Source organism: Cryptomeria japonica, chromosome 2 (assembly GCF_030272615.1).
Source record: "Cryptomeria japonica chromosome 2, Sugi_1.0, whole genome shotgun sequence".
Lineage (NCBI taxonomy): Eukaryota > Viridiplantae > Streptophyta > Pinopsida > Cupressales > Cupressaceae > Cryptomeria > Cryptomeria japonica.
Window position 1 is genome coordinate 134,607,001 of NC_081406.1, and position 288,358 is coordinate 134,895,358.

Consider the following 288,358-nt stretch of genomic DNA (forward strand, 5'->3'; position numbering starts at 1 on the left):
GGACAAGGATAGGCACAATAAACCTGTAGAGAGAAAGCATAGCTAGGGTTCATGATAGATGACAGAGCAATGATCATTTTACACATGGCACCTATTTGCCAGGTTTTCACCATGGTACTTTCCCAAAGCGCCTGTTTGCCAGGTTTTCACTAGAGGGCAAATCATTTTTCTTTACTTTTTGTCTTTTTCTTTTTTCTCACTTTTTTTTTTTACTTTTTTTTTTTTGTATTTTTTTGCTTTTTTGATTTTTTGTGTATTTTTTCAGGATCATAGAATTGCTGATAGAAAATTATGCCTAGTACTTGTGAAGGTGCATGCTATTTACAAGATTGGACAAAGGTTCACCTTCTGGGGTGGCAAGCTGATATGCCCTTGAGCCATAGGTTGCAGTAACTATGAAAGGCCCAACCCAATTAGGTTCAAACTTGCCTTTGATGATGTCAGTAGATTGTGCATTCTTAGGGTTTGCCTTTAAAACTAGATCTCCCACTTTGAAGTGTCGCCCTTTGACCTTCTTATTATAAGAGTGACATAGACGGTTTTGATATGCTTGTAAATGTGTCAGGGCTATCTGACATTTCTCATCTAACATCTCAAGCTGATGCAACTAAGAGACTCTGTGCATCTCATCATCAATCAGATGTTGCAAGGAAACATGCAAAGAAGGAATCTCCACTTCCAAGGGTAAAATGGCTTCCACACCATTCACCAAAGAATAAGGTGTCCTCCCAGTAGGTGTGCAGATAGAAGTGTGATAAGCCCATAGTGTTGGAATCAACTGTACATGCCAATCTTGACTAGCGTCATTGACAACTTTTTTCAGGATCTTGATAATGGTTTTATTTGATGCTTCAGCTTGACCATTACCCTGTGGATAGTATGGACTGGAGAAACGGTGTTGGATGTGAAACTTTTCACAGAGTTCCTTGACATCTTTGTTCTTGAACAAACAACCACTATCTGTGACTATGGCAAGGGGAACCCCATATCGGCATATGATATAGTTCAAAAGGAATTTTGAAATTTGTACACCAGTGATATAAGTCATGGGGATAGCCTCGATCCATTTTGTAAAATACTCTGTGGCTATAATGATAAACTTGTGTCCATTTACAGATGTCGAGTGAATCTTGCCAATAAGATCCAATCCCCATTGAGAAAAGGGCCACAGAGATATGACAGAATGAAGCTCTTGGGCTAGTGCATGAATGTAATTTCCATGGATTTGGCATTTGTAGCACTTCTTGACAAAATCATGAACATCCTTTTCCAGAGTAGGCCAATAATACCCAGCACGAATCAACTTTTTGGCTAAGCTCAGACCATTGAAATGGACCCCACATATACCATCATGAACCTCGCGTAAAGCCGTTTGTGCTTCATCAGAATCCAAACACCTGAGGAGGGTATGGTCAAAGGAATGATAGTAAAGGGTGTTGGAAATGATGACATATTTGGCTGTCTATCAGATGAAGGCTTGGCATTGGTTAGCAAAAAGGTTAGGTGGTAAAGTTTAGGATTTCAAATATTGATAGACGTCATTGTACCACGGGGAGTTAGGACCAACAAGAACACACATCACATCCGCTGTCAAAATTTCAAAAGAAGGGACAAGCAACTATTCGACCAAGAATTCACATTTGTCCATAATGTGGGGCATATTTAACATGGAAGCAATCGTAGCCATCGCATTTGCCGACTTGTTTTGCATTCTTGGAACTTGACTGAAATGGATAGTCATGAATTTTGTCTTGAAGAAATCTACCATGTGCTTGTAAGGAATAAGCTTTTCATCTTTTGTTTCGTAGTCATCATTCACCTGATGGATGACTAACTGAGAATCTCCATAGACTTGCAAATGTGTGATATTCCAGTGGACTGCTACTTGGAGTCTTGTGACCAGAGCTTCATATTCAACAATGTTATTGGTACAATGGAAAGTTATTCTGTAGGATTTAGGAATAGCATCACCTTGAGGGGTGACAAACAATATACTTGCTCCAGACCCAAACTTGGTATAGGATCCATCAAAATATAACTTCCACTCAGTAGAAGACATGAGAGCAAAGACCGATTCATCCAGAAAATCTATCAACATGGGATGATCATCATAAATAGGAGCCTCTGCAAGTTGATCCTCTATGACTTGTCCTTTTATCATCTTTCGCTCCATGTACTCAATATCAAACTCAGTGAGGATCATAACCCACTTCGCTAGGCGACCTGTCAAAGCTGCCCTACTAAGCAAGTACTTCAAGGAATCAATTTTTGCAACTAACAATGTCTGATGATTTAACATATAGTTTCAAAGATTTTGTGTTGCAAAGACCACTGCTAAGCATGCCCGTTCAATAGTGGAATAATTCAGCTCATAGCCTACTAGTGTCCAACTGATATAATAGATAGCCCGCTCTTTGCCTTTCTCATCCTGTTGGGCCAAGAGAACTCCTAGTGTTGTTTCAGTTGCAGAAATATACAATATAAATGGTTTTCCTTCTATAGGAGGCATTAGAATAGGTGGCGATAGCATATAATCCTTGAGAGCTTGAAATGCTGATTGACATTGCTCAGTCCATTTAAAAGTGACACCTTTATGCAATAAATGCTAGAAAGGATGACATTTGTCTGCTAATTGAGCTATGAATCGACGGATTGACTGTAGCTTTCCTTGCAGACTTCTTAGTTGATGGAGATTGGAAGGAGGAGGCATATCCATTATTGCTTTAACCTTGGCAAGGTCGACTTCAATGCCTCTGTGAGAAACAATGTACCCTAGTAATTTGCCAGCTATGACACCAAAGACACACTTCTTTGGATTGAGTCTAAGCTTGTAAGTTTCCATTTAGTCAAAGATTGGGCCCAGGATGGCTAGATGACTATCTCTTGTGACAGATTTGCATAATAAGTCATCAACATAGTCCTCCATCAAAGTATGCATGAAATCATGGAAAATTGTCATCATCACTCTTTGATATGTTGCACCAGCATTTTTAAGACCAAAGGGAATCACATTCCAATAGTAGGTACCCCAAGCACATGTGAATGCAGTCTTATGTTGATCTTCAGGAGCAATGCGAATTTGGTTATAGCTGGAGAAACCATCCATCAATGAGAGCATCTCATATCCAGTAGTCATGTCAACTATGATGTCTATATTTGGCAGTGGAAAATCATCTTTAGGGCATGCTTTATTAAGATCCCTAAAATCCATATAGATTCTGATTCCCCTAATTACTTTGCTAACTGGTATCAAATTTGAAATCCAGTCTGCATAATCAATGGGTCTGATAAAGCCCACATCTAGTAATTTTTTCAGTTCTACCTTGACCAAAAGAGCCACCTGGGGATGCATCTTTCTGAGTTTCTATTTGACAAGCTTGACATCTGCTTTTAATGGCAAGTGATGAAGTACTAATTCTGGATCAAGGCCAGGCATATCTGCATAGGACCATGCAAAACTGATCTTCTTCTGAAGAAAGAAATTTACAAAATCTATCTTTTCCGGTTTTGATAAAGAAGCAACAAAATGAACGACCTTAGGGTTGTCAGGTGTACCCAAATTTATCTCTTCGATCATTTTCACAAGCAATGTTTATTTATCCTGACTTGATAGGGGGATGTCCACTCTTCCACCTTTGGGTGCCTCAGAGAGGTTTTCACCCGCAGGTACGTCTTTTATTTTTACTTTTGTATGATTAGAGAGTGCCTTACAGTTTTCACTCAAAGACCTATCTTTTTGATTTTGTACTTTTTCTTTTCTTTTGTCATTTTTATGACTGGAAGATGGAGTTGACCCCCCAAAATATGCTGTGGAATCTAGATCAATAGCAAATCCTGCCTTATGATCACCTTGTGGTATGCCTTCCTATAGTCCAAGGAATTCTGCAATTGCTTCGTCATTTTGAAAACAATCCAATGTGAGTGGTTCTTGTTGGTCATGTTGGATAAACTACGGATAGACAGGGGGCATGTCATCATCGGTTGTAAGGAGGGAGAGGGCCAAGATGGTAAAGATGTAAACGTCCATGGTATCACTGTCCGAATTGCTCGCATCTAATTTAGAGCTTGGATCCTAGAATGACTCTATCCAAGCATTAGGACATGTTTTAGGAGGGGGAGTTATTTCATGTTTGTCTTCCATGGGCGAATCATCAGGGTCAAGGAAAACATTGTCAAGGGCATAGGAGCTAGAAGAAAAAGAACTCCACTCCCATTCATTGGAATTAGTTTCGGGTTGGGTATCCTTAGGTGTCGTTTCATCATCAGAGTCACACCCCTTTCTACACATGGTCATTTTGGTAGACGAGGGTCCAATTCGCAATGGTACAAAACCTAACCCTAAAGTTGGAGGTCATATTTTGGGTATAACAGGATCTAGCCTTCCTTTCTTGTCAGGGCCTAAGCCACTGCAGCCATCATATCCTTTCTTCTACAGCATAGTAAATCCTTTGCCATACCGCTCCACCGGCAACCTGATAGGTGGTGTCTCAGTTAGATCCTTATAAAGCCAATCTATGACATCATCATCCAAAGTTTCTTTGTCAAGTTCACCCCATCTTGTAAATGTAGTGGGGGGCTAATATTGAATAACTACCTTAGGTTCCTTTTGCAACAAATGTGGTTTGCCATATGATTTTGGAGATATTGGTAAATTCCCGATGAGGAATGTTTGAGCCATTGAATACTCTTTGCATCCTGGGTCCTGTATCTTCAATTTTCCTTTGACAGCATCTAACAATTCATTAGGATCCACATAACTATGTGAGTGGGCCTCTCTATTGACTGGGACTTGCTGCTGCGGGGAATCCTTTAGAGTAGCACAAAATTGAAATGGATTAGGATCTCCTGGAATTGTTATCTCAGTTCCATTGTAAGGATATTTTAAACATTGATGATAAGTGGATGGAACTGCTTTCATTGCGTGGATCCACGGACGGCCAAGAATCATATTGTAAGGGAGATCAAGGTCTAGGACCTACAGGAAAGTGTTTTCTATCACTGGACAGACTCTGATAGGCAATATAATTATCCCTTTAGATGGGTGCTCAGCATCATCATATGCTTTGATTGTTATTCTTTTGGAAGAATCAATGTCATTTTCTGTATAACCAAGGCCAATGACCACTCTCAGGGTACAAATATTAAGACCCACTTCGCCATCTATCAAGACTTGTCGGATTTTGCAATTATGGATAAAGACTTCAAGATGTAAAGGATCATTATGAGGGAGCTTATCAGGTGAAATATCATTATCAGAAAATGCAACGTGTTGGGAAACAACTAAATGTCCAATTCGAGCTTGAAACTAGTCAACATCAATATCTGTTGGGACAGTGGACTCAATTAAAGCTTTATCTAGGACTACGCGATGCATGGGGGACATTTTCAACAATTCAAGGATTGATATTTGTGTAGGTGTCTTTCCTAGATGATCTAGGAGATTATACTGACTCGTAGGGGTTGATTTGGGAGGAACTGCAGGAGCTCCTTTCAGGACTATTTTGGATCGACGAGTGGTGACTACATAAGAAGGATTTTGTCCCTTTATTCTTAGGGTGGAAACATACTCATTTGACGCTCAAAAACAATTGATGACATTGTTATAACCAGTATTTGCATAATTTGTTGTTTGGGTAGAGTTCGAAGAAGATGCTTTACCCTTGTCATGATCAAGCAAAGGAGTTTTGAAAATTGTATGATCAGTGTTAGAGGTTGCATTGGGTGGGTCTATCTCAATTACTCCTTGATCTAACAAATCTTGAATCATATGTTTCAATTGAAAACATGATGTAGTTTTATGTCCTTTTGACCAATGGTACTCACAATATGCATTATCATTCCACCAATGAGGCTTTACCAATGGTTCTGCCTTGATATCTGGTAACTTGATAAATTTTTCTTGTATTAATTGTTTCATTACTGACTCAATAGGCTCTCCCAATGGTGTAAATTGTCGAGGAGGCCCATCCCTTGATTGGAAAGGTTTTCATTGTTGGTTTTGTTGCTGACCTTGTTGTTGATTATATTGTTGAGTATGATGTTGGTATTGCGGCTGTTGAGTAGCACTGCTCGCTGGTGTTTGATTTTGTTTCATAGTTGACATATTAGGAGCACTCAATTTCTTGATTGTGAACGGGGGTTGATTTGCATTCACTGCTCTTGCGTCAAGAACTCTATCATTAGTGACATTCTTGTTTTTGTACCAAAATCTATTTCTATCCCCTGAACTGTTTGTGTTGTCACTATCTTTATTGAGCTTAATGATTCCCTTAGCTACAAGAGTAGTTTCAATGTTCATCCCTTTCTTAATGAGTTTCTCAATAGTACTGGAAAATTTCAATTTGAGTTCATACATCATTTTTGGGACCAGATTTTGAATGAATAAGTTTACTTGTTGTTCTTCAGGTATATCTAGGGAAGAACGACTATACAAGCTTCGCCATCGTTGCAAGAATGTCACTAATGGTTCACCTTGCTTTTCCTTGGTAATGCATAAATCTGACATGGTCATGTCACTATAAATGTTGAATGCGAAGTGAGATATAAACTTTTGAGCCAATTCAAACCAAGTTTCTATATTCCCTGGAAAATACAAATACCAATCCATGGCTTGTCCTGTGAGACTTCGTGCAAATAAGTGCATTAAGTATGTTTCCTCATAACTCACTTTAGTACACGCCGTGAAAAATGCTTGAATGTGATCTTTTGGATTGCCATTCCCTTTATACTTCTCAAAATTAGGTGCCTCAAAATGCTTAGGGAAGGGAGGCATGTACAAGCTCTTGTCAAATGGATTAGGACATAAATCTTGATCTATGTACAACTTCTTTGTTCCTTTGGTTTCCAATGCATCGACTTGTCGTTGCAACTTCTCAAGCTGTTGCGCAATTGTATCAGATTTTGGAGGTCCATCATTAATCCTGGTGGGTACTCGTTGTCGATACATTGTGTTTCCAATCGGTTGTTGATGCTCTGAAATTGCCATCTTTGGTGTCTCCAGCATATAATGTTCTTGGTACACCTCTTGTTGTTGTGGTTGTGCCATGCCTTGATATTGACCTTGTTGTTGTGTTTGTTGTGGTGGAATCATCATTTGTAGCCTAGGTTGATATTGCAATTGAGGGTGTTGTTGATATTGCACAGACGTCAATTGCGGTTGTGAAGTATGATAGCTTGTTTGTCTGGGCACATATTGAGGCACATGTTGTTGTTGATGCTAACGAATCAGAATTTGCTGACTTTGTGCCAATTGTTGTTGTCACGGTGTAAATCCCATCATTTGCAAAAAACTTTGTTTGGGAGGTTTTTGTTGTTTCTCCTTCAGATGGGGTATGACACTTGCATTAACTTCTTGTGTTGTTTGTCCAATCCATTGTTGTGGTTGCAAGTTTGCATTAACTTGTAACGGTGCAGAGGGCGCTGCAACTTGTTGTCTAATGCGATATTGTTGTTGTTGTGCATTGTTTGTTTGCACATTTGATTGTACCTTTTGTGTATTACTCAATTGTTGCAACATTTGTTGTTGATGCAAATCATTATCTATAGCTCTTTGTGTCGCCATTATTGAAGGATCTGTCACAATAGTTTGCATAGCCGATACTTGAGTGTTTGGCAAATATATTGAGCTTAATGGGACATAGGAACTTTGCTGCATTGTGGAATTGTTTTGGACATTGGTGAGATCGGGCATTCCAGTCGTGAAGTTTTCTTGCATCTTAGATTTTGATCCAATTTTATGCATGCAAGGAACCACTTCTTGTTGAGGGACAGCTATCAATATTTGTGTGGCCTTCATTTGATCTTATGTTATAGGTGTTGTATTAAATAATGGATTATTTATTGTTTCAAACGGTGACTTTTGTGGAATAGTCACTGTCAATGCCTTTGAAGCACGTTTACCCATCAAGGTAGGTTGAGTTTCTTGTTGCACATTTTCTTCATTTGGATGCAGAGAGAAACTTAATAGCTCACCGCCCTGTTGTTTTTGCACATTGATTTTCTCACTTGAGGAGGTCACATTACTCATCATGTCAAGATATTTTTGTGGGAACATCTTAAAGACCTTGTTCAAGAATTTATCCATCTTTTTCATCATCTTAGGATCTTTAAGGAACATATCAACATCATCGGAAGCATCAGAATCTGATGAAGAATCTGGTAAAACATTTGGATTTGTCTCCTGTTGAATGCCTTGATCTGAACCAAATCCTTGTGAAAGAGTTTGTTCCTCATATAATGTTTGAGTTTGAATGTCATGTTGCAGGTTTGGTTGATTCCAATTGAAAGGTGCATTTCCTCTTGGTGTTGGTGGAACACTCCCATGTCCTGGTTTCATGGGTACAAATACTGGTTCATATAATGGAGGTGGTCCAAGTTGAACCATTCCATATGGTGGTAATGATGTGTTTGACAAACCTTTAATTTGTACTGTTTGACTAGTTTGAAACTGTGAATTTGAGATGTTGTCAATGGGTTGATACGTTGGTTCGCCCATCTTTTTAGATTTTGACCTTGTTTCAACAGGCATGTCACTATGCAAATGAAATATTTTTGGAATTTTTCAAGGATAATGTATGATATGCAACTAAATGCAAACTAAAATAAATGAAAATGCAATCTATAGCAAGAATGCAACCTATGTTTTTGTTGTTTTTCAAGATTTTGACAAACTTTTTGGAATGCAAATCTAAGAAAGAGACCCTTAGGAAATTGAAATGATGTCTAGACCTCAAAGGACAAAAGGACCGAGTGACAAAAGGACAAAATGACAATGTCTCCCCTATATGCTTGGATACTAAGCTAGGTTTGACCAAATGACAATCATGACAAAAGACAAAAGTTTGATAAGGTCTAGACTTCCTAACAATAACTTAGGGTTTAATCAAAGATTTGGATTACTCAAGTATGACAAAACCTAGTTTAGACACTATATGAAAAGGGACAATTACTATGCAAATTACCCTAATATGATAATGACTTAAGCTTAATGAAGAGACCTAGGGTATGCAAATGTGACCTAATGTTATGAGGACAAAGATGCAAATGCAAATGTATGAAAATTTCAACGTAAGACAAAACCTAAGGTTGAATTATGAAATGGTGTTACTCTAATTCAAGAGGACACATGCAAATGGATGACCCTTATTGATATACAAAGGAGTATGACCTAGGTGAAACCTAACCTTGGTACTTGACAATGACTTTGCAAAATGCAAACCTAGGAGGAACCTAAATCTAAGTGACATGAATGTTGAGACAAAATTTTGAAAAATGTTTGACAGCCATGTTTGAAGGTGTTTGAACTTTGTTGAATGAAATACTCTTGTGTTTAACCTTGTTTTGAATCAATTTGTCTTGTTTTTGAAATGAGACACAACTCAACTTTTGACAAGCAAAAAAGACAAGATATTTTAACTTAGACTCAAGACAATCATGCTCATTCACACATTTCTTATGGTAGGTAAGGACAGTAGGTACTTGAGAGGTAGACTCATTATGAGATTCAAGGAGAATACATAGATGCTTGACCCCACGGGCTCCCCTCCATGGCACTCACTTCTCAAGGCAGACAAGCATTAGTCCCCATGGAAATCTCCCCATGGCGAACTTAGTATCTCTTCCAAGTATCCAAACTCCTCCTTCTCAAGCAACTAGAAGGATTTTTGGCCTCTAAATACAAGGTGTTTAATAAGGATTTCTGTTAAGCGTTACTCCTTGGTGTCATGCAAGCGTGATTGAGACATAGGCCCACCAAGATACCAAACAAATGTAGTCATGCAAGCATGATTTAGACTATGAGGCCCTACTTAGAAGTTGATATAAGAAAGAGTCCAAGGGTCATCACTTCCCAAGTAACTACAATTCCCACATAACCCTTCCTTCAAAGCTTTTGCCCATCAGGTATTTATTTATAGTGAGTTAGAATGCCAAGGTACCCTAGCTATAATCACTTTGGGTCATCCCCTTCTCATGATTGTCACTTGCTTGCAAAAGAAAGCAAATGGTCGGGAAGGCAGACCCTCTAAAGGTGACAAACAATCCAAAACATGAGAATGGTATCGAAGATCTGGATTTCTGATCACCCTAAGAAGGATGAGAGCATACTCTCCTACTCCAATGTCAAACTCGACAATGAAAGCAAACACATGTTCATTCCATCCTACTTAGAAATCATACTAGGTGCCTAATTATGAATTACAAACACAAAGTTTAGTTGGAGTACAAGGCAACCTGCAAAATCACTAAGTTAGAAGTTTGATTTGTTTGGTCTTTGACTAGCGAACTTGCATAAGATTTGTTAGTAGTTTCATTTTTGTCTTCGCCATGCATAATGCCAAGGTGCTACATAGAGGATCAGTACCAAAGAAAAACCAAAATGTAGAAACAGAATGCAAAACAAAGTAATTTGCAAGTAAAAACACTGATTTTTACCTCTATTTCTGGCCTTACATAGGCGCAGAATATCTTGACACAGGCACAGAATGCATTGACACAGGCGCAAAATGCATTGACATAGGTGCAGATCCCTTTGACATAGGTGTAGAAGTCCTTGACATAGGCACAAATCACTTGACGCAGGCGCAGATTGCTCCTACACAGGCGCAGATTGCTCCTACACAGGCGCAGAAGTGCCCAGAAAGCCCTGAGTTGCCTTGTTTCTTGGGTTTTTCACCTACAAATCAGCTCAAAGGCACTCAAAAAATAGTTAAGGGGTTAAGTTTCACTTCAAGTTCACTAAGAAATGTAGATAGGAATTTGGAAATCATCAAAGCAAATAGAAAATTAGCCTAGCTCAATCACGAAAACTAAAATGCAATGACAAATCCTACAAACATTCAATAGAGATATGGAAGTGAAACATTCAATTCAAACGCAAACCATCACAAATGCGGATGTCTCCTCCATGATTCTCCATTGTCCTTTTTTCTCCTTCAAATTGCTTTGTTTTTTGGATCTCACCTTCAAGTGCATAAGTATAATATGAAAGCAAGATTGACGAGACGAGACGAGACGACAACATAAGGGTACTAGAAGCGTGATTGATTCGGCCCTTTGATTGAAGAAATTCATCCAATTTATAGATAAATCGAAGAAAAGACAAGATTAGCATGACATTGATATTAGAGGCAATTGATTTCAAAAATGGCACAATTGAGTGGAAAGAAGAAGGTTATGACACCTTCTATGTCATGAATTATGACATATTGCAAATGCAAAGGTTAGAGGACTAGAATCTTATGACATCTTGCTATGCCAATAGTATGACGCATGAGCAATTCATGCTTCCACCGAAGCACAAAAATAGGGAGAAACTAGAGAGAAATTAATTCGGTGGAATTTGAAATTAGGAAATTAGAAAATGAGGAAATTAGGAATTAAGTGAATTAATTAACAATTTTTCATTCATTAATTTAATTCACACAAAGAGAGGGAATTAATTAGCCAATTAAATAAACATTTAATTGTGACAAGAAGACTTAGGATAGATAAATCATTTAACCTAAAGGGAGAAATGACAAACAAGGTTCAATGAATAAATCATGAAACCCTAGAAGACGAACTAGAAATGCAAGAATGACAATTAGGTCTTAACAAAAGATAATTGATATCGATTTGATTTGATCATGATTCTGACTGACAAAGGACCAATGCTAATAAATGATTTGATTGATAAATGCACCAATTGACGAGGAACAATAACTAATTGATCCAAATTGCTATGATTGAGAAGGACGACGATCGATGACAAATTGATCGCAAGATTGAAAATGACAACAATTGATGAGATTGACAAGGATCGATGGCAAATCGATCGAAAAATGACAAGATTGACAAGAGGACAAAACCCTAATTCTATCATCAATTAGGATTGACGATGTCCAAAATGATGACAAATAAACACGCGCATTGATATGATAGGATAAGATTAACCAAAATCATAACTGAAGATTGTTGTCGACAAGACCAAATTCGAAAGCGAGACAAATGAAGAATGCAGAAGAAGGACTCAATGCTCACAAATGATAAAGACTAAGTGCGCAACATAGGAGAAATGTTAATGCGACGCAAAAAACCTAAAATAAGGCAATGCGCAAATGTTAAAGTATGACTCCGCAAGCGTCGACCATTTTTAGATGTCTACATTTTGCCCTTCTTTGAGACAATGTGATTCTAAGCGTTGTTTCAAAGAACGATAATGAAAATGCCCCAAACAATGATAATGACATATGCATGCCCTATTTCTTGGGTTTTTCACCTACAATCAGCTCAAAGGCACTCAAAACATAGTTAAGGGGTTAAGTTTCACATCGGATTCACCAAGAAATGTAGATAGGAATTCGGAAATCATCAAAGCATATAGCAAATTAGCCTAGCTCAATCACGAAAACTAAAATTCAGTGACAAATCCTACAAACATTCAATAGAGATATGGAAATGAATCATTCAATTCAAATGCAAACCATCGCAAATGCAGATGTCTCCTCCATGATTCTCCATTGTCCTTCTTTCTCCTTCAAATTGCTTTGTTTTGTGGATCTCACCTTCAAGTGCATAAGTATAATATGAAAGCAAGATTGACAAGACGAGACGACAACATAAGGGTACTAGAAGCGTGATTGATTCGGCCCTTTGATTGAAGAAATTCATCCAATTTATAGATAAATCGAAGAAAAGACAAGATTAGCATGACATTGATATTAGAGGCAACTGATTTAAAAAATGGCACAATTGAGTGGAAAGAAGAAGGTTATGACACCTTCTATGTCATGAATTATGACATATTGCCAATGCAAAGGTTAGAGGACTAGAATCTTATGACATCTTGCTATGCCAATAGTATGATGCATGAGCAATTCATGCTTCCACCAAAGCACAAAAATAGGGAGAAACTAGAGAGAAATTAATTAGGTGGAATTTGAAATTAGGAAATTAGAAAATGAGGAAATTAGGAATTAAGTGAATCAATTAACAATTTTTCATTCATTAATTTAATTCACACAAAGAAAGGGAATTAATTAGCCAATTAAATAAACATTTAATTGTGACAAGAAGACTTAGGATAGATAAATCATTTAACCTAGAGGGAGAAATGACAAACAAGGTTAAATGAATAAATCATGAAACCCTAGAAGATGAACTAGAAATGCAAGAATGACAATTAGGTCTTAACAAAAGATAATTGATATCGATTTGATTTGATCATGATTCTGACTGACAAAGGACCAATGCTGATAAATGATTTGATTGATAAATGCGCCAATTGACGAGGAACAATAACTAATTGATCCAAATTTCTATGATTGAGAAGGATGACGATCGATGACAAATTGATCGCAAGATTGAAAATGACAACAATTGACGAGATTGACAAGGATCGATGGCGAATCGATCACAAAATGACAAGATTGACAAGAGGAAAAAACCCTAATTCTATCATCAATTAGGATTGACGATGTCCAGAATGATGACAAATAAACACGCCCATTGATACGATAGGATAAGATTAACCAAAATCATAACTGAAGATTGTTGTCGACAAGACCAAATTCAAAAGCGAGACAAATGAAGAATGCAGAAGAAGGACTCAATGCTCGCAAATGATAAAGACTAAGTGTGCAACATAGGAGAAATGTTAATGCAATGCAAAAACCCTAAAATAAGGCAATGCGCAAATGTTAAAGTATGACTCCGCAAGTGTCGACCATTTTTAGACGTCTACATTTTGCCCTTCTTTGAGACAATGTGATTCTAAGCGTTGTTTCAAAGAACGATAATGAAAATTCCCCAGACAATGATAATGACATATGCATGCCCTGTTTCTTGGGTTTTTCACTTGCAAATCAGCTCAAAGGCACTCAAAACACAGTTAAGGGGTTAAGTTTCATGTCGAGTTCACCAAGAAATGTAGATATCAATTCGGAAATCATCAAAGCAAATAGAAAATTAGCCTAGCTCAATCATGAAAACTAAAATGCAGTGACAAATCCTACAAACATTCAATAGAGATATGGAAATGAAACATTCAATTCAAACGCAAACCATCGCAAATGCGGATGTCTCCTCCATGATTCTCCATTGTCCTTCTTTCTCCTTCAAATTGCTTTGTTTTGTGGATCTCGCCTTCAAGTGCATAAGTATAATATGAAAGCAAGATTGATGAGAGACGGGCGCAGAAATGCCCAAAAAGCCCTGAATTGCCCTGTTTCTTTGGTTTTTCACCTACAAATCAGCTCAAAGGCACTCAAAACACAGTGAAGGGGTTAAGTTTCATGTCGGGTTCACCAAGAAATGTAGATAAGAATTTGTAAATCATCAAAGCAAATAGAAAATTAGCCTAGCTCAATCACGAAAACTAAAATGCAGTGACAAATGCGCAAATGTTAAAGTATGACTCTGCAAAAACCCTAAAATAAGGCAATGTGCAAATGTTAAAGTGGAAATTAATATAATAATTAAATATATATAATAATTAATATAATAATTAAATATACATATAAATATAAATATATATATTTATATATTTATATATTTATATATATACGTATATATATATATATATATATATATATATATATATATATATATATATATATATATATATATATATATATACACACATATTGAGTTTGAAAGTATAAGAGAATAAGAAAACTTTGGATTAAATATTTTTATATGTGGTTATAAATTATGTTTGTTTTTTAATAAACATATGGGGTTATGTTTATGTTATGAAATTGTTTTGTTTGAAATTTAATAGAACTTTATATTAAGTTGGGTAAGGTTAATTTGGCTATTGGGAAATATTTACGCTTTATAGGAAAATAATTAATACCAATTTAATTGAACCTTAGTCAATTTAGTTCAATCTTATTTTAATTAATGTTGAATAAATTATAGACTTTTATGATCTAAGAGTTAGGACTAAATTAATTAGTTCCCTAGGGAAAAATACAAGTATTGGTTATTGGAGATTTATTTTATCCTCATCTACTATTTTAATAAGTTTGATTTAATTAATCTATTGACTAAGTTTGATGAGAAAATAAATTATTAAATCATTTAGTACTCTGCAAATAAATTTTAAATTAATTTCATTACTTGATTTAGTATCAGAGTTAGCTCGAATATAGTTATGACAAAACATGTTAGTGCATGTCGTGTTAGCGAACTTATTGTTATATAGTTGTTATTTAAAAAAAATAATAATAATAATTCCGTTCTTGCCCTAAATTTTGGGCATGACACCCACAATGCTCCACAACCAAGGGAGATATAAAGGAGTCAGTAGCTCCTGAATCAAATAATATAGATACACTACTACCTCTAATCATACCTGCAACCTCAATGATGGGGGCCTGGTGCTCTGCTTGACGGTTGTCAACCACTGCGAAGACTCTATGGGACCTGCCCATATCTCCAACTATGGGCTATGATGTTGCGATCCTCTGATTCCCTGCCATCTGACCCTGAGGACACTCTCTCACCATGTACCCCATGGCTCCACATGTGAAACAAGCACCGCATGCCTGAAATTAGACACCCTGAGGCCTCGAGAAAGGTTGTCCCCCTGTCCTACTAGAACCACTGTACCCACCCTTGGAGGACTGTTGAGTCCTCGCCAGAGGTGTGTACGGAACCTGAGATCATTGATCTCACCTCTGACCCTGAGACTGCCACTGCTTGGGCTTCGCGCCCTACTGACTCTACGGAGGCCTCTGCCTCTGGTTTTGTTGTGACTATTGCAGAGGAGGGGGTTTGGAGAACCCCAATGTGTGTCTGTTATTACCCTTCCAATGGGGTTTCTGAAATCCGTATGTATGGGGTATAGGGTTTCGGTTCTGGAACCGATCCCTTATATCCTATGGCTTGACTTGAATCTCCTCTACTATCAAGTCCTTTTCCACGGCAACTCGAAGGCTCCCTGGAGCGGACATCCTCACTGGTCCTACTATGTCGGCATTCAGCCCTCTGATGAAATGGTTGACGAGAAGCTTCTCATCTTTTAGGTAGTCCATGTAGGGAAAGAGCCCATAAGAACTTGCTCTCGTACTAGGTCACTAAGAGACCCTTCTGCTGGAGGTCATGGAACTCATCTATCCTACATTGTCTGTAATGCTCTGACAAGTACCTCTCCCTGAACCTCTCTATAAATATCTCCCATGTGAGAGTATCAGCAACTAAACCACACTTGTATTCCTCCTGTCTCCACCATGTGGAGATTGTTCCTCTCAATAAGTGGACTGCTACACGTGCCTTTAGATTGCTCTCATAAGAGCGCAATTCAAAGCACATATCTAGGCTCAAAAGCCAAGCCTTAGCTTCTACCCCATCGGTAGATCCCCCAAAAGATGGTGGCTGGAGGTGCATAACCTCTCTGATTAGATCCCCTGGATCCCGACGTGATCTCTCATAATACACTAGCTCTGCCACTGGAGGTGGTCCTAGTAGGTGTACAGACTCAAGCTCATGCCCAACCTAACTCTCTATGGAATTAGGAGGTGGACTCCTACTCCGTTCCCTACCTGTCGATCTATGGTTCCCTGAGTTCTGGCTTTCAACATGATGATCCCCTATTGGAAGCCTATCCTGGACTATCCCTATCAGGTTCTAGAGTGCTTCTAAGATGTCTTGGTTTGGGTCAACCGACTGTTCGGGAGGAGCCTCTGGGTTCCCTTCCAGAATCCATTCCTCCCTATCGACCTCTTCACGTGCCATGCATACACGCCTAGGACCCCTTCCGCGCTTGCGAGCTTGTCGCATAGTCGGAGGCATCCTTATGAGAAAACTATAATAAAATAAATAAATTTTTGAGAAATATTTAATTAATTAATTAAAATTAAATATCATAAAATTAATATAATATAATTAATTAAATAATTAAAGTGAAACGTGATGGAGAAAGGTTCCTAGTGTTGGAAACCTTGCTCTGATACCAAAATGTCATGCCCAAAGTTTTGGGCACGAATGGGATAAAATTTTTTTTTAATAACATTAAATTTGCTAATATGAAACACACTAGCAAGTTTTGTCTTAACTATGTGTGAGTTAACTCTACCACTAACTCAAGTGAGCGAAAATAATTTAAATGCGGAATACTAAAAGAATTATTATTATCTCATCAATTTTAAATCAATAAATTAATTTAACCAAAAATCTCTAAACTAATTGACAAAGATAATATTAATCTCCAATAACCATTAATTGCTCTTAGGAACTAAATAAATTAGTCCTAGCACTTAGATTATTAATGCCTATATTTTATTTTAACAATAATTAAAATGTGGTTAACTAATTCAACTAAAGGGTCCATTAAATCCATAATGTAAATTTCCCTATAAAATTTAGTCTGGAATAGCCTAAATTTAGATGGACTAAATAATCCCCTAAAGTCAAAATAACTTATAAGGTCATTATAATTTCCTAAACGATTACACTCTAAAAGATATTTAAAATTTTTAAAAAACATCATATTCGAATATTTACATGCCCATATGTTTATATAAAACATATATAAAATATAAATACATTATAACATAATAATCTAAAATTTAGACCTTTACATGCATATATATAATCATGTGTGTGTGTATATATATATATATATATATATATATATATATATATATATATATATATATATATATATATATATATATAATTCTTTTGTTTCCTATATAATAGAATAACAACAAACCCTAAAATTTCTAACATTATTATTATATTTCTTACCCTCATTCTATATTTTTCTTTATATTTCAAACCTACCCTAACCTCTGTCGGGTTAGGGTTTTATGTTATTGTGCAGGGCCGAGGGGGAGCAGCAGCCATGGAGGAGGAGCGGTGGAGGGTTTGAAGGAGGGCTGCTAGGGCGTCGGGCGGTGGGCACCCCAGAACACCACTGTGGTTACCCACAGTGGCGGCTGGGTGCCGCCCACTATGGGTAAACACAGTGGCGGGCCGAGTACCCTTCCGCTATGGTTACCCATAGTGGGAGGCCCCTGAGCTGACCATTGTGGTTGCCCACAGTGGCGGCTGGAGCCGCGCCGCCCACTGTGTATAAACACAGTGGGTTCGGCCCCGAAACCCTCGATTAGTTTTTTTTTTTAAATTTAAAATTTCTTTATTTTTATTTTTTATTTTTTTAAAATATATTAATATATATATATATATATATATATATATATATATATATATATATATATATATATATATATATATATATAAAATATAAATGACAGAATTAAATAAATTTAAGCAACAACTATATTAGACTAGGAATCATTGAAATAAATCTTAGAGATAGATATGTTAATTTTAAATTTACTTTCTGCAATAAATCAAGGGAAAAATAATAGAATTAATTAAACTACTGCATACAACATTAGTGCTCATCCTAAATGGCTAACTAACTATATTTGCATTTAGAACTTCCATAGATAGGACTAAATGTTTTACTTCCAGTTACTAAAATACATGCTTTTCTATTTCATTCTTTTCCAATATTTCAAATGCATAAGGGGATAAAAATGAATTTTTTGATTTTCAAAATAACATATATACAACAAATATTATTTTCAAAACTATAGGAACTAAATCCAAAAATACACATTTCATTTTTTTTTTTTTTTTTGCAATAATCACTTAATAGAATAATGCATTTCTTTAAGACATATTAAGAATACAATATAGTCAACATTACAAATGGGTGAGATACCCAACTAGTCTCTCATTTCTATTAAATGAGGACTTTAAATAAAATAGATACATTTCCCCTTTGCTTTTTTTAAGTAAATACAACATGTAGCTTTTTATTTACATTTCTGCAACTGAAAATATAGCATCCCTTTTCTTAATCTTTTTCTGCAAACCAAATAAAAACAACAACTCCTAGCTTGACTTTTTTTTTTCTTTCCAAGCAACCTGCAAATAAATCATAAGGCTTGACCATGGAGTGCTCACCTCCCAGCCTAGGCTTACTAGAAGCCACCCACAAGCTTGGAGAACCAAGCCCTAGATAGGTTACACACATGCAAACACAACAAGCAAGGGAAAAACACACAACAACACTTTCCCAATCAAGGCTACACTACATCACAAAATGTGATGATTTTACATGGGTGGTAGTGGACCAAATACCCTGAGGAGACTGCAAGAATGGTAGATCACAAACCACCTCATGGCAAACAAAGATATATCATGAGTTCATTAACCCCACATTCCTTATGCCCCCCCCCCAAGGAATTCAGACCATACTTTCTCCCCTTATGACCCCCAAATGCAAAAACTAGGCCATGCAACAAGGGTCGCATATACACCCCTTGAGATCACTCTCATAAAAAGAGCCTCTCACTCGAGGGCTATCAAACTTCTACCACCCACAAGACCATCCTACTCTCCCAAGAGTAGAAGGCCTTGGTTACTCCCAAAGCATGGGAAATGCATAAAAGAATGAAAGATAGGATGCATAATAATTTTCACAAAAGAAAATACAAGGAAGCAACTTCTTCATACAAACAATCTTTCCAACATAAACATGCAACGTAAAAAAAACAAAAGGAGGAGATGAACCAACCTTCAATTTACCCAAAGGTGTGCTAGAACTAGTTTGAGCATGAGTAGCCCAATTCCACAATTCTTCCTTCTGCACTTAGCCAAAATTCTATCCCAAAAACTATTCTTTTCAAAATTGCATAATCTCCAAAAATGGAGAGTGGGTGATTACCCACAAAGTCTCCAATCCTTGCCTAAAAGGACCTCAGTGAGAGTTCTCATAGGTTACTAAAACAGAAAAGGAAAAAGTAAGAGAAAGTGGAAAAAAAGATCTCACATCAAAAGGGAAGTTTATCTAACCTAGATGGCACCTTCTAATTTTGAATTTTCACTCACCTTAGGAAACTCACTTTTTGAGGTGACTAAACAGTCACATGGGAGTAGACACATGCCTAAAAATACTCCTAACCCATAGGTATACCTTATGGACTTTAGGAAACATCTTTAAACTACCCCTAGGAGTCCATTTGACCCCTTATAAACCCATCTGAAGATAACTTTCACGTCAAACCTAAGTTGACCACTCCAAAGACTCTCTACCCAAGGAAATTTTAGAACCACATTCAAATGTTTGAAAAAGATATAGTTGAAATAGCTCCCTCCAAGAGACAAGTCAAAAATCAAGACATAAATCAACACATGTGTCAAGTGACACAATAAAATACATTACAAAATTTACACATGAAATTTGTCCCTTGTTGGATTTACACAAATTTAAAAATTCAATTTAACACATGCAACATTTACTTTCACAAATAAAATACAATACACACGAGGTGTTGTCTCTCCAAATAGACAACCCCTGGCTTTACGAACGTACATGGGTCTAGGTTTGGTTCTCCATAATGTTTCCATGGTCACATGGATAATTTTCTTGCACATCTCAATTTACACATTAGTAATTCCAAATAACCCCATATAATATTAAACACATGAATAAGAATACACATCAAACACTCTGCATACAATTTACATTTAAACAAATCGATATATCTTATATCCAAATAAATCCACATAAGCATTTATCATAATCCTCATAATTTCGATCCATACATAAAACATGCATCCTATTTCTATCATCATAGTAAAGTCTTGCAAATCCAATAGTGAGATACATCATCCCAAATTTATCCTATTCTAGAATCATATAGAGTTCTATATCTATAATGCATGGAAATGAAGCATGAATATATATCAATTTTATCCAAGTCATGGAATCATATAAGTTCTAAATCCATAATGCATAAAAATAAAGCATCCATAATAGTCTCAACATGAAAATCACTGGAATACTAGGATGAGTTGGGGTAGGGCCTCACACTTCCTAACAACAAATTATATTCTCAAGGAAGGTCCAAAACTTGACAAATGATGTGCCTCGCTATAGGTACCACTCGAATAGGTAACACAACAACTCCTTTGGAAGAACGCTCTACATCATCATAAGCCTTAATGGTTATCTTTTTGTTTGGGTCCACTGATTCAACTGCATATACCAAGGTTGTGACCAACTACAAGGTACATATATTCAGGTCAACTCCATTATCAATTAAGACTCACTTGATTCTATGTTGGTTGACAAATCCTTCGATGTGAAGGGATGCGTTAAGTGGTTGTTGGAATGAAGTGTTGTCACTTTTAGAAAAAGAGAGCATGGTGATGACTTGAGACTGCCAACCATGGCTTGAAATTGATTTGTATTAAGGTTGGCGGGGACTAACACTTCTTGGAGAGCTTGATCCAAGATTTTTTTGTGTGAAGGGGATAAGCACAAAAGCTCTAATATGGATATAAGTGTGGGCATCTTATCTAACTGCTCCACAAGATTATATTGCTTGGGGATGGAGGTTGTTCCTTGTGGATCAGCTTTAATAGTGATCTTGCTACGACACATAACAACATTGTAGGTAGGGTTTGGATATTTGATGGTGAGGTTTAGAATTTGTTCATCGACATCATAGAAGTGATTCACAGTATAATCATAGGCAACTCATGTATAATTAGTTGTATCTGTGTTTCACCCTGAGGTGGAAAGACCCATTTGATCTTATGATGGAAGTGGATTTTTGAACATTAAGTGATCATCATTTGATGTTTCTAGGTCATTTCCTTCAATTTCAATTTCTCCTCGATCAATAAGATCTTGAACAAGATCTTTTAGTCTATGGCAGTTACTCATTTTATGCCCTTTCCCTTGGTGGAATTCACAATGTTCATTATCTCTCCACCATGGAGGTTTGACCTAAGGTACATAGTTAGATGTCTTTAGTAAGGTTACCAAATTTGAAGAGACCAATTGATGTAATATTGTTTTGATGGGTTCTCCTAAGGGTGTGTATGTATTTTTTGGTTTATAGTTTTGTTGTCATTGTCTTGGTTCCTCTTGTGGCGCATTGTAACCTTGATTTTTTGGAGGAGAAATGGTGTTGTTTTTAGGAGGATTTTTTCCCACAAATCTAACCATAGGTTGTGAAATTTTTACAGTCCTTGCATCTACGGCCCCATCATTGATGATGTTCTTGTTTTTGTTCCAGAAATTGAGTTTATCACTATTAAAACATGGGTGAGGGCCATCTTTTGATTTATTGTATATTTTGATAAGGCCCTTTTTGATAAGGGCTCGTTCACATTTTAATCCCTGGCTAATCATGTCTTCAAAGGACCCTATGCCCTTCATGTCTAAATGGAATTCAACCTCATCATTCAAGTTGGAAATGAATATTTCCACTAGTTCTTGTTCAGGCAAATGAAGAGAGCATCTACTAGACAGTTGCCTCCACCGTTGTAAGAAATCTGAAAATAGCTCCCCTAGATTTTGTTTGGTATTGCATAGATCCACCATGGTAACATCGCATTCTATGTTATGTGAATAATGTGCGATGAACTTTTTGACTAGTTCCTTGAATGTTCTAATGTCGTCTAGTAATAGGGAAAACCACTGCATGGTTGTTCCCCCCAAACTCTGAGGAAAGAGGTGCATTAGATAGGTGTCTTCATAAGACACTTCTAGGCAAGCTAACTAAAATTCCTGGAAATGATTCTAGGGTCTCCTATTCCTGGATACTTTTCAAACTTAGGTGTTTCAAATCCTCATGGAAAAGGTGGCATATGTAGGTTCCTATCAAAGGGATGGGGATAAATATCATTAAGCAAAAATGGGGTAGTCTTCACACCATGATGGAGTTGTTGAGCGAGATTCTCAACTTGTTGTCTCAAAATGTCTATTTCGGTAGGAGGTGGAGGTGGGGGATTTCCTTCATTAAGATCATATCGGAAGTAATCTCTACCTCTTCCACCCTCATTATGGCTATGGTGTTTTGATGTTTGTCATATTTGTGTGGTATCAAAATCAAAGGGTAGTTTCGCACCCTCATGAGTACGTCTCAAAAAATGAGCATCTGCATTGTTTTTAAGGATTTCATTGAAAAGTCGATAGAACATGGGGTTGTGTTGTGTTATTTTGATAGCTTCGGGAGCTAGAGTACTAGGATTTTCATCATTTGTACCTCCTCCAATGGCTTCTTGTAAATCATTGAGGTTTTCATCCTCCTCTTCTTTGATCTCTAGTTGTCTAGTTTTCGATCTGGTTTGAGCCATTTTGCTTGAAAGTTTTGAGGTTGGTGAAAGTGATTATGAGTTGGTGATGGAATGAGAGATAAGTGTTTTGTGAAGTGTTTAGAAGATGGATCTTTATCACTAAAGTTTGGATGTTACCAAAGTTATTTGTGAATTGCTCTTTGTATTGTCAACAATGTTGATGTGATAAGGTATAGCAGGGTTTGAGATGTGTTACAAACCAAGCTACCTAGTAATGAGAGGATGCACTCATAGACTAGTTTTAACCTATGTAGAAATCCCTCTTAGGATGATTTATCCTAGATCTAGAGACACTCTAAAAGTGATGTGTTGTTTTGATTTAAGCAATATCTAAAAAGAACTTAGGACAACACATTTTTTTGTTTTGAGAGTTGAATGGATTGATGATGTATGAATGTGAGAGTGGATAGAATGTGGACCTCAATAAAAACTTTGTGTCACAAAGGGAACTTTTTCTTCCTCTTCTCACTCAAGGGTTGGTGGTTCTTCTTGAGCTATGTTATATGTAATGCAAATGTTTGGAAAGAAAGCAGGGTTGATTTTTCCTCCTTTGTTTTTGTGATAACTCAAAGCTCTATACTGAGTAAAAGATCTATTTTTCAAAGGCTCTTTATCAAACTCATTGGATTTTCCTTGAAGATATAGATGCATATGAGGCAAGAAGGCTTTGTGTGAGATAAAAATTTGTTTATTGAGATAGAAAAATTTACTTATTTTAATAAAAGCCTTTGAACTCAATGGCCTTTTTTGTTGGCATTTTCAGATTGTTGGCATTTTGCATATAGATTTCATTAATGATATGTTGTCATTCATGTCAATTGAACTGGTATAATGATATTCATGATGTTATTGTTGTTGTTTCTTTTGTCTTGTAAACCAGTAAGAAGAGAGTAAGAAGAGATTTGTAAGATGTTGTAACTAGTATGTAAAGTTTGTGAGTAAAACCAATGAACCGGTATGAAGGGTTAAACATGTCTATGTAATGTAACCGGTAAACCCTAACTGATCAAGTTTGTTGGTTTATTACCTATTGAATGGAAATGATGGAGACACGTGTGATCAGTGTATAAAGATAAGTTCAAATCGATTTAGCATGTTTGTTTGATTTCTTGGAAAGGAGCAAAGTGGATTGCATCTAATGCATAGTGCATGATGAGTTACAAAGTCCAATGGAGTGGTGATCATGAAGCAGTTGGAATTGCCTTGAAGAATGTGAAGAGATTGTTATGATTTCTAATGATCAAGATTGTATTGACTTGTTTGTAATCTCGATGATGAGAATTAGGTTTTTGCTTGTGTTACCGACCTAATTGTTTGTGTATTTAAGGTTGATGAAGTTGTTTGTAAAAGTGTTGGCAAAGTTGACAAGATTTGTAGAAAGTTGTGATTATGCAGTTGCCTAACTAGTGGATGGATCTGTACTTTGAGTAAAGACAAATTGAAGCTTAAGAAGGATCTGATCAAGCAAATGTAGTGCTATTCAGATAGATCAACAAAAATGTTGTTTTCTAACAATTACAGTAGAAGTGAAATCCCCTAACCAGGTAAGCTCTAGCAAGCTTGGTTACTCATTAAATCCTCTAACAAGGTGGTCCATTATCTTGGATTCTTAAATCCTCCAGCGAGGTTACTCCTAACAAGGTATTGTGCTTTTTCATCAAGGCATATTTGTAAATCCCTTGACCGGGTGATTCCTAAACAAGATTTAGTTCTTAAAAGGACTTATTGTAAAACTCTAATAGGCTTTGGCTCCTAACAGAGTGAACTTCAGAAGATTTCAGATAGCTATCTTTGTGAGTCCCATCTCACCTTGGTTCTTACCTATTTGGGTTTTCCACGTATAAACATTTGTGTCAAATGGTGAATGCTTTTGTGGATGTGATGTTACATGTTCATTAGATTAATTTCCAAGGAAGCATTGAAGGATGACTGTTGAGTTATGTTTAAGAATTGTTGATTTACATAAAGGTTGAAGTTGTTTTATTGTTAAGTTTCTATAATAGTCAAATCGGTTAACGTTAAGTATTCTTATGATTATTGATTTTGATTGAAGAAAAGTTTACTTTGTGAGATTGAATTTGAGTTTGGGAACTCTGTATCAGTTTTTCAAAATATTGATTCCCCCCCCCTCTTAGTATTCTACTAGATACTTATTCTTTCATCATACCATCAATTGGTATTAGAGTGTCTCAGGTCCTCTTTATCTAAAAGCCAAACAACTTGAGGAAAAGATCTTGTAGAGCATGATGAAGAAAGAAGGTTTGAAGTTCAACAAAGATAACTATAAAATATGGAGCGACAAAATGAAGATTTACATCAAAAGTCTTGGTAGCTAGTATTGGGATCATGTAGAAACTAAGTATAACAAACCTACTGGAATCCTAATTGATGATCAGAAAAAGGAACAATAATAAAATCACCAAGCATTAGAAGCTATTATTAGTTCCCTGTCTGATGTTGAATATGTAGATGTTCATGGTCTTGAAACTGCATATGAAGTATGAAAGAAACTAGAAGATATCTATAGCAGTGATGAGCATGTCAAGATTGTTAAAGAAGAGAGTCTAAGAGGAAAGTTTGATGATATGAGAATATCCAACAGTATGGTCAAAGGATAAAAGAGATATTAGGAGAGATTAAGAGTACAGGAGGGAAAGTGAAAGATACCACAGTGATCAGTAAGGTACTAAGAACCCTATTATCGGTCTATGCTATATGAGTTATAGCTATTCAGAAGCTGAAGTCCATTGACAAATCTAAGGTATCTCTTGACTCTATTATTGGCAAACTTACTACTTTTGAACTAAATGGCTATGATGGTAGTGTACAGAGATCAGAATCAACATTTAGAGCCTTTGTTTCTAACCCATTTGTGAGAAGAAGTAAAGATGCTACCCATAGCTATGAATCTAGATCTAGTAGAGATGTTGATGATGAAGACAACTTAGTGGAACTTGAAGCATTGTTGGCAAAATGACTTCCTAGAGGCACTGGTAAATATAAAGGTAAGTTACCTTTAAAATGTTTTACATGCAACAAAATTGGTCATATAGCAGCTAATTGCCCTAGTAGTGAAAATGAGTACAAAAGAGATAAACTTAAGAAGTATAAGGGTTAAGCCAAGAGAGATTGTCTTGTAGCTATTGATAGTGGTATTTCTGATAATGAATTTGATGATGGTTCTAGTGAAGATATTGTGTTTGTTTCTATTAAGGAAGAATTATTAGATTAGAAGGCACTAGTATCTAGGATGGATAACTCTAGTGATTGGATTATTGATAGTCGTTGTTCACATCACATGACTGGTGAGCAAACCAAATTTCTTTCCCTAAAAGAATTTTAAGTGGCCAGGACAATGTTGATACAAGGAGATGTGGCGAGAACATTTTGGAGAGAAGATGTAAGTACATCAGTCTACACAATGAACCGGGTTTTGATGAAAAGAGGTAAGGACAAAACCCCTTATGAATATTGGTATGGAAGATCACCTGATGTTATATATTTTAAAATATTTGAAAGAATATGTTTTATTAAAAGAGGTGATTATATAAGCAAGTTTGAAGTTGAGAGTGATGAAGGCATATTTCTTGGCTATTCCACCAAGAGTAAGGCCTATAAATGCTTCAACAACCAGACATAGAGAATTGTTGAGAGCATTGATTTTCTTGTAGATGAATGTCCTAAAGTTTCCGAAGGAACAAGTTCAGACAAAAAGGATGAAGATCCTTGCATTTTACTTTTGGAACTTGAAACTGTTAAGACAAAAACCAGTAAATCAAATCCTGATGTACTTGTTCAACCGAAACAAATAAATTCAGAAGAAGATGATATTGATGAAGCTAAACCTGAAGAGAATGATCATGTTATACCTAGGTATGTGAGACTTAATCATAGTCCCGAACAGATAATTTGGGATAAGGATGATGGACTACAAACTAGGAAGAGATTAAAAGAGAACTCTTGCATGATATCCACTTTTGAACCTAGAAGTGATAGAGAGGCATTTGGTGATGATCATTGGGTGAAAGAAATGGAGGAAGAGTTAGATCAAATTGAGAAGAACACTTTGACCCTAGTACCCTGACCGGTAAACAAGAATGTTATAGGTACTAAATGGGTATTTAGAAACAAGTTAAATGAATATGGTGTTGTAGTTCAGAATAAGGCAAGATTAGTCTGCAAGGGGTATGCACAAGAAGAAGGAGAAGAATATGGAGAAACTTTTGCACCAGTACCAAGATTGGAAGGTGTCTAAACATTACTTGCATTTGCAACACATAAAAAGTTCAAGGTATACCAAATGGATGTCAAGTCTGCATTTTTGAATGGGATATTGGAAGAAGTTTATATAGAACAACCTGATGGATATGCATTGATAGATAAAGAAGATATGGTATGCAAATTGCATAAAGCTTTGTATGGATTGAATCAGGCACCCAGAGCATGGTATGAATGACTTCATGCTCATCTGATGAAGATAGACTTTTCTATAACCAGTGATGATAGCAACATTTATCCCAAGTCTAAAGGAGATGATATACTGGTCAGTGAAGTTTTTGTTGATGACATTATATTTGGAGGTAATGATGATATGAGTAATTTTTTTGCTAATAAAATGAAAAATGAATTTGAGATGTCATAAGTAGGGGAAATAAAAATTTTCATAGGCTTACAGATACAATAGATGAAGAATGGCATTTTCATTACTCAATCCAAATATGTGAAAGAGGTTTTGAAAACTTTTGGTATGAGTGACTGTAAACTAGTTGGAACCCCAATGGTTACATGGTGTAAATTGTCCAAGGATGATGCATCTAAGCCTATAGATGAAAAAGAATATAGATCAATGATTGGAAAATTACACTATGTTGTTCACAGTCGACCGGATATTGCCCATGCAGTTGGTATTGTTGCTAGCTTTTAGAAAAATCCAAAGGAAGTACATATGATGGCAACTAAGAGAATTTTCAGATATTTGAAAGGTACTACTAACTATGGGTTATGGTATCCATATGGTGGAAATTTTGATGACCAGAAAAGTACTACTAGTGGAGCTTTCTTTCTTGGAGGAAGGTTAGTTTCTTCAAGTAGAAAAAAGAAGAGTTGTACTTCACAATCTACTACTGAAGCTGAGTATGTAGCAACATATATGAATTGCACACAAGCTATGTGGATGAGAACCTATAAAGATTATATATGATAATACAAGTGCAATAAACATTTCAAAAAACCTTGTTTTGCATGCAAGGACTAAACATATTGAGTTAAAGTATCACTTCTCGAGGGAAAAAGTTCAATGTAAAGATGTTATCTTGGAGCATATTTTTACTATGGATCAACTTGCAGATATCTTTACCAAGCCTCTACCTAAGGCCACTTTTGAGTATCTTAGAAGTCAGTTGGGGGTTGTCCCTCTTCCTTGAGCATGATGTTGATTGTATCAGTCCCTGAATTTCTTGTAGAATCTTACACTGATTGATGAAAAAGTGGATGTTTTTCACAAGGGGAGCATCTAGTTACAATATGATGTTGATGGATAGTGAGAGCAAAATTACATGTTTTTACTTTCATTTTGGCATTGTTGTCAAAGGGGGAGAATTATTATGTGATTGAAAGGGACAAGAACCAGTGACAGATTGAAGACAGACATAGCAAGATGAATACTTGGTAATGTAAACCAGGATTCCTATTCACCAATCATAGCAGCAATCAAGGCATTGAATTTGTATTGCCATCAATGCCAAAAGGGGATATTGTTGGCATTTTTCAGATTGTTGGCATTTTGCATATAGATTACATTAATGATACATTGTCATTGATGTCAATTGAACCAGTATAATGATATTCATGATATTGTTCATGTTATTGTTGTTGTTTCTTCTGTCTTGTAAACCAGTAAGAAGAGAGTAAGAAGAGAGTAAGAAAAGAGTAAGAAGAGATCTGTAAGATGTTGTAACTAGTATGTAAAGTTTGTGAGTAAAACTGGTGAATGGATATGAAGGGTTAAACATGTCTATGTAATGTAACCGGTAAACCCTAACCTATTGATAAACCCTCACTGATCAAGTTTGTTGGTTTATTACCTATTGAGCGGAAATGATGGAGACACATGTGATCAGTGTATAAGGATAAGTTCAAATCGATTTAGTATGTTTGTTTGATTTTCTGGAAAGGAGAAAAGTGGATTGCATCTAATGCACAACGCGTGATGAGTTACAAAGTCCAATGGAGCGGTGATGACAGAGCGTTTGGAACTGTCTTGAAGAATGTGAAGAGATTTTTATGATTTCTAACAATCAAGATTGTACCGACTTGTTTGTAATCTTGATGATGAGAATTAGGTTTTTGCTTGTGTTACTGACCTATTTGTTTGTGCATTTAAGGTGAATGAAGTTGTTTGTAAAAGTATAAACATTTGTGTCAAATGGTGAATGCTTTTGTGGATGTGATGTTACATGTTGATTAGATTATTTTCTGATGAAGCATTGAAGGATGACTATGTTGAGTTATGTTTAAACATTGTTGATTTACATAAAGGTTGAAGTTGTTTTATTGTTAAGTTGCTATAAAAGTCAAACAGACTAATGTTAAGTATTCTTATGATTATTGATTTTGATTGAAGAAAAGATTAATTTGTGAGATTGAATTTGAGTTTGGAAACTCTATATAAGTTTTTCAAAATACTGATTCACCCCCCCCTCTCAGTATTCTATCAGATACTTATTCTCTCATCATACCATCATTTCTTCAAGTTGATATGTTGATGAAGATTCCTTTTTCTCAAGATTTGAATGATGGTCATATAATTTGATATCTTGTTTGCACTTTGTTTGATGTTTGTTTGTTGGTCAAATGTTTGATGTAAAATTGTGTTGGATGAATACTTGGTTTGAATTGGTTTTGAATTTCTTTGACAAGAAAATAGAGCAAGCACACCAGCACAATAAATTTTTTTTTCTTTTTGCCTCAAAAGGCACAAATAGGTGTGGGTCTAAATTATAAATGTTTTTGTATGTTCTTTCCAAAAAAGCCTAAAGTCAACTCAAATTATCACTGGTATGACACAAAACAAATATACTTCAAACACACTTTATCCCTAAGGTCAAATGGCCATTTGCAATAATTTCAGCCCACATCTTGATATTTCTTCAACTTTGGTACTACATACCTTATGAATCGTGTTGTGGCACGTAAGGATGCAATATACTAAGTCTTGCATGAGCATAACAGATAGATGGTCCCTATAATGGGGGAGTCACCACTTTTATCAAGCTACAAGTAGTCTTTCAAAAAGCCCTATTTCTAATGAAGGAAATATGTATGGTGAGTATCTTGGGAGCAAAACCATCTATGCTCTTGCACTGAACTTCTTACAAATATTCTCAATCAATAGAATGGATAGGTTTCTATATAAAAAGGTGTCTAGTAATGTTCGATGTTTTTGGACATAAGTTCATTCTGCAGTGACTCACTTAAGAGCCTTTTAACTTATGGTGGGGCCCATATGTCCTTTAGGAAAGTTACACTATTGGAACAACTATACCCAAGGCTACAAATTTCTCTCTCACCTGATTTCTATAGCAGCTCTAAGGATTTACTGTGCGAGGTTGTTCCCAAGAGTGATGTGTCTCTTGGTAGGCCTCTCTTAAAAAGATAAAATTTTGAGTGTCACTAACACTTTTCTCTTGCACCTAGGACCACAAAAGTCAAGGGAGAGGACGGTGTGTGTTAGAAGTAGGACCACTCAACAAAATTTTTGCACAAGTGTGTCAATCACTAAAAACACTTGTTCTCTTTAACCAATTTATAGAAATGTGATCTAAAAGGTTGCGTGTTTGATTTACGTCAGGTTCATCAAATGATGCTCTACAAAAAGGATGTTAGGAAGACACACAAACACAAGGAGCAATCCAAACATGAGTGTTAGTGTCAAAAATCAAAATCCAAGCAAACATGTTCTTTTTCCATGGTGGGCCAATCAGAAGGTTGTGTGTTTGATTCACATCATGTTCACCAAATGATGCTCTACAAAAAGGATGTTAGAAAGACACAAATACAAGGAGCAATCCAAACGTTAGTGTTAGTGTCAGAAATCATAAATAAAAGACTATCCTAAGCAAGCATATCAAGAGAGATACCAAACATAAAATGGAAAGCTTAACAAAATGAAGGAATGCAATGAAACATCCCCAAATACCCTCCAACATGTTTGTAGCTACTCCTCCCTTGTTTCTCTCCTCTCCAAGTTATAAATGAGTGTAGCTCTTAGTAGATTTTTGTATTATTCTAGATGTCCTATGGAGGTTGAAGATTGTGAAAATGAAGATTATGATTATGCAAATGCAAACAAGCTAGGAATGAGAGAAATGAGTTAGTTAAGCTATGTTAATTTTAACCAAAAATAACAAAGTAACTATGCTCCTAAATTCTCTCTCTCAAATTCACTATAAGTTAGATTGAGTAATCTCAACAAAGGTCAGGATTGAAAGGTTCATGATCCATGTGAGGGTTTTCAACCCAATCCTAGGATGGAAAATGTCATCATGGGATGGCTTGAGAGGAGAGGGAAGAAGCATTAAATGCTTGAGATGACATGGGGGTTATCTTAGGAGTTAAGGTTTAAGTTGGGTTGAATGAATAAAGCCTTTATCTAATGAATAATGCTTTTATCCAGTGGATAAACTCTTGTGCAAGAGTTAGTGGGAATAACCATGGTCAAAGCAATGAATGCTTGAGGAGACACATGGGTTAAATGGGGGTTGAGTTAGAGGTACAGTCTCTAACCATGTGGGTGAGTTTAGTTAACCATTAATGGTTATGTAAGAGCCATAAGTGGTTTGGAAGACTTTAGGGGTTAACTTGTTCGAGACATAAAGTATTTAATGCTTTTCAAAGACTTTGGAGGCTTTGAGAAGTGACTTCAAGTTTCTTAGGAATGTGACAATAATTAGGGAATGGGTTAGGCTAATTAGGAATGGTTTAGAAGAGTCTAGAATGGGATTAGAAGAACAAGTGGGTTTGGTGGGTGAGGGAAAATAGGATTTTAATTAAAATAAAATTCATTTATTTTAATCAAATAGGTGCAACTTGCATTTGTAGGAGTTAGGGATTTTTAAATAAATTTTTTATTATTTATTTAGATGAGGAAAGGGGGATAATTAAATAAATATGTTTATTTATTTAATTAATTTTTAGAGTGTGGCTTAATGAATTAAATTAAATAATTTGTTTAATTAATAGGAGAAGGGATTGAGGATGAATTAATTAAATATTTAATTTAATTAACTGGTTATTGATGGTTAAATAATCAAATAAATAGTAAATGTTCATTTAATTAAGTGGACAGATTTATGTGACTACACTAGATATAGGATTAGTCAAAGGAATAGAGGAATTGACTTGTGTTGAAGGTTGTGAGTAACCTAGGGTTTCGACACAACTCTTGATAGGCATGACATTAGAATCAACAATATGTGCAATGACACACAATATATCAATTCTATTCTTATCACTTTGAAGCATGTGCTTAAGACCTTCATTTAATGGAAGAGCTTGACTATTAGGGTATTCTTGGAAAATTCATTGTTGAAAGCTATCAAATTGATTGGCCAATGTAGGAACTTGATCTAAAGAAACCCTAGTTAAAGCTTCTTCTTCCTCATGTAATCCGTTAATAGGCACATGATTAGGATGGGAAGAATTGACATGATCCTCATTAAAGAAGTCACCCAAATTAGGCTCCATCTCCTCAGTAATTAAACCTTGAGAAGCCTTAATTCCAATACTTCATCTAACGAGGATAGGATAGGTAGGACTAATAGTTGTGAAACTCGTGCACTAGAGGGAAATTTGAATTTGAAATTGTAGAAAAAAGCTTACAAAATTGAGTAATGCAAAATGTAAAAAATTATGATTACACATTTTGAACTTTGTTGGGGGAGAGGATGACAAAATTTACAAAAATGAAAGGAAATTGGAATTTTAAAATTAGGGCCAAGGGAATACCACTGAATTTTAAAATTAGAATTTTAAAATCAGGGCATAATTATTAACCTCTTAATTTTAAAAAAATTATTGAAATTTAAAATGTTGAATTTTGAAGGTATTTCCGATTCTAGAGGGATTAAAAATCAATAAAATCAACCAGTCTTCTAGATTTAGGTTATTAAATACCATCATAACAGTCTTGAAATTTCAGGAAAAAAGTCAAGGACCCTGGCGAGAATGCACATGGTCTGACCAACTTTTTTTGAAATTTTTAGGGATGGATATTACGATGATTTTAAAGCTAACCCCCCAAAATTGATGAATTTTACGATCTCTAGATGGGCAAAATGAAGGCACGAAGGTGAAAATAGGACCCTATTAGGGTTTTGAAGAAAAGGAGGAATTGAAGTGCAATTTTGAAAAGGGTAAAACCTGATGGATAGGGATTGCGTGGAAAATGTTTAGAAATCTGAATATAAATGAAATTGATTTGAAATTCACACAAAATCCAATTAATTTTAAAATTTAGGGTTTGATGACCTAACCACTTAATTTTGAAATTTGAATTTTGGGAAAAAAGGGGGGGAAATTAAAAATTTGAATTGTAGGATTGAAGACAAATCTGAGAACAATAACAAATCTGAAAATTAAATGGAAATCCAATTTTTGCACAAGTTCAAGATGATTTTTTAAAATTAGGGTTTTAACAAGTAACCTCTTAATTTTGTAAAGTTTAATTGCAAATTGAACAAGACAATGAGGAAATTGAATTTGACAATCAAGACAATTTTAAGATCTAATATAACCACAAGCAATTTTTACAAATCACAAGTTTAATTTTAAATTTAAAAATTAGGGTTTTGAATGATTTAACCACTAAGTTTGCAGAAAGTTGAAACTTGTAAATGAAAAATATGCAATGTTGTTCAAAGGAAAGCATGCAAGATGTCAGGTTCACCAAAATGTAATGGTGGAAAAATGGTGAATGATAGATTAAGAGGAAAACTACCTATTCCCTCAAACAGAGATGAGAGTTTCACTATTGATTATCCTTCAAGCACTTTTCACCATTACATTAGGAAGAAGGGGATGCAATAATTCACTAGATTCAATTTCTCCACACAAAGATGATGGATTGAATTCTGAATGAATTGAGAATGTTAGGATGGTCCCCCTTTTCCTTGCTTGAAATGGAAAGGGAATTTATTGAATTATGTAGTGCAAAAGTGACAAAGAATCGATTATAACTTGAGATCGAAATATGGGATGAATCTATGTACCTGGATCTGGAAATAAAATGTCGAGATGAAGTTGCCCTACAAATTTGAGAAAAATTTGCTTGGACTATGGTGAGAATGTGTACGGTCCTCTTAAAAATCCACGAAATGAAAAGGGTTTCTCTATCTCTACAAATGAAGCCTGAATATGAAAGTACAGTTGTGCACCTACAACCTCACACAAAAAAGAGAGGAAAATGGGTTGGGATTGGGGGTTTTCCTTTAGGTCAAACCCCAGTTTTTAAATTAACCAAGTAATGAAAGAAAGTACTTGCAAGTAGATGTAAATGAAAGACTAAATTGTAAGTCACCTCAAGGGAGGTTGTAGTAGAAATGTTGATGTAAATTATTGTATGGAATTGAATATAGAAATCAATGTCCTCTTCAATGATTGAATCCTTGACTTGAATACAACACCTATCCTTAAAGGGAGACTTGAGAATGTTCAATGCTGTAAAAGAATGCTTGAATACTTGAATGCTCTTGAATGCTTGATCGCTTTTGCACACTCCAATCTTATCCAACTTATGCAAATGAGACAGTAAATGCCCCCTTAAATACATGTTAGTGGATTTTATTTTCATCACGGGCTGACATTGCAAGAGTTTTCCCGCTCACTACACAACCCACAATGCATGCTCTAGGAAGGGTCCTACCCCAAAATAGGGTAGGGACAAGGGTTGATTATATGATGAAAGAAATAAGTATTTGGTAGAATACTAAGAAAGGGAGGGGTGAATCAGTATACTCAAAAACTAATACAAACTCCCAAACTCAAACTTATCAATTAAAATAGTTCTCTCAAGATAATATCTCAAAGATTATTAACATCAACCAATATCAATAATTATGGTTCAAATTATACCATTATGCTTGGATCAACTTTCCACATATCAAAATGAAAAATAGGTTTAGGAATTGATGGTGGGAGGAGGTGAGCGGTGAGAAGGAATTTCAAATTTCAAACAGGGTGATGGTGGACTTTCTACGCCTAGTGTTGGTGATCATGCAGGTTCCCAAGCCTCCCAGGATCCTGTGGGGAACAAGGTGATTAACAAATTGGTTGAAGATAAAGATTCCAAAGTAGAGGACCCACATGATAGAAGTAAAGTAAAGAAATGGATGACTCTATTTGGAGTTAGGCCTTTGGTGCATTCTGGACTTCCAAAAGTCAAAAATCTTTTTGATTCTGTGACAGGGGTTTTTGCTATATCTGTGCCGGATAAGATGGTTGATTTCTCTGTCTTTAGTCTGGCTATGAATTTAGTAGGGTGATTTTCTAGTTTTAGACCTAACATTGATGTTGTTAGAAACTTTATAAGGAGAAAATGGTTTCTCAAAGGCCAAGTGGATGTGGCGGCTTTTCCTAGAGGGTTTTTCTCCTTTGCTTTTAATAATGAAGAATATTTGAATAAAGCGCTCTATCAAGGTCCATGGATGTTCGGGAAGTCAACTTTGGCTTTACAGAAATGGGCTCCTAACTTACCATTGGATGATTCCTTCTTCGTGTTGGCTCCTGTATGGATGCATCTTCTTGGCCTTCCATTGGAGTTTTGGAATGAGGAGGTTTTTAAAGGGATTGCGAGCTCCTTTAGGGAACTCCTGTCGATCGAACTGATGACTGCAGCCAAATCTAGGTTGATTTTTGCTTGTATTTGTGTTAATGTTAATCAAATGATGGATATGCCTCAATCCATTGAGATTTTGTCTAAACTGGGGAAATGGACCCAAGTGATTGATTATGAATCTCTCCGGTTTGTGGGTTTTCATTGTAAAAAGTTGGGTCATTGGGCGAAATCCTATCCTTCCAAGAAGGGTAAGAATACTAAAACTGATACTAATCTGAAGTAGAAATGGAAAACAAAAGGGAATAATGATGCTTCAACTTCAAAGTTAATCCTTGAGGAGGAAGCGATCGAGTTGGAAAATAAGAAAAACAAGGGTATGAATAACTACAATGAAAACTCTTCTTGCACCTGATCTAATAGTCAAAAAGAAAGTAATGAGGAGGGAGAGGATGGTACTGTAGACCTGGTTCAAAATATTGAATCTGCAGATTTGAAGGATGGTCTTATCATCTAAGGTAAATTTTTTGATTTATCCAATAATTATGTTTCGGCTTTATCTAATAACAAGGAAAACAAAGAAAACTTTAATGAAGCTTAGGACTGCAATATCTTGGAAATGGTGCCTTATTGTTATTAACCAATGGAAGTTCTAAGTAGACTGGAAATATGAACCTGAACCCCCAATGTAAAACTCCTCCTAGAAGCATGGAGATGGTGGATCTTGAGGGAAATCCTTGGATTTCCAGTAATAAAGAAGGCAAGTCAAATAATGGAGGACCCAATGGAGGTATCTCAACCAAAAGCAAGAATAAGAAGGTTGCAGATGTTAAAAATTAGAACAAAAAATAGGGGAGACCCTCTCTAAAGAATTAGAGGGAACAGGAAAGTTGGAAGAACCGTGTTGATGGAACACAGATTTCCATCGAGTCAGCCTTATCTCTGATTAAACTATGAAGATAATTTCATGAAATATTAGAGGGTTGAACCCCCCCACAAGAAGGATGTGTTGCGTAATATTATTATAGATCATAAAATAGATGTAGTTCTTATTCAAGAAACTAAGATGTGTAAGGATAAAGTGGAAAAAACTATAATTTTTAAAAATAATGGGGTGATTGGTACTAGCTTAGAGGGTCTTAGGAGGCACAACTATCTTTTGGAATCAGAATTCCATTCAAGGTAAGGAAATCGCTTCAGGGGTTAGCATGACCTCATTTTTGCTTGAGCATATTAGGGATAAATTTGTCTGGGTTATCTCTAATATATATGCATCTAGTACTAAAGCTGGAAGAGCTAAATTTTGGAGGAGTCTGGCAAAAGAGAGACAAAGGTTTTCAGATAAAAGTTGGATGATTATGGGAGATTTCAATACTCCCTTAAAAGAGGATGAAAATATGGGAGGTCTTCCTTTGCAGTTAGATGGAAGACAAAATCTCATGGACTTTATCAATGATCAAGCTTTGATGGATGTGGATCTCAGAGGGATTAATTATACCTAGACCAATAGAAGAATTGGCCCTGATCTCATTCAAGTTAGGTTGGATAGATCCCTTATCTCCCCCGATTGGCTCTCTAAGTATAATTGTTCTCTGGCGTCTATCATTAAGATTAGTTTTGATCATTATCCTATCTCTTTAATTGCCAATCCTACTTCCTCAAAACATAATTTTCCATTTATATTTGAAAAAGCTTGGTTATCCCACCCCTCTCTGGAAAATTTTGTTTCTGAGTGGTGGAATTTAGAGCTTGAGGGTACTGCTTTATTCAGAGTGGCCAAAAAGCTTAATATTATCAAAGCCAAAGTCAAAATATAGAATAAAGAGACTTTTGGAGATATCTTCAAAATGAAAGCCAATATTAAGATAGATATTAAAGAATTTTAGGATAAAATTCAAGTGGAAGGCCTTTCTAAGGATTTAAGGAATTCTGAAAATGGGTTTCTTTCCAAATACCATGAAATTATCTCTAATGAAGAAACCTTTTGGAGACAAAGATCAAGAGTGTTATATTTGAAGGAAGGTGATAAAAATACCCATTTTTTCCATGTGACTTCTCTTAAGCATAGGGCGGCCAACTGAATCTCTAGTTTATTTAGTAATAGGAGTATTTTGTCAGATGAAGATGAAATTAGAAAGGATGTTATGGATTTCTTTAGTAATCTTTTGGGTGGTGAGGATTCTCTGGATATCATAAATCAAGACCTTCTTTCTCAAGGTATCCCTACCATTTTAAATGAGGATGACAACAAAAATATCTAGGATCCCTTCGAATCAGGAGATCAAAAAGGCAGTTTTTCCTTTCTTGGAGACAAGTCTCCTGGTTCAGACAGATTCCCTATGTTCTTCTTTCAATTTTTTTAGAATATTGTGGAGATTGACATCTTTAATGGTGTTAAAGAATTCCTTGGGTCTAGAAGGCTTCTCAAAGAACACAATGCTACCTTTATTGTCCTCATCCCTAAGATCCTTGGAGCTGATTCTCTCAATAAATTTAGACCTATTAGTCTTTGTAATTCTTTTTACAAGATAATATCTAAGGTGCTTACTTCTAGAATACTGGAAATCCTTCCTTGCATAATTTATGCGCAGCAAAATGGTTTTGTCCCTAGTAGATAGATTCTAGATTCTATCCTTTCAGTTCATGAGAACATTCATTCTCTAACTATCGCTAAAAAACATGGCTTTTTTCTGAAGCTGGATATGTCCAAGGCCTATGACAGAGTGAATTGGCAATTCCTTTTCAAAATTATGAAAGCTTTTGGGTTTGGGAAAAAGGTGATTTAGCTATGTTCTAAGCTGACTAGTACTACCTAAACTGTTGTTATTATTAACAGATCTCCCCCCAGTTTCTTCAAAAGTTCTAGAGGCCTAAGATAGGGGGATCCTATCTCTCCTATCTTGTTTACTATCTTGGCAAAAAGTTTGGACAAATTTATTATGAGAACTATGGAGGAAGGGAAACTCAAAGGCCTTAAGCCTTCCTCGTCCAACTTAACCTGTACTCATGAACAGTTCATAGATGACTATATTACCATGGAAGAAGCTAGAAATATAAAGATTGTCATGGATTCCTATGAAGCTGCTTCTGGGAAAAAAATAAATTAGGATATGAGTTCTTTGTTCTTCATCAAAACCCCTATGGGTGGACAAAGAAGGATTGAAAGGATCCTTGGATGTAAAATTGTAGAGTTTCCTTCTACTTATTTGGGTCTCCCTCTATGCTTAAAGCCTTCAGATAATTTCTAGATGAAGTTGGTTGATAGATTTAATTCCAAATTGGCTAGGTGGAAGGGATCCCTCCTCAGCCAAGCAGGTAAGGTAACGATGCTTAAGGATATTCTTTAAAATCTGTCTATCTATGCCCTTAGTCTATTTAAGATCCCCAGGAAGTTTGTTGAGGTCATTGAAAGAATACAAAAAAAATTCTTATGGTCGGGAGTGGAAGATAAAAATAGAATTCCCCTTATTGCTTGGAATAATATTTACACTCCTAAGGCTTTTGGGGGCTGGGAATAAGGAACATTATGACTATGAACAATGCCCTGTTAGCTAAACAAATTTGGAGAATGAAAGGGGAGGAAAGGGAATGGAATTCCATTTGGAAAAAAAAATACCTTAATATGCAACCATCTAATGAAGAATTTATGGATAATAATTCCTTCCTTGTGGATGGCTCTTTTATTTGGAATGTTGTTCAAATGGCTAAAGTCTGGGCTACTGCTAGAAGAAAGTGGAAACTGGGTAATGGGAGAATTATCAGATTCTGGGAGGATAGATGGCTAATGGATAAACCATTGGAGGAAATCCCCATTCTTAATGAATGGAAAGACTAGTTTAAAAGAAGGTATGGAGACCTTGTTAGGGGTTACTAGAGAAATGGTAAGTGGATTGAGTTTAGGCAGGTTTGTTTGGGCCTAAGATTTTTGGAGACCTTGCTCTCTTCCAAAATATTCATGGAGCATTATGATGATTGTATGATTTGGAGGGAAACTTCTAATGGGTGATATTTTGTTTCTTTAGCTATCTCTATACATTACAAAGTTCTGGATGAGATTCCTCTATGGGAGAAAGTGTGGATGAAGAATTTGACTCCCAAAATTAATATCTTCTTTTGGATCTTTATCCAAAATAAGGTGCTAACCCTTGATAATCTCCATAAGCATGGATTTGTTTATTCTAATAGTTTCTCTCTTTGCTACAGGGAGGAGGAGTCTACCTGCCATATCCTCTACTAGTGTACTTTCAGTCAGGATATTTTGAATATAATTCTTAATAAGTGGAAGTTGAGTTGAGTTTTCCCCAACTCACTAGAAGAGTTCTGGCAGCAATGGTTTTGCCCTAGCTCTAATTCTAAGAATGTTGAGCTTTGGAAACTTATTCTCCCCATTGTCACCTAGAATATCTAGGAGGAGCGTAACAACAAGATTTTTAGGGAAAAAAGTGCAACCCTGAAGTAGTGGTGGATAAAATTTATAGAGGGATCCATGATTGCTTATATGACATTGATACCGGATTATCTGCTAAGGAAGATTTTAATGAAAGATGGAACCTTTCCAATAGCAGAAATAGCAAGGATAAAGTTAGAGATGGTCTTTTCTAGAGCTTCCCTCCCTAGGGATGGATCAAGGCCAATTTCGATGGGGCATCTAAGGGAAATCCTAGCAATGCTGGATATGGGGGTATTGTCAAGAATTTTGTTGGAGGTTGTCTTGTGGTTGTTGCTGGTCCTTTGGGTAACTAAACAAGCCATTATGCTGAAGCTTTGGCTGCCCTTAATATTTTGATTATTGCTAAAAATATAGATCATGACAAATTATGGTTGGAGGGAGATTTTCTTATCATTATTAAATACCTAAAGGGTGAAGTTGAGCCTTTGTGGTCCATCAAAAATATCATTTTTAAGGCTAGAGAAATTATTACTAGTTTTAAATCTATTATTTTTGAGCATTCCTTTAGCAAAAAGAATGTCATCGCGGATGGTCTTGCTAACCTTAGCGTTATATCCAAAAAAAAAAGCATATGGAATGGTGAAGATAATATTGATTTGAATTTTAAAGACCTCATTAGAAAGGATAAAATTATGGGGAAAGAAAGATTGCATTTTAATCATGGTTGTATTAATTATTAAACATCAAAACTTTAAAAAGGAGATGATAGTGTAGCGTTGTAAAATTGTGACACTTGCAATTTTGACTACATTTGGGTCTTCACGATGGCACCGCAACGTTGAACCTGAATGGAGACCCCGAAACCTATTTACGACATCAAAAACTGTATCTTTCTGCACCTTGGCCTGATCCTCCTTGCACCCTGTTGTCCCGGGAGGTGGGACCATGGCACCCAACGCCCTGGTCCCTGGCCCTATTTTGGGCCCGGTCTCTTGTTGGGCATCGGGTCTTCAAGTTTGCAATTTGGAAAATAATGCTCCTAGGTCAGCCTAAGGTTGGAAAAATCAGTCTCCTAACCCTAATTGACAAGTATATAAACTAAATTTCCCCTCCCAAAAAGAGGAGTGAAAAACATATGTGTGCAAGAGGTGGAAGCGATAGGCAAACATTCAAACATTCAAACATTCAAGCGTTCAAGCATTCCTTCAAGCAATTGAGCATTCTAGGTCTCCATTCAAGGCTAGGTGTTGCATTCAAGACAAGGATTCAACCATTGAAGAGGAGATCACCTACAACATACAACATCATTACACCTTCACATGTAATAATACAAACATTCTTACAACAAGGTATCAATACTTGATTACATTACAAACATTTACATTTACAGCATCCTCATTTCTTGGTTAATTCCAAAACTGGGGTTTGACCTGAAGGCAAACCCCTAATCCCTAACCCCCCAATCATCCTCTCTTTTCTGCGTGTAGGTTGTAGGTACACGGCTATAATTGAAGATCTGGAATCCTTGTGCAAAGATGAACAGATCCCCCTTCGTTTCGCGGATTTTTCGAAGGACCGTGTGCACTCCGGGCGCCATCATCCCATCAACTTTCACTCAAAATTGCAGGAGAGCATCGTCTTGACATTTTATTGCTAATTTCAGGTCTGCAGCTTCATCCCGTGTCCCTATCTCCGTCTACAAGAAAATCTTTCTTACTTTTACATACACTACTAGTTCAATCCTTCTATCTACATTCTTTACAAAAGAGGGTATCCTTGCTGTCTCAACCCCTGAAACTCATTTAGAATTCAATCTTGCATTGTGTGGGATTGGATCTTATGAGTTTCTACCCCTCTTTTGAATGTGAAGTCTCTCCTAAGTGAAAACCGTCAATCCTAGTGACCTCCTTTCTCTCTCCTTGGAGTGGGGGAACACCTAGGCTTCAATTTTCCGCTTTACATTTTGGTGAACCCGACGTGAACATCCTAATTCTGATTATTCATGGTTAGATCTGAAAATTTTTTCTTCCTTAATTACATTTCCATGTTTGATCTTTTGCAAATTTTAGAGGTTAATTGCATAAAAACCCTAAATTTTCTTTTTAGTAATTGAGCTTGTGAAATGTTTAATTGTTAATGCTTGTTTCAGATCTACCCTTCTATTGCAAATTGTCAATTCATATTTGTGCTTTAATTCTGAAAATTAAGTGGTTAAGTGTCAAAACCCTAATTTTTTTTTAAAACCCTCTTGATTCAACCTTTGACCGATGATTTCACTGATCAAAACACCTCCAAATCGGCTGTAACTTTGGATTCCGCAACAAAATCATAATATCTCTCATCCCTGAAATTTTTTGAAAAAAGTTGCGAGGACCGTGCGCACCCCGAGCGCCATCATCCCCGACATTTTTTCTAAAATTTTGGGAGCTAGATCTTACTGTATTTTTCTGCTAGAATCCAGAATCTTGGCTGATTTCATCAATTCTAACACTTTCAAAATTAAAGTCAAAGTTGGTCTAGTGATTGCTTGGATTAAGGCTTATAATCATTCAAAAATTGTTGAAATTGAAATTTTTTGTTAAAATTGTGTTTCTTACTATCCTAAATATGAAAAGTGTGTTGGCATTCATTCAAAGTTTCAGTGCTTTATTCAATTTTTTTTGCAATTTGTGACTTTTGAAATTAAGTGTTTAATTGCAACAACTTTGATTTCCGCTTTCAAAATTGAATTTTGCATGAAATTGAGTCAACTTTTAAATTTCAAAGCTTTCATTGCTTTTAGTATTCCCTCTAAAATCATAAAATTCAAATTTTCAGTTTCCCTCTCTTTTTCAAAATTCAAATTTTGCATTTTTCAACAATCTTGGTAGGGTTCAATTTTGAGATTGCAACTTTAATTTGGCCTATCTACAGATTGTAAAATCACTCAATTTTTTTAGATTAGCTTTAAAATCATCATAACTTTCATCCCTGAAAATTTTGAAAAAAGTTGCGAGGACCGTGTGCACTCCATTCGCCACGGTCCTTGACATTTTTTCCAAAATTTCGGGAGATTGTCATGATTGCATTTAACAGCTTAAATCTAGGAGATTGACTGATTTTATTGAAATTTTCTACCTCTAAATTTGAAAATAAATTCAAAATTCAAGATTTCAATTTTCAAGATAACAATTAAAATTAAGTGCTACCCCCTTGGCCCTAATTTTCAATTGTGCCTACCTTTCTTGGAAGTTGTGTTTCCCTCTTCTTTCACAAAGATCAAATTGGATAATCATTATCTCATTGTTCAATTTTTCCAACTTTATTTTCAAAATTCAAAATCTTCTCTCCATCTCTAGTGCATGAGTTTTACAACAATAAGCCCTACTTACACTATTCCCGTTAGATGAACCCTTAGAATTAAGTCTTTCAAGGTTTAATTACCGAGGAGATGGAACCTAATTTGAATGGCCTTTTTAACGAGGACATGGGTAATTCCTCTAATCCTCTTAATGATGAAGAAGCTCTCCATGAGGTTTCTGTAGAACAACTTTCAAAATTGGATAACCAATTTGATGATTTTCAGCAATGGATGTCTCAAGAATACCCCGATAGTCAAGCTCTTTCATTAATTGAGGGTCTAAAATGTATGGTTCAAAGTGATAAGAATGGAATTGATATTTTGCATAGTATTGCACACATTGTGGATTCGAATGTGATGCCTATGAAGAGTTGTGCCGAAACTTTAGGTTATACACAACCTCCTACTCAAGTCAGTCATTCTATTCCTTTGACAACTTCTATTGCTAGTATACCTACTTTTACATCAAACATAATGACTACTTCAATACAAAACATTCCACCTATGATCACCAGTCATGGGGGCAATCCTTCCTCTTCAATCAACCCTCTTCCTTCATTCAATCTGACTTCTTCATTCATTCCTTCAATGAATGTCCCTATTACATCTCCACAAATGAACATGATGCAAAGGGGGAATTCATTTAACCATTCCATTCCTCCTTGTAGTGCTCCTTCTTTCCAATCATCTCCTATGACAAACTATCATGGTGTCCCACCACCTTACTCTCAATCAATACCTTCTTTTAATAACATAATACCTCCATCACAATCTAACATGTCTAATATGAACTCTTCGACTAAAGCGACCATTAACAATCTTGAACAAACTGTCTCTTCTTTACAGCAACAAATTGCCTCTATGAATCAATCTAAGTTTAGTGTGCCCACATTTGATGTTGCGAGCCCACTTTCTCTTGACATTGTTTGAGCTATCCCCCCTAAGCATGTTGAAATCCCACAATTGGAGCTTTATAATGGTAAAAGTGATCCTCTAACACATGTTAAGACCTTTCAAACAATATGTACTGATTTCGCTCATGACCAAAGGTTGCTTGCAAAACCGTTTACTAGAACATTAAGAGATAAGGCTCTACAATGGTATTGCTCGTTGCCTTCTAATTCTATTACTTCTTTCCAACAAATTGCAAATGCTTTTATTCAACAATTTCAAAACAATATAAGTCCTAAAGTTACTTTGATTGATTTAATGCATTGTAAACAAGGTGTTAAAGAAAAAGTGATTGATTTCATTGGTAGATATAAGCATTTGTGTGCTCAAATTTCTTTTCTAGTACCTAACAATGATATTCAAAGAATCTTTATTTCTAATTTACAAAAAGATATTAGAGAAAAACTTCTGTTTTTTGAGTTTACTTCTTTCCAACAATTGTGTGCAACTCTTCACAATTATCAACTGACTGTGAGTCAAATGGAACAAGCAAATCCTATGGCTCCGAGTGATAAGGGTGATAGTAGTAAACAACCATTTGGGAAGTTTAAACCGAATAGAGGGTTCATTAAGTTCAATGAAAACATCACCAACAACAATGTGAATGCAACATCAGGTGTGCCTCCTATTTCTAAGTTTTTCAAGAAAGAAAGAGAGTTTACTCCTTTGAATGAATCATTGCATAGTATTATGAATAAGTTACTGGAATGAAATGTGCTTACCCTCCCTCCTATAAAGCAAATAGATTCTATAAATATTAATTCACCCTATTTTGATAACAAATCTTTTTGTCAATTTCATTGTCAACCTGGGCATGATACTGAAAAATGTTTTGCTTTAAAGGGTAAAATTCAAGATTTGATTGATAATAATACTATCTCTGTTTTAGGTGTGAATGATAAAGGCAACACATCTATAGCTCTTCCTAACCAAAATCTTAAGATTTTTACTGAGCCATTACCTTCTCATACCTCTAATGTGATTGAGACTAACGATTCCTCTTTCTCACCTGATGGTCTTGTGTGTATGACTCCAAATGTGATTAACTTTGTAGAGCAGCAGAAAATCCTTGAAGAGCCTTCCATCACATTTGATTCCAGTGAAACTATCAGGGCACCTGATGGTCCTTTATATATAGTTGCAAAAGTCAAGAATACACCTTGCCGTGGAGTGCTTATTGATCCTTCTTGTATGGTTAATGTCATTACTGAAGAATTTCTTTTTACTTTGCAATTGAATCATGTGATCTATGATAAAACAAATGTGGTTGTGAAATTATTTGATGCATTTTCTTCTCCAGCAATTGGTTCTATTACATTACCTATTGAGGTCCATAACAAATCCCTTGATGTGAGATTTGCTATTATTCCATCATTTGAACAATTTCATGTGAAGCTAGGCTATCCTTGGCTATCTTCCATGAAAGCTATTGCTTCTCCTATTCACAAGTGTTTGAAATTTCCCCATAATGGTGAAGTTGTTACTATCAATCATAGTCTCTTTAAACTAGCTGAAAGAACTTCTAGCATTCCTATTGATTATTTTTGGCCTAAACAATTCCAATCTCTTCCACCGCGAAGTGATCATCTTTTCAAATCTTATCGAAAGTGGAAAAAAGATATGATCCTATCTCTAAGTGAACCTAGAACACCCAAACTTGATATTCCTATCATTCTTGAGAAGGAAGTTCTTCCTTTGAAAGATAAAACTAGTGTCTTTCCTCAAGAAGATTCCCAACCCATCCCTATGGATGTGACTATGTCTATGTCTAATAAACTTTCTAAAGGTAGACCTATACCTCCTCGTCATGATGGACTTGGTCTCCTTCCTAAACTAGATATTCCTCCCTTATATGGAGCAGTTCCTCCTCCTTCCTCTTTTAGAGAGAAGAGACCTTCCTCTTCTCCTATTGTCCAACCTAAGAGACCACAACCTAAACACCCAAGTGATAAGGATGAGAACATTCCTCCTCCTCAATCTTCTCAACTTCCTACTAAGACTAGACGAAATCGTTCTGCGCATGAATGCCAATGAAAGCATCGTCTTAGAGCTCGTGCAGCTACTTCTCAAACTTTGCAATCCCCAAAGACACCTTCAACTAGTATTATTCCATTTTCTCCTTAGCCGAAAATTGAGCCAAAATCTCCTAAACATAAGATACATGATGGTTTTGATCCTGTGCGAGTTAAAGATCCTATTTTTATAAATCTTGATGATGATATAGATGAAAATGTTATTCATGATGAAAATGTTACTTCTCTTGCTTCTGATAGTGAATATGAATATGTTGATATTGATAACCATTTATCTAACGAATTTTCTAAAGCACTTATCTTAGCTCCTAGACAAGAACAACGTGGCTTGGAACATGAACATAGCCCTTGTTTGGATCTTGTGATAGCTCCATCTACTGTGTTGGATTTTCCTCCTCTAGTGTGTTTCCTGCCTTCCAAAATATTGATCAGCAAGATCGGGGGGTGGATGACGTGCTAGACTAGTTCATTAGCATAGCAGACTCTCTCCTCCTCTCTTGATCTCTTTTGTTACTTCTTCTATGTGTTATTCTCATTCTTCTATTTGTTGTCCTTAGTGTTGTCTACTTGAGGACGATGCAAAGCATTGAGATCTCTTTTGGTCTCTCTCATGTTGACTCAAAAGAAACATGTGTTCCCTTCTTCTAGGTGACCTTCCTTGATTGGGGAATGAAAACAATTATGCATACATACATATGATATACATGAATTATCATACAGCATACTGACCCCAAGGAAAGAGAAGTCACCTCGTGATTTGTGTTTTGTGTCTATTATCCTTGGGTTTATCTCACACTTGGGGGCTAAATCCTTGCGATAACATGCTCCTTTACCTTCTCATTTCTTATGTGTATCACTACCTTAAAGAAATCACCCCCGATGAGGCATGTGCGATCGCTTTAACATAGGGGGCATACACTCCATTCATATCTCTTCAAGATTCTTAAAAATTTCTTGGCAAACTTAGCTTTGCCTTGAAATTTTTTGGTATTATTCTTGCATGACTCATAGTGAGGGAACCTTACAACTGACAGTCATGGTTCTCCCTCATGATCTTCCCTTTTACTTTGTCAATCGAAGTCGTAAGATCCTTAGTCCACTGGGGGCTTGGTGTATCTTCACTCCTTGACATGGTGAAAGTCTTTCAATGTTGTTTCCTTGTACTTTATCAGAAGTATGGGCGTACGCTTATACTCTCACTAAAGTGGGGGCTAAATGTAGCATTGTAAAATTGCAACACTTTTAATTTCGACTGCATTTGGGTCTTCACGATGGCAGTGCAATGTTGAACCTGAATGGAGACCCCAAAACCTGTTTATGACATCAAAAACTACATCTTTCTACACCTTGGCCTGATCCTCCTTGCACCCTGCTATCCCGGGAGGTGGGACCATGGCGCCTAGTGCCCTGGTCCTTCAGGACCATGGTGCCTAGTGCCCTGGTCCGTCAGGACCATGGCGCCCAGTGCCCTGGTCCCTGGCCCTATTTTGGGCCCGGTCTCTTGTTGGGCATCGGATCTTCAAGTTTGCAATTTGGAAAATAATGCTCCTAGGTCGGCCTAAGGTCAGAAAAATCAGTCTCCTAACCCTAATTGACAAGTATATAAACTACATTAGCCCTCCCAAAAAGAGGAGCGAAAAACATATGTGTGCAAGAGGTAGAAGCGATAGGCAAACATTCAAACATTCAAACATTCAAGTGTTCAAGCATTCCTTCAAGCAATTGAGCATTCTAGGTCTCCATTCAAGGCTAGGTGTTGCATTCAAGACAAGGATTCAACCATTGAAGAGGAGATCACCTAAAACATACAACATCATTACACCTTCACTGTAAGAATACAAACATTCTTACAACAAGGTATCAATACTTGATTACATTACAAACATTTACATTTACAGCATCCTCATTTCTTGGTTAATTCCAAAACTGGGGTTTGACCTGAAGGCAAACCCCTAATCCCTTACCCCCCAATCATCCTCTCTTTTCTGTGTGTAGGTTGCAGGTAAGCGGCTGTAATTGAAGATCTGGAATCCTTGTGTAGAGACAAACAGATCCCCCTTCGTTTCGCAGATTTTTCGAAGGACCGTGTGCACTCTGGGCACCATCGTCCCATCAACTTTCGCTCAAACTTGCAGGACAGCATCGTCTTGACATTTTACTGCTAATTTCAGGTCTGCAGCTTCATCCCATGTCCCTATCTCCATCTACAAGTGAATCTTTCTTACTTTTACATACACTACTAGTTCAATCCTTCTATCTACATTCTTTACAAAAGAGGGTATCCTTGCTATCTCAACCCTTGAAACTCATTTAGAATTCAATCTTGCATTGTGTGGGATTGGATCTTGTGAGTTTCTACCCCTCTTTTGAATGTGAATTCTCTTGTAAGTGAAAACCGTCAATCCTAGTGACCTCCTTTCTCTCTCCTTGGAGTGGGGGAACACCTAGGGTTCGATTTTCCACTTTACAGATAGCTTGTCATAAGGGAAAAGTTTTAAATAAGAATATAAAAAATTCTCATGCTTTGTGGGTGCTTATTTTCAAGTGTTTGAGTGTCATCTCGAATCTCGCTTTGAATTTGTTGAAGTAGAAAAATTGCAGAATTAATTCAAGAATGGGAGGTGACCTTAGAAGAGAGGAACCCGATAACCTTTCTAGATGGCAGGAGATGCCCAAGGTCTAGATGAAGTTTGAGAAGGGTTTTATGACATTGTTGATGGAAAAACTGGTGGATTATAACAAAAGAAGAGTTAACTTGGCGGTTACTAGAGTGACTGAAAACTAGAAAAATGGCATTTTCAAAATCCATGGTGTCAAATTCAAGTTGGATGCGGACCTCATCTCTACGGTCACAGGTATGTCCCATACTAACCTCAATTTCTTTAGGGACCTGAAAGTCTCCAATAATGCTATGAATCTCTTTCCATGCAAAGATAAGGAGGGAGATAAATTAGGCAAAGCGTCTGGGGGGTATTATGATGCATATAACATTAAAAGAAATTGGGGTTTTGTGCTTAATGCTATTATGGAGTATATCACTATGGAGGGCCAATTCACTAGGGTCCATACCTATCATTTTGTGCTTCTGAACCACTTTAGGCATGAGAAAAGGGTGTCTCTTCCTTACTACCCTTTTAGGTCCCTATCGTGCTCATTGAACAAGCACATTAAGAACCCCTCTTCTCTTGTGCTACATTATGGTCTTATTTTGCTAATTTATGAGAATTAAAGATTTTGGTGATTCAGAAAAATAAAAGGTTGTCAGTGTCCCTAGACAAAGGCAAGAGGAAAAGTGAGGATTCTGGGCCCAACAAGGATTTGCAAAAATAGAGTAAAAAGGCTAAAAAAGGCTCTGTGGAGAAAAATGTGGATGCGGATTTGAGCCATAAACATAAGGATGTGGAGGTTGATCCTGAGTATATGAAAAAAGAAGGTAGTGATATGGAGATCGATGATACTGACAAGGTAGAGAGTTATAAAGATGAGGAAGTGGGGGAAGAGGAATGAGGAGAAGAGGAAGATTTCGATCAGAAAAGATTGGTCAAGGAAACATCCAGAATGGACAGTGGTAATGAGAAGGAAAAATAGGAAGAGGATGAGGGTAATAAGGAGTATCCTATCCACAGTGCGATCTGTGGTGATGTCAACAACCAACCCATGGAGGAGCCGGATAACCAAAAAAAATAGGAGGACAAGGAAATGAAAACAAAACTGAACAAGGATAAGGAAGATACGAGCATGGAAAAGGATAGAGCTAGTGATGAGATGAATACTGGTATGCTTACTCTGGATAAGCTTAAGAACTAGTCTGATGCTCATCTGGGTTTTGATAGATGGGTTTATGAAAGAATTCATAAAATGGAAAAAAGGCTAAACATCATGAAGAGTAGGGACAGAAAGGTGAAAGTAACCTAGAGCAATGGAAAAAGGAAATGGACAAAAAGGTGGAGAAGCTGGAAGTTTAGATCAGCAAGCTGGAGGAAGGGAAGGATTCCATGAAGAACTTCCTAATTTTAATTCTAGAGATCCTCAAATCTGCGACCAAGAACATGGAGGAAATAGCCAAATACCTTGATGGTCCCAGCCCTACCAAGTCTATTGTGGACCTTGATGCTGAAGAGGCTACTACTGAGGCTGGCAATGTGGATAGTGCTCCTGGTGGTGTAGCTAAAAGGACCAGGGAGAGCTTGAAAAAGGTTGCCTTGGCTTCTTCAAAGGAAATCCCAATTCTTAGGGAGAATATCAAATAAATGGAAGGGATTAGCAAGAAATTGGCTAATGCCCTTAAAAACATAATATAATTTATCTTTTTTCTATTTTTGTTGGTTGTTGTTGTAGTGTTGGACTTTTGTTTTGGCTTTTGTCTAGTACTTTGTTGGTTTTTTCGTTGTCTATCTCGTTTAGTTTCTTAATGCTTTTATATTTTATGGTTAATTTGTAAAGGGTTTCGGGGTCCCTTCAAAACCTGATTTTCTTGTAATCAAAAATCAATATCAATATCATTATTTACTGGTTTAACTGTTATATCAACTTAATAGTAAAACTTGTAAACATCAACAATTATTAATGAAATAAGATCATAACCACAAAACACATTCACCACTTGAAACAAATATTTATACGTGGAAAACCCAAATAGGTAAAAACCACGGTGAGATGAAACTCATAAAGATAGCTATCTGAACTCTTCTAAAGTTCACCCTGTTAGGAACCAAGCCTATTAAAGCTTTATAATAAGTTCTATTAGGAACTAATTCTAGCCAGGAATCACCCAGTTAGAGGATTTACAAATATGCCTTGATGAAAAGCATAATACCTTGTTAGGAGTAACCTCGCTGGAGGTTTTGAGAATCCAAACTAATGGATCACCTTGTGAGAGGATTTAGAAAGTAACCAAGCTTGTTAGAGCCTACCCGGTTAGGGGATTTTAATATCTATTGTGATTGTTAGAAAATAATAGGTTTTTCTGATATGTCTGAATAGCACTACATCTGCTTGATTAGATCCTTCTTAAGCTTCAATATCTACCTTCACTCAAATTGTAGATTCATCCTGATAGTTCTGATACTAAGTGTTTAGTATAGATGCCAAGCTAATAAGATGAGAGGGGGGGTGAATCATACAAACTCAAGCTTCCATAAAAACAATAGATTCAACCTCGGTAACCTTATCACAAAAACTATAAAATATGCAAACTCATAAACAGATAAGATCACAAAACATATAACACCAGATTTAATGTGGAAACCCAAATAGGGAAAAACCACTGTGGGATTTCAGACCCACTAATAAATATACTCTGCTAGAGTATGCTCGGTTAAAAGCAAATCTTGTTAAAGATTACAAAACACATTGCTAGATGTGACCCGGTTAAGGGATTTCCCTCAGATCTGTTAGGATATTCACCTTGTTAGAAGTGACCTTGTCAAAGGATTTCAAACACTCAATCAGAATGTCACCTTTCTAGAGGATTTACAAATAAGACTGTTAAGTGCACTCGGTTAAGAGATTTTCTGTTACTTCACAAAATAATAGTAATAAAAATATATCTGCAACTTTACATCTATAAATGCTAAAGCAAATTCTTATTTTCTCAATACAATCTAGTCATAGGACTTTTCTTGTCCCTCTGCTGGGCTCTATACACTATTATCAAAATAGGTCTTCAAGCTTCTATGCTCAGTAATTACTATGTAGCATTCATGTGCATACACTTGCCTGCATACATTGTTTATCAACAGTTCCTTATTTATAAACAATTTTCCAACCGCTTAATCTCCTTGATCACATTTCCCATGATCAATCATAGCTATCAGATCTTCAAACTTGACCAGGTTCAATGTATCCTTCGATCTGAAAACATTTTACCCTACCTTGGAACTTGCATACATTTCTTGGAACTTGTGCTAGGGTATTGCGGTTCAATCTAAGCTATAGATCTTCCTGTCGATTTTCCTTTGCCATAGATTCTTTAACAAACTTCATTCATGGCATACCAATCATTTAATCATAACCAACTCATCAGCTTCCTTCATTAAATAATGCTTTTATTCATTCAATGCATTCTGTTATGACTCAGTTGCAACTCGGTGAATACTAAACTTCACTCGGTATACATTCCACCTTCATTAACTGATAGCAATAACCTTAGGCTTTACCGACTAGGTTCCTTAGGGTTTACCGACTAGTTTCTTTGCTCAGTAACATAGTATAGTATTAAACTTACAAACAACAACATATGTAGGATATCAAAAACAATCTAAAACATCATGATCTCATCATTGTCTAACTTGGTAATAGTTGCCCATTGAATAACTTATTTCTCCCCTTATTCATCATATTATTTCTACGTCTTTTACCGACTTCTTTATACTCACCAATTCATACTTCTCAAGATATGGCAACATCATACTAAATCAGAAAATCAATTTCTTGACATCAATGACAAAATAATAATGTTAAGACAGTAAACATCCTTAATCAGTTATATCCATAATCATCATCAATCTTCTCAATATCCTTATTGAAATGCCAACAATCTCTTATTGTAATTGGAATGCCAACAATCTCCCTTTGACTATTATAATGCCAACAATCTCCCCCTTTGGCATTGATGGCAAAACCAATTGATTTGACCTAATGGTTCAAATTTGGATTGTTGTGATTGATTGCTGAGATTGCTGAAATGATCTCCTATTGTCATCAGATTTCTCCCCCATACATTAGTCTTCTCCTCATTTCTTCAGTCTTCTCCCCCTTTGACAACAATGCCAAAAAGTAAAGAACTAAAACATAATTTCTTCCTGTATGAAGTGATTTCCTATTGTTATGTGTCAACTTGGTCTCGATTAGAGCATTTTGTCTTCAATTCCTGTTCCCTATTATTGTTTCCTGCACATCTTTAGAAAACATCCTATAGTGTGTAAATCAGCATCAACTCTTAAAAGATATTCTGTAGAGTCATCGAATTGATTCTTTCACCGAACTCGGTCAGTAAATGGAAGATACAGGTAGGATCCCTAACTTACTTCTGAGATACTCAAAAGTGTCCCTTGACAGTGGCTTGGTGAAGATATCTGCTATTTGTTCCTTTGTGCTAATATACTCCAACACCACTTTCTTCTCTTGAACATCTTCTCTAAGATTATAATATTTGATAGAGATGTGCTTTGTCTTAGAGTGTATAACAGGATTCTTTGAAATGTTAATGGCACTAGTATTGTCATAGAATATAGTTACTGGCTAGGTAACTTGCTCATTTATACATTCCAATAGTTGTTTGATCCATGCTATGTTGGTACAATTCAATGTTGCAGCAACATATTCAACTTCTGTTGTTGACTGTGAAACACATCCTTGTTTCTTGCTAAGCCAACTCACTAGTCTTTCTCCTAAAAAGAAATCTCCTCCACTTGTTCTTTTTTTGTCATCAATGTTTCCTACCCAATCAACATCAATATAAAATTTTAAATCAAAATCATACCCTTTCTGATATACTAAGCCATAATCTTCAGTGCCTTTCAGGTATCTAAAAATTCTCTTAATCGCTGTCATGTGTGTTTCCTTGGGATCTGCAGAAAATCTTGCAACTATACCTACTGCATGTGCTATATCTGGTCTATTGTGAACAACATATTGCAGCTTTCCAATCATAGATCGGTAAAGTGTCTCATCAACAGATGCAGATTCATCATTCTTTGATAGTTTATAGTTGGTAGTCATAGGAGTACTTACTGGTTTTGAATCCTCCATTCCAAAAAATTTCAAAATTTCCTTTATGTACTTTGATTGAGTAATGAAAATCTAATCTTTCATTTGCAGTATTTGTAAACCTATAAAATACTTTATCTCACCGATTAGTGACATCTCAAATTCTTTGCTCATTTCATTTCCAAAGTTCTGGCATAGAGAGTCATTTCCACAAAAGATAATATCATCAACAAATATGGTTGAGATCAGTATTCCATTGTCTTCATCATTCTTCATGTACATATTGCTATTTTCACTTGTTCTTATAAAACCAATCTTGATTAAATAAGAGTGCAATCTTTCATACCATGCTCTAGGTGCTTGTTTCAGACCATATAAAGCTTTGTTCAATTTACATACCTGATCTTTATTCTTGTCTTCAATAAATCCTTCAGGTTGTTCAATAAAAACTTCTTCTTCTAATATACCATTTAGAAATGCAGATTTGACATCCATTTGATATACCTTGAAATTCTTGCAAGCAGCATATGCCAACAATGTTCTTACTCCTTCAAGTCTTGCCACAAGTGCAAAAGTTTCACCATAATCAATTCCTTCTTCTTGAGCGTAACCTTTGCAAACTAGTCTTGCTTTATTTCTAATGATCTCACCTTTTTCATTCAGCTTGTTTCTAAAAATCCACTTTGTATCGATTACATTTTTGTCCATTGGTCTTGGGACCAGGTGTCCATGTGTCATTCTTCTTGATTTGATCAATCTCTTCTGTCATAGCATTTATCCAATCTTCACTGTTAAATGCCTCTTTCACTATCTTCGGTTCAAATTCAGATATCAGACATGTGTTTTGTCTCAGTTTGTTCCTTGTCATCACTAGATCATCCTTATCTCCTATAATCTGACTTGATGCATGATGTCTTCTGACATACTTGGCTAATATAGACTCGGTAGGTTCTATATGATCTTCTTCATCACTTGGTAACTAGATATTCTCTTCATTTTCTTCAACAGTCTTCTCGGTAAAACTTGTCGGTTGTACATAGACAAATTCATCATAATCTTCTGGTTCCTTGGAATTTCCTTCATCATTTCTTTCTGCAAATTCATCAATTTTCACATTTGCACTTTATACTATTTTGTTAGATGATTTGATCTAACATTTAAATGCTTTACTTCTAGAAGAATAACCTAGAAATGTTCCTTCTTCACTTTTCTGATTAAACTTGCCATTTCTATCATCTTTGTGAAGATAGCATCTACTTCCAAAGATTTTAAAATAACTTACATTAGGTTTCTTATCATACCAGATTTCATATGGTGTCTTCAAAGTTCCTTTCTTCAGTTGTACTCGGTTCAGGGTGTAAACTGTTGTGCTTATTGCTTCTCTCCAAAATGTTTGTGACACTTTATTTTCAATCATCAGGGTTCTGGTACAATCCACAATAGATCTATTTCTTCTCTCAGTAATTCTATTTTGTTGTGGAGTTCTCGATGTAGAGACTTGTCTTTTAATACCATGATCATTGAAGTATAAGTTAAACTCATCAGATGTGAACTCTCCTCCTCTATCAGATCTAAGACATTTTAGTTGTCTTCCCATTTCATTTTCAACTCTTGCCTTGTACCATTTAAACATTTGAAAAGCTTATGATTTTTCCTTTAAAAACGTAACTGACGTCATCCTTGAGTAATCATCCACAAATAATATCAAATACTTATCACCATAATAACTCTGAACTTTCATAGGACCACAAAGATTAGTGTGCACAAGATCTAAAATTCCCTTAGAAGTGTAGGACTTACTTGTAAAGCTTGATCTTGTCATCTTACCCATCTGGCATCCTTGGCACATAGCATTCTCAGGTTTCTCAAGACTTGTTAGACCTCTTACTCGATGCTTCTTACTTATTTTGATCAGATTATCAAAATTTACATGACAAAACCTTTTATGCCATAACCAGGTATCATGTATCTTTGCGTATAAACACTTATTTCGAGTTGAGTCAAGATGAAATGTGTTACCTTTTATTTGTGTCTCGGTAGCAGCTAACTTTCCATTCTTGTCATGAACTTTAACAATTCCTTTCTGAAATTCTATTCGGTAACCTGTGTTGTTTAGCTGTGCTACACTTAATAAATTGCATTTCAAACCTTCAACCCAATAAACATCATTGCATTTTGCATTATCAAGAAGTGTTATAGATCCTTTACCTCTTACTGGACATGGTGCATCATTACCAAATCTTACATAGCCTCCATCGTAAGCTTCTAATATAACAAACTTGTGTTTATCACCTATCATGTGATGTGAGCATCCACTATCTATGATCCAAGAATCATTTTTACTTATTTGAGATAGTAGGGCTTTTTCTTCATACCTTTCTTCATCTGATCCATCTTTGATAGCTATATAAACAACTTCCTCTATATCAGTTTCATCTATTTTATCATCATTAGATTCCTCATCAGCTATTAGGCATGTCTTCTTATCTCTTCTTCTAAAATCTCGGTGTCCTCTATAATGATTATCTTTCTGTCTGTCATCTCGGTAATCTCTCTTTTTAGTAGAATCTTTGTCAGGACAATTAGAAGCCATATGTCCTATCTTATCACAATTGAAACATTTCAAAGGTAGTTTTCCTTTATAGTTACCTTTGCCTCTCGGTAACCTTCTGGCTAATAGTGCTTCAAACTCTTCTTGCTTTCTGATTTCCTCATACAGTTTGTGCACTTTTCCAATGTTCTTGTGAAATATTTCACTTGCTCCACTATGATCCCCTTTAATGTACTTACTCATTCTATCATTGTAATCATCAGATTCACCAATATGAAAATAACTGAAAGCAGATTCAACTTTATTTACTGAAGACCCACCGTTATCAAAATTACTTATCTCAAATGCATGTAGTTTACCAATAGTAGCATCTAAAGAAACTAGCATATTGGGTACAAACCTCAATTCATTGATTGCAGAGACTCGGATTGCATAAGCTAGTAGAAGGGTTCTTAACAACTTACTTGTTATGTCCTTTTCTTCAATAGCTCCACCTGCTCCTTTGATTTGATTGACAATCTCCTTTAGTCTTGTACTATACTGGGTTATGTTTTCACCTTCATTCATCCTCATAGATTCAAGTTGTCCTCTTAGACTATCCAATTTTTCTCTTTGAACATGTTCATCACCACTATACATAGATATGAGCTTATCCCACATTGCCTTTGCATCATTGCAGCCTTCTAGATCATTAAACTCTGAGTCAGTCAGTGCAGATGTTATTTCAATCATTGCTTGGATATGTTCTTGCTTTGCCTTTATCTCTTCCATGGTCAATGGATAGGTGCTCGGTGTAATGAAATCATTCTCCAGATAATATACAACATATTCTCCAACTCCTGATAGGTGCAGTTTCATCCTTTCCTGCCATGTAGAAAAACTTGACTTGTTCAGCTTTGGTGCATCCCTCTTATACATCTTTGGATCTTTGCCTCAAGTACCTTTAAACTTTTTCTTCTGGAGTCTAAAGCTCTGATACCAATTGATAGTTCTAATACTAAATGTTTAGTACAAATGCTAAGCTAATAAGATGAGAGGGGGGGGGTGAATCATACAAACTTAACCTTCCATAAAAAAAATAGATTCAACCTCGGTAACCTTATCAGAAAAACTATAAAACATGCAAACTCATAAACAAATAAGATCACAAAACATATAACACCAGATTTAACATGGAAACCCAAATAGGGAAAAACCACTATGGGATTTCAGACCCACTAATAAATATACTCTGCTAGAGTATGCTCGGTTAAAAGCAAATCTTGTTAAAGATTACAAAACACATTGCTAGATGTGACCTGGTTAAGGGATTTCCCTCAGATCTGTTAGGATCTTCACCTTGTTAGAAGTGAACTTGTCAAAGGATTTCAAACACTCAATCAGAATGTCACCTTGCTAGAGGATTTACAAATAAGACTGTTAAGTCCACTCGGTTAAGAGATTTTTTGTTACTTCACAAAATAACAGTAATAAAAATATATCTGCAACTTCACATCTATAAATACTAAAGAAGATTCTTATTTGCTCAATACAATCTAGTCATAGGACTTTTCTTGTCCCTCTGTTGGGCTCTATACATTGTTATCAAAATAGGTCTTCAAGCTTCTGTGCTCGGTAATCACTATGTAGCATCCCTATGCATACACTTGCTCGCATACATTGTTTATCAACAGTTCCTTATTTATAAACAATTTTCCAACCACTTAATCTCCTTGATCACATTTCCCATGATCAATCATAGCCATTAGATCTTCAAACTTGACCAGGTTCAATGTATCCTTCGATCTGAAAATGTTTTACCCCACCTTGGAACTTGCATACATTTCTTGGAACTTGTGCTAGGGTATTGCGGTTCAATCTGAGCTGTAGATCTTCCTGCCAATTTTCCTTTGCCATAGATTCTTTAACAAACTTCATTCACTGCATACCAATCATTTAATCATAACCAGCTCATCAGCTTCCTTCATTAAATAATGCTTTTATTCATTCAATGCATTCTGTTATTACTTGGTTGCAACTCGGTGAATACTAAACTTCACTCAGTAGACATTCTGCCTTCATTAATTGATAGCGATAACCTTAGGGTTTATCAACTAGGTTCCTTAGGGTTTACTGACTAGGTTCTTTGCTTGGTAACATAGTATAGTATTAACCTTACAAACAACAACATATGTAGGATATCAAAATCAATCTAAAACATCATGATCTCATCATTGTCTAACTCGGTAATAGTTGCCCATTGAATAAATTATTTCTCCCCTTATTCATCACATTCTTTCTATGTCTTTTACCGACTTCTTTATACTCACCAATTCATACTTATAAAGATATGGCAACATCATATTGAATCAGAAAATCAATTTCTTGACATAAATGACAAAATAATAATGTTAAGACAGTAAACATCCTTAATCAATTATATCCATAATCATCATCAATCTTCTCAATATCCTTATTGAAATGCGAACAATCTCTTATTGTAATTGGAATGCCAACAATCTCCCTTTGACTATTATAATGCCAACACATCCTCCTAGTTCGACAACCTCACACTCAACAAATTCTACTAACTTTGCCAACACATAAATCAAACATCATCATTGACCTGAAATACAAAACAAATAGGTTGGTAACACAACAATAACCTAATTCCTCATCATCGAGATTACAAACAAGTCGACACATCTTGATCATTAGAAATCATAACAATTTCTTCACATTTAACAAGAAAATTCCAACTGCTCCATAATAACTGCTTCATCGAACCTGTAACTCATCACATGCGATGCATTTGATGCAATCCACTTTTCTCTTTTCCAAGACAATCAAACATGCCAAAATAATATGAACTCATCTTCAAACAATTACCACACGTGTCACCATCATCACCGTTTGATCATGAGATCTTGAATCAACAAACTTGATCGGTAGGGTTTTAACAAAAATAACTGGAAGGGTTTACCGGTTACAAAACATAGATAGGATTAACCTTACATACTGGTTCAACATATAAACTACCATATAGCAGTTTACAACATCTTCAAAGTTTATCATACCGGTTGCAATACAAAAAGCAATAGCAACAATAAGATCAGCAAAATCATGAATACCAATCACTGGTTCAATTGACATCAATGACAACATATCATTAATGCAATCTATATGTAAAATGCCAACAATCTCCCCCTTTGGCATTGATGGCAATGGATGGCAATGCATATATCAACTCCTCTAATTTGTTGTTGTTGTGATTAGTGAATAGGAATCCTGGTTTACATACCAAGTATTCACCATGCTCTGTCTGTCATCATCCTCTCATTGATTCACTTAATGAAAACCAAAATTATTCTCACCAGTTACATAATTCTTCTACCCCTTTGACAACAATTCTAAACTAAAAGTAAAAATATGTAATATCAAAATTTTACTATGCATCAGCAAACTAAAACTTGATGCTCCCCCTGTGGAATAAATCCAATACAAAAACACCAATTTGTGTAAGATTCAACAAGTAGTTCAAGAACTGATGCAATCAACATCATATTCAATTGACCTCATGAGGGGGTACAACCACTAGTTGTCTTCTAAGACACTCAAATGTAGTCTTAGGTAGAGGTTTGGTAAAAATATCTACAAGCTACTCCTTGGTGGAAACATTCTCCAAGATAATGTGAGGCCCTACCCTGACCCATCCTAGCATATCGGTTATTTTCATGTTAGAACTTTTATGGATGCTTCATTTCTATGCATTATGGATATAGAACTTTATATGATTCTAGGATCGAATAACATTGATATATTGATGCTTCATTTCTATGCTTTATGGATATAGAATTTTATATGATTCCAAGATAGGATAACATTGAGATTGTGTATGCCATTTATTTGATTTGCAAGACTTTATTATGATGCTAAAAATATGATGCATATCTTATGAATGGATGAAATTTATGAGGATTATGATAATTGCTATGTGGATTGCTTTGGATATATGGTAAATTGATTTGTATAGTGTCAACTGTATGCAAAGTGATTAATTTGTATTCTTAATGATGTGTTTAATATTATATGAGGCTATTTGGGAATTACTAATGTGTAATTAAGAAGCGTAGGAAAATTATCCATGTGAACATGGAAACATTATGGAGAATCAAGCCTAGATCTATGTACATTCGTAAAACTAGGGGTTGTCTATTTGGAGAGACAACACCCCGTATGTATTGTATTTTATTCGTAAACGTAAATTTTTGCATGTGTATTAAATTATATTTATTAATTTGTTTAAATCCAACAAGAGACAATTTCCATGTGTAAATTAAGTAATGTATTTTATTGTGTCACTTGACACATGTGTTGAATAGTGTTTTGATTTTGACATGTCTCTTGGAGGGGAATTGTTTCAACCAAAGTCTTTTTCAAATATTTGAGTGTGGTCCCAAATTTTCCTTGGGTAGAGAGTCTTTGGAGTGGTCAACTCAGGTTTGACCCATAGGTTAACTTCAGATGGGTTTCTAAGGGGTCAAATGGACTCCTATGGTTAGTTTAGGGGCTTTTCCAAAGGTCCATATTGTATACCTATGGGTTAGGGATATTTTTAAGCATATGACTATTTAGTCACCTCAAAAATTAGTTTTCCCAAGATGAGTGAAAATCCAACTTGGAGGATTCCTCCTAGGTTAGATAACCTTCCTTTCTTGTGTTAGTTTCTCTTCCCCACTTTCTCTTACCTTTTCAGTTTCTAGTTTTAGTAACATGTAAGAGGTTGGGAAGACCAACCAATGTGAGCTCTCACTCTATTCAAGAGGTTGGAAAGAGTGAGAGAAGCCTTCTTAGGTGAGGGTTAGAGACATAGGATGGTAATGACCCACTCTTCATCTTTGGAGACTAGTTCTTGAAGTTTTGAAACAAGTTTAGTGTAGAATTTTTGGCTAAGTATTGGAAGGAAAGAAGTGTGGATTTGAGCAACTCTACTCCAAACTATCCCTTGTAAACCCTTGGCAAATTCAAGGTTGGTTCAATCTCTTTCTTTGTATGTTGTAATTTTGCTTTGAAAGATTGCTTGAATTTAGTTGTTTTCTTCCTTTGTGTTTTATGTGTGAAGAAATATATGTGATCTTTCACTTGTTTTGGTTAAGCACTTTTATTTGTGTTTTGGGAGTATTCAAGGCCAACTCACCCTTGGGAGGGTAAAGTGGCCTTGGGATGGAGGGTTACTTGACAACCCCACTGTGGGAGGTACAACCCCCTCCCCGCCACCACCTGTAAATTCAAAACCCTGGCCTGCGCATGGTTAAATTCACCGCCCCTTTAAAACCTTTGAACCTGCATAACACACAACAGTTAAAAAAAAAAAGAAAAGACAAGCTACCCTAACCCAAATTCGGGTTAGGGTTAGCTTGTCAAGTTTATAAGAGCAGGTCCATTAGTTTTATAACTTTTTGATTTTATGTATTTGGTATATTTTAATGTTTAAATTAATAGTAATGGGGGGAAACCCTATTCAAAATTTGAATAGGGTACCCCCATATTTATTGGGTTTATATGGTTATAGTTTTTCTTAGTCTTTACAAAAAAATTTTAAAATCTATTATTTCTAAGGCTTCACGTATATATATATACGTGAAGCCTTAGAAATTATAGATTTTAAAAAAATATAAGTTTAAGATGTTTAAATTAAAAGCTTTCTTTTTTTTTCTTTTTTTTCGATAAAAGTGGATTATTCCACTAAACTTTTTTATTAATATTTTTTATTTTTTACACAGGATTCAAAGAGCATACCAGAGGAAAGAACCCTAGGAAGAAAACCTTTGGTCACAGCTCATAAAATAAACCTATAGTATCTAATGGATAAATTTATACACCCCGCCCAAAACCACATACAAAATGCGGTCACAACACATATAATATCAGTTTTGCATAGAGCCCATAAGACAATTTGCCAAAAAAACCCATCAGATAATTTTCAAATGTAGACTCCATAGCTACTATCAATGGAAGAAGACAAAATTTTCCAAAGCCCTATGCCAAATCCCATGAGCCAAAAACCTTCCTGCCAAAAAAGAAAGTATCAAAAAACCTTTGGAAAAACACTATTATATCAAATACCATGACCTCAAACTCTTCTCCAGACAATGAACATGAATACTTGAAATGAAAGGGGAAAGCATGAATAATTATCATCATACAATCTTACATTGACGTTACTCAAGAAAATCATATGACTATTGCTGCAAACTTTCCCATACCCTAGAAGGAATTTCCTCAAAACCCACCTCTCGCTGATTAGCATTGCTATCAATGGCTAAATTTTCTAAATAATCTACAATCTTATTAACTTCTCTGTAACAATGGGATACCAAGAAAGATTCAAACAATTCTAATTTTTGTAAAATGGGATCAAGTATATATTGCAAATTCCAACAATTTGGTTTATTTTTCATAACACATTGAATAATCACCATAGAATCACCTTCAATTATTAAGTCCTTAATTCCCAAAGAGATTGCCATATCCAATCCAAAAGACAAAGCATGAAAATTTGCATAATTGTTAAGTTTTAAAACCAATATCATGACACTTAGCTCGTATAAAATTTGCATTGTGATCATAAATTACCATGCCCACCCCAGCCGGCCCAGGGTTACCATGAGAGGTCCCATCAAAATTCAGTTTAAAGTGCCCCTATGGAGGAGGTTTCCATCTAGCAGAGCATCTCTTACCTATTGTGTCATTCTTTTTTAAAATTGAACCATGAGAGGGTAAAACTGACAACAACATCTCTTACCTATATGCTTTGTATGTATATATATATATATATATATATATATATATATATAAGTTTAAGATGTTTAAGTTAAAAGCTTTCTTGGTTTGTTTTATTTATATGTTTTAATAAAATGCCATTGTTAATATTTAGGCCTTAAGGGTTTAATTATTTTGGCCAACACTAAATAAGTTTTGTAGGGCAATTTGCATTATGAGTTTACTTGGCCCTTTAGACGAATTTTTAGACACATTATATTTATCGCTCAATTGATTATTAAATTTATAATAATCTAAGAACTAGAATTAATTTAATTAATTCTTAGAGCAATTAAAAGCTTATTTGAGGTTAATAATATCCCTTGTCAATAAGTTGTAGATTATTGTTTAAATTAATTTATTAATTAATGAAATAATAATGATTCTTTTGGAGAGTTAATTTCCGCATCTAATTTATTTTTGATTGCTTGATTTAGTTAATTAGATTAACTTTAGTAAAAGAGCTCTTTTAAATTTCTAGAGTTCAAATATAGTTAAGACAAGACTTATTATTGCATTTTTATTTTATCTTAATTAGTTTTATTAGGTTGTTTTAAAAAAAATTGTTGTTCCATTTTTGCCCAAAAGTTTGGGCATGACATTTTGGTATTAGAGCAAGGTTTAAAACACTAGGAACCTTTCTCCATTATGTTTCTCTTTAATTATTTAATTAATTAATTTTCTCCAAAATTATTTATTTAATTCATTTTATTTTATTTTCTCATAAAGATGCCTCCGACTATGCGACAAGCTCGCAAGTGCGGTAGGGGTCCTAGGTGTGCACACATGGCACACAAAGATGTTGATAGGGAAGAATCAGTTTTGAAAAGGAACCCAGAGGCTCCTCCCGAATGGCTGGTTGACCAAAATCGAGACATCTTATTAGCACTTCAGAACTTGATTGGGATAGTGCAGGATAGGCTCCCCGCAGGTGACCATTAGGCAGAAAACCAAAACTCAAGGAGTCATAGCTCAGCGATTAGAGAACAGAGTAGGATTCCACCTCCTAATTCCTTAGAGTGTTAGGCTGAACATGAGCCTGAGTTCATTCACCTACCCTGACCATCTCTAGTAGTAGCACCAGTGTATTATGAGAGATCATGTTGTGATCTAGGGGATCTGATCAGAGAGGTTTTGCACCTCCAGCCACCATCTTTTAGGGGATCTACCAACGAGGTAGAAGCTAAGGTTTGGCTTTTGATCCTAGATAGGTGCTTTGCATTGCATTCCTACAAGAGCAATCTGAAGGCACGAGTAGCAGTTCACCTTTTGAGAGGAACGACCTCAACATGGTGGAAGCAACAGGAATACAAGTGTGGCCTAGTTGCAGATACCCTCACATGAGAGATCTTTACAAAGAGGTTTGGGGAGTGATACTTGTCAGATAACTACAAGCAGTGTAGTATCGATGAGTTCCATGACCTCCAGCAGAAGGGTCTCTTAGTGACCCAATATGAGAGCAAGTTCTTTGAGCTCTTACCATATGTGGATTACTTGAAGGATGAGAAGCTTCTCGTCAGCCATTTTATCAGGGGACTGAATGCTGACATAGCAGGACCGATGAGGATGGCATCTCTAGGAAGCCTTTGGGTTGTCGTGGAGAAGGCCTTGATAGCAGAGGAAATTCATGTCAGGCCACAAGACACAAGGGACCGGTTCAAGAAATGAAACCCTATACCCCAGACTTATGGGTTTCAAAAACCCCATTGGAAGGGTAATAGAAGACATACATCAGGGTTTTCTAAACCCCCTCCTCCACAACAGTCATAACAGAACTAGAGGTAGAGGCCTTTGCAAAGTCGGCAAGGCTTAAAGCCCAAGCAGTGGCAGTCTTAGGGTATGAGGTGAGATCAGTGACTCCAGGTTCCTTACACACCTCCAACATGGACTCAATAGTCTTCTAGGGGTGGGTACAGTGGTTCAAGCAGGACAGGTGGGTAGTCTTTCTCTAGGCCTTAGGGCATATAGTTTCAGGCATGCGTTGCTTGTTTAATATGTGGAGCCATGGGGCACATGGCAAGAGAGTGTCTATAGGGTCAGATGGTAGGCAATCAGCATATGGCAGCATCAGAGCCTATAGTTGGGGATATGTGAAAGTCCCATAGAGTCTTTGCTGCAGTTGACAACTGCCAAGAAGAGCACCAAGCCACAGTTATAGAGGTTGTAGGTATGATCAGTGGTATCAATGTTTCCATATTGTTTGATTCGGGAGCTACTAACTCCTTTATATCTCCATTAGTTGTGGAGCATTATGGGCTAGTGGCAATTAGGCAAGGTGTCAGTTGGGAAGTGGAGTTAGCTTCAGGGGCTAGAGTGTCAGTGGAATCAGAAGTTAGGGGATGTTAGCTTTGGATTGGTAATACCACCACCTTAGTGGACCTTAGAGTTACACCACTCAAATCTTATGGCATCATACTTGGTATGGATTGGCTTTATGCCCACAGAGCCAAGATGGATTGTTGCCTAAAAGAGATTGAGTGTAAGGATGATCATGGTTCACCCATAGTAATCACTGGGATTCAGAGACCCTTGTCTCTTCGTATGATTTCTACAATGCAGCTTAAGTGGAGCATGCAAAAGGGATGCCAATTATTTTCCATCACCATCAATGATAAAGAGGAAGAGGATGAAAAGGAACCATCTGTTGATGACCATCCTATCCTTAAGGTATATTCAGACATGTTTCCTTCAGAGGTACCTGGTATGTTGCTTCATAGAGAGATTGACTTTCATATAGACCTTGTACCAGGAGTTGAGCCAGTTTCGAGAGCACCTTATAAGATGACCACAAATGAGCTTAATGAGCTCAAGATGCATCTTGAAGAACTCTTAGAGAAGGTTCACATTCATCCTAGCATATCCCCTTGGGGTGCACCAGTCATCTTCGTGAAGAAGAAGGATGGATCTCTTCGGTTATACATGGATTATCGTCAGTTGAACAAAGTAATCATCAAGAACCGATACCCTTTACCCAGGATCGATGATTTATTCGACCAACTTTAGGGTGCCAAAGTATTTTCCAAAATAGATATGAAGTTAGGGTACCATTGGTTGAGAATAGTGGAGAGCGATATCCATAAGACCGCATTTCGTACTAGATATGGCCACTATGAGTTCACCATGGCTCCATTCGGTCTTACGAATGCTCTAGCTATTTTCATGAGCCTCATGAATGGGGTATTCCATACATTCCTTGACCATTTTGTGATTGTGTTCCTCGATGACATATTGATATATTCTCAGAATGAGAAGGAGCATGAGAAGCACTTGAGGCAGGTTTGGACAATCAGTTGTATGGCAGTTTGTCAAAGTGTTATTACTTTAGATCAGAGGTCAAGTACCTTGGGCATGTTATATCCAATGATGGGATCTTAGTTGACCCATCAAAGATCAGAACTATTATGGATTGGCTAGAACCAACTAGTGTGACAAAGGTCAGGAGCTTCATGGGCTTAGCAGGGTATTACGGATGCTTTGTTGAGAGATTCTATAGAGTTGCACATTCAATTACTTCTCTTCAGCATAAAGGGACAAAATTCAAGTGGACACAGAAGTGCGAGAGGGCCTTCTAGGAACTCAAAAAGGCACTCACTAGTGCACCCATCCTTGTAGTGCCAGATCCCTTAGCTGACTTCATAGTTTGCATAGATGCTTCCCTAGAGGGTTTAGGAGTAGTCCTCATGTAGGATGGTAGAGCTATAGCTTTTGAGTCTAGGAAAATTAAGACTCATGAGCTTAACTACCCTACGCATGACCTTGAGCTTGCAGCAGTAGTGCATGCACTTGTGGGGTGGAGGCACTTCCTTTTGGGCCATCATTTTGAGCTTCATTCAGATCATCAGAGCCTATAGTACATATTCACCCAGATGAATCTTAATGCACGTCAGAGGAGATGGATGGAGTTGTTATGCGAGTATGATTTTGACGTTCACTACAACAAGGGGAAAGAAAAAGTAGTTGTAGATGCCTTGAGTAGGAGATGCCATGAGGTATACTCCATATCTATGGGAGAAGAATTGAGAGATCATATATTACAGCAGTTGCCAGAGGATGGATGGTATTTAGAGGTTTGTTAGGTGATTCGATCTGATGAGACCATAGAGGGGAAGTATGTTGATTATTCCTTAGAGTCTGATGGACTATTATGCCATAGAGGGCGTATCTATGTACCTTCTTTTGGGGGTTTGTGAGAGTTTATTATGATAGAGGCTCATAGAGCTCCTTATGCAGCACATCCCGGAGTTAAGATGATGCATGCTGACTTGAGACAGTTATATCATTAGCCAGGTCTACGGTAGCTTATTGCTGACTTATTAGCCTGATGTCTTGAGTGCAAGAGAGTCAACGCGGAGCACTACCATTTAGGTGGGTTTCTCTAGTCTCATGCTATACCAAAGTGGAAGTGGGATACTATATCCATGGATTTCATCATTGGTCTTCCCATGTCATCCCATCACCATGATGCCATCTTGGTGACAGTTGACCAAAGTGGCCCACTTCTCACCAGTTTGGACTACCTTCATAGCATCAGCAGTAGCACAGATGTTCTTGTGAGACATTGTCAGACTTCATGGCATTCCACGCAAGATTATTTCTAATAGGGATTCCCTCTTCACTTCTTCCTTTTGGAAGGCATTACGGGTAGCTATGGGCACCAAGCTCAATTTTAGCACAACCTATCATCTGGAGATGGATGGATAGACAGAGAGGGTTAACTAGGTGTTAGAGGATATGCTTCGCATGTACGTCATGGATCACTAGACTAGATGGGAAGAGAACCTTCCCTTAGTGGAGTTTTCCTATAACAATGGGCATCACACTTCTTTGGGGATGCCACCCTTTCAGGCATTATATGGTAGGCCTTGTAGAACATCATTGAGTTGGGACCGCATAGAGGTAAAAGTTGCTATTGGTCCTGAGGTAGTTCGGGATATGGAGCAGCAGGTGGATCTGATTAGACAGTGTCTTAGAGAGTCCAATCCATTATGGAAAGGGTTCTAAGCTTGCACCTTGCTTTGTAGGACCATTTGAGATCCTTGAGAGGATAGGACGAGTTGCCTATCATTTAGCATTGCCACCTAGCCTGTCACACATCCACGATGTGTTTCATGTATCAATTTTGAGGAAGTATATCTATGATGAGTCTCATATTTTAGATTGGGATGCCTTGCAGGTGGAGTCAGATGACCAACTAGCTTTGGAGCCCATTCACATTTTGGCTCGCCAGATGCTGGCCCTTCGAGGTCGAGAGCTGGACTAGGTTAGGGTCTAGTGGGATTGTTATGATGAGGTTATATCTTCATGTGAGGACACAACATGTATGAGATCATAGTACCCCCATCTTTTTGATGAACTCCAGGAGGAAGTTCATGCCTAGAGGGGGAGGGTGTGAGGCCCTACCCCAACCCGTCCTAGCATATCAGTTATTTTTATGTTAGAACTATTATGGATGCTTCATTTCTATGTATTATAGATATAGAACTTTATATGATTCCAGGATCGGATAATATTGATATATTGATGCTTCATTTCTATGCTTTATGGATATATAATTTTATATGGTTCCAAGATAGGATAACATTGAGATGGTGTATGTCATTTATTTGATTTGCAGGACTTTATTATGATGTTAGAAATATGATGCATATCTTATGAATGGATGAAATTTATGAGGATTATGATAATTGCTATGTGGATTGCTTTGGATATATGGTAAATTGATTTGTATAATGTCAACTATATGCAGAGTGATTGATTTGTATTCTTAATTATGTGTTTAATATTATATGAGGCTATTTGGGTATTACTAATGTGTAATTGAGATGCGTAGGAAAATTATCCATGTGACCATGGAAACATTATGGAGAATCAAGCCTAGACCTATGTACGTTCGTAAAACCAAGGGTTGTCTATTTGGAGAGACAACACTCTGTATGTATCGTATTTTATTCTTAAATGTAAATGTTTGCATGTGTGTTAAATTGTATTTATTAATTTGTTTAAATCCAACAAGAGACAATTTCCATGTGTAAATTAAGTAATGTATTTTATTGTGTCACTTGACACATGTGTTGAATAGTGTTTTGATTTTGACATGTCTCTTGGAGGGGAATTGTTTCAACCAAAGCCTTTTTCAAATATTTGAGTGTGGTCCAAATTTTCCTTGGGTAGAGAGTCTTTGGAGTGGTCAACCCAAGTTTGACTCGTAGGTTAACTTCAGATGGGTTTCTAAGGGGTCAAATGGACTCCTATGGTTAGTTTAGGGGATTTTCCAAAGGTCCATAGGGTATACCTATGGGTTAGGGGTGTTTTTAAGCATGTGACCACTCCCATGTGACTGTTTAGTCACCTCAAAAATTGGTTTTCCCAAGATGAGCGAAAATCCAACTTGGAGGATTCCTCCTAGGTTAGATAACCTTCTTTTCTTGTGTCAGTTTCTCTTCCCCGCTTTCTCTTACCTTTTCAGTTTCAAGTTTTAATAACCTGTAAGAGTTTGGGAAGACCAACCAATGTGAGCTCTCACTCTATCCAAGAGGTTGGAAAGAGTGATAGAAGCCTTCTTAGGCAAGGGTTAGAGACTTAGGATGGTAATGACCCACTCTCCATCTTTGGAGACTAGTTCTTGAAGTTTTGAAACAAGTTTAGTGTAGAATTTTTGGCTAAGTCTTGGAAGGAAAGAAGTGTGGATTTGGGCAGCTCTACTCCAAACTATCCCTTGTAAACCCTTGGCAGATTCAAGGTTGGTTCAATCTCTTTCTTTGTATGTTGTAATTTTGCTTTGAAAGATTGCTTGAATTTAGTTGTTTTCTTCCTTTGTGTTTTATGTGTGAAGAAATATATGTGATATTTCACTTGTTTTGGTTAAGCACTTTTATTTGTGTTTTGGGAGTATTCAAGGCCAACTCACCCTTGGGAGGGTAGAGTGGCCTTGGGGTGGAGGGTTGCTTAATAGTCTTAGAGTGAGAGGCTCTCTTTGGAAGAGAGTGTTCTCAAGGGATTTTTATGACCCTTGTTGCATAGTTATTGTTTATGCATTTGGGGGTCATAAGGGGAGATATTATGGCTTGTATGCCTTGGGATTCATAAGGGGAGATATTATGGCTTGTATGCCTTGGGGGTCAAAAGGATGTTGGGACAAGATTGGAACTTGTAATGTGCTCTTGGTTTCCATGTGATGGCTTGTGTTCTACTATTTTGCAGTTTCTCCTCAAGCTACTTGGTCTACTTCCACCCATGTAAAAATCACATTATGTGATAATATTTACCCTTGGGATGGGAATGTGTTTGTTGTGAGTTTTCCATGCTTGTTTGTGTACTACTTGAGTGTAACCCATCTAGGTCTTGGTTCTCCAAGCTTGGGGGTGGCTTCTAGTAAGCCTAGGTTGGGAGGTGAGCCTCCATGGTCACAACCTTAAGATTTTGTTTTGCAGGTTTGCTTGGAAAAAGAAGGGAAAAGAAAAGATAGGAAATGCTGCCATTATTATTTTTTTTAGTTGCAAATGAAAATGTATTTATTTATTTAAGTCCTCATTTAATAGAAATGAGAGGCTAAGTGGGTTTTCACCCTTTTGTATAAACTACTATGTTGAAAATTAAAGTATTCTCTAGTTCATGTTTTATCAAAAAAAGAAATGCATTCTTTTATTAAGTTGTTATTGCAAAATGAAATATATATTCATGATTAAGATTTCTAAAGTTCTTGAATTAATATTTGTTGTATTTATGCTTTTTGAAATAAAAGTCTTTTCTATCCCTTTTGCATATTGAAAAAAAAGATGGAAATGAAAGAATACTATAGCATAAATGTTAGTGGAAAGAAAATAAATCCCTTACTCTTATTTATTTATTCCAAATGCAAATATGGTTAAATATATATTAGTAAGAATAATAGTTCTGAATTTTACATGATGGTAATGATTTTAAGTGATTTCTAGACTATATTAATTCTGCTATATTTTATTTATTTTTGTCATTTATTAAAAAAAAAAAGTAGAAAATAAAGGTAGATAAATTAATCTTTTCCTATAGTTAACTATATGGCATTAACAATGAAAAGAAATACAGTTAATCTAACTTACTATAATTTGTTTTTATGTGATTAGAAAATATAGATTTAATTTAGAGGAGAGATCTAAATATTTAAATGGATATAAAAACAAAAAAAGATTTATAGTGACTGTCATATTATTTTATTTACTGCATGCTTTCTATATAAGCTAACAAATATATATATACATGATTAAATGTGTATATATATATATATACAGTCCATATTATAAAACATTTTAAAGTTTATTGCATTAAAAAAAAAAGCTAACTGTGAAACCCCCCCAGAGGGTTACCTCGGAGTCGAGGCTCCCGCGGGCTCCCCGGGTGGCGCAGGCCCTTTGTGGGCTGAGGTCCATAGGGGCACCACTGCGGGCCGCATCCTGTGGGGACGTCGCGGCATCATTGCGGGCCGCGACCTACAGTGGCGCCCACGACACTGCTGCAGGAGGCACAACCCCCTCCCCTCCACCGCCTGTAAATTCAAAACCTCGGCCTCCACGTGGTTAAATCCATCGCCCCTTGAAAACCTCTGAACCTGCATAACACGCAACAGTTAAAAAAAATAGAAAGACAACCTACCCTAACCCAAATTCAGGTTAGGGTTAGCTTGTCAAGTTTATAAGAGAAGGTCCATTAGTTTTATAACTTTTTGATTTTAGGTATTTGGCATATTTTAATGTTTAAATTAGAAGTAATGGGCGCAAACCCTATTCAAAATTTGAATAGGGTAACCCCATTTTTATTGGGTTTATATGGTTATAGTTTTTCATTGTCTTTACAATTTTTTTTTAAATCTATTATTTCTAAGGCTTCGTGTGTGTGTATATATATATATATATATCATGAATGTGTGTGAATAGGTTTAATTTAAGTTTTTTTGTTATATATATATATATATATATATATATATGCTTTGTATAAACATATAGGTATATATATATATATATATATATAAGTTTAAGATGTTTAAGTTAAAAGCTTTCTTGGTTTGTTTTGTTTATATGTTTTAATAAAATGTTATTGTTAATATTTAGGCCTTAGGGGTTTAATTATTTTGGCCAACACTAAATAAGTTTTATAGGGCAATTTGCATTATGAATTTACTTGGCCCTTTAGACAATTTTTTAGACACATTATATTTATCACTCAATTGATTATTAAATTTTTAATAATCTAAGAACTAGAATTAATTTAATTAATTCTTAGAGCAATTAAAAGCTTATTTGAGGTTAACAATATCCCATGTCAATAAGTTGTAGATTATTGTTCAAATTAATTTATTAATTAATGAAATAATAATGATTCTTTGGGAGAGTTAATTTCTGCATCTAATTTATTTTCACATGCTTGATTTAGTTAATTAGATTAACTTTAGTAGAAGAGCTCTTTTAAATTTCCAGAGTTCAAATATAGTTAAGACAAGACTTATTATTGCATTTTTATTTTAGCTTAATTAGTTTTATTAGGTTGTTATAAAAAAAATTGTTGTTCCATTTTTGCCCAAAAGTTTGGGCATGACAGATAACATCTTTACTTTGAACTTTCTCCCTCAAGAAATGATACTTCAGTTCAATGTGCTTAGTCTTTGCATGCAAAATAGGATTCTTAGAAATATTAATTGCATTAGTGTTATCACACAAAATCTTTATACGTTTTGATTTTTTCATCTTAAAACTTTCCAAAATGCGCCTCATCAAAATAGCTTGTGTGCAATTCATATAAGCTACTACATACTCATCTTCAATAGTAGATTGTGAAGTACAACTCTTCTTTTTACTACTCCATGAAACTAGCCTTCCTCCTAGAAAGAATGCTCCACCAGTAGTACTCTTCCGGTCATCAATATTTCCTACCCAATCAGCATCTATGTACACCTTCAGATCAAAATTTCCTCCATATGGATACCATAGCCCATAATGAATTGAACCTTTTAGATATCTAAAATTTCTCTTGGTTGCTATTAGATGTGCTTCCTTCAGATTTTTTTGAAATCTAGCAACTATACCAACTGCATGGACAATATCCGATCGACTATGAACAACATAATGTAACTTTCCAATCATTAACCTATATTATTTCTCATCTATGGACTTAGATGCATCTTCCTTGGACAATTTACATCCTGTAACCATTGGAGTTCCAACTGGTTTACAATCACTCATGCAAAAAGTTTTCAAAACTTCTTTTACATACTTAGACTGAGTAATGAAAATACCATTCTTCATCTATTGTATCTACAAACATATAATTTTTTTTATTTTCCCTACTAATGACATCTCAAAATCATTCTTCATTTCATCTGCAAAGTTGTTGCTCAAGACATCATTACCACCAAATATAATGTCATCAACAAATACTTCACTAACCAGTATTTAATCTCCTTCAAACTTGAGATAGATATTGTTGTCATCACTGGTTCTTGCAAAGCCTATCTTCTTGTATGAAGCCTTTCATATCATTCTCTGGGTACCTGCTTTAATCCATATATTTCTTTATGCAATTTGCATACCATGTCTTCTTTATTTGTCAATGCATAACCATCAGGTTGCTCTATATAAACCTCTTCTTCCAATATTTGATTCAAAAATGCAGACTTAACATCCAACTGGTATACCTTGAACTTCTTGTGAGCTACAAATGCAAATAATGTTCTGACTCCTTCTAGTCTTGCTACTGGTATAAAAGTTTCTCCATAATCTTCTCCTTCTTCTTGTGCATAACCTTTGCAAACTAATCTTGCCTTATTGCGAACTACAACACCATCCTCATTTAGCTTGTTTTTGAACACCCATTTAGTACCTATGACATTTTTGTTTACCAGTCGGGGTACCAGGGTCCCAGTGTTGTTTTTCTCAATCTGATCCAATTCTTCTTCCATTGCCTTAACCCAATGATCATCACCAAAAGCTTCCTTAGCACTCCTTGGTCCAATGGTGGAGATCATGCAAGAGTTCTCTCTAACTCTTCTTCTAGTAAGTACTCTAGCATCCTTATCCCCAATAATTTTCCTAGGACTGTGATTCAGTCTCACATATCTAGGAATAACATGATCATTCTCTTCAGGTTTTGGTTCTTCATCATCATCTTCTTCTGAAATTATTTGTTCCTATTAAACAAGTGCATCAGGATTTGCCTTACTAGTTTCTGAATTAATTGATTCAGGTTCCAATAACAAAATGCAAGGATCTTCATCCTTTTGCTTAGAACTGGTTCCTTCTGAAATTTTAGGACATTCATCTACATGAACGTCAACACTCTCAACAATTATTTGAGTCCGGTTGTTGAAACATTTATAGGCCTTACTCTTGGTGGAATAGCCAAGAAATATGCCTTCATCATTTTTTGCTTCAAACTTGCTTATGTAGTTGTGTGTGTGAAAAGTGGACTTGTATCTGTAAGCACAACACTTCAATTAAGTCATTACATGCATGGTTAATCAGATATGATCAATGAATAATAAACCATAAAAAATCGACTCATTTCCTGCTAAAAGATGCGAGTATATGGTTGCTCTCAAATTATAAGCAATACCAGTGACTAGACAACATCAAGACGAAGGATTTTATCTATATGAACATGATGAATGCTAGATGGATGCAATATTAATCTAAAAAGATTTTTACAATATTAAGCTAAAAGATGTTAATCAATGTGAAATAATTAATATGCAATATATCAATGAATCCTAGAGCAAAAATAGTATAATAATGATGCATTCTCCAGCCTTTTTTGAATGAGAGATGATTATGAATTTATAAAAAATTCAGAAAGAAACCAACGACTAAGATCAAATGATGATGAGCGGTCAAGATTTTCCAAGAGGAAGCACAATCCAAGTGAATTGATGTGATTGGATGCTTTTATCAGTTTTAAAGGAATTTGAACTAAAAATAAGATTAAAATCAAGAAAAAACTAATTTATTCTCTATTTCATTCAATTTTGAGATTTAATTGTTTTAATTGCTTTATTTGAGATTATCTATCAATTTTTAATTTGTTTTTCAAGATTGTTTCCAATTGATTTCTTTTCTCAATTTTTGGTCAATTAATTCCTTTTCTGATTTATTTCCATTTTTGAAGATTTTGTGCTCAATTGATTTATTTAATTTAAATTAATTCCTCTTTCTTGATTTGTTTCCTTTTTTGAAGATTTATGGCAAATTGATTTATTTAATTAAATATGCTAGGATATTTAATTAAAATAAATAATATAATTGTTTAAAATGATTTACTTGGAATGATTTATTAATTAAATGAATATTTAATTAATATTGGTTGATTAATTTGCCATGTGACATTTGATGATTAAAGAATTAATTGTGTGCTAAAGATTTTTTTAATTGCCTTTGGTTAGGACCTTGGTGATGTTGTCGAGATTAGGGGCCCATGGTTTAGATGACCATTTTTAGGGTATTACATTTGCCCCTCTTTGAATTAATGTGCGAGCAATGCGTTGGTTCAAAGAAAATTTGATGTCTAGGAGATGCCAGTTCTAAACTTGATTGATCATGAACTAAAAAAAAGCAAGGTGTTTAGCTTGATTCGAAGCGACAAAGCTGAATGAAGTCTGATTAAAGCGATACCATTCCTGAACTTGATTGAACTAGGAATGATAGAAAAAAAAGATACTGAACTTGAACTTGATTGATCAAGAAGCAGATCTTACTGATCTAGAACTTGATTGATCTAGACACAGTGAGTGATGATTAAAATTGATCTTGAACTTGATTGATCAAGATACGATGAAGATAAACTATTTAGCTTGATCAAGAAATGAATACCAAACACCTTCTTAAATTGGGTGTGATTAAAGATACTCTTTAAACCCTTTATTGAGTTTAAACGAATAATCAGCTTGATGAAAAGCGATGAAACTAATTAACATTAAGAGATTGATTCAGATAAAAGACAAATATTAGTTTGATATGAAGTGGTGAAACTGATATGCCCCTAGAAATTGATTTGATTTAGATGATCGAGAGATCTCAACTTGATATAAAGTGATGAAGTTGAGATGCCCCTAGCGATGAGGATTTGATTGATTTTCTTTAGTTGAAAAAGATTTTTGCTCATCTTTTGATGAAGATTTGAAAATTTTCCTCAACATTTGAAGATGTGAGGTCATAAGGTCACGAGTATGCCCCCTCAGGAGCGAAATCAAAAGATAGCGAGGGTACATGATGATAGGCAATTTTGAGCGATGATAAGTTATTTGAGCACAAATTGATTCAGAGGAATTTTTGAAATTCAAGAGAGAAATTGAGCACAATTTTGATTTGTAGAAATTAAATTGAGATTCAGCGTCGATTGATGAGAAATTGAGTGCAATCTGAAGAAGGAATGAGCTTATGATGAAAAGAGCGCTAAGTAGTCCAAATTATGAAATTGACTAGCAAAATGATCTCGAATTTTGATTTTGATCTCGAAAATGGACTCAAGATGGTCAAATTAGCTAAGGGTACAATTTTCATGTCCATCGGAGCAAGTTAAAAAATTAGGTTTTTGGCTATATATGGGACAAAAGTGTCATTTTAACCCTCCAAGTTTGAAAATTCAAAAAGCCTTCTACAAAGAAAATGGTGGTCCCTACTCATTAGCATTGATTCGAGTGCCAGAGAAGACATAATCGACCTCGAAAATATGAGCCAATAGTAAGCGATCGATCTTAAGCCTGTTTATGTTTTCAATTTTGATTTTTTTTGTTTCATTTTGCAAGTTTTTCGCATGTTTGGGGTCAGGCGTCACGGTTTATCATGCGAGACAGGATCTTGTTTTGTACGAGTAATTGGTAAAATTTCTTTCATCATTCTATGTCCACCCATGTGTCATATGACAAGTCTATAAAAAGACCTTTTTGTCATGTAGGGTCTGATAAATTGTCATTTGAGCTTGTTTTGTCATATGAGAGCTATTCCTGGCTTGTACGAGATGCTGCTTTTCTGTGTTTTTTCATACGAAAGACAGTGAGCATTTTTGAAGGTGTAAATGTGAATTTTTGATTGTGCTTTTGACTCAGTTGGATTCGCGTGATGTTTTACTTCTCTTGTAGGCTCATTTGGAATGTTTTATGATGCTTCGTTGTTGGGTTTTTTTGTAGGTTCGATTACCTCCTATTTTGTTTAGATGAGTGTATCCTCCTACTATGGCCTTAGTGTGAGATTTATCTGAGGTTGAGTAGGCTCATGTTGATATGTGTGGCTTGACTCATCTTTTGAGATTACCTGATATCTATGTGAACCACGGGATGCTCACAACATTGGTAGAGCAATTTCATTCGGAGCATAACACATTTCATCTGCTCGTGGGGGAGTTGACCATCACTCCCGAGGATGTATACAGGATCCTCCATATCCCTTTTGTTGGGGATAAGGTGGATTATGATTCAGAGCACCTTATAGGATTGTAGGCAATTAGGCATGTCTTCGATGTTCCTGATATTTTGAATCGGTCCATGAGTTGGGACATCCTTATGAGCAGGTACAATGAAAAGCATCCTTTGGCATGCTTCTTAGCTGGATTCATAGGTTGTTTTTTTATGCCAGATAGAGGGCAATAGGGTTTCTAGTGCGGATGGGGCCGGATGTTGGAGAGGTTGATAGAGACCCCTCAGAGGCTTGGCTGGGGCTCGTGTTTTTTGGCCCACATGTATCAAGAGATGCATGAGATCGTATACAGAGAGGGATGTAGCATGGCCGCTGGTGTAGATATTATGTAGGTGTGGGCTTGGGAACACCTTCCCATGTATCAGCCGATAGTAGCTAATAGTAGAGAGCCTGGGCAGCCGATCCTTTATAGGTATGCCGGATATATTACATAGCCCCATCTGGGCAAGACAAATTTCTGGAGACGACAGCTTGATGACTTGATAGTCGTCATATGGAGACCATACAGAGGTTTCAAGTCATGGGATGACTGGCAGCTAGTTCGCAGGGATTTGTTTGTTACGTGCCCACTGATTGGGAGATCACAGACCATTGTGGAGCGATTCATTGTTTCTCGGGTGATGAGGCAGTATGGCCGACCTTAGGGGATCTCACAGGAGTATACAACTTATGCTCGATATGTAGATGAGGAGAGATAGGGATGGTCTTCGCGGTTGTCATACGCTTTGGCGATGTAGGAGTTGACAGGGTTACACCGCCTGGGGCTGGATTATTTGGATGAGGTGACAGATGCATGGGTATTTCCCTAGTATAGAGATCATTTTTAGCAGCATCCGTTTCCACTTTTTACAGATCTAGGTGAGCAGGCTCCTCATATTGAGGATGTTGAGGATGATGCCCCTGCACCAGCATAGGGATAGGGCCAGAGGCAGGGTCAGGCACAAAGAGCTGAGGCTCCGTGATGGGGTAGTGGAGATCCAGGTGCTAGCAATAGCAGGGTGCCAGCTGAGGGAGGACAGCGGAGGGGTGAGGGCAGATCCCTAGGAGGAGTGGGTGTTAGATTGGGTGGGAGGGAGGAGGAGCGAGCAACACCTAGGTAGGTTCGGCAACGGAGGAAGGAGGAGAGTGGAGCTAGAGGTGGAGGTGGAGATGGAGATGGGGGGCCTATGAGAGAGCAGGGGACAAATGCTGGATGGTCAATGAGGGCACGTCTTGCAGAGCTGTAGTCATAGTTGTTAGTGGCTCAAACTCAGCTGGCAGAGCGAGACCGACAGCTGGCTAAGATGAGGACTGAGCATGATCACCAGATTGCCAAGGTGAGGATAGAGTGTGATCCTTAGATTGCAGAACTGAGAGCAGAGATAGAGCCCTTACAATAGGAGGTCCTTCACCAGTCTAGCAGGGCATCTTACTATGTGGCCACATATAGTGTCACAGTTCCTGTTTCTCTGCAGGTGATGCCCTACTCTTAGTACATGGCATGTTCAAAGGGAGCTCGGGTGCCTCGTCAGGATCCCAAACATTAGGCTCCTCCTCCACCACTAGGCGATGAGGGAGAGGGAGTGAGCTAGATGATTTCTTTTTTGTAGCTCGGATATTTTTTGTAGACACACCCATTTCTTGTAGCCTATGCGATTCTTGCGTTGATGGGAGTTTGTATATGTCATTTGACATGATATATATATATATATATATATATATATATATATATATATATATATATATATATATATATATATATGAGATCCAATTTGACTTCATCGTACCTATGTTGATTCGCTTATGAGATATCTTTTATATGCGTTATTATATATGTATGCATTTCTTTTCAGCATGAATGTATGAATGCAAATGGAATATGAATGCTTATTTTTGTTTCTTTTCATATGCAAATAAATGATAATGCAAATGAGTAATGCAATTTTTTCATTTTTCAATGCAATAAGATGAATTCAAATGAATGATAGTGAATGTATGAATCTATATTAAATGATTATTTATGTAGCTAAAACATCTCAAAACACAAGTACTCGATCAGAGAAATGATGAAAAGAGACAACTTAGCGAAGAAATGATGATGCTCCAACTCTCATTCAGACGATATAGAAAGCATTGTTACTATATCGAAATCACTCGAAATGCATGAGATGCATAATGAAATGCAAGAATGATATGCAAAATGAGATGCAACCCTAAACCTAGTCACTGGACTTTGAACAACTTAATTGTCATCATTGAGCATTTTACAATTATAGCAGGCAGATTAGAGTTCCTTTCTTTGCATGTGCAATAGTAATGATCTTGTCCGCAATGACCTTTTTTTCTCGTTCATATCTTTGGACAGATTTCGCAGGGACTCAGATTGCAAAATAAAGAAATTCCCTCAAAATGAACAGAGAAATGATATGGACCTCCATGTAGCATTCAAATAAGTGGAGTCGGGGTATGTGAGGCGATTCCACCTTGATGTGAAGGCTCTTATCACAGACACACAACTAATTTAGATGTTTCCAGATCATTGGTATCATTCCTACAAGTAGAAAATAAGTAAATATTATGCCCCCAATCCTTTCTCCTCTTAGTCAAGATAGACTTCCTTGTGTTACTCAAAGGGATAATAATCAAAAACCAATATAAAAGACAGCACGCAAAGAAAATTTTCAATTTATAGCTCAAACTGTTTAGTGATTGTTTTCCGTTATGTTGTTTTGCTTGTTAACTCAGTGATAAAACTCTTCATTAGTCAGGAGACAAGTAATTGACTTGGAGTGGACGACCAGGTTTCACTGACGTAAGATTGACTTGGATGACACTGCTTAGGACATGTAATGTGCTCTTGTCGATTAACCTAAGACTATGACAATGATCAGTTTCAAGCCATGAAGGTTCCAACGAACTAGGATGTCACAAAAGTGACTGAAATATGTACAAGCGAAAGCAAAGATGCAGGAAAGTGGGAATGCCAACGTTGCGTTGATAGATTGAGCACCTGAGTACAAGAGGTGTCTGTTTACTAGGTTTTCACTTGTTTGGCAGAGATTCATTTTTTTTATTTTTATTTTATCAAGGTGCCTATTTACTAGGTTTTCACCAGGGCATTTTCTCTCTTTTTTCCTTTTTTTTTTTTCGAATTTCTTCAAGACTTTTTCTGATTTTTCTGATTTTTTTCATGACTTTTTTTTTTAATTTTTAGGATTTTTTCAGGACATTTTTTTTTAATTTTTAGGATTTTCTTTTTAGGACTTTTTTTGTTATATAAGCTGCTACAGAAAAGAATCTTTAGGTGAAGAATTTCTTCAGATGGATGGTATTAATCGGTTCATGGAGTTGTTCTCCTTCCAATGTTGAGAGTTGATAAGCACCAAAGCCAAAAGGTGGTGCAGTAATGATATAGGGACCCAGCCAGTTGGGTTCAAACTTCCCTTTGTTGTCTCAAAACTATTGATTTTTAGGATTCTCTCTTAGAACTAAGTCACCAACTTGAAATTCTTGGTGTCAAACTTTCTTGTTATATCGTTTGGACATTCTCTTTTGATACACTCTAAGATGATCAAATGCCACTTGGTGATGCTCATCCAATAATTCGAGCTCTTGCAACCTAGATATTCTGTAGTCTTCCTTAGCAATAAGACCTTGCAAGGAAACTCTTAGAGATGGTATTTCTACCTCAATAGGTAGTACTGCTTCAGACCCATACACCAAAGAGAAAGGTGTAGCCCTAGTAGGTGTTTTGATACTTGTTCTATAAGCCCATAATGCAGGATTGAGCTGCAGATGCCAATCCTTCCCGGATTTGTTCACTGTTCTATGCAAGATAGCCAGTAGGTTTTTGTTAGATGCCTCTGCTTGTCCATTACCTTGGGGGTAATATATTGAGGACTAGTGTTGCTTGATTTTAAATTTCTCACAGAGTTCATCCAGATCTTTGTTGTTAAACTGTCCTCCATTGTCAATTATAATGGAGGAAGGTATACCATACATACAAATGATATAATTAAGAATAAAGAGAGCCACTTGTTTTCCTATTGCCTTGATGAATGGAACCACTTCTACCCACTTAGTGAAGTACTCAGTAGTAGTGATAATAAATTTATGTCCATTAGATGATGTGGGATATATTTGGCCTATTAGATCGAACACCCACTATTGGAAGGGCCAGTGCATTACAAATGGTATAAGATCCCTTGCAGGAGCATGGATAAGATGCCCATGTAACTGACACTTTTCATAGGTTTTAGCAAATTTTATGGCTTCCTTCTCCATGTCTGGTCAATAGTAGCCAACCCTTAGTAGTTTTCGCGCTAAATTTAGACCATTTGAATGAGATCCACAAACACCTTCATGAACTTCAGATAATGTGCATTAGGACAACTCAGTTTCTAGACATCTAAGAAAAGTATTATCTAAACCTCACCTAAACAAGTCGTTAGCAATGATGACATACTATGATGCATTTCAGATTAGGTTTCATTTTTCATTTCGGGAAAGATTGGCAGGGACAATTTGGTCACGTAGGTAAGAGTAAATGTGGCTATAATGAGATGAGTCATGTCCAATAATAGAACAGACTACCTAGGACTCGAGAGAATCATAGGAAGGGTAATGTAACTCTTCCACCAGGAATTCAAAGCAAAAATTAGACTCATGTAGCTGTGGTATAGATGCCAAAGTAGCCATCACATCCACTACTCTATTTGTTGTTCTAGGTATCTGCTGAAACAATACAGAAATAAAATATTACTTAAGGTCATCCACCATCCTCTTGTAAGGAATTAGTTTCTCATCTCTCATCTGATATAGATCATTGATCTGGTTGATAATGAGTTGAGAATCTACATAGATGTGTATTTCCACGATCTTCCACTCGATGGCTAACTTGATCCTATTTACCAAAGTTTCATATTCTGCAATGTTGTTTGTGCAAGGGAAGAGAATCTTGTAAGCTTTTGGAATTGAGTATTTCTAGGGAGTAATAAATAGTATCCTAGCACCAGAGCCATGTTGAGTAAAAGACCCATCAAAGAACATCTTCCATGATTGTTCAGTAAGGTACATGATTGATTCATCTAGGAATTCTATATGTAGAGGTTGATCGTCTGCAAGTGGAGCTTCAACAAGTTGGTCTACAATAACTTGTCCTTTGATAGCTGTACATTCCACATATTCAATGTCAAATTCTGTAAGGATCATGACCCATTTGGCCAGTCTTCCTGTAAGCATTGCTTTACTGAGGAGGTACTTAAGTGGATCAATCTTAGCTACCAACTTAATAGAATGTACCAACATATAGTGCCTCAATTTTTGTGATGCAAAGACCAATGCTAAGCATGCTTTTTTAATTATAGTGTAATTCATTTCATATGACACCAATGTTCAGTTGATGTAATAGATAGCTCGTTCCTTTTTATTGTCATCCTGTTGTGCCAGAAGTGCCCCTAGTGAAGTATCTATAGCTGATATGTATAGGATCAATGGCTTACCTTGAAACAGTGGCATTAATATGGGTGGATTAGAGAGATATTCTTTGATTTGTTGTAATTGTAGTTTACAATCTTTATCTTAGTTGTATTGAATCCCTCTCCTTAATACCTTCATGAAGGGTTGAGCTTTGTCAGCTAGCTGAGATATAAAATGCCTTATGGACTGAAGACAACCTTGTAGACTTCTCATCTGACTGATATTCTTTAGTGGAGGCATCTCCATTATAGCCTAGACCTTTTCAGGGTCAAACTCAATTCCTTTCTTGGATATTATGTACCCAATCAATTTTCCTGATGTTACCCCAAATGCACATTTCTTCAGATTTAAGCAAAGCTTGAATCTTTCCATTCGATCTAATATGAGGCCTAGCTCTTGAATGTGTGTAGATCTCTTCATAGTCTTTACCAGGGTGTCATCAACATAATATTCCATGTTTTTATGCATCATATCATGGAAAATAGTGGTTACTGCTCTTTGGTAGGTTGCTCCTACGTTCTTTAGACCAAATGGCATAACATTCTAGTAGAAGGTTTCCCATGCACATGTGAAAGTTGTCTTCTCTTGATCTTCAGGTGCTATCTTGATCTGATTGTAACCAGAGAATCCATCCATTAATGAATACATCTCGTATCCAGCAGTCATATCTACTATCATGTCAATGTTGGGCAATGAAAAATAATCTTTTGGACATGCCTTATTAAGATCCCTGAAATCTATGCAAACTCTAATAGATTTGTCTGCTTTTGATACAGGTACTATGTTGGATATCCATTCTGCATAGTCTATAGCTCTAGTAAATCTATCTTTTAGCAATTTCTCTAGTTCAGCCTTGACTAGTAGTGCCACACGAGGATGCATTTTTTGGAGTTTTTGTTTGACTGGTTTAACTCTTGGCATAATAGAGAGATGATGCATGATTAGATCAGGATCTAGTCCTGGCATATCTGAGTATGTCCATGCAAAGTTAATCTTCTTTTCTAAAAACAGATCACTGAAATCTTTTAACTCTTCTGCTGACAGTGATTGGGCTAAATGAATGATATGCGGTATCTCTTGACTCCCAATGTTCACTGGCCGAGTTGGCTCGATCAATATGGAAGATCTCTCCTGGAAGTGGCTCGGCAGTATATCAAGTACCTCACCTTCAGGAGCCTCATAGAGGTTTTCACCTTTGGGTACGTCCTTTATTTTCTCTTTTTTATAGTCTGATACTGCCACAATGTGGTTTTCACCATCATATCTTTTATTCTTATTTTTCTTGTTTTTGCAACTAAGATACTTGATATCCGCTTTAGTCATTTTTTCATTTTTTTCGCTAGTGGAAGAGTACATGGGTTCAACTGCATTGAGATAGTAGGCTAGTGTATAGTCATTGGAAAAAGTAGGCATGTTCAAGGGTTGGTTATAAAGAGTATTATCAATCAGTTCCAGATGTATTAAGGATAAGGTTGGAACAGGCTCAAGGGAGTTCACGATACTATCATCATTGTTTCAAACCAACCAGTCGAGTTCCAAAATACTACCTTGTGTATGTGTCTCAAGACCAGGAAGAGTTACAACATGATTATCATCATTCATGTTAGTATTTATTGGGCCTAAATCAACTGACTTACTTCTAGCGTTGTCACCTACTTCAGACTGGACTACATACCGTGGTATAATAGTAGACAATATCTCATCATTCATGATAGATTAGTCATAATGTGTTGTTGAATAGTTATTGTCATAGATAGAGCTCCTATCCGAGTCATCAGAGTCATAGGATGGATTTGCTGACCCATCTTCAAGTGGTTTAGGGAAGGCATATATAGTATCAACACCCACATCCTTGATGCTGCAAGTTCCTTCGTGATTTGGTTCATTGATTGCTTGCACTTGACACACTTGTGGATATGACTTAGATGGTTTTATTAATCCCTATCGTGTATTCCATTCAGCTTCTTCTGGACTGATAACTAGCTTGTTTGTTGTAGCTTCTAGTTCTTCCTGTGTAATTCCATACCTAATTTGTCCTATCTCATTAGGAGAGTTAGTAGGTGAAGGACTTGCTTGTGTCTTTTCTTTCTCCAGCTATCGGTCATAATCTTCTTGTTGTTTTAATCTGATTTCCTCTATTTCCTTTTTCATTCTTAGGCATATCAGCCCTTGTGTGTCATCTGCAGTGTCCCTAAGTTCTTCAAGCATTTCTATAGTAGATGTATCTTAGATGTGATCTGGACTCCATTCATACTCATTTGAATCAGTTTCTGAGTTATCTACTTGTTGTTTGTCAATATATGTGACTGGAACATTTAGCAGTGCAAACAATTCTCTAATTCTGTATACCTCATCTCTCATATCCTCTGGGATTTCTACTTCCTGTGGTATGATAGCTGATAGGATTGGAACTTGATTTCCATTTGTTTCCTTTCTCTAGGTAGGCAATTCTTGTTATTCAGCGTCACACTCTTCCTAAGTTTGGTGAGCATTGATTTCTTGTATGGTTAAAGGTAGTACCTTTTTCTTCCACTTCCATTGATAGTGAGGTGTGCGTTTCTGATCTGAGTGCTTGTTTGGATAATATCCCAGTCCAACTTTATCATTGATAGACTTAGTTTGTAGTTGAATGGGTTCAACAATACCTTGTTGATGCTTGCCTAGGGGACCAGCACCTGAATATCCCATGCAGTGATTCATCTTATAACCTAGACCACATTGTGTCAGAGATATCACACAATGTCGTACTTCTTTATCTACACTATCTTCTTTGAAAAGTGATTTAAGGATATCATCTCCTTCTATCTCACCTACAAGAGAAGTAGAGGACTGTATAAAGGTGCCATCATAAATGACATTTGGGGTTGAAATTTGTGGCTTCATACCCGCTAATGGTTTTCCCAACTATCTTGGTGATGGAGGAAGTGATATCAGTGAGAGTATAGGTTCTATCTTGTAGCCATCCATGCCAGTGTATGTGATTTTCAGTTTCTTTTCCAAATCTTTTAGCAGAGATTCTGAACCTTTAGCTATGAAAGCTGCTCTATTATTAGGAACAAAAGCATCAACACATTGCGTTAATGCATTGCAGGCATAGCTTGTATCGGCAGGAATATTGACTTCTACTCCATTATAAGGAAACTTTAGACATTGATGGTAAGTAGATGGTACTCCTTTCATTTCATGAATCCATGGCCTACCCAGTAAGATGTTGTATGAAAGATGAAGATCCAGGACTTGAAAAATGACATCTCTCTCCACAGGACCTACTCTGATTGGTAATGATACCAGTCCCTTAGAAGTTCTTTCTTCTTCATCACAAGCCTTGATTGTTATCTTCTTTGTTGGCTCAATAACATTTTCAGAGAATCCCAGCTTTGTTAGTAGATTGTAAGTACAAATATTCAACCCAACACCTCCATCTATCAAAACATGTTTAACGCGGTGTTTATGGATCATGGCTTCAATGTGTAATGGTTGGTTATGTGGATGACTTAGTGAGTTATCATCTTGTTTAGAGAACGTGAGGTAATGAGGGGAGGTCAGGTGACCTACCATAGATTGAAACTGACCTACCTCTAAATCCTTAGGAACACTAGTGGTAAGTAGAGCCTTGTCCAGGATCTCTTTATGGGTAGAGGAGATCTTAAGCAATTCTAAAATGGAGATTTGAGCATTGGTTCTCTTCAATTGTTCCACAATACTATAACCAGGAGAAGATGATGAAACTAGTTGCTTTGATTTGGCCATGATCCTGCATTATGGGCTTATAGAACAAGTATCGGAACACCTACTAGGGATACACCTTTCTCTTTGGTGTATGGGTCCGAAGCAGTATTACCTATTGAGGTAGAAATACCATCTCTAAGAGTTTCCTTGCAAGGTCTTATTACTGAGGAAGACTATAGAATATCTAGGTTGCAAGAGTTTGAATTGTCGGATGAGTGTCACCAAATGGCGTTTGATCATCTTAGAGTGTATCAAAAGAGAATGTCCAGAGGATATAACAAGAAAGTTTGACATCAAGAATTTCAGGTTAGTGACTTAGTTATAAGAGAATCCTAAAAATCAACAGTTTTGAGACAACAAAGGGAAGTTTTAACCCAACTGGATGGGTCCCTATATCGTTACTGCAGCTTTTGGCTCTGGTGCTTATCAACTCTCAACATCGAAAGGAGAACAACTCTGCGAACTGATTAACACCATCCATCTGAAGAAATTAATCACCTAAATATTCTTTGCTCCAGCAGCTTATACAGCGGAAAAAGTCTTGAAAAAAAATCCTAAAAATAAAAAAAAATGTCCTGAAAAAATCCTAAAAATAAAAAAGTAAAAAAGTCTTGAAAAAATCATAAAAATAAAAAAAAGTCCTGAAGAAATTAGAAAAAAAAAAAGGAAAAAGGAAAAGATAAGGAGAAGGAAAAAATAAAAAAAGAGAGAAAATGCCCTAGTGAAAACCTGGTAAACAAGTACCTTGGTAAAAAAGAAAAAAAAAGAATCTCTGCCAAGCAGGTGAAAACCTGGTAGACAGGCGCCTCTTGTACTCAAGCACTCCATCTATCAATGCAATGTTGGCATTCCTACTTTCCTGCATCTTTGCTTTCACTTGTACATATTTCAGTCACTTTTGTGACATCCTAGTTCATTGGAACCCTCATGGCTTGAAACCGATCATTGTCATAGTCTTAAGTTAAGCGAAAAAAGCACATTACATGTCCAAAGCAGTGTCATCCAAGTCAATCTTACATCAGTGAAACCTGGTCATCCACTCCAAGTCAGTTACCTGTCTCCTGACTATTGAAGAATTTTATCACTGAGTTAACAAGAAAAACAAAATAATGGAAAACAATCACTAAACAATTTGAGCTATGAATTGAAAATTTTCTTTGCGTGTTGTCTTTTATATTGGTTTTCGATTATTATCCCTCTGAGTAACTCAAGGAAGTCTATCTTGACTAAGAGGAGCAAGGATTGGGGGCATAATATTTTCTTGTTTTCTACTTGTAGGAATGATCCCAATGATATGGAAACATCTAAATTAGCTAGGTGTCTATGATAAGAGCCTTCACATCAAGGTGGAATCGCCTCACATACCTTGACTCCACTTATTTGAATGCTATAGGGAGGTCCATATCATTTCTCTGTTCATTTTGAGGGAATTTATTTATTGTGCAATCCAAATCCCTGCAAAATCTATCCAAAGATATGAATGAGAAAAAAGGTCATTGCGGACAAGATCATTACTATTGCACATGCAAAGAAAGGAACTCTAATCTGCCTGCTATAATTCTAAAATGCTCAATGATGACAATTAAGTTGTTCAAAGTCCAGTGACTAGGTTTAGGGTTGCATCTCATTTTGCATATCATTCTTGCATTTCATTCTGCATCTCATGCATTTTGAGTGATTTCGATATAGTAACAATGCTTTCTGAATCGTTTGAATGAGAGTTGGAGCATCATCATTTCTTCGCTAAGTTGTCTCTTTTCATCATTTCTCCGATCGAGTACTTGTGTTTTGAGATATTTTAGCTGCATACATAATCATTTAATATAAATTCATACATTCACTATCATTCATTTGAATTCATCTTATTGCATTGAAAAATGAAAAAATTGCATTACTCATTTGCATTATCATTTATTTGCATATGAAAAGAAATAAAAAGAAGCATTCATATTCCATTTGCATTCATACATTCATGCTGAAAAGAAATGCATACATATAGAATAACGCATATAAAAGATATCTCATAAGCGAATCAACACAGGTATGATGAAGTCAAATTGGATCTCATATATATATCATGTCAAGTCTACAAGTACAAAATGATGTCAAATAACATATACAAACTCCCATCAGAGCAAGAATCGCATAGGCTACAAGAAATGGGTGTGTCTACAAAAAATATCTGAGCTACAAAAAAGAAATCATCTAGCTCCCTCCCTCTCCCTCATCGCCTGGTGGTGGAGGAGGAGCCTGATGTCTGGGTGCCTAACAAGGCACTTGCGCTCCCTTTGACTGTGCCATGTACTATGAGTAGGGGATCTCCTGCTGAGAAATAGGAACTGCGACACTATATGTGGCCACATAGTAAGATGTCCTACTAGACTGATGAAGGACCTCCTGTCACAGGGGCTCTATCTCTGCTCTCATCTCTACTCTCAATTTTGTAATCTGATGATCATGCTCAGTCCTCACCTTAGCGATCTGGTGATGACACTCAGTCCTCATCTCGGCTAGCTATCGGTCTCGCTCTATCAGCTGAGTCTGAGCTACTAACAATTGTGACTGCGGCTCTGCAAGACGTGCACTCATCAACCGTCCAGCATCTATCCCCTGCTCTCTCACAGGCCCCCCATCTCCATCTCCACCTCCACCTCCACCTCCACCTTGCTCCTCCCTCCACTACCAAACCTGCCTAGGTGTTGCTCGCTCCTCCTCCATCCCACCCAATCTCACACCCACTCCTCTTAGGGATCTGCCCTCATCCTCTACTGTCCTCCCTCAGCTAGCACCCTGCTATTGCTAGCACCTAGATCTCCACTACCCCATCGCAGAGCCTCAGCTCTCTGTGCCTGACCCTGCCTCTGGCCTGGTCTTTGGTCCTGTCCTTGTGCTGTTATAGGGGCATCATCCTCAACATCCTCAATATGAGGAGCCTGCTCACTTGGATCTTTAAAACATGGGAATAGATGCTGCTAAAAATGATCTTTATACTGGGGCAATACCCCCACATCTGCCACATTGTCTAAGTAATCCCACCTCATGTGGTGTAACCTTGTCAACTCCTGCATCGCCAAAGCGTATGACAACCGTGGAGACCATCCCTTTCTCTCCTCATCTGCATATTGAGCATAAGTTGTATACTCCTATGAGATCCCCTGAGGTCGACCATATTGCCTCATCACTTGAGAAACGACGAATCGCTCCACAATGGTTTGTGATCTCCAAATCAGTGGGTACGTAACAAACAGGTCCCTGCGAACTAGTTGCCAGTCATCCCATGGCTCCAAAGCTCTGTATGGTCTCCATATGACAGCTATCAGGTCATCAAGCTATCCTCTCCAAAAAACTGTCTTGCCCAGATAGGGCTATGTAATATATCCAGCATACTTATAAATGATCGGCTGCCCAAGCTCTCTGCTATCAGCTACTATCGGCCGATACACGGGAAGGTGCTCCCAAGCCCACACCTACATAATATCTACACCAGCGGCCATGCTACGTCCCTCTTTGTATATGATCTCATGCATCTCTCGATACATGTGGGCCAATAAACATGAGCCCCAGCCAAGCCTCTGAGGGGTCTCTATCAACCTCTCCAACATCCGGCCCCATCCGCACTAGAAACCCTATTGCCCTCTGTCTGGCATAAGAAAACAACCTATGAATCTGGCTAAGATGCATGCCAAAGGATACTCCTCATTGTACCTGTTCATAAGGATGTCCCAACTCATGGATTGAGTCAAAATATTAGGATCACCAAAGACATGCCTAACTGCCTACAATCTTGGAAGGTGCCCTGAATCATAATCCACCTTATCCCCAGCAAAAGGGATATGGAGGATCCTGTATACATCCTCAGGAGTGATGGTCAACTCCCCCACCAGAAAATGAAATGTGTTATGCTTCGAATGAAATTGCTCTACCAATGCCATGAGCATCCCATGGTTCACACAGATATCAAGTAATCTCAAAAGATGAGTCAAGTCGTACATATCAACATGAGCCTGCTCAACCTCAGATAAATCTCGCACTAAGGCCATGGTAGGAGGATACACGCATCTAAACAAAATAGGAGGTAATCGAACTTGCAAATAAAACCAACAACAAAGCATTAGAAAACATTCCAAATGAGCCTACAAGAGAAGTAAAACATCATGCAAATCCAACTAAGTCAAAAGCACAATCAAAAATTCACGTTTACACCTTCAAAAATGCTCACTATCTCTCGTACGACAAAACACAAAAAAGCAGCATCTCGTAAGAGCCAGGAATAGCTCTCGTATGACAAAACAAGCTCAAATGACAATTTATCAGACCCCGCATGAAAAAAGGGTCTTTTTACAGACTTGTCGTATGATACATGGGTGTACCTAGAACAACAAAACTAATGACCTTAAACAATGAAAGAAATGTTACCAGTTACTCGTACGAGACATGATCCTATCTCGCATAATAAACCATGACGCGCGACCCCAAACATGAGAAAAACTTGCAAAATGAACAAAAAATTCAAAATTGAAAACATAAACAGGCTTAAGATCGATCACTTACCGTTGGCTCATAGTTTCAGGGTCGATTATGTCTTCTCTGGCGCTCGAATCGATGTTGACGAGTAGGGACCACCATTTTCTTTGCAGAATGCTTTTTAAATTTTCAAACTTGGAGGGTTAAAATGAATTGAAAATGACACTTTTGTCTCATATATAGCCAAAAACCTAATTTTTTAACTTGCTCCGATGGACACGAAAATTGTACCCTTAGCTAATTTGACCGTCCTGAGTCCATTTTCGAGATTGAAATCGAAATTCGAGATCATTTTGCTAGTCAATTTCAGAATTTGGACCACTTAGCGCTCTTTTCATCAGAAGCTCATTCCTTCTTCAAATTGCGCTCAATTTCTCATCAATCGATGCTGAATCTCAATTTAATTTTTATAAATCAAAATTGCACTCAATTTCTCGCGAAAATTTCAAAAATTCTTCTGATTCAATTTGTGGTCAAACAACTTATCATCGCTCAAAATTGCCTATCATCATGTACCCTCGCTATCTTTTGATTTCGCTCCCGAGGGGGCATACTTGTGACCTTATGACCTCACATCTTCAAATGTTGAGGAAAATTTTCAAATCTGCACCAAAAGATGAGCAAAAATCTTTTTCAACTAAAAAAAATCAATCAAATCCTCATTGCTAGGGGCATCACAACTTCATCACTTTATATCAAGTTGAGATCTCTCAATCATGTAAATCAAATAAATTTCTAGGGGCATATCAGTTTCACCACTTCATATCAAACTGATATTTGTCTTTTATCTAAATCAATCTCTTAACGTTAATCAGTTTCATCACTTTTCATCAAGCTGATTATTCGTTTAAACTCAATCAAGGGTTTAAAGAGTATCTTTAATCACACTCAATTTAACTAGGTGTTCGATATTCATTTCTTGATCAAGCTAAACAGTTTATCTTCATCGTATCTTGATCAATCAAGTTCAAGATCGATTTTTATCATCATTCACTGTGTCTAGATCAATCAAGTTCTAGATTAGTAAGATCCACTTCTTGGTCAATCAAATTCAATTTCAGTATCTTTTGTTTTCTATCGTTCCTAGTTCAATCAAGTTCAGGAATGATATCACTTTAATCAGACTTCATTCAGCTTTGTTGCTTCTAATCAAGCTAAATACCTCACTTTTTTTTAGTTCGTGATCAATCAAGTTCAGAACTAGCATCTCCTAGACATCAAATTTTCTTTGAACCAATGCACTGCTCACACATTAATTCAAAGAGGGGAAAATGTAATACCCTAAAAATGGTCATCTAAACCATGGGCCCCTAATCTCGACAACATCACCAAGGTCCTAACCAAAAGCAATTAAATAAATCTTGAGCACACAATTAATTCTTTAATCATCAAATGTCACATGGCAAATCAATCAACCAATATTAATTAAATATTCATTTAATTAATAAATCATTCCAAGTAAATCATTTTAAACAATTATCTTATTTATTTTAATTAAATATCCTAGCATATTTAATTAAATAAATCAATTTGCCATAAATCTTCAAAAAAGGAAACAAATCAAGAAAGAGGAATTAATTTAAATTAAATAAATCAATTGAGCACAAAATCTTCAAAAATGGAAATAAATAAAAAAATGAATTAATTAATTGACCAAACATTGAGAAAAGAAATCAATTGGAAACAATCTTGGAAAACAAATTAAAAATTGATAGATAATCTCAAAGAAAGCAATTAAAACAATTAAATCTCAAAATTGAATGATATAGAGAATAAATCAGTTTTTTCCTGATTTTAATCTTTTTTTTAGTTCAAATTCCTTTAAAACTGATAAAATCATCCAATCACATCAATTCACTTGGATTGTGCTTCCTCTTGGAAAATCTTGACTGCTCATCATCATTTGATCTTAGCCGTTGGTTTCTTTCTGAATTTCTATAAATTCATAATCATCTCTCATTCAAAAGAGGCTGGAGAATACATTGTTATTATATTGTTTTTGCTCTAGGATTCATTGATATATTGCATATTAATTATTTCACATTGATTAACATCATTTAGCTTAATATTGCAAAAATCTTGTTAGATTAATTTTCCATCCATCTAGCATTCATCATGTTCATATAGATAAAATCCTTCGTCTTGATGTTGTCTATTCACTAGTATTTCTTATAATCTGAGAGCAATCATATACTGGCATCTTTTAGAAGGCAATGGGTTGATTTGTTATGGTTTATTATTCATTGATTATATTTGATTAACCATGCATGTAATGACTTAATCGAAGTGTTGTGCTTACAGATACAGGTCCACTTTTCACACACACAACCCTATCCTAAATTAAGAACTGAAACTAGGAGTCACGGTTAACTTGCAAGTTTTTGCCTTGACACTCTACTTAACAACTACAAAATGGGGATTTCATGAGCACTACGAAGACCCTACTAGGTGAGCCATGTTTTTGTAATCATACATAATTTATCTCTAAATTGGAACTCAAGTAGGAGCTGCAACTAAACATACAAAATTAAAACTTTGCCTTATTTATTGGTAAAAGATTTATAATTTTCAACTATGCATGCAACCGCTTGAACTATAGGATCAACTACATGCTTAACTCTAAATTTATATTTCTTCAAAACCTCATCTGCATGTGTTCCCCCCTCCTCTAACTCCTTCACCATGTCCGCCACCTCCTGACACTGAGTAATCATATATGTGTACCTATCCATAAGGGTGACATCAAACAGGGCCACGAGTCCAAGGTGTTGTACCTCATATGCATCCCACTAATTCAAAACTTGTTGCTAGTCTATTATTCCCATATTAGCTATTATGAGGCCAAAAGGTCCTAGCATATTCTTTACAAAACTCTCATATGACAAAATTTACCTGAGGAGAGGGTCCCGAATCTCTGTCATATCTTTGATATACTGCTAAAATATTTCAATCTTCAACTCCAAAATGTATACATAGGACTGTAATTTTTTATAGCTGTCACCTCCTAAGAGGTCTTTCTTTATTACCGTCTCTTTCCCTAGCCGCAATATCCTTTTCAAAACTCAAAACTATTTATTGAAAATGTTTGACTTTCATTCCCATTATGCAGAATGGGAAGCCAAAGCTCTACCTGCCTGTAGTGCCTTACGATATATTTCCACCGTATTTTGCAAGAAAAACCTAATCTTAGCTTCATTCACCTGGGTCCAAGATTTGGCGGTAGCAGCCACTCATCTCACCTCTACTAGTGCCTTTACTTCTTCCTCTGGTAGTGATGAGGTTGAAGGTAGGTCATCAGCTCTATAAGAGTCTAGAGATTTACTCATTTTGATCAGGAATTGCTTATATTGTCCTAGTTGCACTTTAAGCTCCATATTTGAGGTATGCTCCTTTTTAAAACACCCTCTAACAACACTTGTGGCTAGTTCCAAAGTATCTAGCTCTCCCCACTTGGTTTGTTTACCCAAATTTACCTAGGATATTTAATACTTGGGAGAAGCTTGTCCCTCAACTTCATGTGGAACTACACATCTGCAATCACCTCACCGGAGTCAGTTTTTGATAAATGATGGACAGTTTTTAGCTTCTTAACCTTTGATGGCTCCTTAGTGATTACTTGTTGTAGAGTGACCTTAGGGAGCTCTTCTTTTCTCTTTTTCTTCCCAAAGGTAAACTCCAGCCATTGTTGTATATCTTCATCCTTCTCACCTTGATATTATACTATATTCGTAGTCCTAACATGAACCTCTGCTTCATCTCTTACTTTTGTTCTTGTTTGCCGAGGATTCTGAGGTGAGGTAATCTGGAGGGCTAGATTAATTTGGAGACCTTGTTTCTTATATAACTCTCTTAGTTTTCCATTGAACTCTTCATTAAATGCCATTTCTTCCTCGCCTACCTCTGTTTCCCCTTGCATGGTTGTTATATCCTTAAGGAGGTCCCCTTGATCTTGAGGGGTTAGAATCAGTCTTTCATTTAATATATCCTCTGCCTCATCCCCTTCCTGCTTGACTTCCAGTGGCCATTGTTGCTCAAGATCTTCCTCCTCCTAATCTGAATTAGATTCGATGTTTCTAATTTTTACTTCTTTAGTGGTAGACCTGAAACCTTGTACTCTAGGCTATCCTGCAGGTATATTGACTAGTGGTGGTGTAGGGGAACTAGTGTCTGGAGTATGTTTCGCATCTCTTGCAGGTGGCTAAGTGGGTATCTCCTTAGTAATTTCTATATTTCCTTCTTTCTCTTGGGTACCCTCTCCTTTAGTGTTCCCTATAGCCGTCCTTGGTGGGAGAACTTTGGCAAGTGGTACCACCCCTAATCCATCAGTCACTCCTAGGTCTGTAACCTTCTTTAATAATTCAGATTCCCTCATCTTTTCTTGGAGTTTCGCATGTAAGTCTTCAATACTTTGTTGAGGTTTGTCTTCTTCACCTCAATCAATGGACGTATTTTTCCTCGAGGCTGACCTTTTCTTCCAAGCATACTCCTTATGGCCCCTTGATTGAGGTACCCCTGAAGTGGATTCCTTCTATTTTTCCTTTGATACGCTGGGCCTTACCCTCTGGCTTAACCATTACTTGGTCCTGTTGATGACTACTTGAGAGCTTTTCCATATTTTTGTTTTCAGTTGCAAACCAGTTTATTGGGGAGAGGGGCCTTTTATCTATCCCCGATTCCCTATAAGCTGGATCAAGTAAATCCCCATCATCCCTCAAGTCTTTAGGGAGGTTAGTCTCAATTTTGAAATCTCTTACCTGTGGCATAGATAACCTATTATAGCTCTTCTCCCTAGCCTCAAAACTATCTTGCAAGATAGCCCAAAAGTCCTCCAAGTTGGGCCTATGCCCCTCATATGCCTTAGGCATAGCTTGTTTTAAGTTTCCCATAGGATCATAGAACTCCCTAGCATGATCATACTCCTTCAAGTTCAAATCTTGAAGCTCTTATTCTACTAATTTTGCTACTTGTATTTTAGAACATGCAAAGTATCCAATAGATACTGTGAAATCGATACATGCTTTGTGTTTTGATGACAATAGTGACTGGAGGCCCACAAGCTGCCTCACATACTCTAGCAAAATTACTCTATAATTGCAGTATCGGGGCAGTAGCATTGGATTTCCTATGAATACACTAAACCTAATGTAAGTAGAGATTGGGTTTTGGATAAACCAACATGCCCACTCTTAGATGATAGCCATGGCCTCTGGGATAATCTGATATCCTGCATCTCCTGTCAATTTGATTATTACTGGGAAAATGAAGGCATCATTAAATTTTTTGAAATGATTCTTTGCATTGGCTAGAGTGAGTTGAGAATAATACTCCCATATCTTCTTTTGTTCTTCCTCCTCTCTCAACTGAGCTTCTACTTATAGCCCTGGAAACTTTCCATCTCTAGTAGCTACCCAAATGACATATGATGTGAAAAAGAACTTTTGGGTATGTTGAACTTCTTTCATCTGCTTACAGATATTGTCAGAGAGGATCAGCGGCTAATCAAAGTATTTTTTCTCTATTAAAATAGTGCTCATAAATTGGAACATCCAGGGATGAAAATGCTTGCAATCCGGCTTGCCCAAGGCCCTGCTGAGCATAATGATTAAGTCTCTTTGAGGCTCTTTGAAATCCGCCCTCAGGATCTTCGTTGCCTTAAGTCCTATCTTTATTTTTTCCTCTAACCAGTTTGTATTCATGTGCCTATTACTGGCTAATATTTTGTCATTCCATGCCTTTAAGGCCTCTTCTTTGGTCAACAGAAATACCTCCTCCCTGGTTAGGATTCCAAAGATGAACCCAAGCATATCTGGAGATAAGTCTATGACTGTTTTTCCTTGTGCATCTATGCACTTCCTAGTTTCTAGGTTATAGAATGGGGCAATGGTCATTATGAACTCTAGTGCCTATAATGACTATGGGAAGAAAGTAGCTTCAACTAGGTCGGATCTCTTGCTTCTCCCATGAAGGGCCTCTAGACTAGGTTTGTCCAATTGAGCCTTGATATCCTCAATTTTTATATGGCCGATTTTAGTATTTGTGACCCATCTGACTTGATCCTCTAGCTTTGAATCATAGTCATGTCCTTGATAATGATATTTCATGGTGGCTGGGAGTCTATTAATTTATTTGCCTCTTTTTCTAGAGGATGAGTCCATTTAACCACTTGAACCTTCAAGCATAACACAAATCCTTAGTCTTTGATAACAAGCATAGAAGTTGATTGACTTCGGGACTTCAGGGTCCCAGGGTCTCGGCTTAGGCATAAGCAAAAAAGGGCCCAAAACTTCGAGGTTCTGGGGTCAATTTAAATGGAGGCCACCCAGAACTCTGAGGTTCTGAGGTTCCAGACTTGGATTAAATGAGAGCTACTAGGAACTTCGAGGGTCCAAGGTTCTGGGGTTAAGTGACATGGGAGCCACCTAGAACTCTAGGGATCTGTGGTTAAGTTGGGTACAAAAGGAATCCCGAAACTCTGGGGGTCTAGGGTTTTGGGCTTAGGTTAAACTGAAGTCTCCCGAAACTTTGGGGGTTTGGGGTTCCAGGCTTAGGACAAACGGAAGCCACCTGGAACTCTGGGGGTCCGACATTCTGGGCTTAGAACAAACTGAAGTCGCCTGGAACTCCGAGGGTTTGGGGTTCTAGGCTTAGGACAAACTAAAGCCGCCTGGAACTCCGAGGGTCCAGGGTTCTGGGCTTAGAATAAACTGAAGTCGCTCGGAACTCCGGGGGTCTGGGGTTCCAGGCTTAGGACAAACTAGGGCACGCAAACAAAAAGAGGATAAACCACAACCAAAATGAGGAGAAAAACTAAAACAAACCACCAAAAAAAGAAAGAGCAAGGAAAATCAGCAACCTAGTGAATCGAAATGCCTGAAATTGACAAGGAGAGCTTGGAAGTCTGGGGGTTCGTGACTTGGAGATAGGGAAGAGGAGCTTTGAACGCACAAATGAACTTTAAAAGTCCAACATCCCTATTTATAGCTTATTTGAAACCCGTCCGTACGAAGGCTATAAACACAACCTCAGGACTCTTGGGTCCTGAGGTTTCGAGCTCGACACGAGGAAAGGAACACCCTACCTCAGAACTCCGGGGGTCCGGGGTTCCCGAGAAAGGAAAAGGAGGCTCCACCTTAAGACTCTGGGATTCTAAAGTTCTGAGGCAGTAGATGCAAAACCAAAAGGAAAGCAAAGGATCTCGGATTCCAGAGTTCTGACGTCAAAAACCAAAAGGAAAGGAAAGGACCTCGGGACTCTAGGACTCCGGAGTTCCGAGGTCAAAAACCAAAAGGAAAGCAAAGGACCTCAGGACTCCAGGACTCTAGAGTTCCAAGGTCAAAAAAAAAAAAATGGATAGCAAAGGACCTCAGGACTCCAGAGTTTTGAGGTCAAAACCAAAAAGAAAAGGGGACCCAAATTTTGACACAAGGAGACTAATGGTGAAAAAGATATGCAAGACATAACAAATGGCGACTATCTGGGAAAAATGACTATAGGCAATTTAGAACTTCAAGTTCTCTGGTTTAACCTGACACCTAAGGATATTATCATTCAAAAGGATGCATAAGAGTAAAAGATGAGTGAACTAATGAACAAACAACCAAGAAGAGAAATAGACATGATTAACTCTTAAGTGTGTGCATATGATATATTACTCCATCATTTCAATAATGTAGATAATTAGAGGAAACTAGGTGCAAGGTACGTAGATGAAGACATTAATCATGTTTCGTGCAAGGTCATCTTGGGCATAGCTCTAATGTCAGTAAGGCATCTATAGCCCCAACAGAGATACCTCTGGTTCCCATCAAACAGTGCTCCACTGCTAGCCAAACATGTATAGCCCCGATGGAGGTTACTTGAAATACCCATTTGAGTTTCTTGAGAGGATCTTCTCTCTCTCTCTCTCTCTCTCTCTCTCTCTCTCTCTCTCTCTCTCTTAAAACATTATCGGATATAGAGAATGACTTATTTCTTCAATAATCTTTCAAGCAACTTTCAAACATTGAAGTTTGATAACTGGGTTGGGATCCACAGTGGATAACGTGAAATGCGTTAACTTCAGATTTTTTCACTTGAACACCAATTTATCTGATATCTTACATAACTTTCTGATATATCTAAATGTGATGTTAATGTTGAGTTTATCAAGCTAGCCTTTTCTGATTGAAATTCAAAACTCAAATCATATTCAAACAATTATATACCACTTTGAATGAGTATAGACAAAATTTTCAAAATTAACCAAATGATAATGAGGTTGTAAATAGTGGAGAGTCGAAGTCTCTCAGAGTTTGGTAGGATGTTATGCAAAGGATACCTTCCTTTTAGAATCTTTGAGAGAGAAATATGCATATCCTAACTCAACAAACAAAATGAACAAACAAACAAATAAAACAAAAGGGAAACAAGCACGCAACAAAAACAAAGAGAAAACAACTAAAGCACTATATACAACAAGTCAAGCTTTACTAAGGGTTAATCAAAGTAATGGTTGAGGAACTAACCATTGACAGGCAATAGTACCAGTTCTCCAGTTAAATTGCTTAACCTAAAAGTGTTCTCGCCTAAAATTTTAGCTATTTGGTAAAGACCTAGCCATAATCTTTCAAACTTATGATGATCACCTTTCTTTTCCCTGGCCTTGTCCCATAACAGGACTAGGTCAGAGATCGAAAAATATTTCACCTTGGCCCTTTTATCAAACCATCGCTTCACAATGGCTTGGTGCTTGGCAAAGTGTTGTAGAGTATTAATCCTTTTTTCATCAAGTCTTAATAAATTTAAAAGGCGAACCTCTACCTGATCCTCAATGTCAAGTTCTTTCATTAATTGGAGGACTGGTATTTGCAGATTGATTGGGAAGACAGGGGTCTCGCTGTAGACAAGGTAGTATGGAGAAGTTCCCAAGGCAGCTTTTACTCTGGTTCAGTCAACCCATAAGGCGTATCTCAATTGATTATGCCAATCCCTGGGGTTTTTCTCAAGTAGCTTCTTGATGACATCTAGGATGTTCTTGTTTGTGGATTCAGCTACTCCATTACCTTGCGGGTAATAGTTGGATGAAAATTTTAATATCACTTTATACTCATTTGACCATTGCATCAACTATGCAGAAGTAAAAGTTGGAACATTGTCACATACCAGAGAAAACAGCATACCAAACCTGGTGACGATATGCTCTTCAATAAATTTCAAGACCACCTCAGCAGTAGCATTCCGACATGCAATGGCTTTTGTCCACCGAGTATAATAATCCTTCATAGTAAGAATAAAATTATGTCATGCAAATGAGTTAGGATTAATAACACCTATGAAATCCAATGCCCATTGAGCGAAAGGTCTTACCTCAAACACTAGTTGGAGAGGCATAGCAAGATTTCCTTCTCTGGAGGCTACAGTTTGGCACGTATGGTAGTGACGAACATGCTCATGAGTATCCTTAAATATGCTAGGCCAATAATATCTAGCCTTCAATATTTGATGTGTGGTGGCATTCATTGACCCATGACCTATACCATATTTCTCGTGAAATTCCTCAATCATATTATGGGCTTCTTGATGATCAAGACACTGAAGATAGATACCTTCATGATTTTTTCTATAGTGTTGAATCCTTGATCATATAATTGGAAATTTTGAGCCTTAATGCTCATCTTTGCATGGTTGTTAGCCCCTCAGGACACCTATTATTCAGCAATATAAACACCAAATCCATATACCAGGGGTCTTGAGTGAATGACTTTAATGTATACTATTAGCACTGGATTTGAGGAATGTCAGTCGCCATAGCCTGAGACAATCCTTGGCCTCGAACCAACTTCATCGGATACATTTCTAAATCAAATTCTTGCAATATTTCCATCCATTTCCCTTGACTTTCTCCTAGCTCAGACTGCATGAGTAGTGACTTCACTGCTTGGTCAGGGACAATCGCATAAATTTTACTCCTCGGGATGCAATGCCTAAACTTCTTGACTGCTCTTACCAATGCAAAGGCCTGGTTTTCAAGAGAAGAATATCTAGCCTCAACACTTTTGAAAGGTGAACTCATAAATGCAATAGGCTTCTCGTCCCCTTCTTGCCCCTGCGTCAAAATGACCACTCCTGAGTGTAATGAAGCAAAAGAATATAGGTAAAATGACAGCGCATAATCAGGGCTAGTTAACACAAGAGCTTCAGTGATGGATTTCTTGATCTGGGAAAGGCCTCTTTTTCTTTAGTTGTCTATTTGACCCTAGCATCCTTCTTCATCATTTCATTCAAGGGCTTGACTATTTCTATGAATCCAGTAATACACTTTCTAACAAAATTGATCTTCCCAAAGAAAGATCTCATTTCCTTTTTACTGTCGGGCATTTGTAATTTCAATAATGCTTCTACTCGATCTAGGTCTATAGATATCCCCCTCTCAAAGATTACGTGGCCAAGTAGCTTTCCTTCAGCCACCCCAAACACACATTTCTTGGGGTTAAGGGAAATCCCATATCTCCGATACCTTTCCAATACCTTTTGGAGGTGGTCTGGGTGGTCTTGTCTGACCTTGGAAAATATCATCAAATCATCCATATAAATAATAATGCATTTTCCAATCAATTCCTTAAAAGATGTATCCATCTCTCGTTAGAAGGTTGCCCCAACATTAATCAACTTGAATGGCATTCTTTTGTATGCATATGTTCCCCACTTCATCGTAAACACTGTCTTCATATGATCCTTATAGTTCACCAATACCTAGTTATATCCTGAATAACCTTCTTTCCTTCTTTCTCTTGGGTACCCTCTCCTTCAGTGTTCCCTATAGCCATCCTTGGTGGGAGAACTTTGGCAAGTAGTACCACCCCTAATCCATTAGTCACTCCCAGGTCCGCAGCGTTCTTTAATAATTTAGATTCCCTCATCTTTTCTTGGAGTTTCTTTAGTAAGTCTTCAATACTTTCTTGAGGTTTGTCTTCTTCACCTAGATCGGTGGATGTATTTTGCCTCGAGGGTGACCTTGTCTTCCAAGCATACTCCTTATGGCCCCTTGATTGAGGTACCCTTGAAGTGGATTCCTTTTGTTTTGCCTTTGAGATGCTAGGCCTTACCCTCTTGTGTAACCATTGCTTGGTCCCATTGATGACTACTTGGGACAACTTTTCCATATTTGTGTCTTCACTCGTAGACCATTTTATTAGGGAGAGAGGCCTTTTATCTATCCCTGATTCCTTATAAGCTGGATCAAGTAAATCCCCATCATCCCTCAGGTCTTTAGGAAGAATAGTCTCAATTCTGAATTCTCTTACCTATGGCACAAATAACCTATCATAGCTCTTCTCCCTAACCTCAAAACTATCTTCCAGGTTGGCCCAAAAGTCCTCCAAGGTGGGCCTATGCCCCTCATATGCCTTAGTCATAGCTTGTTTAAGTTTCTCGTGGGGATCATAGAACTCCCTAGCATGATCATACTCCTTCAAGTTTAAATCTTAAAGCTCTTGTTCTACTAATTTTTCTACTTGTATTTTAGAACATGCAAATTATCCAATAGATACTAAGAAATTGATACCTACTTTGTGTTTTGATGACAATAGTGACTAGAGGTCCACAAGCTGCCTCACATACTCTAGCAAAATTACCATATCATTGCAATATCAGGGCAACAACATTGGATTTCCTGTGAATCCACTAACCCTAATGTAAGTAGAGCATGGGTTTTGGATAAACCAACATGCCCACTCTTGGATGATAGCCATGGCCTCCGGGCTGATCCGATATCCTGCATCTCCTGTCAATTTGATTATTATTGGGAAAATGAAGGCATCATTAAATCTTTTGAAATGAGTCTTTGCATTGGCTAGAGTGAGTTGAGTATAATACTCCCATATCTTCTTTTGTCCTTCCTCCTCCCCCAACTGACCTTCTACTTGTAGCTCTGGAAACTTTCCATCTCTAGCAGCTACCTAGATGACATATGACATGAAAAAAAACTTTTGGGTATGCTGAACTTTTTTCACCCGCTTATAGATATTGTCAAAGAGGATCTACGGCCAATCAAAGTATTGTTTCCCTATTAAAATAGTGCTCATGAATTGGAACATCCAGGGATTAAAATGCTTGCAATCTTGCTCACCAAAGGCCCTATTGAGCATAATGATTGTCTCTTTGAGGCTCTTTGAAATCCACCCTCAGGATCTCCGTTGCCTTGAGTCCTATCTTTCTTTCTTCATCTAGCCATTTTGTATTCATGTGCCTCTTATTGGCTAATATTTTGTCATTCCATGTCTTTAAGGCCTCTTCTTTGGTCAACAAAAATATCTCCTCCTTGGTTGGGATTCCAAAGATGAACCCAAGCATATCTAGAGACAAGTCTATGACTGTTTTTCCTTGTGCATCTGTGCACTTCCTAGTTTTTGGGTTATAGAATGGGGCAATGGTCACTATGAACTTTAGTGCCTGTAATGACTATGGGAAGACAATAGATTCAACTAGGCTGGATCTCTTGATTCTCCTGTGAAGGGCCTCCAAACTAGGTTTGTCCAATTGAGCCTTGATATCCTCAATTTCTATATGGCCGATTTCAGTATCTGTGACCCATCTGACTTGATCCTCTAGCTTTGAAACATAGACCTATCCTTGATAATGATATTTCATGGTGGCTGGGAGTCTATCAATTTCTTTGCCTCTTTTTTTGGAGGATGAGTCCATCTAACCACTTGAACATGCAAGCATAACACAAATCCTCATTCTTTGATAACACGCATAGAAGTTGATTTAATTTAGGACTTCAGGGTCCCGGGTTAGGTATAAGTGAAGAAGGGGCCAAAACTCTAGGGTTTCGGGGTCACGTTAAATGGAGGCCACCCAGAACTTTGGGGTTCTGGGGTTCCAGACTTGGATTAAATGAGAGCTACCCTGAATTTCGGGGGTCCGGGGTTCCTGGGCTAAGTGAAATGGGAGAAACCTAGAACTTTGGGGATCCGGGGTTAAGTTAGGTGCAAAAGGAATCCCGAAACTCCGGGGGTCCGGGGTTTTGGGCTTGGGTCAAACTAAAGTCGCTCGGAACTCCAGGGGTCCGGGCTTAGGACAAACTGAAGCCACTCAAAACTCCAGGTGTCTAGGGTTCCGGGCTTAGAACAAACTGAAGTCACCTACAACTTTAGGGGTCTGGGGTTTCGGGCTTAGGACAAACTGAAGCCACCCAGAACTCTGGGGGTCTAGGGTTCTAGGCTTAGAACAAATTGAAGTCGCTCAGAACTCTGGGGGTCCGAAGTTTTGGGCTTAGGAAAAACTAGGGCATGCAAACAAAAAGAGGACAAACCACAACCAAAATGAGGAGAAAAACTAAACCAAACCACCAAAAAAAAGAAAGAGAAAGGAAAATCACCAACTTGGTGAATCGAAATGCCCGAAATTGATAAGGAGAGCTCAGAAGTCTAGGGGTTCATGGCTTGGAGATAGGGAAGAGGAGCTCTAAATGCACAAATGAACTTTAAAATTCCATCATCCATATTTATAGCTTATCCCAAACTCATCCATATGAAGGCTATAAACATGACCTTGGGACTCTGGGGCCCTGAGGTTCCGAGCTCGACACGAGGAAAGGACCACCCTACCCTGGATTTTTGGGGTTCTGGGGTTCTAGAGCAAGGAAAAGGAGGCTCCACCTTGGGACTCTGATATTCTGAAGTTCCGAGATAGAAGACACAAAACCAAAAGGAAAGAAAACCAAAAGGAAAGCAAAGGACCTCGGGACTCTGAGACTCCAGAGTTCTGAGGTCAAAAACCAAAAGGAAAGAAAAGGACCTCGGGACTCCAAGACTATGGAGATCCGAGGTCAAAAAAAATAAAATGAAAGCAAAGGACCTCGGGACTTTGGGACTCCGGAGTTTCGAGGTCAAAACCAAAAAGAAAAGGGGACCCAAATTTTGACGCAAGGAGATTAATGGGGAAAAAGATATGCAAGGCATAACAAGTCCCATCATGGAGCAAGGTATAAATATAGTGATAAAAAATATTAAGACCACAAAGTAAACGGTGATGACATAACAACATGCCCAGAAGGGCAGCCACCAATAAAGGGAACAATCATAAACAAAGATAGGACAATGTGTTAAAGAGTTACAACCACACAATTTAGATACAAAACCTAATGAGAATATATCTTACCAGTTGAGGAAATAGTTTGACTATAATTTCATGAGTACAGTTTGCTATAGCTATATAAAATAAGACCACAAGCACATGAATGGATCAGATAAATCAAAGATTTATCATCAGAACATGAGTAGAAGGAATATAGTAGCAGCATTTCTAAACAATATAAGGCATATCATGGTAAATATGCCAATGAGTAAAGAAAAGAAAGTAAATATATAGTCCCAATCATGAAAATCACAGTAATTATCAGTCAAGAAAGAGGGTAGTCATCTCCAGAGGGTAGTTGAAGGATTCAAAGGTGCAAGATAGAGAGACTTTTCCACAAGAAAGATGCCACACATGAGTCTTGATAAAGCTAGAACAATATTAAATATCTCTCTCAAGAACAATAAATAAAGCATGGAGCAGCCCCAGTTGTTCAAGAAAATAACATCCCTTAAAGTATAGTCATTGTCAAAATAGTTAGTCTAGATGATAGATGAATCCCTTAGTAATAATGCTATCAAGAACAGTAAAGGTTGAGATTGTGAAGACAAACATACCAAATTAAATATTGACAAATGCACAGTTAATCATGAGCAGTACTTGCAATTATAAGAGCATTGTCTTAGAATCTAAAAACAAGTTTTCCATCAAAAATCCTTTTGATAGAACATGAAAGATGCATGGATAAATGAAAGTTGGATCTTAGAAGTTGAAGGATACATATCAAAGAATTTGAAGATGATAACAAACATCTTCCACACTTATCACTCAAATTACAACTAAGGCAATCATTCAAAATAAGGAACAATGTGATATTGGTTTTCAAAAGGCATAATATATCCTTAACACAAGCTTCAAATATTAAATCATACAGTCGGAGCTATGACTGTCAAAACAAATTGTAGCATTAGGCCTCTATGAATCATGTTTGGAGCTGCATAATAAGAATAAATAAATAGGTTTTCATTGTTATCTTGTGACAGTCATTTCACAGTTATGAGAAATTCACAATGCAAATATATTTTTGAGTCAGCCTCTAAGACCCAAACTTCAATGGAGCATTCATACCAAGTGCCATATCAAGGTGAGAAGAGATTTTATAAAGGGATTGACTCAATGACAATAAATACTTGCCTTAATGAGGAATTTTAGTGATAGTTCTTAGAGCAGCCATTAAGCACTCAAGTATAGACTAAATTAGAAAAATACAATCAGTGTGAGAAATCAAAACGATTCAAGAAAAATAAAAATTCCCATTAAACACAGTGGATGTACAGTCACAATCCCAAAGATATATGATAAAGATTGTCGTATTACAAGGTATGATCATAACAAAACTTTGAGATCAAATCGAATTCATATTTGTAGAAAAGACAATCAATTAGCAGTTTAAAGGGTATAGTGAAATAGATCAACCTCAGAGAGTATATAAAGGATATATTAAAGATACAAAGGTCTAAGACAATAGGGATTTTAACTTACAGTAAAGATCGAGAAAATACTATCAAAAGTCTAAAATAGTTGTGTGGACATGAAAGATAAATTTGGGAACATCCTTGAGCTAGTGGAAAGATGAAGTTAGAAGTATGTTCTTGGATCTTAACAGTCAAAGACTTGATAATCAAGTTTATCAATTATGATATATTGAAAGGGTTTAGATCATATACAGCCATGAGATATCCTAAGAAAGGACAGTCAAAATGTTGTCCAAAATGCATAAGGAAACCAATGAAGATCACAACCTTTGTGAAAGGCAAATAAACAAAGACACTGTCAAAAGAGGACAATTAAAGGAGTTAAATATATGAATAGACACATTGAAGAACATAACGAATCAAGTTACTATCATTAATGAAGAAGTAGTCCTTTGACTGTCAAGCCAAGAAACAATAACAGTCTTAAAGGTTTCAAGGTAAGGTTACTCATTATTTAGGATTCTATGATATGCAATATAGTCCTAATGAGGTCAAAAATATATATAGCTACCATGTGTGTGTGTGAAAAGTGGACCTGTATTTGTATCTGCAATACACAACACTTCAATCAAGTCATTACATGCATGGTTAATAAGATATAATCAATGAATAAATAAACCATAACAAATCAACCCATTGCCTTCTAAAAGATGTGAGTATAAGATTGCTCTCAGATTATTTAGCAATACCAGTGACTAGACAACATCAAGACGAAGGATTTTATCTATATGAACATGATGAATGCTAGATGGATGCAATATTGATCTAACAAGATTTGAGCAATAGTAAGCTAAATGATTTAATCAATATGAAATAATTAATATGCAATATTCAATGAGTCTAGAGCAAAAATAGTATAATAACAATATATTCTCCAGCCTCTCTTTGAATGAGAGATGAGCCTGAATTTATAGAAAATTCAGAAAGAAACCAACGGTTGAGATCAAATGATGATGAGCGGTCAAGATTTTCCAAGAGGAAGCACAATCCAGGTGAATTGATGTGATTGGATGCTTTTCTCAGTTTTAAAGGAAATTGAACTAAAATTAAGATTAAATCAAGAAAAAACTGATTTAAAGGAAATTGAACTAAAATTAAGATAAAATCAAGAAAAAATTGATTTATTATCTATTTCATTCAATTTTAATATTTAATTGTTTTAATTGCTTTCTTTGAGATTATCCATCAATTTTAAATTTGTTTTTTTCAAGATTGTTTCCAATTGATTTCTTTTCTCAATTAATTCCTTTCTTGGTCAATTAATTCCTTTTTTGATTTATTTCCATTTTTGAAGATTTGTGCTCAATTGATTTATTTGATTTAAATTAATTCCTCTTTCTTGATTTGTTTCCTTTTTTGAAGATTTATGGCAATTTGATTTATTTAATTGATTTAAATTAATTCCTCTTTCTTGATTTGTTTCCTTTTTTGAAGATTTATGGCAATTTGATTTATTTAATTGATTTAAATTAATTCCTCTTTCTTGATTTGTTTCCTTTTTTGAAGATTTATGGCAAATTGATTTATTTAATTAAATATGCTAGGATATTTAATTAAAATAAATAAGATAATTGTTTAAAATGATTTACTTGGAATGATTAATTAATTAAATAAATATTTAATTAATATTGATTGATTGATTTGCCATGTGACATTTGATGATTTTAGGAATTAATTGTGTGCTCAAGATTTATTTAATTGTCTTTGGTTAGGACCTTGGTGATGTTGTCGAGATTAGGGGCCCATGGTTTGGATGACCATTTTTAGGGTATTATATTTGCCCCTCTTTGAATTAATGTGCAAGCAGCGCGTTGGTTCAAAGAATAGTTTATGACTAGGAGATACTAGTTCTGAACTTGATTGATCACAAACTAGATGAAAGTGAGGTGTTTAGTTTGATTCGATGTGACAAAGCTGAATAAAGTCTGATTAACGTGATACCGTTCCGAAACTTGATTGAACTTGGGAATGATAGAAAACAAAAGATACCAAACTTGAACTTGATTGATCAAGAAGTGGATCTTACTGATCTAGAACTTGATTGAACTTAGATACAGCGAGTGATGATAAAAATCGATCTTGAACTTGATTGATCAAGATACAATGAAGATAAACTGTTCAGCTTGATCAAGAAACAAATAAAACATAACACCTATTTAGATTTATCATGTTCGAGGATACTCTTTAAACCCTTGATTGAGTTTAAATGAAAAATCAGCTTGATGAAAAGCGATGGAACTGATTAACGTAAAGAGTTTGATTCAGATAAAAGACAAATATCAGCTTGATATGAAGCGATAAAACTGATATGCCCCTAGAGATTGATTTGATTTAGATGATCGAGAGATCTCGACTTGATATAAAGCAATGAAGTTGAGATGCCCCTAGCGATGAGGTCTTATTTGATTTTCTTTAGTTGAAAAGATTTTTGCTCGACTTTCAATGAAGATTTAAAAATTTTCTCGATATTGAAGAATGTGAGGTCATAAGGTCATGAGTATGCCCCCTCGGGAGCAAAATTGAAAAATAGCGAGGGTACACGATGATAGGCAATTTTTAGCGATGATAAGTTGTTTGAGCACAAATTGATTCAAATGAATTTTAAAAAAAATTTGCAATGAAATTGAGTGCAAAGTTGATTTGTAGAAATTAAATTGAGATTCAGCGTTGATTTGCAAGAAATTGAGTGCAAAGTTAAAGAAAGAGCATTTGATGAAAAGCGCTAAATGGTCCAAATTTTGAAATTGACTAGCAAAATGATCTCGATTTTCGATTTTGAACCCGAAAATGGACTCAGAACAACCGATTTACAAGCTCATGATTTGATTTCATCGTACTTGTGTTGATTGATTATGAGATGTTGTTCTATATGCTTTATTCTATATGTATGCATTTCCTTTCAGTATAGATGAATGAATGTGAATGAGTATTGGTGTCTATTTTTCTTTCTTTTCATATGTAGATAAATGATAATGCAAATGAGTAATGAATAATGAGTAATGCAATTTTTTTCATTTTTCTATGCAATAAGATGAATGCAAATGAATGATAACGAATGATGCAATGTTTTCATTTTCCTATGCAATAAGATGGATGTAAATGAATGATAATAAATGTATGAATCTATATAATATGCTTATGTATGGAGCTAACATCTCAAAACACAAGTACTCGATCGGAGAAATGATGAAAAGAGACCACTTAGCGAAGAAATGATGATGCTCCAACTCTCATTCAACAGACAAAGAGGAAGCATTGTTACTATACCGAAATCACTCCAAATTCACAAAATGTAGAATGAAATGCAATATGAGATGCAAAATGAGATGCAACCTAAACCTAGTCATTAGACTTTGAAAAGCTTAATTGTCATCATTGAGCATTTTACAATTATAGCAGGTAGAATAGAGTTCATTTCTTTTCATGTGCAATATTAATTATCTTGTCCACAATGACCCTTTTTTCGTTCATATCCTTGGACAAATTACGCATGGACCTGGATTGCACAATGAAGAAATTCCCTCAAAACAAACAAAGAAATGATGGGAACCTCCTTGTAGCATTCAAATAAGCAGAGTCAAGGTATGTGAGGCGATTCCACCTTGATGTGAAGGCTCTTATCATAGACACCCAGCTAATTTAGATGTTTCCAGATCATTGGGATCATTCCTTCAAGCAACAAACAAGAAAATGTTATGCCCCCAATCCTTGCTCCTCTTAGTCAAGATAGACTTCCTCGAGTTACTCAGAGGGATAATAATCAAAAACCAATATAAAAGATAGCACACAAATAAAATTTCCATGCATATCTCAAACAGTTTAGTGATTGTTTTCCATTATTTTGTTTTTCTTGTTAACTTAGTGATAAAACTCTTCAGTGGTCAGGAGAAAGGTGACTGACTCGGAGTGGATGACTAGGTTTCACTGACATAAGGTTGACTTGGTTAACACTGCTTAGGACATGTAATGTGCTATTGTCGATTAACCTAAGACTATGACAATGATCGGTTTCAAGCCATGAGGGTTCCAACAAACTAGGATGTCACAAAAGTGACTGAAATATGTACAAGTGAAAGAAAAGATGCATGAAAGCGGGAATGCCAACGTTGCATTGATAGATGGAGCGCTTGAGTACAAGAGGCGCCTGTTTACTAGGTTTTCACCTACTTGGCAGAGATTCATTTTTAATTTTTTTACCAAGGTGCCTGTTTACCAGGTTTTCACTAGGGCATTTTCTCTCTTTTTTCCTTTTTTTTTCTTTTCTTTTTCTTTTTTTTTTTTTTTTTTTCAGGACTTTTTCTGGTTTTTAGGATTTCTTCAGGACATTTTCTGATTTTTATGATTTCTTCAGGACATTTTCTGATTTTTAGGATTTCTTCAAGACATTTCTGATTTTTTATGATTTCTTCAAGACATTTTCTGATTTTTAGGATTTCTTCAGGACATTCTTTGATTTTTAGGATTTCTTTAGGACATTTTCTGATTTTTATGATTTCTTCAGGACATTTTCTGATTTTTATGATTTCTTCAGGACATTTTCCCCTGTAAAAGCTATTGGAACAGAGAATATCTAGGTGAAGAATTTCTTCAGATGGATGGTGTTAATCGGTTCACAGAGCTGTTCTCCTTCCGATGTTGAAAGTTGATAGGCACTAGAGCCGAAAGCTGTAGTGATGACATAGGGACCTAGCTAGTTGGGTTCAAACTTCCCTTTGTTATCTCGAAACTGTTGATTTTAGGATTCTCTTTGAGAACTAAGTCACCAACTTGAAATTCTCAGTGTTGAACTTTCTTGTTATATCCTCTGGACATTCTCTTTTGATACACTCTGAGATGATCAAATGCCACTTGCTGATGCTCATCCAGTAATTCAAGCTCTTGCAATCTAGATATGCTATAGTCTTCATCAGTAACAAGACCTTGTAAGGAAACTGTTAGAGATTGTATTTCTACTTCAATGGGTAATATTGCTTCGGACCCATACACCAAAGAAAAAGGTGTAGCCCCAGTAAGTGTTCTGATACTTGTTCTATAAGCCCACAATGTAGGATTGAGCTGCAAATGCCAATCCTTCCCAGATTTGTTCACTGTTCTGTGCAAGATAGTCAGTAGGTTTTTGTTAGATGCCTCTGCTTGTCCATTACCTTGAGGGTAATATACTGAGGACCAACGTTGTTTGATTTTAAACTTCTCACAAAGTTCATCTAGATCTTTGTTCTTAAACTGTCCTCCATTGTCTGTTATAATTGACGAAGGTATACCATACCTATAGATGATATAGTTAAGAATAAATAGAGCTACTTGTTTTCCTATTGCCTTGATGAGTGGAACTGCTTGTACCCACTTAGTGAAGTATTCAGTGGTAGTGATAATAAATTTATGTCCATTAGATGACGCAGGATATATTTGGCCTAATAGATTGAACGCCCACTGTTGGAAGGGCCAGTGCATTACAAATGGTATAAGATCCCTTGTAGGAGCGTGGATAAGGTGCCCATGTAACTGACACTTTTCACAGGTTCTAGCAAATTTGATGGCTTCCTTCTCCATGTTTGGCCAATAGTAGCCAGCCCTTAGTAGTTTTCGTGCTAAATTTAGACTGTTCGAATGAGATCCACAAACACCTTCATGAACTTCGGATAATGCACGTTGGGACTCCTCAGTTTCTAGACATCTAAGCAAAGTATTATCTAAACCTCGCCTGAATAAGTCGTTAGCAATTATGACGTACCGTGACGCATTTTGGATTAGGTTTCTTTTTTCATTTCGGGAAAGATTGGCAGGGACAACTTGGTCACGTAGGTAAGAGTAAATGTGGCTATAAGGAGATGAGTCATGTCCAATAATAGAACAGACTACCTAGGACTTGGGAGAATCATAGGCAAGGTAATGTAACTCTTCCACTAGGAATTCAAAGCAAAAATTAGACTCTTGTAGCTATGGTATAGATGCCAAAGTGGCCATTGCATCTGCCGCTCTATTTGTTGTTCTGGGTATCTGCTAAAATGATACGGAGGTGAAATATTTCTTGAGGTCATCCACCATCCTCTTGTAAGGCATTAGTTTCTCATCTTTTGTCTGATATAGGTCATTAATCTGGTTGATAATGAGTTGAGAATCTCCATAGATGTGTAATTCCATGATCTTCCACTCGATGGCCAGCTTGATCCCATTTACCAAAGCTTCATACTCTGCAATATTGTTTGTGCAAGGGAAGAGAAGTTTGTAAGCTTTTGGAATTGAGTATTTATGGGGAGTAATAAATGGTATCCCGGCACCAGAGCCATGTTGAGTAAAAGACCCATCAAAGAACATCTTCCATTATTGTTCAATAAGGTGCATGATTGATGCATCTGGGAATTCTATATGCAGGGGTTGATCATCTTCAAGTGGAGCTTCAGCAAGTTGGTCTGCGATAACCTATCCTTTGATAGCTGTACGTTCTACATATTCAATGTCAAATTCTATAAGGACCATGACCCATTTGGCCAATCTTCCTGTAAGCATTGCTTTACTAAGAAGGTACTTAAGTGGATCAATCTTAGCTACCAGCTTAATAGAATGTGCCAACATATAGTGCCTTACTTTTTGTGATGCAAAGACTAATGTTAAGCATGCTTTTTCTATTATAGTGTAATTCATTTCATATGAAACCAATGTTCGGCTGATGTAATAGATAGCTCGTTCCTTTTTATTGTCATCCTGCTATGCCAGAAGTGCCCCTAGTGAAGTATCTATAGCTGATATGTACAGGATCAGTGGCTTACCTTGAATCGGTGGCATTAATATGGGTGGATTAGAAAGATATTCTTTGATTTGTTGTAAATGTAGTTCACAATCTTTATCCCAATTGTATTGAATCCCTTTCCTTAATACCTTCGTGAAGGGTTGAGCCTTGTCAGCTAGTTGAGATATAAAACGCCTTATGGACTGAAGATGACCTTGTAGACTTCTCATCTAACTGATATTCTTGGGTGGAGGCATGTCCATTATAGCTTGGACCTTTTCAGGATCAACCTCAATTCCCTTTTTTGAAATTATGTAACCAAGTAATTTTCCTAATGTGACTCCAAATGCACACTTTTTTGGATTTAAGCGGAGCTTGAATCTTTCCATTCGATCTAATATGAGGCCTATCTCTTGAATGTGTGTAGATCTCTTCATAGTTTTTACCAGGGTGTCATCTACATAATCTTCCATGTTTTTATGCATCATATCATGGAAAATAGTGGTTACTGCTCTTTGGTAAGTTGCTCCTACGTTCTTTAGACCAAACGGCATAACATTCCAGTAGAAGGTTCCCCACGCACATGTGAAGGTTGTCTTCTCTTGATCTTCAGGTGCTATCTTGATCTGATTGTAACCAGAGAATCCATCCATTAATGAATACATCTCATATCCAACAGTCATATCTACTATCATGTCAATGTTGGGCAATGGAAAATCATCTTTTGGACATGCCTTGTTGAGATCCCTGAAATCTATGCAAACTCTAATAGATTTGTCTGCTTTTGATACAGGTACTATGTTGGATATCCATTCTGCATAGTCTATAGCTCTGATAAATCTAGCTTTTAGCAATTTCTCTAGTTCAGCCTTGACTAGTAGTGCCACATGAGGATACATTTTTTGGAGTTTTTGTTTGACTGGTTTAACTCTTGGCATAATAGACAGATGATGCATGATGAGATCAGGATCTAGTCCTGGCATATCTAAGTATGTCCATGCAAAGTTAATCTTCTTTTCTAAAAACAGATTGGTGAAATATTTTAACTCTTCTACTAATAGTGATTGGGCTAAATGAATGACATACAGTATCTCTTGACTCCCAATGTTCACTGGCTGAGTTGGTTCGATCAATATGGAAGATCTCTCCTTGAAGTGGCTCGATAGTATATCAAGTACCTCACTTTTAGGTGCCTCATAGAGGTTTTCACCTTTGGGTACGTCCTTTATTTTCTCTTTTTTAGAGTCTAACACCGCCACAATGTGGTTTTCGCTATCAGATCTTTTATTCTTATTTTTCTTGTTTTTGCGACTAAGATACTTGATATTCACTTCAGTTGTGTTTTCATTTTGTTCATTGGTGGAAGAGTACATGGGTTCAACTACATTGAGATAGTAGGATAGTGTATAGTCATTAGCAAAAGTAGGCACATTCAAGGGTTGGTTATAAAGAGTATTATCAATCAGTTCTATATGTATTAAGGACAAGGTTGGTACAGGCTCAAAGGAGTTCACGGTACTATCATCATTGTTTCGAACTGACCAGTCGAGTTCCAGAATACTACCTTGCATATGTGTCTCGAGACCAGGAAGAGTTACGACACGATTATCGTTATTCATGTTAGTATTTATTGGACCTAACTCAACCGACCTACTTCTAGCATCGTCGTGTACTTCATATTGGGCTACATACCATGGTATAACAGTGGACAATATTTCATTATTCATGATAGAGTAGTCATAATGCATTGTTGAAGAGTTGTTGTCATAGATAGAGCTCCTGTCTGAGCCATCAGAGTCATAGGATGGAGTTGCTGACTCATCTTCAAGTGGTTTAGTGAAGGTATATATAGTATCAACACCCACATCCTTGATGTTACAAGTTCCTTCTTGATTTGGTTCATTGATTGCTTACTTTTGACACACTTGTGGACATGAATTTGATGATTCTATTAACCCTTGTCGTCTGTTCCATTCAACTTCTTCTAGACTGATGACTGGTTCTCTTGCTCTAGCTTCTAGTTCTTCTTATGTGATTTCGTACTTGATTTGTCTTGTCTCATTAGGATAATTGGTAGGTGAAGGACTTGCTTGTGTCCTTTCTTTCTTCAGTTGTCGGTCATAGTCTTCTTGTCATTTTAATCTGATTTCTTCTATTTCCTTTTGCATTCTTAGACATATCAGCTCTTGTGCATCATCTACGGTATCCCTGAGTTCTTCAAGCATTTTTGTAGTAGATGTATCTGAGATGTGATCTAGACACCATTCATACTCATTTGAATCAGTTTCTGAGTCATCTACCTATTGTCTACCAGTATATGTGTCCAGAATGTTTAGTGGTGCAAACAATTCTCTGATTTTGTATATTTCATCTCTCATATCCTTTGGAGTATCTATTCATGTGGTATCATAGCTGACACAACTGGAACTTGATTACCATCTATTTCCTTTCCCTGGGTGGGTAATTCTTTTTGTTCACCATCACATTCCTCCTGAGTTTGTTGAGTATTAATTTCTTGTGTTTTTAGAGGTAGTACCTTTTTCTCCCACTTATGTTGATGGCAAGGTGTGTGCTTCTGATCTGATGACTTTCTTCGACTTAGTTTGTAGCTGAATAGGTTCAACTATACCTTTTTGACATTTGCTGAGAGGACCAGTACCTAAATATCCCATGTGTTGAAGCATCTTATAGCCTGGACCATATTGCGTTGGAGAAATCTCACAATGTTGTATTTCTTTATCCGCACTATCTTCTTTGAAGAGCATTTTAAGGACATCATCCCCTTCTATTTCATCTGCAAGAGAAGTAGAGGACTGTATAAAGGTTCCATCATAAATGACTTTTGGAGTTGAAGTTTGTGGCCTCATGCCCTCTGATGGTTTTCTTGACTGTCTTGGCGATGGAGGAAGAGACGTGAGTGAGAGTATAGGCTCTATCTTGTAACCATCCATGCCAGTGTTTGCGATTTTTAGTTTCTTTCCCAAATATTTTAGCAGAGATTCTAAACTTTCAGCTGTGGAAGCTGCTCTATTATTAGGAACAAAAGCATCAGCACCTTGCATTAATGCATTGCAGGCATAGCTTGTATCAGTAGGAATACTAACCTCTACTCCATTATAAGGAAGCTTCAGACATTGATGCGAGGTAGATGGTACTACTTTCATTTCATGAATCCATGGCCTACCCAGTAAGATGTTGTATGAAAGATGAAGATCCAGGACTTGAAAAATGATATCTCTCTCCACGGGTCCTACTCTGATTGGTAATGATACTGGTCCCTTAGAAGTTCTTTCTTCTTCATCATAAGCCTTGATTGTTATCTTCTTTGTTGGATCAATAACATTTTCAGAGAATCCTAGCTATGTTAATAGATTGTAAGTACAAATATTCAACCTAGCGCCTCCATCTATCAAAACACGTTTAACGTGGTGTTTGTGGATCATGGCTTCAATGTGTAATGGCTGGTTATGTGGATGACTCAATGAGTTATCATCTTCTTCAGAGAACGTGAGGTAATGAGGGGAGGTCAGGTGACCTACCATAGATTGAAACCGATCTACGTCTAAATCTTTAGGAACACTGGTGGTAAGTAGAGCCTTGTCTAGGACTTCTTTATGAGCAGAAGAGATCTTAAGTAGTTCTAGAATGGAGATCTGAGCATTGGTTCTCTTTAATTGTTCAACAGTACTATAGCCAGGAGAAGATGATGAAACTAGTTGCTTTGATTTGGCCATGATTGTGTTTGTTTGTTTATTTGGCAGTTTTGATGTTGTTTGATCAAAAGTGGAGGAACTATCTCCTGGGAGAGAAATCTTCCTTTGAGCACGAGTCACGGCATTAGCAGCTTGTGCTTGATTTTGACGATCCTGGACTATGATCACATTGCAATATTCAGGTTGAATAGATTCAATCATGTTGATCACATTATCATTGTTAGTGTAAGTATAATTGACTCTAGCTCCTCCCTTGGATTTTGAGGAATCTCCTTGTTCATAAGTGGGTAAGGGATCTTTAAAGGCCTTATGATCAGCATTAGTTGTGTGATTTCCCACAACGATCTTGCTTGCGTCAATGAGATCTTGTATTTCATGTTGGAGTTTCATGAAGTGGTTTATGTTATGTCCCTTGTTCCGATGGTAGTCATAGTACCCATTTTCTCTCCACCATTTGGGTCTAATTTCTGGGTCATAGGGTCAAGAATTGTCTGGCAGTGTTATCAGATTATTTGCTAATAAGGTTTTAAAACCTGATTCATATGACTCATCTAGAGGAGTAAACTCAGACTTAGGCTTTGAGACCAAGGTTTGTCTTTAAACCACTCTCTTGTTTTCTTTGGGGGATTCTCTGTTGTAGTTTCAGCTGCCTTGAGTGCTTGTGTGCCACTGGCTAAGTTAAATATTGTGGATTTTGTTTTTGCTTGAATAGTATCTACCACTCCATCGCTAACAATGTTCTTGTTGTTGTCTTTGCTATATTTCTAGTATTTACTCTTTTCTTTAGAGCTAGAACCTTGCGATGTTTCTTTCCAAAGTGATATATCTCCCTTTTTGATAAGTACATCTTCCATTCTGAGGGCATTATCTACCATTTTGTTGAATGAAGGGTGCACTTGCATCTGGACACTGTATTTCAATTCAGTGACTAAGTTGTTGATGAAGATGTCCATTTTCTCAAGATCTGGGATAGTCTGTGAATATCTAGAGAACATCTTTCTCCATCGTTGCAGGAAAGTGAGAAAGGGTTCTCCTGTCTTTTGTCTGGTATTGCAAAGCTCTATCATAGTGACTGGGTGATGAATGTTGTATGAGTATTGTTGTAAAAATAGTCGGATTAGTTCTTCAAAAGTTTTTATCCCTTTGGGTAGACTTGTGAACCATTCCATTGCTTGACCTCCTAAACTCCTTGGGAAAAGGTGCATGAGGTACGTTTGATCGTGCATGAACTCCATACAAGCGACATAGAACTCTCTGACATGATCTTGAGGATCTGAGGTACCATCATACTTGTCAAATTTTGGTATCTCAACTCATGAAGGAAATGGAGACATGTAAAGGTTTTTGTCAAATGGGAATGGACATATTGTGTCCAAAGAATATTGTTTTGTTGTTTTATCTTTGATTTCTATTCTTGTGACTGTAGTTTGTAATGCTTGCATTTGTTTGCTCATTTTTCCCCATGGTGTCTCTTCCTCTTTAGCAATGAGGGCCTCCACATTATAACCAGTAGGGAGTTTGGCACCTTGTTTTGCTAATTCTAGGAAATAGTCTTCTTTTTCCCTAGCCATGATGACCTTCATCATTTTCCAGAATTCTTTATTATTCTGACATCTATGTACTTCATCTTCAGGAGGTTCAGAAAGCTTGGACTTAGTTGATGAATCACTGTTAGTGGCATGATTGCTGAAGTCATCGTGAGTGTTTTGTTTATTAGCTTCTCTTTCTTGTCTTTCCCCAGACATGGTGGGAGATAGGGGCTAATCGAAGATTGGTATATCGTAAACTGGTATCTGTGATGAGGACGGTATCTGTGATGAGGACAATTTATTGTAAAAGGGGTTTTCTTTGAAGAATGGATTGTCTTTGGTCGAAAAGAGGGTTTCTTTTTCTTTGTCCTTTTTATTGCGAGAACTTCTGGTTTGAATAGGCATTTCCAACCAACAAGACCAAGAGTGAGATGTGATGCAAAAGTCAAGATCAAATTGTAGCTAGTATTTCGTTTAACGTAGTAATTAAGAGAAGTAACTTAAGATCTGGTCTGGTTTCAGGAACGATCTATCTTGTGTAAGATGTTATCTAAGTTGACTTAGGTTTGATAAAATGTTCGTTTGAACTAGCTTAAAGATGATCGACAAAATCGTGCAACGCAACGGCAGAGGTACACTATCAAGGTTGTTTATGCTCAGGGGGATGATAACTAGTTTTAGGCTTGCTGTAGACTGATCTGGGAAACTTTGACTATTTTGACTAACAAGATCAGGAATTGATATGACAGAGGATTGGACAGAGACGAGATTCTGACAGACAGAGTTTCAATGACTGACGACTACTAGTTTTTGATAAGGATTGATGTTTCAATGACTAATAGAGACCAATTTCGACATAGACAGAGTTTATCACTAATTTTGTTTGTTGTTTTCTCCAGTTTTGGTATTTTAGTTTTAGTTTTTTTTTTAGGGATGAAAACATAGAAAACACGCAATATATATAACAATTCAATCACAGCACGCTAACCCTATGGAAGTTGGCTTAGAGAAGAAAACCTTTGCTTGCTGACTTAGGTAAGCACCCAATAGCTAATCAAAATATGGCCACTGAGTCTCATGCAATGGATTCTCAATGCCATATTAGCTGACTCCAAACGCTAATGGGGGCATGATATGGCAAGTGTCTTGGGAGAGTTACTATCTCTCTTGCACAAAGATTATCAACCTTTCGGAGGTGAATTGGGTAGCTTCTATCTTATGGTTCTTAGTCAGGAATTCCGTTTGAAATTACCCCTTGAAGTCACACAAGCATGATTGAGGCCTATAGCCCAACAAGGTACCAAAACAAGATGTAGTCATGTAAACGTGATTGAGACCACGAGGCCCTACAAAATGCTTGATATGAGAGATCTCAAAGAGAAAACTCAAATAATTCCATCCTCTGAGACTTTAATCACCAGAGGACTATTTATTATAGTGAGTTGGAATGCTCAGGTCTAGCTATACTCACTTGGGTCATTCTCATAGGGTGATTACTTTTTCCCACTGTGACAAGCCCGCTAAAAGTACACAAATCTCAAAACTTAGAAAAAAACTTTGAGGGTCTAGATTTTTGATTGTCTATAAAAGACAAGAGCATACTCTCCTACCTCTTAGATTTTTCTGAAAACACGAAAGACAAATTTGTTCTTTAACCAGATAGCAATTTAAGTGCCTAAGAAAATACTAAATGAATACACAATGTTTAGTCGATTCTCCTTAGGCAACTTGCAAAACCAATATGTCAGTAGTCATTTTCTTCTTGATTCTTTGGCAAGCGTATGTTTGATTGATAGATTCTTTGACAAGTGTCCTGCAAAAATTAAAAGCCCAAAATTAGTTGCCAAAATAAAATTAAAAAATCATCAAAAGAAAATTCTATCATGTAAACTGTAAATTAAACTAATCTAACAAGAATTTCCATTTTATGACTATCCTAGTTATGACAATTTTTGATAGTACTGCACTCTGTTGTTTATAACTTTTGAACTAGAAATAATTTGGACAATCTCTTCAGTGAAAATGTGGAAAACTTGGCTTTGCAAAACATATTAAAATTTGGGCTAGATCCAACAGTTCAATAAAATGTTATGCCCTTCGAACCGAGACCATTTTTGACTGTCACAGAAGAATAGGTAAAATGACAGTCCTGCACTCTGTCGATCATAACTTTCAAACCCAAAATATTTTGGAAAATCCATTCGGTGAACCTATATAAAACTTTGTTTTAAAAAACATATAAAAACTTGGTTGAGATCCAACGGTTCAATAAAAACTTATTCTCTTCCAACCAAGACCATTTTTGACTGTCATAGAAGAATGAGTAAAATGATAGTCCTGCACTCTGTCAATCATAACTTTCAAATCCAAAATATTTAGGAAAATCCCTTCAATGATCCTATAGACAACTTGATTTTACAAAACATATCAAAAATTGGTTAATATCCAATGGTTCAATAAAAAGTTATACTCTCTAAACCGAGACCATTTTTGACTGTCATAGAAGAACAATAAAAAAGAAAGATTTTTATTTGCAAATTTAACACATGTTTATTAGTTATAAAAATCAAACATTAAATTTGTTCAAGAAACATTAGAAATCTTGTAGTTGTGGGTTTGAGCCCCACGGTGGGCGCTAGAAATGTGTGTGTGAAAAGTGGACCTGTATTTGTATCTGCAATACACAACACTTCAATCAAGTCATTACATGCATGGTTAATCAGATATAATCAATGAATAAATAAACCATAACAAATCGACCCATTGCCTTCTAAAAGATGCGAGTATAAGATTGCTCTTAGATTATTTAGCAATACTAGTGACTAGACAACATCAAGATGAAGGATTTTATCTATATGAACATGATGAATGCTAGATGGATGCAATATTGATCTAACAAGATTTGAGCAATATTAAGCTAAATGATTTAATCAATATGAAATAATTAATATGCAATATTCAATGAGTCTAGAGAAAAAATAGTATAATAACAATATATTCTCCAGCCTCTCTTTGAATGAGAGATGAGCCTGAATTTATAGAAAATTTAGAAAGAAACCAACGATTGAGATCAAATGATGATGAGCGGTCAAGATTTTCCAAGAGGAAACACAATCCAGGTGAATTGATGTGATTGGATGCTTTTCTCAGTTTTAAAGGAAATTGAACTAAAATTAAGATTAAATCAAGAAAAAACTGATTTAAAGGAAATTGAACTAAAATTAAGATAAAATCAGGAAAAAACTGATTTATTATCTATTTCATTCAATTTTAATATTTAATTGTTTTAATTGCTTTCTTTGAGATTATCCATCAATTTTAAATTTGTTTTTTTCAAGATTGTTTCCAATTGATTTCTTTTCTCAATTAATTCCTTTCTTGGTCAATTAATTCCTTTTTTGATTTATTTCCATTTTTGAAGATTTGTGCTCAATTGATTTATTTGATTTAAATTAATTCCTCTATCTTGATTTGTTTCCTTTTTTGAAGATTTATGGTAATTTGATTTATTTAATTGATTTAAATTAATTCCTCTTTCTTGATTTGTTTCATTTTTTGAAGATTTATGGCAAATTGATTTATTTAATTAAATATGCTATGATATGTAATTAAAATAAATAAGATAATTGTTTAAAATGATTTACTTGGAATGATTAATTAATTAAATAAATATTTAATTAATATTGATTGATTGATTTGCCATGTGACATTTGATGATTTTAGGAATTAATTGTGTGCTCAAGATTTATTTAATTGCCTTTGGTTAGGACCTTGGTGATGTTGTTGAGATTAGGGGCCCATGGTTTGGATGACCATTTTTAGGGTATTACACCATGCACCTATACCAGCTCGTTTGAAGCAGTCAAGGAGCCTTGCCAATCAGAAAAAGTGCCACTCAAAAATCATGTTCCAAGTACATACAACATATACAAAAATATATGATTAAAACAACTACAGTCCATAGAAGATAGAAAATGCAGTCACAACCTTATGAGAAGACTAACATCACAAAAGGAGTAGCTTAGGATCAAACACAACAACATCAAGTCATTTAGAAACCATTGCTGACAGCCATGCAAGTATAATGATAAATGCTTAGAAAATTCTTGTCATTCGTAAACATGAAATGCATCTTTTGAAGAAGTGGGTATTATAGCAGCAACAGTAAATTATAGTAGTCACTATAGATTTTGCAATAATGAAACCTTGGTTACAGTCATATAAAGGTATTCATCAGTATATCAATGGAAATGATCAGAGTAATATTGAAATGCATCCTCAGAACTATCAAGGGAATAAAATTTTCTAGCAGATATTGAGCAAAGAAATCACTAATAGAAAATGACAGATGAGCTTCAGTTATAGAAGCATTTGAAGGTGATATAGTTTAAATTACATCAAGATCCAAGTCTTCAATATCACAGTCGTAGCATTGTAGACAACTAATAAAGTATTATAGGAAGTGATGAATCAAAAATCACAAGAAGCTAGATTAAAACCCTAGCATATGCTAAAGACAATATACACAAAAACATATAAGTATTTACCTCAACTCATGCATGTATGAGGGAATTTATTCAGAAAAGCCCTAATATATAAATCAAATATAGAATCTAAGAGCACTTTTTTGAGAAGAGCACGAACAAACCCATGAGTCTTATGGACCCAGGAAATACGATGAAAAGTTTTCGATGAGAAGCTGACAAACCCTAAACTTTATGCATATAAAAACAAAGAACTCGTGCTTCCAAAAAAAAGAGCGGAAAAGATAAATGAAAGAAGATCATGCATACCATATTGAGATCATGCAGAAGGCGCTACTGAGAAGAGTTCTTGATCAGTTCCAATTCAAACCACATGTAGGGATAACATGGTAGCCACAAAGGAAGCCTTCTTCATGAAGGCAGAAAAATGAAAAGATGCAAATCAATTTTTGAGGGTTTTCAAATGTTTTTAATCATCTTTGCCCTAATCCCTACGAGATTTTAATGGGCTTGTTTTTATTTTTTGAAAGTTGTTATTTTATTGTAAATTGTGGCCGAGTTCTTAACTTCTACTAGGACTTTCTGTCCAAGTCTTTGCAAGTTGTGGGGGGCTTAAATCCCCTAAATCTTATTTTAAGTGCAAGATACTTTTAATAATTATTAATTATTATTTTTTAATTATTAATAATGGTAAGAATAAGAATAATTGAAAAAACATATACCATTATTAATAGATAAATATAATAATTAAATAATTAATTATTTCATTTACATAAATACAAGTATATGTAAAGTTAAATAAAAGAATACTTTTATTTATTTAAATAAAATAATTAATTAATATACTTAAGAGTTATCAGCGGTTTGAGCTATTTCTGGTAGAGCAACATGTAGAATTACAAAGGGAGTTTGCTTTTTCAGTTATCAGCTATTTTTGGCATCTTAGGTTTCTATTTTCAGCAGAGAAGGATTTTTTATTTTTCTCTTCAGAGCTATTTTTGGCACACATATATGCAGATTTTTTTAGATTGGGAGTTTGTTTTTTCAGTGGATCTATTTTGGGCGAGATTGGTAGTTCTATATTTGGTGGTGGGAATTATTTTTCATGCAGTTGTAGTTGGAGTCCTATTTTGAGCATTGGAGGTTATTTTTAGTAGAGTTATGCATGAGGTTTTTAGGCTATTTTGGGCAAATTCGCCCAAGGCTTTTTCTCATGTAGGGTTTTGGAGGAGATATTCTTCATGATATCTATATATTCTTCTATTCTCCTTCTTTTTTTCCTTTGGTTCTTTCTTTTTGTTTACACATACAACAAAAAACATTGTATCTCAACACTTAACAATTTTTCAGTTATTATAATAGAGTTATATTTTATTCAATTTTGGAATACAAAGTTATTTCCTCATCTATATTTCTTGTTTTTTTCATTGTCAAGTGAGCAATTTGATAGATTTATTGTGATTTTTATCATCCTTTTCTCTATCTCATTTTTTTCTTTGCAGAAGTAGGATAATTTCATAGTGATTCAGGTTGTGGGTTGTATTCACCTGGTTTTTCAATTCCTTGCATGTTGTGAAAAATCACTTTTCCTAGATGCAGAAATTGGATAGCTTTGAACCTTTTCACAAATTATTTATGAATTCAGTCGTCTAATTGATTTGTGAAGTGTTTCATTTAGTATTGCAATTGTTATAGTTTTGGTGTAGTAGTTTAAAACTCCATAATTTTGGTGTATCACCTCCATTAGGATATGCTTTTCGTCACAGCAAGCCTTTTACCCTTTTCTCACAAGAAGTTAGTTGTAGGAGATCCATAAAAACAAGAATTCAACCTGGTCTCCAAAGATTCACCTTCAATTTGAGAAACCCACAGGCTCGAAGGTGTTTCCATGTTTCATAGGATTGCTTGGTTTCATACTTAGCATAATGGGTGCAATCCTCCGTGACAATAGATACATTCTCAATCAATTTTCCAACCTCTTGATGTGTATTCCTTTCTACCTCATAATCAAAGGGGAATCCATGATCAACATCAATAGGTGAGATAAAAGTAGGATCCTCACGCCTTTGGGAATTCATTCCTTCAATATATTCCTTGAGTCTCATTCTCAAGCATATCCTTCTTTTCAATAGCCCTTTTCAATTGTGCCTCAATTGCCTTGGTAGTATCATTCAGCTCTCAGAATTTGTGTTCTTTTGTAGTGGGCCCAAGGTCAATTGTGGTGACCTAATAATCCATAGGAGTGACTGAATCCTTGGTCTTGTCACCCATCGGGATAGCCACTTGTACAATAAACACACCTACATCATCTCTAGTAATTCCAAATAACACCTTATAATTTTTTCGTTCCTTTTCTTTGTTTGTTCTAGCTAAGAAATTATCAATATTTTCTATAGGTTGTTCCTCTATTGTTTTCTTCTTCTCCATGCTCTACAACAACCAACCAAGAATAGTAGAGATTTTCATCCCATCCTTGAGGCCCATGTCTTGATCAAATCCTCTCAAGGCTAAAATGATATCATCATTTGTATCCTTATCCTTGGTCAAGTCTTCCACAATATTGCCCAAACTGATCTCCAATTGAATTGTGGGGGATCTTGATTGTTCTTCATAATCATCTTGTGGTGGCAAATGTGTTGTATCATGTAACTCCTAATTGTTCTCCAATAAGATTTTTGTGTTGAAAATTTGTTTGTACTTATCATCCTTCTCTGTCAAATAATTTTCTCTCACTAATGAGGAAGTTGTGGTGGATAAAGGATTTTTAGACTTTTTTTTCTTTTGCCTTGACTCTTGGCTAATGGTTTCCTTGATTTTTCTTGTGATTTTCCAAGAATACCTTTATTTCTCTTAGGAGCTTGAATCTCCTTATCATCATGTGTCCTTACATCACTGATTTTACTTTCATCACCTTTGAGAGAGGACTCCTCATTTCTCATTTTCTCATAGGTAAAGGCGACTTTTAACTTCCTTAAATCATTGTTGTACTTGTCCACCCATTCCCCAGAGTAATCATTTACTTCTTTCATCAACAAATGCAAATCCACCAACACAGGTTGCATCGAATTGGGTGACAAGATAGGTATGTCCTTCTCATTTATGTATTGTAGATGGACATAATCGCCATCATTCTAAATCTGATTTGGAATGGAGAAGATATTTCACTTCCTCATGAAGTCCACTAACATACAATACCACATGATCCTCTTCCTAACTACAACCTCATCCATGAGATTATCTTAGTAGTCCTCGATGTTGATTTTGTGTACAAACTTTCCTCCCTTGATCTTCACAATTATTAGAAATGGATCAAATAGATCCTTCCTATTATAGGTTCCAAGATGATAAAACTGTTGGCATATGTGTAGAGTATGATGACATGATGATATTGTATGTTATCATTGATGTCAATATGCTGAAGAGTGAACTAGTATATTGAATCAAGTGGCTGGCAAGAGAACTGTTTGGCAAGAGAACTGGTATGATGTTGTGAACTGGTATATGTGAAAAAGTGAAGTGGTATGATTATCCAAGCGAACTGGTATGTTGGAATGTGAACCGGTATATGGAATGTTGTGTATCAAGGTATCATATGGTATGACTACCGATTGGTATTCTCAACGTTAGGGTTTCCGATTGAAGTGTTCCAAGCCTGTGTGATTCAACCGAAGACATTGTGTGATGAGTTATTATTGTAATGGTGATCAGATCGTGTTGCCAGGTCAGCCTCGTGCACATGAAGGATCTTGTATGAAGGAGATTGATCCTATCTACCTCAAGAATGTGCAAAGTCTCTGTAAACAATGGCGAATGCATGATGGGTTATCACCTCCATGAAGTGGTGAAGAAGGAACGATGGAGAGCGTCTTGAGATCTGTTCAAGACTATTGTATTCAATGCAAGGTGTTCAACGGTTAGGATTGAACCAACTGAATTTCTTAACCTAAATGTTTAGGGTTTAGGGTTTATGCTACCGACCTATCTATTTCCTATAAGGTCGATTTTGTGTTTCATGTTGAGGTTATTGGCAAATGTTGTGTGTGTATCTAAGTGTAGAGATACGTGATTCTTGCTAGACCTGATAAGAGAATAGATACCTGCAGAGTGTGATTGCAGAAGGAAGGAACTAAAGCGAATTTGCATTGGCATTGAGTGCTATTACCAAATCATTGTAATACTTGTTGATCTCTAACCACTTCAACAGTTGGAAAATCCCTTAACAGGGTAGCTTTAACCAGCTTGCTATAAATCCTTTAACAGGGTGACTCAAAGTCATTGAGTTCTTAAATCCTCTAACAAGGTAACCTCTAACAGGGTTTAACCCTTAACCAGGTATTCTAGCCATCCCTTAACCAGGTGATCCCTAGCAGGATCAGTTCCTAACATAACCTATTGTAATAGTTTTTAACCAGTCTAGGCTCCTAACAGAGCGGACTTCTAAAGAGTTCATAGAACATCTTGTGGGTATTCATCCCCACCGTGGTTTTTCCCAGTTGGGTTTCCATGTGAAAAATATGTGTGTCATGTGTGATGCCTTTTCATGTGATGCTTTGTTATTTTCTGTTAAGTGGTGAATCAAGTTGAACTAGCAAAGTTATTATATTTCTGATGGTAGATTACCTATTTATGTATAAGGGTAAATTGGAAATGAGGTATTAGGTTGTGTTGAAAGCTAAGTGTTACCAGCTTATGTCTTTCACAATCTTATCATTTTTAAGCAGTAGTGATTTGGTTTTGACTAGTGTTAGTGATTGCCAGTCAAGTGCAATGTTTGTAGTCAGACCGGTTTAGGAAAAGTTTTTGTGCCTGTGCTAATTCACCCCCCCCAATCTTAGTACTGGTTTGGTACTCACTGTTCATCATTGAGTTATCAAAAACTCCAACTCTTCATTGATTAAATTTTTTGTAGACACAATATGGCATACCTCCAATGTCTTCCCAAGTGCGATTGGCAGATTTTTCCTTATTCTATTCTTTTTCTTTTGGAGGAAATTATAGTCTAAGAGTTGTCTCGCTACCTCAAGTAAATCATCTTGTTTGTCAGATACCTAGGAAACTTGTGTGGTTCATATTGAAATCCTTGAATCCATAGTTATGTGAAGGTAGGAAACTATATATACCATGATCCTTACTTCTCAACAAGTTTTATTGCCTCCTTGGAAGACCGTCTATGGATCTTACCTTGCAGCAACCTTGTGATGTACATGATGAAATAATCTCTCACCCTTCTATCATGTTCAATCTTGGGCATATGGAGTTGTGGATAGCACTCATAATATTTGTAGTTTCCTAGCCCATTCTTGACTTTACCCTTGCATATTAGTCATGTGTACATCAGATATCTAGCAAGTACATATGTGAGGTAGGAGGTCATATTGAATGACGCTTTTTCTCGATGACCCACTCATTGTTGAAAATTGCCATACATGCCTCCATCTTCCTCAAAAATTTTGCTAAGGCTCCATCCTTAGTCATCTCTTTCATGTCTGCACACTTGGGAATTCCGAACACCTCAGCAATTGAATCTTTAGCTAAGTATGCAAGCATCGTCCCCATAGGTGACTTTATCATCCTAGTTTTCATATCATAATACTTTGCACACTCGATAAGAAGCTCATTGTACAAGATGGAAGGTGGAAAGCCAACCACTTGGTAGATTCCATTATTCATGATATTGGATGATATGGTGGAGGGAAGATGATTATTCAATCCAAACATTCTTTGGCTCATCCGCTTCATGTCCAAGTACAACATGTTTGTGTCCATGATCTTCTTCCATTGGGATGCAAGCAACGTGTCTGGAGAGAATCCCTCTTGTACAATCTTTAACTGGTTCTTTGTTTCCACTATTATTGCCTTAGACATGGTACCTAGGTCTGAAAATGTCACTTAGAGGTTTGAATACACTCAAAAAATGACTAATTTTTTTGTCAAAGTTTCAACAGTCTAGTTTTTTCTGTACAATGTCTAAATACACCCTCCAAAGGTCTGAAACCCTCATCCAAAAGTCTGAAAATGCCTAGAAAATGATTCACATCAATGGCTGGAAATAATCACAACCATGGCATATCTCCACACTCAAGTTGTTTCAACCTCCAAGACTCCAAAATGGCCATGCTTGGGCATAAACAAGTGGCGGGGAATGATATATCAGTTTGAGAATAATGTTGGTAATGGTTCTCTAGAATGGGCCAACAATGGTGTCTTCACACAGATGTCTTTAATCTGTAATGGTGGGAAAATAGCGAATGGTAGATCAAGAGGAAAAATACCCTTTCCCTCAAACAAAGATGAGAGTTTCACTATTGATTATCCTTCAAGCACTTTTCACCATTACATTAGGAAGAAGGGGATGTGATAATTCACTAGATTCAATCTCTCTACACAAATATGATGGATTTAATTCTGAATGAATTGAGAATGTTAGGATGATTCCCCTTTTCCTTGTTTGAAATGAAAAGGAAATTGATTGAATTATGTAGTGAGAAAGTGAGAAAGAATAGATTATAACTTGAGATCAAAATATAGTATGAAGTTGTGCACCTAGATCTAGAAATAAAATGTCGAGATGAAGTCGCCCTGTAAATTTGAGGAAAAGTTGTCTGGACCGTGGCGGGAATGTACACGGCCCTTCGAAAAATCCATGAAATGAAAAGGGTATCTCTGTCTCTTTATATGAAGCCCAAATCTGAAAGTACAGCTATGCACCTGCAACCTACACACAAAAAAGAGAGGAAAATGGGTTGGGATTGGGGGTTTTCCTTTAGGTCAAACCCCAGTTTTGGAATTATCCAAGTAATGAAAGTAAGTACTTGCGAGTAGATGTAAATGAAAGACTGAATTATAAGTCACCTCAAGAGAGGTTGTAGTAGAAATGTTGATATAAATGCTTATGTGTAATTGAATGTTGAAATCAATCTCCTCTTCAATTGTTGAATCATTGACTTGAATACAACACCTAGCCTTGAAGGGAGACTTGAGAATGCTTAATGCTAGAAAAGAATGCTTGAATACTTGAATTCTCTTGAATGCTTGATCGCTTGTGTATACTCCAATCTTATCCAACTTATGCAAATGAGAGAGTGAATTCCCCCTTAAATACATGTTAGTTGATTTGATTTTCATCATGGGCTGACATCGAGAGAGGTTTCTCGCTCACTGCACAACCCACAATGCATGCTCTAGGAAGGGTCCTGCCCCAAAATAGGATAGGGACAAGGGTGCCATGCCCCTGTCTAGGGGGGATAGTGGTACCACACCCCTATCCTACCCCTTTCTCTAGGTAATAATGTGGACGGGGTGATGTAGAGGCCAAGGAAGAAGTTGTTTTCTGAAGTTGAGCAATCTTTAGTCTCTGATCAAGCTTGATTATTTGAGTTTGCATGCCTGAGGACCCTAATGCAGTCAAAAATTGCTATGGTCACAATTTTATGACACTACATTTATCCCCCACTTTAGCGAGAGTATAAGCGTACACCAATACTATCAGTAAAGTACAAGGAAATAAGATTAAAAGACTTTTACCACGTCAAGGAGGCAAGATGTGCCAAGCCCATAGTGGACTTAGGATCTTATGAATTTGATTGACAAAGTAAAATGGAAGATCAAGAAGAAGAGAACCATGATTGCAAGTAGAAAATTTCCCTTCACTATGAGTCATGAAAGCAAGAATACAAAAGATTACAAAGAAAAACAAAGTTCACTAAGTAATTATAAGTATCACAAGAAGGAAAGTATGAGCGGAGTGTATGGCCCCACTTTAAAGAGATCACACGTACCTTATCGAGAGTGGTTGCTTTAAGGTAGGATACACCCAAGAGAGAGAAAGCATGTTATCACAAGGATTTATCCCCCAATAAAGGTATAAACCCAAAGATAATGAACACAAAACACGAGGTAGTGTCACTTTCCTTGGGGTCAGTATGTTGTATGATAACTCATGTATATCATGTATGTATATGCATATACTAATCTTCATTCCCCAAAGAAGGACACTACCTTAGAAGAAAGGGAAGAGAGGATGTCTTTTGAGTCAACATGAAAGAGACCAAGAAAATATCTCAATGCGTTGCATCATCCCCAAGTAGACATTAAGGGAATAATAGAAGAACAGGGATAGACATAGAAGAATGGTCACAAAAGAGAAAGAAAGGAGAGGGAGAAAGATCTGCAGTGCTAATATTTCTAATCTAGCACGACATTCGCCTCTCGATCTTGTTGATCACTATTTCGGGAAGGCAAGCAACATGTTATAGGAGTGACATCAAGCATAGTAGATGGAGCTATCACAAGATCCAAACAAGGACTATGCTCATGTTGTAAGTCACTTTGTTTGATTCAAGGAGCTAGGATTAGGGTTCGTGAAAACTCATTTGATAAATGTTTGTCCACATCAACATACTCATAATCACTATCAGAAGCATCAGGAGTTGTATTACCATTATGAATAACATTTTCACCCATTTCTTTATCAAAGTTTAAAGAAAGAGGAGCAAGAACATGAATATGAGTAAAACCATCACATTTTTTATGTAACTTATGATTTGGAGATGTTGGTTGAACATCTTTCTTAGGAGAAAATGGAATCATGTCAATTATTAGAGTCTGATGAGATTGAGTATTTCGAGAGATAGCTTTACAAGCTCAAACACGACATCTTCATCAACATTCTCTCGCAAAATGATCTCGTCAAGTCTTAGTGGAAGTTTGAGAAGGAGGCACTCTTGAAAAAGTAGGAACATTTCCCTCCTTGGTAGTAGAAGGTTTAGGCTGAGATCTTTTTGGTTGAATAATAGGAGAAGCAAGCCTCTATTCTCGATAAGAGGAATGAGGTGGAACTATTCCATAGAAAGGAGGAATATTAGGTGTAAGGAGGAGACCAAGTCCATCATGAGGAGGAGGTATAAGTCTAACATTAGGAGGAATATTGTTGTTCTCCTTAAGAGAAGGTAAAGTCACATCCATAGGAGTAGGTGGACAGTTTTCCTTAGGAGGGAGATTAGATCTATCTGAGAGAGGAAGAAGCTCATCTTGAAAAATAATAGGAATGCCAAGTATTGGCAATCTAGGTTGACTTAAGGATAATATCATATTTCTCTTCAATTTTTGATAAGATTGAAAAAGAGCATCACTCCTTGATCGAAGAGATTGAAATTGTTTAGGCCAAAAGAGATCAATAGGAACACCAGGGCTTCTTTTGGATGGATGGAATAATCTATGGTTCATAGTTATGATTTCTCCATTGTGAGGAAATTTAAGACACTTGTGGATTGGAGAAGTAATTGCCTTCATGGAAGATAGCCAAGGGTAGCCCAACTTCACACAAAATTGCTCAGAAGAAGGTATGATAACAAAGTCAACATCCAAGGATTTACTATGAATTTCAACAAGGATGATAGAACCAATGGTAGGAAAAGAAAAGCCATCAAAAAAATTTACAACCACATTAGAAGTATCATATAATGGTTTATTCAATTGTAAAGTGAAAAGATACTCTTTTGTTATAACATTAACCATGCAAGAAGGATCAATGAGGTCACCATGACAAATGATATCGTTAACCTTTGCAGCTATGTATAAAGGGCCATCATGTACTCTAATGGTCTCACTAGGGTCAAATGTAATGCAGGGATCCTTAGGAAAATCTTGTGTTTCTACCATATTAACCAAGTTTGGAGCCATACAGGCGAGTTCTTCAAAAGTGAGAGAATTGGGCATAATCTCAATAAAGTTAGAGGTATGAGATGGCAAGGGTTCATTGAAAATATTAAGATTTTGATTAGGAGGAGCAACTAATTTATTACCTTTATCATTCACACCTGCCACAGATATAGTATTGTTATCAATTAAGTCTTGAACCTTATTTTTCAATGCAAAACATTTCTCAGTATCATGACCAGGTTGACGATGAAATTGGCAAAATAAATTGTTATCAAAATAAGGAGATGCAAGTTTGGAAGGATCAATTTGTTTTATAGGAGGAAGTTTGATAACATTTTTATGCAACAACTGAGACATAATACTATGCAAAGATTCATTCAAAAGAGTGAACTGTCTTTCTCTTTGAAAAAAATTAGAAATAGAAGGCACACTTGTTGTAGCATTCACATGGTTGTTGTTGATTGTATCATTGAACTTGATGAATCTTTTTGTTAGTTTGAACTTCACAAATGGCTGTTGGACACTCTCCCCATTATCACTCGAATCCATAGGAGTGGATTTCTCCATTTAACTCACAACCAGTTGATAATTGTGGAGTGTTGCACACAACTATGGAAAGGAAGTAAACTCAGACAAAATAATATTTTCCCTAATATCTTTTGTAAATTAGAAATGAAAATTTGTTGAATATCATTATCAAGTACATGAAAAGAAATTTGAGCACACAAATGCTTATATCTACCAATGAAATCAGACACTTTTTCTTTAACACCTTGTTTACAATGCATTAAATTAGTCAAAGTGATTTTAGGACCAATGTTGTTTTGAAATTGTTGGATGAAATAATTTTCCAATTGTTGAAAAGAAGTAATAGAATAAGAGCACATAGATAAATAACATTGTAAGGTGTTATCTCTTAGTGTTCTTGTAAACAGTTTTGCAAGTAATGATTGATCATAAGCAAAATCAGTACACAAGGTTTGAAATGTTTTGACATGCGTAAGAGGATCACCTTTTCCATTATAAAGTTCTAATTGAGGGATCTCCACATATTTAGGTGGGATGTCTTTAACAATATCAAGTGAAAGTGGGATCGCAAAATCAAAGGTGGGCACACTAAACTTGGATTGACTCATAGAAGCAATCTGTTGTTGTAAGGAAGATATGATTTGAGCAAGATTGTTAATTGTCATCTTGGTAAAAGAATTTTTGTTAGACATAGGCTATTGAGAAGGTGGTTTGATATTGAAAGAAGGCATGGATTGTGAATAAGGTGGTGGGACATTATCATAAGTAGGCATTGGTGATGATTGGGTAGGAAAAGGGACACTTAAAGGATTAATAAAGTTGTTGAAGGAATTTCCCCCTTGTGTTGCACTGATTGGTTGAGGAATAATAGGAATACTCATGGATGTCACATGTAACAATGGAGGATTAAATGAAGAAGATAGATTTCCCCCATGACCTATGGTTGTAGGAATGACATATTGAGTTGAAGTAGACATGATGTTAGATGTGAAAGTAGGAATACTAGCTGATGTTTTGCAAAAAGGATGTTAGGAAGACACACAAACACAAGGAGAAATCTAAACATTAGTGTTAGTGTCAGAAATCATAAATAAAACAATATCCTAAGCAAGCATATTAAGAGAGATACCAAACATAAAATGGAAAGCTTAACAAAATAAAAGAATGCAATGAAACATCCCCAAATGCCCTCCAACATGTTTGTAGTTTCTCCTCCCTTGTTCCTCTCCTCTCCAAGTTCCAAATGAGTGTAGATCTTAGTAGCTTTTTGTACTATTCTCGATGTCTTATGGAGGTTCAAGATTGTTAAAATAAAGATTATGATTATGCAAATACAAATAAGCTAGGAATGAGAGAAATGAGTTAATTAAGCTATGTTAATTTTAACCAAAAATAACAAAATAACTATGCTCCTAAATGCTCTCTCTCAAATTCACTATAAGTTAGATGCATACAAGATTTATGGATCTGGATATGAAGGAAATGGGCACTATTTATAGGGAAAATAGATAAATGGATGGCTGAGATTGAGTAATCTCAACGAGGGTCATGATTGAAAGGTTCATGATCCATGTGAGGGTTTTCAACCCAATCCTAGGATGACAAATGTCATCATGGGATGGCTTGAGAGCAGAGGGAAGAAGCATTAAATGCTTGAGATGACATGGGGGTTACCTTAGGAGTTAAAGTTTAAGTTGGGTTGAATGAATAAAGCCTTTATCCAATGAATAATGCTTTTGTTCAATGGATAAACTCTTGTGCAAGAGTTGGTGGGAATAACCATGGTCAAAGAAATGAATGGTTGAGGAGACACATGGGTTAAATGGGGGTTGAGTAAGAGGTAAAGTCTCTAACCATGTGGGTGAGTTGAGTTAACCATTAATGGCTATATAAGAGCCAAAAATGGTTTGGAAGACTTTAGGGGTTAACTTGTTGGAGACATAAAGCATTTAATGTTTTTCAAAGACTTTGGAGGCTTTGAGAAGTGACTTCAAGTGCTTAGGAATGTGACAATAAGTAGGGGATGGGCTAGGCTAATTAGGAATTTTTTAGAAGAGTCTAGAATGAGATTAGAAGAACAAGTGAGTTTGGTGGGTGAGGAAAAATAGGATTTTAATTAAAATAAAATTTATTTATTTTAATCAAATAGATGCAACTTGCATTTGTAGGAGAATGCAAGTGGGGGGGGGGTAGTTTAGGGATTTTTAAATAAATGTTTTATTATTTATTTAAATGAGGAAAGGGGAATAATTAAATAAATATGTTTATTTATTTAATTGATTTTTAGAGTGGTTTAATGAATTAATTTAAATAAAGTGAATAATTTATTTAATTAATAGGAGAAGGGATTGAGGATGAATTAATTAAATATTTAATTTAATTAATTGGTTATTGATGGTTAAATAATCAAATAAAAAGTAAATATTCATTTAATTAAGTGGACAAATTTATGTGACTACATTTGCCCCTCTTTGAGACAGTGCAGTTTATTGTGTCGTTTCAAAGAAAGAAAAATATGTGTGAAGAAATATGCCCCATAAATGTTAATTTAGTGGGTGGTATGCCCCCTCGAGAGATGGGCCAAAAAATTTCAAAAAATCGAGCGATATCTCAAAAAAGAGACGAAAAGTGGAGGGGAGGTAGAAGAGAAGAAATTAGCAATAACGGTGAAAAAAATGAAAGAAATCAGAGTTAGAATGGAGAAATGAGAGACGTTGGAAGTTCATAGGGACCACGGTGGTGAGCAAGCTGAAACTAGGTTAGGGCTAGAGGGTATATATGGGGGAAAAGGGGTAAAAACATGTTCATTTGCATCCATCTCCGTAGCAATTCAGAGCTCTAATAGTGACTTTTGGTGAAGGAGCGAGCAATAGTCATCATGCTTGTGCCCATAGCAGATCATCGACTAGAGAGGATCCATCGATTCCAGTGGCCATATGACTACAGACCAATGATACGCAAATTGTGAATTTTAAGTTTTGTGCATTTTTTACGTGTTTTTGCAAGCATCAAAGTCCAACCAAGACATAGTTTTAGCGCTTTTGTCACCTAAAATAGCACTATTGTGCCGCAATGGCACTATTGTGTAGTAGTTTTAGCATGGTCTATAAGTTTAGCATGTTCGCTTAGCAGTATTAGCGTGATTGTATTTTTAGCGCTTTTGGGTCAATGTTGTAATGCTATTTGTCTTGTAATAGCGCGGTTGTGTAGTTTAATTAGCACTTTTGTTATTTTAGTGCAATTGTTAGCAGAATAGCGCTATTGTCAAAAAATATGCCCAAGTGTTAGGAAAAATATCTCTTGATGTCTGTGTTTGGTGGATGGATGGATAAGTGAGTTGTTCTGAATCATATCTGCCCTGTTGAGACTAGGTCATTATGATAAATGCCTGTTGTAGTCTAGGTTTGCCATGATCGCTTACCTGTTGAGACCTGAAGATACTTGATTAAAGTATCTATTGATAGTGTAGGTTTAAACTTAAGAAAGTTTGAAACAAAATAATTGATGATGATGTTGATGTGTGTGTGTAGGAGGATCTTCCCATTCTACACATGCAGGAGTGACATCCAACAACACAATAGCTGTAAGAGTAGTTGACTAAGGCCAAGATCGATTGTGTCGCAACGACCGACCTGTATGACATAATGCATATGCTTGTGATTCAGACAAATCATGGACTATTGATGACATTAGTTGAGCGTTGGCATAGCGAGATGTGCACTTTCCATCTAACTATGGGAGAGATGACCATGACATTGGAGGATGTCTGGAGGATACTACACATCCCAATCTGAGGGGAGCTGGAGACCTATGACCGATCTTGGGGGACAACAGTTGTGCAACAGATGTTTACAGAGGACATGTATATTGATGATGGCTTGATAGCATGGGAGGAGATAGCTACCTTGTATGATCCAGTACCAACTATTTTATCAGGCATTGTTGGGGGCTTGCTTTGCCCCGATCGACAATCACATGGATTAGCTGTGGGTTGGGGCCAAGTCATAGAGCACATGGTGATGGATGGGACCTGCTATGCGTGGGGACCATGAGTGCTTTCACATTTTTACAGGGAGCTACATGAGGTTGTATACTGAGAGACAATTTCTCTAGGGGTAGGGATTACGTTGCTACATATCTGCGCCGGGAGCACCTACCAGTGACATGGTCAATCAACTTGAGGTTTAGGGTAGTAGATCAGCCCTATATGTATATGTATGGAGGTATGATGAGTCAGTCCCACCTGGGGAAGTTAGAGTGATGGCGTCAGGCACTGGATGATTTAGACACAGTGATCTGGAGACCCTATGTTGAGTGTGAGCCATGGGAGGATGATGCAGAGGCCTTGGCATATGTATTTATGACACAATTTTTGATTGGTAGGACAACCTACAATGTAGAGAGACAGGTACCAGGTCGAGTGATGAGATAATTTGGATGGAGGTAGGGGTTGCCAAGGGGATCAAGGGAGTATGCATGGGCAGTACGGGAGAGATTTCAGTGGGGGCCAATTTTACCATATGATTAGGCCCTAGTCGAGTTCTAGACCTTACAGGCAAGACCATGGCATATGAGGCCTGATATTGTGGATGCAGGGGTTATAGAGGAGTACATGCAGTATCGTACCATGCATCCTATTCCATGCATTTCAGATCCAGTTGAGCTGATACCATCCTTTAAGGATGACAAGAGATAGCGACAGAGGAGGAGAGGAGGTCAAGGAGTAGGAGGAGGAGATGGAGGTGTTGGTGGGGGAGGAGGTGGTGATGGTGGAGGAGGAGATGGGGGTGGGGGAGGAGGAGGTGGTGGGGTGGTGGTGGAGGTGGAGGTGGATTTGGAGGTGGAGGTGGTGGAGGAGGATGATTGCAAAGGAGAGGGAGAGGCAGGAAGCCATTATGACTATCATAGGGTCCTCTGATATAGGGGGAGCTAGAGTAGGAGGCCGAGATATTGGGGGGGGAGAGGTGCCTATGGAGATGGGAGAGGGAGCTATAGGTGGAGGAAAGGAACCTATGGGGCTGGGAGGGGGAGACCTATGGGAGAATATGATATTAAATTTGCAGACTCGACTTACAACAACCGAAGCATGGTTGGAGGATAGTGAGGCAGATATTGCAGCTAGAGATGTCCAACTTTTTGTACGGGAGGAGTTGAGGGTAGTGATGCGAGAGAGAGATGATATGGTGGATAGACTGAGGGAGATGCAGGAGAGAGGCCAAGTTTTTTTGGCATCACAAGGACATGGTTTGACTGATTCAATGGTGAGGGAACTATGATGGGCAGGTGGAGAGATTGACTATTGGCAGGTTTTATACGAGCAGGTGGTTCCATCAAGTCAACGGGCACTGAGTTATTCCCAGATGCGACGGGCAAGATTAGAAAAGTCTCAGAGGATGCAAAGCAGTGGTGGTGTTATGGGTCCTCAATGGGGAGATAGTGTGGGTGGTGCAGGGGGTAGTGGTGGAGTAGGGGGTGATGGTGGTGCAACATCTAGCTAGAGTGCCATTTGAGAGATATTTTTATGTACTTGTTACATTTTCTATGTTGGACTATGACTTGGATGGCTCTTTAGTAGCCGATATATTTATGACATCATTGTACTCTGATACATGTATGTTTTTGTGAGATGATATGATGTGATATATGAGGATATCCCATATTGTTGTGATGATATGTATGGGTTTATGCAACATGATGACTATGATTTATGCTTTATATGTATGAGATGTTTTTACTTGCTAGATGTATATGTTGATTTGATGATTTTTATATGCATGTTTTATGGATAATGTGAATATGTGTATGTAGGTGACATGTGTATATGTTATGGATGATTTTGTATTTTTCTATACATATGATGTAATGATAATGATGTATGTTAAATGATGATTTTTGAGATAATGAATAATAATGATGATATGATTATATGAGTAAATGATGTATGTGTTTAATATGAATCTAGATGAATATATTTATGTATGTTTTGAGATGAATATGTTTTAAATGGATGAACAAATGTTAATGCATATAGAATGTATGTTTCTATATGAATGCAACTAATGATTAGAATGTATTTTTTTAGGAATAGATGCATGTTGAAATGATTCCTAACATGTATGTAAGTAATCAACTAAATGATGGAAATGATCCAGAATGTGAAAATGACTCTAAACACATGGTCATGATTTTAAATGCAAGATAATAAAAGAAATGTATCTAATGGAAAATGAATACCTGCACCTTAATGTAATTAAAAAAGGAAAATAGATGTATCTTAATGAATATAGATGAAACTTTAAGATGAGAATGAAATGAATGAGTATAAGAATATAATGGATGGATAGATGAATTTACTTGACTAATAGATAAATAAATGTACTTAAATGCAACTAAATAAATCTAAATGAATGTACTTTAAAAAAACTTAAATGATGATGAATGATATTTAATGATTTAAGATACAACAAACTGTACCTAGATGACTAAATGAATGTACATTAATGTCTAACAATGGAAGTAAATGAAATTATTGGAAATTCATCTAAATGAAACTAAATGCCCTTAATGCAACTAAATGATATTAGATACACTTAAATGAATATCTAAATGGATGTAATGAATCTACATGCAAGTAAATGATAATGAACTAGATGCATTTACATGCAACTAAATGTAATGGAATGATAATTCCATGCGTTCATGATATATGAATCAAAGCTGGTAAGAAATTGTGGATGTGGAATGCATATGTGAGATGATGTATCAGAGAACTCCGTCATGATTGTATCCAAGACCAATTCATATTAAATAATCTCTTGTATTTTACTTGTTTACACTTGCATACAAACCATAAATATGAATAATGAATGATCAAATGGATGGGCAATATGCAACAGAATGCAATATAAACATATGAGATTGAGTGACGATCCATAGTTCTTTATTTTTTATCATTGAGCATGGTAGTATCAATCTTGGATGAGGTAGGAGGAACCACGTTTGGAGCATTGTACTTGTAAGCAAGTAGTATAGATAAAGAATATGGACCCTTCATTCTGGTTCATGTGCAGACGATCAAGGCATACACTGTAGTCAATAAGACATAGTGATCTATGACTATATTTTTGCATATGATCACTTATCTTAGTGAACTTCCCTCGTAGACACCATTAGTACATGCCCCAAAACTTCATTGGAACAATTCACAGATAAGAAACAAAATGATACTTAGGAACCATCTTGGCTACTATAATCACTTGTGGATATCCCGGAGTAGCGTATGAACCTGATATAAATGAATAAATGACTTAACAAACCAACAAAGTACTTGATAGATTAAACATAATTTTCTTGTCAAAAAAATGTTATCATGTCTTTGTTTTGGTAAGGAAGGATAAATCCTTGTTAAGACAGTTTGTGTGTAGATGTTTTGATTAGTTGGTTGATTTGATAAGTGATCATTGCTTGAGTAGCACAAAATATTTGTTTGATGTCTATTGTGATGTATGTGTACAAAATATTTTATGTGTTGCCATGTTATTGATTGATTTTTTATGTTTTATCATGTTTTTGGATTTTGTGAGTCTTTTTTTAATGTTTTTGGATTTTGTGAGTGTTTTTTAATGTTTTGTTGGATGTTGTGAGTGTTGAGTGAAGAACTCAATGAATCACTAGTAATGTAGAATCCACTTCCATCAATAGGTTAAGAGTTTTCCCCCTAGTTTAGACATTACTTTATGAAAAGTAGGATGCAGGACGCATGAAGTACTAACCCTGATTTACAAATCAATAACAATCAATGGTTTGAACGGTGGATGAATTGATGAAATGGATGTGATCACAACAAGTCTGAAAGACAATGAGCCACAGCCTTTATGAGTAGCACATGTTTTCTAGGTTTTAACCATCGCACTTACCCAAGGTGCCACCAGAGTGGTTGTTCACCATTTGGATGCATGATTTTTCTCTTTACTTTTTTGATTTTTTTGTATTTTCTTCAAGACATTTTTCAGAATGTTTATGGTGTTTTTTTTGGTATGGGATGGAGCTTGATGTTCTAAACAACTTATGTATGAAACCATTTAAGGTGCATGTTGTTGATCGGATCTGCTAGCAGCTCTCCTTCTGAAGTAGCCAACTGATATGCCTTGGACACAAATACAACAATGATAATGTATGGACCCAACCAGTTTGATTCAAACTTTCCTTGATGTTCTTTGTTTGGTTGGTTACGAGGATTTTCCCTAAGAACAAGATCACCTATCTCAAATGTATGAGGTTTAACTCGATGATTATAGAATTTGCTCATGCGCTGCTAATAGGCCTTGAGGTGGTTGTATGCAACTTTCCTCCTTTCATCAAGTAGTTCCAAGTCTTGAAGATGGGAGACTCGGTATGCTTCTACTCAATAAACTAGTGAGTAGGAAGTTGCACCTGTGGGGTTTGAATGCTAGTTCAATACGCCCATAGTGTTGGATTTAATTGAACGTGCCAATCACAGTCAGCATCATTGACTATTTTCTTGAGGATTCTCAATATGTTTTTGTTCGATGCTTTGGCATGACCATTTCCTTGTGGGTAATAGGGAGTGGAAAAGCGGTGTTGGATATGAAACTTCTAACAAAGCTCACAGACATCCTGATTTTTGAAATGAAGCCCATTATCTGTGATGATGGACATGGGTACACCATACCGAAAGATGATGTAATTAAGGATGAATGAGGAGATCTACTTCCTGGTGACTTGGGTAAGTGGAATAGATTTGATCCACTTTGTGGAGTATTTAGTGGTGGTAATGATAAATTTATGGTCGTTGGATGAAGATGGATGAATTTTTGCCCACAAGGTCAAGTCCCCATTAAAAAAAGGGCCATGGTGTTGTGATTGGTTGCAATTCTTGTGTTGGTGTATTCCCTGTGAACTTGGAACTTCTTGCATTTTCTGACAAAATAGTGGGAGTCTTTTTCCATGGTGGGCCAATAGTATCCAGCGAGCATGATTTTATTTGCTAGCAAAGGACCGCTTGAGTGAATCCCACAAATGCCTTCAGGTACCTCTTCCAAGGCCTTTGTTATCTGTTCTTGTACCAAACATTGAAGTAGAGGATCATCAAGACTTTTTTGGTATAGGGTTTCAGCAATGATGGTGTATCAAGCAGTTTGGCGAATGAAGGTTTTATTGGATTGGTTGGGAGGAAGTATGTGATCGCAGAGGCAGGTGTAGAACTCATCGTACCATGGGGATTTGGAACTGGGAAGGTGGCATATCATTTCCATTTTGGGGATATCATACACAGGGATCTAAAGATGTTCTACCAAGAACTCGTAGTGTGTTGAATTTTGTGAAAGATCTAGGAGAGATGCAATTGTAGCCATTGCATTAGCAACTCGATTATGATCTATATGTACTTTCTGAAAGGTGATAGTTGTAAATGATTCTTTGTAACTATCCACCATCCTTTTATATGGCATGATATTATTATCCTTAGTTTGATACTCATCGGTGACTTGTCGGATGACTAGCTGGGACTCGCCATAGACCTATATCTCTTTGAGATGCCATTGTATAGCCAATATGAGTCATATGATTAAGGCCTCATATTCTACTATATTGTTGGTGCATGGGAAAGTAAGCTTGTATGACTTTAGGATACTGTCACCTTGAGGTGTAATGAAAAGAATGCCTTCCCCTGAGCCATCAAAGTAGAGCTTCCATGGTTGTGCTATTGTGATCATGAAGATCTCTTCATCTGGAAAATTTGAACCAAGAGGATGGTCACTTATGAGGGGTGCATCGGCCAACTGATCAGCAATAAATTTCCCCTTGATAGCCTTGTGGTCTACGTACTCCATGTCAAATTAACTCAAGATCATAACCCATTTGGCCAAACGGCTTGTTAATGTTTCCTTGCTGGGCAAATACTTGAGTGGATTGATTTTAGCGATGAGTTGTACCTTGTGTGTCAACATATAGTGCCTCAGTTTTATGGCTGCCAAGATAATTGCTTGGAAAACTCACTCAATAGGTGTGTAATTGAGTTCATAGCCTATCAATGTGCGAGAGATATATTATACAACACACTCTTTTCCTTTTGCATTTTGTTGTTCTAGGAGTACTCCTAATGTCGTATTAGTAGCTGAAATATAGAGAAATAGAGGTCTACTTGGATCTTGTGGGATTAGTAATGGTATATTCATCAGGTAATCTTTAAGCATTTGGAATGCATGTTGGCACTTTGTATCCCATTGAAAGTGGATATTCTTGTGTAACAGATGCGTGAAGGGATGACACTTATCAGCCAATTGTGCAATGAATCTATGAATTGATTGCAACCACCCTTGTAGTGTCCTTAACTGACTGACGGTCTTGGGAGGTGGCATGTCCATGATTGCTTTGACTTTCACCGGATCTACTTCAATGCCTTTTCTTGAGACAATGTAACCTAGGAGCTACCCAGAGGTCACTCCAAAGACACATTTCTTTGGATTAAGTCATAGATGATATTGCTCTAATCTATCAAAGATCTTACCCAATATTTCCAAATGACCTTCTCTTGTTAATGATTTAGCTAGTAAATCATTGACAAAATCCTTCATTATAGTGTGCATTAGGTCATGGAAGATGGTAGCCATCTCTCTTTGATAGGTTGCCCTTGCATTCTTCAGACCAAATGGAATCACATTCCAACAGTAGGTTCCCCATGAGCATGTGAAAGCAATTTTATAGTGATCCTCTGGAGCAATCTTGATTTGGTTGTACCCAAAAAATCCATCCATAAGAGAAAGAATGGCATGACTTGTTGTGAGATCGACAATCATGTTGATGTTGGGTAAGGGGAAGTCATCCTTAGGGCATCATTTGTTCAAATCTTTGAAGTTAGTGTAGATACATATGCCCCTATTAGGATTCCTGATAGGTACAAAGTTGAAGATCCAATCAGCATAATCGATTGGTTGGATGAAACCAACATCTAAGAGCTTTTTGAGTTCTTCCTTCACAAGCACAACAATTTGTGGGTGCATCTTTCTGAGCTTTTGTTTTACCAGTTTATCTCCTTCTGCTATGGTGTGGTAATGCATGACCAAATCAAGATCTAGATGAGGCATATGTGCATAAGACCATGCAAAGTTGATTTGACACTTCTGGAAGAATTCTACAAATTTTGGTTGTTCCTCTGGAGTGAGTAGAGATTCTAAATGTATGTGGTGAGGAGTCTCAGGGGTCCCCACATTGAATTCTTTTGTTTCTTTGATTAGGATTTCCAATCTCTCTTGAATTATACTAGAGGGGAGGATGTCAAACCTTTCATCCATAGATGCATCAGAGAGGTTTTCACCTTTGGATACAATCTTTAATTTTTACTTTTTTTGGATCAACATGTGCCACTGTGTGGTTTTCACTAGAAGATCCATGTTTTATTATGATTTTTTTATAGCTGAAAGTTTTGGCATCAACCCTAAAGTATGTTGCACTATTAAGTTTAATGGCAAATCTAGCTTTGTGATCCCCACTTGGTATGTAATCCCATAATTCTAAAAAATCTATGAGCGCTTCATCATTTTGGAAGTGATCAAGACATGGGGGAGTTGGCTAGTTCTAGTTGATAAGTTCAGGGTGGATGATAGGCATTACCTCATCAATTAGGTTAAGTTTGGAGGAGGCATTAGTGGTGGTTAATATAGATGAGTGAAGTTCATCAATGGTACTCTCCTTATCAAATTCTAGTGTGGCATTCGACGTAGGACTTGTGGAAGGTGTGTCTTTCTCATGAGCCCAAAAGGTTTTAATCTAGGCCTTTCCATAAATTGGGATATCTTTACGAGGTGGTGAAGGTGATGTGTCTTCCTCGTCTTAAGTATTTAGATTCACTGTATCAAATTCCCACTCATGTGAGTCAGTCTCTGAATCACTCTCTAACATCCTATTATTGTACCATTCTGGGGTGTCTTTTGTATTGAAGAGTGTTTTTGTCATGGGTGTATGCACTTTTATAGGTGGGATTGTTGGTGTTGGTGGTAGGATTATAGGAGTTGTTGATTCTGTTGGTGCTACTGGTAGGATTATCGGTGTCATTGAATCTGCTAATGGGAGTATCGATGTTGTTGAATCTTCTACTATTGTTCTGATAGAATTATCAGTCTTGTTGATGTTGTCGATGGTACTAGTGCTGACGATGGAGTTATGGGGTTATGGGGTTTGTTGATGGTGCTACTGATGGTTTTATCAGTCTTGTTGGTGTAGTGGGTTTGAGTGATGTTGTTGATTTGATTATTAGTCTTGTTAGTGCAATTGGTGCTACTGCTGCTAGTGATGGGATTATATGTTTTGTTGGTGCAGTGGGTTTTGTTGGTCCAGGAGAGATAATCAAGGAGGGACTCTTTGGAGAAATTGTATGATACATGGGTTTGTTGGGTTTACCCTTGAATCTGAGCTTAGGAAGAGATTCTTTTTGAAAGCCTAATCTAGTATTATCTTTGGGTTTCAACTCAAGCTGCAAGGGCTCATGTTGTCCTTGTTTGTAATGTCCCAAAGAACTCTGACCATCATAGCCCATTCTTTGCATAATAGTGATTCCTTTGCCATATTTATTAGTAGGAAGCTTAGCTTGTGGGATTTCTTTGGTGATAGCATCTTTGTAGATCCATTATTCTAGGTCCTCATCTTTGGTTTCTTCTTCCTTACTTTAACTAGAAAGTGCATGCTTGCTTGGCCAATGGTGATTGAAGCAACTTTTGAGGCTTATCATGAGTTCTAGGGGAAGTGGGTAATTTCCCAACACAAAAGAGTTGGCTTAGATTATATTCCTCGACACCTTCCTCTGCCATTTTCATTTTCAACTTCTCTTGTTTTGGGATAGGGGTGTTTGAGCTGGAAAGAGAGGCTATATTAATATATGATGTGGATGAGATAGCTTCTTTGTTGTTAGGAATGGTAATCTCTAGCTGATGGTTAATATTTTTACTATATGCAAATGGGTTTCCATTGCCAAGGATTGTGATTTCTACACCGTTATGTGGAAACTTGATACACTGATGATAGGTGGATGGAACGGCTTGCATGGCGTGTATCCAAGGTCTTCCTAACAACAAATTATATGGTAGAGGAAGGTCTAGAACTTGATAGATGATGTGATTCACTACTGGGCTCACTCTGATAGGTAACACAACAACTCCTTTGGAAGAACGCTCTGCATCATCATAGGCCTTAATGGTTATCTTTTTGTTGGGTTCCACTGATTCAACTCTATATCCCAAGGTTGTGACCAACTATAAGGTACATATATTCATGCTGATTCCATTATCAATCAAGACTCACTTGATTCTGTATTGGTTGACAAATCCTTCAAAGTAAAGGCATGTGTTATGTGGTTGTTAGAATGAAGTGTTGTCACTTTCAGAAAAAGTGAGCATGGTGATGACCTGAGACTACCAATCATGGCTTGAAATTGATCTATGTTAAGGTTGGCAGGGATTGATGCTTCTTGGAGAGCTTAATCCAAAAAAAATTTGTGTGAAGGGGATAAGAAGAAAATCTCTAGTATGGATATAAGTGTGAGCATCTTATCTAACTACTCCACAAGATTATACTGCTTGGGGATGGAGGTTGTTCCTTGTGGAGCTGCTTTAATTGTGATCTTGCTTTGACGTATAACAACATTGCAGGTAGGGTTTGGATATTTGATGGTGAGGGTTGTAATTTATTCATCAATATCATAGAAGTGATTCATGGTATAATCATAGGCAGCTCGTGTATAATTAGTTGTATCTATGTTTCGCCCTGAGATGGAAGGACCCCTTTGATCTTGTGGTGGAAGTGGATTTTTGAACATTAGGTGATCCTCATTTGATGTTTTTAGGTCGTTTCCTTTGATTTCAATTTATCCTCGCTCAATAAGATCTTCAACAAGATCTTTTATTCTATGGTAGTTACTCATTTTATGCCCCTTCCCTTGGTGTAATTCACAATGTTCATTATCTCTCCACCATGGAGGTTTGACCTGAGGTTCATAGTTAGATTTCTTTAGTAAGGTTACCAAATTTGAAGAGGCTAATTGATGGAATATTGTTTTTATGGGTTCCCCTAAGGGTGTGTATGTACATTTTGGTTTATAGTTTTATTATTGTTGTCTTGGTTCCTCTTGCAATGCATTGCAACCTTGATTTTGTGGAGGAGCAATAGTGTTGTTTTTAGGAGGAGGGATTTTCCCTGCAAATCTAGCCACAAGTTGTGCAATTTTTAAGTTCCTTGCATATACAACCCCATCATTGATGATGTTCTTGCTTTTGTTCCATAAATTGGGTTTATCACTGTTAAAACATAGGCGAGGGTCATCTTTTGATTCATTGTATATTTTGATAAGGCCCTTTTTGATAAGGGCCCATTGACATTTTAATCCCTGGATAATCATGTCTTCAAAGGACTCTGTGCTCTTCATGTCTAGATAGAATTCAATCTCATCATTCAAGTTGGAAATGAATATTTCTACTAGTTCTTGTTGAGGCAAATGAAGAGAATGTCTGCTAGACAGTTTCCTCCACCGTTGTAGGAAAGCTGAAAATAGCTCCCCTATCTTTTGTTTGGTATTGCATAGATCCACCATGGTAACATCGTGTTCCATGTTGTGTGAATAATGTGCAATGAAATTTTTAACTAGTTCCTCGAATGTTCTAATGGCACCTAGTAATTGAGAAAACCATTGCGTGGTTATTCCCCCCAAACTCTGAGGAAAGAGGCACATTAGATAGGTGTCTTCATAAGCCACTTCTAGGCAAGCTAAGTGAAATTTCTGGACATGATCTCTAGGGTCTCCTTTTTCTCGATACTTTTCAAACTTAGGTGTTTCAAACCCTTATGGAAAAGGTGGCATATGTAGGTTCCTATCAAATGGATAGGGACAAATATCATTAAGTAAAAACTAGGTAGTCTTCACACCATTGTGGAGTTGTTGAGCGAGATTCTTGACTTGTTGTCTCAACATGTCTATTTTAGTAGGAGGAGGTGGGGGATTTCCTTGATTAAGGTCATATTGAAAGTAATCTCTACCTCTTCCACCCTCATTATGGCTATGGTGTTATGATGTTTGTTGTATTTATGCAGTACAAAAATCAGAGGGTAGTTTAGCACCCTCTTGAGCAAGTCTCAAAAAATGAGCATCTGCATTGTTTTTAAGGATTTCATCAAAAAATTGATTGAACCTGGGGTTGTGTTGTGCTCTTTTGATAGCTTTGGGAGATGGAGTTCTAGGATCTTCATCATTTTTACCTCCTCCAATGGCTTCTTGGAAATCATTGAGGTTTTCATCCTCTTCTTCTTCAATCTCTAGTTGTCTAGTTTTCAATCTGGTTTGAACCATTTTGCTTGAAAGTTTTGAGGTTGGTGAAAGTGATTATGATCTGGTAATGGAATGAGAGATAAGTGTTTTGTGAAGTGTTTGCAAGATGGATCTTTATCACTAAAGGTTGGATGTTACCAAAGCTCTTTGTGAATTTCTCTTTGTGTTGTCAACAATGTTGATGTGATAAGGTATAGCAAGGTTTGAGATGTGTTACAAACCAAGCTACCTAGTAATGAGAGGATTTACTCATATACTAGTTTTAAACTACGTAGAAATGCCTCTTAGGATGATTTATCCTAGATCTAGAAAAAATCTAAAAGTGATGTGTTGTTTTGATTTAAGAAATATCTAAAAAGAACTTAGGACAAGATATTTTTATGTTTTCAGAGTTGAATGGATTGATGTTGTATGAATGTGAGAGTGGATAGAATGTGGACCTCAATAAAAACTTTGTCTCACAAAGGGAACTTATTCTTCCTCTTCTCACTCAGGGATTGGTGGTTCTTCTCAAGCTATGTTATATGTAATGCAGATGTTTGGAAAGAAAGCAGGGTTGATTTTTCCTCCTTTGTATTTGTGACTATTCAAAGCTCTATACTGAGTAAAATCTTTATTTTTCAAAGGCTCTTTATCAAACTCATTGGATTTTCCTTGAAGATATAGATGCATATGACACAATAAAGCTCTATGTGAGATAAAAAAATTCTACTGAGATGGAAAAATTTACTTCTTTTGATAAAAGCCTTTGAACTCAATGGCCTTCTCTGTTGGAATTTTCAGATTGTTGGCATTTTTCATATAGATTACATTAATGATATGTTGCCATTGATGTCAATTGAACCAGTATAATGATATTCATGATATTGTTGATGTTATTGTTGTTGTTTCTTTTTTCTTGTAAACCAATAAGAAGAGAGTAAGAAGAGATTTGTAAGATGTTGGAACTAGTATGTCAAGTTTGTGAGTAAAATTGGTGAGCCGATATGAAGGGTTAAACATGTCTATGTAATGTAACCGGTAAACGTGTTGATAAATCCTAACTGATCAAGTTTGTTGGTTTATTACCTATTGAGAAAAAATGATGGAGACATGTGTGATCAGTGTATAAGGATAAGTTCAAATCGATTTATCACGTTTGTTTGATTTCTTGGAAAGGAGAAAAGTGGATTGCATCTAATGCACAGTACGTGATGAGTTACAAAGTCCAATGGAGTGGTGATCATGGAGCGGTTGGAATTGTCTTGAAGAATGTGAAGAGATTGTTATGATTTCTAACAGTCAAGATTGTACCGACTTGTTTGTAATCTCGATGATGAGAATTAGGTTTTTGCTTGTGTTACCAACCTAATTGTTTGTGTATTTAAGGTCGATGAAGTTATTTGTAAAAGTGTTGGCAAAGTTGACAAGATTAGTAGAAACTTGTTAGTGTGCAGTTGCCTAACTGGTGGATGGATCTGTACTTTGAGTAAAGACAGATTGAAGCTTAAGAAGGATTTGATCAAGAAAATGTAGTGTTATTCAGAAAGATAAACAAAACTATTGTTTTCTAACAATTATAGTTGAAGTGAAATCCCCTAACCAGGTAAGCTCTAGCAAGATTGGTTACTCATTAAATCCTCTAACAAGGTTGTCCATTATCTTAGATTCTTAAATCCTCCAGCGAGGTTACTCCTAACAGGGTATTGTGCTTTTTCATCAAGGCATATTTGTAAATTCCTTGACCAGGTGATTCCTAAACAGGAATTAGTTCTTAACAGGACTTATTGTAAATCTCTAACAGGCTTTGGCTCCTAACAGGACAAACTTCAAAAGAGTTCAGATAGCTATCTTTGTGAGTCCCATCTCACCGTGGTCTTTACCTATTTGGGTTTTCCACATATAAACATTTGTGTCAAATGGTGAATGCTTTTGTGGATGTTATGTTACATGTTGATTAGATTAGTTTCTGATGAAGCATTGAAGGATGACTATGTTGAGTTATGTTTAAGCATTGTTGATTTACATAAAGGTTGAAGTTGTTTTATTGTTAAGTTGCTATAATAGTCAAACCGGTTAATGTTAAGTATTCTTATGATTATTGATTTTGATTGAAGAAAAGTTTACTTTGTGAGATTGAATTTGAGTTTGGGAACTCTGTATCAATTTTTCAAAATATTGATTCACACCCCCCCCTCTTAGTATTCTACCAGATACTTATTCTTTCATCATACCATCAATTGGTATTAGAGTGTCTTAGGTCCTCTTTATCTAAAAGCCTAACAACTTGAGGAAAAGATCTTGTAGAGAATGATGAAGAAAGAAGGTCCAAAGTTCAACAAAGATAACTATAGAATATGGAGTGACATAATGAAGATTTACATCAAAAGTCTTGGTAGCCAGTATTGGGATCATGTAGAAACTAAGTATAACACACCTATTAGAATCCTAACTAATGATCAGAAAAAGGAACAACAATAAAATCACCAAGCATTAGAATCTATTATCAGTTCTCTATCTGATGTTGAATATGTAGATGTTCATGGTCTTGAAACTACATATGAAGTATGGAATAAACTAGAAGATATCTATAGCAGTGATGAGCATGTCAAGATTGCTAAAAAAGAGAGTCTAAGAGGAAAGTTTGATGATATGAAAATGTTTGAAGTGGAGAATATCCAATAGTATGGTCAAAGGATAAAAGAGATAGTAGGAGAGATTAAGAGTGCAGGAGGGAAAGTGGAAGATACCACAATGATTAGTAATGTACTGAGAACCCTTTTACCGGTCTATGCTATCCGAGTTGTAGCTATTCAAGAGCTCAAGTCCATTGACAAATATAAGGTATCTTTTGACTCTATTATTGGAAAACGTAATGCTTTTGAACTAAATGGCTATGAGGGTAGTGTACAAAGATCAGAATTTGCATTTAGAGTCTCTGTTTCTAACCCATCTGTGGGAAGAAGTAAAGATGCTAGCCATAGATATGAATCTAGATCCAGAAGAGATGTTAATGATGAAGACAACTTAGTGGAACTTGAAGTATTGTTGGCAAAATGACTTCCTAGAGGCACCAGTAAATATAAAGGTAGGTTACCTTTAAAATGTTTTGCTTGCAACAAAATTGGTCATATAGTAGCTAATTGCCCTAATAGTGAAAATGAGTACAAAAGAGCCAAATTTAAGAAGTATAAAGGTAAAGCCAAGAGAGATTGTCTTGTAGTTATTGACAGTGGAATTATTGATGATGAATTTGATGATAGTGCTCATGAAGATATTGTGTTTGTAGCTATTAAGAATTATCAAATCAAAAGGCACTAGTATCCAAGATGGATAAGTCTGATGATTGGATCATTGATAGTGGTTGTTCACATCCAATGACTGGTGATCAGAGCAAATTTCTTTCCCTAAATGAATTTGATGGCAGTGTTGTCAGATTTGGCAATGACTCACCCTATATGGTTAAAGGAAAAGGAGTTATTTCTCTTAATGGGAAAAGCAGTGTTGACAATGTCTACTAGGTTGAAGGCCTAAAGCACAATCTTCTGAGTGTGGCACAACTTAATGACAAAGGATACCCACTAGAGTTCAGAAATGGTATGTGCAAAATATTTGACAACAAAGGTGAATTGATTGCAACCGATAAACAGACCAGAGGTAATCTATTTCATCTCAATCCTAAAGTTAGCAACTGTCTGATTGCAAAGATGGATGACAACTTGCTTTGGCATAGGAGATTTTTTCATATTAACTTTGACAATATTATTAAAGTAAGCAAGTCTAAGACTGTAAGAGGTCTACCTCAGCTAGACAAACCAGTTAAATCTCTTTGTAAAGAATGTCAATTGGGAAAGATGACTTCCTCAACTTTCAAGAGCAAGTACTTCTTAGCAAAACACTTGTTAGATTTTGTTCATACTGATCTATGTGGACCAATAAGAACAAGAAGCATTCAAGGTGATAGATACTTTATGATCTTCACTGATGACTGTTCAAGGAAGATGTGGGTCAAATTCTTAAAGGAGAAAAATGAAGCTTTTTGTAAATTCAAGGCATTCAAAGCCTTAGCTAAGAAAGAGAGTGGCAAGAAGATTAAATGTCTGAGAACAAATCAAGGTGGTGAATTTACTTATGAGGAATTTACTAAGTACTATGATGATAATGGTATCAAGCGATAACTTTATGCACCTAGGACACCACAAAAGAACGACATAGCTGAAAGAAACAACAAGACAGTAGTTGAAGCAGCTTGGACAATATTGATACAAGGAGATGTGGCGAGAACATTTTGGAGAGAATTTGTAAGTACAACGGTCTACACAATGAACCAGGTTCTGATGAAAAAAGGTAAGGACAAAACCCCTTATGAATATTGGTATGGAAGATCACCTGATGTTTGTTATTTTAAAATATTTGAAAGCAAATGTTTTATTAAAAGAGGTGATTATATAAGCAAGTTTGAATCTGAGATTGATGAAGGCATATTTCTTGGCTATTCCACCAAGAGTAAGGTCTATAAATGCTTCAACAACCAGACATAGAGAATTGTTGAGAGCATTGATGTTCGTGTAGATGAATGTCTTGAAGTTGCCGAAGAAACAAGTTCAGACAAAAAGAATGAAGATCCTTGCATTTTTCTATTGGAACCTAAAACTCTTAAGACATAAACCAGTAAAGAAAATCCTGATGTACTTGTTCAATCAAAACAAATAAATTTAGAAGAATATGACATTGATAAAGATGAACCTGAAGATAATGATCATGTTATACCTAGGTATGTGAGACTTAATCATAGTCCTGAACAAATAATTGGGGACAAGGATGATGGAGTACAAACTAGAAGGAGATTAAAAGAGAACTCTTACATGATAACCACTTTTGAACCTAGAAGTGATAGAGAGGCATTTGGTGATGATCATTGGGTGAAAGAAATGGAGGAGTTAGATCAAATTGAGAAGAACAACACTTGGACCCTGGTACCCTGATCGGTAAACAAGAATGTCATAGGTACTAAATGGGTATTTAGAAACAAGTTAATTGAAGATGGTGTTGTAGTTCAGAATAAGGCAAGATTAGTCTACAAGGGGTATGCACAAGAAGAAGGAGAAGACTATGGAGAAACCTTTGTACCAGTAGCAAGACTGGAAGGTGTCAGAACATTACTTGCATTTGCAGCACATAAGAAGTTCAAGGTATACCAGATGGATGTCAAGTCTTCATTTTTGAATGGGATATTGGAAGAAGAAGTTTATATAGAACAACTTGATGGATATGCATTTATAGATAAGGAAGATATGGTATGCAAATTGCATAAAGATTTGTATGGATTGAAGCAGGCACCCAGAGCATGGTATGAATGACTTCATACTCATATGATGGAGATAGGCTTTGCTAGAACTAGTGATGATAGCAACATTTATTGCAAGTCTAAAGGAGATGATATACTAGTTAGTGAAGTTTTTATTGACTACATTATATTTGGAGGTAATGATGACATGAGTAATTGTTTTGCTAATGAAATGAAAAATGAATTTGAGATGTCACAAGTAGGCGAAATAAAAAAATTCATAGGCTTACAGATACAGCAGATGAAGAATGGCATTTTCATTACTCAATCCAAATATGTGAAAGAGGTTTTGAAAACTTTTGGTATGAGTGATTGTAAACCAGTTGGAACCCCAATGGTTATAGGTTTTTAAATTGTCCAAGGATGATGCATCTAAGTCTGTAGATGAAAAGGAATACAAATCAATGATTGGAAAATTACACTATGTTGTTCATAGTCAACCGGATATTGCCCATGTAGTTGGTATTGTTGCTAGATTTTAGAAAAATCCAAAGGAAGCACATATGATGGCAACTAAGAGAATTTTTACATATTTGAAAGGTACTATTGACTATTGGTTATGGTATACATATGGTGGAAATTTTGACTTGAAAGTATATAAAGATGCTGACTGGGCTAGAAATATTGATGATCAAAAAAATACTACCGGTGGAGCTTTCTTTCTTGGAGGAAGATTAGTTTCTTGGAGTAGAAAAAAGTAGAGTATGTAGCAGCATATTGTTGGCATTTGATGAACTAGTATGTTGGCATATGATGATATGATAATAATGTATGTTGTCATTGATGTCAATAAGTTCAGTTCAATCGATATGAAGATTTGAAGAAGTTGTTATTAGTGATCAAGTTGGAGAACCGGTGTGAAGAGATGTAGTGAACCAGTGTCGGGGTTTCACTAAGTGTGACTATCGGTTGGCAGTCTTAGCTCTATGGTTTCCGGTTTGGCAATCTAGCTTGTGCGATGAAATTGATGATATTATGTGATGAGTTAGCTAAGAAATGAGGATGAGACAAGATGCCACGTCAGTTTTGTGCACATGAAGGATTTCCTTGAGGATCTTACATGTTAAGATCAACTACATTTATTGTCTACCTCAGGAATGAACATTCTTCTTAGAGGTATGAGAAGAAAACATGATGGGTTATTGATTTCTATGTGCAGTGAAGAATGGATGATGCAGAATGACTTGTGATCTGTTTAAGATTGTTTTATTCTATGCTAAGTGTTTTGTATGGCCAGGATTGGACTGCATGTAATTGTAAACCTAAGATGCTTAGGGTTTGGGGTTTATGCTATCGACCTAATTGTTGTCTACAAGGTTGATAATGTTTGTTATTGTAGGTTGTTGGCAAAATTTGTGTATGTATCTGAGTGATGAGATACTTGCCAGGCCAGTGAGTAAAAATTGCAGAGTGTGATTGTAGAGCAGAGGAACTGAAAAGGATCTACCTTGGCATATAGTGTTGTTATCAGATCAGAGTTTTACCTGTTGTCTTCTAACCATTTCAACAGAAGGAAAATCCCTTTGTTGGGTAGCTTTAATAGGCTTACTATAAATCATCTAACCAGGTGACTCAAGTTCACTGAGTTCTTTAAATCCTCTAGCAAGGTAACCTTTAATAGGGTTTCAACCTTTAACAGGGTATATAGCCATCCCTTAACCGAGTGATCTTTAACAAGATCGGTTCCTAGCAGAACCTTATTATAAAAGTCATTAACCGCACTAGGCTCGTAATAGAGCAAGCTTCAAAAGAGTTAAAAACAAGCTTGTGGGTATTCATCCCCACCATGGTTTTTCCCATTTGGGTTTCCACGTGAAAAAATATGTGTGTCATAAGTTGTGCATTTTCATGTGATGATTAAGTATTCTTTGTTTAGGTGATTATGCATGTAGAGATAATAGTTATGGTATTACTGATACAACACATGCATATGTTTATTGGTGAAGTAGTTATCAAGTGTTGAATAATATTTGTAGTATTTAGTTTACTAGTTTAGATGTCTAAAGTCTTACTATGTTTAACCGGTATCACCATGGTTAAGTCCAGTAATGAAGACAACCGGTTATCATTATAAGTTGAAGACAATTTTTGTATGTACTGATTCACCCCCGCCCCCTCTCAGTACCAGTTAGGGTATCTGTTGTTCATCATTATTCATCAATTGGTATCAGAGCAACTCTAGGTCCTCGATGATATAAGCTTAACCACTTGAGGTAAAAGATCCTTCTTTAATGATGAAGAGGGAAGGTCATAAATTTAATAGAGATAACTTCAAAATATGGAAGGATGGAGTGAAGATCTATATCAAGAGTTTGGGTGCTCAACACTGGAGCTATGTTGAGAATACCTATGTAATAAGAATGACAATAAGGATAAATCAGAGAGGTTTAGAAAGTATAAAGAAGAAAATAGAAGAAATTGTCTTGTTGCAGTGGATGAAGGTGTTACTAATGAAGAGTCTGATGATGAAGAGAATGAGGAAATAGTGTTTGTAGCTATAAAGGAACAAGTGTCTGACAAGAAATCACTTGCCTCTCGCATTGACAACTCTAATGAGTGGATTATTGATAGTGGTTGTTCTCACCACATAACTAGTGATCGAAGAAAGTTTTTGTCTCTAGAAGAATATGATGGAGGTGTTGTTAGATTTGGCAATGATGCACCTTGCTTGGTAAAAGGAAAAGGATTCATCTCACTGAATGGAAATAGCAGTGTGGATGATGTCTACTGGGTAGAAGGTATTAAGCATAACTTGTTAAGTGTTGCTCAGCTAAATGACAAAGGACTCATTCTGGAGTTCAAATGTGGAGTCTGTAGTATAATTGGAAATAGTGGTGAACTTATTGCCACCGGTAAGTAGACCAGAGGTAACTTGTTTCAGTTGAATGCCAAGATAAGTCGATGTCTGATGGCGAAGTTTAATGACAGTTGGATATGGCATAGGAGACTTTGTCATATGAACTTTGATAATATTGTAAAAGCTAGTAAGATCAAGGCAGTACGAGGATTGCCTTTGCTAAACAAACCAGAGAATGTGTTATGCAGAGAATGTCAACTTGGGAAGATGTCTTCCTCAAATTTCAAAGGTAAGTCTTTTTCAGCAGAAAACTTACTTGATCTTGTGTGCATTGATTTGTGTGGTCTTATGAAAACTAGAAGTATTCAAGGAGATAGGTAATTCAGGATTCTTACTAATGACTTCTCAAGAATGATATGGGTCACATTCTTTAAAGATAAGTCTGAGGCATTTGGAAAATTCAAAGCCTTCAGAGCATTAGTAGAGAAGGAAAGTGGTCATAAGATAAAATGCCTAAGAACTGATCAAGGAGGTGAATTCACTTTTGATGAATTCAACAAGTACTGTGAAGATAGCAATATCATGAGGCAGTTGTTTGCTCCAAGGAAACCACAATAGAATGGCATAGCAGAAAGGAATAACAAGACTGTAGTTGAAGCAGCCAGAACAATGTTGATCCAAAGAAAGGTTGCTCACACTTTTTGGAGAGAAATGGTGATCACTGCAGTCTATACTATGAACCAGGTACTCATCAAGAAAGGTAAAAATAAAACCTCTTATGAGTATTGGACCAGGAAGACTCTCACTATGATTTATTTTAAAGTATTTGATAGTAAGTGTTACATCAAGAGAGGTGAGCATCTGAGCAAGTTTGATGCTAAATGTGATGAAGGAATATTTTTGGGATATTCCACTAAGAGTAAAAGAAGAAGAAGAAGAAGAAGAAGAAGAAGAAGAAGAAGAAGAAGAAGAAGAAGAAGAAGAAGAAGAAGAAGAAGAAGAAGAAGAAGAAGAAGAAGAAGAAGAAGAAGAAGAAGAAGAAGAAGAAGAAGAAGAAGAAGAAGAAGAAGAAGAAGAAGAAGAAGAAGAAGAAGAAGAAGAAGAAGAAGAAGAAGAAGAAGAAGAAGAAGAAGAAGAAGAAGAAGAAGAAGAAGAAGAAGAAGAAGAAGAAGAAGAATACATAGGGCCCTGTATGGATTGAAACAAGCACCAAGGGCATGGTATGAATGTTTACACTCTCATCTTGTCAAAATAGGATTTCAAAGAACAAGTGAAGATAGCAATATCTACCTGAAATCTGAAGGTGATCAGATTTTGATCTGTAAAGTATTTGTAGATGACATAATCTTTGGAGGAGATGATGAAATGAGTCATGCATTTGCAGATGAAATGAAGAAAGAGTTTGAGATGTCTCTGATTAGAGATAAATTTCTTCATTGGTTTACAGATTCAACAAATGAAAGAGGGTATCTTTATTACCCAGTCCAAGTATGTCAAAGAGGTATTGAAGACCTTTGGCATGGAGGAGAGAAAACTGGTTGGTACACCCATGGTGACCACTTGTAAACTGACTAAGGAAGATGATTCAACATTGGTGAATGAGAAGGAGTGTCAGTAAATGTAAGATGCACTATGTGGTGCACAATAGACTAGATATTGCTCATGTAGTAGGTATAGTTGCTCATTTTCAGAAAAGTCTGAGAGAATCCCACTTGGTAGTGGTAAAGAGCATTCTTAGATACCTGAAAGGGACTATTGACTATGGATTGTGGTATCCATACAATGGTTATTTTAATCTCAAAGTGTTTACCAATGAATATTGGGGAGGTAATGTGGACAACCAGAAAAGAACAACTAATGGAGCGCTCTTTCTTGGTGGAAAACTAGTCTCATGGATGAGTAAGAAGTAGAGTTGTACTTCTTAGTCTACAGCTAAAGTAGAATATGTGGCAGCATTTATGAACTACACTCAGGGAATCTGGATGAAACATGTATTAGATGGTTTCAAAGTACCTATATCCAAATCAGTGAGTATATTTTGTGATAATACTAGTGCAATCAATACTTCCAAGAATCTGGTATTGCATGCTAGAACTAAGCACATTGAGCTCAAGTATCATTTCTTGAGAGAGAAGGTTCAAAACATAGAGGTTATATTACAACATGTTTCTAGTAAGGAGCAGCTAGCAGACATATTCACTAAGCCCTTACTGAAGAATACATTTACCTATTTGAGAGGTGAATTAGGGACTTTGCCCCTTCATGAAGTAAACTAAAGATGTGTGTGTTCCACATCAATCAGGTATTACAGTGACAAATCTTTCAGGATTAATGTGTTGAAGGATGCTACTCCATAGGGGGAGCAACATAGTGGAGTATGGAAGCTTATGCCTCCACTTTGGCATTGTTGTCAAAGGTGGAGAAGATATATAATATGGGAGATGATATATATTATAGTTGCACTAGTCTATGATGTTTTTAGTTGCAATGCTACATTGATTATTACCATCAATGCCAAAGGGGGAGATTTTTGGCATTTGATGAGCCCGTATGTTGGCATATGATGATATGATAATAATGTATGTTTTCATTGATGTCAATAAGTTCATGTCAACCAGTATGAAGATTGGAAGAAATTTTTATTGGTGATCAATTTGGAGAACCAGTATGAAGAGATGTAGTGAACCGGTGTTGGGGTTTCACTAAGTGTGACTACCGGTTGGTAGTCTGAGCTCTAGGGTTTACGGTTTGGCAATCTATCTTGTGCGATGCAACCGATGATATTCTATGATGAGTTAGTTAAGAAATGAGGATGAGATCAAGATGCCACATCATTTTTGTGCACGTGAAGGATTTCCTTGAGGATCTTGCATGTGAAGATTGATTGCATTTATTGTCTACCTCAGGAATGAACATTCTTCTTAGCAGTATGAGAAGAAAGCATGATGGGTTATTGATTTCTATGTATGATGAAGAATGGATGATGCAGAATGACTTGTGATCTGTTTAAGATTGTTTCATTTTATGCTAAGTATTTTGTATGGTCAGGATTGGACCGCTTGTAATTGTAAACCTAAGATGCTTAGGGTTTGGGGTTTATGCTACCGACCTAATTGTTGTCTATAAGGTCGATGATGTTTGTTATTGTAAGTTGTTGGTAGAATTTGTGTATGTATCCGAGTGATGAGATACTTTCCAGACCAGTGAGTAAAAATTGTAGAGTGTGATTGCAAAGTAGAAGAACTAAAAAGGATCTACCTTGGCATATAGTGTTGTCATCAAATCAGAGTTTTACCTATTGTCTTCTAACCATTTCAATTGAAGGAAAATCCCTTTGTTGGGTAGCTTTAACAAGCTTACTATAAATCCTCTAACTAGGTGACTCAAGTTCATTGAGTTCTTTAAATCCTCTAGCAAGGTAACCTTTAACAGGGTTTCAACCTTTAACAGGGTATATAGCCATCCCTTAACCGAGTGATCTTTAACAGGATCGGTTCCTAGCAGAACCTTATTGTAAAAGTCATTAACTACACTAGGCTCCTAACAGAGTGAGCTTCAATATATTTCAAAACAAGCTTATGGGTATTCATCCCCACTGTGGTTTTTCCCATTTGGGTTTCCACGTGAAAAAATTTGTGTGTCATGAGTTGTACATTTTCATGTGATGATTAAGTATTCTTTGTTTAGGTGATTATGCATGCAGAGATAATAGTTATGGTATTACTGATACAACACATGCATATGTTTATTGGTGAAGTAGTTATCAAGTGTTGAATGATATTTGTAGTATTCAGTTTACCGGTTTAGATGTCTGAAGTCTTACTGTGTTTAACCGGTATCACCATGGTTAAGTCTAGTAATGAAGACAACTGGATATCATTATAAGTTGAAGAGAAGTTTTTGTATGGACTGATTTACCCCCCTCCCCTCTTAGTACCAGTTAGGGTATATGTTGTTCATCATTATTCATCACATATATGAATTGCACAAAAGCTATGTGGATGAGACACATTTTGTAAGGTTTTAAGATGAAAATCTCAAAACCTATAAAGATTCTATGTGATAATACAAGTGCAATAAAAATTTCAAAAAATCTTGTTTTGCATGCAAGGACTAAGCATATTGAGTTAAAGTATCACTTCTTGAGGAAAAAAGTTCAATGTAAAGATGTTATCGTAGAGCATGTTTCTACTACGGAGCAACTTGCGGATATCTTTACCAAACCTCTGCCTAAAACCACTTTTGAGTATCTTAGAAGTTAGTTGGGGGTTGTCCCTCTTCATGAAGTTAGTTGAGCATGATGTTGATTGCATCAGTCCCTGAATTTCTTGTAGAATATTACATGGATTGATGAAGAAGTGGATGTTTTCCACAGGGGGAGCATCTAGTTACAATATGATGTTGATGCATAGTGAGAGCTGAATTACATGTTTTTACTCTCATTTTGGCATTGTTGTCAAAGGGGGAGAAGTATTATGTGATTGAAAGGGAGAAGAACCAGTGACAGACTAAAGACAGACATAGAAAGATGAATACTTGGTAATGTAAACTAGGATTCCTATTCACCAATCACAACAACAATCAATGCATTGAATTTGTATTGCCATCAATGCTAAAATGGGAGATTGTTGGCATTTTGCATATAGATTGCATTAATGATATGTTGTCATTGATGTTAATTGAACCGGTATAATGATATTCATGATATTGCTGATGTAATTGTTGTTGTTTTGATTAATAAGAAAAAAAGGTTTTCAAGACCCGAAACCTTTACAAAGGAGTTTAAAAAAGATCATCATAGAGTATCCAGACCATATTAAAAACAACTTACAAAATAACTGGCCATAAAACCAGTAAATAGAAAGGACAACAAAAGATAGAAACAACAAAACAACAAACCAGAAAACACTACACAGTTAAAGAGTCTTTAGGAGGTCCTCCGCCTTAATCACTAGCTAGTCATAGTTGGCTGCAACAGCTTTGAGTTCATCCAGATCTTTATTTGGCTTCTTCTCCTTCTTTTTACCTCTGGTTCTAGTTGTGGGTCCTTGAACATCTCTTGTGCCTTCAGTGTCAAGGTCAATATCTAGGATGTCCTTCTCCTCATCCAATTTGTTGATGAGGGTTTTGGTATTTCTAGCAGAGACCTTTAGAATATTTAAGCTTTGCTCTGTGATACTTTTGAGACTTTCCTCAATTTTGCTAACTTTATTGATAGTTTCAACTATTGTTTGATCCATAGCATTGGCATTTTCTTTCCTCTCCGTCAAGTCTTTCTCGATTTTCTCAAATCTAGGGTTGAAGGAGTCTCTTATATTTTTAGCTTTAGCAATAGTTTTTGTCAAGTCCTCCATATAATTTTCCATAGTCTTCCCTTCGCCATTGTTGATAGTCTCTAGAGTCTGGATTTTGTGGCTGAGCTTTTTATTGTCCTCCATAGCTTTCTTGTAACTAGTGATTAGTCATTCCATTGTGTCCATAAAACCTTTCATACCCTCAAGAGGAGGGTTTGAGGAAGGATCTATCTTACTGGAGTTGTCATGTTCCTTATTTGGTGTGTCACCAATAGTGGCTTTATCTTCAGCCCTATTAACTTCCCCAATGGTCACCTCCTCCAAGGTCTGGTCAGCTTCCAAAATCTTTTTCTATTTTTTATCCTCCAGCTCCTTCACATTCTCTTCCTTTCTCTTTTGTTTATCTCTGGTCTGGATATGGGTTTTAGTTTCCTTTTTCCAAGAACCCTAGGGTTTCTCCTTCTCAGAATCTTCAGAGAACTCCTCCTCTGAGGAAGAGCTAATCTAGAGAATTTTTCTTTTAGATTTCTTGCCCTTCGAAGAGGAAGGCCTAGTTTTCAAATGTTTCCTCTTCTTACCAACTTCAGCTTTCGAGTCATCCATATTCTCGTTAGACTTGCTCATTTAATCATTGTCAGAACCCTCATCCAAAGAAAAAATAGAGTCAGACCCTTCATCCTCAGACTCAAAAATAAGGGGGTTGAGGGCATGCAATTTGATTAGCCTTGAGGTGTTCATAAATTAGAACCATTAAGCTTTGATGCATGGTAGTGTCACCCTTAGGGTTCTCTTTATGAGCCTTAATGGTGGCATTCATAGAGCATAATAAAAAATATGGAATGTTAACAATCTCGTCATGCCTAAAATGATTTAGCAAAACAAAATGGTAGCCATATACTTTAGTGAATCTACCATCCAAAGTAATATAGTGCATAATAACAAAAAGGACCTCCCTCCATGGTTTGACAAAATCCCTAGGAGGATAGTAAGTTTTACTTAGCTTCACTAGGCATTTTTTCTCCTTTTCAGTTTCAGGATATCTTTCAATGGCCGCCTTGCTCACTTTTTTGTCTCTATAGTAGTTTCTTTCTTCTCGTCGAAAACCCGTGGCCTGAGCAATGAGGTCTTCATCTATGATGACAGACTGATCTCCCATCTTCAAAGTGCCCTTTCTCGAATTTTTACAAAAGAAATTTGTGACAGTGGCATCCCATCCATGAAGCCTCTCCATAAATTTTGAAAACCCACCTTTCTGCAGAATGTTCCAGACCATTTCCTTTTGCTTCCACTCCTTACAATTGCTAGGTTCGTAACGACATCTATTTCCTCCCATATTTTTGCTATTTAAAGCTGAATGTCAAAAATTGCAGAGAGATTTAGACAGAGAGTTTCTCGAAGCTACCAAAATTACCCAAAAAGCATGGGAAGTGATAGATTGTGTTTTATAATGAATGTTGCTGACAATAATATAATTGCTCGAAGCACTCCTTTTAATCCATTTCATTATTGTTTTTTCCATTTATGAGTTTAGGGGTAGTATTATATCGATCCTTAAAAATGATTGATCTGACATCCTCTAGGAGGCCTTGTTCACCCTTCCAAGTAATCATTTCATCTTGATTGATTGCCACATTGGCTGCCTAGTCAACAGAGTTGTTAGCTTCATGGTAGATATGAGATATGTAACTTTTCTCAAAAGTGTTAATGAGGTCTCTAGCGGCCTTTATAATGTTATTAATAGACCATGAGGTCTTAGAGGTCCCCTTAAGGCATTTGATGATTTTATTTGAGTCCCCTTCTATCCATATGTAGGGGCAATTCCATCTATTAGTGAGGAGAATACCTTGGAGTGTTGTCATAGCTTCTACCTTGTGATTTGTTTAGCTTCCTATTGGAACATCGATCATTTCCTTTCATATACCTTTATCATCTCTAAGAATAGCTCCACATCCCTCAGGGCCCAGATTACCTTTTTCAACACCATCAAAATTGACTTTGGACCAACCATGAGGGGGAGTTTGCCATCTTGCTTCTAATTTTTTATTCTGTTTGGGGTCAGAACTGCCAGCATTCTTCAAGCTCCAGGAACTTAAAATGTGAGATTCCAGAGGGTTGGTTGAAAAGTAGGGACCCCCAATGATCCCAATGTTCTCCACAATCACCCATTGTATTTTATGGAACACAATATCCTGAGTAAGAGAAGTGTCCCTAAAAATATGATTGTTTCTTTCTTTCCATAATCCCCACAGAATGTGAGGGAGTGATAGTTTCCATAGAGATCTCAAAAAGGAGTTAGACCAATGGTAATTCCAAGAGTAGAACCAATAAGAAGAGAGTAAGAAGAGAGTAAGAAGAGAGTAAGAAGAGATTTGTAAGATGATGCAACCAGTATGTAAAGTTTGTGAGTAAGTCCGTTCAACCGGTATGAAGGGTTAAACATGTCTATGTAATGTAACCAGTAAACCCTAACCTATTGATTAACCCTAACCGATCAAGTTTGTTGGTTTATTACCTATTGAGCGGAAATGATACAGACATGTGTGTTTAGTGTATAAGGATAAGTTCAAAATGATTTAGTACGTTTGTTTTATTTCTTGGAAAGAAGAAAAGTGGATTGCATCTAATGCACAGCGCGTGATGAGTTACAAAGTCCAATGGAGCGGTGATCACGAAGCAATTGGAATTGTCTTGAAGAATGTGAAGAGATTATTATGATTTCTAATGGTCAAGATTGTACCGACTTGTTTGTAATCTTGATGGTGAGAATTAGTTTTTTTCTCTTGTTACCGACCTAATTGTTTGTGTATTTAAGGTCGATGAAGTTGTTTGTAAAAATGTTGGCAAAGTTGACAAGATTGGTAGAAACTTGTGAGTGTGCAGTTGCTTAACTAGTGGATGGATATGTACTTTGAGTAAAGACAGATTAAAGCTTAAGAAGGATTTGATCAAGAAAATGTAGTGCTATTCAGACATATTAACAAAACTGTTGTTTTCTAACAATTACAACAAAAGTGAAACCCCCTAGCTGGGTAAGCTCTAACAAGCTTGATTACTCATTAAATCCTCTAATAAGGTGCTCCATTAGCTTGGATTCTTAAATCCTCTAGTGAGGTTACTCCTAACAGGGTATTATGCTTTTTCATTAAGGCATATTTGTAAATCCCTTGACTGGGTGATTCTTAAACAGGAACTAGTTCTTAACAAGACTTATTGTAAATCTCTAACAGGCTTTGGCTCCTAACAGGGAGAGCTAGTCCCATCTCACCATTGTTTTTACCTATTTGGGTTTTCCACGTATAAACATTTGTGTCAAATGGTGAATGCTTTGTGGATGTGATGTTACATGTTGATTAGATTAATTTTCTGATGAAGCATTGAAGGATGACTATGTTGAGTTATGTTTAAGCATTGCTGATTTACATAAAGGTTGAAGTTGTTTTAGTGTAAGTTCCTATAATAGTCAAACCAGTTAATGTTAAGTATTCTTATGATTATTGATTTTTATTGAAGAAAAGTTTACTTTGTGAGATTGAATTTGAGTTTGGGAACTCTATATCAGTTTTTCAAAATACTGATTCACCCCCCCCCCCCCCTTCTCAGTATTCTACTGGATACTTATTCTCTCATCATACCATCATTTTCTTCAAGTTGATATGTTGATGAAGATACCTTTTTCTCAAGATTTGAATGATGGTCATATAATTTGATATCTTGTTTGCACTTTGTTTGATGTTTTTTTGTTGGTCAAATGTTTGATGTAAAATTGTGTTGGATGAATACTTGGTTTGAATTGGTTTTGAATTTCTTTAACAAGAAAACAAAGCAAGCACACAAGAAGAATAATTTATTTTTATTTTTTATTTTTTGCTTCAAAAGGCACAAATAGGTCTGGGTCTAAATCAACCCAATCTTTGAATTTTTTGACCCCTTTTCAAATGTTTTTGTATGTTCTTTCCAAAAAATCCTGAAGTTGGCTCAAATTATCATTGGGCTAACACAAAACAAATATACTTCAAACACATTTTATCCCTAAGGTCAAATGGCCATTTGCGATAATTTCAGCCCACATCTTGATATTTCTTCAACTTTGGTACTACATACCTTATGAATCCCAATGTGGCAGGTAAGGATGTGATTTACTAAGTCTTGCATGAGCATAATAGATAGATGATCCCTATGATGGGGAGTCACCACTTTTATCAAGATACAAGTAGTCTTTCAAAAAGCCCTGTTTCTACTCAAGGAAATATGTATGGTGAGTATCTTGGGAGAAAAACCATCTATGCTCTTGCACTGAACTTCTCACAAATATTCTCAATCAATAGAATGGGTAGGATTTTATATAAAAAGGTGTCTAGTAATATTCAATGTTTTTGGACATAAGTTCATTCTGCAGTGACTCACTTAAGAGCCTTGTAACTTGTGGTGGGGCCCATATGTCCTTTCGGCAAGTTACACTGTTGGAACAGCTATACCCGAGGCTACAACTTTTGCTCTCACCTAATTTCTATAGCGGCTTGAAGGATTTACTGCGTGAGTTCGTTTCCAAGAGTGATGCGTCTCTTGGCAAGCCTCTCTTAAAAATATATAATTTTGAGTGTTACTAACACTTTTATCTTACACCTAGGACCATGAAAGACAAGGGAGAGGATAGCGTGTGTTAGAAGTAGACCACTCAACAAATTTTTTGCATAAGCATGCCAATCACTGAACAACACTTGTTCTTTTTAACCAATTTATAGCAATGTGATCTAAAAGGTTGTGTGTTTGATTTATGTCAGGTTCACCAAATGATGCTCTGCAAAAAGGATGTTAGGAAGACACACAAACACAAGGAGAAATCCAAATATTAGTGTTAGTATCAGAAATCAAAATCCAAGAAAACATGTTTTTTTTCCATGGTGGGCCAATCAAAAGGTTGCGTGTTTGATTCATGTCAAGTTCACCAAATGATTCTCTACAAAAATGATGTTAGGAAGACACAAACACAAGGAGCAATTCAAACGTTAATGTTAGTGTTAGAAATCATAAATAAAAGACTATCCTAAACAAGCATATCAAGAGAGATACCAAACATAAAATGGAAAGCTTAACAAAACAAAGGAATGCAATGAAACATCCCCAAATTCCCTCCAACATGTTTGTAGCTGCTCCTCCCTTGTTCCTCTCCTCTCCAAGTTCCAAATGAGTGTAGCTCTCAGTAGCTTTTTGCATTATTCTGCATGTCTTATGGAGGTTGAAGATTGTGAAAATGAATATTATGATTATGCAAATGCAAACAAGATAGGAATGAGAGAAATGAATTAATTAAGCTATGTTAATTTTAATCAAAAATAAAAAAGTAACTATGCTCCTAAATTGTCTCTCTCAAATTCACTATAAGTTAGATGCATACAAGATTTTTGGATCTGGATATGAAGGAAATGGGCTCTATTTATAGGAAAAATAGAGAAATGGATGGTTGAGATTGAGTAATCACAACAAAGGTTGGGATTGAAAGGTTCATGATCCATGTGAGGGTTTTCAACCCAATCCTAGGATGAAAAATGTCATCATGGGATGGCTTGAGAGGAGAGGGAAGAAGCATTTAATGCTTGAGATGACATGGGGGCTACCTTAGGAATTAAGGTTTAAATTGGGTTGAATGAATAAAGCCTTTACCCAATGAATAATGTTGTTATCCAATGGATAAACTCTTGTGCAAGAGTTAGTGGGAATAACCATGGTCAAAGCAATGAATGCTTGAGGAGACACATGGGTTAAATGGGATTTGAGTTAGAGGTAAAGTCTCTAACCATGTGGGTGAGTTGAGTTAACCATTAATAGTTATGTAAGAGCCATAAGTGGTTTGGAAGACTTTAGGGCTTAACTTGTTGGAGACATAAAGCATTTAATGCTTTTCAAAGACTTTGGAGGCTTTGAGAAGTGACTTCAAGTTGCTTAGGAATGTGACAATACTTAGGGGATGGGTTAGGCTAATTAGGAATGGTTTAGAAGAGTCTAGAATGGGATTAGATGAACACGTGGGTTTGGTGGGGGAAAATAGGATTTTAATTAAAATAAAATTCATTTATTTTAATCAAATAGGTGCAACTTGCATTTGTAGGAGAATGCAAGTGGGGGAGGTAGTTTAGGGATTTTTAAATAAATATTTTATTATTTATTTAAATGAGGAAAGGGGGATAATTAAATAAATATGTTTATTTATTTAATTGATTTTTGAGTGTGGTTTAATGAATTAATTTAAATAAATTGAATAATTTATTTAATTAATAGGAGAAGGGATTGAGGATGAATTAATTAAATATTTAATTTAATTAATTGGTTATTGATGATTAAATAATCAAATAAATAGTAAATATTTATTTAATTAAGTGGACAGATATATGTGAGTACACTAGCCATAGGATTAGTCAAAGGAATAGAGGAATTGACTTGTGTTGAAGGTTGTGAGTAACCTAGGGTTTCGACACAACTCTTGATAGGCATGACATTAGAATCAATAATATGTGCAATGCCATGCAATATATCAATTTCATTCTTATCACTTTGAAGCATATGCTTAAGACCTTCAATTAATGGAAGAGCTTGACTATTAGGGTATTCTTGGGACATCCATTATTGAAAGCTATCAAACTTATTGTCCAATGTAGGAAGTTGATCTAAAGAAACCCTAGTTAAAGCTTCTTCTTCATCATGTAATCCATTAATAGGCACATGATTAGGATGGGAAGAATTGACATGATCCTCATTAAAGAAGTCACCCAATTAAGGCTTCATCTCCTTACTAATTAAACCTTGGGAAGCCTTAATTCTAATACTTTGTCTAACGGGGATGGGATAGGTAGGACTAATAGTTGTAAAACTCATGCACTAGAGGGAAATTTGGATTTTGAATTGTAGAAAAAAGCTTACAAAATTGAGTAATGCAAAATGTAAGAAAATAATGATTACACAATTTGAACTTTGTTGGGGGAAGAGGATGACAAAAATTCCAAAAATGAAAGGAAATTGGAATTTTAAAATTAGGGCCAAGGGAATACCACTGAATTTTAAAATCGGGGTAGACAATTATTAACCTCTTAATTTTTAAAAATTCTTGAAAGTTGAAATGTTGAATTTTGAAGGTATTTCCAATTCTAGAGGGATAAAAAATTGATAAAATCAACCATTCTTTCGGATTTAGGCTATTAAATACCATCATAACAGTCTCTTGAAATTTTGGGAAAAAAGTCAAGGACTGTGGTGGGAACGCACATGGTCTTACCAACTTTTTTTGAAATTTTCAGGGATGGATATTACGATGATTTTAAAGCTAACCCCCCAAAATTGGTGAATTTTATGATCTCTAGATGAGCTAAATGAAGGCACAAAGGTGAAAATAGGACCCTATTAGGGTTTTGAAGAAAAAGAGGAATTGAAGTGCAATTTTGAAAAGGGTAAAACCTGATGGATAGGGACACCTTAGAAAATGTTTATAAATCTGAATATAAATGAAATTGATTTGAAATTCACACAAAATCCAATTAATTTTAAAATTTAGGGTTTGATGACCTAACCACTTAATTTTTAAATTTGAATTTTGGGGAAAAAAAGGGGGGAAATTAAAAATTTGAATTGTAGGATTGAAGACAAATCCGAGAACAATCAGAAATCTGAAAATTAAATGGAAATCCAATTTTTGCACAAGTTCAAGATGATTTTTGAAAATTAGGGTTTTAACAAGTAACCTCTTAATTTTGTAAAGTTTAATTGCAAACTGAACAAGACAATGAGGAAATTGAATTTGACAATCAAGACAATTTTAAGATCTAATATAACCATAAGCAATTTTTACAAATCACAAGTTTAATTTTAAATTTAAAAATTAGGGTTTTGAATGATTTAACCACTAAGTTTGCAGAAAGTTGAAACTTGTAAATAAAAAATATGAAATGTTGTTCAAAGGAAAGCATACAAGATGTCGGGTTCAGCAAATTATAATGGTGGGAAAATTGTGAATGATAGATTAAGAGGAAAACTACCCATTCCCTCAAACATAGATGGGAGTTTCACTATTGACTATCCTTCAAGCACTTTTCACCATTACATTAGGAAGAAGGGAATATGATAATTCACTAGATTCAATCTCTCTACACAAAGATGATGGATTGAATTCTAAATGAATTGACAATGTTAGGATGATCCCCCTTTTCCTTGTTTGAAATGGAAAGGAAATTTATTGAATTATGTAGTGTAAAAGTGACAAAGAATCGATTATAACTTGAGATCAAAATATGGGATGAAGTTGTGCACCTGGATCTGGAAATAAAATGTTGATATGAAATCGCCTTGCGAATTTGAGGAAAATTTACCTGGACCATGGCGAGAATGTACACGGTCCTCCAAAAAATCCGCGAAACAAAAAGGGTTTCTCTGTCTCTGCAAATGAAGCTTGAATATGATATTACAGTTGCGCACTTGCAACCTACACATAAAAAAGAGAGGAAAATGGGTTGGGATCGGGGGTGTTGTTCTCAAATTTTGATCCCCTTCTTATCCCCTTTGATGAGAAATAATAACTCTGTATGTGAATGGAGAAATCAAGGAACAAGAACCTTAGAGCAACATATGACAAGATTTTAATAACCTTCTGATAGTTTTGATACTAAATGTTTAGTACAGATGCCAAGCTAATAAGATGAGAGGGGGGGGGGTGAATCATACAAACTTAATCTTCCATAAAAACAACAGATTCAACCTCGGTAACCTTATCAGAAAAACTGTAAAGCATGCAAACTCATAAACAGATAAGATCACAAAACATATAACACCATATTTAACATGGAAACCCAAATAGGGAAAAACCACTATGGGATTTCGGACCCACTAAGAAATATACTCTTCTAGAGTATGCTCGGTTAAAATCAAATCCTGTTAAAGATTACAAACACATTGCTAGATGTGACCCAGTTAAGGGATTTCCCTCAGATCTGTTAGGATCTTCACCTTGTTAGAAGTGACCTTGTTAAAGGATTTCAAACACTCAAATAGAATGTCACCTTGCTAGAGGGTTTTACAAATAAGATTGTTAAGTCCACTCGGTTAAGAGATTTTCTGTTACTTTACAAAATAACAGTAATAAAAATCTATCTGCAACTTCACATCTAAAAATGCTAAAGTAGATTCTTATTTGCTCAATACAATCTAGTCATAGGACTTATCTTGTCCTTCTGTTGGGCTCTATACTCTATTTTTCAAATAGGTCTTCAAGCTTCAGTGCTCAGTAAATATTGTGTAGCATCCCTATACTTACACTTGCCCACATACATTGTTTATCAATAGTTCCTTATTTATAAACAATTTGCCAACTACTTATTCTCCTTGATCACATTTCCCATGATCAATCATAGCCATCAGATCTTCAAACTTGACTAGGTTCAATGTATCCTTCGATCTAAAAATGTTTTACCCCACCTTGGAACTTGCATACATTTCTTGGAACTTGTGCTAGGGTATTGCAGTTCAATTTGAGCTGTAGATCTTCCTGTCGATTTTCCTTTGCCATAGATTCTTTAACAAACTTGATGCATGACATTCCAATCATTTAATCAGTTCTAGCTCATCAAATTCCTTCATTAAATAATGCTTTTATTCATTCAATGCATTCTGTTATTACTCAGTTGTAACTCGGTGAATACTACACTTCACTTGGTAGACATTCTACCTTCATTAATCGATAGCGATAACCTTAGGGTTTACCGACTAGGTTCTTTTCTCTGTAACATAGTATAGTATGAACCTTACAAACAACAACATATGTAAGATATCAAAACAATCTAAACATCATGATCTCATCATTGTCTAACTCGGTAATAGTTGCCCATTGAATAACTTATTTCTCCCCTTATTCATCACATTCTTTCTGTGTCTTTTACCGACTTTTTTATACTCATCAAAACATACTTCTTAAGATATGGCAACATCATACTGAATCAGAAAATCAATTTCTTGACATCAATGACAAAATAATAATATTAAGACAGTAAACATCCTTAATCAGTTATATCCATAATCATCATCAATCTTCTCAATATCCTTATTGAAATGCCAGCAATCTCCCTTTGTCTGTTATAATGCCAACAATCTCCCCCTTTGGCATTGATGGCAAAACCAATTGATTTGACCTAATTGATTCGGATTTGGATTGCTGAAATGCTGAAATGCTCTCCTCCTATCATCAGATTTCTCCCCCATAAATTGGTCTTCTCCTCCTTTCTTCAGTCTTCTCCCCCTTTGACAACAATGCCAAAAAGTAAAGAACTAAAACATAATTTATTCCTCTAAGAAGTGAATTCCTTACTGATATGTGTCAACTCAGTCTCGGTCAAAGCATTTTGTCTTCAATTCTTGTTCCCTGTATTATTTCATGTACACCTTTAGAAAATCTCCTAAAGTGTGTAAATTAGCATCAACTCCTGAAATATATCCTGTAGAGTCATCAAATTGATGCTTTCACTGAACTCGATCAGTGAATGGAAGATAGGGGTAGAACCGCTAACTTGCTTCTGAGATACTCAAAAGTGTCCCTTGGTAGTGGCTTGGTGAAGATATCTGCTATTTGTTCCTTTGTGCTAACATATTCCAACACCACTTTCTTCTCTTGAACTTCTTCTCTAAGATAATGATATTTGATAGAGATGTGCTTTGTCTTAGAGTGCATAACAGGATTCTTTGAAATGTTAATGGCACTAGTATTGTCACATAATATAGTTACTAGCTTGATAACTTGCTCATTTATGCCTTCCAACAGTTTTTTGATCCATGCTACATTGGTACAATTCAATGCTGCAGCAACATATTCAACTTCTGTTGTTGACTGTGAAACACATCCTTGTTTCTTGCTAAGCCAACTCACTAGTCTTTCTCCTAAAAAGAAAGCTCCTCCACTTGTGCTTTTCCTGTCATCAATGTTGCCTGCCCAATCAGCATCAGTATAAACTTTTAAATCAAAATCATTTCCTTTTTGATATACAAAGCCATAATCTTCAGTGCCTTTCAGGTATTTGAAAATTCTCTTGATTGCTATCATGTGCGTTTCCTTGGGATCTATAGAAAATCTTGCAACTATACCTACTGCATGTGCTATATCTGGTCTGCTATGAACAATATATTACAGCTTTTCAATCATAGATCGGTAAAGTGTCTCATCAATAGATGCAAATTCATCATTCTTTGATAATTTATAGTTGGTATTCATAGGAGTACTTACTGGTTTTGAATCCTCCATTCCAAATTTCTTCAAGATTTCCTTTATGTACTTGGATTGGGTAATGAAAATCTCATTTTTCATTTGTAGTATTTGTAAACCTATAAAATACTTTATCTCACCGATTAGTGACATATCAAATTCTTTGCTCATTTCATTTCCAAAGTTCTTGCATAGAGAATCATTCCCACAAAATATAATGTCATCAACAAATATGATGGAGATCAATATTCCATTGTCTTCATCATTCTTCATGTACATATTGCTATTTTCACTTGTCCTCATAAAACCAATTTTGATCAAATAAGAGTGCAATATCTCATACCATGCTCTAGGTTCTTATTTCAAACCATATAAAGCTTTGTTCAATTTACATACCTGATCTTTATTCTTTCCTTCAACAAATCCTTCAGGTTGTTCAATGAAAACTTCTTCTTCTAATATACCATTCAAAAATGTAGATTTGACATCCATTTGATATACCTTGAAATTCTTGTAAGCAGCATATGCCAACAATGTTCTTACTCCTTCAAGTCTTGCCACAGGTGCAAAAGTTTCACCATAATCAATTCCTTCTTCTTGAGAATAACCTTTGCAAACTAGTCTTGCTTTATTTCGAATGACCTCACCTTTTTCATTCAGCTTGTTTCTGAAAATCCACTTTGTACCGATTACATTTTTGTCCTTCGATCTTGGGACCAGTGTCCATGTGTCATTCTTCTTGATTTGATCAATCTCTTCTGTCATAGCATTCATCCAATCTTCACTATTGAATGCCTCTTTTACTATTCTCGGTTCAAATTCAGATATCAGACATGTGTTCTGTCTCAATTTGTTCCTTGTCATCACTAGATCATCCTTATCTCCTATAATCTGACTTGATGCATGATGTCTTCTAACATACTTGGCTAATATAGGCTTGGTAGGCTCTGTATGATCATCTTCATCACTTGGTAACTGTATTTCTCTTCATTTCCTTCAATAGTCTTCTCGATATGACTTGTCAGTTGAACATAGACAAATTCATCATAATCTTCAGGTTCCTTGGAATTTCCTTCATCATTTGTTTCTGCAAATTCATCAATTTTCACATTTGCACTTTCTACTATTTTGTTAGATGATTTGATTAGACATTTAAATGCTTTACTTCTAGAAGAATAACCTAGAAATGTTCCTTCTTCACTTTTCTGATCAAACTTGCTATTTCTATCATCTTTATGAACATAGCATCTACTTCCAAAGATTTTAAAATAACTTATAGTAGGTTTCTTGTCATACCAGATTTCATATGGTGTCTTCAAAGTTCCTTTCTTTAGTTGTACTCAGTTCAGGGTGTAAACTGTTGTGTTTATTGCTTCTCTCCAAAATGTTTGTGACACTTTCTTTTCAGTCATCAGGGTTTTGGCACAATCCACAATAGATCTATTTCTTCTCTCAGCAATTCTATTTTGTTGTGGAGTTCTCAGTGTAGAGACTTGTCTTTTTATGCCATGATCATTGTAGTATAAGTTGAACTCATTAGATGTGAACTCTCCTCCTCTATCAGATCTAAGACATTTCAGTTGTCTTCCTATTTCATTTTCAACTCTTGCCTTGTACCATTTAAACATTTGAAAAGCTTATGATTTTTCTTTTAAAAACATTACTGACATCATCCTTGAGTAATCATCCACAAATAATATGAAATATTTATCACCATAATAACTCTGAACTTTCATAGGACCACAAAGATCAGTGTGCATAAGATCTAAAATTCCCTTAGAAGTGTAGGACTTACTTGTAAAGCTTGATCTTGTCATTTTTCCCATCTGGTATCCTCATCATATAGAATTCTCAGGTTTCTCAAGACTCGGTAGACCTCTTACTCGGTGCTTCTTACTTATTTTGATCAGATTATCAAAATTTACATGACAAAACCTTTTATGCCATAACTAGGTATCATCTATCTTTGCATATAGACACTTATTCCGAGTTGAGTCAAGGTGAAATGTGTTACCTTTTGTTTGTGTCCCAGTAGCAGCTAACTTTCCATTCTTGTCATGAACTTTGACAATTCCTTTCTAAAATTCTATTCGGTAACCTATGTTGTTTAGCTGTGCTACACTCAACAAATTGTATTTCAAACCTTCAACCCAATAAACATCATTGCATTTTGCATTGTCAAGAAGTGTTATAGATCCTTTACCTCTTACCGGACATGGTGCATCATTACCAAATCTTACATAGCCTCCATCATAATCTTCTAATATAACAAACTTGTGTTTATCACCTGTCATGTGACGTGAGCATCCACTATCTATGATCCAAGAATCATTAGTATTTATATGAGATATTAAAGCTTTTTCTTCATACCTTTCTTCATCTGATCCATCTTTGATAGCCACATAAACAACTTCCTCTATATCAGTTTCATCTGATTTATCATCATTAAATTCCTCATCGGCTATTAGGCATGTCTTCTTTTCTCTTCTTCTGAAATCTCGGTGTCCTTTGTAATGATTATCTTTCTGTCTGTCATCTTGGTAATCTCTCTTTTCACTAGATTCTCTATCAGGACAGTTTGAGGCCATATGTCCTATCTTATCACAATTGAAACATTTCAAAGGTAGTTTTCCTTTATACTTACCTTTGCCTCTTGGTAACCTTCTAGCTAATAGTGCTTCAAACTCTTCTTGTTTCCTGATTTCCTCATACAGCTTGTGTACTTTTTCCATGTTCTTGCAAAATCTCTCACTTGCTCCAGTATGATCCCCTTCAGTGTACTTACTCATTCTATCATTGTAATCATCAAATTCACCAATATGAAAAGAATTGAAAGAAGATTCAATTTTATTTACCGAAGACCCACTGTTATCAAAAATACTTAACTCAAATGCATGTAGCTTACCAATAGTAGCATCTAAAGAAATTGGCATATTGGGTATAGACCTCAATTCATTGATTGCAGAGACTCGGATTGCATAAGCTGGTAGAAGGGTTCTTAACAACTTACTTGTTATATCCTTTTCTTCAATAGTTCCACTTGCTCCTTTGATTTGATTGACAATCTCCTTTAATCTTGTACTGTACTAGGTTATGTTTTCACCATCATTCATCCTCATAGATTCAAGTTGTCCTCTTAGACTATCCACTTTTGCTCTTTGAACATGTTCATCACCGCCATACATAGATATGAGCTTATCCCACATTGCCTTTGCATCATTGCAGCCTTCTAGATCATTAAAGTTTGAGTTGGTCAATGCAGATGTTATTTCAATCATTTCTTGGATATGTTCTTGCTTTGCCTTTATCTCTTCCATTGTCAATGGATAGGTGCTCGGTGTAATGAAATCATTCTCTAGATAATATACAACATATTCTCCAACTCCTGATAAGTGCAGCTTCATCCTTTTCTACCATGTAGAGAAACTTGACTTGTTCAGCTTTGGAGCATCCCTCTTATACATCTTTGGATCTTTGCCTCAAGTGCCTTTAAACTTTTTCTTTCGAAGTCCAAAGCTCTGATACCAATTGATAGTTCTGATACTAAATGTTTAGTACAAATGCCAAGCTAATAAGATGAGAGGGGGGGTGAATCATACAAACTTAATCTTCCATAAAAACAACAGATTCAACCTCGGTAACCTTATCAGAAAAACTGTAAAGCATGCAAACTCATAAACAGATAAGATCACAAAACATATAACACCAGATTTAACATAGAAACCCAAATAGGGAAAAACCACTGTGGGATTTTGGACCCACTAAGAAATATACTCTTCCAGAGTATGCTCGGTTAAAATCAAATCCTATTAAAGATTACAAACACATTGCTAGATGTGACCTGGTTAAGGGATTTCCCTCAGATCTGTTAGGATCTTCACCTTGTTAGAAGTGACCTTGTTAAAGGATTTCAAACACTCAAATAGAATGTCACCTTGCTAGAGGGTTTTACAAATAAGATTGTTAAGTCCACTCGGTTAAGAGATTTTCTGTTACTTTACAAAATAACAGTAATAAAAATCTATCTGCAACTTCACATCTAAAAATGCTAAAGCAGATTCTTATTTGCTCAATACAATCTAGTCATAGGACTTATCTTGTCCTTCTGCTGGGCTCTATACTCTATTTTTCAAACAGGTCTTCAAGCTTCAGTGCTCGGTAAATACTGTGTAGCATCCCTATACTTACACTTGCCCACATACATTGTTTATCAATAGTTCCTTATTTATAAACAATTTGCCAACCGCTTATTCTCCTTGATCACATTTCCCATGATCAATCATAGCCATCAGATCTTCAAACTTGACTAGGTTCAATGTATCCTTCGCTCTAAAATTTTTTTACCCCACCTTGGAACTTGCATACATTTCTTGGAACTTGTGCTAGGGTATTGCGGTTCAATCTGAGCTGTAGATCTTCCTACCGATTTTCCTTTGCCATAGATTCTTTAAAAAACTTGATGCATGACATACCAATCATTTAATCAATTCCAGCTCATCAGCTTCCTTCATTAAATAATGCTCTTATTCATTCAATGTATTCTGTTATTACTCAGTTGCAACTCGGTGAATACTAAACTTCACTCGGTAGACATTCTGCCTTCATTAACTAATAGTGATAACCTTAGGGTTTACCAACTAGGTTCCTTAGGGTTTACTGACTAGGTTCTTTTCTCTATAACATAGTATATTATTAACCTTACAAACAACAACATATGTAAGATATCAAAACAATCTAAACATCATGATCTCATCATTGTCTAACTCGGTAATAGTTGCCCATTGAATAACTTATTTCTCCCCTTATTCATCACATTCTTTCTGTGTCTTTTACCGACTTCTTTATACTCATCAAAACATACTTCTTAAGATATGGCAACATCATACTGAATCAGAAAATCAATTTCTTGACATCAATGATAAAATAATAATCTTAAGACAGTGAACATCCTTAATCAATTATATCCATAATCATCATCAATCTTCTCAATATCCTTATTGAAATGCCAACAATCTCTTATTGTAATTGGAATGCCAACAATCTCCCTTTGTCTGTTATAATACCAACACCTTCTACACTTCGAACTTATCCAAAATTCAGGCGGGTATACCTTATGTGAATACTTTCACACTTTTAAATAAAATCCACAGTAACCATTGTTCCAAAACCAGTGGATTTTATTGCCTTAAACAAAAAATTGAAAAAATATAGGAAAACTTAGGCTCATTTTCAGTGTTGATCCTCAAGAGATTTAGAAAAGAAAACATTAACAGATACCAGTGCCTTATCCAGGCTACAAAGTCATCTATTTTAAACAAGAACTTCTAAATTAAACATATCCATGCATCTCAATCACTTTGGCTTCTACCAACTTCATACATGCCTGACATGTATAAGAATCCTCCCTTGTTATATTTAAACAGTGTTCATCAAATTCAAATTTCCCAAAAAATAACCTACTGATAAAGATATTTCTCACATATTTAATTCCCCTCCTAAAGAAGAAAGCTAAGAAACATATCTATAAGATTGCATTACAATCCCTGTTCAATTGAAATAACCCTAGATTACCCAAATGAAACTAGTAAAATATTTGAAAGCATACTAGAAGACGACACAAATTTTATGCTCAAAGTTAATGGTCTGTATATTTATACTCAATTTGGAAAATCTTACAAAACTTAGATAGTTTTCTGTGAAACACTAGAAAAAATGCAGATAAATTTTTGCAGAGTTTCTTTACAAATTCTTGTGATCATTTTTCATTAGTCCTGGCATCCATTTATAATAGTATGGATGCATACAAGCTTTAGACCCTTTTTAAAAAAGTTTGTTACAAACTGAAGTACTCTCCAAGAAATGGTTACAAGTTCTTTTCAACTTCTTCGGCCTCTTGCACCTTTTGTTCTGTTGCAACCTCTTGTAACTACTCTGGAGCATCTTCTTTCTGTCCCACATAACTATCCTTCCATTCTTGAAAAACATCATCACTTGGCCAAGCAAAGATAACAACCTTCTATTTCATATCTTCTAGCCTTTTCCAAGTGACTCTTAAATGCCTAATTTTTGTTTCTATGAAACTGTAATGAGATTTCACCTTTTCAATTTCTTCAATTGTTTGGACAAATAAGGAAGTCTCATCAGTTTTAATAATTTGATTGATCCTTAGGGACAAATTGTGGTCCACCTCTTTTAACTAGGCCTTCTCTTCTTTTAACTGAATTGGACTGATAAAACATCCTGGAAATAATTCAAATTTATGATCTAAATATTCTTTTCTATAAAGTTGGGCTTTTCTTTTCACACCTCCCCTTTCCTCTGAGAGAATAGTCATCTCTTTAATAAACTCACTGGTGGACCTTAGAATGTCATTTTTCTCTGCATCTGGATGAGATGAACACATGAGCTCCAACTCCTTACCTCTAGGTATCCACTTATTAAGGATTGGTTCCAAAGTGGCTTCATCTTCTCTGAATTTGATCATAACCTTCAGAATCCTTTTCATATTTAAGTATACAATGGAGGTTTTGACTGAGTTAGCAAACTTCAAGATTGTGGCTTTCACCTTCTCCTCATATTTGTTTGCAAACAAGGCTTGAGCTTGTTTCAACCTTTCCAACTCTTGTTGGACATTTTCAGGTGATTGGGAACTAGAAGGCATAGGAGAAGGGGGGTATTCTATAATGGGACTAGTAGGAGGGGGTCTTGCTGGAGAGGAGGCTATCATGAGTGTAGAAGATTCACCTGGATGGTGCTGACCTGCCAACTGACTCTGAAGTCTAGTAATGATACTGTCCCTTTTGGCTATTCCTTCTTTAGCCTCATTGTAAGCTTTTAAGATAGTCTCCAACTTCAATTGGAGATTATCTCTTTCTTGTGCCTCTTTCTCTACTACTACCACATTAAACTTTGCAGTTTCCAAAACTGTGCTTACAGCTTCCACTACCCCTGTATCTTGGACTCTCTTAACAATCATACCTCCTAAGAGGCTAGAATCTGATGCATTTTTCCTCCTTTTATTCTCATCCTTTTTTAATGACCACATGACAAGAGTAGCATTATCTTTGCTGAAGGTCACTCCTTCCATTGGCTTTGTTTCCTTCCTTACTGCATTAAGAACTAAAGCATCAACTATATCCCATTAAGGGAGAATTAACACACCCACCTTTGCTACCATTTCTCTTCCTTTCTTAGGGTTGATTGTCTTAAATTCTTCCATCATTTCTTGCTTTATTTCTTCTTCCACCTGATTTGCATCTCTAAGAGGTTGCTCACTCATTCTCTTTTCACATCTAACCTTGAATTGTTCCATGTTTTGCTTCCATACAAATTGCATGAAAGCCTTGTTGTAACAAAGTTACTATCAGCCAAGAATTCTTCACTAGCTTTTTTAATAGTAAGGTCCAATTCTTGGCCCTTTAACTCACCATTAGTCAAATCTATTTCGGCACTAGGTGGCTCTTCAGGCATCCCCCCTTGGGTCTCCTCATAGGTATAGGCAATCTCATCGAGACTCCCTAACTGTAATAATTGTTCAACAACCACTTTCTCATCTCCAATGTGGATTGGGGACTGAGATGGAAAATATTGAGGTTCATCAATTTCAACCTCTTTTCCCACTCTTTGCTTTTTAGGGGAATCCTGATTGTCAATGACATCTTCAATTTTCATTTTCCCTTTTGAAGTGGAAGGCTCACCTGTCACTAGCATCATCACAGTGTACTTTGACTTCTTATGCACTACATAGTCACCAGGTGGGATAGCCTTAGCAAAGGCAGGCTTAGCCAAGACCAACTTAACCCTATCAGGATCATTTTGCATTATAGCCTCACTTTTTTCTTTTAAGGGTTGCATGAGGTCTTCAAAATAGAGAATCAAGAATTTGATTTTCTCCTCAAAAGGATTGAAGCTAGAAAGAGGGTCATAGCTACTGTGAAATTGATGGATGAAATCAAGTGCCTTCTTATATGCAACCCACTTCTCCTTCCTTAGTTCCTACTCATCTAAGTTGAATTCATTCTGTTGTTCACCAAAAGTGATAACCCAAGTATACCTGCAGTCCTTCTATGAAATGGCCAATTTCAGTCTATGAAACACATCAGGGCTTGAACAACATGACAAGGATATGAATCCTTCTACTCTTCAGGCTCTGCAAAACCTAGGCAGGTATACCTTTGATGCATTTAATCGGATCTATTACACACAATACTACATCAATCAAAAGCAGATGGATCTCAAAAGGTTCAAAAACTAAGAGGTAACTGCAGATGGGCTAGATCCACACTTGCAACTCAACATTTTGAATCATGAGATGGAGTGACACTTCCACATAACATAAAATATAAAAGATATTCTGATTTTGGATTTTTAAATGGTGTTTTGACAACTTTTCAATATTACAAGAGACTAGTGCCTTATCCAAGCCACAGAGTCATGCATAAAACTGGAAGAGAAATCTCAGATGCAAGTTTTTTTCAACATTAAATTTTCATGTATCAATGCCTGACATTAATACAATCCTCTGCTCTATCACAAAACCATACTTATATGTATACATATCCAATATGCATTCAAAATCATTAATGCTGGGTTTTAGGATTTAAATCCTTCCTTGAAGAATACCCAAAAAGACAAACATTACACTCTCAAAGGAATCTAAAAGAGACAACTCAAATTATCCTTGATAATATGAAATTATATGAATCTGAGTACATTTTGGAGACAATTTCATGGAAACTCACACATGCCTTGCAAATGTGTAAACTTGCAAACTGAAACTAAACCTACAGTAAAGACAACATTGAAAACATAGAAGAACACACTGTCATTTGCACTGATAAAAAGATGCCATCACTGGAACCTGCAATTTTGGATTTCTCCCTTGGAGAAAAATCTCTCAAAAACTGGAACCCCTACAACTGAGAATAATTGGGAATAAGAAGGAGAAGAAAAAATATCAGAATCCATCAGAACATGCCATGTGTCCCCTTTCTCCAACTGAAATTCATTATCTTCTTCTTTTCCATGGAAATTATTTCCAAAATATCCCACATTTGCTAAAACTAACTCCATAACTAAACTCCTCATCTCGAGAGCTTTCCATAAATATATAATACTTCTACATTTGGCCAAAAATTAAACCCTAGGCGAATTAATCTTGAACAACAAGCCATCATTTAAATTTTTCAAATTTTTAATATAGTTGAAACTATATCATTAACATGATTTTAATTTTAATTTTTGCCTCCCCTTTGGTCCTGATGCTTTGCCACATGGCGGGACCTGATTGGTTGATGGGGTCCATTGGGTGCCACCTGGGATGACACCTCATCACTCCGCCACGTGTCTGCTTGCTTGTCGGCCACATCATCGCCACCTTAGCATCGCGTCATCACCATTGGACTACCACCTATGTGCCTACTGTGCCACGTCACTGCCACCTCGGATAACCTACAAGCTATCTTTCGAGCTGGACCCGCCACCTGGCTTTCGCCATTTTGCAATGCTTAACCTTCATGCATCTTCAAGCTCCGAAATCGCGCGGGCCGTTGGATCTCTGCAAACTTGCTCAATCTTTAACTCCTCATTTTCACTGCTTCTTTGGCTTGGGCTTTTCGCCATTTCGTAGGGCTTATCTTTCGTGCATCTCGCCTTCACGAAGTTGCGCGAGCCGTCGATCCATCTCGGACATGCTCGCTGGTTAAGTCGACCTTTCTCTGCAAAATTTTATCTATTGCCTTGGGATCTGCACCCGCACGTGGGCCCACCTTGGGCGCCCATAGGCACCGTCTGTCAAAATCCCAAAGGCTTTGACATTATAAATGGGTGTGAACTTGCTTATAAGCATTAAAAGAGACCATTTCCCAGCAAATGTGGGATATTATGTTTTGCCTGTAGCTGCATTTTGAAGCTTTTTCTGAGTTTTAATGGCTGGCAATAATGTTTTACTGAAAGATTTATTAATTCCCTCCTCCATTACCACTATGAAGAACAGGGAGGACTGGTAGAAGGCGTGGTTTTCAGATTTACACCTAATAGTGTGCATTGGCTGAAGCTTTCCTTACATTTTTCATTTACCAGGCACAACAGGAGGAGACTGGCTTTGCACCTTCCATTGCATAGTTTTAAAATTTCTTTTGCCTTTACCCATACCACAGCAGAGGGGAATTTTCTCCACACAGGGGCTACCATCATTGTATTTGTTTGAAAAATTTAAATGCCTCCTCAACCATCACGTAGGGAGGAAGTTTGGCTTGGCTGCCAAATTTCATTTGCATTGAAAATATTTTCTGTTTTAATACACCTTTTTATTGTTGAATTCCATGTGAAGGGAGGAGATTGGCATTGTACTAGCCAATTGCATTTGCTTGTGTTTTAACCATTGTTGCTGCTGCAACTAGAGGGAGAGCATGTAATGGAGGATGTTGCTACTATTTAGAACTTTGCATTACAAAATGCCCCTCTCTAGCAGCAAGGACTTTGCATATATCATGGAATTTGGGCTCAAACCTGCCACATTGCATTTGTTTGAAGTTTCTAAAATCCTCCATATTCTCCATTTTCTGCTCACTACATTTGGTCTAAGTTTTATATTACCTCACATACCACATGGGAGGGGAGAGCACACAAATATTTGTATTTGCTGAAATTTTCTAATGCCTCTTAATGCCTTCTTCATGCACCAGGAGAATTAATGGCAAAACTTCAGCCAATTGCAATTTGTTGAAGTTTTAAAAACCTCCCTTTCAAAAATCATGCAAGGAGCATAATGGAATTACACCTTGCTATTGAAATTTTGAAAATTTATTTGCCAGCCAAAGGAAAACCATAAAAAAAAAACCTCTCAATTATACGCTCACATAATGAAACAAAATCATCTCTTAATAAACCAATTTTGCCAAGATACATTCGATCTGATATTGATATACATTACTATGAATTTAGGATCAGTTTGCCATAAAATTTAATGCACGGGCATGAGCCAGGTCGGGCCCCAAAGTGGGTTCGACTAATTTTTTTTTTGTTTTTGTGCAACTGACCTTTGGAATGCTTCAGGAACCTTAAACACACCTCTGGAAATCATTGGCATCATTTTCGGATCATTAAATTGAATTTTGCAACTTTCAAGCAATTACGCCACATTTTCGCATTTAATCACGAAGACGTATTTTTTAAGTCGGTCAAAACACCTTTATGGACCTCGCCATCTGACAGGCGTGTACTCTGATATACAAGCATGAAATATACCAAACAGTTTCTCAAGATGAGTCCCAAGCGAAGAGATATTAATCGGCAAAAATGACAAACTGGCTTTGTCGACACTACAGACCTGATGAAGTCAATGTCCTAGCAACACATGACGCATTTCTCAAAAATATCAAATGACCTCCATAGGCCCTCAAAATTGAAACAGTGGTACCTTGAAGTACATATTAAAACTTGGAAATCTTAGTTCAGTAACCAGACTAACAGGATGCAAATGGCGTGCTCACAAAAGTGGCTACTTTAACTGATATAACAATGGAATTGCGGATAACTGCAAATGATAGCTAAATGAATCCTTTTGAAAACCGATCAAACGGATTGATAAAGGCTTGAAATTTGAAACGTAGCTCATTATTTATACTGACATTATCCTGGAACAAACATTCTGACATGACACTTACTAAGGCAACTTTTACACCTATGCGAAACAAGGCTCCGACTAGCTATCGAAATAGGGACTAGTCAAACCACACAAACTAGAGATGGATTTGACTTCAAGAACCGAGCCAATGGATTTGTTAGGACTTGAAATTTTGCAAACTGACTCACATTTATGTATATAATTTAATCCATTTTGAAATTCTTCATGACAATCAACAGAGCAAAAGATGTAATCGCTCAAAGTAGGCTACTCCATAAAATCTGCATTTGTGCCTAAAATGCACTTTTAGCTCACCCCTCGAAATGGGTACCTCATAAACTTATCCAAACTAAATTCTAAAATTTGCACATCATTGAATAGGCCAAATGAAAGGTGTGGGACATGGATCCTGAGCCTTACCCTTTGAAAATCAACTGGCTCCATTTTACCCCCTTGCTAACTAGGGCATTCAAACTGACTCGTTTACTTACTTTTCTGACATGTAGAGAAAAATTTTGAAATGGGCCTCTAAACTTGACTCAATTTTGATGAGTCCCAACACATTCCTAATTAAATCTTCGAGGAACTGAAATTGGTGAGGCCTACCTTTACATACTGCTCTCTTTCTGAACATGCCATTGAAAAAGTCCTCAGGGTCTGCACATCTTGAAACTATAGTTGACAGCCTATATGACTTAAATAATTCTTCAAAATATTTCCATCCACCTTTATTGATTACAAAATGGTGGGCCATGGTGATAGTCGGGAAAATGGTCCCTTTACCCCTATTGGTTAGCTCTGCCTCTTGCACTCCTCCAATTTGTCTCAATACTTCTGCAATCCCTATCTTTAATGGGACCTGATAGGGAAGCAAATAGGGGGTACCTCTAAAACCATACACTTTGAAAATAGTAGAAACAGGGTACAAATACATGTCTCCCCAATTGTGAACAATCTTAATATTCTCTGCAAACTCCTTAGGTCTAAGGAATTCCAAAAGTGCCTTCGAAATTCTAGGGTTTTCTCTGCACAAAAGAATTCTAATCTTAGATGCAAAGCATCTATCAAACTTTAGAAAACTAGCATCTTCTCTATCCCAGGATAAGAGAGTGCTCCAAAGTTGAACAGGCATCTCTTCCTTATCCTTTACCTTGATCAAGTCCATTTCCTTTGCAAAGTAATCAACACCTTTGAACAAGAACATGTGCATTAACATGGAATACCATCCAAACAACCTATCCACCTTACCATTTTTTTATCCCTACTAGCCCTTTATGAATTGCATCAGTAAGGTATGGGGCATAATCAAATGTTATTGCTAGGGAGGGGTTTAGAATTTGTGCAATCATTAACATGTAATGGGTTGGCATGTTCTTTTCAGCATCCTCTCCAAAGATCTGACATAGTGCCCAATACATACCCTTAGCTCTCAGAGTAAATAAATTTAGGGAGAATGGTTCCATTGTGCTGGGGCCTACAACTGTTAACCCCCCTATCTTAACAAAGAACGCTTTCAATGGGCCACTCCTAAGATGATCTCTTTGTGCATTGTAGACTTGAACTAATGCTTCAAAATCAATAGGCTCAAGATAATTTGAAACTTCACTAAGCTTGAAAACATTTCTAAACTCATCATCTTTGATTTCAACTAGGGTTGATCCCTTTACATTCTTGATGCATTTTGCTACAGGGTCATAATTATGAGCAATTAGGGTCAACAAATCTACATCCATGAATACACTAGGGACCACAAGTTTTCCTACATCCAGTTCCCATATGATATTTAAAGGAGCTAGGGAATGTCTCTACCCAAAACCGACTTTGAACAGTCCTAAACCTGATATCCCTATCTTAGGGTCCCTTAACCAATTGCCTTTATCAAACAGGCCATCCCCAATTTTTAGATGAGGGTTCTTTGGTATTAACTCTTTGGCCTTAGCCCCGACATTGGTGGACATTGTCATGCCCAAACTTTTGGGCACGAACGGATAATTTTTTTTTTTAAATCACAACTTAAAACATTAAATTAGCAAATATGAAATGCTCTAACATATTTTGTCTTAACTATGTTTGAGTTAACTTAAACACTAACTCAAGTAGACAAGAATAATTTAGAATTAAATGCGGATTACTAAAGGATTTAATTTATTATCTTATCGACTTTACTCAATAAACTAACTTAATCAATTAATTGACACAGATAAAATTAATCTCCAATAGCCAATAATTTATTTTAAGAACTAATTAAATTAGTTTTGACACTTAGTTTATAAAAGTCTATGTTTTATTTTAACAATAATTAAAATAAGAATAAACTAAATCGATTAAAGGGTCAATTATAATTATAATGAAAATTCATTCTATAAAGTTTAATCTCATCAAATACCTATATTTAGGTGGACCTATAATAATTCAATTTATTATAAAAATTCTAAAAGGTTAAAGTTCATAAGTAATTTAATCATCTTGTATAAATTTACCCATATGTTTTTTTATAAACATATATAGATTAAAAACGCTTAATAAAATATTTAATCTAAAACTTGCCCTAACCCTTCATATTGTTAAACTCTACACATATTTATATATATATAAATATGTTTCCACACTATTATAAACTACCCATGCAAACCCTAACTTTATTATTATAAAAATAAAATCTCTTTCTTTATTTCTTTCCTTATTTTTCGAATACCCTAATTTCATTAATATATATAAAAAAAACTTCTTTATTTTTTTTTTTTTAAAACCCCATTACTTGCCCTAACCCCAAATCTTGGGTTAGGGCTTTTTTTTAATTTTTCTTTGTGATTGCAGGTCCGAAAGTTTTCACAGAGGAGCAGCGGCCATGCATTTAGGTGGGGGGTCTTGCGAAAGCGGCGGCGGGGTTCCCGTGAGCGGGGCCGCTCACTGTGGGTTACCACAGTGGCAGCGACCACTGCAGTCGCCCACAGTGGCGGCCCTCGGACCGTTCACTGTGGACGGTCGTAGTGGCAGCGCCCACTATGGTCGCCCACAGTGATGGCCCTTGGGCCATCCACTGTGGACACCCACAGTGGCGTTGACCATGGTCGCCCACTGTGCAATGCACAGTGTTCGGCATGCTGAACCCCCCCATATTTTGTTTATTTTTTTTCTTTTAAAAAAAGAGAGTTTTAAATAGTTTTTTTTGTTTAATTTAAATAATATAAATTGTATGTATATATATATATATATATATATATATATATAGTTTTTTTTGTTTAATTTAAATAATATAAATTGTATATATATATATATACATACATATTTATGTATATATTTATATATATTTTAATCAAACAAGTTTATTTGTTTAACTGCAAGAAATGAAATTCATTTATGTATTTATGTATGCAAATAATTTAGTTGTATGTATATATATTTATATATAAATATAATACTATTAAATCTAGGGCAATTTCTTTTCATGCAATTATTTTTATTCCGAACAATTAAAACAGATTAAATATTTTCTGCAAATTTGATCATTTTATTTATTTCCCTTTTTTATTAATATCCTAGTTGCCAAGTAGAAATAGTTAGGCTATCTAAAATATGGCTTTTCTTTATGCAAAAATAAAGTAATTAACAGAATTAAACAAACTTAACACACCATCTATTTAAATCTAGAAATGTAAAATAAATCTTTAGAGATGACTTTAATAAACTTTAGATTTTTATATTCTGCAAGTTAATAAAATGACAGATTAAAATAAAATTCCAACAACACTCTATTTATCTAGAATTCCTTTAACTTTAACCATGCAATTAGGAATTAAACTGAAACATTTACATTCAAAGCAACATGCATGCAATATTTAAATCATTTCTTTATTTCCTTGATTTATTTCATATGCATAAAGGGATAAAATAAATTTATTGCTTTTCCAAAATATTATATACTCAACAAATATTAAATTCAGAAAAACTTTAGGAACTAAATCCGGATTTATTCATTTCTTTAAATTACATTTAAAAGACACTATCATCCTTTTACAAATAGGTCTCTCATTATTAGTGATGAGGACTTTTAAAACAAAATAATAAAAATATTTCCAATTAGATTTCTGCAACAAATAACTCCATCAAATTTCCACTTGTCCTAATACTTTCCTTCCAACAACCTACAAATATAATCAAGGATATGACCATGGAGTGCTCACCTCTCAGCCTAGGCTAACTAGTAGCCACCCTCGAGCTCAGAGAACCAAGCCCTAGACAGGTAACACACATGCAAACACAAAAGACAAGGGAAAAACAATCTCAAACACATTCCCAACCAAGGCTACACTACACCACACATTTGTGATGTCTTTACAAGGGTGGTAGTGGACCAAGTACCCTAAGGAGACTACAAGTATGGTAAAAACATATAGCCACCTCATGGCAAACCAAATACATCATAAGTATAACAACCCCACATCCTTATGCCCTCCAAGGCATTCATGCCTTATTTCCCTCCTTATGACCCACAAATGCATAAACAATCCATGAAGCAAGGGTCACATAAAATCCCTTGTGACCATTCTCATAACGAGAGCCTCTCACTCGAGGGTTGTCACTTCTACCACCCACAAGGCCATCCTCTCTCCCAAGAGTAGGAGGCCTTGATTACTCCCAAAAACATATAAAATGCATACAAAAAGTAAAACAAAGAACACATTAATTTTCCAAGGAAAACATGCAAGAACTAGCCTTTTTACACAAGCAAATCCTTTCAACTCAACATGCAATAAAACAATTCAAGGAGAAAATATGACCAACCTTCAACTGCCCAAAGGTATGCTAGATTGATTGAAGATGAGCAGCCCAATTCCACAAACCCTTGCCTCTCTACACTTAGCCAAATTTTCAAAAACCAAATCTATCCTTTTTTCAAATTCTTGTCTCCAAAAATGGAGAGTGGGTCATTACCCACAAAATCTCTCATTCTTGCTTAAGAAGACCCTAGTGAGAGTTCTCACAAGTTTCTGAAACTGAAAAGGAAAGTAAGGTAAAATAGAAAAGGGAACTCTCATTCAAAAAGGAAGGTTAACAACTGTAGTGTCCTAAAATTGTGACACTTGCAATTTCGACTGCATTTGGGTCTTCACGATGGCAGCGCAACATTGAACCTGAATGGAGACCCCGAAACCTGTTTGCGACACCAAAAACTGCATCTTTTTGCACCTTGGCCTGATCCTCCTTGCACCCTGCTATCCCGGGAGGTGGGACCATGGCACCCAGCACCCTAGTCCTTCAGGACCATGGCGCCTAGCGCCCTAGTCCCTCAGGACCATGGCGCCCAGCACCCTGGTCCCTGGCCCTATTTTGGGCCCGTTCTCTTATTGGGCATCGGGTCTTTAAGTTTGCAATTCAGAAAATAATGCTTCTAGGTCGGCCTAAGGTCAGAAAAATCAGTCTCCTAACCCTAATTGACAACTATATAAACTACATTCCCTCTCCCAAAAGAGGAGGAAAAAAGATATGCAAGCAAGAGACAGAAGCGATATTCAAACATTCAAACAGTCAAGCATTCAAGCATTCCTTCAAGCAATTGAGCATTCTAAGTCTCCATTCAAGGCTAAGTGTTGCATTCAAGACAAGGATTCAACCATTGAAGAGGAGATCACTTACAACATACAAAATACAACATTCATTACACCTTCGCATGTAAGAATACAAACATTCTTACAACAAGGTATCAGTACTTGTTTACATTACAAACATTTACATTTATAGCATTCTCATTTCTTGGTTAATTCCAAAACTGGGGTTTGACCTAAAGGCAAACCCCTAATCCCTAACCCCCCAATCGTCCTCTCTTTTCTGTGTGTAGGTTGCAGGTACGTGGCTATAATTGAAGATCTGGAATCCCTGTGCAAAGACGAACAGATCCCCCTTCGTTTCGCGGATTTTTCAGAGGACCGTGTGCACTCCGGGTGCCATCGTCCCGTCAACTTTCGCTCAAATTTGTAGAACAACATCATCTTGACATTTTACTGCTAATTTCAGGTCCGCAGCTTCATCCTGTATCCCTATCTCTGTTTATAAGCGAATCTTTCTTACTTTACATGTACTCCTAGTTCAATCTTTCTATCTACATTCTTTACAAAAGAGGGTATCCTTGATGTCTCAACCCTTGAAACTCATTTAGAATCCAGTCTTGTATTGTGTGGGATTGGATCTTGTGAGTCTCAACCCCTCTTTTGAATGTAAAGTCTCTCCTAAGTGAAAACCGTCAACCCTAGTGACCTCCTTTCTCCTTGGAGTGGGGAGAACACTCAGGGTTCGATTTTCCGCTTTACATTTTGGTGAACTTGACGTGAACATCCTAATTTTGATTATTCATGGTTAGATCTGAAAAAAAAAAATTTGCTTCCTTAATTACATTTCCATTTTAGAGGTTAATTGCACAAAACCCTAAATTTTCTTTTTAGTAATTGAGCTTGTGAAATGTTTAATTGTTAATGCTTGTTTCAGATCTACCCTTCTATTCCAAATTGTCAAATCATATTTGTGCTTTAATTTTGAAAATTAAGTGGTTAAGTGTCAAAACCCTAATTTTTAAAACCCTCTTGATTCAGCCTTTGACTGATGATTTCACTGATCAAAACACCTCCAAATCGGCTATAACTTTGGATTCCGCAACAAAATCATAATATCTCTCATCCCTGAAAATTTGGAAAAAAGTTGCGAGGACCGTGTGCACCCCGAGCGCCATTGTCCTCGACATTTTTTCCGAAATTTCGGGAGCTAGATCTTACTGTATTTTTTTGCTAAAATCCAGAATCTTGGCTGATTTCATCAATTCTTACACTTTCAAAATTAAAGTCAAAGTTGGTCTAGTGATTGCTTGGATTAAGGCTTCTAACCATTCAAAAATTGTTGAAATTGAAATTCATGTCAAAATTGTGCTTCTTACTATCCTAAATCTGAAAAGTGTGTTGGCATGCATTCGAAATTTCAGTGCTTTATTCAAATTTTTGCAGTTTATGACTTTTGAAATTAGATGTTTAATTGCAACAACCTTGATTTCCACTTTCAAAATTGAATTTTGCATGAAATTGAGTCAATTTTTAAATTTCAAAACCTGCATTGCTTTTAGTATTCCCTATAAAATCATAAAATTCAAAATTTCAGTTTTCCTCTCTTTTTCAAAATTCAAATTTTGCATTTTTTAACAATCTTGGTAGGGTTCAATTTTGAGATTGCAACTTTAATTTGGCCTATCTACAGATCGTAAAATCACTCAATTTTTTCAGATTAGCTTTAAAATCATCATAACTTTCATCCTTGAAAATTTTGAAAAAAGTTGCGAGGACCGTGTGCACTCCGTTCGCCACGGTCCCTGACATTTTTTCCAAAATTTCAGGAGATTGTCCTGATTGTATTTAACAGCTTAAATCTAGGAGATTGGCTGATTTTATTGAAATTTGCTACCTCTAAATTCAAAATCTTCTCTCTCTCTTTAGTGCATGAGTCTTTCCAAGGTTTAATTACTGAGGAGATGGAACCTAATTTGAATGGTCTTTTTAACGAGGACACGGGTAATTCCTCTAATCCTCTTAATGATGAGGAAGCTCTCCATGAGGTTTCTGTAGAACAACTTTCTAAATTGGATAACCAATTTGATGATTTTCGACAATGGATGTCTCAAGAATACCCTGATAGTCAAGCTCTTCCCTTAATTGAGGATCTAAAACGTATGGTTCAAAATGATAAGAATGGAATTGATATTTTGCGTAGTATTGCACACATTGTGGATTCGAATGTGATGCCTATGAAGAGTTGTGCTGAAACTTTGGGTTATACACAACCTCCTACTCAAGCCAATCATTCTATCCCTTTGACAACTTCTATTGCTAGTATACCTACTTTTACATCAAACATAATGACTACTTCAATACAAGACATTCCACCTATGATCACTAGTCATGGGGGCAATCCTTCTTCTTCAATTAACCCTCTTCCTTCATTCAATCCGACCTCTTCATTCATTCCTTCAATGAGTGTCCCTATTACATCTCCACAAATGAACCTGGCGCAAGGGGGCAATTCATTTAACCATTCCATTCCTCCTTGTAGTGTTCCTCCTTTCCAATCATCTCCTATGACTAACTATCATAGTGTCCTGCCACCTTACTCTCAATCAATACCTTCTTTCAATAACATAATACCTCCATCACAATCTAACACGTCTAATATGAACTCTTCAATTGAAGTGACCATTAACAATCTTGCACAAACTGTCTCTTCTTTACAGCAACAAATTGCCTCTATGAATCAATCTAAGTTTAGTGTGCCCACATTTGATGTTGCGAGCCCACTTTCTCTTGACATTGTTCGAGCTATTCCCCCTAAGCATGTTGAAATCCCGCAGTTGGAGCTTTATAATGGTAAAGGTGATCCTCTAACACATGTTAAGACCTTTCAAACAATATGTATTGATTTTGCTCATGACCAAAGATTGCTTGCAAAAATGTTTACTAGAACATTAAGAGACAAGGATCTACAATGGTATTGCTCATTACCTTCCTATTCTATTACTTCTTTCCAACAACTTGCAAATGCTTTTATTCAACAATTTCAAAACAATATAAGTCCTAAAGTTACTCTGATTGATTTAATGCATTGTAAACAAGGTGTTAAAGAAAAAGTGACTGATTTCATTGGTAGGTATAAGCATTTGTATGCTCAAATTCCTTTTCTAGTACCTGACAATGATATTCAAAGAATCTTTATTTCTAATTTACAAAAAGATATTAGAGAAATAATTCTATTTTCTGAGTTTACTTCTTTCCAACAGTTGTGTGCAACTCTTCACAATTATCAACTGACTGTGAGTCAAATGGAACAAGCAAATCCTATGGCTCCGAGTGATAAGGGTGATAGTAGTCAACAACCATTTGGGAAGTTTAAACCGAACAGAGAGTCCATTAAATTCAATGAAAACATCATCAACAACACTGTGAATGCAGCATCAGGTGTGCCTCCTATTTCTAAGTTTTTCAAGAAAGAAAGAAAGTTTACTCCTTTGAATGAATCATTGCATAGTATTATGAATAAGTTATTGGAACAAAATGTGCTTACTCTTCCTCCTATAAGGCAAATAGATCCTGCAAAGATTAATTCACCCTATTTTGATAACAAATCTTTTTGTCAATTTCATCGTCAACCTGGGCATGATACCAAAAAGTGTTTTGCTTTAAAGGGTAAAATTCAAGATTTGATTGATAATAATACTATCTCTGTTTTAGGTGTGAATGATAAAGGAAACACATCTGTAGCTCCTCCTAACCAAAATCTTAAGATTTTTACTGATCCATTACCTTCTCATACTTCTAATGTGATTGAGACTAATGATTCCTCTTTCTTACCTGATAGTCTTGTGTCTATGACTCCGAATGTGATTAACTTTTTGGAACAGCAGAAAATCCCTAAAGAACCTTCTATCACAATTGATTCCAGTGAAACTATCAGAGCACCTGATGGTCCTCTATATATAGTTGCAAAAATTAAGAATACACCTTGCCGTGGAGTGCTTATTGATCCTTCTTGTATGGTTAATGTCATTACTGAAGAATTTCTTTTTACTTTACAATTGAATCAAGTGATCTATGACGAAACAAATGTGGTTGTGAAATTATTTGATGCATTTTCTTCTCCTGCAATTGGTTCTATTACATTACCTATTGAGGTCCATAACAAATCCCTTGATGTGAGCTTTGCTATTATTCCATCGTCTGAACAATTTCGTGTGAAGCTAGGCTATCCTTGGCTATCTTCCATGAAAGCTATTGCTTCTCCTATTCACAAGTGTTTGAAATTTCCCCATAATGGTGAAGTTGTTACTGTTAATCATAGTCTCTTTAAACCAGCTGAAAGAACTTCTAGCGTTCCTATTGATTACTTTTGGCCTAAACAATTCCAATCTCTTCCTCCACGAAGTGATCATCTTTTCAAATCTTATCAAAAGTGGAAAAAAGATATGATCCTATCTCTAAGTGAACCTAGAACACCCAAACTTGATATTCCTATCATTCCTGAGAAGGAAGTTCTTCCTTTGAAAGATAAAACTAATGTCTTCCCTCAAGAAGATTCCCAACCCATTCCTATGGATGTGACTATGTCTATGCCTAATAAACTTTCTAAAGGTAGACCCATACCTCCTCGTCATGATGGACTTGGTCTCTTTCCTAAACCAGATATTCCTCCTTTATATGGAGCAGTTCCTCCTCCTTCCTCTTATAGAGAGAAGAGACCTTCCTCTTCTCCTATTATCCAACCTAAGAGATCACAACCCAAACACCCAAGTGATAAGGATGAGAATATTCCTCCTCCTCAATCTTCTCAAGTTCCTACTAAGACTAGACAAAATCATTCTGCACGTGAACGCCGACGAAAGCGTCGTCATAGAGCTTGTGCAGCTGCTTCTCAAACTTTGTAATCCCCAAAAACACCTTCAGCTAGCATTATTCCATTTTCTCCTCAACCGAAAATTGAGCCAAAATCTCCTAAACATAAGATGCATGATGGTCTTGATCCTGTGCGAGTTAAAGATCCTATTTTTATAAATCTTGATGATGATATAGATGAAAATGTTATTCATGATGAAAATGTTACTTCTCTTCATTCTGATAGTGAATATGAATATGTTGATGTTGATAACCATTTATCTAACGAATTTTCTAAAGCACTTATCCTAGCTCCTAGACAAGAACAACGTGGCTTGGAACATGAACATAGCCCTTGTTTGAATCTTGTGATAGCTCCATCTGTTGTGTTGGATGTTCCTCCTCTAGCGTGTTTCCTACCTTCTCAAAATATTGATCAGCAAGATCGGGGGGTAGATGACGTGCTAGACTAGTTTCATTAGCATAGCAGACTCTCTCCTCCTCTCTTGATCTCTATTGTTACTTCTTCTATGTGTTATTCTCATTCTTCTATTTTGTTGTCCTTAGTGTTGTCTACTTGAGGATGATGCAAAGCATTGAGATCTCTTTTGGTCTCTCTCATGTTGACTCAAAAGACACATGTGTTCCCTTCTTCTAGGTGACCTTCCTTGATTGGGGAATGAAGAACAATTATGCATACATACATATGGTATACATGAATTATCATACAGCATACTGACCCCAAGGAAAGCGAAGTCACCTCGTGCTTTGTTTTTTGTGTCTATTATCCTTGGGTTTATCTCACACTTGGAAGCTAAATCCTTGTGATAACATGCTCCTTTCCTTTCCCATTTCCTATATGTATCACTACCTTAAAGCAATCACCCCCGATGAGGCGTGTGTGATTGCTTTAACTTAGGGGGGCATACACCCCGTTCATATCTCTTCAAGATACTTGAAAATTTCTTGGCGAACTTAGCTTTGCCTTGAAAATTTCTGATATTTTTCTTGCATGACTCATAGTGAGGGAAACTTACTACTAACAGTCATGGTTCTCCCTCATGATTTTCCCTTTTACTTTGTCAATCAAATTTGTAATATCCTTAGTCCACTGGGGGCTTGGTGTATCTTGCCTCCTTGACATGGTGAAGGTCTTTCAATGTTGTTTCCTTGTACTTTACTAGAAGTATGGGCGTACGCTTATACTCCTGCTAAAGTGGGGGCTAAATGTAGCATCCTAAAATTGTGACACTTGCAATTTCGACTGCATTTGGGTCTTCACGATGGCGGCACAACATTGAACCTGAATGGAGACCCCGAAACCTGTTTGCGACACCAAAAACTGCATCTTTTTGCACATTGGCCTGATCCTCCTTGCACCCTGCTGTCCCGGGAGGTGGGACCATGGCGCCCAACGCCCTGGTCCTTCAAGACCATGGCGCCTAGCACCCTAGTCCCTCAAGACCATGGCGCCCAGCGCCCTGGTCCCTGGCCCTATTTTGGGCCCGGTCTCTTGTTGGGCATCGGGTCTTTAAGACTGCAATTCGGAAAATAATGCTTCTAGGTCAGCCTAAGGTTGAAAAAATCAGTCTCCTAACCCTAATTGACAACTATATAAACTACATTCCCTCTCCCAAAAGAGGAGGAAAAAAGATATGCGAGCAAGAGGTGGAAGCGATATTCAAACATTCAAACATTCAAGCATTCAAGCATTCCTTCAAGCAATTGAGCATTCTAAGTCTCCATTCAAGGCTAAGTGTTGCATTCAAGACAAGGATTCAACCATTGAAGAGGAGATCACTTACAACATACAAAGTACAACATTCATTACACCTTCACATGTAAGAATACAAACATTCTTACAACAAGGTATCAGTACTTGTTTACATTACAAACATTTACATTTACAACATTCTCATTTCTTGGTTAATTCCAAAACCGGGGTTTGACCTAAAGGAAAACCCCTAATCCCTTACCCCCCAATCATCCTCTCTTTTCTATGTGTAGGTTGCAGGTACGCGGCTGTAATTGAAGATCTGGAATCCTTGTGCAGAGACGAACAGATCCCCCTTCGTTTCCCGGATTTTTCGGAGGACCGTGTGCACTCCGGGCGCCATCGTCCCATCAACTTTCGCTCAAATTTGCAGAACAACATCATCTTGACATTTTACTACTAATTTCAGGTCCGCAGCTTCATCCCGTATCCCTATCTCCGTTTATAAGTGAATCTTTCTTACTTTACATGTACTCCTAGTTCAATCTTTCTATCTACATTCTTTACAAAAGAGGGTATCCTTGATGTCTCAACCCTTGAAACTCATTTAGAATCCAATCTTGTATTGTGTGGGATTGGATCTTGTGAGTCTCAACCCCTCTTTTGAATGTAAAGTCTCTCCTAAGTGAAAACCGTCAACCCTAGTGACCTCCTTTCTCCTTGGAGTGGGGAGCACTCAAGGTTCGATTTTTCGCTTTACAACAACTTAGTTCCAGACTTCTAATTTCAATTTTCGTACAACTTAGAAAAGTCACTTTTTAGGGTGTCTAAATGGTCACATGAGAGTTGGTACATGCCTAAAATTACTCCTAACCCTTAGGTATACCTTATGGGCTTTAGGAAACCCTATTAAACTACCCCTAGGTGTCCATTTAACCCCTTTTAAACCCCTCTGAAGTTAATTTTCGGGTCAAACCTAAGTTGACCACCCCAAAGATTCTCTACCTAAGGCATTTATGGAATCACATTAAATTAATTGAAAAAGCTATGGTTAAATAACTCCCTCCAAGAGACAATTTCAAAAATCAAAACATAAATCAACACGTGTGTCAAGTGACACAATAAAAATACTTTTACAAAATTACACAAGAAATTTTGTCTCTTGTTGGATTTAAATAAATCAGTAAATAACATTTAACACACATGCATCATTTACTATTACAAATAAAATACGACACAAACAGGGTGTTGTCTCTCCAAATAGACAAACCCTAGTATTACGATCATACATAGGTCTAGGTTTGGTTCTCCGTAATATTTCCATGGTCACATGGATAACTTTTCCTATGCAACTCAAATACACATTAGTAATTTCAAATAACCGCATATAATATTAAACACGTGAATTAAAATACACATCAAACACTCTGCATACAATTTACATTTGAACAATTCAATATATCTTATATCCGAATAAATCCACATAAGCAATTATCACAATTCTCATAATTTTACTCCATACATAAAACATGCATTCTATTTCTATCATCATAGTAAAGTCCTGCAAATCCCATAATGACATATATCATCTCAAATTCATCCTATTCTAGAATCATATAGAGTTCTATATCATAAAGCATATAAATGAAGTATCAACATATAGGAATGTTATCCAAATCATGGAATTATATAAGTTCTAAATCCATAATGCATAAAAATATAGCATCCATAATAGTCTCAACATAAAAATCATTGAAATGCTAGAATGAGTCAGCATAGAGCCTCATAGACATGGTTAACTATTCTAAAAAATCATCACAGATGTTCCTATCTTGATAATTCACTTTTCATGTCAACTCTCTTCTTGGTGCCATTCTGAATAAGCAACTATACCATTGAAACTAGCACAGACCTCTAATGAAATAATTCACACAGTGATGATTGGAAACAGACCAAAATTATCAAGAAAAGCACAAAAAACTTGATTGTTCACCTGAAAAGAATCGCTCCACACCAATTTCTCTGCAACAGACTTCGATGAAACAATGCTGACAATCAAGTTGATGCGGACTGTAAAGGACAAGTTGGCATTGAATTTTTAGAAATTAACTCTGCATGCTTAGGCTATCTTTTCAGAATTGAATTCACCAAATCGAATTCAAAACTGGCTCCAACGGGTCATAACTTCTCTGAGTCTTTCCTCTATTTCGGTCTTTCTCTATTTCGTAGTGCATAAAAATTTTGCACCTTTCTTTCGTGAAACAACGCTGGCCATTGGATTACAAGAACTTACACTGCCTTTACCTCTGTCTGATCTCTCTTTGTTAATGTCAGACCCCACCTTCTTTTTACTATTTCACGGGCTTAACAATCATGTACTTTTCCTTCACGAAGCTATGCCAACCATTAGATCAAGCTCTAACCACAACCGTCAATCTCACTAACTAACTGCGCCTCATCTTGAGGGCTAACGGTTTTCACTATCTCACAGAGACTAAGCTGCAGGCATCTTCGGGCCACAAAACAATGAGAACCGTTGTATCCAGCACAAGGTGAATACCTTTTAACAAATGTTAAACCTTTCAAGTGGGCCCTTTATTTTCAGAGATCACTTACTTTACCTAGTCACTGGTTAACAAATGCCACGTGGCAATTATTTGTTAGCTCAGGAAGTTCCTCTGGGTTCCATTTTGAATTTGCCATGTGTTTTGCTTCACTATTCTCCACATAACTACTGGTTACACTTAGGTGGGCCCTCAATTACCCTTCAGAGCCATGTGGCATTCAACACATCACTATTAAACTCTACGAAATGCACCAATTGTCGTGCCACATCATGCTTTCATGTGATTTCCACCTCATTTCGCTACTTTGCAAAAATTAATCTTCGTTTAGCTTGCGGCTATGAAACCATGAGGATCATTGGATCAAAACAGACTTCATCAACTTTTAACTTCATGCCTTGCCTGTCCTTTGGTCCCACCAGCTCTTTGTTCGCCACTTCGCGATGACTAACTTACTAGCATTTTATCTTTGCGAATCCACACGAGCTGTCATATCTCAGGAACTTGCTCATTGTTTATTCTTTCTATGACCACCTCGTCTGGGCTCACTACAGACCGCCAACTGAGCGCCCCATCATTGCTCTGTCATTGCCAGCTGGACCTACCACCTTTATGGCCACCTTGAGCGAGACCCACCACCTTTTCGCTGCTTCGTGAAAGGTAGAACGTGTGCATCTCTCGGTTGTGAATCAACGTGAGCCATTGATCCTTTTCCAACTTGATCACCCTTTAACCAAGGAAGATCGCTTGTCTCTGAGACCCGCCATGTGTTTTCATTGCTTCGCGGAACATATATCATGTGCATCTTGGGCTAGAGAATCAACGCGAGCTGTTGGATCAAAATCAAGATACAATTCTTTTATTCAACGATCAATCGATCTGCTCGGGCCCGCCTATCCCCTTTTCGCCACTTTGCGATGATTAAGTTACTAGCAACTTCGCTCAACAAAACAATGACAATCGCACGATCAACCAAGAGTTGCACAACACTTACGGGGGTCGACAAACATTAGAACACGATAAAGGAAAGGCACATAAAATTTTGAAATATTAAGAGATCGCCTTAGGGAAAAACCTAATGGGGGGGGCACTTCTTATGACAAACTGACCCTTCACTTAAGTGGCAAAAAGTAATGCAGAATTAGAACCAAGTTTTTACTCAGACACCTTGAAGGTTAAAACTTAAAACCCTTAAACCTTCCCATTTGCTTACAACAAAACAGAGGCAATAAGGCAATGCCAGACTCAAAATTTTAGACTTTTAGCCAATCATGGGACAAGAATACCCATTTTTAGAACAGCGATAACATTGGCTCTGACTGGGGATGGTTGATCACAAGATCAACACAAGAATTCAGAAACTCTAGAGAAACAGAACAAAACAAGCCGAACAAACAACAATCAAAACAAACCCAAATATATACAAACAAGGACCTATTGTGCATGGACATCAAGAGAAGTAATGCTTCAGGAATTGTCCATGCACTGGAAATTCCTGTACCTCACCATTTATATTATGCAAAAAATATGAATCCTTGCCATTAGTTTCACAGACCACAGAAGGGCCTATCCATAATGATTCAAATTTTTTGTGCTTTCCCTTGTCCTGTCCTTTTGCATTTTGCTGAAGAAAAACATCGTCTATTTAAAATTTTCTCATCAATGTTCTTTTGTCAAAAAGATACTTGGACTGCAATTGGATCTTTAAATTTCTCTTGTGAGTTAGAGTTCTGATTTCTTCCACTTCCACTATCTAAATCATTTGGTCTTCCATAGGTTCAGACAATTCCATGTCTTCATCTTGTAGGAACTTATATACTGGAAGAAGATTATTTACTGGCACTCTATCTTGTGTACCATAAACCAATTCAAAAGGTGAAACTCCAATAGCCTTTTTGACAGTAACCCTGTCAGCCCACAAAGCCAATTTCAACTTTTGATCCCAAGACCTCTTGTTTTCTTCCAAGATTTTCTTGATAATGTTCAAGAGGCTTTTATTACTAGATTTAGCTTGTCCATTTCCTTAAGGATGATAAGGTGAAGAGTAAGACATAATTATTCCATGACTGGTGCAAAATTCAACAAACTCTTCTGACCTGAAACACATGGCATTATCCATCACTAGTTTTGTAGGGACTCCAAATCTAGTTATAACATTATCCATCAGGAAGTCAATGACAACTCTACTTGTAGCTCTTCTGGTGGGAATAGCTTCAATCCACTTGGTAAAATAATCAGTCGCTACTATGATCCACCTGTGACCTCTTCCTAATCTCTCAATAATTTCTCCAATAAAATCAATGCCCCATTGGACAAAAGGGCTTCCGTTGTGACCAGATTTAGGGGTAAAGCTCCTTCATAATTCAATTTGGATGAAAACTTCTGACATGGGTCACATTTCTTGACATGTTCATGGGCATCTTTAAATAAAGTAGGCCAATAATACCCAGCCCGAACTATCTTGCTAGCAGTTTTCTTAGCAAAGTAATGACCTCCACACACTCCATCATGCATTTTTGTCAGCACTTTCTTAGCTTGGGATTCATCCAAACACATTAGCAATTCCCCATCTCTATTTCTCCAAAATAGATCACCTTGAATGAGAACATATTTTTGTCACTTGAGTTTTAATTTTCTTTTCTGATTGTGGGTCATCCCTTCTAAAAATGTTGCATCTCTTAAGAAATGGACTATCTTTGAATACCAGGGTTGCCTTTCAATACTGGTGACCAGGGTGTTATCAACTTCAACATTATTTAATTCCACATTTAGAAGATTTGATTCAGTCATGAGCTTTTCAAGGCCTAAACCTCTTACCAATTTAGTAATCTTTATCTCTAAATCAAACTCTTGAATTTTGTTTATCCATCTGCACCTTTTTACCTGTGACCTTAGATTGGGATAAAAAAAATTTGACTGTAGCATGTGGAACATAAGAAACTATTTGTGAACTTACTAGATATTGCCTAAAAGATTTGACAACCTTGACCAAAGCATATGCTTGCTTTTCCATGATTTCACACTTTAACTCTGCAGCCTACAAAGATTTACTATAGAAAGCTATGGGATGCTCATACCCTTCATTATCCTTTTGTAAAAGCACAACAGCCACTATGTGATATGAAGCGAAAGAGAACAAAGAGAAAGGCTTACTGTAATCAGGGGATTTCAACATTGGTGCTTCCTGAATGGCCCTTTTTATCTCATCAAAAGCCTTTGAAGCTTCTTGATCCCAACAAAACTTGGTATCCTTCTTGAGCAGTCTAACAATGGGCTTGACAATTTCTGCAAAACTTGCATAAACCTTACAAAATTCACTTTACCCAAGAAGGACTGAATACCTTTAACACTTGTGGGTTTAGATACATTTGCTATGGCTTCAATTCTTTCAGGATCTATCCTAACCCCATCCTTGGAGACAACATGCCCCAGCAGCTTTCCTTCAGTGACAACAAAATGACACTTCTTTGGATTTAGAGAGACACCATATTCCAGAGCCTTATTGAACACCTTTTTGAAATGCCCACAGTGGTCATCTGCCCTCTTGGAGAAACATGTCAGATCATCTTGGTATACTACCATGATGATATTTATAAATTCTTTGAATGCTACATCCATTGCCCTCTGGAAGGTAGCTCTAGCATTTTTTAAACCAAAAGGCATTCTGACATAAGCATAAGTTCCCTAAGGGGTGGTGAAAGCAGTTTTGAATTGTTTTGATTCTTTCACTAGCACCTGGTTGGATCCTGAGAATCTATCCATCATAGACAATAAATCACAACTAGTCACCCTTTGCAACATAACTTCCATATTCGGAGATGAATAATTATCTTTCAGGGAAGCAACATTTAAGTTTCTGAAGTCAACACAGAGCCTTATGTCTCCATTTTTCTTTCTAATCGGGACCAAATTGGAGACCCATGAAGAATGCCTTATAGGCTTAATGATCCCCCCTTCTCTCAGCTTGGTCAATTATTGCTGTATCTTAGTTTCCAGTAGGGGATTAATAGGTCTTTGATTTTGTCTGAAAGGCTTAGCATCTGGAAGCAAAGGAACTTCATGCTGAAACAAATCTTGTCTATACACCTTTAGGTCTTCATAATACCAAGCAAAAACATGCTTGTACTTCTTTAATAAGTTAAAAAGATTAATCCTGACATGAGGAGGCAAGTTCTTTCCAATATAAACCAACTTAGGGGATGATTCAGTCCCTAAGTTTACCTCCTCTAGTTCATCTAACTTAGTGGTTGACTGTTGGTGCAGATGACTGTCATTGTAGCTAAACATACCTTCAAGTTATACTAAGCCCTTAGGTATCTCATTGGTTTCTAGCTAGACCAAGTCATTTCCAAATATTGTCTCTCTATTATGAACCACTTCTACCAATGCATTGCAATCACTTTTTTGTCCGTGATAGTCATCTATGCATTGTATGAACCTAAGGATATCTTCATCATCCTCAAACACTTGCCAGTTATAAACATTGTCAGGGATAGTGGGCCTAGCTTTTATCTCTATTGTGGATACACCTGTTAGTGTTACATCATCTTTCTTCAATGCAACATTTGCTAAAAAATCAGCCATGATATTCTTTGACCTTTCTATCCAATTGATAGAGAATGCACAAAAATAATCAATTACATCCCACACTTCATGCTTATATCATTTCAGTCTCTTATTCTTAGATGCATATTTAACCCTAACTTGAGAAATGACCAGCTCTGAATCTCCCAACACTCTTAACAGTTGTATCCCATGCCCTTTTGCCACTTCAAGCCCTAATAACAAGGCTTCATACTCTGCAGTATTGTTGGTACATTGAAAAGCTAACAAAAATGATTATTTGAAAGTAATACTTGAAGGGGACACAAAGAGAATTCCTGCCTTGGATCCTTCTTTAGAGAAAGCTCCATCAAAATACATCTGCCATAAACCATGTCGTTGAGACTCCAATTCAGCCACAATACTATCAGTATTCTTCAATGGAGGCAGAATTGGTTGTAGTCTAAAGTTATCAAGATCCACTTCAATCATACAATTTAGCATACTAGGATCTACTTTTTCAATTACCTTAGTGGCACGTGGCTCTCTATAAAACTTTACTTGGTTTCCATTAATGTGGATGGCAGCATATGATAAATCCAACTGAACATTTCCACTCACTATTGCGGCCCACTGCCTAGATAACAACATGCCATAATGGGGTTTTGTGTCTGTTACAATGACATCCATTTTATATGTTGCCTCAGGGAAGGCTTCTATTTTAACTTAAACATATTTCATTGTACCTATCACAGGCACTTCTCTGTTATCCATAACATAGTATTTCCCATACACTGTATTCACTAATAATCCTAGTTCTTTCATAACACCATAAGGCATTATATTTGCAGCTGCACTAGAATCTATCATGGAATTTTTTATCAACTAGTTATTTACCAATAGAGTAACATAAAAAGGATCAGCCTGTGAGGGTTATTGTGTAATGGTTGTTCCTACATACACCTCTGAAGTTTGTAGTTCTTGATCCTTTTCATTCTTATTAGAACTGGAAGGTGAAGTTGTATCATTGTTAGACAATTGAGAAAATAAAGATAAAGCAACTTCTCTATGTTCCTTTATTTTTAATAACTCGATTAATGGGATAGTGACCTTCATCTAAGTAAGAGCCTGAGTCATATGAAATGTGGAATTAGTAATTAACTCAGTGTTGGCCTTAACCTTTTCTGCCTTTGGTTGACTTACCTTTTTTATTGTGGCAACTCTTTGTATATCACTACTGGGTTTATCATTCATTTCCTTAGCTGCTTCTTTGGCTTGATATTTCTTTTCTTGACAATCTTGAGGCAAAGGAGTATTACTTGATGGTTTCTTCTGGGATATTTCTTTTATAAACATGGAACCAGGCTCACCCTAATCACTATCCCTTTTGGTACTCCTCAGATTATAATTGTGCTTGGCTTTGGCTATAGCAGCCTTAGTGAGATTTTTTACTTCTTCCTCACTAGGCCTTCTAAGATGAACTTCTTCATCCTCAATGGTTACCACATTCAGAGTAGGATGCCAATCAAGTGTTAGCTGTCCTTGAAAAGACCTTTTACTATCTAACACATCACACTCACTAAATTCACTCTATAAAGACTCCTCATCACTTTCTATGATAGTTTCAAACATGTTTATATCAGGCTTATCCTCCTATCTCATGGATTCTTCAAGGGCTTGAGCTACTACACATTGATGAGGAGAGTGTGGTCCATCACAAGCTATGCACCAAGGAGTATTTTCTATGTTATGAACATTTTTTCCTTTTAAGGGATCAAGGGTATCTTGGCTCTGAACATTCTTAGGCTTCTCGTTTTGAGGCTTACCATCCTTCCAATTGGTGTTGTAAGGCATATCATGCAATCTAGGAGGTCTATCTTGCCAATTATAATGAGGTTTGTCATTTTTGTTCACCTTGGTATTGAGATCCTTCATGGCAGTCACCAACTTTTCTATTTTATCTTCTTCCTTAGCAACTTTGTTTGGTTGTTGTTTTGTTTCTTGCCATAGCCTGCCATCAGTTCTTCTTCCTAATTTACTAGATGCCTTTCTATTGCTCTCTACATTGATAGCAATTCTGAATGCATCTCTTAGGCTATGTGGATTTTTATCCCTCAAAATATAAGCCATTTTAGAATCGAAGGCATTGTAGTAAGTATTCAGGCATATGTTATCATCTAATCTCATTACCTGAAATAATCTATGCATTGCTTTCTGAAACCTAGCATTAAAATCTGTGACCATTTCATTATCAAATTTTCTAATATTGTTGAACTTATTGAGCATGAAGCTCACATTTTTTTTGTCACCATACTATTCTTGAAAGCAATTTTTAAAATCCTCCCAAGACCCAATACTATTAATAGGAAGACCCCTATACCAGTCTCTTGCATCATCTATTAGGGACTGAACAAATAATTTCATTATGACATCTTCATTTATGATCTCATAATCATTAATAAAATCACCAAAATACTTCAAATGCTCTTCTGCACTGATTGCGTTGTTCCTAGCAAATTTATGAATTCTATCTCTTAACTCGGTTGGAATATGGTTAGGATATCCATGGATTCCATCAAAAAATAGCTACCTATATAGTTCTAAGTTGATAGGTCTTCTTTGGAATGGGTGCACTCATGGTTATTACCCATGTTCATTCTTACATTGGGGATTTGAGTTTGAGAGATTTGGTTATTTTGGTTAATAATAGGGGCTTGACTGGCTATTGCTAGATTAACAGGCAAAGTTGGCTGAATTTTAACAAGAGGGAGGGAAACTTGCTGAGGAACAGGTTTGTTTAGATCTTCTGATGGAAAGATGATGAGGGAAGCTTTTAGATAACCAGTTTTTCTTTTAACTTCTTGGTTAGCTACCTCTAACTCAGCTTTCTCTAATTCCATTTGTAGATCTTCTTTCTCTTTCCTCATCCTTTCCATCTCCCTTTCATGTGCTTATAATCTCTGATAGATTTCCACTGTAGTCTTGGACCCTGACCCACCTTCCATGCATTTATGCTTTCCTTTGTCTACATCATTTTTAAAAGGCTGTGGGTCACTAAGAACTTCTCTATTTTGTTGCACTACTGAATTGTATGCTAATTTGGTCTTAGGGACTAAAACTTCTCTAATCATAGGACCTTCATCATCACTCTTTGCCTTTTCTTGGGCAAGCAACTCAAGATCAACAATCTGTCTCAGGAGCCTATCTCTCTCCATCAATTTTGCCTTAACTTCTTTCTCCCTATTTGCTTCCTATTTTCTTCCTTTTGGGCTCTTAAGGAGATCAAATGATGAACCCTTCTATTTAGGTCCTCTATTTCCTAGGATACTTTATCTTCATCAGGGAAGATTTCTTCAGAGTTTGATATGTTCACTTTGTCAATATCAATTAAGCTGATATTTCCATCAACTGTTCTAGGTACTGAATTTCTGACTACATTTGAACTACTTCTGTCTCTCCTAGAAAAACTAGTATGAGATATATCTTGATTTAAAACATGAACATCTTCTATATTTCCAAATAAACCAGAATGGAAACCCAAAACATCATGTTCAGATTCTTGGGAAGAAGAATTTGACTTTGCATAAATAGGTTTTTCAAATATCTTACCAGTATTGTCATTTTTCTGCACCCAAGCAACATTTGATGGCTCATGTAGTATTGACCTTTTCTAACCTCTTCATGACTATTCAAGTAATCCCTCCTACAATGTTTCATGAGGATGCTTTTTCATGAAAGATCCGGTGTTCTTTCCTCCTTGCATTGTGCTTGTTTTCTTTTCACAATTTTACTTATTTCCAAAAGGACTGGTTAAGACTAACAGAGTCGCCACCCACAAAGACTATGAGAATATGAAAACAAGCTTTCAAACAAAATATTTGCCAATCTTCAAACCAAAATCACTAGGATTTTTTTCAGAGAAAGAGGGAACACTTAATCAAAGATTGTGAAAATTTCTAAATACAGATAGACAACATTCATAGTTCATTGAAACACCAATCTGCAACACAGACACACCATGGCTTTCCCCAACAGAGTCGCCACTTTTGTTGTTCTCAAATTATGATCCCCTTCTTATCCCCTTTGATGAGAAAGAATAACTCTATATGTAAATGGAGAAATCAAGGAACAAGAACCTTAGAGCAACATATGACAAGATTTTAATAACATTCTACACTTCAAACTTATCCAAAGTTCAGGCAAGCATACCTTATGTGAATACTTTCACACTTTTAAACAAAATCCATAGTAACCATTGTCCAAAAACTAGTGGATCTTATCACCGTAAACAAAAAACTGAAAAAATATAGGAAAACTTAGGCTAATTTTTAGTGTTGATCCTCAAGAGATTTAGAAAAGAAAACATTAACAAATACCAGTGCCTTATCTAGGCTACAAAGTCATCTATTTTAAACAAGAACTTCTGAATTAAACATATCCATGCATCTCAATCACTTTAGCTTCTACCAACTTCATACATGCCTGACATGTATAAGAATCCTCCCTTGTTATATTTAAACAGTGTTCATCAAATTCAAAGTTCCCAACAAATAACCTATTGATAAAGATATTTCTCGCATATTTAATTCCCCTCCTGAAGAAGAAAGCTAAGAAACATATCTATAAGATTGCATTACAATCCTTGTTCAATTGAAATAACCCTAGATTACCCAAATGAAACTAGTAAAATATTTGAAAGCATATAAGAAGACAACACAAATTTTATGCTCAAAGCTAATGGTCTGTATATTTATATTCAATTTGGAAAATCTTACAAAACTTAGATATTTTTCTGTGAAACACTAGAAAAAATGTAGATAAATTTCTGCAGAGTTTCTTTACAGATTCTTGTGATCATTTTTCATTAGTCCTGGTATCCATTTATAATAGTATGGATGCATACAAGCTTTAGATCCTTTTTTAAAAAGTTTGTTACAAACCGAAATACTCTCCAAGAAATGGTTACAAGTTCTTTTCAACATCTTTGGCCTCTTATGCCTTTTGTTCTGTTTCAACATCAACTTAATAGTAAACATCAACAATGATTAATCAAATAAGATGATAACCACAAAATGAATTCACCACTTGACACAAATATTTATACGTGGAAAACCCAAATAGGTAAAAACCATGGTGAGATGAGACTCATAAAGATAGCTGTCTGAACTCTTCTGAAGTTCACCTTGTTAGGAGCCAAGCTTTTTAAAGCTTTACAATAAGTTCTAACAGGAACTAATTCTAGGCAAGAATCACCTGGTTAGAGGATTTACAAATATGCCTTGATGAAAAGCACAATACCCTTTTAGGAGTAACCTCGTTGGAGGTTTTGAGAATCCAAACTAATGGATCACCTTATGAGAGGATTTAGAAAGTAACCAAGCTTGTTAGAGCTTACCCAGTTAGGGGATTTCAAAATCTATTGTGATTGTCAGAAAATAACAGGTTTTTTTGATCTGTCTAAATAGCACTACATCTACTAGATCAAATCCTTCTTAAGCTTCAATATTTGCCTTCACTCAAATTGCAGATTCATCCTCCTGGTTCGACAACCTCACCCTCAACAAATTCTGCCAACTTTTCCAACATATAAATAAAATATCATCATCAACCTCAAATACAAAACAAATAGGTTGGTAACACAACAATAACCTAATTCTCATCATCGAGATTACAAACAAGTTGTCACAATCTTTACTGTTAGAAATCATAACAATTTCTTCACATTTAACAAGAAAATCCCACCCGCTCCATAATAACCGCTTCATCGAACTTGTAACTCATCACACGCTATGCATTTGATGCAATCCACTTTGCTCTTTTCCAAGACAATCAAACGTGCCAAAATAATATGAACTCATCTTCAAACAATTACCACACGTGTCACCATCATTACCGCTCGATCATGAGATCTTGAATCAACAAACTTGATCGGTAGGGTTTTAATAAAAATAATTGGTAGGGTTTACCAGTTACAAAACATAGATAGGATTAACCTTACATACTGGTTCAACATACAAACTACCATATAACGGTTTACAACATCTTCAAAGTTTATCATACCGGTTGCAATACAAAAAGAAATAACAACAATAACATCACCAAAATCATGAATAACAATCACTAGTTTAATTGACATCAATGACAACATATCATTAGTGCAATCTATATACAAAATGCCAACAATCTGAAAATACCAACAATTTTCCCCTTTGGTATTGATGGCAATACATATATCAACGCCTTTGATTTGTTGTTGTTGTAATTAGTGAATAGGAATCCTGGTTTACATACCAAGTATTCACCATGCTCTGTATTTTATCATCCTGTTGCTGATTCACTTAATCAAAACCAAAATTCCTCTCACCAGTTACATAATTCTTCTCCCCCTTTGACAACAATGCTAAACTAAAAGTAAAAATATGTAATATCAAAATTTTACTATGCATCAACAAACTGAAACTTGATGCTCCCCCTGTGGAATAAATCCACTCCAAAAACATCAATCCATGTAAGATTTTGAAAGTAGTTCAGGGATTGATGCAATTAGCATCATATTCAACTAACCTCGTGAAGGGGTACAACCCCTAGTTATCTTCTAAGACACTCAAATGTAGTCTTAGGCAGAGTTTTTGGTAAAAATATATGCAAGCTACTCCTTGGTGGAAACATGCTCCAAGATAACATCTTTACTTTGAACTTTCTCCCTCAAGAAATGATACTTCAGTTCAATGTGCTTAGTCCTTGCATGAAAAATAGGATTCTTAGAAATATTAATTGCACTAGTGTTATCACATAAAATCTTTATAGGTTCTAAGATTTTCATCTTAAAACCTTCCAAAATGTGCCTCATCCAAATAGCTTGTGTGCAATTCATATAAGCTGCTACATACTCAACTTCAGTAGTATATTGTGAAGTACAACTCTTCTTTTCACTACTCCATGAAACTAGCCTTCCTCCTAGAAAGAATGCTCCACTAGTAGTACTCTTTTGGTCATCAACATTTCCTACCCAATCAACATATGTGTACACCTTCAGATCAAATTTCCTCCATATGGATACCATAGCCCATAATCAACTATACCTTTTAGATATCTAAAAATTCTCTTGGTTTCTATTAGATTTTCTTCCTTCGGATTTTTCTGAAATCTAGTAACTATACCAACTGCATGGACAATATCCGGTCAACTATGAACAACATAACATAACTTTCCAATCATTGACCTGTATTCTTTCTCATCTACAGACTTAGATGCATCTTCCTTGGATAATTTACATTCTGTAACCATTGGAGTTCTAATTGGTTTATAGTCACTCATGCCAAAAGTTTTCAAAAATTCTTTTACATACTTAGACTAAGTATTCATCTGTTGTATTTGCAAGCCTATGAATTTTTTTATTTCCCCTACTAATGACATCTCAAACTCATTCTTCATTTTATCTGCAAAGTTGTTGCTCAAGACATCATTACCACCAAATATAACTGTAGATAGGAAATGTGGAAAGATGAAAAGATTGAAAAGAGGACAAAACCCTAATTCTATCATCAATTAGGATTGATGATGTCCAAAATGAAATCGAATTGACGATGTCAAAATATGCCAAATGAGCATGCACATTGATGCGACAGGATAAGATCGACCAAAATCATGACTACAAATTGTTATTGACAAGACCAAATTCAAAAATGAAGAATGCAGAAGAAGGAATCGATGCTCGCAAATGATAAAGACCAAGTGCACAACATAGAAGAAATGTTAATGCGATGCAAAAACCCTAAAATAAGGCAATTCACAAATGTTAAAGTATGACTCCGCAAGCGTTGACCATTTTTAGACGTCTACATTTTGCCCCTCTTTGAGACAATGCGATTTCAAGTGTTGTTTCAAAGAACAATAATGAAAATGCCCCAGACACTGACAATGACATATGCATGCCCCCTTGAGGAATTGGCCAGAAACATCCAGAAAAGAGGCCAATTGATCGATAAGAATGATAGAAGATGATAGGATCAAACAGACTGACAATCAGAGATCAGATGCATGAAGGACAAGCAAATGAAAGTGCAAAAGACTACGACCAGCATGAGATAGAGAGAGTGCACATCCATTTATGCACTGACAAAGATCTATAAATGAGACAAAGAGAGTGAAAAGAGCTCATTTGCACTAGCCAAAGAGGAGGATTTGTTGCTTTGGAAAAGGACACTTGTAGAGAGATGGTGAACATTCCAATGGCAGATCACCTCGGAGAACATGCATGCACCTACAGATGACTGGACGATGCGGGAGCAGCGGTATGCATCTCAAAAACCCATATTGTCAATTTTATGAATTTGACTTGCTTGCAGGACATTGCGGGGCCCACAGAGAATGCAGAAAGTGACTTCTGCGCCTGTGTGAGCGCATCCTGTACTTGTGTAGGGTATTCTGCACTTGTGTAGTGTACACAGGTGCAAGTCAATGCAACACAGGCATAGGATACAACACACAGGCGCAGTTGTTCACTGGGAACTCAATTTTGGTCAAAAATAGCATGTGAATGATCCGAAAAGGGGGGATAAGGGTAGGATAGGTCAAAATAGATTAGAAACACCCTGATTTGGACATTAAACAAGGAAATGCAGCTCGTAGGAGAAAACCCTAAAACTAACAAAATGTGCCCCAATTGTGATGCAGAGTCGGCAGTATCCACTGATTACGTGGGAGAACCGACCTGACTACTTCATGTTATGACATAGACTCAGAAGCATGGATAGAGATACATTAGCAGGACTTGGAATATACTATATCACATTCATGCCCGAGATTAGGGCAAACACAAGACTACTCATCACATTGGCAGAGCGATGGCATTTAGAGACCTCCTCATTCCATCTGGTGACTGGAGAGGCGATTGTGACACTAGAGGATGTATGGCATATCCTTCGCATTCTGATTCATGGGGAGATGATAGATTATGACCCAGTGACAGGGAGAGATGCATTGTGTAGATTATTTGAGTGCAACATAGATGATTTGGATATCGTAGAGAGGGAGATTGGCTGGGAGACCATGGCATCAGAGTACAATCGACGATATGTGGTGATAGCAGTGGTGATAGCATGCCTACTAGTAGGGGACAGATGAGGACATGGATTCCCTATTGGATGGGGAAGAGTGCTAGAGCAGATGGGGACAGAGGGGATGGTATACACATGGGGACCATGTGTGCTGGCTATGCTATATTTTCAGTTGCATCAGATAGCATATCAGGGGGTGCAGACATTGAGTTGTGGAGTCACATTGTTATAGGTATGGGCATTTGAGCACATAGCCATATGTCAACCGATTGTAGAGAGACAGGTATTACCACATTGACCATATGTGTACTGCTATGGGAGAGCACTGAGATAGGGTCCTTTTGGATACATATTGTATTGGCGACATGAGCTAGATAGACTGAGAGAGTTCACATGGAGGCCATATCTTGATTGCCCTGGATGGTTAGATGATAGTGATGAGCTACCATATTGTAGATAGGAGAGATATCTGATTGGGTGACCAATGAATCACTAGAGAGTGATTGAAATGTACCTGCCAGAGAGAGTCAGATGACAGTTTGGAGAGAGGCAGGATGTACCTAAAGGGACTGCACACTTTGCTCAATCGCACAGAGAGACGAGTCAGTGGGGGAGGATGATTCAATCACACATAGCATATGTAGATTTCTCATAGCTACAATAGAGACAGTGGGATTAGAGATCAGACATGGCAGACACTGGGATGACAGAGGAGTATGAGCGATGGTTTGCACGACGATGGCCTGTGCCATTGTCAAATCCTAATATTCCAGTACCGAGGAGACAGGAGGACTTCCCACTCATAGGAGAGGAGGAGGGACATGATGAGGATGAGGAGGATGAGGGTGGTGATGAGGATGAGGGGGATGACAAGGATAGAGAGGATGAGGATGAAGATTATGAGCCAGATTTAGGTGATCAGGAGTCATTGCAGGATATACCCATAGAGCTGGAGACAGCTACGATAGAGGAGATGGAGATGTGTAGGGCTACCATAGTGAGTCAGCATGATCATATTGTGACATTAGAGAGATAGAATGCTATCTTGAGGATAGAGCAGGATCAGTTCAAAGTAGAGATAGCCAGACTTACAGCGGCTCGAGATACAGCAATAGCCCAGGCACAGCAAGAAGAACAGAGTCACCGAGTATATTGGGTCGATTAGGGATGCCAGTGCATGAGAGATGGCATAGATGTTGGTAGAGACTGGAGAGGAGATACGCCATTGGAGGACACTATATGAGAGTGCAGTTCCACCAGAGAAGAGAGCAGCATCATATCAGGCACGATCGAGGATAGAGAGTAGGGCATGCTCTCGGAGGTCAGTGAGCAGCATGGGGGTGAGTGGACCTATGAGACCATCATAGCCAGGACCTGGGGTAGGAGGGACATCATCCTTGAGACATGGCAGGGATGAGGAGGATAGAGGGAGCACCCACTGACAGAGGCACGTGCTCCTTATGACAGACAGTTGACATTATGTAGTGTGATATTATATAGTCAGCCTGCAGGCCATACTTAGGACAGATAGTCCAATTTTGTACTCCGATATTATTTTGATATATGATATGATATGCATCGTATAGTTATTTTCCATGTATGGATGGCTTATGCACTATTGATGTACCATTGTGGAACATGTATGGATACATTTTGATGTTTTTTTGATGTATTTATAATATGAAATGGATAAAATGCTTGATCTGATGCTTGATGTAATGCAAATGTACTAACCAAATGGATGCAGGATGCAGCATATATGTTTTTGTGTGGAGATCGGAGAACTAGACTGAACTGACTGCCCAAACTAATGGAAGAAATGTTAGTAAGAAGAAATGAGACAGAGGACAGTTAGAGATGAAGAAAAACTTGCTTTCACTAATGCACTTTATAGGTGAGAACCTTTATTTAATGTAGAAAAATGGATGCGTAGCATCATGGCATTGAAGGCCAGAGCTGAAATGCAACCCTTTTTGCAAAAGATAGACACATCACACACAAGGAATGAGTGAAGCATCCTAGGATGCATACATCAAGGGTCGAGGTATGTGCGGCATTCACAAAGCGAATGTACTTATCACAGACACCCAATGATATAGTTGCCCCAATTTGTGACAAACATTCCACAAACAACAATCACAACAACAAAAAAAAAGGGACCATGAACCATCCCAGTCACTCTAAATCACCCAGTGACATCATCGAGCAACATAGGAACATGATCGAAGATAAATCAATAAATGATAAGACTCGCTAATTCCAACAATTCAAACAAACATCTTGATCTTCATTGTCAAAAGTTGAAAGTGTTGATAGGATGGTCATGTTGTCTAGTTTTAGGGAATGCGGTACCCCATCTAAGATAGGACACAGTCTGGTTTCGAGTATACCACACCATGTATAAGACTCATGATAGTAGTGACAAAGTCAAATGATATTGATGTTGATGTGCGATTGAGAAGACAATTGTGATTAGTTTGGATGCCTGGTTTGATTGAAAAAGTTCATCTATTAACACATGATTCCATTAAAGCACAATGTGTGATTGCATGTCTTTGGAGGTATGCTCAACGATCTGTCTATGCACAAAGGGGATATGTTTTTTTTTTTTTTGCTTTTCGAGTTTTTACAAAAAAAAAATTGTTCATTTTTTTAGGACTTTATTTGACTTTTTAGGGATTTATTTCAGGACTTTTTTTTTTTTTTTTGGATTATTTTAGGACATTTTTCAATTTTTAGGATTTATTTCAGGACATTTTTCAATTTTTAGGATTTATTTCAGGACATTTTTCAATTTTTTTGGATTTATTTCAGGACATTTTTCAAAAAAAATTTGGATTATTTCAGGACATTTTTCAACTTGAAAGTTCCAGTGATTGATCATGACAAGGGGAATGCACCCAATGCACATTTGAAAGACATATATAGAAACCAAGACCAAAACATATGCACAAGAAATGGAGTATGCAAGACAATGATGTTGACCAATTAATGTAGATAGGAAACGTGGAATCATCAAAGTAATGTTAACATTAGCCTAGTTCAATCACGAAAACTCAATTGCAATGACCAATCCTAATTACATTCAATGAAAACATGAAAACTAAGAAAACCAAATGCAGATGTCTCCTTCATGTGGCTCCATTTTCCTTCTTTCTCCTTCAAATAGCTTTGTTTTGTGGATCTCACCTTCAAGTGCATGAGTATAATGTGAAAGCAAGATTGACAAGACGAGACGACAGCATAAGGGTACTAGAAGCATGATTGATTCGACCCTCTGATTGAAGAAATTCATCCAATTTATAGACAAATTGGAGAAAAGACAAGATTAGCATGAATTTGATTCAAATGGAAATTTCAAATCAAGAATGACAAATATGACAAATTATGACAAATTGACACTTTCTATGCGAAATTGATTGATTGACATTTATGACAAATTGCTATGTCAAAATTGATTGATTGTCAGTTATGACAAATTATGACAAATTTGCTATGTCATTCCCATGAAATTAGGGGAAATATTAGAAAAATAGGAGAAAATAGAAAATTAGATGAATTAGAAATTAGGAAATTAGAAAATTAGGTAAATTAATTAATAATTTTTCATTCATTAATTAATTCACAAAAAGAGGGAGGAATTAGTTAGCCAATTAAATAAATATTTAATTATGACAAGAAGACTTAGGATAAATAAATAAATTATTTAACCTAGAGGGAAAATGACCAACAAGGTTAAATGAACAAATCATGAAACCCTAGAAAATGCAAGGACGACAATTAGGTCTTGACAAAAGATAATTGATATCAATTCGATTTGTTCATGATTCTGACTTGATAAAAGACCAATGTTGATAAATGATTTGATTGATAAATGCCCCAATTGATGAGGAACAATGAATAATTGATCCAAATTGACATGACTGAGAAGGACGATGATCGATGTCAAATTGATCGCAAAATGACAAGATTGAAAAGAACAACGATTGATGACAAATCGATCGCAAAATGACAAGATTGAAAAGGACAATGATCGATGACAAATCAATCGCAAAACTGACAAGATTGACAAGAGTGAGGATTGATGACGAATTGATCACAAGATGACAAGATTGAAAAGAGGACAAAACCCTAATTCTATCATCAATTAGGATTGACGATGTCCAAAATGAAATTGAATTGATGATGTCAAAATATGCCAAATGAGCACACACATTGATGCGACAGGATAAGATTGACCAAAATCATGACTAAAGATTGTTATCGACAAGACCAAATTCAAAAATGAAGAATGCAGAAGAAGGACTCGATGCTTGCAAAATGATAAAGACCAAGTGTGCAACATAGAAGAAACGTTAATGCGACACAAAAACCCTAAAATAAGGCAATGCGCAAATGTTAAAGTATGACTCCGCAAGCGTTGACCATTTTTAGACATCTACAATAACATCATCAACAAATACTTCACTAACCAGTATTTTATCTCCTTCAGACTTGAGATAAATATTGTTATCATCACTAGTTCTTGCAAAGCCTATCTTCATCAGATGTATATGAATCCTTTCATATCATTCTCTGGGCTCCTGCTTTAATCCATATAATTCTTTATGCAATTTGTATACCATGTCTTCTTTATCTATCAATGCATAACCATCAGGTTGCTCTATATAAACCTCTTCTTCCAATATTCCACTCAGAAATGCAGACTTAACATCCAACTGGTATACCTTGAACTTCTTGTGAGTTGCAAATGCAAGTAATGTTCTAACTCCTTCCGGTCTTGCTACTAGTATAGAATTTTCTCCATAATCTTCTCCTTCTTCTTATGCATAATATTTGAAAACTAATCTTTCTTTATTGTGAACTACAACACCATCTTCATTTAGCTTGTTTTTGAACACCCATTTAGTATCTATGAAATTTTTGTTTATCGGTCTGGGTACCAGGGTCCAAGTGTTGTTTTTCTCACTCTGATCCAATTCTTCTTCCATTGCCTTAACCCAATGATCATCACCAAAAGCTTCCTTAGAACTTCTTGGTTCAATGGTGGAGATCATGCAAGAGTTCTCTCTAACTCTTCTTCTAGTAACCACTCTAGCATCCTTATCCCCAATAATTTCCTCAGGATTGTGATTCAGTCTCACATATCTAGGAATAACATGATCATTCTCTTCAGGTTCATCTTCTTCATCATATTCTTCTTCTAAAATTATCTGTTCCTATTGAACAAGTACATCAGGATTTGCCTTACTATTTTTACATTTAATTGATTCAGGTTCCAAAAAAAAATGCAAGGATCTTCATCCTTTTTCTCTAAATTGGTTCCTTCTGAAATTTCAGGACATTCATCTACATGAACATCCACACTCTCAACAATTCTCTAAGTTTGGTTGTTGAAACATTTAAAGGCCTTACTCTTGGTGGAATAGCCAAGAAATATGCCTTCATCACTTTTTGCTTCAAACTTGCTTATGTAGTCACCTCTTTTAATAAAGCATTTACTACCAAAGATCTTAAAGTAACTAATATCAAGAGATATTCCATACCAATACTCATAAGGTGTCTTGTTCTTACCTCTTTTTACCAAAACCTGGTTCATTGTGTAGACCATTGTACTTATAGCTTCTCTCCAAAATGTCTTTCTCACACCTCCTTGTATCAACATAGTTCTCGCTGCTTCAACCACTGACTAGTTGTTTCTTTCTGCTATACCATTCTGTTGTGGCATACTGGGTGCAGAAAGTTGCTGCTTGATACCATGTTCATCATAGTACTTAGTGAACTCCTTAGAAGTGAATTCACCACCTTGATTTGTTCTCAAACACTTAATCTTTTTGCCACTCTCTTTCTTAGCTAAGGCTCTGAATGCCTTGAATTTCCCAAAATCTTCATTCTTCTCTTTCAAGAATGTGACCCACATCATCCTTGAACAGTCATCAATGAAGATAATAAAGTATCTGTCACCTGAAATGCTTCTGGTTCTTATTGGTCCACATAGATCAATATGAAGCAAATCTAACAAATGGTCCACTAAGAAGGACTTTCTCTTGAAGGTAGAAGAAGTCATCTTCCCTAACTAACATTATTTACAAAGACCATTAACTAGTTTGTCTATCTAAGGTAGACCTCTTACAATCTTAGACTTACTCACTTTAACAATATTGTCAAAATTGATATGACAAAATCTTCTATGCCAAAGCCAACTATCATCTATATTTGCAATCAAATAGTTGCTAACTTTAGGATTCACATGAAATAAATTACCTCTGGTTTGCTTACTGGTTGTGATCAATTTGCCTTTATTATCAAATATTTTGCACATGCCATTTCTAAATACTAGTGGGTATCCTTTGTCATTCTGCTATGCCAAACTCAAAAGATTGTGCATAAGACCCTCAACCCAATAAACATCGTCAGTGCTGCTCTTCCCATTAAGATAAATAACTCCCTTACCTTTGACCATACAAGGTGAGTTATTACCAAATCTAAAAACACCGCCATCAAACTCTTTCAAGGAAATAAATTTGCTCTAATCACCGGTCATGTGATGTGAGCAACCGCTATCAATGATCCAATCATCAGATTTATCCATCCTGGACACTAAATCCTTCTGATCTATTGTCTCTTCCTTAATAGCCACAAACACAATATCTTCACTAGCATCATCATCATATTCATCATCAGTAATACCACTGTCAATAGCTACAAGACAATCTCTCTTTCCTTTACCCTTATAATTCTTAAATTTGTCTCTCTTATGTTCATTTTCAATGTTAGGGAAATTAGCTACTATATGACCAATCTTGTTGCAAGCAAAACGTTTCAACAATATCTTACCTTTGTATTTACCAATACCTCTAGGAAGTCATTTTGCCAACAATTATTCAAGATCCACTAAAATGTCTTCATCATCAACATTTCTGCTAGATTTTGATTCATAGCTATGGCCGGTATCTCTACTTCTTCTCACAGAAGGGTTAGAGACAGAAACTTTAAATGCAGATTCTGATTTTTATACACTACCATCATAGCCATTTAACTCAAAAGCAGTAAGTTTTCCAATGATAGAGTCAAGAGTTACCTTTGTCTTGTCAATGGATTTAAGCTCCTCAATAGCTGCAACATGAATAGCATAGACTAGTAGCAGGGTTCTCAGTGCCTTACTGATCACTGTGGCATCTTCCACCTTCCCTCCTGCACTCTTTATTTCACCAAATATTTCTTTAATCCTTTGATCATACTATTGGATATTCTTGCCTTCAATCATTCTCAATTCATCAAACTTTCCTCTTAAACTCTCCTCTTTAGAAATCTTAACATGTTCATCACCACCATTTATGTATTCAACATCAAATAGGGAACTAATGATAGCCTCTAATGCTTGATGATTTTCTTGTTGTTCTTTCTTTTGATCATTAGTCAGAGTACCAATAAGTGCAACATATTGAGTTTCTACATGCTCCCAATACTGACTACCAAGACTTCTGATATAAATCTTCATACCGTTGCTCCAAATTCTATAGTTCTCTCTGTTGAACTTAGGACCTTCTTTCTTCATCATGATCTACAAGGTCTTTTCCTCAGGCTGTTAAACTTAGAGATCAAAGAGGACCTGAGATGCTTTGATACCAATTAATGATATGATGAAAGAAATAAGTATCTGGTAGAATACTGAGAGGGGGGGTGAATCAATATACACAAAAAATGATACAAACTCCCAAACTCAAACTTATCAATCAAAATAGTTCTGTCAAGATAATATCTAAAATATTATCAACATCAACCAATATCAATATCAACATCTACCGGTTTGACTGTTATACCAACTTAATAGTAAAACAAATTCAAACTTGTAAACTTCAGTAATACTTAATCAAATAAGATCATAACCACAAACTGTATTCACCACTTGACACAAATATTTATATGTGGAAAACCCAAATAGGTAGAAACCACGATGAGATGAGACTCACAAAGATAGCTATCTGAACTCTTTTGAAGTTTGCCCTGTTAGGAGCCAAGTCTGTTAAAGCTTTATAATAAGTTCTAATAGGAACTAATTTCGGTCAGGAATCGCCTAATTAGAGGATTTTACAAATATTCCTTGATGAAAAGCACAATACCCTGTTAAGAGTAACCTCGTTGGAGGATTTGAGAATCCAAACTAATGGATCACCTTGTGAGAGGATTTAGAAAGTAACCAAGCTTGTTAGAGCTTACCAAATTAGGGGATTTCAATATCTATTGTGATTTCTAGAAAAAAATAGGTTTTACTGATCTATCTAAATAGCACTACATCAGTTTGATTAGATCCTTCTTAAGCTTCAAAATCTTCCTTCACTCAAATTGCAAATCCATCCTCTTGGTTCAACAACCTTACACTCAACAAATTCTGCCAACTTTGCCAACACATAAATCAAATAACATCATCGACCTTAAATACAAATCAAATAGGTCGGTAACACAACAATAATCTAATTCTCATCATCAAGATTAAAAACAAGTCGGTACAATATTGACCGTTAGAAATCATAACAATCTCTTCACATTTAACAAGAAAATTCCAACCACCCCATAATAATCGCTTCATCAGACTTGTAAGTCATCACATGCTATGCATTTGATGCAATCCACTTTGCTCTTTTCCAAGACAATCAAACATGTCAAAATAACATAAACTCATCTTTAAACAATTACAACACGTGTCACCATCATTACCGTTCAATCATCAAATCTTTAATTAACAAACTTGATCGGTAGGGTTTTAACAAAAATAACTAGTAGGGTTTACAGATTACAAAACATAGAAAGGTTTAACCTTATATACCGGTTTACAACATCTTCAAAGTTTATCATACCGATTGCAATACAAAAAGAAATAACAACAATAATATTCCAATATTTTCCAGTACCTCTAGGAAGTTGTTTTGCCAACAATACTTCAAGCTCTACTAGGTTGTCTTCATCATCAGCATCTCTAATGGCTTTGGATTCATAGCTATGGCTGGTATCTCTACTTCTTCTCATTGATGGGTTAGAGATAGAAGCTCTAAATGTAGATATTGATTTTTGTACACTTCCATCATAGCCATTTAACTCAAAAGAAGTAAGTTTATCAATGATAGATTCAAGAGTTACCTTTGTCTTGTCAATGGATTTCAGCTCCTGAATAGCTGCAACACGAATAGCATAGATCAGTAGTAGGTTTCTCAGTACCTTACTGATCACTGTGGCATCTTCCACTTTCCCTCCTACACTCTTTATTTCACCAGCTATTTCTTTAATCCTTTGACCGTACTGCTAGATATTGTTGCCTTCAGATATTCTCATGTCATCAAAATTTCCTGTTAAACTCTCCTCTTTAGCAATCTTAACATGTTCATCAACTCTCTTCAAGCTTTTTCCATAATTCATATGCAGTTTCAAGACCATGAACGTCTACATATTCAGCATCAGACAATGAACTAATAATATCCTCTAACGCTTGATGATTCTCTTGTTGTTGTTTCTTCTAATCATCAGTCAGAGTGCCAATAGGTGCAACATATAGAGTTTCTACATGCTCCCAATATTGACTACCAAGACTTTTGATATATATATATTCATTCTATTGCTCTAGATTCTATAGTTCTCTTTGTTGAACTTAGGACCTCCTTTCTTCATCATGATCTACAGGGTCTTTTCCTCAAGTTGTTCTACTTAGAGATCAAAGAGGACCTAAGAAGCTCTGATACCAATTGATGATATGATGAAAGAAATAAGTATCCCATAGAATAATGAGAGGGGGGGTGAATCAGTATACTAAAAAACTGATACAATCTCCCAAACTCAAACTTATCAATCAAAATAGTTATGTCAAGATAATATCTCAAAGATTGTCAACATCAACCAATATCAATATCATTATTTACCGGTTTGACTGTTATATCAACTTAACAATAAAACTTGTAAACATCAACAATGATTAATCAAATAAGATCATAACCATAAAATGCATTCACCACCTGACACAAATATTTATACGTGGAAAACCCAAATAGGTAAAAACCACGGTGAGATGAGACTTGCAAAGATAGCTATCTAAACTCTTCTGAAGTTTTCCCTGTTAGGAGCCAAGCTTGTTAAAGCTTTACAATAAGTTCTGTCAGGAACTAATTCCAGTCAGGAATCACTCGGTTAGAGGATTTACAAATATGCCTTGATGAAAATCACAATACCCTGTTAGGAGTAACCTCGCTAGAGGATTTGAGAATCCAAACTAATGAATCACCTTGTGAGAGGATTTAGAAAGTAACCAAGCTTGTTAGAGCTTACCCGGTTAGGGGATTTTGATATCTATTGCGATTGTTAGAAAATAATAGGTTTTTCTAATCTGTTTGAATAGCACTACATCTACTTGATCAGATCCTTCTTAAGCTTCAATATCTGCCTTCACTCAAATTACAAATTCATCCTTTTGGTTTGGCAAACTCACACAACAAATTCTGCTAACTTTGCCAACACAGAAATCAAACATCATCATCGACCTTAAATACCAAACAAATAGGTTGGTAACACAACAATAACCTAATTCTCATCATCTAGATTACAAACAAGTTGGTACAATCTTGACCATTAGAAATCATAACAATTTCTTCACATTTAACAAGAAAATTCCAACCGCTCCATAATAACCGCTTCATCGAACTCGTAACTCATCACGTGATATGAATTTGATGCAATATACTTTTCTCTTTTCCAAGACAATCAAATGTGCCAAAATAATATGAACTCATCTTCAAACAATTACCACACGTGTCACCATCATTACATACAAACTACCATATACCAGTTTACAACATCTTCAAAGTTTATCATACCGATTGCAATACAAAAAGCAATAACAATAATAAGATCGGCAAAATTATGAATACCAATCACCGGTTTAATTGGCATCAATGACAACATATCATTAATGCAATCTATATGTAAAATACCAATAGGGGTGCCACGTCCCTGTCCTTAGAGGACAAGGGTGCCACATGTTGGTATTATGGATGTGTTGCATTAGTTTTGTCACTGATGTCAACACTTTTCCTTCTGGAGATCTATGGTTATGTTGAACTGACACAGTGTGTTCACCGGTAAGGACAGTGACTTATGCATAGTCACCGGTATATGCTCACACTGGCAGGTTATATGGTTCACCGACACTGATGATGACTTATTATCATTTGGAGATCACTTTATTATGTCGAAGACATGGTTTGGATACTTGTTTTTTGTGTTTTGGTTATTGATCTAATAGGGTTGACATATTTGTTATTACTGACAGATAGGTCAAGGTTATGGACTGATAGATATTATCTATTCCAGATCAACACAACACGTTATGGAGATGATTTATTGATTGAATATTATTGTTGTAATTGTATTGAGCTGACTTGTTGTAATTGATTTGAATATAATATTCTTAGTAAGCTGACCTTAGCATTTGGTCTTAGGTTTTGTATAAATGTAAGATCTCATTTGTGAGAAGAATGTAACGGTAATTGTAATGGTATTGTAATCTAGTATGAGTGAATATTGAAGATCATATGAGCATATCATAGAGCAAATCAAGAAGACATCATTTGAAGGTTCAAGAAAGGTTTGAAGGTGTTTATCAAAGCTTAAACCGGTATCGAATCCAGCATTGCAAATGCACTTTGAAGCAATACATTATTCTAGGATTTAACCATCCTATAGTAGTCATTGCAACTCCCATTTGAGCAGTGTGCTCTAGGTGGTTGGCTTTTCTGCATTTACAGACCCCATTTATGTACAAATACTATCTGCAATAGTATCATCTAATTATGGGTAAGGTTTCCCATTATGGTTTTTCCCCTTACAGGGTTTCCACGTCAAAAATCCTTGTGTTATGTGTTGTGGATGTTGTTTCTCTTTCTGTTTCATGCATTAAGTTTCACTAGTATTTATATTCACTATTAATATGTTTAGCTGACATTACAATTGGTTTACCAGTATTAAGTATTAAGTTGAAGTAATTAATAATTGGGTTGAAATTAATTAACAACTGATTCACTCCCCCCCCCCTCTCAGTTGTCCTTTTGGTTCCTAAAAATTGGTATCAGAGCCTAGTCTTCTTTTTGTAGAAGTTTAACAGCTTGAGGAGATCCTATGACAACTAACATTTTCAAGAAGGATAGTTTGAAACTTGATGGAACTAATTATGGTATATGGAAGATCAGAATGGAGACACATCTGAATTGCATTGAAAGAGATATATGAGAAGTTAGAACAACTAAGGCACTAAGGGATTTACCTAAGATTGTGAAACCTCATAATCCGGTATGTAAGGAATGTCAAATGGGAAAGAAAGTTAGAACAACTTTTAAGAGTATTTCTGAGAAATCCAATAATGTTCTTGAATTAATTCATACTGACTTGTGTGGTTTGGCAAGAACCAAAAGTATATAGGGAGATAGATACTTTATGCTAATTATTGATGTTTTTTCTAGTATGTGCTGGGTTACTTTTCTCAAGGAGAAATCAGAAGCTTTTGGAAAATTCAAATTATTCAAGGCAATGGTAGAGAATGAAACTTGTAAGAAAGTTAAATGTTTGAGATCTTATCAAGGAGGTGAATTTACATCTAAAGAATTTAATACATTATGTGAAGTGAATAGAATCAAAAGACAACTATAAGCACCCCAGACACCTTAATAGAATGGAATTGAGGAAAGGAAGAGCATAACTATTCTGGAAGCAGCTAAAAGCATGATATTGGAAGCTAATCTACCTCACATGTATTGGAGAGAAACAGTAAATACAACGGTTTACACTTTCAATAGAGTTCGCATCAAAGGTGAAACTAGTAAGACCCCTTATGAACTATGGTTTTGTAATACTCCTACTCTTAAGTATTTTAGAATATTTGGAAGTAAATGTTATATTAAAAGAGATGAGTATGTTGGTAAATTTGATCCGAAAAGTGATGAAGGAATATTTCTTGGTTATTCATCTAAGAGCAAGGCATATAGATGTTTCAATAAAAGATTGCAGAAGATCATTGAGAGTACTAATGTGAAGATAGATGAACAATTTAGAGGAAATTCAAGGTCTATAGATTCTGAACCAATAGTTGAGATAATCATAAATGAACCAATACAGAGTGCAACAGTACAAAATGTGGATCCAGTCACACCGGCATCATCAGAGAATTCCACAGTGACTGAAGAACAACAACATGTGAATAAACCCAGGTATGTAAGACCGAACCACTTAGAAAATCAGATAATTGGGAATAAGTATCAAGGTGTTATGACAAGAGGAAGACTGACAAATGAAGAGGTATGCTTAATTTCTCAAGTTGAGCCAGCATCTGTTATTGAAGCATGTAAAGATGAACATTTGATAAAAGCAATGGAATATGAATTAGAAACAAATTGAAAAGAATAATACATGGACATTAGTTCCCCAACCTAAAGACAAAAATGTGATTAGTACTAAATGGGTATTCAGAAATAAACTTACTGGAGATGCTAAGGTAATCAGGAACAAAGAAAGACAAGTTTGTAAAGGATATTCACAACAAGAGGGAATTGATTATAATGAAAACTTTGTACCAGTAGCTATAATTGACGCAGTTAGATTATTTCTTGCATTTGCAGCTCATAAGAACTATAAATTTTATCAGATGGATGTAAAATGTGCATTTCTGAATGGTGAAATTGAAGAGGAAGTTTACATTGAATAGCCTAATGTATTTTCATTGACAAATGATAAAGATATGGTTTACAGATTAAGGAAAGCTTTGTATGGATTGAAGCAAGCTCCTAGAGCTTGGTATGCTAGATTGGACAAATATCTTTTGAAGCTTGGTTACACTAAAGGTAATGGAAACAACAAATTATATTACAAAGTGACTAATGATGACATCATGGTTATTGAAGTTTTTGTTGATGATATCATTTTTGGAGGAGAAGATGGATTGTGTAAGGACTTTGCTAGCAAGATGCAGAAAGAATTTGAAATGTCTATGATTGGTGAGATAAAATTCTTCTCACGATTGTAGATTTCACAAATTGATAAAGGTATATTCATATGTCAAACAAAATACTTGAAGGAACTACTGAAGAAATTTTGTATGGAAAACTCTAAACCGGTAAGTACTTCTATGACTACAACTGATAAATTATCATTAAAGGATGATTCCACTCCAGTTAATATGACAAGATACAAATCTATGATTGGAGGTTTACTATATTTGACACAAACAAGACCTAATATAATGAATGCAGTATATATTGTTTCAAGATTTCAAAGTAATCTCGAAGAAAATCATGAATAAACAGTAAAAAGGATTTTCCGGTATCTACAAGGCACAACAAATCTTGGTTTATGGTATCCTAAAGATGAAAGTTTTAATTTATGTGAATACATCGATGCAAATTGGGTAGGAGATGTGATGAGAAAAAGAGAACCACAAGTGGAGTATTCTTTCTTGGTAGCAGATTGATTTCATGAATAAGCAAGAAGTAGAGTTGTACATCATTATCAACATCAAAATCAGAATATGTTGCAACAACAACTAATTGTACTCAGGTATTATGGATAAAATAAATGTTGAAGGACATAAAGGTAAAATGCAAAGAACCAATAATCATTTATTGTGATAATTCAGCAGCATTTGATATATCAAAGAATTTAGTATTTTAATATAAGACTAAGCATGTTTCTATTAAGTATAACTTTCTGAAAGAGAATGTTGAAGCAAAGGAAGTGAAATTGGTTTATGTGAATACTAAAGAGCAGATTGCAGATATATTTACAAAGCCTTTTCCTAAGGAAACTTTTGAATATCTCAGAGAGCAGCTTGGGGTAATACCCTCACTGACATAGACTTAGATGATTGGAGATTGGAATCAAACTGGAAAAAACTAACAGAGAAATCTTTTTCCAGCTTTGATGGAGGAGAGCTACTTCTCAGGGGGAGTAGTTGGTTGTATGTGCTGGTATATTTTCTTAATTGATTTGGAATTTGATGTCAAAGGGGGAGAGATATCTATGGAAAAAAATTACTCATTTTGGGAAAGATTATTCATTGGAGGAGTGATATATACACTCTTTGTATATTGGTTTTGATTTCTGGTATTGATCTCCTGGAAGATTGTTGGTTTTTGGTTTTTGGCATTTTGCTTTGATGTTTTTCCATCTAGTATTGCCATCAATGCCAAAGGGGGATATTTTTGGTATTATGGATGTGTTGCATTAGTTTTTTCATTTATGTCAACACTTTTCCTTCTGGAGATCTATGGTTATGCTGAACCGACACATTGTGTTCACCGGTAAGGACAGTTACTTATGCACAATCACCGGTATATGCTCACACCGGTAGGTTATATGGTTCACCAGCACTAATGATGACTTGTTATCATCTGGATATCACTTGATTATGTCAAAGACATGGTTTGGATACTTGGTTTTGGTGTTTTGGTTATTAATCTAATAGGGTTGACATATTTGTTGTTATCGGCAAATAGGTCTAGGTTATGGACCGATACACATTATCTATTCTAGATCAGCACAACACGTTATGGAGATGATTTATTGATTGGATACTATTGTTGTAATTGTATTGAGATGAAATTTTGTAATTGATTTGAACATAATATTCTTGGTAATCCAACCTTAGCATCTGGTCTTAGGTTTTGTATAAATGTAAGATCTCATTTATGAGAAGAATATAACAGTAATGGTAATGGTATTGTAATTTGGTATGAGCGAATATTGAAGATCATATGAGCATATCATAGAGAGAATCAAGCATACATAATTTGAAGGTTCAAGAAAGGTTTGAAGGTGTTTATCAGAGCTTAAACCGGTACTGAATTCAGCATTGCAGATGCACTTTGAAGCAGTACATTATTCTAGGATTTAACCATCCTACTATAGTCATTGTGACTCCCATTTGAACAGTGTGCTCTAGGTGGTTGGCCTTTCTTCATGTGCAAACCCCATTTATGTACACATACTATCTGCAGTAGTATCATCTGATTGTGGGTAAGGTTTCCCATCATGGTTTTTCCCCTTATAGGGTTTCCACATCAAAAATATCTATGTTATGTGTTGTGGATGTTGTTTCTATTTCTGTTTCATGCATTAAGTTTTGTCGGTATTGATATTCACTGTTAATCTATTTAACCGACATTACAATTGATTTACCGGTATTAAGTATTAAGTTGAAGCAATTAATAATTGGATTGAAATTCATTGACAATTGATTCACCCCCCCTCTCAGTTGTCCTTCCGGTTCCTAACACCATGCTCCTTTCCAAGGGGGGACAGTGGCACCACGCTCCTATACTACCCCTTTCTCTAAGGAAGAATGTGGACAAGGTGATGCAGATGCCAAGGAAGAAGTTGTTTTTGCAAGCTGAGTAATCTTCGATCTTCGATCAAGCTAGAGGATTCGAGTTCACATGCGTGAGGACCTTAATGCATTAAAAAATTGTTAGGGTCACAATTTTATGACACTGCACAATCCTCTCAATAATGGTTCCCAAAACAAAGTCATCATCCAATGGTGGTTGGAAATGGATTGAGAACCAATCAATATGGTGCCAAGGGGGGTTGGAAGTGATACTTCAAATTTGGAAATTGAATGTCTCAACTATAGACCAACAAGGGCACCCTCAAATGATGTCAAAACTCTCCAACAATGGTGACAAACAATTAGCTAGGCAAAATTGTAGTCTTCGTTAGAAATGGTGCCACATTAAATGCATCCAAAATCGTCCTCAATCAACCACACAACAAGGTTGTAGCTCCTAGCTATGGTGGTGCCACACTCATAAATCACCCAAATCATAAATGTCATCCCTCAATCAGAAATGCAAGTCTTCCAAACATGGCACCCTTACACACTTGGATAAAAATTTCCTTCAATTTGTTGTACCTTCAATCAGCTCTTGAACTATCACATCAAGGCAATATAATAATATTTAAATGGTGGGCTGGGTGTTTTATTCTTGTTTTTGTCTTTATAATACACCACATAAGAAATGTGGGATAAAATATTTTCCTTACATTAGCCTAGTTGAAAATTGATTCAGATTGGGATAACTTGAGTGGAGAATCCAGATGCATTGGGATTTTCATCATTTTAACTGCATTTGAGTGGGGGAAAATAGGGATCTATCGGGACTTTGTGCAACTATGACCTAATTTACTTCCTAGGAGTGATAAATGACTCCTAAAGGAACCCTTCGATGCTCTTAGTACAAAATAATACCAATTTACAACACTAAATATACTTACGCTTCATAATTCAAGACTTGTTGCAACCTCAAGACTTGACAAAATTTAGGATCACTTCCACAATTTGACATTTTTTAAACACTTGATCCTATTGAATTCAAAATTCAAAATTTAAAACCTAATTGCACCTTAAATACCACTTGTAATGATCATTTTAAAAATGAGATTCGGGCATTGAAAGCTCAAAATTGCCACATGACTGCCAAAACCCTAAACTAACAAAGTGAGGAAAGCAGGAAAGAGTAGGTCCCCATTTGCCATGGGGCGATGTGTGAAAAGTTCACAACAATCTTTGTCTTGGATTCACTTTATTTTATGGTGAGATCATTCTATGTCATTCCTGTCATATTATATTTAAAGATTGAATTGTGCAGTGTAAGAGATTGATTGACTTAAGGGTGTAAAGATATAATATTCTAGAGTTTGAGCTATAGTATTTTATTAGTAGTCATTTATTTGTGATTGATAACATGATGCAGACTTTGTGTTACATGTGGTTATTTGTTTAGACTAATAAATATTGTGATATATACGAAGAGACTTTGACCTATCTATATACTACAATTTTCTTTCAAGAATTAGTTGGAAGAACTGTGTAGGACTTTGGGCTTATGAGGGTTTCTTAGTTATTGTAGACTTTCTAGTACATCTTTGAGTCATTATTTCATTTGGTAGGAACTTATATCAGTTATTATTACTAGAATTAGTATCTTGTAATTTATCATTTGTTGTAAAAGGAGAAAGTGCATTTTAAAATAAGAGAATTGGATAAACGTTGTTTCTAGAAAAAAGAGTATATAGTGGTTGTTGCATCTGAAGAATAGTTTATAAAATAGAGGTTAGGTAGATACTAGTTGTTAGATTGTGATAAGATAGCCTCCCCTTTGCAAAGAGAGATTCAATCCATCACATTATGGATGAAAGGAATATTTTGTAATAATCCTCTAGTCACACAAATTTGAAACAACAAAACTACAAAGATGATAGATACACTAGGTAAGATTTCAAGGTAGAAAGGCTAATAATGACACATTCCACAAAATTGGATTATTCTAATAAAGAAGGTGAAGATGTGTTCTTGCAATAATCATATAATGATGAATAGTTAATTGATTCTAAAGTATATTTTCCTATGACTCCTCACAAGGTGTGTTAATCAAGATATAAAAGTTTTGTTGGAGGTGATGTTTTCTTTGGAGATAATGATTCCCATGGATTTTGAGTTGAGGTAAGATCAATATGATATTTATAGGTGGGAGGCTGAAGTAAAATTTTGGGGTCTTGGAAGTTCCAATGCTAACTAAAAGTGTAATTTATTTTATCAATATTATTAATGTAGGTGTACTAGTATCTTTTAGGAAGAATAGGTGTAGAAAGATTCAAAATTAGGAAATTTTCTATAATGAAATTTTTTTGGGATGTTAATTTATACAAGTTAGATGCTAGCACAATGTTGGCCATTTTTTACCTATTAGTAAGAATTTTATTAAAATCAAGAAGATATCATGGATCGACTATCAGAGTTGAGGATGTTAGGAAATGAGCCATGATATCATGGGAATCTCTCAATCACATAAGCTGATATTTTTGGTAATGACATGCTTGTTTTGAATCTATTTGTTTCAAATGTTCATCAATGTTTTGATGGCAAACTATGCTACCATAATATTATCTAGATTATAATTTAGTGAATTTTTTTTGTAGGGACATAAATGTTTGTGGATTTTTTAATTATAGATAAATAATCCTCTATTTTTAAAGATGTTAGTTATTTTTCTCATGGTAGACTGTGGATCTAGAGTTGGAGACTTGGTAGCACATGGTTCTTCATGTATTTGTGAGTAGAAGATGGATAATTTTCTAGTGTTGAGGATATAGACCATTTTGTCTTGGTGAGATCCTATATCTTGCAATTTTGTAATTGGAATGTTTTGGAATGAGATGATTAAGATTCAGATGTTTTATGGTGCACCTGAGGATCTCTTGGTTGTACGAGATGGAAATATAGGTGCCTTGGAAGTTATATTGAGTAACACTAAGATTATTTTTCTTGGTGGAGTGAGTTATGGATTGTATACTTCATATATTGTTCTAGCAATGAGAATCTTGTAGGAACCCCTTAGCGAGATTGTAATAGACTTGCAGTAGACTTGATGCACTTAGTGAACTTGTACTAAAATTGCAGCACTCAACAAACTCACAATAGTTATGTAGAAGTCCCTCACAAGTCATATAATAGTCCTGTAGGAGCTCCTCAATAGTTCTATAGTAGTCTTATAATAGTCCCTTAGTGATCCTATAGCAATCTTGCAAGAGTTTTATTCCATTCTTAAGGAGGATTTGACATTAGTTAGATAATGGATATGTAGAGATTCAATGATGTAAATTGTGTTGGAGGTGTGGATAGATAAGTACATAATAATTGTTACTTTTGTGACAAACTATAATAAAATTGGTTGGATTTAGCTATGGGCATTTCATCCCCTAATAATTAGTTTTTTTTTTAACCACTTAAGATTTTTACATGATGAATATATTAAGTGGAATAATGTAAGGATCGGGTGGTGTATGAGTTGAAAATATAGGAAACATTATGTTTATATAATATTTATAATGCGTATGTGATATTAGAAATATTGAAAAGGGAACCCCACTTGGGAATAATTTCACAATTTATATCACGACGTGTATAAGAGAACTTATATTATTGTAAGGTGAGTATGAGAGTCTATAGAACTTATAAAATCATATAAGAACTATTGAACATACCACAAGACCGAGAGGGTGCCTAAAATAGCATATATTAAACCTTAACCATTCATTTATCATTCATACAACAGAAAATAAAAGATCAATCATAATAGGAGACCAAGGTTTTCCATGGAAAGTCCCAATGTGAGAAAAACCACAGTGAGAACTATCTCACTATATGAAAACTGATTACAAAGTTTTAGACTCTAAGCCAAGGAAGTGCACTACTCCTGATTTGGACTTGTAGGCTAAGATGCACAACCTTAGGGCAAGATACAATGGACTTGCAAAACACTAAAGATCACTTATTTGGGGAAAGATAGAGTAGATATGGTTACAAATATTAATTATTGCTAAAATGAGTAGAAAAACATTCTTTGAAATGTTGATTACAATTCATTATTCTAAACATTTGAAACTAACTTCCTTACTGCTCATTTGTAATTGTGAACCTTTGTACTTACTTGACATACTATATAACTCTTCTCATATAACTTATACAATCCTCCATAAGATCACATCCTTTGTATATCATCTACACAAAAAAATGCATCAATCAAGTTGGCCTAATTAGATGTAATGTGTAGAGTATAAGTAGTTAGCCCCAAAAACTTTATCCAAAGTAATAAGGAAGGAAAACAAGATATGCAAAGCATCACACTATGTCAATACACCTTCCTATTTCTTCCAAATCATTGCCTTAAATTTTCACTCTATCACACAACCCAAAAACACTCAAGTTGACTCCAAAAGATAGAATTGATAATGCAACCTAGTCAAACATACTCAAAATGTGATGCATACCTCCACAAAACCCACACGAATTCAAAAAATAACATCACATGATACTAATAGTACTTTATCAAAGAACCACAACATTAGAAGGCCAAAGAATATAAAGCAATCTTGCAAATAAGTATATTGTCACTACAAGATTAACACTTAGACCGACACCAAACCAACTAGAAAACAAATATAAATATGAGGACTTAGATATAACATTATTTTGCATCCACCAACATCATACTACAACTGAAAGCAAATATTAATCAGTTCAACACAATGAAAACCAAAAAATTGAACCCTGTTTGACAGATTGGTCACCAAAATAGTCACACTTACCCAGGATCTATTCCAAGTGTTTGAATGCATGTTAAATGCTCCTAAATAGCTATAAGGTGACTCAATAAACCATCTATAGTAATCACCATAAATCTCCATACATCAATGTGAACACATGAGAAAACTCTTGATGCAACACCACTAATCACATAATTTTGAACCTTGGTTAACATTAATGACAACACCAAATCATATTTGCAATAATGTCCCCCTTTGTCATTGATGGAAAGGCTTGTGCAACCTCCAAAACACCATTATATCCCTTCCCCCTTGACATCAAAGACAAAGGGTGTCTCTGCTGAAATGTAAAACCTCAATCTACAATACTTTCCACCTCAAAATTACCCCCCTATCAACTCCCCCTTAGTGTATGAACAAAATTGAAAACCAAAATAGCACTCCAAAAAATTTCCGCTTAACCACATATGTCTATATAAGGAAAAAAACCAAGCAACTTGCATAGTCGGGGGCATGATGCCCTTGTGAACAAACTTGAGTTGAGTCCAAGTTGTCTTCCAATAATCTCCTATGGAGGCCAAAGAGTTGCATTGACTTTCTATCTTCAAAATAAGATCATTTTTCTCCTTGTTGTAATCCAGAATCTTCATTGCTTGATCTAGCTTCCTATAATATTCAGGGAATATCACCATCTTGGTGATTTGCAAGTGTACAACATCTCTCAGATGACCAAATTGCTTCTTGATTTTCTTCCATTTTGTTCATACCATAAGGGGGAGTTAATAGGGGTATAAATTTTGAGATGGATAAGTTTTGTAGATTGAATTTGTACAATGATGCAGAGATTCACTTTTCCTTTCCTTCTACATTCACTAACTCTATGTTGAAACTTGTTGCATTTAAAACATTTACCATTGAAAGATGAAGAGTAGTTAGATTAAGTAAAAGAAGGCTATTGATGTAGCACCACTAATCACATACTTTTGGACCTTGGTTGACATCAACGACAACACAAAATTATATTTACAACAATCTCTCCTTTTGTATTGATGGCAACACTTGTGCAACCTCCAAAACACTGCTATCAAAGGGAATCTTTGCATCACTATGCAAACTCAATCTACAACACTTATCCATCTCAAAATTTATCCCATATCAAATCCCCCTTAGCATATGAGAAAAAATGAAATCCAAAATTGTTCCAATAATATTCTACTTATCTACATATGTCTGAATAGGTAAACAAATTGTCTTACTACAAAAAATGAGTAGTTTGCATAGTTGGGGGCATGACACCCTTGTGAAAGAATTTGAGTTGAGTCCAATTTGTCTTCTAGTCATCTCCCACATATACCAAAGAGTTTCACTAACTTTCTATCTTCAAAAGAAGATCATTTGCCTCATTATTATTATCCAAAATCTTCACTACTTACTACCTTATGAGAATCTTCAATAATTCTCACCATGTTGGTAAGTTGCAAGTCTACAACATCTCTTAGATGACCAAGATACTTCTTGATTTTCTTCCATTTTTTTAATACCCTTAGGGGGATTTGATAGGGCGAATTTTAAGATGGATAAATGTTGTAGATTGAGTTTGTAAAATGATGTGGAGATGCCCTTTTCCTTTCCTTCCACATTCACTATCTCTATGACCAAACTTATTGCATGTAAAATATTTACCATTGAAAGATGGAAAATACCTAGATTGAGAAAGAGTAGGCTCCTAATGCAACACTATTGATCACATAATTGTAGACCTTAGTTGACATCAATGATAACACAAAATCATATTTACAAAAAGAACATTGTAAGAATGGGGTTATATAATAGACTACATGGAGCATCTTTGATTAATGCATAATAGCATGAGTAAAAGAATCTTATAAGATGTTTAAATGGACCAAATTGGAAAACCCAAGTTTAGTGAGTGCAATATTTGACCTTGTGAGTTACATGATATTAGTAGAAGGTAGAATCATCATGAGTGATGTTTGAATGATATTGAAAGGTTCCTCTTATTATTTCTCTAATGAATATTATGTTTGTCTTAACTTATTGACATTGCTTTTGTCATTATATTTGTGTAGGAATTTCTTTCTTCCTTTCACTACCAAACTTTCCTCCACTCTATGATGGCATTGCACACTCCAATGAGAATTGAAGGTGATTGAAGGTGTTGTCATTGATGGAAAATTTGTGGACCTTAAGGTATTCATCTAGTAAATCACTGACAGGCACAATCACTGGTAGGCACCAGCACCGACACTGACACTGGTAGGCACCTCACTAACAATGACAATAATGGTCTTCGACATCCCAGGCAACAAGAACAAGTTTTGTATTTTGTATTTAATTGTAATATCTTTTTGTAAAGCCGACATGGCATATTGTAATAAGACTCATATAAGTATGAGATCTTGTAAACCATAGAACATGTATGTATATATGCATGGATAGAAAAAGGCAAAAGTAACGAGTGAATATTAAGGTAGATTTTGTATAAGGTTATGGTCATAATATGAGCTTAAACTGGTACTAAATTTGGCATAGCAGATGTTGTTTTGTAGTAGTACATCATATTGGATTGTCATAATCAATTTTGTAAGTTAGTGAGACTTCCTTTTGTATTTGAGCAGTGAGCTCTAGGCAGTTGGCCTTTCTACATGTGCAGGCACCTTATTGTAAGTAATATCCATTCATTAGCCAGTGAGTGAATATTGTGGGTCACAAATCCCACTGAGGTTTTTCCCACACTGGGTTTCCTTGCCAAAAATCTTGTGTTATGGTGTGATTTCTATGTTGTTTTTATTGTTCATATTTACTGCATTAATTCTTGTTTACCGGTACATTATTTTGGAAAGAAAAATACTTAATAAGGTCAGAAATTTTGTTAACTACTTAGATAATGATTCACCCCCCCTCTCAATATCTTTGGGACTATTATCAATCCTAACAATTTATATCAGAACTTGGTCCTCTATTTTCAAAAGCCTAATAGCATGGGGGAGATTTTGACATCGGTATAGATGGAAAACTTCATAAAGCAATTAGAAATAGCTCTTGCAGACTTTGATGCAGAAAATTTGAAGAATATCAAACTTGAAGATGATCTAAAGACTGCACAGGAATTCATTCAAGGACTTCAGGAAAATCTCACTATTGCTGGAAACAAAAGAAGATAACTTCATGAGAAGATGCAGAGTGATGATGATGAAAAGGAAACTCTTAATGATCTAGTGAACAAATTGAGGCAAGAGAACAGTGCTTTGAGGAATGAAATGCAAGATATGACTATGAGGTTTTGTAAAGACATTGAGGATAGAAAGAAGAATGAGGATGACTTGACTAGGAGACTCAATGATGCTGGAAATGAAAATATAAAACTCGGTCATGAAAATGATATGTTGGAGACAAATTTGATGCACATGCAAAATGATAAAACTAAACTTATGAGACAAAAGGGAATCTTGGAAAATGAGTTGGCTATTGCAAATCAACACAAAGAAAAATTCAAGAAAAGTTCAGAAGAACTTGATTATATGCTGAAAAGTCAGAAACCTAATGGAGATACTAATGGACTTGGATTTGAAGTTGGTGAAAGCTCTGGTACTACAAATAATCATGATCACAGTAAACCGATAAGACAACCTAATGCTTACAAATTTAATGGGAAATGCTTTAATTGTAACAAGTATGGTCATAGAGCAAATCAGTGTAGATCTAGAAACAATCAGAACATTAATGTACCCACCGGTCAATGTTCCAAATGCAAGAAAAATGGTCATAATTTAGAAAATTGTAGAATGAATGTAAGATGTTATGTTCGTGGAAGATTTGGGCACTTATCTAACCAATGCAAAACACATACCAACATAAGATATGGAAAGGCTATTCAAAAGAACAATGTAACTTGTTATGCTTGTAACAAAATTGGACATATTGCAAAATTTTGTAGAGGCATCACCGGCAAATAATAAAGGACCCAGTTTGAAAGGCAAAGAGAAGGTAGATGATGTAAAGCAAGAATTCTCAAAACAGTGGATTAGAAAGAGAGATCAGAATGTTGATGAGACTATTTCTTCATTGGTAGTGTTATCACTATTTAAAAAATGGGTTTTCTTTCCCCATAATTGGCTAAGTTTTTGAAATTTTGAGTTAGACACACTATCAATTGCTTCTGCTCTATGTTAGGTCCTAGGGGTTTAGGGTTTTAGTTTTAGATCGTTCAATGTTTTATCAAAAAACCCTCTGGTTTCTATTCCATCGTTACTTTATCCACTTAAGTAATGGGTCTTGGGGTCGTAGGAAGTGTCCCCCCATGTCATTTGCCTAGGTAGTTGTTGAATTAATTGTAAAAATTTATGCCTTATGTCTTTTCTTCCTAATGTTGTTGGGCCCAATAAGTTGTGCGCAGCTCTCAGGTGGATCTATGGTTTTCGCTATTTCGCTAGGTGAAGTTGCGCGTGGTTTAAAACCCACGAAATGATGAAAGGGAAAAGCGTTCTAAATGGTGCGCATTTGGTCCGGTTTAAAGAGGCTTCATCTCGTCCAAGATCCAACGGCTGGCATTATTTCACAACCTGAACTTGCAAGTGAAATACCTTTCACGAAATGGCGAAAGCGTTTGGTGGGACCCTACAGTAGAAACTTGCTAAGTGACTAAAAGGTGATCAAGTCTAATCTGATCCAATGGTTCATGCTATTTCATGGTTGATAGATGCTCGAAGGTTACGCCTTGCGAAACAACAAAAAGGTTTTTCAGTCTACAAAAAGGGAGTTTTATAAGGGCATAAAAGATGCGCAAGTTTCATTTGATCTGATGGTTAGTGCAGTTTCGCAGGATGAAGATGCTCGACAGTTAGCTTTCGCAAAGTAGCAAAATGACATGCCACTCCAAGCAAATGGTCCAACTGGTCGAGAGGGCAAGTAAGATGATGGCACATGGCAGAGGCCACAAATAATCAGCAAGTTGGGTCTAAGGGTTAAAAGGTGAGTCCCAGAGGTGAGTCATGCTGCGGGATAAGAAATGACCTGGCAGATATAGGTGGCAAGGATGAGGTGGAACCCAGTGTTTTCTCTCAGCAAATGAAAGGCAGACATGTCAGTTTGAAAGTGACTAGATGGCCAAGTGTTTGAAGTTGAGTCAGAGGGCCCATGTCTACCGGATTCTGATAAGATTGTTAAGCATCGAGCAAGTCAAATATAATCTGACGCCTCATGTGATTTCACAAAGGTAAAGTGCTCATGTTTTATGCCCTGCGAAATGGTGAAAAGGTTTTTGGCCCCAAAGACAGATAAAGCATGAGGCTAAAAGGGGATCAATTCTATTTTATGGCTCACATTGTTTCATGGCTGTGAACCAACCAAAGGATATGCTTCGTGAAATAGTGAAAAGAAGAGAAGGTATCCAGGTTTCATGCTAGATGGTGATGTGTCCATGGACACATGGTTTTAGAAGAAGTTGAGGGCCCACCAAGGTGTAACCGATGGTATAAGGGAGAGACACATGGCTGACATTGAACTAGGCTTGAACAGTTTTCTAAAGCTAATGGTTGAGTGTCATGTGGTAGTTAGTAACCAATGAAAAGGCAGCATAAGTAAAGCAAGCATAAAGGTCTCCCTTAAAGGATGGTCATCTTTGATTTGATCCAACGCTTTGCGTTGTTTCGTGGACTGAAGTTGAAAGATGTTTAAGCTTCACGAAATAGTGAAAGACCACTAGCTGTCAAGGTAAAGGCACGGTTAATGAAGAAGTCGACGGTTTTGGTAAGAGTTAAACACCAAGCAGTTAGAGTTCCATCTAACGCCTGGCGCGGTTTCGAGAAGGAGAAGTGCTTGAAGGATAAAGCCCACGAAATGACGAAAAGGAAGTAGGGCCTAGCACAAAGGAAAGGTTGTTAAGTCAGTGTAAAGGCCGATTAAGTTTCCTTTGATCGAACGGTTGATGTGATTTCGTTTAACGAAATTGCTCGAAAGTTATGCCCTGCGAAACAGTGAAAGAGTGAAAGAGTGAAAGGAAAGAATGTGCAAGAGTGTTGTGACCCATTGGAGCGAAAATACAAATTCTCTCATGAATTCAATTTTGAAGGGATGGCCAAAGCATGTGGTATCAATGTCGTAGTTAAGAGCCTGGGTACCATATATGATCTCCTATCAACCGATGAAGGTATCATTCTACAGAATTGTTGCAGAGGAGTAGATATAGAGCTATTTTCTTCAAATACAAAGCAAGTCAATTCAGTTGTAGAGAGGATTCCTTCGAGCTAAAATAAGGTTTTCTTATACTCTTGTGTGGCATTTTCTGGTGTGTTTTAATTAAGGTCTTGATTTGTCACAGAACCAGTTGGGGATAATATTTTAATTGCTTGCATATTTCAAAATGGCACCTAAGAGAGAATTTTCAGAGAAAGTTAATTACCAAGAAAGGGCCATTTGTGATGATTTTCTTGAGCAGTGTCATGCCCAGAATTTAGGGCAAGAACAGGATAAATTTTTTTAAAAACATAATTGATACGAGCATTAAATTTACCAATATGATTAAAAACTACAACATGTTTTATCTTAACTATGTTTTGGATTAGCTTTATCTACTAGCTTCATTTGTGGAATTCCAATTGAATGGTTTTAAATGTCTACTCGAATTTAATAAGACAATTAATTTAGATAATTAATTTACATAGGCAACATTAATCATGGATGGCTATTAAATGGTTTTTTTGTTTTTTTTAAACACTAATTAAATTCATTCTCCTAGCATCCCTTTAATCCATAATTAAAATTTATTAAAGTTAATCCAATTTAATCCTAACTTAAGATGTGCTCAAATTAATTTAACTAAGATATAATTAGGCCCATGACAAAAAAATGTCCCATAGGTTTTAAATTTCAAACCTATATCCAAGTGAGACAATTAAATTACTATTTATTGAAATACCCTTAGACTGATTAAGTAAATAATGTTTGCCCACTTGATTTTATTTATTTTAAAAAACTACATCAAATATATATTTAATCTTATAGGCCTACTTCATTTTTTATTTTTTTTACTTCAACTTTCTAACTCTTATTTACATATATGTGTATGTAAATATTTTGAATTATATGTAACACATATATTGAAATATATAATTTTAAATAATTAGAATTTTTCTTTCCAATTTTATTAAGACCAACCCATGAAAACCCTAATTAGGGATTTGCATTATAAAATCTTCCTAAGATTATAATTTTTTTTAATTCAAATATCATTACCCTAACCCTACCTAGGCTAGGGTTTTATACTATTATTATTTTTTTATTAACTCTTTTTTTCTACAGGGCCGAATCGAGCATCCCTGGGCTAGGCGGCCATGGTGGAGGAGGAACACAGTTTGAAGTGGGGCAAAAGCGGCATGACCGACACCTTCCACTATGCAATACACAGTGGCCTCGGCCCCGCCGACCACTATGCATTGCACAGTGGGAGGCGCCGTCATCCACTGTGCCTTGCACAGTGGGAGGCACCGCTTACCACTATGTAATGCATAGTGGGGAGGCACCACCGACCCTTGCGCAAAGCATAGTGGGTTCGGCCAAGGCAATAGACCTCCATGTTTTATTTTTATTTTTTTGTAGTTGATTTATTATTATTTGTTTTTATATACATTATTATATATAATATATATATATATGTGTATATAATTATATATATATATATATATGTATATGTATATATATTTATATGTATATTTATATATATAAACATACATATATATATTTTATATATTGAATGTATAATGCTTAGGCCAAATTTATCTTGCGAAAATATATTAAAGTTATAAACATTTACTTTAAAGAAAACCTTAAAAAAATTAATTTAAGTGTCCAGATTTTGATCAATATTTATTATTTTAGATTTGATTACGAGTTTGCTAAAATCTGAGATAAGATATATAGTCATGGGTTTATTTCCTACAATTAAATAAAGGCAGATTTAAATAAATTTATACAACATACTATTTAAATATTGTTCTATTTAAAGTAGATAGCCTATTTAACTCTAGTTCTACTTTCGGCAACAAAAGTAACTAACAAAATTTATTACACATAAAACATCAAATAACTATTTACTCTAGATCTCTATTTTTGCAACTAAGTAAATTCCAGAAGTCGATAAATTAAACAACAACTTAATAATTTCATAATTTATTAAATAAAAACCATAGAAATGATTATAACTACTTTAGGTTTTATTTCTGCAATTATATTCGTGATTTAATTTTCTACCACTATATTTATTTAGAATCCTTAAACTTAAATCATGAAAATAGGAATTTAAACTACAATATTTTTATGTAAAACAACATGCATACAACCATTAATTTCTTTCTTTATTTCCTAGGTTGATTTCATATGCATAAAGGGGTAAAATAAATTTAGTTGCTTCCCACACTATTAATTTACTCAACAATAATTAAATTTAGAAAAGAAGACTTTAGAAAACTGTTCCAAAATTATTCATTTCATCTTTTGCAATATAACAAATAACTATTACATTTCTAGGAATTACTTTAAAAGACACTATAGTCATTTTACAAATAGGTCACTCAACTATTATAATGAGGACATTTTAAAACAAAATAATAACATATTTTCCAAATGGATTCTGCAACTATTATCTCCATCGAATCTTTCCACTTGTCCTAATTCCTTTCTTTACACAACCTGCAAATAAGATCAAGGATATGACCATGTAGTTCTCACCTCCCAGCCTAGGCTAAGTGGTAGCCACCCCTGAGCTCAGAGAACCAAGCCCTAGGTGGGACACAAACATGCAAACACCAAGGATAGAATGCACACAAATACAAACACACTCCCATCCCGGCTACACTGCACCACACCTTGGTGATGACCTTTTTAAGGGTGGTAGTGGACCAATTACCCTAAGGAGAACTGCAAGTATGAAAAAGAACATGTAGCCACCTCATGGAAAACCAAATACATCAAGTATAGCAACCCCTTAAATCCTTATACCCCCCAAGGCATTCATGCCTTATTTCCCTCCTTATGACCCCCATTGCACAAACAAGCCATGCAGTAAGGGTCACACAAAATCCCTTGTGATCGCTCTCATAATGAGAGTCTCTCACTCGAGGGCTGTCACTGCTACCACCCACAAGTTCCTCCTCTCTCCCAATAGTAAGAGGTCTTGATGACTCCCCAAAAAAACACATACAATACATAACACAAAATACCAAATGAAATTCCCAAAAGAACATGCAAGGAAACAAATCTTTTACACCAACATTACTTTCAAACACATGCAAAAAGATAGCCATTTTAAGAAGAATGCAACCAACCTTAATCTACCCAAAGTTAGGTTAGTTTTGTTGAGAATGAGCAGCCCAATTCCACGGTTCTTCTCCTTCTACCCTTAGCCAAAATTCCCTATTCAAAATCTAGTCTATTCTTTTCAAAATTTCTCTTGTCTCCGAAAATGGAGATTGGGTGATTACCCACAAATTTTCTAATTCTTGCTTAAGAAGCCCATTGTGAGATTTCTCACAACTTTCTAAAAACTAAAGAGGAAGGTAAGATAGAATGGGAAAGGGAACTCTCATTCGACAAGGAAGGTTTACAACTAGGTTCCAAACTTCTAATTTCAATTTTCACACAACTTAGAAAAGTCAATTTTTAGGGTGTCTAAAAGGTCACATGGGTGTAGAAACTTGCCTTAAATTACCCCTAACCCTTAGGTATACCTTACGGGCTTTAGGAAACCCTATTAAACTACCCCTAGGTGTCCATTTAACCCTTTTTAAACCCCTCTAAAGTTTATTTTTGGGTCAAACCTATGTTGACCATCCCAAAGATTCTTTACCCAAGGCATTTATGACATCACATTACATTAATTGAAAAAGCTATAGTTAAACACTTTCCCACCAAGAGACAAAAATAAAATTTCAAACTTAAATCCACGTGTCAAGTGACACAAGAAAACACTTTTACAAATTAATACATGAAATCAATTAAATAACCCTTAACACACATGCATCATTTACTATTACGAATAAAATACAACACAAACGGGGTGTTGTCTCTCCAAATAGACAAACCCTAGCTTACGAACATACATAGGTCTAGGTTTGGTTCTCTGTAATATTTCCATGGTGACATGGATAACTTCCTGCGCATCTCAATTTACACATTAGTAACTTTCAAATATCCACATATAATATAATTCACAGGAATAATAATACACATTATCACTTGCATACAATTTACATCTGAACAATTTAAATACATCTTTTATCCAAGCAATTTCACATAAGCAATTCATCCCAATTATCATAATGTTGATCCACACTTAAACATACATCATAATTCTATTATCATAGCAAAGTCCTACAAATTCAATAACAACATTTATCACCACAAATTTATCTTATTCAAAAATCATGTAGTGTTCTATCTCATAAAGCATATAAATAAATCATCAATATATAGCAATGTTATCCAAATCATGAAATCATATAAGTTCTAAATCCAAAATGCATCAAAATAAAGTATCTGTAATAGTCTCAATATAAAAACCACTGAAATGTCAAACTGAGTCAATGTGGGGCCTCACACCCTCCCCCTCTAGGCATGAACTTCCTCCTAGAGTTCATCAAAGAGGTGGGGGTACTTTGATCTCATACGTGTTGCATCCTCCCATGAAGTCGTAACCTCATCATAACAATCCCACTGGACCCTAACCTGGTCCAGCTCTCGACCTCAAAGGGCCAGCGTCTGGCGTGCCAAAATGCGAATGGGCTCCAAAGCTAGCTGCCTGTCTGACTCCACCTGCAAGGCATCCCAATCTAAAATATGAGACTCATCATAGATATATTTCCCCAAAACTGATACATGGAACACATTGTGAATGCGTGACAGGCTAGGTGGCAATGCTAAATGATAGGCAACTGGGCCTATCCTCTCAAGAATCTCAAAAGGTCCTACAAAGCGAGGTGTGAGCTTAGAACCCTTTCTATAATAGATTGGACTCTTATGCGGTCACACTCTCAAGAAGACTCTATCTCCAACCAAGTAGCTATGATCTATCCTCTTTGCATCAGCATATTTCTTCTGTCTACCTTTAGCCTCTCTAAGACGCTACCTAATCAAATCCACCTGCTGTTCCATATCTTGAACTACCTCAGGACCAATAGCAACTCTGTCATCTATGCAATCCCTACTCAAAGGTGTCCTCGAGGGCCTGCCATATAATGCCTGATAGGGTGGCATCCCTAAATAAGTGTGATGCCCATTGTTATAGGCAAACTCCACTAAGGGAAGGTACTCTTCCCACCTGGTCTAATGATCCATGACGTACATGCGAAGCATATCCTCTAACACCTGATTAACCCTCTCTATCTGACCATCTATTTCCGGGTGATAAGTTGTACTGAAATTGAGCTTAGTGCCCATAGCTACTTGTAATGCCTTCCAAAAGGAAGAATTGAAGAGGGAATCTCTATCAAAAATAATCTTGTGGGGCATGCCATGAAGTCTAGCAATGTCTCGCAAGAACACCTATGCTACTGTTGGTACTGTGAATGTAGTTCGGACTGGTGAAAAGTGGGCCACTTTGGTCAACTTGTCAACTGTCACCAAGATAGCATCATGGCGATGAGAAGACATAGGAAGACTAATGATGAAATCCATGGATATAGTATCCCACTTCCACTCTGGTATAGCATGAGACTAGAGCAACCCACCTGGATGGCGGTGCTCCACCTTTACTCTCTAACACTTGAGGCATCGAGCTACTATCTCAGCAATGAGCTGGCTCATTCCTGGCCAATGATATAACTGCCTCAAGTCAGCATGCAACTTTTTAACTCCAGGATGCACTGCATAAGGAGCTCTATGAGCCTCCGTGACAATGAACTCTTGCAATCCCCTGAAGGAAGGTGCATAAATGTGCCCTTTGTGGTGTAATAGTCCATCGGACTCCAAAGAATAATCCACATATTTCCCCCCTAGAGTAACCTGAGATCGTATTACCTGACCAACCTCTGCATACCATCCATCCTCTGGCAAGTGCTATAGTATATGGTCTCTCAAATCTATGCCCATAGATATGGTGTAAACCTCGTGATGTCTCCTACTCAAAGCATCTGCAACTACATTTTCCTTTCCTTTGATGTAGTGAACGTCAAAATCATATTTGCACAAGAACTCCATCCATCTCCTCTGACGTGCAGTAAGGTTCGACTAAGTGAAAATGTACTGAAGACTCTGATGATCTGAATGCAACTCGAAGTGATGACCTGAAAGGAAGTGTCTCCACCTCACAAGTGCATGCACTACTACTGTGAGCTCAAGGTCATGAGTAGGATAATTAAGTTCATGAGTCTTAAGTTTCCTAAGCTCGAAAGCTATAGCCCTACCATCCTGCATAAGAACTGCCCCTAAACCCTCTAGTGAAGCATCTGTACAAACCATGAAGTCAGCTGTGGGATCTGGTACAACAAGGATAGGAGCGCTAGTAAGTGCCTTCTTGAGTTCTTGAAAGGCCTTCTCGCACTTCTCTGTCCACTCAAATTTCTTCCCTTTATGCTGAAGAGAAGTAATAGGGTGTGCGACTCTGGAGAATCCGTCGACAAAATGTCGGTAATATCCTGCTAAGCCCATGAAACTCCTGACCCCATGTCACACTGGTTGGTGCTGGCCAATCCATAATAGCCCTAATCTTTGATGGGTCCATAGAGATCCCATTATTGGAAATAATGTGCCCAAGGTACTTGACCTCTGATTGAAAGAAAGCATAGTTTGACAAACTGCCAAACAACTAGTTATCACGCAAACACTGCAATACCTGTTTCAGGTGATCCTCAAGCTCCTTCTCATTCCGAGAATATATCACTATATCATCGAGGAACACAATTACAAAATGGTCCAGAAATGTATAGAATACCCCATTCATGAGGCTCATAAAAAGAGCTGGGGCATTCGTAAGACTGAATGGAACTACGGTGAACTCATAGTGACCATATCTAGTGCGAAATGTGGTCTTGTGGATATCACTCTCCACTATTCTCAGCTAATGGTATCCTAAATTCAAATCTATTTTGGAAAAGACTTTGGCACCCTAAAGTTAGTCGAATAATCATCAATTCTGGGCAAAGGATATTGGTTTTTGATGGTTACTTTATTTAGCTGCCTATAATCCATACATAATCGAAGAGATCCATCCTTCTTAATGAAGATGACTAGTGCACCCCAAGGGGATACACTAGGATGAATATGACCCTTCTCAAGGAGTTCCTCAAGCTGTATTTTGAGTTCATTAAGCTCATTTGTGGTCATCGTATAAGGTGCTTTGGAAACTGGCTCGGCTCTTGGTACCAGGTCTATATGAAAGTCAATCTCTCTATGGGGCGGCATTCCAGGTAACTCTGAGGGAAACACATTTGAATATCCCTTAAGGATAGGATGGTCATCAAGCGATATTTCATTGTCTTCCTCTTCTCCTCTGTCACTGATAGTGATAGCAAAAATTTGACATCCCTTTCGCATGCTCCGCTTAAGCTACATAGCGGAGATCATACGAAGAGACACGGGTCTCTGAATCCTAGTGCTAACTATGGGCGAACCATGATCATCCTCACACTCAATCTTTTTCAGGTGGCAATCCATCTTGGCTCTATGGGCATAAAGCCAATCCATGCCAAGTACGATACCGTAAGATCCAAGTGGTGTCACTCTAAGGTCTATTAAAGTGGTGGTTTTGCCAATCTACAGCTGACATGCCCTAACCTCTGATTCCACTGACACTCTAGCCCCTGAAGCTAATTCCACTTCCCAAATGACACCTTGTCTAGTTGCCACTAGCTCGCAATGCTCCACAACCAATGGAGATATAAAGGAGTTAGTAGCTCTTGAATCAAACAAAATAGATACATTGTTACCTTTGATCAAACCTGTAGACTTGATGACTGTGGCCTGATGCTCAGGCTGGCAGTTATCAACTGTTGCGAATACTCTATGGGACCTGCCCATATCACCAACTATTGGCTCTGAAGCGGCCATCCACTGATTCCCTGCCATCTGACCCTATGGGCAATCCCTCGCCATATGCCCCATGGCTCCACATGTAAAGCAAACACCCTGTGCCTGAAACTAGGTGCCTTGAGGCCTAGAGAAAGCCTGACCTCCTGTCCTACTAGATCCACTGTACCCACCCCTAGAGGACCGTTGAGTCCTCACCAGAGGTGTGTACGGCACCTGCACTCTCTGATCACGTCTCTATCCCTGGGTCTACCACTGCTTGGGCTTGGTGCCCTGCTGATACTGTGGAGGCTTTTGCCTCTAGTTCTATGGTGTCTGTTGTGGAGGAGGAGGTTTGGAGAACCCCTGTGAGTTTCGGTTGTTTCCCTTCCAATGTGGTTTCTAGAATCCATAAGTTTGAGGTGTGGGATTTCGGTTCTAAAACCGATCCCTATTGTCCTGTGGTCTAACCTAAATTTCCTCGGCTATCAGTGCCTTCTCCATGGCAACTCGAAGGCTCTCTGGAGTGGACATCCTAACTGGCCCGGCTATACCGACATATAACCCTCTGATGAAGCGATTTATGAGAAGTTTCTCATCTTTTAGATAATCTACATAAGGCAACAGCTCAAAGAATTTTCTCTCATATTGGGTTACTGATAAGCCTTTTTGTTGGAGGTCATGAAACTCGTCTATACGACGCTATCTGAAATGTTCTGATAGGTACCTCTCCTGGAACCTCTCTGTGAATATCTTCCAAGTGAGAGTATCAAGAACTAATCCGCATTTGTACTCTTCCTACCTCCACCAAGTGGAGGCCGACCCTCTCAACAGATGGGCTGCGACACGTGCTTTTAGGTTTCTCTCGTAAGAATGCAACGCAAAGCACCTCTCAAGACTCAAAATCCATGCCTCAGCCTCTACCCCATCGGTAGAATCTCCAAAAGATAGTGGCTAGAGGCGCATGACCTCCCTGATAAGATCCCCTGGATCCTGACGAGCTCTCTCAAAATAAACTGGTTCCACCATTGGAGGTGGTCCTGGTATGTGCATAGACTCTAGCTCATTTCCACCCTGACTCTCTACAGGAATAGGAGCTGGGCTCCTGCTTCATTCTCTATCAACTGATCTATGACTCCCAGAGTCCTAATTTCTAACCTGAGGGTTCTCTGCTGGAATCCTTTCCTGAACTATGCCAATTAGGTTCTGGATTGCTTCTAAGAGGTTTCAGTTAGGTTCATTTGGCTGTTCGGGAGGTGCTCTTGGGTTCTCTTCTGGAACCAATTCCTCCCTCGCTACCTCTTCACATGCTATGCGCACATGCCTAGGACCCCTTCCGTGCTTATGAACTTGTCGCATCGTCAAAGGCATCCTAAGAGGAAAATAAAGTAAAATAAATAACTAATTTCTTTTAGAATAATATTAATTCAATTAAATTTAAATGTCTTATAAAATCAATTTAACAAAAATAATTTAAATAATCTAAAGTGAAACGTAAGCAGACTAAGGTTCCTAGTGTGGAAACCTTGCTCTAATACCAAAATGTCATGCCTAGAATTTAGGGCAAGAACAGGATAAATTTTTTTAAAACATAATGATACGAGCATTAAATTTACCAATATGATTAAAAACTACAACATGTTTTGTCTTAACTATGTTTTGGATTAGCTTTATCTACTAGCTCCATTTGCGAAATTCCAATTGAAGGGTTTTAAATGTCTACTCGAATTTAATAAGACAATTAATTTAGATAATTAATTTACGTAGGCAACATTAATCATGGATGGCTATTAAATGGTTTTTTTTTTTTTTAAATGCTAATTAAATTCATTCTCCTAGCATCCCTTTAGTCCATAATTAAAATTTACTAAAGTTAATCCAATTTAATCCTAACTTAAGATGTGCTCAAATTAATTTAACTAAGATATAATTAGGCCCATGACGAAAAAACGTCCCATAGGTTTTAAATTTCAAACCTATATCCAAGCGAGACAATTAAATTACTATTTATTGAAATACCCTTAGACTGATTAAGTAAATAATGTTTGCCCACTTGATTTTATTTATTTTAAAAAACTACATTAAATATATATTTAATCCTATAGGCCTACTTCATTTTTTTATTTATTTTTTACTTCAACTTTCTAACTCTTATTTACATATATGTGTATGTAAATAATTATAATTATATATATAACACATATATTGAAATATATAATTTTAAATCATTAGAATGTTTTCTTTCCAATTTTATTAAGACCAACCCATGCAAACCCTAATTAGGGATTTGCATTATAAAATCTTCCTAAGATTATAATTTTTTTTAATTCAAATATCATTACCCTAACCCTACCCGGGCTAGGGTTTTATACTATTACTATTTTTTTATTAACTTTTTTTTTCTACAGGGCCAAATCGAGCATCCCCGAGCTAGGCGGCCATGGTGGAGGAGGAATGCAGTTTGAAGTGGGGGGAAAGTGGTGTGACCAATGCCTTCCACTGTACAATACATAGTGGCCTTGGCCCCGCAGACCACTGTGCCTTGCACAGTGGGAGGCGCCACTTACCACTGTGTAATGCACAGTGGGGAGGCGTCGTTGACCCCTGTGCAAAGCACAGTGGGTTCAGCTGAGGCAATACACCTCCATGTTTTTTTTTTTTTTTTTTGTAGTTTATTTATTATTATTATTTTTATATACATTTATATTATATATATATATGTATATATATTTATATGTATAAATATACATATATATATATATTTTTATATATTGAATGTATAATGCTTAGGCCAAATTTATCTTGCGAAAATATATTAAAGTTATAATCATTTACTTTAAAAAAAACCTAAGACAAATTAATTTAAGTGTCTAGATTTTGATCAATGTTTATTATTTTAGATTTGATTACGAGTTTGCTAAAATCTGAGATAAGATATATAGTCATGGGTTTATTTCCTGCAATTAAATAAAGGCAGATTTAAATAAATTTATACAACATACTATTTAAATATTGTTCTATTTAAAGTAGATAGCCTATTAACTCTAGTTCTACTTTCGGCAACAAAAGTAACTAACAAAATTTATTAAACATAAAACAACAAATAACTATTTACTCTAGAGCTCTATTTCTGCAACTAAGTAAATTCCAGAAGTCGATATATTAAACAACAACTTAATAATTTCAGAATTTATTAAATAAAAACCATAGAAATGATTATAACTACTTTAGGCTTTATTTCTGCAATTATATTCGTGATTTAATTTTCTACCACTATATTTATTTAGAATCCTTAAACTTAATCATGAAAATAGGAATTTAAACTGCAATATTTTTATTCAAAACAACATGCATACAACCATTAAATTCTTTATTTATTTCCTGGGTTGATTTCACATGCATAAAGGGGTAAAATAAATTTAGTTGCTTCCCACACTATTAATTTACTCAACAATAATTAAATTCAAAAAACCAGACTTTAGAAAACTATCCCAGAATTATTCATTTCATCTTTTGCAATATAAGAAATAACTATTACATTTCTAGGAATTACTTTAAAAGACACTATAGTCATTTTACAAATAGGTCACTCAACTTTTATAATGAGGACATTTTAAAACAGAATAATAACATATTTTTCAAATGGATTCTACAACTATTATCTCCATCGAATCTTTCCACTTGTCCTAATTCCTTTTTTTTCCACAACCTGCAAATAAGATCAAGGATATGACCATGCAGTGCTCACCTCCCAGCCTAGGCTAACTGGTAGCCATCCCCAAGCTCGGAGAACCAAGCCCTAGATGGGAAACAAACATGCAAACACCAAGGACAGAATGCACACAAATACAAACACACTCCCATCTCGGCTACACTGCACCACACCTTGGTGATGACCTTTTTAAGGGTGGTAGTGGACCAATTACTGTAAGGAGAACTGCAAGTATGAAAAAGAACATGTAGCCACCTCATGGCAAACCAAATACATCAAGTATAGCAACACCTTAAATCCTTATGCCCCCCAAGGCATTCATGCCTTATTTCCCTCCTTATGACCCCCATTGCACAAACAAGCCATGCAGCAAGGGTCACACAAAATCCCTTGTGATCGCTCTCATAATGAGAGTCTCTCACTCGAGGGCTGTCACTGCTACCACCCACAAGTTCCTCCTCTCTCCCAATAGTAAGAGGTCTTGATGACTCCCAAAAAAACCACATACAATACATAACACAAAATACCAAATGAAATTCCCAAAAGAACATGCAAGGAAACAAATCTTTTACACCAACATTACTTTCAAACACATGCAAAAAGATAGCCATTTTAAGAAGAATGTAACCAACCTTAATCTGCCCAAAGTTAGGTTAGTTTTGTTGAGGATGAGCAGCCCAATTCCACGGTTCTTCTCCTTCTACCCTTAGCCAAAATTCCCTATTCAAAATCTAGTCTATTCTTTTCAAAATTTCTCGTCTCCGAAAATGGAGAGTGGGTGATTACCCACAAATTTTCTAATTCTTGCTTAAGAAGCCCATTGTGAGAGTTCTCACAACTTTCTAAAAACTAAAGAGGAAGGTAAGATAGAATGGGAAAGGGAACTCTCATTCGACAAGGAAGGTTTACAACTAGGTTCCAAACTTCTAATTTCAATTTTCGCACAACTTAGAAAAGTCAATTTTTAGGGTGTCTAAAAGGTCACATGGGTGTAGAAACTTGCCTTAAATTACCCCTAACCCTTAGGTATACCTTACGGGCTTTAGGAAACCCTATTAAACTACCCCTAGGTGTCCATTTAACCCTTTTTAAACCCCTCTGAAGTTTATTTTCGGGTCAAACCTATGTTGACCATCCCAAAGATTCTTTACCCAAGGCATTTATGACATCACGTTACATTAATTGAAAAAGCTATAGTTAAACACTTTCGCACCAAGAGACAAACATAAAATTTCAAACTTAAATCCACACGTGTCAAGTGACACAAGAAAACACTTTTACAAATTAATACATGAAATCATCTCTTGTGGATTTTACATAAATCAATTAAATAACCCTTAACACACATGCATCATTTACTGTTACAAATAAAATACAACACAAACGGGGTGTTGTCTCTCCAAATAGACAAACCCTAGCTTACGAACATACATAGGTCTAGGTTTGGTTCTCCGTAATATTTCCATGGTCACATGGATAACTTCCTGCACATCTCAATTTACACATTAGTAACTTTCAAATATCCACATATAATATAATTCATAGGAATAACAATACACATCATCACTTGCATACAATTTACATCTGAACAATTTAAATACATCTTTTATCCAAGCAATTTCACATAAGCAATTCATCCCAATTATCATAATATTGATCCACACTTAAACATACATTAGAATTCTATTATCATAGCAAAGTCCTGCAAATTCAATAACGACATTTATCACCGCAAATTCATCTTATTCAAAAATAATGTAATGTTCTATCTCATAAAGCATATAAATAAATCATCAATATATAGCAATGTTATCCAAATCATGAAATCATATAAGTTCTAAATCCAAAATGCATCAAAATAAAGTATTCGTAATAGTCTCAATATAAAAACCACTGAAATGTCAGACTGACTCAAGGTGGGGCATCACAAGCAGTTGACATTGTCGACTAATCAGGCATCAAAAGTAAAAGCATTAGTGCCTAGAGCTCCTCATTTTAAAATAGGAGACGGTTTATATGATAAGGTTAATTGGTTGAGAGATCCACAGGTTGGGTTGTCTTGGTTGGGGTTATTCAAAATTGGATTTGGAATGAGAAATTCTGCAGCCTCGCAGAATAGCATCTAGGAGTTAGATGTAGGGAAGTTGGTAGTTTCAGGAGTATTCATGGATATGGATCTATTGACTCAAATTGCACATAATTATGATCCAGTCACAAGGAGCATTAGGGACATAAATGGGAAAGCCCTTATTGAAATCAATAATGAAGAATTCAGAAGTGCTTTTGGGCTTAATGAGTTTACCAATTTTCTGGAACCCATTGACTTCAAATCATTTGCTCAAGTATACAGTGCATAGAGGAACCACCTTAAAAATGGGTCTCTTAAGGAATTTTTTGTGAAGATAAGTGGGTTGACAGTTGTAGGACCCAACAGTGAAGAGCCTTTCTCATTGAATCTATTCACCTTTAGAGCTAAGGGAATGTATTGGTCACTTTGCCAGATTTTGGGAGAGGATGCTGAGGCAAATATTCCTAATCATTACATGCTAATGATTGCTCAGATTTTGAATCCTTCTTTTGCAGTAACATTTGATAATTCTTCTTTTATTACTGATGCTATCCATGGAGGATTGATACGAATAAAGAGTAGGAAGGTGGATGGGCCTTTTGGATGGTATTCACTCCTCATGCATCTATTTTTAGTCAAAGGAGGTGATTACTTTGCAAGTGGAATGGACCTCATAAAAGAGAAGGATGGAGAAAAAATGCCAGTGCAACTATGGAGTACAGTGTTGTCATGGGACAGAGATGATGCCAATTTCTTAAAATTTGATAAATGTTTTGCATCAAAGATTAGGACTCTCCTCTGCTCAGAAAACCCAAGAATCCCCAAGTTTGTTTTGGAATTTATTAGACCAAAACAATTTATAGAAAGTATAAAGATTGTTCATAATTGGGGTGATATTTACTTATACCATGCATCCACAATATTCGGAGTTTTTGGTTTCAGAGGCACTCCATTCTTATTTCCCTATCAAGTCCCTCTCAAAGTGGGAATTGTAGAAGTCCTCAGACAAATTGGTAGTGTGCAAGAGGCACAACTGATAGGCAAGGGTAAAGGGACTATTTTCCCTACGATTACCATAGCCCACCAATTTGTAATAACCAAGGGAGGTTGGAATTGTTTTGAGGATTTTCTCAAACTTTATCATTTGTCAACTGCAATATCCAGGTGTGCCGATCCAGAAGACTTCTTCAATGGAATGTTTAGAAATAGAGCAGTATGCAGAGGTAGACCCCATCAATTTCAGTTTCTTGAAGACCTCATTAGAAATGAGTTTGATCTAGATGAGCAGTAGCTGAGGAAGGAAAAATGGGTGGCTTATAAGAAAGCCTTAGATTTTGTACATCAGTTTGATGCCAGCTATGACCCATTGTCTATCTTTTTCCCTTTTGAGGAGAAAATAAAGTTCCTAATTGTTTTATTTGAGGATGTAATGTAGACTCTAAAAGAAAAAAGGGAGGTTGTGGTTAAAAACAATCCTGAAAAGGCAAGAATGGTTCAAAGTAGGTCTACCCCTACTAGAGCAATCCCTCCTAGTGACTATACATTGCACAAGAAATCTAATTATAGTGTGTTGATGCCTACAACATGGGAGCCCTCTACCTCCAAAGGAAAGAGGAAGATACAAGATCTCATTGACATCCAAGAGAGCCCAAAGAAGTAGAGAGTAGGAAAAGAGATACAATTTGATACACCCTTGTACTCTCCATCCCAATCCCCTATTCATATAGGAGATGAATAGGCAATAGCTAAACAACTGATATAGTTAGTGAGTCTAGGACAAATAGCCTACACTTATGATGAAGTGGAAGAAGGAATGCTAGAAGAGCCCCCTACTGCTGAGATGAACATCACTACCAATGAATTCAAGGGCCAGGAGTGGGATCTTGAGATCAAGCAGGCCAGTGAGGACTTCTTGGCTGACAACAATTTTGTTACATCATGTGCATTTATGCAATTTGTATGGAAGTAAAATATAGACAAATACAATGCAAGATGTGAGAAGAGAAAAGGTGAGCAGCCTCACAAAGATCCAGCTTTGGTGGAGGAGGAAATAAAGCAATAAAAGGTGGATGAGTTTAAGACCATCACTCTTGAACAAGGAAGAGATATGGTGGCACAAGCTGGAGTACTCATTCTCCCTGAGTGGGACATAGCAGATGCCTTGGTATTAGAGGAAGTGAGAAAAGAAACCAAACCCATGGAGGGAATCACTTTTAGCAAAGATAATGCTACACTTGTCATGTGGTCTCTCAAGAGAGATGAGAATAAGAGAAGTAAGGACACCCCAAGGTCAAGCTACCTTGGTGGAATGATAGTGAGGAGAGTGCAAAACACAGGGGTGGTGGAAGTTGCTAGCACTATGCTATAAACTTCAAAGTTTAGTGTTGCTGTAGCAGAAAGGGAGGTTAAGGAAAAAGCAGACCTCCAAGTCAAGTTGGAGACAATTTTTAAGGCTTATAATAGTGCTAAGGAAGAGGTAAGAGGTAGAGATAGCATCATTGCTAAGCTACAAAGCCAGTTGACAGGACAATACCATCAAGGTGATTCTTCAACATTGATGATCTCCTCTTCTCCTGCAAGCCCTCCACCTACCAGCCCTATCATTGAGTTCCCACCATCTCCAACACCTTCTAGTTCTCAAATGATTGAGATTACTCCTCAAGAATTAGAGAATTTAAAACAGGCTCAGGCCTTGTATGCAAAGAAGTATGAAGAAAGAGTAAGGGCTACCATTTCAAGTTTTGCAGATACCATGAGTGCCTCACTACTATATAACAACATAAGCAAGATTTCGGATATGTGGAATGAGCTTAATGGAGATAAGGCCATTTTGACACCTATTTTTGACAAGTGGAAACCCAGAGAGTAGGACTTGGAGTCTATTTGTGCATCTTATGATGAAGCAAGGGCCAATCTTATCATCAAATCCACTTGTGATACCGACAAGGAACTAGTAAAATTGGTAGGAGGGATAGACAATGCTGACAGGAAAATTAACTTGTATAAAAAGGAGTACATTGATAAGGTTTTTGAATTGATTCCAGGAGTTTTTGTCAGCCCAAATCAATTAAAGGACAAACAAGTGTGGCTTAAGGAATTAGAGACCAAACTGTTAGCTAGAATAAAAGGAATTGTTAACTTAGATGATACTTCCTTTTTTGTTGTAACAATTCAAGAGATAGAGAGAATCAAATCTCATTACGGTTTTCTCAATTTAGAGGTTAACAAGATGAGGAATTCATGGAAAAGGTTAACCAAGGCTAAAGCAAAAGTGATTAATTTCACGTGGCCAACTGATGATGTGTACAATGAATGGACAAGAAAATATGCCATCTAGGATGTTGAGCAATTAGAGGGTGCTCCTGAACAGTTAGAAGAGGTTGCAACAAAACAACAAGTAGAAGAAGCTGCAAAGGTCGAAAAGGACTTGTAACCGTATTTGTAAAAGATTTTGTAACTTCTTCTAGAGAAGAAATGATTGTAACAAATTCTCCTAGGAAAGTCCGAAGCTATGTGCATCCATATTTTTATAAATGGATACCAAGACTAGTGGAAAAATGATCGCAAAGAATTGTAAGAAAACGTTGTAGAAATTTATCTGAGCTTTTCTAAGTTTAATGCAGAATATACAAAAGTTTTTGTAATACTTTCTTGAAGATAATATCAATATACAGACTATCAATTTTGAGTAAAAACTTTGTGTCATCTTCAAATGTGTTTGCAATTGTTTACTGTTTCATTCTGAATAATCCAGGGTTATTTTGTTTGAATATGGGTTGTAAGGCAACTTTCAATAGATGTGTTTGCTAGCTTTTCTCTTTAGGAGGGAAATTAAATATGCGGGGATCACTTCTACCAGTAAATTCTTTGTGAGATATTTTGAATCTTGATGAGCATAGTTTACTTTGGTATGCATAAATTCTTATATGTGTCAGACATATATAGGGATCAACAGAAGCCAAGCCAATGGGATGTGTAAAGATATTTTGTTTGGGGAGTATGTTCTGAATTTAGATGACTTTGTGACCTTGGATAAGGCACTGGTATAGATTGAGGTTGTCTATTACATGTTTTGTAGATCACAATATTGAATATGAGTATAATTTTCATTCCTTTGTTTCAGTTAGTTTCAAGGTGATTAGATCCACTGGTTTTCTGCACTGGTTTGTTGTGGATTTATCTTTTGAAAGTGTGAATTTAGTTCACAAAGGTATACCCGCCTGGACTCTGAGTAGGTCTGAAGTGTAGAAGGTTAAATCAAACCTTGTCATATGTTGTCCTAAGAGTTTCCTTCCCTTTAATATCTCTGTTGCACAAAGTTTAACCATTTAATTATAAGGATGTTAAAATGAATCAGATTTTGAAGACAACAAAAGTTGTGACTCTGCTGGGGAGAGTCACATTAAGAATCCAAATGCATACTTGTGCTTAAGTTTGTAAAGAAAACCATTATGTTTGTGGAATTCTTGTGTATTATTCTAAAAGCTTGTTTTCATAATTCCCATATTCTTGTGGGTGGCGACTCTGTTATCTTGGAACCAGTCCTTGTGAAGTACAAAAAGAAAAGAAGACAAGCACAATGCAAGGAGGAAAAAACACCAGATCATTTATGAAGAAGCATCCTCATGAAACTTTGCAAGAAGGTTTGCCGGAGTAGTCAAGGAGAGGTCAGAAGAGATCAGTGCTCCATGAACCATCAAATGCTGCTTGGGTAAAAAAGAAAAATAATATTGGTAAGATGCCTGATCAACCTGTTTATGCAAAGTCTAATTCTTCTTCCAGAGATTCAGAACATTATATATTAGGTTTCCATTCAGGATTGTTTGGAAATAATGATAATGAACCTGTTTAAAATCAAGATTTATCCCATGTTAGTGTTTCTACAAGAGATAGAACCATTTCAAATGCAATTAGACACTCTGTGCCTAGAACAATAGATGGAAACATTAGTTTGATCGACATAGATCAAGTCAATATATCTGATTCTAAGGAAAATTTCACTAATGAAGATAAAGTGTCCCAAGAGATTGAAGACTTAGATAGGAGAGTTCACCACCTAATCTCCCTAAGAGCCCAAAAGGAAGCAAATAAGGATAAGGAAGTCAAAGCTAAGTTAATGGAGAGAGATAGGCTTCTTAGACAAATAGCTGACCTTGAAGTGCTATCTAAGGAAAAAGAAAAGAGTGATGAAGAAGGCCCTGTGATCAGAGAAATCCTGATCCCCAAAGCCAACCAAGCATATAGGTCAGTAGTCTAACCAAATAGGAAAGTTCTTAGTGATTCTCAGCTTCCTAGGACCAATGTGGATAAAGGAAAATAGAAATGGGTAGATGATGGAATTGGATCTAAAAGTGCAAAGGAGATTTCTGATAGGCTATCAGCACATGAGAGAGAAATGGAAAGAATGAGGAAAGAAAAAGAGGATCTCTAAATGGAGTTATAGAAAGCTAAGTTGGAAGCAACCAATCAGGAAGTCAAAAGAGAAATTAGTTACTTAGAAGCTCCCCCTATCACGTTTCCTTCAGAAGATCTTAATAAGCCTGATCCTCAACAAATTTCCCTTCTCCCTGTTAAGATTCAGCCTAATGTGCCTGCTAACACTGCATCAATGAGTCAAAACCCTGTGAACAATCAGCATGGCTAGCTATCTCAATCCTTAATTCCAAAAGTTAGAATGAACATGGGAAATAATAATGTTACTCCCGCTTTTCAAAGGAGACCAATCAATTTAGAACAATATAGACAATTGATTTTTTATGGGAAACCAAGATATCCCAACCATGTTCCTACTGAGTTAAGGGACAGACTCCATAAATTTGCTGGAAACAATGCAATTAGTGCTGAGGAACATCTAAAATCTTTTGGAGACCTAATAAATGATTATGAGATAGTGGATGAAGATGTCATCATGAAACTATTTGTTCAGTCCCTGGTTGATGATTCAAGAGATTGGTACAGAGGTCTTCCAGTTGATACAATAGGGTCATGGGAGGATTTTTTTTTTTTTTTTCAAGAGCAGTATGGTCATAAGACTAATGTGAGCTTCATGCTCAATGAATTCAATAACATCAGAAAGTCTGATAATGAAATGGTCAATGATTTTAATGCTAGATTCCAAAAAGCTATGCATAGATTGTATCAAGTGATGATATTAGATGATAACATGTGTTTAAATACCTACTACAATGCATTGATTCTAAGATGGCCTATATCCCAAGGGATAAGAATCCACATAACTTGAGAGATGCTTTTAGAATTGTCATTAATGTAGAAAGTAATAGAAAAGCATCTAGGAAGTTAGGAAGAAGAATAGATGGTAGATTATGGCAGGAAACAAAACAACAACCTAGCAAAGCAGCTAAGGAGGATGACAAGATAGAGAAATTGGTCATTGCTATGAAGGATCTGACTGCCAAGGTAAACAAAAATGATAAACCTCATTATAACTAGATAGATAGACCCCCTAGATTGCACGACATGCCTTACAATACCAACTAGAAAGATGGCAAACCCCAAAATGAGAAGCCTAAAATTGCACAAAATTAGGACACTCCAGATCCCTTGAAAGGGAAAACTGTCCATAATATTGAAAATACTCCCTGGTGTATTGCTTGTGATGGACCAAATTCTCCTCATCAGTGTGCAGTGGCTAATGCTCTTGAAGAATCTATGAGACAAGAAGCTAAGCCTGACATCAATATGTTTGAAACCATCATAGAAAGTGATGAGGAGTCTATACAAAGTGAATACAGTGATGTACTAGATAATGAAAGGTTTGTTCATGGACAACTAACCTTAGATTGGCATCCTATGTTGAATGTGGTAACAATTGAGGATGAAGAAGTTCATCTTAGAAGGCCTAGTGAGGAAGAAGTTAAAAGTCTTACTAAAGCTGCCATTTCCAAAGCAAAACACAACTATAACTTGAGAAGCACCAAGGAAACTGATCAGGGTGAACCTGGTTCCATGTTCATAAAAGAGGTCACTCAAAAGGGGGCAGTAGGTAGTGCTACTACTGTTCCTAAGATTGGTCAAGAAAAGAAGGAACAGGTCAAAGATGTACCCAAGAGTACAGATACTAGTGATATACAAGGAGCTGCCATAGTGAAAAAGGCAAGTCAGCTCAAGACAGAAAGAGTTAGAGCTAGTATTGAAATAAACAATAGTTCTACATTTGACATGGTGCAAGCTCTTACTCAGATGAAGGTCACTATCCCATTAGTAGAATTACTGAAGATTAAAGAACATAGGGATGCAGCTTTGTCTTTATTTTCTAGTATATTTGATAGTGACATAGTCTTACCCACCGGTTCAACTAGAATTGGAAAGGATCAAGAGTTCCAAACCCCAGAGGTTTATGTTGGAACCACTATCACTCAAGAGCCCTCACAGGTAGATCCTTTCTATTTTACGTTGTTAGTAAACAATCGGTTGATAAAAAACTGCATGATTGATTCAGGAGTTGCTGCTAATGTAATGCCCTATGGTGTTATGAAAGAATTAGGAGTGTCAATAACCATTGTGTATGGAAAATGCTATGCTATGGATAATAGGGAAGTACCTATGATAGGTAAAATGAAAGATGTAGAAGTAAAAATAGCAGCATTCCCTGAGGCAACTTATAAAATGGATGTTATTGTTGCTGATACCAAGCCCCATTATAGTATGTTGTTATCTAGCCACTAGGCAGCAACAGTGGGAGGAAATGTTCAGCTAGATTCTTATTGGCCTTCCAGTGCACAAATAATACTGCAGAGTATGAAGCTCTATTGTTGGGGCTTGAGGATGCAAAGAAGCATGGAATCCAGCTGTTGACAGCGTTAGGGGATTTAGAATTGGTTGTCTCTCAGGTAATATCCAAATATGCTTCCAAGAATGATAGATTAAAGAGATATAAACATGTAGTTTGGGATGTTATTGAGCATTTTAGTGCATTTTCTATTAATTGGATAGAGCGATCAAAGAATATTATGGAAGACTTCCTAGCTAATGTTGCCTTGAAGAATGATGATGCAACATTAACCGACATCTCCACTATGGAGATAAAATCTAGGCCTGCCATCCCTGATAATGTGTACAATTGGCAAGTTTTTGCTAATGATGAAGACATTCTTAGGTTCATCCAATGTGTTGATGATTATGATGGACATAAGATTGATTGCAATGCACTAGTGGAGGTGGTTGACAGTAGGAAATAGTGTTTGGAAATGATTCGGTCCAGTTGGAAACCAAAGAAATACCCAAAGGGTTGTTAGAGCTAGAAAGCATGTTTAGTTACAATGACAGTCACTTACATCGACAGTCTACCACCAAGTTGGAAGAATTAGAGGAGGTAAACCTGGGGACTGAATCATCCCCTAAGTTAGTATACATTGGGAAGAAATTACCCCCTCATGTCTTCAATCTCTTGGGACACTTTATCTTCATAAGGGAACTCTCCTATTCAAGTCTTCAATCTCTAGGTGGTGAACTCTCCTATTCAAGTATTCAAGTCTTCAATCTCTGGGTTGGGGTTATTCAAAGTTGGATTTGGAATGAGAAATTCTCCAGCCCCGTAGAATAGCATCTGGGAGTTAGATGTAGGGAAGTTGGTAGTTCCAAGAGTATTCATGGATATGGATCTATTGACTCAAATTGCACATAATTATGATCCAGTCACAAGGAGCATTAGGGACATAAATGGGAAAGCCCTTATTGAAATCAATAATGAAGAATTCAGAAGTTCTTTTGTGCTTAATGAGTTTACCAATTTTCTAGAACCCATTAACTTCAAATCATTAGCTCAAGTATACAGTGCACAGAGGAACCACCTTAGAAATGGGCCTCTTAAGGAATTTTTTGTGAAGATAGGTGGGTTGACAGTTGTAGCACCCAACAGTGAAGAGCCCTTCTCAATGAATCTGTTCACCCTTAGAGCTAAGGGAATGTATTGCTCACTTTGCCATATTTTGCGAGAGGATGCTGAGGCAAATATGCCTAATCATTACATACTAATGATTGCTCAGATTTTGAATCCTTCTCTTGCAGTAACCTTTGATTATGCTTCTTTTATTAATGATGCTATCCATGGAGGATTGATAGGAATAAAGAGTGGGAAGGTGGATAGGCCTTTTGGATGGTATTCACTCCTCATGCATCTATTTTTAATCAAAGGTGGTGATTACTTTGCAAGTGGAATGGACCTCATAAAAGAGAAGGATGGAGAAAAACTGTCAGTGCAACTATGGAGTATAGTGCTATCATGGGACAGAGGTGATGCCAGTTTCTTAAAATTTGATAAATGTTTTGCATCAAAGATTAGGAATCTCCTCTACTCAGAAAACCCAAGAATCTCCAAGGTTCTTTTAGAATTTATTAGACCAAAAGAATTTGCAAAAAGTATAAAGATTGTTCATAATTGGGGTGATATTTACTTATACCCTGTATCCACAGTATTCAGAGTTTTTGGTTTCAGAGGCACTCAATTCTTATTGCCCTATCAATTCCCTCTCAAAGTGGGAATTGCATAAGTCCTCAAACAAATTGGTAGCGTGCAAGAGGCATAACTGATAGGCAGGGGTAAAGGGACTATTTTCCCTATGATTACCATAGCCCACAAATTTGTAATAACCAAGGGAGGTTGGAATTGTTTTGAGGATTTTCTCAAACCTTATCATTTGTCAACTGCAATATCTAGGTGTGCCGATCCAGAAGACTTCTTCAATGGCATGTTTAGAAAGAGAGCAGCATGCAGAGGTAGACCCCATCAATTTCAGTTTCCCAAAGACCTCATTAGAAATGAGTTTTATCTACATGAGTAGGAGCTGGGGAAGGAAAAATGGGTGGCTTATAAGAAAGCCTTAGATTTTGTACATCAGTTTGATGCCAGCTATGACCCATTGTCTAGCTTTTTCCTTTGTGAGGAGAAAATAAATTTCCTAATTGTTTACTTTGAGGATGTAATGCAGACTCTGAAAGAAAAAATGGAGGCTGTGGTTAAAAACAATCTTGAAAAGGCAAGAATGGTTCTAAGTAGGTTTGCTCCTACTAGAGCAATCCCTCCTGGTGAGTATTTATTGCACAAGAAATCTAATTATAGTGTGTTGATGCCTACAACACGGGAGCCCTCTACCTCCAAAGGAAAGAGGAAGATACAAGATGTCATTGACATCCAAGAGAGCCCAAAGAAGCAAAGAGTAGGAAAAGAGATACAATCTGATACACCCTTGTACTCTCCATCCCAATCCCCTATTCATATAGGAGATGAATAGGCAACAACTAGACAAATGATACAGTTAGGCAATCTAGGAGAAATAGCCTACACTTATGATGAAGTGGAAGAAGGAATGCCAGAAGAGCCCCCTACTACTGAGATGAACATCACTACCAATGAATTCAAGGGCCAGGAGTGGGATCCTAAGATCAAGCAGGCCAGTGAGGACTTCTTTGCTGACAACAATTTTGTTACATCGGGAGCATTTATGCAATTTGTATTTAAGCAAAATATAGACAAATACAATGCAAGATGTGAGAAGAGAAAAGGTGAGCAGCCTCACAAAGATCTAGCTTTGGTGGAGGAGGAAATAAAGCAAGAAATGATGGATGAGTTTAAGACCATCACTCCTAAGCAAGGAAGAGATATGGTGGCAGAAGCTGGAGTACTCATTCTCCCTAAGTGGGACATAGCAGATGCCTTGGTATTGGAAGAAGTGAGAAAAGAAACCAAACCAATCGAGGGAATCACTTTTAGTAAAGATAATGCTGCACTTGTCATGTGGTCTCTCAAGATAGATGAGAATAAGAGAAGTAAGGACACCCCAGGGTCAAGCTACCTTGGTGGAATGATAGTGAAGAGAGTGCAAAACATAGGGGTGGTGGAAGTTGCTAGCACTATGATAGAGACTACAAAGTTTAGTATTGTTGTAGCAGAAAGGGAGGCTAAGGAAAAAGCAGACTTCCAAGTCAAGTTGGAGACAATTTTGAAGGCTTATAATAGTGCTAAGGAAGAGGTAAGAGGTATAGATAGTATCATTGCTAAGCTGCAAAGACAGTTGACAGGACAGTACCATCAAGGTGAGTCTTCAACACTGATGATCTCCTCTTCTCCTGCAAGACCCTCACCTACCAGCCCTATCATTGAGTTCCCACCATCTCCAACACCTTCTAGTTCTCAAATGATTGAGATTACTCCACAAGAATTAGAGAATTTAAAACAGGCTGAGGCCTTGTATGCAAAGAAGTATGAAGAAAGAGTAAGGGCTACCATTTCAAGTTTTGCAGATACCATGAGTGCCTCACTACTATATAACAACATAAGCAAGATTTTGGATATGTGGAATGAGCTTAATGGAGATAAGGCCATTTTGACACCTATTTTTGACAAGTGGAAGCCCAGAGAGCAGGACTTGGAGTCTATTTGTGCATCTTATGATGAAGCAGGGGCCAATCTTATCATCAAATCCACTTGTGATACCACCAAGGAACTAGTAAAATTGGCAGGAGGGATAGACAATGCTAACAGGAAAATTAACTTGTATAAAAAGGAGTACACTGAACAGGTTTTTGTATTGATTCTAGGAGTTTTTGTCAGCCCAAATCAATTAAAGGACAAACAAGTGTGGCTTAAGGAATTAGAGGCCAAACTGTCAACTAGAATAAAAGGAATTTTTGGCTTAGATGATGCTTCCTTTTTTGTTGTAATAATTCAGGAGATAGAGAGAATCAAATCTCATTACGGTTTTCTCAATTCAGAGGTTAACAAGATGAGGAATTCATGGAAAAGGTTAGCCAAGGCTAAAGCAAAAGTGATTAATTTTGCATGGCCAACTGATGATGTGTACAATGAATGGACAATAAAATATGCCATCTAGGATGTTGAGTAGTTAGAGGGCACTCCTGAATAGTTAGAAGAGGTTGCAACTGGACAACAAGTAGAAGAAGTTGCAGAGGTCGAAAAGGACTTGTGACCGTATTTGTAAAAGATTTTGTAACTTCTTCTAGAGAAGAAATGATTGTAACAAATTGTCCTAGGAAAGTCCGAAGCTATGTGCATCCACATTGTTATAAATGGATACCAAGACTAGTGGAAAAATGATCGCAAAGAATTGTAAGAAAATGCTACGGAAATTTATCTGAGCTTTTCTAAGTTTAATGGAGAATATTCAAAAGTTTTTCTAATACTTTCTTAAAGATAATATCAATATACAGACCATCGATTTTGAGTAAAAACTTTGTGTTGTCTTCAAATGTGTTTGCAATTGTTTACTGTTTCATTCTAAATAATCCAGGGTTATTTTTTTTGAATATGGGTTGTAAGGCAACTTTCAATAGATGTGTTTGCTAGATTTTCTCTTTAGGAGGGAAATTAAATATGCGGGGATCACTTCTACCAGTAAATTCTTTGTGAGATATTTTGAATGTTAATGAGCATAGTTTACTTTGGTATGCATAAATTCTTATATGTGTCAGGCATATATAGGGATCAACAGAAGCCGAGCCAAGGGGATGTGTAGAGATATTTTGTTTGGGGAGTATTGTCTAAATTGAGATGACTCTGTGACCTTGGATAAGGCACTGGTATAGATCGAGGTTGCATGTTTTGTAGGTCAAAATACTGAATATGAGTATAATTTTCATTCCTTTGTTTCAGGTAGTTTCAAGGTGATTAGATCCACTGGTTTTCTGCATTGGTTTGCTATGGATCTATCTTTTGAAAGTGTGAATTTAGTTCACAAAGGTATACCCGCATGGACTCTGAGTAGGTCCGAAGTTTAGAAGGTTAAATCAAACCTTGTCATATGTTGTCCTAAGAGTTTCCTTCCCTTTAATATCTCTTTTGCACAAAGTTTAACCATTTAATTATAAGGATGTTGAAGTGACTCAGATTTTGAAGACAACAAATGTGGCAACTCTATTGGGGAGAGTCACATTAAGGATTAAAACACATAATTGTGCTTAAGTTTGTAAAGAAAACCATTGTGTTGTGGAATTCCTGCGTATTATTCTAAAAGCTTGTTTTCATAATTCCCATATTCTTGTGGGTGGTGACTCTGTTATCTTGGAACTAGTCCTTGTGAAGTACAAAAAGAAAAGAAGACAAGCACAATGCAAGGAGGAAAAAACACTAGATCATTTATGAAGAAGCATTCTTGTGAAACTTTGCAAGAAGGTTTGCCGGAGCAGTCAAGGAGAGGTCAGAAGAGATCAGTGCTCCACGAACCATCAAATGCTACTTGGGTACAAAAGAATAATAATATTGGTAAGATGCCTGATCGACCTGTTTATGCAAAGTCTAATTCTTCTTCAAGAGATTCAGAACATGATATATTAGGTTTCCATACAGGATTGTTTGGAAATAATGATAATGCACCTATTTAAAATCAAGATTTATCCCATGCTAGTGTTTCTGCAAGAGATAGGACCAGTCCAAATGCAATTAGACACTCTGTGCCTAGAACAATAGATGGAAACATTAGTTTGATCGGACATAGATCAAGTCAATATATCTGATTATGAGGAAAATTTCCCTGATGAAGATAAAGTGTCCCAAGAGATTGAAGACTTGAATAGGAGAGTTCACCACCTAATCTCCCTAAGAGCCCAAAAGGAAGCAAATAAGGATAAGGAAGTCAAAGCTAAGTTAATGGAGAGAGATAGGCTTCTTAGACAAATAGCTAACCTTGAAGTGCTATCTAAGGAAAAAGAAAAGAGTGATGAAGAAGGCCCTATGATCAGAGAAATCCTAATCCCCAAAGCCAACCAAGCATATAGGTCAGTAGTCCAACCAAACAGGGAAGTTCTTAGTGATTCTTATCTTCCTAGGACTAATGTGGATAAAGGAAAACAGAAATGGGTAGATCATGGAATTGGATCTAAAAGTGCAAACGAGATTTCTGATAGGCTATCAACACATGAGAGAGAGATGGAAAGAATGAGGAAAGAAAAAGAGGATCTCCAAATGGAGTTAGAGAAAGCTGAGTTGGAAGCAGCCAATCAGGAAGTCAAAAGAAAAATTAGTTACTTAAAAGCTCCCCCTATCACGTTTCCATCAGAAGATCTTAATAAGCCTGATCCTCAACAAATTTCCCTTCTCCCTGTTAAGATTCAGCCTAATGTGTCTGCTAACACTGCATCAGTGAGTCAAACCCCTGTGAACAATCAGCATGGCCAGCTATCTCAATCCTTAATTCCAAAAGTTAGAATGAACATGGGAAATAATAATGTTGCTCCCCCTTTTCAATGGAGACCAATCAATTTAGAACAATGTAGATTATTGTTTTTTGATGGGATCCCAAGATATCTCAACCATGATCCTACTAAGTTAAGGGATAGACTCCATACATTTGCTGGAAATAATGCAATTAGTGTTGAGGAACATCTAAAATCTTTTGGAGGCCTAATAAATGATTATGAGATAGTGGATGAAGATGTCATCATGAAACTGTTTGTTCAGTCCCTAGTTGATGATGCAAGAGATTGGTACAGAGGTCTTCCAGTTGATAGCATAGGATCATGGGAGGAGTTTAAAAATTATTTTCAAGAGTAGTATGGTGATAAGACTAATGTGAGCTTCATGCTCAATGAATTCAATAACATCAAAAAGTCTGATAATGAAATGGCCACTGATTTTAATGCTAGATTCTAAAAAGCTATGCATAGATTGTATCAAGTGATGATATTAGATGATAACATGTGTTTAAATACCTACTACAATGCATTTGATTCTAAGATGGCCTATATCCCGAGGGATAAGAATCCACATAACTTGAGAGATGCTTTTAGAATTGCCATTAATGTAGAAAGTAATAGAAAAGCATTTGGGAAGTTAGGAAGAAGAACAGATGGTAGATTATGGCAGGAAACAAAACAACAACCTAGCAAAGCAGCTAAGGAGGATGACAAGATAGAGAAATTGGTCATTTCTATGAAGGATCTGACTGCCAAGGTAAACAAAAATGATAAACCTTATTATAACTAGCAAGATAGACCTCCTAGATTGCATGACATGCCTTACAATACCAACTGGAAAGATGACAAAACCCAAAATGAGAAGCCTAAAATTGCACAAAATCAGGACACTCCAGATCCCTTGAAAGAGAAAACTATCCATAATATTGAAAATACTCCCTAGTGTATTGCTTGTGATGGACCACATTCTCCTCATTAGTGTGCAGTGGCTCATGCTCTTGAAGAATCTATGAGACAAGAAGCTAAGCCTGACATCAATATGTTTGAAACCATCATAGAAAGTGATGAGGAGTCTATACAAAGTGAATACAGTGATGTACTAGATAATGAAAGGTTTGTTCAAGGACAACTAACCTTAGATTGGCATCCTACGCTGAATGTGGTAACAACTGAGGATGAAGAAGTTCATCTTAGAAGGCCTAGTGAGGAAGAAGTTAAAAGTCTCACTAAAGCTGCCATTGCCAAAGAAAAACACAACTATAACTTGAGAAGTACCAAGAAGGACACTGATCAGGGTGAACCTGGTTCCATGTTCATAAAAGAGGTCACTCAAAAGGGGGCAGCAGGTAGTGCTACTACTATTCCTAAGATTGGTCAAGAAAAGAAGGAACAGGTCAAAGATGTACCCAAGAGTACAGATACTAGTTCCAAACCCCAGAGGTTTATGTTGGAACCACTATCACTCAAGAGCCCTCACAGGTAGATCCTTTCTATGTTACCTTGTTAGTAAACAACCGATTGATAAAAAACTGCATGATTGATTCAGGAGCTGCTGCTACTGCAATGCCCTATGGTGTTATGAAAGAATTAGGAGTGTCAGTAACCACTGTGTATGGAAAATTCTATGCTATGGATAATAGGGAAGTACCTATGATAGGTACAATGAAAGATGTAGAAGTAAAAATAACAGCATTCCTTGAGGCAACTTATAAAATGGATGTTATTGTTACTGATACCAAGCCCCATTATGGTATGTTGTTATCCAGGCAGTGGGCAGAAGCAGTGGGAGGAAATGTTCAACTAGATTTATCTTATGCCACCAATCCAATCAATGGAAATCAAGTCAAGTTGTACAGAGAGCCACGTGCTCCTAGGGTGATTGAAAATGTAGACCCTAATATGCTCAATTGTATGATTGATGTAGATCTTGATAACTTTAGACTTCAACCAATTTTGCCTCAATTGAAGAATACTGACCCCATTGTGGTCGAATTAGAAGCATAAGGGTGAATTCACAAAGCTGGTTCCCACTTTTGCCAACGAAGGAATTTGGCGAAAGTGGGAACTTCGATTTTCTACGTGTTCGAGCGAAATAGTGGTATTCGCTCGAACTACCCCTGGGAGTTCGAGCGAACCACGTTGCAAACCTGGGTTCGCTCAAACTGTGGGTGACTTTGTACGGGCTGAAATCAAGCCTATCGGTTCAAGTGAATGGGGGTTCGCTTGAACCATAATGGATTCGAGCGAACCCCATTCGCTTGAAGTACTGTTCATTCGAACCCTCTAATTTGAGGTTTCTCCCATAAATTTTCAGAATTCTGAAGAATTAATGACTTCGGAGCTCTAGTTCAAAGCATGAATGAAATAATCTTGATAACCCAAAAATATTAGATTGTAGTACTCAGAGCAAGCTTTCCAACGAGTATAATTTTGTTATATTTTGAATTTATTATGTTCTTGTTTTTTTAATTTTATGGAAAATTGGTTTTTCATCGAACATGAACTTCTCTGTTCAACAAATTGGAAAAAAAAAGAAGCTAATTCAAAAAAATTCTGAAAAATAACTATGCCCCTGATATTGATGTCTTCTTTCTAACAAAAAAAAAAATTGAATTTTGATTTATATAGAACAGGTTATGTGTTCAAACGTAAACCTATGTCTAAATTATGACTAGTCGGACTTCAAAACTTTATAAAATGAAAAATATTGAACATATCACTATAAAACCAAATGCAAGCCCTGGATATTGATGTTACAAAGAAAAATTCGAAAGAATTGAGTTTTTATCATTTATAGAAAAAAAATTATACATTTCGGGAGGCACCTCATTCTTAAAAAATGTAGTTTGTTGTAAAAAACTACTTTTCGAGGGAGATGGAAATTTTTTTTAAAAATCCTTCAAAAAAACTTGAAAAAAATGTATATAGAATCTACAAAAAAAATGCTAGAAATCACTAATTTACATCATCTTCAAATTTTTAATAGTTTAAAAGTTATAGTTCTCGGAAGTTGAAGATTATTTTAAAAATGTACATCTCAGTGTTAAAAGTGGCAAAAAAGTGGGAACCATTATTGTGAGTTCACCCACAACAGTATGGATTATGGCAGATGTATTTTGATGGAGCTTGCTCCAAAGAAGGATCTAGAGTAGGTGTTCTTTTTGTATCCTCATCAGGTATAACTTTTAAGTATTCATTCTTATTGGCCTTCCAATGCACAAATAATACTACAGAGTATGAAGCTCTATTGTTGGGGCTTGAGGTTGCAAAGAAGCATGGAATCGAGTTGTTGACAGTGTTAGGGGATTTAGAATTGGTTGTCTCTTAGGTAAGATCCAAATATGTATCCAAGAATGATAGATTAAAGAGATATAAACATGCAGTTTGGGATGTTATTGAGCATTTTAGTGCATTTTCTATTAATTGGATAGAGCGATCAAAGAATATTATGGCAGACTTCCCAGCTAATGTTGCCTTGAAGAATGATGATGCAACATTAACCAGCATCTCCACTGTGGAGATAAAATCTAGGCCTACCATCCTTGATAATGTGTACAATAGGCAATTTTTTGCTGATGATGAAGACATTCTTAGGTTCATCCAATGTGTTGATGATTATGATGGACATAAGATTGATTGCAATGCACTGGTGGAGGTTGTTGACAGTAGGGAAATAGTGTTTGGAAATGATTTGGTCCAGTTGGAAACCAATGAAATACCCAAAGGGCTGGTAGAGCTGGAAAGCATGTTCAGTTACATTGAAAGTCACTTACATCAGCAGTCTACCACCAAGTTGGAAGAATTAGAGGAGGTAAACTTGGGGACTGAATCATCCCCTAAGTTAGTATACATTGGGAAGAAATTACCCCCTCATGTTAGGACTAACCTTATTAATTTATTGAAGAAATATAAACATGTTTTTGCTTGGTCTTATGAAGACCTAAAGGCGTATAGACAAGATCTTTTTCAGCATGAAGTTCCTCTACTTCCAGATGCTAAGCCTTTCAGACAAAAACAGAGACCTATTAATCCCTTGTTAGAAACTAAGATGCAACAAGAGTTGACTAAATTAAGAGAAGAGGGGATTATCAAACCAATAAGGCATTCTTCATGGGTCTCTAATCTAGTCCCAGTAAGAAAGAAGAATGGGGACATTAGATTGTGTGTGGATTTTAGGAATCTAAATGTTGCTTCTTTAAAGGACAATTACTCTTCCCCAAATATGGAAGCCATGCTACAAAGAGTAACAGGTTGTGATCTTTTATCCATGATGGATGGTTTTTCAGGATACAATCAAGTGTTAGTGAAGGAATCTGAATAGTTTAAAACTACCTTCACTACTCCATGGGGAACATATGTCTATGTGAGAATGCCACTCGGATTGAAAAATGTTGGAGCTACATTTTAGAGAGCCATGGATGTAGCCTTCAAAAAATTCATTAATATCATCATGGTGGTTTATCATATTGATTTTACCTATTTCTCCAAAAAGGCTAATGATCATTGTGGACATTTGGAGAAGGTGTTCAGTAAAGCCTTGGAATTTGGTGTGTCGTTAAATCCCAGGAAATGTCATTTTGGGGTCACTGAAGGAAAACTACTAGGACAGATCATTTCCAAGGAAGGGGTAAGGATAGACCCTGAAAGAATTGAAGCAATAAACAAAGTGTCTGAACCAAAGAATATTAAAGGTATTCAATCCTTTCTAGGCAAAGTGAATTTTGTTAGGAGATTCATTGCAAACTTTGCAGAGATAGTGAAGCCCATTGTCAAGTTGCTTAAGAAGGATACCAAATTTTGTTGGGATCAAGAAGCCTCAGAAGCTTTTGCTGAAATTAAGAAGGCCATTTAGGAAGCACCAGTGTTAAAATCTCCTGATTACAGTAAGCCCTTTTCTCTAGTTTTCTTTTGCTTCATACCATACAGTAGCTGCAGTGTTGTTACAAAAGGATAATGAGGGATATGAACATCCCATAGCTTTCTACAGCAAGTCTTTGCAAGCAGCAGAATTGAAATATGAAACCATGGAGGAAAAAGCCTATGCTTTGGTTAAAGTTGTCAAAGCTTTTAGGCCATATCTGGTAAATGCAAATATCATTGCTTATGTCCCACATGCTGCAGTTAAGGATATTTTGTCCCAGTCTGAAGTCACAGGGAAAAGATGTAGATGGATTAATAGAATCTAGGAATTTGACTTGGAAATAAAGATCACCAAATTGGTGAGAGGTTTAGGTTTGGCTAAGCTCATGACTGAGTCTAATCTTCTGAATGTTGAAATACATAATGTTGAATTCAAAGATACTTCAGTCACTAGTATTGAAAGACAACCTTGGTACTCAGAGATAGTTCAATTCCTAAGAGATGCTGCATTCTCAGAAGGAATGACACATAACCAGAAAAGAACTTTGAAACTCAAGTCACAAAAATATGTGCTCATTCAAGGTGATCTATTCTGGAGAAAAAGAGATGGAGAATTGCTAATGTGTTTGGATGAATTCTAGGCTAAAAGGGTATTGAATAAAATGCATGATGGAGTATGTGGGGGTCATTACTCTGCTAAGACAACTACTGGTAAGATAGTCTAGGCTGGATACTATTGGCCTACCTTATTCAAAGATGCTCATGCACATGTCCAGAAATGTGACTCGTGTTAGAAGTTTTCATCCAAGCTGAAGTATGAAGGAGCCCTACCCCTAAATCCAATCACAGTGGAAGCCCCTTTTGTCCAGTGGGGCATTGATTTTATTGGAGAGATTGTTGAGAGGTCAGGAAGAGGTCACAGATGGATCATAGTAGCCACTGACTATTTCACCAAATGGATAGAAGCTATTCCTACAAGAAGAGCTACAAGTAAAGTTGTCATTGATTTCCTAATGGATAATGTAATAACTAGGTTTGGAATACCTGCTAAATTGGTAATGGACAATGCCATGAGTTTTAGGTCAGAAGAGTTTGTAGGATTTTTCACAAGTCATGGAATACTCATGTCTTACTCTTCACCTTATCACCCTCAGGGGAATGGACAAGCATAATCCAACAATAAAACCCTTTTGAACATCATCAAGAAAATCCTAGAAGAAAATAAGAGATCTTGGGATCAAAAATTGAAGTTAGCTTTGTGGGTAGATAGAATAATAGTCAAGAAGGCCATTGGAATGTCACCTTTTGAACTGGTTTATGGTACTCAAGTTAGATTGCCAGTGAATAATTTTCTTCCAGTTTATAAATTCCTACAAGATGAGGATATGGAGCTATCTGAACCAATGGAAAATAGAATGATCCAAATTGTGGAGGTGGAAGAGCTCATAACTTTAGCTCATAAAAGAAATCAAAAGATCCATTTGCAGTCCAAATACCTTTTTAATAAAAGGACATCATTAAGGAAGTTTCAAATTGATGATATTGTGCTTCAGTGGAATGTAAAAGGACAAGACAAGGGAAAACATAAAAAATTTGAATCATTATGGATTGGCCCTTTTGTGGTCTGTGACTTAAATGGTAAGGATTCATATTTTGTGAAGAATATGAATGATGAAGTGCAGGAATTTCCAGTGCATGGACAATTCCTGAAACATTACTTCTCTTGATGTCCATGCACAGTAGGTCCTTTGTTTGCATATATTTTGTTTCCTTCTTGTTGTTTTATTTGGGTCTGTGTTTTGGTTTGTTTCTCCAGAGTTTCTGATTTTCCTTGTGTTGACCTTGTGATCAACCATCCCCAGTCAAAGCCGCTATTATCACTGTTTAAAAAATGGGGTTTCTTTCCCCATAATTGGCTAAGTTTTTGAAATTTTGAGTTAGACACACTATCAATTGCTTCTGCTCTGTGTTAGGTCCTAGGGGTTTAGGGTTTCAGTTTTAGATCGTTCAATGTTTTATCAAAAAACCCTCTGGTTTCTATTCCTTCATTACTTTATCCACTTAAGTAATGGGTCTTGGGGTCGTAAGAAGTGTCCCCCCATGTCATTTGCCTAGGCGGTTGTCGAATTAATTGTAAAAATTTATGCCTTATGTCTTTTCTTCCTAATGTTGTCGAGCCCAGTAAGTTGTGCGCAGCTCTCAGGTGAATCTATGGTTTTCGCTATTTCGCTAGGCGAAGTTGCGCGTGGTTTAAAACCCGTGAAATGGCGAAAGGGAAAAGCATTCTGTAGACAACTAAAAATGGTCAATGCTTGCGGAGTCATACTTTAACATTTGCGCATTGCCTCATCTTATGTTTTTGCGTCGCATTAACATTTCTCCTATGTCACGCACTTGGTCTTTATCATTTGCGAGCATCGAGTCCTTCTTCTGCACTCTTCATTTGTCTCGCTTTCGAATTAGGTCTTGTCGATAACAATTTTCAGTCATGATTTTGGTCAATCTTGTCAATCTCTTATCAACTTGTCAATCTCATCAATTTTGCGATCGATTTGTCATTGATCCTTGTCCTCTTCAATCATGTCAATTGGTGCATATCAATTTGGTCTCTTTATCAATACTGGTCAATTTGTCAACCAATTTCAATTGTTTATCAATCAAATCATTTATCAATTCAAAATCATGATCGAATCGATATCAAATCAATCTTACATCAAGACCTAATTGTCGTCCTTGCATTTCTAATTCATCTTCCAAGGTTTTATGATTTATTTATTTAATCTTGTTTGGCATTTTCCCTCTAGGTTAAATAATTTATTTATTTATCCTAAGTCTTCTTGTCACAATTAAATGTTTATTTAATTGGCTAATTAATTCCTCCTATTTTTATAAATTAATTAATGAATGAGAAATTATTAATTAATTTACCTAATTTGCATCAATTTCTTAATTTCCACCTATTTTCTAATTTGTCAAATTTAATTTCCACCTAATTAACTTGTCTCTAGTTCTCCCTATTTTTGTGCTTCGGTGGAAGCATGAATTTCTCATGCGTCATACTCTTGACATAGCAAGATGTCATAAGATTCTAGTTCTCTAACCATTGCAATGGCAATATGTCATAATTCATGACATAGAAGGTGTCATAACCTTCTTCTTTCCACTCATTTTTCCCATTTTGAAATCAATTGCTTCTAATATCCATTTCATGCTAATTTGATCTTTTTCTCCAATTTCTCTATAAATTGGATGAATTTCTTCAATCAAATCCCCTAATCAGATTATCGAATTTCTAATCAATCACATTTCAAGTACTCTTGATCAATAATCTTGTCTACTTGCTTTCAATTATGTGTGTGCACTTGTAGGTGAGATCCACAACAAAAGCTATTTGGAGAGGAAAGAAGAACAATGGAACCGCATGAAGGAAGCATTCAGATTTGCATATGGTTTGCATAGTATTTGCTTTTGAATGTTTTATCTTTATGTCTTTATTGGATGCAATTAGGATAGATCATTACATTTAAGCTTTCGTGAATGAGCTAGATTAGTATTTTGATTTGTTTGTGATGATTCCCTATTTCCTAACATACATTAATTGGTGAACCCGATGTGAACATGCTTGGATCTAATATTTTTTTGAATGTTTTGTGAACTTGCAGATTTTCTTGTGGAGAAATTGCAGATTTTTCTTCTAAAAAAAAAATAGTCATAATCAATTGATCACGTAAAAAATTTCGTGTAGAATTAAAATAAACTATTTCTGGGTATATTAGATCACATTTTTACCTTTCCAGATCATTTTACGGTTTGTGATTTGGATAAATATTGAGGAAGTTATGACATTTTTAATTATGCTGCTGTAAATGGTCAAAATTTTCAAAAAACAAAATCATGCAACCTTCATCTAGATTAATTTAGCTTGGCAAATTAATCATGCATTCATGCAAATTTTATCTAGATTAATCTAGGGTGGTAAATTTGATAAATTTTACATAGATTAATCTAAGAGGACAAAGAATCACAACTTTTATGGATTAATTTTGATGGTGATTCATTTTTCTTGATTCTCTAACATTGTTGGTAGCTTTGTGGCGAAACGCTTGACAAAGAATTATTTCACAAACTACTAATGAATTGTTTGTAGGTTCGCTAGTCAAAGACCAAACAAATCAAACTCCTGACTTAGTGATTTTGCAGGTTGCCTTATATTCCAACCAAACTTTGTGTTTGTGATTTTTAATTAGGCACCTAGTATGTTTGCTAAGTAGGATGGAATGAACATGTGTTCACTTTGCTTGTCGAGTTTGACATTGGAGTAGGAGAGTATGCTCTCATCCTTCTTAGGGTGATCAGAAATCCAGATCTTCGATACCATTCTCATGTTTTGGATTGTGTGTTATCTTTAGAGGGCCTGCCTTCCCGACCATTTGCTTTCTTTTGCAAGCAAGTGACAATCATGAGAAGGGAACGACCCAAAGTGAGTACGGTTAGAATACCTTGGCATTCTAACTCACTATAAACAAATACTTGATGGGTGAAAGCTTTGAAGGAAGGGTTACGTGGGAATTGCAGTTACTTGGGAAGTGATGACCCTTGAACTCTTTCTCATATCAACATCTAAGTAGGGCCTCTTGGTCTAAATCGTGCTTGCGCGACTACATTTTTTTGGTATCTTGATGGGCTTAATGTCTCAATCACGCTTGCGTGACATCAAGGAGTAACGCTTAACAGAAATCCTGACTAAACACCTTGTTTTTAGAGGCCCAAAACCCTTCTAGTTGCTTGAGAAGGACAAGTTCGGATACTTGGAAGAGATACTAAGTTCGCCATGGGGAGATTTCCATGGGGATTGATGCTTGGCTGCCCTGAGAAGTGAGTGTCGTGGAGGGGAGCCCGTGGGGTCAAGCATCTATGTATTCTCCTTGAATCCCATAACAAGTCTACCTCTCAAGTACCTACTATCCTTGCCTACCATAAGAAATGTGTGAATGAGCATGATTGTCTTGAGTCTAAGTTGCAATATCTTGTATTCTTTACTTGTCAAAAGTTGAATTGCATCTCATTTCAAAAGCAAGACAAATTGATTCAAAACAAGGTTAAACATAAGAGCATTTCATCCAACAAACTTCAAAACACCTTCAAACATGGTTGTCAAACATTGTTCAAAATCTTGTCTCAACATTCATGTCACTTAGATTTAGGTTCATCCTAGGTTGCATTTTGCAAAGTTCATTGTCAAGTACCAAGGTTAGGTTTCACCTAAGTCACACTCCTTTGCATATCAATAAGGGTCATCCGTTTGCATGTGTCCTCTTGCATTAAAGTCATACCATTGTCATACTTTGCATACCCTAAGTTTCTTCATTAAGCTTAGGTCATTATCATATCATATTAGGGTCATTTGCATAGTAATTGTCCCTTAGCATATAGTGTCAAAACTAGGTTTTGTCATACTTGAGTAATTCAAATCTTTGATAAAACCCTAAGTCATTGTTAAGAAGTCTAGACCTTGTCAAGCCTTTTCTCTTTATGTCATTATTGTCATTTGGTCAAACCTAGCTTAGTATCCAAGCATATAGGGGAGACATTGTCATTTTGTCCTTTTGTCACTTGGTCCTTTTGTCCTTTGAGGTCTAGACATCATTTCAATTTCCTAAGGGTCTCTTTTTTAGATTTTCATTCCAAAAAGTTTGTCAAAATCTTGAAAAAAAACAAAAACATAGGTTGCATTCTTTCCATAGATTGCATTTCCGTCTGTTTAGTTTGCATTTATTTGCATATCATACATTATCCTTGAAAAATCCCAAAAACATTGCATAGTGACATGTCTATTGAAACAAGGTTCGAAGCACCAATGATGCAACAAAGTTTGACATATCAACTGACAATGCAATCACAATTATATCCAACCCAACAACAAGGCAATATCGATCAAACTTATCATGATGATGTAAATGTCCAAATACAAAAACTAGAGGAGAAACTAGCTCAAGAAAAAGAGATTTTGGAACAAAGAGTGAAAAACATTGCGAAGAATAGATCACAAATGTCCAAAATGTTTCAAAAATTTCCAGGTCAAAATCCAAATATTGAGCCAATTGATGTAAGATCTCTTCTTGAACGATCAGACATACCAGCTCTCCTCTCCCAAATAGAGATGATGAAACAATTTCAAGAAAAGAGACAACATCAATTTCAACATTATGTGCCTCCACAACAAGAACAAGAAGGTGTTTACTATCAATCAGATTTTCAACCAATACAACCAATGGTTCAACCAATGGTCCAACATATACAACCAACACAACCAATGGTCCTCATGCTTGGATAGAGACATTCTGGGATCCAAGCTCCGAATCCGATACAGGTAGTTTAGATAGTGACACTATAGATGTTCATATCTTTACCATATCTTGACTTGTAGGATGCTCTTTTCTTTGGGAAGAAGACGTGAGTCCATTATGAGGTGGATATGATATGAGAGAAATAATGAGATCTTGATGTGGATCGGATTGCACCAAAGTGGAAGAACCCATTATGCATGTCGAGGGTTCATGAACATCTTGCACTGACACGTTAGAATCATGAGGGGGATTAGGATCATGAGAGGGACTAGGATTTTGTAGTGGACATGGTTCAATGATAGGCTCTTCAAGAGATGGAATGGGAGAAATAATGGGATCATCAAAAGAAATGCGATCTTGGAGTGTATATAGAGCATTAAGACAAGGAGATGGAGGAACAAAAGGATCTTGTGGAGGATTTAAAGGAATAATTTGATCTTGACAAGGAGGAAGATCATTGGAATCCTCTTTAAAGGTGCTTTCCTCTTGACTTTTAATGGGATCATCGGAAAGGATGGAAAGGATATCTTGATCTTTCTCAAGAAGTGGAATGTTAATGGGATTTGAAAGGACATTTTTTTCATGAAATGGAAGGGGATCGTTTGGGATTGGATGGACTGGGATATCTTGATCTTGCTCAGGGAATGGAGTGTCAATAGGACTTTGGATAGGATGGACAAGAATAGGGGAATCATCATGAGTGTCTGAGAACATGGGATCCTGGTCAATAATTGGATGGGATGATAAGGTTTCAGGATCTTGATCTTGATCTTGATTTGTTTTAAGACACATTTCTTCATGCTCTAAATTATCCTCTTGACATGGGGTTGGACTTTGGATATGCATGAGGGATTTTGGCAAGGGCTCAATGTTTTGGGATGAAGGGGATGCACTTTGAACATTTGTGATGGATTCTGGCGAGGAATCAATGCTTGAACATGAGGAAGAGGGACTTCGAATGGGGTCCTCTAAAATAGGTAATGGCAATAAAGTGCATGGTGGCATTGGGTCTTGTATTTCTGAAACATGACAAGGATGTGCATCATGAATTGGATTATCTTGGAAATCAATTATGGATAGCTCTTGGATAATTGCATCCTTGGGTGTATTGTTTGATGAGGACGATATGGAAGGTTCTTGTGAAACTTCTAAAGGTGTAGGGATAGATGCCACTCGAGAGTCAATTTGTTTGCAGAGGGATGAGGCATTGCCAGACATAAGTGTATTATCTTGATCTTCCTCAAAGAACTCACTTGGTAATTTCCTTAAGATCATTGCAATAAAGCCACCTTTCTTTTTAGGTTTTGTCATACTTGAGTAATCCAAATCTTTGATAAACCCTAAGTCATTGTTAAGAAGTCTAGACCTTATCAAACCTTTTCTTTTTATGTCATTATTTTCATTTGGTCAAACCTAGCTTAGTATCCAAGCATATAGGGGAGACGTTGTCATTTGTCCTTTTGTCACTTGGTCCTTTTGTCCTTTGAGGTCTAGACATCATTTCAATTTCCTAATGGTCTCTTTTTAGATTTGCATTTTAAAAAGTTTGTCAAAATCTTGAAAAACAACCAAAAACATAGGTTGCATTCTTGCCATGGATTGCATTTCCGTCTATTTAGTTTGCATTTAGTTGCATATCATACATTATCCTTGAAAAATCCCAAAAACATTGCATAGTGACATGTCTATTGAAACAAGGTTCGAAGCACCAATGATGCAACAAAGTTTGACATATCAACTGACAATGCAATCACAATTATATCCAACCCAACAACAAGGCAATATCGATCAAACTTATCATGATGATGTAAATGTCCAAATACAAAAACTAGAGGAGAAACTAGCTCAAGAAAAAGAGATTTTGGAACAAAGAGTGAAAAACATTGCGAAGAATAGATCACAAATGTCCAAAATGTTTCAAAAATTTCCAGGTCGAAATCCAAATATTGAGCCAATTGATGTAAGATCTCTTCTTGAACGATCAGACATACCAACTCTCCTCTCCCAAATAGAGATGATGAAACAATTTCAAGAAAAGAGACAACATCAATTTCAACATTATGTGCCTCCACAACAAGAACAAGAAGGTGTTTACTATCAATCAGATTTTCAACCAATACAACCAATGGTCCAACATATACAACCAACACAACCAATGGTCCTCATGCTTGGATAGAGACATTCTGGGATCCAAGCTCCGAATCCGATACAGGTAGTTCGGATAGTGACACTACAGATGTTCATATCTTTACCATATCAGCCCTCTCTCTCCTTACAACTGATGATGACATGCCCCTCGTCTACCCCCAGCTTATCCAACATGACCAACAAGAACAACTCACATTGGACTGTTTTCAAAATGACGAAGCAATTGCAGAATTCCTTGGACTACGGGAAGGCATACCACAAGGTGATCACAAGGCAGGATTTGCTATTGACTTGGATTCCACGACATATTTTGGGGAGTCAACTCCCTCTTCTAGTCATCAAAATGAAAAAAGAAAAGAAATAGTAAAAAATCAAAAGAATAGATCTTTGGGTGAAAACCGTAAGGCACTCTCTGATCATACAAAAGTCAAAATAAAAGACGTACCTGCGGGTGAAAACCTCTCTGAGGCGCCTAAAGGTGGAAGAGTGGACATACCCCTATCAAGTCAAGACAAATCAACATTTCTTATGGAAATGACCAAGGAAATCAATTTGGGTACACCTGACAACCCTAAGGTCATTCATTTTGCCGCTTCTCTTTCACACCAGGAAAAAATAGATTTTGTCAATTTCTTTCTTGAGAAGAAGATCAGCTTTGCATGGTCCTATGCAGATATGCCTGGCCTCGATCCAGAATTGGTTCTTCATCATTTGCCACTAAAAGCAGATGCCAAGCCTATCAAACAGAAACTTAGAAAGATGCATCCTCAGGTGGCTCTTTTGGTCAAAGTGGAACTGAAAAAATTGCTAGATGTGGGCTTCATCAGACCCATTGATTATGCAGACTGGATTTCAAATTTAGTACCAGTTAGCAAAGTAACTGGGGGCATCAGAATCTACACAGATTTTAGGGATCTCAATAAAGCATGCCCTAAAGATGATTTTCCATTGCCAAACATAGACATCATAGTGGACATGACGGCTGGATATGAGATGCTTTCATTGATGGATGGTTTCTCTGGCTATAACCAAATTCGCATTGCTCCTGAAGATCAGCATAAGACAACATTCACCTATGCTTGGGGTACCTACTGTTGGAATGTGATGCCCTTCGGTCTTAAAAATGCAGGTGCAACATATCAAAGAGCAATGACGACAATTTTTCATGATTTCATGCACACTCTGATGGAGGACTATGTTGATGACTTGTTATGCAAATCTATCACTAGAGATAGTCATCTGGCCATCCTAGGCCCGATCTTTGACCGAATGGAGACCTACAAACTCAGGCTCAATCCAAAGAAGTGTGTCTTTGGTGTCACAGCTAGCAAGTTACTAGGATACATTGTTTCTCACCGAGGCATTGAGGTCGATCCTGCTAAAGTCAAAGCAATAATGGATATGCCTCCACCTTCAAATCTCCGACAATTAAGAAGTCTACAAGGAAAGCTCCAGTCAATCCACCGCTTCATAGCTCAGTTGGCCGACAAATGTCATCCATTCCAGCATCTATTGCATAAAGGTGTCGCTTTCAAATGGACTGAGCAATGTCAAATAGCTTTTCAAGCTCTTAAAGAATATTTGTTGTCGCCACCTATTCTAATGCCTCCGATAGATGGAAAGCCATTTTTATTATATATTTCTGCCACTAAAATGGCATTAGGAGTTCTCTTGGCCCAACAAGATGAGAACAGCAAAGAGTGAGCCATTTACTATATCAGCCGGACACTAGTAGGCTATGAGCTAAATTATTCAACTATTGAAAGGGCATGCTTAGCAGTGGTATTTGCAACGCAGAAACTCTGACATTATATGCTGAGCCACCGAACATTGTTGGTTGCAAAAATTGATCCCTTAAAGTATTTTCTTAGCCGAGCAGCTTTGACGGGTCATCTAGCAAAATGGGTCATGATTCTCAGTGAATTTGACATTGAGTATATGGAGCGAAAGGCCATAAAAGGACAAGTCATAGCAGATCAACTTGCAGAGGCTCCTATTTTTGATGATCATCCCATGTTGACTGATTTTCCAGATGAGTCAGTCTTTTCTCTCACATCCTCTACTGAATGGAAGTTATACTTTGATGGGTCCCATACTAAGTTTGGATCCGGAGCCGGCATCTTGTTTGTCACCCCTCAAGGTGACGCTATTCCAAAGTCTTACAGAATAACTTTCCACTGTACCAATAACATTGCAGAGTATGAAGCACTGGTTACAGGACTCCGAGTAGCAGTCCACTGGAACATCAAGCATTTGCAAGTCTATGGAGATTCTCAATTAGTCATCTGACAAGTAAATGATGACTATGAAACAAAAGATGAAAAGCTTATTCCCTATAAGCATATGGTAGATTTCTTCAAGACCAAATTCACAGCTATCCATTTCAGTCAAGTTCCAAGAATGCAAAACAAGTCGGTAGATGCAATGGCTACGATTGCCTCCATGTTAAATATGCCAAACAATATGGACAAATGTGAATTTTTAGTTGAACATTTGCTGGTTCCTTCTTTTGACATTCCGACAGCGGATGTGATGTGCGTTCTTGTTGGTCCCAACTCCCCATGGTACAATGATGTATATCAATATTTGAAATCCCAAACCTTACCACCCAACCTTTTCGCTAACCAACGCCAAGCCTTTATCTGACATACAGCCAAATATGTCATCATCGCCGACACCCTTTACCGCCGTTCCTTTGACCATACCCTCCTCAGGTGTTTGGATTCTGACGAAGCACAAACGGCTTTACACGAGGTTCATGATGGTATATGTGGGGGCCATTTCAATGGTCTAAGCTTAGCCAAAAAGTTGATTCGTGCTGGGTATTATTGGCCCACTCTGGAAAAAGATGTTCATGATTTTGTTAAGAAGTGCTACAAATGCCAGATTCATGGAAACTACATTCATGCACCAGCCCAAGAGCTTCATTCTATCATATCTCCCTGGCCTTTTTCTCAATGGGGATTGGATCTTATTGGCAAGATTCACCCGACCTCTGCAAATGGACACAAGTTCATCATTACAGCCACAGAGTATTTTACAAAATGGATTGAGGCTATCCCCATGACCTATATCATGGGTGTCCAAATTTCAAAATTCTTGCTGAATTATATCATATGCCGGTATGGGGTTCCCCTTGCCATAGTCACAGATAATGGTCGTCCCTTCAAGAATAAAGATGTCAAAGAACTTTGTGAAAAATTTCATATCCAACACCATTTCTCCAGTCCATATTATCCACAGGGGAATGGTCAAGATGAGGCATCCAATAAAACCATTATCAAGATCCTGAAAAAGGTTGTCAATGATGCTGGTCATGATTGGCATGTTCAGTTGAATCCAGTACTATGGGCCTATCGCACTTCTATCCGCACACCTACTGGCGCGACACCTTATTCTTTGGTGTATGGTGCGGAAGCTATTTTACCTTTGGAGGTAGAGATTCCTTCCTTGTGTGTTTCCTTGCAACATCTGATTGATGACGAGACACACAGAGTCTCTCGGCTGCATCAGCTTGAGATGTTAGATGAGAAACGTCAGACAACTCTGACACATTTGCAAGCATATCAAAACCATCTCCATCGTTCTTATAATAAGAAGGTCAAAGGGTGACACTTCGAAGTGGGAGACCTAGTTTTAAAGGCAAACCCTAAGAATGCACAGTCTACTGACATCATCAAAGGTAAATTTGAACCTAATTGGGTTGGTCCTTTCATAGTAACTGCAGCATATGGCTCGGGGGCATATCAGCTTGCTACCCCGGAAGGTGAACCTCTGTCCGATCCTATAAATAGCATGCATCTTCGTAAGTACTGGGCATAATTTTCTATCAGTACTTCTTCAAATATGATCCTGAAAAAATACAAAAAAAAGTGAAAAAAGAGAAAAATACAAAAAAAAAAAGTGAAAAAAGAAAAAGAGCAAAAAGAGAAAAGAAAAATGATTTGCCCTCTAGTGAAAACTTGGCAAACAGGCACTTGGGGCAAGTACCTTGGTGAAAACCTGGCAAACAGGCACCATGTGTAAAATGCGATCGTTGCTCCGTCATCTATCATGACCTCTAAGCTATGCTTTTTCTCGGCTGGTTTCTCACATCTATCTTTGTCTTGACCCAATGTCCTATTCCAGGCCTGTTATTGGTCAACATCATTATCTTGCATATTCTGGTTGCTTGCACATATGTTTGGTCCCGGTCTATGCATGTCCTTTAGATGCACATTGGGTGTGTTTCCCTTGTCATGATCGATCACTGGAACGTAAACATTTAAAAATGTCCTGAAAAAATTTTCAAAAAAAATCAAAAAAATGTCCTGAAAAAAATCTCAAAAAAAATTGAAAAATGTCCTGAAAAAAATATCTAAAAATTGAAAAATGAAAATCCCTAAAAATCATAAAAAGTCCTGAAAAAATGACCAAAAAATTTTAAAATCCAAAAACAAGCATTTTGTCAATAAAGGATCTCTTTTTGTGTATACATCCAACAACTCGCAATCATACGTTGTGCTTTAATGAAATCACGCTTAAACAGATGAACCTTTTCACTCAAAACCAGACATTCAAACTGATCAAAATTGTCATATCAATCAACCTCAAAATCATTTGTCCTTGTCTCCACTATCATGGGTCTTATACAGGGTGTGGTATACTCGAAACTAGACTGTGTCCTGTCTTAGACGGGGTACCACATGTCCTGAAACCAGACAGCATGATCATCCTATCAGCACTTTCACCTTTTGACAATGAAGATCAAGATGTTTGTTTGATTTGTTGGAATTTGTGCATCTTATCTTTTTACTGATTTATCTTTGGCTTTGGTCATGTTCCTATGTTGCTCGATGATGTCACTGAGTGATTTAGAGTGACCGGGATGGTTCATGGTCCTTTTCTTTTTTGTTGTGATTGTTGTTTGTTTGTGATGTGTCTGTCTTTTGCAAAAAGGGTTGCATTTCAGCTCTGGCCTTCAATGCCATGATGCTATGCATCCATTTTGCTACATTAAAATAAAGGTTCTCACCTACAAAGTGCATTACTGAAAGCAAGTTTTTCTTCGTCTCTAACTGTTCTCTGTCTCATTTTCTTCTTACAAACATTTCTTCCGTCAGTTCAGATAGTCAGTTCAGTCTAGTGCTCCGATTTCCCCGCACATACATGCTGCATCCTGCATTCATTCGTTAGTACATTTGCATTTACATTAAGCATCCTATCAAGCATTTTATTCATTCCATATTATAAATGCATCAAAAACACATTAAAAAAAAAACATATCCATACATATTCCATAATGATACATAAACAATGCATAAGTCATCCATACATGGAAAAATAACATAAGTCATAACATGTTGCATCCCATCATATCGATGCATATCATATCATATATCAAAATAATATTGGAGTACAAAATTGGACTGTCTGTCCTAAGTATGGCCCGCAGGCTGACTACAAAATGTCAAACTACATAATGTCTACTATTTGTCTAAGGAGCACGTGCCTCTATCACTGGGTGCTCCCTCTATCCTCCTCATCCCTGCCATGTCTCGCAGATGATGTCCCTCCTGGTCTTGGCTATGGTGGTCTCATAGGTCCACTCACCCCCATGCTGCTCAATGACCTCCGAGAGTGTGCCCTGCTCTCTGTCCTCGATCGTTCCCGATATGAAGGTGCTCTCTGCTCTGGTGGAACTGCACTCTCATATAGTGTCCTCCAATGGCGTATCTCCTCTGCGGTCTCTACCAGCATTTGTCCTAGCTCCCGTACACTGGCATCCCGAATCGACCCAATATACTTAGTGACTCTCTATTCCTCCCGCTGTGCCTGCGCTACTGTTGTATCTCGAGCCGCTGTGAGTCTGGCTATCTTCGCTCTAAACTACTCATGCTCTCTCTCTAAAGTTGCAATGT